The 288,358-nt window shown below is 41.5% G+C and overlaps 1 protein-coding gene, 1 long non-coding RNA gene and 1 other non-coding gene across 3 annotated transcripts; 1 reads left to right on the forward strand and 2 right to left on the reverse strand.

The window, feature by feature from the left end:
* Positions 1–17,385: 17,385 nt before the first annotated feature.
* Positions 17,386–36,364, reverse strand: LOC126353881 (uncharacterized). Its single transcript, XR_007565226.1, has 3 exons — positions 36,287–36,364; positions 35,428–35,471; positions 17,386–17,441 (listed from the first exon to the last, which is right to left on the reverse strand). It is a non-coding gene; the product is annotated as an uncharacterized LOC126353881 (long non-coding RNA).
* Positions 33,195–33,269, reverse strand: Trnas-uga (transfer RNA serine (anticodon UGA)). The gene has a single exon. It is a non-coding gene; the product is annotated as a tRNA-Ser (tRNA).
* On the forward strand, positions 36,316–132,046 carry LOC126353878 (protein kintoun). The gene is made up of 4 exons (XM_050003073.1): positions 36,316–38,241; positions 76,576–76,839; positions 104,677–104,891; positions 130,766–132,046. The coding sequence occupies exons 1-4, from the start codon at positions 36,565–36,567 to the stop codon at positions 130,884–130,886; spliced, it is 2,277 nt and encodes a 758-aa protein (XP_049859030.1). The 5' UTR covers positions 36,316–36,564; the 3' UTR covers positions 130,887–132,046.
* The last annotated feature ends 156,312 nt before the right edge of the window (positions 132,047–288,358 follow it).

The raw sequence follows: 288,358 nt of genomic DNA on the forward strand, positions 1-288,358 counted from the left end.
CAAGAATTTTAAGTCCACTGTTAATGCTCAAATCAATAGTAGAGTGCTACCCTATCCCACATCCCAAAGAAATACTTGCAAAGCTGGCAGACAGTAAGTATCATCTGAAAATTGATGTGCTAAGGCATACCTGCAGTTTTGTCTGGATTTTGCCTTTAAACAGATTTTTATCATCAGCATTCCCTTTGCATTGAACCTTTATACATATCTCTCATTCGGCATCACGAATGCAACTGTCATTTTCCAGAGATTTTTAGATCAGTTATGCAGGGTGTTCCATGCTTTACAAACCACCGTGATGGCATTATCACCACAGGTTCCTCACAGCAGAATATCTCACTAACCTTTTCATTCTGTTCACCAAACTGCAGGAGGCAGGTCTAAAGTACAATCCACATACAGAAAAAAAATTTTTCAGACAGAAACAGAATATTTGGGCACCTCCTTCCAAAAGATGATGTCAAACCTACAGAACGCCTTGTGGTGGCTATTGAAAACCTACCTAAACTGCGAAAGCTGAAGGAACTCCATCTTTCTGAGTAATGTCACAGATTATTAACAATTTCTCTCCAACACAGGGGGTATCATCCATCCATTAAACAGTGAAAGTAAAAAAGGTGATCATTTGATTAAGTTGGTGTGGACTGTGACTGAGTGTTTCGACACACCAAGTCACTGCTCAAGTCATTGCTGTGGCATGGTACCTTTATATTGGGTAAGCAGCTTGTCCTGGCCACAGATGCCTCTCTGTAAAGGATTGGGGCAGTTTTGTCTCACAGAAGTGGTGATAACTCTGAACAGCCTATCATGTACATATCCACAATGTTGGCAGCTGCTCAACACAATTATTCTCTGATACAGAAGGAAGCTTTGGCCATAATGTCTGCTCTCCATCTAATGAGTGATCATAACTTCTTGGCTCATTCACAGCTTCCCGACAGGACTGCAAAACCACTCCAAGATTGGGCCTTGTTTTTGAGTGAGTATCACCATGAGATTCATTACAAATATATCGCACAGCATGCTATTGTATAAACATTGTCACACTTGCCCAAGGGACCCTACCCACCACAGAACAGCAGGCAGTACCAATACAAACTTTCCCTTCATGGCCCACGTCTAGTCAACCATGTGACCACATCCACATGGATTTTGGAGGCCTCTTCTGTAATTCTATGTCGTTGGAGGTGCTAAAGGAGCTATTCAGTCATCTGTAAGTGATGCACATGCACTCCACCATGACAGAAGCTACTACGTGGGCTCTCACCCAGGTTTTTGTAATCAAAGAGCTGCATCAGACCACCATCTCTAACAGTTGCCTATAGTTCACTTCAGCATTGTTTCATGATTTCTGCACCCACAATGGCATTTCCCCCCTCACATCTGTTCCACATCACCCACAATTGAATGTGGGGGGTGCAGAGTGTATGGTGCACACCTTAACAAGTGGTTAAAAACTGTTTGGAGAATTTGGCCATGGGCCATCTACAGAACTGGTCATAACCCAGTAGAGATCCTCCATAGAAAACAGCCCCAGACACTGATACACCTGTTCTGCCTTGTGCTTCAGTACAAAGTGCATTCCTGACCACCATGATACACCCTTTATGACAGTGTCTGGGCGCACATGTTCTGCTGGCAGTATGGATAGGAGCTAGCAGCGGTGCAAGTGAAGTATAGTTAGCAAATGTTCACTGGGATTCTGGCAGCATGCTGCTCTCCCACCATCAGAATTAACAGCATCCTTGATGGGGCACTGACTGCAGCCACAACAGCTTCCAGTGGGGAGTCCTCTTGCAAATGCTGTTCCACTCCAGGGGCTGGGCACCTGAAGGATGCCTCTGTTTGATGTTCTGCTGGGCAACAGCAAGGTCAAGATGCAGCAGCTGGCCATATCGGATCCTCATCTATTGTCTGATGGCAGCTACCTGGGTGGCATCCTTCTACAGGAGCATCAGGCAGCCCTTTCTCTATCATCACTGTTGCCAGCCCATGTGGGGTCATTCCTGCATGTGGCTTGCTATCGTCTGCACCACTTCTGGCCATATGCCCTATGAGGTACAGTCCAGCCCCACAACAGTGCTACCTCTTCAGACAGCAATGAGCCGAATAAGGTGAACCTCATCGCCCAACAGCTACTACTGCGGCACTGTTGCCACTGCCACCGGGTCACCTGGACAGACCTCGTGGGCTCCTGGCCCACGCCAGCCTGTCTCCAGTGGTCCTGGTTGGCACACCGCCTTTGTCCACCAATTCCTGTAGCACTGGTTCCCCGAAGGAGAGCAGTGTGCTCATGCATGCCACACGATGACCGCAAAATTCATATTTGGCGTTGATGATGAGGAGACAAAATGAGAGCACTTGCTGATGGTGCAGCCTCTCATTTTCACCACAGCTGTATTAAGTGGAAGTTCCACTTGTGGACTAGGACAGTTTCATAACATTTTATGATGAGAACTGCATGTTAGTGAACTCAACTGGACTGCAATTCCTCTTTTAATGTTCTCATGAGCCTGTGTGATTCTGGTGCACCGCCACTGTATTTTTGTGCATTTTTTGTTGTCAATAAGGGACAGTAGATATTACATACTCAATAAAAGATTTAAACTACACTCCTGGAAATTGAAATAAGAACACCGTGAATTCATTGTCCCAGGAAGGGGAAACTTTATTGACACATTCCTGGGGTCAGATACATCACATGATCACACTGACAGAACCACAGGCACATAGACACAGGCAACAGAGCTTGCACAATGTCGGCACTAGTACAGTGTATATCCACCTTTTGCAGCAATGCAGGCTGCTATTCTCCCATGGAGACGATCGTAGAGATGCTGGATGTAGTCCTGTGGAACGGCTTGCCATGCCATTTCCACCTGGCGCCTCAGTTGGACCACCGTTCGTGCTGGACGTGCAGACCACGTGAGACGACGCTTCATCCAGTCCCAAACATGCTCAACGGGGGACAGATCCGGAGATCTTGCTGGCCAAGGTAGTTGACTTACACCTTCTAGAGCACGTTGAGTGGCACGGGATACATGCGGACGTGCATTGTCCTGTTGGAACAGCAAGTTCCCTTGACGGTCTAGGAATGGTAGAACGATGGGTTCGATGATGGTTTGGATGTACCGTGCACTATTCAGTGTCCCCTCGACGATCACCAGAGGTGTACGGCCAGTGTAGGAGATCGCTCCCCACACCATGATGCCGGGTGTTGGCCCTGTGTGCCTCGGTCGTATGCAGTCCTGATTGTGGCGCTCACCTGCACGGCACCAAACACGCATACGACCATCATTGGCACTAAGGCAGAAGCGACTCTCATCGCTGAAGACGACACGTCTCCATTCGTCCCTCCATTCACGCCTGTCGCAAGACCACTGGAGGCAGGCTGCACGATGTTGGGGCGTGAGCGGAAGACGGCCTAACGGTGTGCAGGACCGTAGCCCAGCTTCATGAAGACGGTTGCGAATGGTCCTTGCCGATACCCCAGGAGCAACAGTGTCCCTAATTTGCTGGGAAGTGGCGGTGCGGTCCCCTAAAGCACTGCGTAGGATCCTACGGTCTTGGCATGCATCTATGCGTCTCTGTGGTCCGGTCCCAGGTCGACGGGCACGTGCACCTTCTGCCAACCACTGGCGACAACATCGATGTACTGTAGAGACCTCACGCCCCACGTGTTGAGCAATTCGGCGGTATGTCCACCCGGCCTCCCGCAAGCCCACTATACGCCCTCGCTCAAAGTCCGTCAACTGCACATACGGTTCACATCCACGCTGTCGCGGCATGCTACCAGTGTTAAAGATTGCGATGGAGCTCCGTATGCCACGGCAAACTGGCTGACACTGACGGCGGTGGTGCACAAATGCTGCACAGCTAGCGCCATTCGACGGCCAACACCACGGTTCCTGGTGTGTCCGCTGTGCCGTGCGTGTGATCATTGCTTGTACAGCCCTCTCGCAGTGTCCGGAGCAAGTATGGTGGGTCTGACACACCGGTGTCAATGTGTTCCTTTTTCCATTTCCAGGAGTGTATTTGCAGTAATGGATTCGCTTTTCATGATCAACATTTTCAATTCTCGCATCGCTGTCTCCTTACATGAAAAAAATTTCAATGTTTGCCCAAGCGCTTTATGCACAGTTGGAAGCCTGATATCTTTTTCTTGTGTCAAATTCTGCAATGATTTTGCTGAGTTCTGCTGCATGGAGTTAGAAGTATCCAACAACTTCTGTTTGTTTAGTTTAGGTGGTCTTCCAGCTCATTTGGCATCTAACACTGAGCCTGGCTTTTGAAATTTTCCAATAAGTCAATGAACCATATTATGATGAGGTACAGCTGTCCAGGTATTTGTCAGTAAATGACTCCTCGGCTAAATCTTGTCAACACATGTTCGACAGGAAAAATATGTTCCTCCATTTAAAGCACCATAATTTAAAAACAGACTGAACATCTAAACATTACCCATTACATTCAATATCTTTCATCAAAAGCTGAACCAAACAGTATGTAACAGTAGAAATCATCAGAAAAAACAGTTGTACAACTTTGTTTCGAGTGCCCAACATAATCAAAATTAGTCTGTAGTCCAGTGCACAGCAACTTTCCAAAAACACTGTAGAAGAGCTCAGTCTTCTTTCACCAATATAACTTGAAAATGACCAGAAGATTCTGTGCCAAAATACAATGGCAACAAATTAACACCCATCAGTTCGCCCATAATTTCAAACTTTAAGATTTTTCCTTATGTCTGCCATAGGTTACCTGATTCATGCATTTGGAGACTTTCTATGCAACACCTCTGTGCATTCACTGGTTTGAGAATTTCAAGAACATGCTTAAAGTTACAATTTTCTTTCAGGGGCAAAAATCTTTTATACATTGAGAGCAACTGGGATAATATACCAGTAAGCCTGAGTGTGATATTTATACTGTTTTCTACACCTCAGATATGCCTACACCTAACATACAAAAATACACAGGACAAAGCTTAAACAACTTACAGTTGGTGACATAAAGTATTTCCTTTGCTGTAAAGTGGCTCTGACAAAGGGCATCTACCTCCTGCCAAGCCAGCAATAATAAAAGTCAAGTTGCTAGGTGGGGAAATTGTGTGTGTGTGTGTGTGTGTGTGTGTGTGTGTGTGTGTGTATGCGTGTGTGTGTGTGGCAGGAGGGGGGGGGGGGAGGGGAGGGGAGGAGGGCGAGGTGAGCAGGGAGGAGGAGAGGCGGTGAGAGACCCGGCAACGACGTTGTGATAACACGAGGTAGGCAATGATGTTGCAATAACACGAGGTATGACAATAATTTTTAAACATATCTAGTATCAATTTGAACATTATATTTATAGAAGTTCTTTTACTGTTGCACAAAATAAGGAAGCAATTAGTGTTTAAAATTATTTAATCTGGGTTAATAGTTACAGTATTTGCAGATTAGTAGTTACAGTATTTGCAGACGTCTTCTATATTGTGTAACCAACTGCCTACATATCTTCCCTCAGAATAACAGGTTTCAACAACTAAATGTAAATTCTGTTGCACTGTCACAATGTGTACAAATAATTTTTCAACATATGTCAAAGAAATAAAGACCTTACTAAAGATAAGTCAGTCAGACATAAATATAAGCAGAAATTGTAGTTCTACTATACAGTGTGAGGGCAAGAGAGAGTAAAATTTTGATTTAACATTATGTTACATTTGCGAATAAACTTTTAGTATAATGATCCTTTGTCTTCCTTGTATAAGAAATAGATTTTTACATGACCTTTTGAAGTGTACACAATTTCTATGTGTTTGATAAGAAGAGTAGCAGCCAAGCCATACACTAAGCAGGGTATACCTGAAAATCAAAAAACTGTATGAAACAAAATCAAGGTCTGGGAAGAAGAAGAAGAAGAAGAAGAAGAAGAAGAAGCGGAAGAAAATCTGATACATTCCGTGATATCAGATCGTTCATTGTTTAACGTGTTATTAGGAACCATTCTAGAAAGTGCACATATATTTCTATTGAAAGCAGAGCCTGTGTATACTAAAATCATGCATCTTAAACTTACAAATTTATAAATTCCTTGGTAAAAGGTGCAAGATTGATAACATCAATTGTTGTTGTCTCTGTTCGTGTTACTCATAATTACTTCAGTATTATTGCTTTTATTATTTGCCCACTTATATTTTGGGTTCTTACACGCTTTTACCAGTCCCCAGAATGGTCAGTACTTTGCAGACCATACTAACATTAACACTCTAATAAGTCACTGTTGGAATTTTCAGAATTGAATATAACTGCTGCCACTGAATCTGAGCCAGGAGAGAGGTTTGAGTTTTTGGGTGGCTGGAAAGAAGCCTCTGGATAGCCCTTGAATAGCTTAGCATATGGGGGTCCACATCAAACCCATCAATCATCAACACCATTTCAACAGCTGCCACCTTTTCCACACCAAGATGGCCTTTCCATACAGCCCAGCAACCCATTATCATCACATATGCAGTGACTAGCTGTCATTCTCGAAATATATCAATTATCTCACTGAGGTCTTCACAGACTGAAATTAACCTCTCCACCTTATCCAGAAATAGATCTCCAGAGTCTTGTCTCCTACTACGTAGCATTCCCCACATACCCACATACCCCCCTAATGACTCTGTGCTACCCAGGACTGGATCAACTAAATTACATTCTCTGCCAGGGTTTTGGGTATCTCTTTAATGCACTGAGATGAGAAATATCCTCCCAAAGCATCATTCTGCTGCCTATCCAACACACATCTTTGTCTGTCCTCTTTCATCCCTACTCCCAACCTCTTGTCCCATGACTCATATAGCAGTAAAACACCTAGATGCAATACTGACCCCACTACAACGTACTCCAGTCCTGTCACAGACCTTTTGAACCTCATCAAAGACAGAGCCACTTTTGAGACCACTCAACTTAACTGCAATCTGTGTGCAGTATTCTATGTGAGCATGACCGCTAACAAGCTGTCTATCTGCATGAGTGGCCACTGACTAACTTGGTCAAGAGACAGTTGGATTACTCAGTTGCCAAGCATTCCACATATATGTTGTGCTTAACTATAATGCTGCTTCACAGGCTGTGCCATCTCAATTGTTCCAAAAATTCCAGATTTTCTGAATTGTGCAGATGGAAACTCTCCCTGCAACATATCATTTGTTTCTGTAACCCTCATGGCCTTAATCTTTGCTAGTCCTTGTTCTCCAGTTGCCTCAGCTCCCCTTCCCCTCTGCACAGTCCTCTATTCTGTTCCTGCACACTCTCACATGGAGTGCTACAGCATCGTCTCCCACGCCTAATCTGTGATCTCTCTCCTTTTCTTTTCCCATAAAATACCTCATCTATATCTATCTGTACCCTCACTGCCTACCCCAGTGGTGCCACAGCACCATGTGTGTGTGTGTGGGGGGGGGGGGGGGGGGGGGGGGGGGAGTGGGGGGGGCTGTGTTTCATCAACTGATGAGGGACATTGTCCTATAGCTAAAAAAAAATATCAAACAGTCTACTTTCAAATGTGCCTGCCTGCTGTTCAGCACCTCCTGTATGTGGAAAGTAGTAATCTGTCCTAATTTATATTGTAATTCCATCCTGTATTTCCCATTGTTTTTTCTGTAATATTTACTCCATTCTTTTTTACTTTTTTATTGTCATCTTCCCCTCTTTTTTTGGTTTTTCCACATCTCTTACTCTGGTTTCTTCTCAGTGCACTCCTCATTCCTCTTCTTGTTTCACTTCCTCTTCATCCTTTTTTACTCCTCACTTTGTCCAACCGCCATTGGACTGAAACCAGCACACTGCTTATCAATATATCATCTTTAATCTACTCCCTCTGATATCTCCCCCTCCCTCTTCATCTTCCACCGTCCTCACAAGAGATGGGTCCCTTTCAACCTTGGGTTTGAATTATCTGTCCCTCCATTCCAAACTCTTTCCTTCCTGTGATGGACACCAATAGTTGTGGGAGCTCGGAATAGTTTCATCTACTTTTACATGTTTCTATTGGCAGTATTTAAATCTTTCCTTTAATGCCATTTGCTAATCTCTGCAGTTTCTTTTATTCACACAGCTGCTATAAATTGGGTGGATGAGGCTTTTGTTTAAATTTCTTTATGTTATGAACTGTGTGTTGGTTACATATAATTTTAGTATGGGAGCTAAATTTATAATACTCAAACTGTGAATTGGTAACAATAGAAAAAAATGTCTAAAATAAACTAGAAATAAAGCAGTAAGTAACACAAAAAAGAACATCAATTCATATTTTTGGAAAAATTGAACTATCCTTTTTGAAATTAATGAGAAGAATGAAGACAGTAAATGTAAGTGAAGTCAGGTAAAACATTCAAAATGTTCCAAGACACTTGCATGGGAACTTAAAAAACAATGTTACACATGTCACCCCATACTAAGACCATTGCGTAAAAGAGTGGGCCATTGTGAGAAGGGAGTACATCTTCTGGGTTTCCTGCAGATGCAGCTCTACTGCTGTACAAATAACAGGTGCATTGCAATGTGTAGCTGAAATGGTGCAACAGCTGGAAACATACTCCAAACTTGAAATATGCTGAAAAGTATGATTCTTGTGGGGAAAATGTCTAAATTGCACATACATTCACCATGAAATTCTGGTGGTATATGGACCAAATGCAGTGTTGTGTCCAACCATACTGGAATTCTGCCAAGGCTGCACAGACATGGGTGGTGTTGGTCAAGAAGTCCAGATCTTGCACCATGCAATTTCCATTTGATAAGCTGAAAGAACATCTGTGAGGAAAGACATACACACCACACTTCTTGAATGACTCTGTTGCCATGGAGTGTGATTTCTATTGAAGAGAAATTGGCAACTGGTAGAACATTGGGACCACTGTTACAGGGACTAGGTGACTATGTTAAAAAACAGAGTCATAGAATGCTTTGCATTCCATATACCTTCAATAGTTCTTCCAGTTTCCTTCTCTTGCACTGTAATTCAGTTTTATTGTATTCAATACCAGTTATTTGAGCTGCCATAATAATGTGTAATTTACTTTTTGATACCCTCTCAAGGAAGCATATGTTGAGAAAGATACTACAGGTAAGATTTAAAAAGTTCCTAAGCATCTGGCAAGAGAGAAATGGCTCAAGTTCAAACGGAATCAATAATACTGTATTGGATAATGGTCAGTTATTAGTTTACTGAATAGAGACCGAGTATCAGGATTGATTGTTTTACATGGTCCTGAACATAGAACTACTGGGCACAACTTCAATTAGACTCGAACTGAAAAATAAAATAAATGCCAGCCTTTCACAAAGAGGCATTCTGTAAGTCACCTGAATCTGTTTAGGGAACATGTGGCAAACTTAAAAAAAGGCCATCAAATTAGGAATTTAAAATGGCATCTCCTTAAGAAACCACTGCATCAACTCAAGTCAATTCATTATCAGAGTACAAGGGTGAACAGACATTAGACTTACTGGACAAGCAGTATTACAAAGAATGCAAGAAATGATGGGTGGAGTTCTGTTAGTAAGTTAAATATGAGAAAGTGTACAAATGGCAAGCACCAAAAAATGTGAGCTACTTATACAATTATGCAGAGCATGTTACATTTCTTAACTCTTGATTCTTATTGAAAAGTTTGTCCTATTATATCAATATACACTCCTGGAAATTGAAATAAGAACACCATGAATTCATTGTCCCAGGAAGGGGAAACTTTATTGACACATTCCTGGGGTCAGATACATCACATGATCACACTGACAGAACCACAGGCACATAGACACAGGCAACAGAGCATGCACAATGTCGGCACTAGTACAGTGTATATCCACCTTTTGCAGCAATGCAGGCTGCTATTCTCCCATGGAGACGATCGTAGAGATGCTGGATGTAGTCCTGTGGAACGGCTTGCCATGCCATTTCCACCTGGCGCCTCAGTTGGACCAGCGTTCGTGCTGGACGTGCAGACCACGTGAGACGATGCTTCATCCAGTCCCAAACATGCTCAATGGGGGACAGATCCGGAGATCTTGCTGGCCAAGGTAGTTGACTTACACCTTCTAGAGCACGTTGGGTGGCACGGGATACATGCGGACGTGCATTGTCCTGTTGGAACAGCAAGTTCCCTTGACGGTCTAGGAATGGTAGAACGATGGGTTCGATGATGGTTTGGATGTACCGTGCACTATTCAGTGTCCCCTCGACGATCACCAGAGGTGTACGGCCAGTGTAGGAGATCGCTCCCCACACCATGATGCCGGGTGTTGGCCCTGTGTGCCTCAGTCGTATGCAGTCCTGATTGTGGCGCTCACCTGCACGGCGCCAAACACGCATATGACCATCATTGGCACTAAGGCAGAAGCGACTCTCATCGCTGAAGACGACACGTCTCCATTCGTCCCTCCATTCACGCCTGTCACGACACCACTGGAGGCGGGCTGCACGATGTTGGGGTGTGAGCGGAAGACGGCCTAACGGTGTGCAGGACCGTAGCCCAGCTTCATGAAGACGGTTTGCGAATGGTCCTTGCCGATACCCCAGGAGCAACAGTGTCCCTAATTTGCTGGGAAGTGGCGGTGCGGTCCCCTACAGCACTGCGTAGGATCCTACGGTCTTGGCATGCATCCATGCGTCTCTGTGGTCCGGTCCCAGGTCGACGGGCACGTGCACCTTCTGCCGACCACTGGCGACAACATCGATGTACTGTGGAGACCTCACCCCCACGTGTTGAGCAATTCGGCGGTATGTCCACCCGGCCTCCCGCAAGCCCACTATACGCCCTCGCTCAAAGTCCGTCAACTGCACATACGGTTCACATCCACGCTGTCGCGGCATGCTACCAGTGTTAAAGACTGCGATGGAGCTCCGTATGCCACGGCAAACTGGCTGACACTGACGGTGGTGGTGCGCAAATGCTGCGCAGCTAGCGCCATTCGACGGCCAACACCACGGTTCCTGGTGTGTCCGCTGTGCCGTGCGTGTGATCATTGCTTGTACAGCCCTCTCGCAGTGTCCGGAGCAAGTATGGTGGGTCTGACACACCGGTGTCAATGTGTTCTTTTTTCCATTTCCAGGAGCATATAATATGAAACAAGAGGCATTTTTTTAAAGAAGTGAGTGCACTGAAGAAATATATTGAGCAAGATTGAGGGGTAACTAAAACACTTGACTGGAGGAGCATGGCTGAAATCCTAATCAAACCATCTAGAATTATATTTTAATGGTTCCCATAAATCACTCAAACGAATTCTAACAATGCTCCATCCATAATGAGCTCTTTTTTCCTAATGAAATATATGTCATCAGTAGTGTAGGTGAAGTTCATAGTAGTAAAGGATTATATGAACGGCTTATTTCAATATAGGTACAAGTCCATTTTTGTTCATTCTGAGATACAGAGTCCTAAAGTTAAATGAGCACTGAAAAATCTGCAGTTGAGATACCAGAAATATTCAAGTACATACTGAAATAAGCCCTTCATATGTGACAACAGATCTGCAGAAGTGACAGTCTAATACACCAAAGCGGCAAGCAAACTGGTATAGGCATGTGTATTCAAATACAGAGATATGTAAATAGGCAGAATACTGTGCTGCAGTTAGCAACGCCTATATAAGACACCAAGTGTCTGGCACAGTTGTTAGATTGGATACTTCTGCGGTGACAATAGCTGGTTATCAAGCTTTAAATGAGTGAACGGCACACAAGCGATGGGACACAACATCTCTGAGGTAGGGATGAAGTGGGGATTTTCCCTTATGACCATTTCACAAGTGTCCCGTGAATATCAGGAATCTGGAAAAATACCAAATCTCCGACATCACTATGGCCGGGAAAAGATCCTGCAAGAACGGGACCAATGATGACTGAAGAGAATCATTCAACATGACACAGGTGCAATGCTTTGCAAATTGCTACAGATTTCAGTGCTGGGCCATCAACAAGTGTCAGCATGCGAACCATTCAATGGAACATGCCCAACATCTGCTGTTGACTGCGGGAATATAAGCTCACCCATCTTTTCGTTGTGCCTGTTTGCAACTCAACATCTCCTCTATAAGATTAGCAGAAATCTATCCTTTTTATAATATTGTCATTAGTACACCCACATGGTTTATGCAACTCACCTCCATTCCATATACCTTCAATAGTTCTTCCAGTTTCCTTCTCTTGCACTGTAATTCAGTTTTATTGTTCCTATTCATTCTTTGTCCTCAGTTTCATAAATCTCTCAATTATCAGTATGGATTTTCCCCAATTATTAAATACACCTTGCCCTTTCCTCATCTTTCCAGATTCCTCAATTTTTTCTAAAACAAAATCCTATTTTGTTCATTACCACTGACTGCTGTCCTAGTATCTTATTAGCCCAATATCTTATTAATTTCTTCTACTCTTGAATGTCATCCTTCTCTTACCCATTCCTTGTCTATATTTATTGATAATTATTTGGAATCATTTAACACATCAACTGCTGTGTGGCCGCTGGTGGCTGCCATGTGGCTGGCCGTGGCCACAGCAGTCTGACACCTTTCCCATCGATATAATAATTTCAGTTCAAGAAAGGAAGCATCAAAAATATACAAAAATTACAGGAAATCCATTCTCGCAGGCATACGTTCAATCAGGTGCTGAAAGGTTTCTTGGGGAATGGCAGCCCATTCTTCAAAGAGTGCTGCACTAAGTAGAGGTATTGATGTCTGACAGTGAGGTCTGGCACGAAGTCGATGTTCAAAAACCTCTCATAGCAGTTCTATAGGATTCAGGTCAGGACTCTGTGCAGGCCAGTCCATTACAGGGATGTTATTGTCATGTAACAACTCTGCCACAGGCTGTGCATTATGAACAGGTGCTCAATCATGTTGAGAGATGCAATCGCCATCCCCAAATTGCTCTTCAATAGTGGGAAGCAAGACGGTGCTTAAAACATCAATGTAGGCCTGTGCTGTGATAGTGTCACACAAAACAACAAGGGGATGCAAGCCCCTCCATGAAAAATACGACCACACCATAACACTACCACCTCTGAATTTTACTGTTGGCACTATACATGCTGGCAGATGATATTCACCAGTCATTTGCCATACCCACACCCTGCCATTGGACCGCCACATTGTGTAACATGTTTTGTCACTCCACACATCATTTTTCCACTGTTCAATGTTTACACTCCTTACACCAACTGAGACATCGTTTTGCATTTACTGGTGTGATGTGTGGCTTATGAGCATCCGCTTGACAATGAAATCCAAGATTTCTCATCTCGTGCCTAACTGACATAGTACTTGCAGTGCATCCTGATGGAGTTTGGAATTCCTGTGTGACGGTCTGGATAGATGCCTGCCTATTACAGATTACTACCTTCTTCAACTGTCAGCGGTCTCTGTCAGTCAACAGAGGAGGTCAGATTGTACACTTTTGTGCTGTACATGTCGCTTAAGGCTTCCACTTTATCATCACATCAGAAAAAGTTGACCTAGGGATATTTAGGAGTGTGGAAATCTCGTCTAGAGACATATGACACAAGTGACACCCAATCATCTGACCACGTTTGAAGTCCATGAGTCCCGTAGAGTGCCCAATTCTGCCCTCTCACAATGTCTAATGAATACTGAGGTCACTGAAATGGAGTAGGTGGCAGCACAGTGCACCTAATATGAAAAATATATATGTCTTTGGGAGTGTCCGGACACTTTTGATCACAAAGTGTATGCATAAAGACCTATAGAATGATATATATAACTGTGTGGTGGTAGTAAACATTGCACAGAGATTATTAGGCCTTGACACAGGGATTATTAGGCCTTGACAATGCCAATGGCTGTTGCTTAATGGAATTGCGGAGCCCAAATTAGGAGATAAGTCTGCCTTAATGAATGTGGCTTTTTGTGTCATGAAATTGCAGGTGATATGACAGCAAGGTTAAAAGTTATCAGTCTGATGCTAATAAAATTTGGGTTTTGTTATGTTGGTACATCTTCTTACATCTATGCTTATATAAACTGAAGTCTGTCACCACTTTTCTGTCTGTAAGTTTGGACTAATCTCACGAACTACTGTAGTTATTCTGATATGGTTTTCACTGACAGATAAACTGATTTATGAGGAAGGTTTGAGTATATAATAAATAAATATTTCATGCAAATTGCCTGAAATATGATGAATTACAGTCTCCCACTGCAGTGAAAATGATGCCATTGCCAATTTGACTTAAAGAATTATGTAATATTTCCATTTCCAAAGAACCCACGTGCTGACTAATGTAAATATTACCCAATTATGAGTTTAACATGATATATTTAGAGGAGAATTGAAAAACTGGTAAAAGTCCAGCGCCGGGGAAGATCAATTTGGATCTCAGAGAAATGTAGGAACACATGAGGCAATACTGACCCTACAACTTGTCTTACAAAATAGGTTGTGGAAAAGCAACCTTATGTCTATATCATTTGTAGACTTAGAGAAAACTTTTGACAATGATGACTGGAATACCGTCTTTGTAATTTGGAAGATAGCAAGGTTAAAATACAGGGAGAAAAAGGCTATTTATATCTTGCACTGAAACCAGATGGTATTTATAAGAGTCGAGGGGGCATGAAAAGGAAGCTGAGGTTGAAAAGGGAGTGTTGTTCAAACTGTACATTGAGCAAGCAGTAAAAGAAACCAAAGAAAAATTTTGGAGTAGGAATTTAAATTTCAAGGAGAAAAAATAAAACTATGAGGTGTGCCAATGACATTGTAATTCTCTCAGTGACAGCAATGAACTTGGAAGAGCAATTGAATAGAATGGACAGTGTTGTGAAAGGACGGCATAAGACGGACATCAATAACAGCAAAATGAAGATAATGGAATGTAGTCTTATTAAACCAGATGAAACTGATGGGATTAGATTAGGGAACAAGACACTAAAAGTAGTAGATGAGTTTTGCTATTTTGACTGAAAAATAAGTGATGATGGCTGAAGTAGAAAGAATATAAAATGTAGACTGGCAATGACAAGATACAAATTTGTTAACATCAAATATAGATTCAAGTGTTAGAAAGTCGTATCTGAAGATATTTGTCTAGAGTGTAGCCAAATATGGAAGTGAAACATGGTCAATAAACAGTTTAGACAAGAAGAGAATGGATACTTTTGAAATGTGGTGTTACAGAAGAATGCTGAAGACTAGATGTGTAGACAGCATAATTAATGAGGAGGTACTGAACAAAACTGGGGAGACAAGAAATTTGTGGTACGACTTGACCAAAAGAAGGGACTGGTTGAGAGGACACCTTCTGAGACATAAAGGGTAGTGTGGGGGGATAAAAATCATAGTGGGAGACCAAGAGATGAATGTAGTAAGCAGATTCAGAAGGATGTAGATTGCAGTAATTATTTGGAGATGAAGAAGTTTCCACAGGATAGAGTAGCATGGAAAGCTTCATCAAACCAGACTTCGGACTGAAGACAACAACAACAGCCGGCCGATGTAGCCGAGCGGTTCTAGGAACTTCAGTCTGGAACCACGCGACCGCTTCGCTCGCAGGTTCGAATCCTGCCTCGGGCATGGATGTGTGTGATGTCCATAGGTTAGTTAGGTTTAAGTAGTTCTACGTTCTAGGGAACTGATGACCTCAGATGTTACGTCCCATAGTGCTCAGAACCATTTGAACAACAACAACAACAACAACATTGGTAAAAAAAACAGTGGGCCTTGAGGTGGTCATAAATTAAAGGTATCTGACACTGCTGACACCATAGTAATATTAACAGAATGAGTAGATAACATTTTGTGTGAGGAATTAACTAGACAAAAATATTATGCAGCATTGATGCACATTTTTAGGATGCTGACGAAAGGCAAATGTGAGAACAAATATCTCAGCAGTGCTTGGACCATGTTAAATAGAATGAAACTGATTTTGTGTTCTAGTTGGCTTCTGTGGACAAGGTAAGTTTTTCACTACATACCACATATAAAATAGCAATTAAGGCAATAGTAGACCTTGTATCATGAAAGTTAAGTCAGTACATCTGCAATAGGGGTTATAACCACTATTTGCTGGAACACAAAACTGGTATTATGAGTAATTAATTTGCAAAAGGTAAAACAATAACTAGTAATTAATATGAACATTTTCTGCACCAATTGTACAAGAGTTTGCTGAAAAATAATGCCTCTGAATTTTTTGTGTTCTAACTCTTAAAATTTTTTGAATAGAAAACTTAATTAACATTCTATATATTTATTCTTCATGTCTACATATTTATTTCTCAACGCAGTCACCCTGGCCAAGAACATATTTCTCTCAAATTGAGCTCAGTTTGTTGATACTGTCACTGTACAATGACTGACTCTGTTGAGAGAACCGCAAGCTCATCTCTGCTTGAAATCCTTAGTCACTATGAAAGTGAAGTCCTCACAGATGTTCTTTAAGTTTTGGAAACAGATGAAAACTGGATGGGGCCAAGTCAGGGCTGTAAGGAGAACAAAAGATGACAGTGAATCCAAGAAGTTGGATTCCTGCAGAGTTCACAGTTAGTGTTCATTATGACATTGTCATGCTGAAGGAGAGGGTGTTCCATGTGCGGATGAACTCTTTGAATTCATGCTTTCCATTTTCTCAAGCACTAATATAGTTAATGTTACACACTGCCATGTTACAAGCTGTAATTTGGAGCCCTCTAGCAGCAGAACGTTGCAACTATGTCAGTGAGGTGGGAAAGTCGACCAAGTAATATGCATGGTGTGATACCTCAACTAAGACTGAGAACAGATTAAAAAATTTGGAGGCATTATGTTTCAGCATGCCCTCATAACAAAGAATACATGAGAAAAGACCTCGATGTGAAAAGAAAAACAACCACCCTTTCACAAAACAGTCTACCTGCCAGCAAATTTTTTATGACAATGGAAAAAATTAGTCATTTGTAGACAAAATTATTGAAACTTTCACTCATTTCACCAGACCTGGCAGTGGCTGGCTTCTTTTCCCCAAAGTTATAACTTCCTTACATATGAGTTTCATTGCTGTTTACTGTCACAACAATGTCTATTGTATTAAACAAAACAAAAACATATGTTATAGCATACGTACCTAAATTAGCAATCTTTATAAAACGGAAGAATGTGTCTTCAAGCTGAAGATCTTGATATGGTCTCCTTGTACAGTGATACTTTATGTAAGGATAACATCCTGTGCGGAGAATATGATAATTTGTTTCTTGAACTGGCCAGTTAAAATGTGACTGGCCCCATTGGTCATCATAAACACTGGTGTATTTCACAAAGTAAGATGTCCATGGTGGCTTTTTACATTGTGTTAAGTATGCAGTTAGAACTTCTGATGCAGCTGGTTTATTTCCTTGTCTTCGTATTAAAAGTCTTGAAAACTGGAGAGTCATTGGTATCCTCTTATTACATGGTGACTATGTCTGTAGTACCAACTTTAACAGCTAAAAAATAAATATCAGCAATGGTTGAAAACAACGGATAATTAATTTGGAATGGGATTAAAAGAATGAAACAGGTGTAACGTAGATATCTTAAAAATATTGAAAACAAGTTTGCCTATCTCAACACAAATTTTATTTTAAAATAGTGACCATATTTAGATTCTGTGTACCAAGAACCCTGCAAATAAACTTTTGATGCAGTTACTTTCATATTCTGGAAGCCACTAGATAGTTTGTGGTGTCATTCTACCATTTTTCTTCTTAGATATCACACAAGAAAAAGAATTGGTTTACTGAGTAGGGTAGCACAATGTTTAGCGCGTTGGCCTTGCATTCGGGACGACAATGGTTCAGACCCGCATCCAGCCATCCTGATTTAGGTTTTCAGTGATTTCACTAAATCGCTGGGATGGTTCTTTCAAAAGGGCAGGGCCACTTTCCTTCCCCAGCCTCCCTTAATCAGAGCTTTTGTTCTGTTTCTAATGACCTCATGGTCAACAAGACGTGAAGCACTAATCTCCTCCCCCCCCCCCCCCTTCCGCCCCCCTCCTCCTCCTCCTTTAAGTATTGATTTCACACAGTTGTACATCCTATGATCTTCTATGGTCTTTCTAACTTGATGCAGTATGATGCTTACATGAAGAGGGGTAGCATATTTTTAAAATCTTAAATAAAGAAAATAATCAATTTTTGAAAGTATAATATAATTGGATGGATACAAAAATCCACTCACTGAGCAGCAGCAGTGGAACAAACATGTGAAAGCTACAATGCGTGCCAACTTTCAGAGCCTGTGGCTCCTTCTTCTGACAGAAGGGTTGAAGGGGAAGGAAGAGGGGTGAAGGAAAAGACTGGTGAGATTTTGAAAAAGGAGTAGAGTTTGGAAAAGTCATCCACAACCCCAGGCCAGGGGAGACTAACCAGATGCAATATCTTTTATATTTATGTTCCTCTACTGCCTCTTGGTGAGTAGATTTTTCAACTATCCAATTACATTAAGTAAAAAACAAAAGTTCTCCATATTTTAGAGTATCCTTATCATTTGTTACATACTACATTTATTATTTCTTTCCTTTCTCAGACTTATGTCTGGTTAAAAATGGAAAGTGACACGGACCTTGATCAAGCATGACTTCCTTTAACTGTACAGTATATGTTACATTGCATTTAGGAACTTTCGGGTAATTGAACATGTATCAATAACTACGTATTTCTGTAGTAGTATATATATGTTTGGATGTAGCTGTATTGCGTTGATGTACTGGTGGATATTGTGCGGTATGACTCCTGTAGTTGATAGTATAATTGGTATAATGTCAACTTTATCCTGATGCCAAATGTCCTTGACTTACTCAGCCAGTTGGATGTATTTTTCAATTTTTTCTCCTATTCTCTTCTGTATATTTGTTGTATTGGGTGTGGATATTTTGATTAGTTGTGTTAATTTCTTGTTTTTATTGCTGAGTATGATGTCAGGTTTGTTATGTGGTGGTGTTTTATCTGTTATAATGGCTCTGTTCCAGTATAATTTGTATTCATCATTCTCCAGTACATTTTGTGGTGCATACTTGTATGTGGGAACGTGTTGTTTTATTAGTTTATGTTGCATGGCAAGTTGTTGATGTATTATTTTTGCTACATTGTTATGTGTTCTGGTGTATTCTGTATTTGCTAGTATTTTACATCCGCTTGTGATGTGATCTACTGTTTCTATTTGTTGTTTGTAAAGTCTGCATTTATCTTTTGTGGTATTGGGATCTTTAATAATATGCTTGCTGTAATAGCTGGTGTTTATTGTTTGATCCAGTATTGCAATCATGAATCCTTCCGTCTCACTGTATATATTGCCTTTTCTTAGCCATGTGTTGGAGGCGTCTTGTTCGATGTGTGGCTGTGTTAGATGATATGGGTGCTTGCCATGTAGTGAAATATCTGGTGTTTATTGTTTGATCCTGTATTGCAACCATGAAGCCTTCCATCTCACTGTATATATTACCTTTTCGTAGCCATGTGTTAGATGTGTCTTAATCGATGTGTGGCTGTGTTAGATGATATGGGTGCTTGTCATGTAGTGTTTTCTTTTTCCAATTTACTTTCTTCGTATCTGTTGATGTTATGTGATCTAAAGGGTTGTAGAAGTGGTTATGAAATTGCAATGGTGTAGCCGATGTATTTATATGAGTGATTGCTTTGTGTATTTTGCTAGTTTCTGCTCGTTCTATAAAGAATTTTCTTAAATTGTCTATCTGTCCATAATGTAAGTTTTTCATGTCGATAAATCCCCTTCCTCCTTCCTATCTGCTTAATGTGAATCTTTCTGTTGCTGAATGTATGTGACGTATTCTATATTTGTGGCATTGTGATCGTGTAAGTGTATTGAGTGCTTCTAGGTCTGTGTTACTCCATTTCAATACTCCAAGTGAGTAGGTCAACATTGGTATAGCATAAGTATTTATAGCTTTTGTCTTGTTTCTTGCTGTCAATTCTGTTTTAAGTATTTTTGTTAGTCTTTGTCTATATTTTTCTTTTAGTTCTTCTTTAATATTTGTATCATCTATTTCTATTTTTTGTCTGTATCCTAGATATTTATAGGCATCTGTTTTTTTTCCAACACTTCTATGCAGTCGCTGTGGTTACGCAATATGTAATCTTCTTGTTTAGTGTGTTTTCCCTTGATTATGCTGTTTTTCTTACATTTGTCTGTTCCAAAAGCCATGTTTATATCATTGCTGAATACTTCTGTTGAGTTGTTGCTGCCAGTAGTTTTAGATCATCCCTGTATAGCAAATGTGTGATTTTGTGTTGGTATATTCCAGTAATATTATATCCATAATTTGTATTATTTAGCATGTTGGATAGTGGATTCAGAGCAAGGCAGAACCAGAAAGAACTTAATGAGTCTCCTTGGTATATTTCACACTTAATCTGTATTGGCTGTGATGCGATATTATTTGAATTTGTTTGGATATTAAGTGTGGTTTTCCAATTTTTCATTACTATGTTTAGGAACCGTATCAATTTAGGATCTACTTTATATATTTCCAATATCTGTAGTAACCATGAGTGGGGTACACTATCAAAAGGTTTTGGTAATCAATGTATGCATAGTGTAGCAACCTTAGTTTAGTTTTAGCTTCATATGTCACCTCTGCATCTATTATCAGTTGCTCTTTACATCCTTGTGCTCCTTTGCAGCAGCCTTTTTGTTCTTCATTTATAATTTTGTTCTGTGTTGTATATGTCATTAATTTCTGTGTAATGACTGAAGTTAATATTTTGTATATTGTTGGTAGGCATGTTATGGGGCGATATTTTGCTGGGTTTGCTGTGTCTGCTTGATCTTTAGGTTTCAGATAAGTTATTGCTTGTGTAAGTGTATCAGGGATTGTGTATGGGTCTGCAATGTAACTGTTAAATAATTTATTAAAAACAAAGATTCCAAGACTTACCAAGCGGGAAGGCGCTGGTAGACAGGCACAATAAAGTAACACACAAACACACACACAAAATTTCTAGCTTTCGCAACCAACGGTTGCTTCTTCAGGAAAGAGGGAAGGAGAGGGAAAGACGAAAGGATGTGGGTTTTAAGGGAGAGGGTAAGGAGTCATTCCAATCCCGGGAGCGGAAAGACTTCCCTTAGGGGAAAAAAAGGACAGGTGTACACTCGCACACACACACACACACACACACACACACATATCCATCCACACATACACAGACACAAGCAGACATATGTCTGCTTGTGTCTGTGTATGTGTGGATGGATATGTGTGTGTGTGTGTGTGTGTGCGCGAGTGTACACCTGTCCTTTTCTTTCAATCACTCAGACTGTCTGTTAGTGCTCGTAGCAACCTAGTTATGGTCACTCTCCCAACCATTGCATTCATTCAATTTTGCACCATCTGTAAGTCACTATTTAAGGCCTGCACAGTATCTTGCGTATTCTGCACTAGTTCAGCAATTAACTCTTGCACTATCCTGATATTGTTTAGCACCATGCTGTTCTAAGTTTGACAACTGAGAAGTATGCCATTCCATTCTGGACCAGTAGTCCCTGCTACTTCTTGTATTTGACCCATCATGTCATTCATGATTGGCCTGTGGGGTAGGCATTTTAGACATACTCTGATCACAGGTCATCTGTTTCTTCTTTGTTCCATGAGACAGTTGTAGTTCCAAAACAATTCAACAGCTCGTAAGAGGAAACCATGGTGCCAACGCTATAAAACTTGAACTAGGAGCAATGGAAGAAAGTAATTTGATCAGAGGAATATTGTTTCACCCTGTTTCCAACTTCCAGCTCAATTCATATTCCAAGACCGAAACATGAGAGGAATTTGGTGATGACATGGGCAGCCGTATTATGGTATTCCATGGGCCCTATGGTTACTCTCCAAGGTTGCATTACTGTCTACGATTATGTTCCATTTTGACTTATCAGGTTCATCCCATGGTAAAATATTTGTTCCCCAATTGTGACACGGTGTTCCAAGAAGACAGGGCTCCTGTTCACACAACTCACATTGTCCAGGAATGGTTTTGTGAGCATGAGGACAAATTGTTATGTATTCCCTGACCACCACAGTCACAGAAGTCAGTATTACAGAGACTTCATGGTTACGTTGGAGCGAAGGGTGTGTTATCACTATCTAACTCCATCATCAGTACCTGAACTTGCCACTACTTTGCATGAAGAATGGTAAAAGATTTCCTTGAAAACCATACAGGAGCTAACAATTAGCTGTATTTAGAACCTGTTTTGAATGCCAATGGTTTTCCTACAATGCATTAGATATTGTAAGTAGGTCCTTGCATTATGACATCATCCACACCATTCCAGCTTATTAATAAAATTTGTACTGGCTTTTTATCTGTAGTGTGCTTAAAGTGTACCAAGTATTTTGCCCATAGCCACGATCTTGATCTGTGTGACTCTGACTCACTTCCACAACTAAAGTTACAGCTGGAAAAATGGTTATTTTCTATGTAATTTCTTGTGAGCCTGATGCGATTAATATACCAGGCTGCTAAAAGAACTCAGAAAAAAACCTTCAGTGAGTGATATTTGTGAATGAACAGGTGTACTGAGTGCAGACACGATTAATTTGCCAACATTGTGTACAGTATAAATGGGATTATACTGCAAAATGTTCCAATTATTCTCCCTACGAGACACTCACCATCCGGATACGTTGCAATGCTACATTCTCCAGATGGTTCCACACTGGTTTATTAGTCTCCCATGTCTGCTTCTTTGCCATTGGCATTTAGTAAATCACTGTATGGTATCTTCCAGTCTTGTTCTCCATTTGTTACTCTCTAAAAGTTAACTGAAGGCCTGATTATTCAGTTTTTGGCATGCCTGTAGTTTTTTCAGTGCAGCTTTTCTTACAGTCAGGGTTTCTGCCTCATAAGTCAGAGTTCGTGCTTGATAAGTTATAACTAACACCATAGTTTGGTTTATCTTTTTGTTCAAATTTGACTATACTGACCTAGAATGTGTCCCAAAATCCACAAACAAATGAAGGTAATGTAAAATTTGCTAGCAGCTTTCTTGCATATCAAAAGGATGAGAGTGGTGTCAAGGGTCGTTACTTGCAAAATAAACTGAACTAAGTTCCTTTGGTGGAATGATATGTTAAGGTTCATTTACAGTTCATTGACGACTGGCAAATCAAATATATTACACATGCAGATTTCTTCATTATCTTCTATCACTATCAAATTTGTGTACCTGTGAATCTTTATTATCTAACTTGAAATGCATAAAGTGAGTACCTAACTTGAAATGCATAAAGTGAGCTTTTAGGAGATTTAAAATTAAATTAGCGGCCCTCAGTCACACATTTTGTTCTCCAGACAGCTACAAGCCAAGTTCAGTTACTGACTCATTTCTAAGAGTAGTTTCTAGAGCAGATGCATGGCTATCACTTGTGTCACCAGAGACATTACACTTTTAACCAAACATTTAAAGCCTTTGCCATATCATTTATATATTGTATGTGGTATCCATAATTAAAGTATCAGTTTGAAAATGCTCTAGGAAGAGAACCATTGTTCAGAATGGCATCAAATTTGAACAGCATATTGCTGACACAAAGGGAAATGTGATTTTGTGTGTGTGCGTGGGGGGGGGGGGGGGGGGGGAATTTGCGTCCAAGATGTCTAACACACTTGTCTCCATGAAGGATCGCATGCTTGGTGGTAATGCCTTTTTACAAGAATGGTGAGACTGTGTACCAGTAGCCCTGCAGGAGTTCCAAACACTCAAGGGTATGAGAAAAGACACTGATCCAATGTGTGCCAAAGATCTGGAGAAAATATAGGTTCTTTTGAAGTGAAATGTGGTGGAGGGAGGAAAGCAGTTGATTCGATGTCTTTCAAAGATATGGCCACAGTATTGCAGGAGGGGTCAAGCAGTGGTGTGTAAATTTATTTGTTTCAGTTGTAAACATTTGTCACGTATTATTGTTTTTTTCTGACATGTTCTACATCCTGGAAGACCTTCTCAAAACATCCTGCATAGCAAAAAAAAAAAAAAAAAAAAAAAAAAAAAAAAAAAAAAAAAAAAAAGAATATTCTGTGGACTGATAAACCCATTTCCATCTCTGAGGATGTGTCAATATGCAGAACTGCACAATATCAGAACAGAAAATCTCTGCAAAACTCAACCAGTTCCACTTCATTCTGCAAAGGTGCTTGTGTGGCGCGGACGGTCAGCATCATTTATCACAGGATCAATTTTTTTTTCAGGAGATGAGTCCTAAGCGTCATTTTACCTGTAACATCACTGGTAGTTGCTATGAGAGTCTTTCTGACCCTTCAACAGCTTGGATGTGCAGGTAGAGTAATTTTCATGCAAGATGACATTCCTCCACACATTGCCCAGCCAGAGAAGTGGCTGCTGTAGAGGCATTTCAGAAATGCTAGAATTATCAGCCATCATTTCCCTATAGCCTGGCCACACAGAGTACCTGATATTAATCCATGGGATTTTTGCATTGCACAATGCATTCTGAACATGACCCATTAGACACTCCAATCTCCTATGGAACATATAGTTTCTTGATTTCTACTTTTGGCAGTTAACGGTGGACAGCATATTGAACATGTCTTGCACCAGTCTTATAATGATTTGAAACTGATGTCATTTTGCTTTTTATGTGGTTTTTGGCCTCAGGACAATCAAAAAACAATTTTTCCCATTTGACATGGTATGACTCTGCCATGGTGGCTGGGCTTACCTAATTAACATTGCCACAGCTGTTGACTGCTGAACTTGCGCAGTCATGGACATCGAACAGTATGGATGGTGTAATGTGCCACAGTATTGCGATTCATCTGTCATTTGTACGCGACTCCATTTACATTACGATGCTTACAGGTAAAATTCCCATTACATTTTTTTTTTTGTTCCACAACGTTTCCCAGTGTCAATAATACGTTGTTCAATTTTGCCATTGTTCTGAGCAGGGTTCCTCTTTCTACAGCATTCTGAAGTTGGAATTTAATTATGAGCACCCTGTAAATTATGAATTCTAAGACAGCAAGAATGTTTCTGTATTTGATGTTTTTCTAATCAAAACTTAATACATTTACAAGAGCATGTTTTAAATAAGATTTTAGCTTGTTGTTCCATCATCTTTCGGAATTATGTCCGCCGGTAAAACTTCAAGAATCACAAGATTTTAGCTCTTGAAAAGGATAATGTTTGAATTTTTCTAAAAGTATTGTATGATCTACAGAACCAAAAGCTTCACTTTTCCTACACAATATTCTGACAATAAAATTTAGTACACCTTTAATAACTGAGTGAAATCATTTGAAGTGTTATATAAGTGTAGGCTTTCATAGCTGCTATCCCACTGAAAAAAATTTTTGCAGTTCTACCCTTTGTGGCCAAAAATCGTGAGAAGGCACTAGTCAGACAAGGGCTGCTGAAAGCTATGTGGTGCATTTGTTTCCCGGCCATGGAAGAAATGAGTTTCTGATACCCCACACGTAATTCTGTGATGATCTGATGCACAGACTGTCAGTCACTCCTTATGGCTCAACAGAGATGACGTGCCCTTACTTGTGTCCTATGCAGTAATATATACATGTGGAAACATTGCATCTGCAGTATTGTAGAAGCCCCTAGACAGTGTTGACCTCGGAAACATAGATTCTCGTTTAATTTCTGATATGCTATGACCTGTGTGTCTTGTAGTGATTATCATACCACATTTGATGTTGATTAGCTCATGACTTGCTACCATGTTTTCTACGCACATGTTTATAACATACTGCTCAGATATCATGTCTACACCCATACCATATGCAACATTGGGCATCATACACAGCATATCTTCAAATGAGACAATTTTCCTGTAACTTTTGGCCACTCAATTTATATTTGTTGGAGGTCCACATCACATTACATAAGAGAGATGAGCTTCTCTTATCAGTATAGGAAAATAAAAATAAAAAAAATATTTCTACATATGTGCTATGCAAAACTGAAGATCATAAGGAAGTCACAGATACTGAACAAATGCACCTAGATAAAAAAACAAATTAGAATCACATTACTATAGGTGTAATATGAGGAAAGAGGTAGTGATTATATGCATAAAAAATAGAATAAAATCTCAGGCCATCTACACATCTAATAAAATTATAACTGGCCAATGTCTGTACATAGGAGATATTTAAGAAAACTTAATATGAGGGGTCTTTATAACAGCAATATAAACCAAAACAATTATTTTTTGTTTGTTTGTATGACTGTATTTTTGTAGTGCATCATGCAAAAACTACTGCACAAAGTTGGATGTGGTTTCCACAGTTGTATCGTAGGAGGTATAACTTAAAATCTGGTACTTGTTTCATCTTGATAAGCTGTCTATAAGCCAAGTTATCTAAAATAAATAAATAAATAAATAATAAATACATACAGAGTGTATTCTGAGTGTATTCTTTAACTGCATCAGTATGAGGAAATCAGAATCCATAAGAGATACTGGAACAGTATACCAGAAACCTTTATCTGTTTTTTTTTTTTGCAAAAACAATTTTCTCACAATCAAATATTTGGTCAAGCATGAATTGTCCATTAAAATGAGTAAAATTGGAATTTTTTTAAAATGTGGATCTACTTAGTTTTGTGTAAGAATCATTTCATTATATTAAATGAGAAAAATGAAGACAGCAGAAGTTTTATAAAACTAAATTAGCTAAAACAGGATATAAATGATAAAATCTGTATAAAGAGGTGTTTTGAAACATTTTTTCATAATAATAATAATTCTAATAATAATACTGTTAACTTATCATCCTGTTATCCATAGACATTTTTGAATTCATGCTTGAATTTATGTAACTGTTACAGTTGGTAACTTTGTCAAGCTGATGCTACTATTAGAAAGTGAATCAGAGTGAGAAAGGCATTTAGCATTACAGTATTCCAGAATAGCATCATCTCAAGCTCAAGAGACTTCTTCTGAACGCAGATCACATTTGAATGCTAAAAGATGCCCTATTGCTGTGTTGCAGACTGTAGAAAGTAATGTAGAAAGTGAAACTCACTTGAGCGTAGACCAATATCGCTACACTGCAGCCCAATGAGCAGAAACTTAGGAAAAATATGAGTTTTGATTATTCTCTGATCATAGGTGCCATGAGATTTCCCAATTTGTAGACACGATTCTGAACAGAAATTGTTTTTGGCCAACGAGCGCACCTGTCAAAAAATCCCACATTCTCTTGAAATGCTCCACGAAAGAGAAGCACTTTTATCTGTTGACTGTAACCATGATGAAATTTTGTAGCTATTGTAGACAAATGAGCAGCATGAGCTTCGTTTGCATGCTGCTCAGAGCTACTACCGTGATAGACAGGAGGCAATCATCCATCACTTGGAACAAGAAAGAAGTTTTTTATAGGAAGCACAGCAAAAACAATCCAGCAAGACCTGAACGATGCAGTTAGAGGTAGACTGGTAGCGCCTTGCCATTCTTATACTATCAGTCAGTGATGACGGCAAGTCAATGGTACATTATGTTAAAAAGCTGCCAAGACTAGAAAAAGTGGATTTGACTATGATTCAGTAATAAAATATGTAAAATATTCTCAACTTAGCTCACTTAATGATTTCATTAAGCATTACTGTGCTTTGAAGTGGCATGGAGAACGCAATCTGGGACAGTTCGCCAAGAAAGAATAGGAGACCAGCCAGAGTCTTTAAAAGAATTACTAAGAGGAGAAATCCACTATTGAAACAGTTTTTGGGAGAACTTAAGGACCTACAACAGCACTTTCCAGATAACCTCTTTTGGAGTGAATCAGATCCCTGAAGTGGTATTTATGTCTACTTTTAAGGTACAGAACCTAGTGTACCATTTGATTGGCTCTCTGTTGCTGAAGTTGCTCAAAGATTTTTACAAATCTATTTTGTTTCTGATTTCCAAGACGAGGCAAATGTTAGACAGTAACATATTCCTAACTTTCTGGTAGAGCACTTGCCTGCAAAAGGCAAAGTTCCCAAGTTTGAATCTCGGTCCAGAACACAGTTTTAATCTGACAGGAAGTTTCATATTAGTGCATACACTGCTGCAGAGTGAAAATTTTACTCTGGGAACATATTCCTAATTGAAGCTCAGGTTTAGTAAGAAGCCTGCAAAATATGCTACACAGTGTGTCAGCAGCTTTAAAGCTGCACTTGAATTAGTTCAAAATGATGAGTCAAGCAGTGGAAGGGTTTCCAGGTATTTATCTGGACCCCATAGTGTGCGCTGCATCTGCTAGATAATGACTAAAATTGGGACAGAACAAGGGCTGTGCAAAGCAGATACTGCCATGTTAGTTCGGAATAGCCAGTATTTTTTTGGTTTCACTTAAACAGGTGTTTTTTTTTTATTTTTTACTAATAATGGATTAAGAAATTTGAAACATTAATTATGAATAGCGGCAGTGCTAACATTTTTTTTAATTAAACCCCTTCAAAAAAGGAATAATTTTTATTTATAGAATTTGCATTAGTTTGAAATATTGTGTTGTTATAGAATAAAGGAAAAGTGATCAGTGTAATTTTAATAACAATGCCGGCAGAAATGATAAAAAAATGCATGGCATAAGAATAGTTACAGGAGTGCTGAGGCAATAATGCCAGTTGTTGTGGCTTAAGATATGTGGGTAAGTGCAAAGTGCAAGACTGCCCCCCACCCTCCACCTGGTCCAAATGGTAGTTTCTCGCTACTGTCACCAGACATCTGTTGTACTGTAGAATGGCACTAACCCTAGCCTGGAATATTTTTATGAAGTGACATACCAATGAAATACAATCCTTTTTTAGCTTTAAAGGCTTAAAGATCTATCAGCCAATTCTATAAAACATTAAGTGAGGAAGGAAAATATGGTAACAGTAATAAATTAAAAACTTAACAATTCATTCACAGTATAAATAAAAACAGAAAGTAGCTTATCTGCTGCCTTTAACTTCAGTTTTTACCCTTTAGCATTGTCTATTCATAATGCTCAAATGGTGGTATGATCACGATTACAACATGATTTTTGACCAGAGTTTCAAAAAATTAGAATCAATAGGACGATACAGGTGATTTTTTGTAGTATTAAACCACTTATTATTCTTTGAGGAAAGCAGAAAATTGTGGCTGGACTATGTTTTCTTTTGTTTGCCTTTTTAATTTAATATTTTGATTCTAAGCATCTTGAACTTTCTTCAATTTGTACATATATTAAGGAAGCAATAGAAATAAAAAACCGAAAATTGGTTATTTCAGAAATCAGTTATTCTGAGTAGTTTTAACAGTCAGGTTAAAGTGGCAGGAAAAGATTTAACCAAGAATCAGTTGTTTCAACAATACCCACCATCCCTAGGAGAAACGCTCGAAGACACCGTAATTGGTGAAAGTCACCGAAAGTCACAGGTGATTGTAGCATTAGTCTGCAGTTATGATGGTGTTCTGCTTAATTTCCCATTCTGTACAGTCGTGGGAGAAATATCAGTGTCATTTATTAGATTTTTTTTAGGCAGCTAAATGTGCTTATGGAGATAGTGCAGCAGAAACTGATGAGAGTGTTGTCAGCCTTTGCTGCCATCGAGATATTCTTATTTCTATTGGTGGCAACCCTATGAGTCATTATGGTATTCCAGAACTGCATGAAACCGCTGACAGCCCGTGAATTAGTTGTGAATTATAGCTCTAGTGCAATGGCTGAAGTAATGAATAACAGTATTGGGGCGCTTTGTAATGAGCAAAAGTCAGTATGCACCAAGTATTGTGGAGTGTTAATCAACAGCAGGGTGAAACATTTTTCCTTGATGCTCCACAATTGATACAGGCAAAACCTTTTAGACTTAATTACTATTGGCTGAAATCAACTGGGATAGCTGCTGCCTTACTCCCTGAAGAGAAACTGCGGACATTATGTTCAACCTACCTTTGGACCTAGACACAACCAAAACCCCAGTACATATGTGCAGTATCGCAGAATAGTGACAAGGTGAAGATCCTTGTAGAGTGTAGCCTAATTGTCTGAGATGACTGTACCATACCATGCAAAAAAGCCGTGAAAGCAGTCAATCACAATTTGCAAGATATCCAGCAAAATGATCGTATTATGAGAGGGATCACAGTTTTATTTTTTATTTATTTATTTATTTTGTGGTTTCTGCCAGACTCTTACCTGAGGAACAAGAGCATGTCTCAAATGCTCCATGCTCTTGTCCTGGGTGTAGTAATTGAGTATGACGCAGAACTTAGGGCTTAGTTGGGTGGCAATCCTCAGGCCCAAGAATTAATGAAAGTTTTATTGAATATTGATGAGGATATATTGCCTGAATCAAATGGGTCAGTGACTCTGCCAGAGAGCCTTTGGTGAAGGAACTTATTCGTTTTGTTCATTGAGATGCATCCCAAATAACATGCCACAAGAATTCTTGGCTTTGTGAAAAAGCAAAACTGACACCAAAAAATGATCAAGCAGCTGCTATAAGCCAGAGCATTTTGGAAAAAATCGTTAGGAACACGGTGATATAATAGTCAATTAATACACCTCTGGACTGAATCAGTGCTACCACTTATACGGTAGTTTCCTAACTCCCATTATGCATCCAGATTCCTCACACATAACGTCAGTCTGAAAGTGGGTATTCCAGTTATGCTGCTTCAGAACTTAACCCCTCTGAAGCTCTGTAATGGAACTCACCTTAAATTGGTGTCACTTCATAATACTATTATAGAAGCTGAAATTGTCTTGGGCTGTGAAGCTGGTGAAACAGTTTTTATACCATGGATACTCCTCATTCCCAACAGTTTCCCTTTCCAATTCATATGCGTGCAGTTTCCTGTGAGCAAATGCTTTGCCATACCATCAACAAGTACAGATGCTTTAAGCTGCTGGCATCAAACATGGGATGAACTTATTCTCACATGGACGGCTCTACATAACTCACTCACGGATCACTAGCTCAGATAATTTGTTTATAATGAATCCTATAGAAAAAACATCAAATGCTTTTTCATAATTTCTTTAAATACAGCACTAGTCTGTTGATATTTCATACTTCAAATATATGTATCTACAGTTACAAACATATCAATTCCTGACTATTGCCCCCTATTGACAGCTTCACCTTAAGTTTTTTTTATATCTGTTTTTCTCCCAATAACGCACTTCATGATTTTAGAAATTCATTCAGGTCTGAGATACACACAGACAAAGTAGTGAGCAACAGGTAGTATAAATACACTTAGTGACTATATACGTTGTGGTCTTCAGACCAAACACTGGTTTGATGCAGCTCTCCATGCTACTCTATTCTGTGCAAGCCTCTCCATCTCTGAGTAACTACTGCAACCTAAATTCTTCTGAAACTGCCAACTGTACTTATATCTTGATCTCCCGCTATGGTTTTTTACCCTCCACACTTCCATCCAGTAATAAATTCGTGATCTCTTGATGTCTCAGAATGAGTCCTATAAAATGATCGTCCTTATTTTGGTCAAATTGTGCCACAAATTTCTTGTCTCCACAATTCTATTCAGTGCCTTCTCGTTAGTTAAAAAACCTTCAACAGTGTTCTGAAGCACCCATATTTTGAAAGCCTCTATTCCCTCTATTCCCTTTTGTCTAAACCTTTTATTGTCTGTATTTCACTTCCATACATGGCTACACACCAGATAAACACTTTCAGGAAAGACTTCCTAACACTTAAATTTGCATTCAATGCTAACAAATTATTTTCTTCAGAAATGTTATTCTTGCTACTGCCAGTCTAAATTTTATATCCATTCTACTTCAGCCATCATCAGTTGCCCAAATAGCAAAGCTCATCTTCTATACTTTAAGTCTCTCATTTCCATATATACTCCTTTCAAGATAATGTCCATTCCATTCAACTGCTCCTCCAAGTCCTTTGCTATCTCTGAGGAAATTATGGTTTCAGCAAAATGGATTAAAACTCAATGTCACAAAAACACAATTAGTGCAGTTCAGTGCTAAAACATAATCAGCATCTCCCATAAAAATAGTGCACGGCAACAAGGAAATGACTTAATCAAGTTATGTGAAATGTCTATATCTAAATCTAGAGAAAAATTTAAATTGGAAATACACATGTAGACTTCTTAGTAAACAGACTAAACAGTCTAGCTTATGCAATGAATGCCTTATCTGGTTCCACCTTTAAGGACACCAGGAAGATAGTTTACCACAGCTACTTTGAAACTATAATTCGATACAGAATAATTTTCCAGGAGAACTCAACGAACAGCCCGAGAGTAGTTACACTTCAAAGGAGAGTCATAAGAAACAAGTGTTTAGTCCAAAAAAAGAACATCATGTCACCCATTACTTAAAACATTAAAAATACTAACCATTCCTTCTCTGTACATCTACGAAATTTTTATTTTCGTATATAAAAATCAAAACTCACTTGACAATTTTCATTTCAACCACAATTACAGTACTTATCACAGACACAGTTTCAGACTTCCCTCTCACAGTTTAAAACTTTACGCTCAAACACCATTGTACACAGGATTAAAAATTTACAATAAATTAAGTAACAAAAATCTGCTACATATGGAGCTTGACCCACTAAAAAGATTGTTATTTAATACACTATTGGGAAAATGTTGTTATTCAATTGAAGAATTCATGCAGGACAGTTTGGCAAGTTGAAAAGAAAGGAAAAAATAAAGATTATCGTTAATATACTGTATAGATTGTATTTCAAGCTGCAAAATGACTATAAGTGTTATATACATTCTTGTTAAATTGTTCACATCTAAAAATTCAAAAATGCCTGGTTAAATATGTTAATTATTATAAAACTATTTTTTTAAAATAATTTGACATGTCTCCAGTATAAAAATCTTAGATTTGTAATTCTATGTTTGAGACAAATAAACTACATTCTACACGAAACTTCCTGGCAGATTAAAACTGTGTGCCGGACCCAGACTCGAACTCGGGACCTTTGCCTTTCGCGAACAAGTGCTCTACCAACTGAGCTACCGAAGCACGACTCACGCCCCGTCCTCACAGCTTTACTTCCAGTACCTCTTCTCCTGCCTTCCAAACTTTACAGAAGCTCTCCTGCAAACCTTGCAGAACTAGCACTCCTGAAAGAAAGGATATTGCGGAGCCATGGCTTAGCCACAGCCTGGGGTATGTTTTTCAGAATGAGAGTTTCACTCTGCAGCAGAGTGTGCAGTGATATGAAACTTCCTGGCAGATTAAAACTGTGTGCTGGACCGAGACTCGAACTCGGGACCTTTGCCTTTCACGGGCAAGTGCTCTACCAACTGAGCTACCCAAGCACGACTCACTGCAAGGTTCGCAGGAGAGCTTCTGTAAAGTTTGGAAGGTAGGAGACGAGGTACTGGTGGAAGTAAAGCTGCGAGGACGGGGCGTGAGTCGTGCTTGAGTAGCTCAGTTGGTAGAGCACTTGCCCGCAAAAGGCAAAGTCCCGAACTCGAGTCTGGGTCCGGCACACAGTTTTAATATGCTTCTACCAATTTTATCATTCTTCTGCAAAGAATTCGTGATAGTATTTTGCAACCATGACTTATTAAACTGGTAGTTTAGTAATTTTCACACCTGTCAGCAACTTCTTTCTTTGGAATTGGAATTATTACATTCTTCTTGAAGTCTGAAGGTATTTCATTTGTCTCATACAGTTTGTGCACCAGATGGAAGGGTTCTGTTGTGGCTGGCTCTCTCAAGGCTATCAGCAGTCCTGACAGAATGTCGTCTACTCCAGAGGCCTTGTTTCGACTAAGGTCTTTTGGTGCTCTGTCAAATTCTTCTTGCAGTATCATCTGTCCCATCTCATCTTCATCTACATCCTCTTCCTGTTTTATAATATTGCCTTCAAGTTCATGTGCCTTGTATGGGCTCTCTATATACTCCTTCTACCTTTCAACTTTCCCTTCTTTTCTTAGGGCTGATTTTCAATCTGATCTCTTGATATTCATACATCTGCTGCTCTTTTCTCTAAGGACTTCCTGAAGATGGTATCTATCTTTTCCCTGGTGATGCAAACTTCTAAATCCTTACATTTGTCCTCTAGCCATTCATGCTTAGCAATTTTGCACTTCTTGTCGATCTGATTTTTGAAACATTTGTATTCCCTTTTGCCTGCTTCAATTGCTGAATTTTCTCCTGTCATCAATTAAATTCAATACCTCCTGTGTCATCCAAGGATTTCTACTAGGTCTTATTCTTTCCCGTTTGACCGTCTGTTGCCTTCACTATTTTGTCTCTTAAAGCTACACATTGATCTTCTACTGTATTCATTTCCTCCGTTCTAGTGAACCACTGCCTAATGCTCCTTCTGAAACTCTCAACAATCTCTGGTTCTTTCAACTTATCTGGGACCCTTCTGTTTAATTGTCTACCTTTTTTTCAATTTTTTCAGCTTTAATGTACTGTTCTGAATTAATACAGTGTGGTCAGAGCAGACATCTATCCCTGGGATGGCTTACAATCTAAAATATAATTCTAAATCTCTCCGTACCATTATATAATTAATCTGAAATCTCTCGGTACCTTAAGATCTCTTCCATTTATATAACCTTCTTTTACAAGTCTTAAACCAAGTTTTAGCAATGATTAAATTATGCTGTGTGCAATCTCTACCAGGCAGTTCCCTCTTTCATTCCTTTCCCATAGTCCATATTCGCATACTATATTTCCTTCTCTTCCTTTTCCTACTATCAAATTCCAGTTCCCCATCACATTAAAGTTTCATTTCCCTTAACTATTGTATAATTTATTTTATCTTGACACACATTTCTTCAATCTCTTCACCATTTATGAGCTAGCTGGCATATAAAATTGTATTGCTGTGGTGGGCGTGGGCTTCGTGTCTATCTTGGCTATAATGCATTCACTATGCTGCTCATAGTAGCTTACCCGCATTCATATTTTCTGATTCACTATTAGACCTACTCCTGAATTTTATCCCTATTTCTCATTCTGAGACATCAAGAGATCATGAATTTAGTACTGGATGAAAGTGTGGAGGGTAAAAAATCATAGAGGGAGACCAAGAAATAAGTACAGTTGGCAGTTTCTGAAGAATTTAGGTTGCAGTAATTACTCAGAGATGGAGAGGCTTGCACAGAGTTTAGATGAAACTAATTTTTGTTATCAGCCACACTAACTATCAAGGAGTAGATGTACTGAGAAAAATAGTGTAAGAATTTCAAGATCCTTTAAAAGGCTGAACTGCAAGGTGTAGATCTACTTTACATAAAATGCTTACTGCTTGCTTTTGCTAAATAAATGCTTTATTTCATGTAGGTAAACTGCCCTAGAAAATAATTGTGTAAGACAAGGCAGAGTGAAAATATTTGAAATAAGACAATATTCTTGTCTTATGGCCAACACAATGAGGAAGGGTTATATGCAGTGCTAGATTTATGATAGTATACACTGGTATGCCGTACTGGTACCTCTGATGAGAAATACTCACAACTGCAGATTTTGAGATGTGGTGCAACCGAACTTTTGCTGCAGCTGAAACGATGTAAAACAAATATTGTATTCAAATTTTTAAAATGCTCAGAAAAGCGTTAAAGTATAATTTTAAGACGGGGAAAGAAATACCTAGGTTGTCAGAGTAACAGAACCTGTTTCCTTACAAATCAAGCACTGATTCTAAAGATGTAACATACTGAACTGAGCTTCTTGAGTTGTTTAACTCAATGTTGCCTTCGTTTTGATATCCAGCTCTGGGTCCTACACAAATGTACTCAATGTGATTCATTCAGGGCATGGTCATTAATGCCTGTTTCTGGTACTAGGAGGTCACATCCATCCTAACCCCGTCTTCCCCCTCTTTCAGTGTTCGTTGGTGCACTTGTTTACTGTTGGATAGTGCATTTTCCCCCAGGGGTAAGCTGATTCTCAAGCATGTACTTACTAAAGGTTAAGAAATAAGGCAATATTTATTGTAATTGTATCCAATTCCATTACAAGCTTTTAGTTTCGTGATTGTGGAATACTGTAAGTCATAGTTAAGTATTTATCGACAGGGCATTATTTTTTTTCTTAAATAATGGTATCACGTTTCTCTAAAACGCGCCCAAAATCCTTACATGTATCCTTCAACTATTGATATTTCTAAAAAATGCCTTGAGAATATTGCTTTTAGTTCACCAAAATATTTTATGACGAAACTTATTTTATGTTTACTGCTTTAATTTTCTCTAATTAAACGTGCGTTTAGACATATCCACTGAAATTGTATGGTATAACGATAATCAAACATTGGCTCTTCACATTTACTGGTAGGATCTGAAATTCATCTTCAGCTACCATTATGTACGCACCATTCGCACATAAATGCAGAATTGCAGATGTTCTCGCGAAGACGCGATGTCGCCCGTCTTTTGTTGCCGGCTCTTAACAACATAAATATTTTTTGTTGTTAGTGACAGAACCCTTTTTAAAAAAAACTCAGTGTTACAGTTACACTTGACATTTTCTGCAACTTTATTTTAAGTTAAAGGCGCTGTTGGCAAGTGTAACAGTGGTGAGGTTCCAGGTCAAGCTTTGCAAGTTACCACGTAAACATTTCTAGAAGCGCAGTTGAGCCAGTTATTGAACTATGGCAGTCAGCGGTAGCGGGTCTCAGTGGGACGATTTTGAAATTACGAAAGATGAGGTGAGGAACATCACGGAAGCGCTAAAGAAAGAAGAATTTCGAAAATTATTGGTTGATTATATTGAAGAAGTAAATGATCCAGAAAATCGTAAGAAGTACCAAGAGGAAATTACGATCCTAGAGAAGGAAAGAGGTTACGACGTAGATTTTATAAATCCGGAGCCTGGCTATGTTATTAAGACTAGTGTGGATGGTACGAAGAAGGCATTCATAAACGTGTGTAAAAGTGAGAAGATCCAAAAGCCAACATCATCTCGTGCATCAAAATCCGGAACGAAAGGCGTGAATTGGTCACTTCCGTACTCACAAGTTCATCCAAGAGATGATTTCGATAAGTCGGGCAAAAGATGTTTGGTGTACGACGTTGTTTTTCATCCGGATACTCATGACTTGGCAAATAAAAGCAAACAGTTCAGGAACATGTTGAACGAAACAGCGTTGGACGCAGTTGAAAGTAACTTCGGTGTTAAACTAGACAGGAAAAATCTGAGGTTTCCAAAATTGAAGTACAAAGGGGCGGTCTCAAATTCTATTTTGCGCAAAAAGTCAGAAAACCCTCCAGAAAGCGTTATTGATGATCATTTACGAAATATAAATTATCCTCATGCAGTACCTGATGTGAATGCGAAACCAAGAGAGAGTGCTAAGAGAGATACAAATTGCTCTACAGGAGCAAAACAGGATGATGACAGAACTCCATATACGACACCAACATATCTAATTAAACATCGGAACCCCGTTGACATGCAGGAATTCATAAATGACAAATCGGCGAAGATTAATGCAGCTATTCCAAAGGAATTGCTCATTGAGATAGACTTACCATTGCTGAGTTCAACATCAGATGTAGTGTTAGATGTCACGGAAGAATCACTTTCGCTTCTGAGCGAAAAGCATGCAAAATATAAATTGGAGCTGAAGTTGCCTTACAAAGTATTTGAAGACTCAGGGAATGCAAAATTTGATAAGGACCAAAGAAAACTTATCATCACCTTGCCTGTCAGACGCTTGACAGAAAAGCGTGTGGTAGATATTTGCCGTGAGGACAGTGGGGTGGAAAGTGACACAAGTTACCAGACTCCAGAATTCAGTAGTGGTGATGATGATGGTGCTGAAAGTGAGAGTCAGAAGAGTGAAGAAAACTTTCCACTGGAAGAATCAGAATTGGTCCCAGATAAATGTGTTGAAAATAACAGGACTAACATGCTGTGTGTGAAATCCTTCCTTGACCCTGATAAACATTACTTACTACCCACTTTCACATGCAATGTGTTTGAAGATGTAATAGCATTTACCTTGCATGTAAAAAATGTGGATCCTTCGTCTGTTGTTCACTGTTCCCTGGAAAATGATTGTGGTGTTGCAGTAAAATTTATGTCCATTGGCTCAGGTCATTTTCCTGTGTACTATGCATTCTGTGTCAAGTTTCCAAATGGAGCTGGTGTCGGGGAGAATAATGTAAACATTGAAACTTGGGACAACAATGTTGTGATGCAAATGCAATTGGTGACATGTGATCATATGCCAGCAGAATATTTTGCTGGACCTGATGAAGACAGTCTTTCGAAGCATGATATCCCGGACGTTGTGGCAGTAGCAAGTAGTTTGGGAAAATTAAGGGTGAGTTATATTTTTTGATATACTGTTGAAGAACATTAAAGTTTTGTCATGTCATTGAGTTGTGACAGACAATACCCATGTGAAGCAACACTGACTTTTTCCTTTACTTTTTTGTGCCAGCTTGTTTTAGTGTGGAAGTAAGTATGTGTTTACCATACTGTATTTTAAAATAAGTCTCATTTATGTACCAGCATTGAAAGTGTAATATTGCCAGAATTACACATATTTACTTCAAATGCATTCCACCATGTTTTCTTCCAGTGTTGTTCAGATTTGAAGTCTTTCTCTTCATTTACCATTGATTCAGACTTCAGCAGTGTCCCTGAACCACTGACGTTCCATTCAGTGAATTGTAGTAGGCCAAGCACTTAGGCTCTTTTGGAGAAGAGACAGACTTTCATTTTCAAATTTCAATGGCTGTGGCTCGAGTTATGTGTGGCACACACCTCTCCTATCAACTTTTCATAGTTTATAGACATAGACCCAATATGCTACAAATTACTTAGAGATTGATCTATTATCTAATACAAATTTTCTGAATTTTCCTTCAAATTTTAGCTTTCATAATGAAAAATTTGTTAAATATGTCACAAATGGAGACATTGGGCTATGTATTACTGACCAATCTGTCCCCACAAGGTTATTTTGTGTTCACATTCCTTGACTTACCAATTCAATACAAAATTTGCATTCTCCAATCTGACAGACATTGGGCTACACACTGTATGTATAATTGTTTTGTCACTAAAAGTGCTTTTTATTGCTGCACTGTAATTCATTTCTCCCAGTTGAATTTCGTCTTTGTTTACTCTAAGGCATCTTCAGTGGGATAGTTTGTTCACCATGTTGAACAGTGTGAAGAACAAGTTCAGAATATAAAAATGTGCATATGTTTCGGAAAGGAAGTGGTAATGTGACCTCCAGACCAGATGAGAAGAAATTCAGATACCAACAAACTATCCCACTGAATATGCCTTAATGATATATATAATATATATAATAGAGGGAAACATTCCACGTGGGAAAAAATATATCTGAAAGCAAAGATTCTGTAACTTACCAAACGAAAGCGTTGGTACGTTTATAGAAACAATAACACACACACACACACACACACACACACACACACACACACACACACACATATATCCATCCGTGTGCAAGTGTATACCTGTCCCTTTTCCCCCCTAAGTTAAGGAATGACTCCTTACCCTCTCCCTTAAAATGCACATCCTTTCATCATTCCCTCTCCTTCCCTCTTTTCCGATGAAGCGACCTTGGGTCGCAAGAACTCGAAATTTGTGTTTGTGTTTGTTATTGTTTCTATCAATGTACCAACACTTTCGTTTGGTAAGTTGCAGAACCTTTGTTATATATAAAAACTAGAGAGAAACATTCCATGTGGGAAAAATATATCTAAAAACAAAGATAATGTAACTTACCAAACGAAAGCGCTGGCATGTTGATAGACACACAGACATACACACAAAATTCAAACTTTCGCAACCAAAAGTTGCTTCATGAGGAAAGAGGGAAGGAGAGGGAAAGACGAAAGGATGTGGCGCGCACACACACACACACACACACACACACACACACACACACACACACACACACACAAAAGCAGACATTTCTGAAAACAACTTGATTTGGCAAAACCCTAGAATTGATGATCAAAGATTATTAATGTCAGGCAGTTTCTCAGCGATCTTCACTATAGTTGCAAGATGCATCTTCATTCTTGATAATCTAACCCATACGTAAACGGCGGTAAATAAATAATTTTTGTGTGAGCTGTATGCTGTATGGATGTTTTTAACACAGAAAAACCTCGAGATAATCATTTTATGACAACTATAGGGTGGGAATAAGTGTATTTGGCTCCCCAGCATTGTTACAGAGCTTTGCTGAATGATATTTCAGATTTAGAGTTTAGAATTGTGCACACTTTGTATTATATAGTTGAAAAATAAGAGGACTGCAGCAAAGAGCTTTTAAATAGCTGACTTAATCACAAGGAAAGAAGTGGAAACTGAAATTTAAAAGTGTGTTAGGAGTTCTTCTTGTTTGTTTGTCGTGCAAATTATTACTAATGTTGTGTAAGTTGACAATGCACCATTTTTAAACTATGGAAACTTGGCGCCCACACTCTGATTGGCTGTGGGATTGCCCTGTTGGTGTTCGTCGGTTGACGGGCAGCACTTCCCTCACCCTGTCACTGCCCCAATGTGATACACACGTGTGTCGAATAGGTCTTGCAGTTTGTCTCCACCTCACGTCTGAGGCATTCACATGTAAGCTTTGCTTCAGAGCACACACGTCACCTGTGATTTAGTCATAAAGTAATCATGGTGGCACATTATTTGTTTGAAGAACAACAAGATATGGTTTTTGTTTGTGGACTAGCTGACGATAATGTGCATGAAGCTCGAGGGTTGTATGAGGGATGGTACCCAACAAGATGCCACCCACACCAGCAAGCATTTACAGCAATTCACCAACGACTTGGCGAAACAGACTCGTTAGCAGGATATCATGGTGATGCAGGAAGACCTCGAACATGATGGGATGCTGCATTTGAAGAGACTGGTCTTGAGCACTTCGAGGAAGCACCTGCGACAAGTACTTGAACAGTTGGACATGACATGGGGATTACTCATTGGTTAGTCTGGCAGGTTTTGAGGGATGACAGCCTGTATGCATTTAGTTTCCACCCTGTTCAGGATCTAATTCCTGTGGCAGACTGTGAACACAAGCTAGAATTTGGTCTGTGGTTTCTGCAACGTGTTGCACGAGATCCCAACATCCCCGACATTGTGTTGTTTATCGATGAGCTCACTTTCCATCGGGCACTCGAAACGTTTGTTACTGGGAAAGGGGAAATCCTCATGTCACGTACGTCCACAGACCCCAGGAATGATTTTCGCTCAGCATTTAGGCAGGCATTGTGGGTAACCATCTGATTGGACTGGTCCGTCTACCTCCTCAACTTACTGAGGCAAATTACCTTCACTTTCTGCAAGAAACTCTACGTGGCTTGCTGGAAGATGTTCCCCTGGACATACGGCTACACATGTGGTTGCAGCATGATGGGGCGTCCACACATAACAGTTGTGCTGTGTGCGGATATTTAAATGAACTCTTTGACGGCCATGTAATTGGCAGTGATGCTGGTGGTCCCCGCGACCACTAGACCTCACGCCACTGGACTTTTTCCTGTGGGGATTGTTCAGGGTTCTAGTTCACCTACCTGTATGTGAACTACCTAGAAACAAAGAGGAATTAATGGATTGCATTCAGTGTGCCGCCAATCCAATCAGGGCAATGCCAGCAGATCTTGAAAGACTTCAGCACAACACCGTTTGGCGTTACCAAGCTTGGTTTGCGTCAGAGGGTCACCAATTCGAGCACCTGCTTTAAGTAAACAATGTCGTAGCTACAAAAAGGGCCCATTTCAGGGCTGACACAGTTTATGAAAGACTTTCTGTGTGCGAACTAACAGCTGTTGATGGTGTTTTTTCCCAGCAAGTCTTATCATGAAATTATCATGAAACTGCAATGGATGTGTCGGGACCCTGGCGGATTCGCCCCCCCCCCCCCCCCCCCCCCAATAGTGGAAGGCGGGCGCGCTACCATAGAATGTGTGGGCTGCCTTGGATAAATCGCAATCTCCAGCAGGCAAAGAATTTGCGGTCATGAATTGTCCAGAGCATCTGACAACAGGGCAATCCCTCGGCTAACAGTAGCGTGTTGCGCCAAGATTTTGTAGTTTAAAAAGTATGCACTGTCAACCTACACAACATTATTAATTTTGGTTCCTATTGACATCAGCTATCCAGGATTAAAATTTTGTGACACAATGTAGGGGTGGAGGCAGTAAAGTGCTGCCTGTGGGAGCATGCAGGAATGTGGTGGGAACAGGGTTGGGCAGCAGGTGCATTTGGAAGATTGGATGGTGGGGAGGGGGGAGGGCACCAGAAAAGGAGAGAAGTAGAGGAGGGAGAAAAGGAGACTGTCAGTGCGTTTGGTGGAGGGAATGTTCTCCTCGTGACTCAGTACAACCCAGGATTGGAGCAATTTAATAACATTCTCCACCAGGGTTTCGACTACCTCTTGTCATGCCCTGAAATGAGGAATATCCTGCCCACTATCCTCCCCACCACTCCCACAGGGGTATTCTGTTGCCCACCATACCTACACAGTATCCTCATCCATCACTACTCCACTCCTGCTCTCATCCCCTTGACTGATGTTTCATATCCATGTAATAAACCTAGATGGAATATCAGTCCCATACGTCCTCCCACCACCACCACCACCACCACCACCACCACCACCACCTCCTCCTCCCTAGACCTATACTCCAGTCCGGTCACAAGCATCACCTATCCAGTTAATGGCAGGGCTACATGTGAAAGCAGTCATGTGATCTACAAACAAAGCTGTAACCACTGCACTGTGTTCACATGGGCATGACAATCAAGAAGCTGCTTTTCCACATGGATGGCCACTGACAAACTGTCGCCTAGACAGCTGGATCGCTCAGTTGCTGAGCATGCTGCCCAACACAAGTATCTTCGCTTCAGAGACTGCTTCACAGCCTGCACCTTCTGGATCCTTCCTACCAGCATCGGCTTTACTGAGTTGTGCATTCCTGTAATCCCCCTGGCCTCAGCATTTGTTAGTCCCTGTCATTCACTCAGCTATTTCCTTCCCTACACCCCCTCCAGCACTATACAACCTTCTGTTTCACCAACACAGCTGCAGCGTCCTCTTCCCCTCCTCTACATGTCTCCTTTTCTGCTCATCCCTCCCTCCATCTTCCATCTCACCTCCTGCACCTAGCTGCACAACCTTGTCCCCACCACATCCCTACATGTCTGCATGTTCCTACAAGCAGGACTTTAACGTCCGCCACCCCTCTGCTGGTGTTCCTCTCCCTATTCTAGCCTCCTCCTTACTCCCACCACCCAAACTGCTTCTCCCATCATGTGCTGTTGCTCGCAGTACCGCCTTTTGCCCGAGAGCTCACATGTTTAGCAGTCTTTTCGTTGTGCCTGTGTGCATTACATCATTACCTTTATTATAAGGTTAATAGAGAATGAGATCAGCATCTAAATATATAGGCGCTAGTATACTAGAATCATTGTCCCTTCTTCCTATACTGCTCTCAGATGGTATGCACTGAGTAAGATTGTCAACACACCACAGCACAAGCTTGAGCTTATGTAGTTTTACTGTTGTGATCATTATGCATCATGTATGTGTGAAGCAGTCATATCATCAAGGGGAAAAAGGAATACTAGACACGAACTGTGAGATTTGCCAAATGTTTCTCCCGTTACTGATTATGCCTCACAGTTAAGAACATCGTATTGAGCTCTGCTAGCTAGAAAGTTTTTAATAGAATTACACAACTGTTTTAATATATGATGTAGTGGAACTTTCTTGAAGGTTTTCTGCAAATCAAGAAATATGGCATCAATGTAAACTCTTCTGATTTCTGGATCTCTCAAACAAATCTGGGTTTCAATGTTTAATAGCTATGGAAACCATGTTGATTGCGAAAGAGGTGTTGAGTCTCCAGGAAAATGATCATACTTGAAAACAAAATAAGTTCTGTAAATCTATAACATTTTGACACCTGTCTTGCAACCTCGCTTATAGTTTTCACTAATCTGCACCTTTTTGCAGCCATGTAGCATGCTTTATTGTTCCAGCCATCTATGATAGGATAGTTCTTCCATATATTTGATATGGAGTATACAACCAAATTTTCTGTCAAATGACTTCATCTAGTTTTTAATTCTATGCTCATTTGTTTCTGCATTTTTCATTCACAGAACTGTTCAGTGTACGAAATTGGGAATTGTGTGGAGTTCTTCATTTGTGAATTAATTTCTGAAGAGAGAATTTACTATTTTGTTATTCATCTTTTTAAGTATGTTGTAATTTTTAAGTAAAAGACCCATTTTATGTTTCTTTCCCCCATTTCTTTAAAAAGTGTCTAATTTATTTTACTTGTTAAAGGTATAATTTCTATTTCAGATTGAAAACTGTCTTGAATTTATAGATTATGTTATCTTTCTTTATATAAATTATGTGTTTCATGGGAAATTGAGGGAATATAAAGGAAGTAATGTCCAGATTGTTCAGTACACTTGCTGTTTTCTTTAACTTGTTAACACTGGTTTTCACCTAATGTAAATGCATAACTTTTTTATGTAATTGGTTTATTGAGCCATTTCTTTATACTTTTCCAAGCCACAGTGCATTCTGTGCTTCATAAATGTCTTGAAAGCAATCACTATTTTTTCACATGCAAATCTTCTTTTACTTCTTGTAAAAGTACTGTGATTTTTATCTTTCATTTTATCTCTAATGCTGTGAGAAGCGTGTTGCTATTTTAAAATGAAAATGTTGGCTCAGCTGCATTATTACTTCAGCTCCTATCTTCCAGTGCCACACAGGTGCATGTTGGCTTTTCTCTGAACCTCTGTTTGGCTATGGGTGGTGAGCTCTTGCCAGAATCTTTTTGGAACATAATACTTTTATTTTTTTCTTACAGATACAGAAAACTTTACACACCATCTGTTAGATTACATGGATCTTAATATCGTAAATAATTTGGGAGTGAAGGAGACCACTCACCAAATATCATGCGGATTTCTGACACACGTCAACACTCTCGCACAAACAAATCGTGCCTACCTGTTTATGGGTCATTTAGAGCAAACTTTTCTAGCCTCCCAAAACCCCAAACCCCTTCTCAGGTTAACTGGTGATATCTTCATGATCTGGAGGATCCAGGTCCAAGAGACACTATCCTCATTCTTCCACAACCTCAGTGTCTTCTCTCCCATCCACTTCACCTCGTCAGCCTCAGCCCAATGTGCCACCTTCCCAGATATTAACCTCCAACTCTCTGATGGCTCTATCCATACCCCTTCTGAATCAAATCCAGTATCTGCTTTTTGATAGCTGTCATCCCTTCCACACCAAATAATTGCTTCCATTTAGCCTGGCTATTCGTGGCTGACATCTCAACGGTGAAAGAATTCTCTTTCTCAGCATGCTGAAGGTTTCACAAAGGACATCACGGATGTCCTAGTCCACAAACATATTTCCCATGCTATATCTTTACACACCTCAAATCCTCCCACCACCCCCACGAACCAGCTGCAAACAAGTGCTTGCCTTATCACCCAACATCATCCCAGACCTTCTCCAGGCTTCAGATATCTTATCATCATGTCTGGGATTGAGGAGCATCCTACCCACGATCCTTCCCACTCTTTCCTAATGTGGTATTCCATCACTCGTCCAACCTAAACAACATCCTGGTCCGTCCTTATGCCTTTTCCGCTCCAAACCCCTTTTCATGTGCGTGTGACACGCCACTGCAAGACCTGCCCAGTTCAGCCACTCGGCACACATTGCTTCAGTCGTGCCACAGGCTTGTCCTATCCTGTCAGAGGCAGGAACACTTGTAAAAGCAGTTGTGTCATATATGAGCTCTGCTGCAATTTCTGAATGACATTTTACATTGTCATGATCACCAAACAGCTGTCCCTAGTGGTGGAACATGCTGCTGAGTGCAATATGCTAGATTTCAATGGCTGCTTCACAATTTGTACCATTTGGATCCTACCCTGCAGCATCATCTTCTGTGAACAATCCTTGTAACACATCCTTTTCTCCCTTAATCCTCCTGGTCTCAATCTCTGCTAACCCATTGCACGCATTATGTCTACCCTGCAGTCACCCCTTCCTCTGTACTGTCACACCCTTCCAGTCCATGCCTTTACATCATTGTCATTGTGTTCTGCACAATCTCATTGGTCCCACTGCATTGGGTTGCATCCCAATCCTGTACACCTGCTGCCTCTCCCTCTCCCATTCCTATCATACACACCTTTTGCCTCCCTTTGAGCCACCAGCTACCACTGCCTAACCCCTCCTCCCACTTCCTACCTCTTTGTCCCTCTACCCACATCACCTGACACAACCGCTCTTCTCTCTCCACCTGCCCATGTGCTGAACTGTAATCGAAAGTTTTCATTTCTTTTTGTGCATTTGTCAATGGCTGAGTGCTTGTACTATTTGGTGTGTGGTCTTCTGTACTCCTAAATTATTTACATTCTGCCAGAACTTTCCTTACCACATGAATCTTAATATATATTCTTTCTTACAAAATTTCATTAATTTTGACTTGGCTCCTTTTGGAAACGGTCAGTGTGTTCATTCTGTGTTATTGATTATGTGTAATGAATTTTGTGTGCATATCCAATTTTCTCAAACTAATGTTAACATCGTCAGATCATTTTGGTTTTCCCTGTATAACCATCAGTGTTTTGTCTGTTGAGACCATAGAGATAGTTGTGTCGTGGTATGTAATTGAGTTATATTGAGTGGCAGAGGTGCAGCGAGTTTTCTTCTTCTATGGTTAATTTTAACTGATATGTGACTTTTGTGTAGAACCTCCAGAAAATGTCTTACACTGACATATAATAGCACATTTCAATATAATTTAATGATACTTATTCACTGATATTTTTCAGTTTCACTAGCAAGTTTGGTAAATGACAAATTTTTTCTTCTTCCTTTTTTTCTTTTTTAAATACGTAAACAAATTTATTTCTTGATATAATCCACTGAGCTCAATGCAGTTAGTCCAGCAAAATCCATTTTTTAAAATACTTCTGTATCAAAATAGGATTATACTGTCAACCAGTTGCAAATAACTGTTTGGTACATTGGCCTAGGTTTCGACACCTACTAAGGGTGCCTTCATCAGAATGAAATTTTTATAAATCATAAAATTACATTGTGAAACAGCAATGGTCAGAATTTAGAGCAGCTATGCTCAATCAAAAATAAAATAAAACGTTCCAGTCTTTGCCACATGTACCTAGCTAGCTTTTTCGCAATGTGGTTTTATGTTTTATCAAAATTTCATTCTGATGAAGACACTCTTAGTAGGTGTCAAAACCTAGGTCAGTGTACCAAACAGTTATTTGCAACCAGTTGGCTGTATAATCCTATGTTGAAATTAGTAACAGTCATGTTTAAAACTTCCATGTCATATAAATTACCTCAATATGCATATAAACAAAACTGAAACTGGTGTTAATGTTCAGATGTCCTCTTTCTGAGGTAATTAATCCAAGAATCAATCAATCACTCACTCACTGTCATGGCCAACTACATGTACTGACACTGCAGCTCGACTGGAGTGCAGATTGCGTCAGGTGGAGTGAGGGCATGGATAAAGGAGGGCAAGGGAGAGCTGAAGAGACAGGCTGTTGACTGCTGATAGGAATTTGCCACAAATGCGATTGCACAGTCACAACCCGACGAGTTGCAACTGGCACACAATAATGTGGAAGAGTGGATTGTGAGGATGAAATAGAACAGAACAAAAGGAATAATTGATTTAGGTTGAAATATTTCATTTTGTGCAATTCTTGTTATGTAAATAAATGGAACTAATTGGGTGTCTACAGCGGAGAGAAGAGAGTGTAGTGTGTGTGAAGTTGGGAGCATGGGGACAGATGGGACATTGCTGTGGAATGGGCTAGTGAAGTTTGAGGGCAGGAACATGGAGAGATTGAAGAACGTGCTGTAAGGACCATTACAATTTTTGTAAGTCAGAGACTGTTGGCAGGGGATTCAGATAGCAAGTGTTGTGATGTAGCCTTCTAGAACCCCTCTCCTCTTCACCCACACTCTGAACATGCTCCTGTCTCAGATCCATACACACCCCTTTCCTTATGCTCCCAACTTCACCCTTCAGTCACTCTACACTTATGTTCTCCTCTCCACAGTATCTCTCTTCATCTGTTTGATCTCCCTTCTCCCAGTCCAGTTCTCCATGTCATACATGAAATGTATTCACAGTTTATGAACGAGGATCAGCTGCGTAATGGAATGCCAACAATGAAAATTTGTGGCAGAGCAGGACTTGAACCCAACTTTCCCGCTTAGGCTATGTGAGCATGATTCGTGGCCAGACCCAAACTTCCATATGTTGTCAACCATTTGTCTACAACCTGTACTCGTACTTCCATAATGTATATTCCCGTACAGGTGAGACATTTTACATCAGAGTCCATTGCCCAGTGCCTGCAGATAAATACAATATTGCCATGCCTGTGTTATTTCAAATTATGACGCGATATTCCTTCAGACATGCATATATGTCCACAGGAACATTGCAGCATAATTTGGAAGAACATGGACACTGCAATATCGTATGTCTCCATGTTACTGTGCGCCACATGCAACTCCCACTGCTTTCACTGTTTTGTGCTCACTGATGCCATGCATGTCCCATGCATTTACTGCCTCTCTCCCCCAGCGGCCCAGGACTTTCTTTTATCATTTCACCTAAAGCATTTGTTTTATTAGAAAATGGAAAAAAAGTCAGATGTGATTAAATATGGGAAATTGTGTGTATGGAGAATTATTTCAAGACCATTGTAGTATGGAATTCTTTTATGAAAAAAAAGGTGGAATTTGTATTTGAAGAGTTTCGTAAATCAAAATAATGTGTTCGAGCACTGAATCTCATGTTTGTTTTTCTTAAGGCCTAGTGATTTGCGTCAAGTAAAGCAATCTTAATGGTATCGTGACTTTTTACTTCACACACTTTACATAGTGGTACTAACAGGCAACTTATTTTTGTGGGAGGTGGATTAGAGTAGTAGTTACATGATGGTGGTATCACGAGAGTATTGTGCATTTCTGGAATCATTGGCAATACTGCCACAGCTTTTAACTAACTTAGCCTCCTGAGAAAACTGTGTACCACATTGTGTATTTGCCTGTTTTTTTTTTTATTATTGCCACAAGTCCTTTTATGCATTATTTTCTATTACCTTTAACATCATATCACTGCTAGTATTTATTTAATTGCGTCATCCTAGTAAAAGATGTTGACTCTGCTATGCCTTTCCATTGAATTTTTTTATAAATTCGTAAAAAAATAGTTCTGTATTGATCCATACAAGCTGACTAATACTATTGTGATCTTAATTTGCCTCATATCTGCATGCTTCTTTGTCAGTAGAGCATTTGGTAAATTTAACCACATACATCATAGTATCTTAGAAATTTGTTCCTCATACCTGTATTTAGTTTGTTTAGCTTACTTTACACTGAAGTAATGTTTTACATGGCTTCCCATTGTGAGGCACTAAGGAATATGTGCCACAGTGGAGCTGCACTAGTGTGCCCAGGATACGGAGCTCATATTCAGGCTATAACTTCTAATCAGATACTTGGGGCTTTGAATATCCCAGCTAAACCTGCCTTCATGACAAAGCACTCAAGGATGAAGAATAGTGTGTTAAATATGGAGGGACAGTGTCTCACCTTCCCTAAAGATGGAAGAAGGAAATAAGTTTTTGGTGAACTTGAAGATATGCTACCTATGAGGTTACATCTTAACAATTGGCATCATCTGAATTCAAACTGCTCTAAAAAGTTCTTCACTATCTGCATATATCTGAATACAATTGGCTTCGCTTTAAGAAATTCTGGGAATGAAAGAATAAGCCTAAAAAAGCCTTTGCTGTGATATAAGTACTGTTCTGCTCCACTTTGTGCGAGGTAAAATGTTTAGATCTTCCTTGGCATGCTGTCCGTAAGGTGGTAGTCATTTACTCAAGCCTTTCCCACTCTCCAACAGTAGCCCTCCTAATGTCACTGTATTAGGAGAGTTTTTGCAATGATGTTCTGATAGTTTCAACTGGGCCTAAGCATGCTCGGTTGAGATCAAGTTAGCAGATAATATAGAAACTTCATTCAGTTGATTCCTGCCTCCTGAAGGATTGTGTTCATGAGGTGGGCATAATGTGCATGCCTATAGCCACCCTAAAAGACAAGTCCAGAGTTGAAATGTTGGCTGTAGATCTGCACAGCCCTTAAATCATGCTTGATAATGTGAGGAATCCAGCATCCATGTGTGATACTGACAGAAAATGTGAATGACCCACATCCTCATTGAACATGTGAGACTACATTCTTGAGAGATGCACTAGTAATACGTAACTCCACACTTTTCTGTTAGAATACCCAGGTATCATACAAATTGTGTACTAGCCAGTGAAGAGAACCTTGTATTATTGATCTAGGTTCCATTCCAAAAGTTTCCCTAGCCAACTTCTTTATACATCACACTGTTAGGGAGTTTATACTGTTATTCCTGATGGATGCCTAGAGGCCAAATTGATCATGTCAAGGTGGATGTGTATGTTTTGGTCTAAGACAGACCTTCCAGTTGCCTCCAAAAAAGGATTTTGTGGAAACTTGCTGATATAATGTCAAATTATTCTGCATGATGTAATCACTCCCCATGAGCAAATGTTTTCAATCAATGCGAGATCTGGAGAATGTGCTGGCCAGGGTAGCAGTTGAATACCTTCTGTATCAATTAGGTCAGGATAGCATAGGCAGCATGTGGTCTTGCATTATCTTGTTGAAAAAAAAATCGGCATGGAGGCAATGATGCAGCCACTAGCCTTAACCTATCGGTAATGTAATGGATGCTGCCGGAATTACTTGCTATGTTATTGCAGGTGATGGTGTTGCATATCCATTTGTACCACACACCCTCATGCCATCTTAAGAATGTATAAAGTGTGTCACTTCTGAGGTGGAACCAGTCCATAGTTAAGATATTTATCAAGTGGTACAGACAGTAAACCATCAAACAACTTTATCTGAATACAAAAGATTCTGGAACAAAATCACTATGTAAGAAACAGTAACTGCCTGGAAAAATGTCATTGTTAATAATGTTAGGGATATACTTATGACGATGATGTCCCCAAACAAGTTGTATGCTTAAAAATCCATTAATTTTATGATGACAACTCTATTTGGGAACAGTGCCTATGGTTAGCATCAGTAACTGAGTTAATAGTTGCCTTGTCTGAGGACGGAATATCACTATGCCTGTCATGTGTTATTTGCTCAACATTATCTATTAGTATCACCCTTGATGCAAGTCTGTGACAGTATCAGTGTGACTCATAAGAAAAGTAACTGAAAGAAGCACATGATTCTATTATAGTTAATAGTGTTTGTTTTAATGATGGTTTCTGACATTTGTTTGCAGCATAAATGTTATTTCATTTGCCTCTGCAGGTCCAGTCTAGAATAGTGCGAAGTCTGAAGTGGTGTAAAGTTTCTTGGTGCTCTGAATCTCGACAGTTCCCATAATACATGTATAATCATTATTTCATATTTCTTCAAGTTAAGTTTTGTGAGGTACAATTAGTACAGCATCATTTATCACATTTCCCTGTCATATGTGAGAGTTTAACTTTTTTTCTATTTCATGTTTATCTAGCAAAACAAAGAATATTGGAGTAGGCTTGTGGTCACACCTGGACTTTAGTACAATCTTTGTATTTTGGGTAACATGCTGTATTTTACTATCTGCAACTTCATGGGGCTATTGATGAATATATTATTTATCCCTGATGATACAAATAAACAACAAGAACAACACTGCTAGCGCCTACCAATTGCTATAAAGTGGGGCTACTGCAAATTTTAAGAACCAACTGAGGGCAAGTACATGACCTTAAATTTCAGAGTAGCTCACTTAGTGAAAAAGGGTTTGATTGTGCTAAGTTGCTTTAAGCCCTTATGTAAGTATGGTTCGCTTATGAAGCACTTTAGTGAAACTAATCAAATCTGAAATAAATGAATATATATCATTAAAGGATAAACCTTAAGAAACAACCTTGTAGGATAATAATGTGGTCTGCAAACAGATGGGTTAATCTTTGAATATATGTTGTTCAAAGAAAAACACACACACACACACACACACACACACACACATATATATATATATATATATATATATATATATATTAAAAACAAAGATTCCAAGACTTACCAAGCGGGAAAGTGCCGGCAGACAGGCACAATGAACAAAACACACAAACACACACACAGAATTACTAGCTTTCGCAACCGATGGTTGTTTCTTCAGGAAAGAGGGAAGGAGAGGGAAAGACGAAAGGATGTGGGTTTTAAGGGAGAGGGTAAGGAGTCATTCCAATCCCGGGAGCGGAAAGACTTCCCTTAGGGGGGAAAAAAGGACAGGTGTACACTCGCGCGCGCACACACATATCCATCCGCTCATACACAGACAATGTGTGTGTGTGTGTGTGTGTGTGTGTGTGTGTGTGTGTGTGTGTGTGTGTGTGTGCGTGCGCGCGAGTGTACACCTGTCCTTTTTCCCCCTAAGGGAAGTCTTTCCGCTCCCGGGATTGGAATGACTCCTTACCCTCTCCCTTAAAACCCACATCCTTTCGTCTTTTCCTCTCCTTCCCTCTTTCCTGAAGAAGCAACCATCGGTTGCGAAAGCTAGTAATTCTGTTTGCTAACTGAAAACAAGATAGTTTCAGGAGAGCACAGATGATTAATTTGCTGTTAATGATTTATGTGTCCTTCTATACACCGAAGGGGTGCACATGCCTGAACGGTGGGCTAGGTAAGAAAAACGGCAGTGAAGCAAGGGCTGTGCCGGAAGAGCTGTGTGGGCTGTTTCTAACGTATTAGCTCAAAAGCTAATGACTACAGTAACATTCGAAATGAACTAAATACCTCTTAATCAAGGAGGATCTGGACCGGGTGACCATGGATAGCTTACAACCATTATTCAGTGTCGTCTGGCAGTGTGGGAAAACTGCTTCAATGACGCAATTGGCGGCAAAGGGGAGCCAAAATGGCTGCTGTAGAATAGTAATAAATCAGCCTAGTAATACTGGCGTGCACTGCACTTCACCACACTGTTTGCACTATACTACTAACAGTATTCCAGTTGCTGATACCGGGAGGATGAACCAGGCATCCGGCATCAGGCTTTATACACCTGTAGTCAGTAGAAGCACCTTGAGAAGACACAGATTGGGAAGGCAGCATGGAAAAAAAAAAAAAAAATGCAGTAGCACTCCTCTTATTAAATGGACTGCAGCAGAACAACAACAACGAGCGCGGGATAAAAATTCTACACTTCGCACACACCCCGGTGACATGTGGTGGATGATGTGAACCACGTGGCATTGTGCATGCAAGCTGTCAAGAGCATGGCTGCAGATGTTGCCTTATTGGATCAGAAGAAGAGACCGCTTGAGCGACAGTTGGCATTCTTCGCATGCAGAAAGCTTGATTGTCTTTAAGTTCTCCCTCTGGCGGAAGTGACCAGTGAGGGTATTGGGGGGGCTGGTTTCCACCCTAAACAGCCCGTCGTCTGCTGCTACAGATGGAGGTGATGGAAGGAGCTGACACACAGTTCCCCCCTTTCAAGAGGAAAACACTGATGTCAACTGTGCAGAGGGGTGTTTGAAGCCGACTGACAATGCTTGCTGTGGTTTCTGGTGAGAGGAGGAGCATGGGCAGCTCTTTTGTGCTGCATTGGGAGCATGTGAATTTGCATTACTGCTCCAGTGCAGGTGCTAGTGGCAATGGTGACAACGCTTTGTTGAGCGTAGTGGACACTTGTGGTGTAGAGCACTATCTAATTCAGCTGGAGGCTGTGAAAAGGGTAGCGTGGCAGCATCATCAAATTCCCAGGCACTGTGTTATTCTTGTAGTCGGTTGCTGGTGCACCAGAGGAGCATTGGTGGTGTGTTAGACTTGGCATTGGGGCTTGCATTGGCCGGTGTCAAATCAGGGACAGCAGAGAGAATGGTATTGGCCTGCATTGTATCAGGCACAATGCTGATGGTGCTGTAACTGGATCCAGTGGTAGGTGGGGGCAACTCTACCTCAATGGTGCTGTGCTTGTTAGCTGGAGGGGGCTCTAGGATGTAGGCTGGCTTGCGTCTGTCTATGATGACAATTGTCGTGAGCCCATTCAGACGAGTGGAGATTGTCCTTTCCTTGCATTGCAACACCAGGTGCGGGCTCGAATACTAAGGGCTGAGTAGCGGCTGGTATGCATCCACTTGAAGCATGACATGTGTGCATACTGTGAGGTCACGGTGGATGGAGGTGGGGAGCACACCGTGCCTCTGCAGAGGTGTTTGTTGCAGTGGGCCAAGTAGCCCTGGCGCTGCTGAATGAAACCTGGGATGGTGCTGTCAGGAGGGAGCAGGGTTGCTTCCAAAATATCACCATAAATGGAGAGTGGCTGTCTGTATAACAGCTCGGCACCCAAAGCTCTCAGGTTGGTTTTGTGTGTGATCCACAGGCTGAGAAATACCAGGGGTAGGGCAGCAGACCATTCAGAAGAATAACGTGAGGGCGGCTTTAAGTGTGCACTGGAACTGTTCCACAATACTGTTAGCTGCAGGGTGGTAGCTGGTGGTATGATGGAAACTGTAGTTACAGGTGGCTGCCAGAGATCAGAAGAGGGCTGAGGGCTGAGGTGAACTGGTGCCACTATCCTTAGTGATGTTGCATGGGCTACTGAAGCTGGGCTCCCAGGTCTGAACAAACATTTCGCTGAAATGTCTAGGGATAGGGGTGGCCTCCGGCCAGTAAGTAAATCTGTCAATAATTGTCAGCAGACATCAATACCCATTATACGAGCATAGTGGGCCGACAGTGTTGAGATGAACGTGTTTGAAGTGTATGTGGGCGACGGTGGCAGTATGTGCTGTCATATCGGAGCTCAGGTGCACCAGAATCTGAAAGAGGTCAGGGGCCGGTGTGCTGGGTGAGGAGTAGTGATGCGAATGGAGGGGTGGCATGTGTGGAGGGTTGCAGGATGGTGGAGAGGGCAAGGAGTGGATGGGGGTGCAAGTGGGATGCTTCCAGCAGACCCTAAGGGAACTGATTTTTTGACCACGTGGTTTGTGCTAATCAGGATAATAAAAAAGGACAACTAGTGTGTTTCAGTAGTGAGACTCAGCACTGTGGTTTAGAGGGGGGTCACCAGTGAAGGAATGATGTACATGTCCTTGTATACAACTAAGGGGCACACATGCCTAAGCAGTGTGCTAGATAAGGAAAACAGCAATACGTGATGGGGTATGCCGGGAAGAGCCACATAGGCTGGTTCTATCATTTTAACCCAAAAGCTAAAGACTACAGTATCATTTGAAATCAGCTGAATACCTCCTAATCGAGGAGGGTCTGGGCCAGGTAGACCATGGGTGGCTTACAACCTTTGTTCGGTGTCGTCCAGTGGTGTGGGAAAACCGCTTCAGTGGTGTGCTTGGTTGCAAAGGGGTGCCACAGCAGCCAGGGATAGAATAGTGATAAACGAGCCTGGTACACACTGCACTTCACTGCGGTATTTGCACTACACTGCATGCAGTATTCCAATTGCTGATACTGGAAGGACGAACTGGGCGTCCGGCATCAGGCTTTTTAAACCTATAGTCAGTAGAAGCACCTTAAGGAGAGATAGTATGAGAAGGTGGTGCGGAAAAAATGCAGTAGCACTCCTCTTATTAAACAGACTGTGACAGGTCAGTGACGAGTGCAGGATAAGAATTCTGCAGTTAGCACATACCCCAGTGAAATGCAGCGAATGATGACGTGGACCCAGTTGCATGACATGGGCGAGCTGCCAAGAGCACGGCCTGAGATGTTGCCTCGTTGGAGCGAACAAGAAACTGATAGAGTGTCGGTTCGGCATGCCTTGCATCCAGAAAGCCTGGCTGTCTTAGTCCTCCCTCTGGTGGAAGTGACCAGCGAGGGTGTTGGGGGGCTGGTTTCCAGTCTATGCAGCCTTTCATCTGCTGCTACAGATGGAGGCGATGTAAGGAGTTGCCACAAGAACATCTGCAGACAGTAAGAAGTGTGAACTCAAGGCTTGAAACGGAGCAACAGAATCACTAAAAACTACAAAGAAAACTTAAAACAGCTGAATATAAATCTTTAAACAGTATGAAGTGTAAAACAGTCATAAATATTCAGTCACTGATAACCCCCCCCCCCCAGCTATGATTATAAGATAACTAGCAGTCAGAGTTCTGAAATATTATAAGTCCTAAAGTATATTGACACCAAAATATTTTTAAGTCTGATATAACACTTATTCTCAAGCAACATTCTGGCTGCACAACCAAAAGGTGAAGACCAGGTTGCCCCACCAGCACCACAGTGGTTGCTTGTTTAAAACCTTTGTTACCTGACCACTACATCACCCTATGCAACAACTTACAATTTGAACAACATTAGTGAAATTTGACAAAATGTTTATACATTTTAAATATATACACCAAATGCTCTTGGTTTATTAACCACTTCATATGACGTTATGCAGTTCTGATCATAGCCATAATAACTGGCTTTGTGCCGTTATTAAAAAGGAACAACATACTTTGTACACCTTGGCACTTGTAACGTTCCCTCTTTCTGTTTATTTAGGTTTGATTTGTTTGATTGTTATTCTTTATTTCTATTATTCGGAATCTTTTTTTTTATTAAATTGAGCCTGAAACTTATGTAATAAATACTTCGCGTGAAGTACGATTTGCAGCATAAACAAAAATTAATTTCGGAAATGTAATCCACTGAATATTAAAAGTAAAGCTTTTGAACAACGCGCGTGACTGACTAGATACATTCAGAGGGTACGTACATTCGCGTGCGAGTGGTTGCGGTCTGATGAGAAATTTTCATTGTGAACACACTCGGAGATTGCGAACGTACATTCAGAGTAGAGGCACGTACGTTCTATCATTCCCCATGGCCTGGGTAAAAGAATGGCAATTATTTAAATCTAAGAGTATTTCTTTTGCGTCGGACTAGTATTTTTATATGAAAAAGAAGATTGCAGGTTCTGAATGTCTCGGCAAAACGAATCGGAAGTAATTTTAGCGGCCACAAAAGGAAAGTAGAGAGCACAATCACGTACCTCTATTGTTGAGCAGCGCCGTTTTGAAGATCTTCGGTTCCATCTAAAACTCGCCTTCTCTGCTTAACATAAATACTCCATAGGCATGGGAATAAGGCTTGTTGTGCGATGAAAATAATATACAACACATCTTGCGTCTTTTAACTCATTCATTTACCACACACACACACACACACACACACACACACACACACACACACACACACACACACACTAGTAATTAGACAGTACGACATCCCACCAGCCCATCAGAACAAAAGGTAGTCGTTCATACAAGAAATAAAAAACGAAGGGCGAAATTGTTCCTATGTCTCTCAAAGATAAAAAGTTTACCAGATATTTCTCTGGTGTGTCACTGGAACAATTTTTCAGCACCTCTGCGATTAAATCACAATATTTTCAGTTCCTTTACACACTGCAGTTTTACATTAGTCAAAAAAGGGTATCAATAGATAGTATAATAGGACGGGAATATCAGGCTGGCAGTAATGGTTTTCATATGAAAAAATCACGGTTTTGGCATTCCTTCTCAGACTATCCATGACATTAACAAAATTAAGACTTCTTCAACCCTTAGTTGATACCAAGAACTACTGGACAGTATGTCAATTAAATATATTCATGACTTTGTTTATAATAATTTTATACATGTGGCAATAATGTTTCACTGTTGTGAATCAGTCGCCACCTTTAAATTCCTCATAGCTGTCTGTAAGCAGTTTTGGTATTTTCAGTGGATACATCCAGTTTCAGTTTTAACATACATGATTCCTGGGACATGTTGCCTCACTTCCTCAGTCACGAAGTGACACACACCCATTTGGAATTTACAAGTGAATACAAACATGCAATCATATCTAAATCCATCTACGTATGGTACTGTTGCTCACCCACCTTTCAAACAGCCCTTTAACAGCTGCCAGTTAGAAAGAATGCTCTTTGCCTTTCATGCAAAGAAGTTTTTATTAGAAATAGACATGAAAAATATATGGTTTATCCTGAGGTTGAAGTACAAGCCCTAAATTTTTAAAAGATCCAGAATTATTCTACACCTGGATATATTTTAAAAAAGAATGCAGTCCTGTGTAATTTTTAAGCCTTTTTTTTTCTTAAAATACTTTCACTAAGGACCACTATATGATTGTAGTGTGCACTGACGGCTCAAACCATGGAACACTCCTGGCTGTTCAGTCCTCATCCCTGACTGTGCCTGTGGTTTTATAGTTACAAACACATTTAATGTCATTAGTACTGAGTTGTATGTGATCCTGACGGCACTGGAACAGATGATGTAATCAAGGGAAGAAATTTCTCACTTGGTCCAATTGTGTGTGTTGGGAAACCAGCAGAGAAAGTTATCACTAGCAGAATAAAGGGAAGTGACAGACAACAAGCTGTAACTCATAAAGTTAACTATGTGAATATCATTTCTTACTTTCAACCATTTAGATTTTATTTCCCATTCTTCTCTGGAGAGGATACAGACCCATGCCCCATGCCTTCTTGCCCCAGTGACATGTGCAGTGCTTATAGCATATGTGTTACAAGGCACCACATTTTAACTTTTTTTGCTGACCTTAGGATAGTGTCTAGTTTACCTGTGGATCTGGTCCCTATTTTAACAGGCAGTGAGACAAATGTTTTAAGTCTACTAAGATTCTGTGAAATATCCTACCTGTTACCACAATGTTTGGGAGAAGTTTATAATTTTTTAAATCCTGAGTTATTTTTGTAGTCTCCTCTTAGTTGTTACATTCACATTTCAAGAATATTTCAGAATAATAACCATGTTACATCTGTATGCTCATACAGATTGAGTGCTGTGCTTTAAGATGGCGGTTATTTTTTGAGTTGGATTTTTTACTTCCACTACACCCTAGTTTGTTGCGCAAACAATAAGCTGAAATATGGGTAAGAAAAGGAGGAATGCTCCTCGGCCTCTACACTTTGGGGGGGAAAAAAAAGCTCCATAAAAATCTAATTTATTTTTTTATCTTAAAAACATTATATAGAAATTGCTAATTAATGATTTTGCTAGTTTGAACTTTATTATTATTATTATTTACATTTTATGGCCTTTTATTGGATTGCTCTAGCCAACTTTATACAAAGAATTTTTCAGTTTCCTGTCAGCCCAGTACATCTTCATTTTCTCAGAGCTCATCCTTCTTTTTTCATCGGAAATCACCCGTCCTATAGTCTGTTTGTTGATTCTCATTTGTAGTCTGGTTTGTTTGTCTGTGAGTTTCCTGATTTTGTCAGTTTGTTTCTTAGGTCTTCCAGTGTAATCTGTAACTCATCCATATCTTCCTTAATTTCTGTAATCCACTTAATGTTGCACTTACTATTCCACAATTTTTCTATTATTCTCCTGATGATCCTGTTCTCTGGTGTTCCGGTTAGTTGTCCCAAAAATGAAATGCATTTCTTCCTGATTGTACTATTCACCGGTTTTATTTTCTTGTAGACTGTTTCATTTATAGCTACTCTCCAGTGTCCATCTTTCTGGTACGATTTGTTGATGTATGTTCTGATGATTCTTCTCTCTATTTTGAGTATTTTGTCTATTTGTGCAGTGTTAGTTGTTTTGAAGATGGTTTCACTTGGATATGTTATTTCTGATTAAGTGGCTGTTTTGTAGTGTTTTAATTTTGTTGCTATTGACAGGCTCTTTTTGTTGTAGGTGTTCTTGGTAATATATTGTGCTCTAGTCAATTTGTTTATTCTGTTAATGCTATGTTGGCTTTTCATTGAGGTTATATGTTATGATTTCTCCCAGATATATAAATTTATCTACAATTTTGATTTCTTGGGTTCCTATGGCAATTTTGTTTATGAGTGGTGCGTCAGTTAACATGATGATTGTTTTTTCAAAAGGTATTCCAAGACCAGTTTTCTGTGCTATTTCCTGTAGTGAGATAACTTGTTGTTTGGTTTCCTGAATATTGTTGTACTAGAGAGCAAGGCCATCAGCAAATCCTAGACAATTTAAACTTATGTTATCTTTGGGTCTTCCAATTTGGATGTGCCAAGCAATCTTCTTGTCATAAACCTGTTTGTATGATGAATGGCTCAGAGAGTTCCCCCCTGAACTTGACTTTTGGTTAAGGTGAGTTCTATCAATTTGATTAATTTTCTTAAGATTTTTAACATTGAAGGTCTATGGATACAGTCATATGCTTTTTTAAAGTCCACGAAAGTTTTTATTGAACTTAATAATTAACATATTTACATAAACTATGGCTTTCATGGAAAATCTATAAGATGGTTTTCATCTTATCTCAAAAACAGATACCAAAGGATACATCAAAAGGGAGAGAGAACTTGCTCTAGCTGAAAAGAAATTCAAGCAGGCGTGCCCCAGGGCTTGATATTAGGACCACTTCTGTTCTTATATTACATGAATGACATGCCTAGCAAAGTAAATACAGATACAATACTTTATGCAGATGACTCAACTGCTGTAGTCTGCTGCAAAAACACTGACGAATTAGTAAGGGACCACGAAACAAACTCTACAAGAACTGGAACAATGGTTAAAAGATAAAGCTATTAAATTAAATCTTGAAAAAACCCAAATCATACACTTCAGGACCAAACAAACTACTGAATGTGTATCACAAATAGCATATTCAGGTAAAGAACTGACCACAGCTGATTCTGTAAAATTTCTTGGGATAACTTTAAATAAAAACTTGCAATGGACCGACCATGTGGACAGTTTACTGAAGAGATTAAATAGTTTAGCTTATGCAATGAAGGTACTACACAAAGTAACAGATTTCACAGTGAAGAAAACTGTATACCATGCGTATTTCATAACACTTATAAGATATGGAATAATATTTTGGGGTGCTGAAAAGACAAACCTCCTTCGAATCTTCAAACTTACAAAAAAAAAAACAGAGCAATGATAGGAACAAATTGTAGAAATTCATGCAAACCACCATTCAAAAGCCTGGACTTCATGACAATCCCTTCCATCTTCATAAATGAAATACTTATCTTCGAACAGAAAAACTCATATCTGTTTGAAGGAAATACATTCACACATGCCTATGGAACTAGACATAAATTGAAATACATGCTACCTTGTCACCGACTCACAGTATATGAAAATACTCCAGATTACAATGCTCTGAAGATCAGAAATAAGATAAGTTCAATATTTGGGGAATCCACATTGGAGACCATTGGCACATACCTAAAAAGCAAATGTTGTTATAGTCTAGAAGAATTTCTAAATGAAAAAAAAATCAATGCTATAGTTTAGACGAATTTATAAATAGGAATAGGGAGTAAAGATGCAAGTACAAATTGTATAGTTTCGAAGCCATATAGATACAAAGTATACACGTTCACTGTATATTCATGTTTATATATAGAATTATATGGCGGTTTGTATCCCGTTCAGTACATCCATATTTCATATAGGTGTCTGAACGCTATAGTAATGATTCTATGCGTTACGAAAAGATTTAAAATATAATGTTGTATTTTTATTATAATAAGCAATGTATGTATGACGTACTTCCTGTAGTATATAAAATACTGTAACAACTTAGGTTAAAGACTGACGAGTCACCAATGTTCTCAATCGAATGATGTTACGTGACAATAAAGTATCTTATCTTATCTTAACATAGTAGGTAACACCACTATATACAGTATTAGTTAAGTAAATATGATGTGTCTTTCGTAGTATTTAACAAAATCTTGGTTTTGATGTGACGGCTAGGAATCTGTAATATGAATTCTCTCTCAAATCAGATCTTTAAAAAAAAAAGTTTTGTTTTATGAGAAACATACACTTCACACAGATTAGTGGTAATTTCTGAGAGTTTTCAGTTCCAATTTGAACTCATTTAATATTGTTGTTTGTTGACTCTACCTCATGGTTCAGTGCATTGATAATTTTTCCTTTTTATTCAGAAGACAAATTAGAATTAAAGAAAGCCCAAGTGACAAATTTAGGGGATAGGTATCATAAACGATTCATCAGTTTTTGTGAAATCAAAAAGCAAATGTCACAATCAACGACCTGATATTTATGAAATTTTGAAATACAGTACTTTTGCGGCGGAAGGTGCACAGACCCACTCTGCAACATGAGAGATGATTAGAAAAATTGTAGATATTTCATAAATGTATCATTTATGTACCTGTATAGAAGTATATTTGGATGATAACTGGAGAGAATTATTGAAATTTTAGATGAACTGGTATTTTGTTTTGTTTTAAAGGATCTATATCCAACCACTATTTTAACAAAGGTGCTTATGACCCTGCCATGTGGGCAGCCCTTCTCCCATATGCACAAATTCAGTAGTGCAAATATCACAAAAGAGTTTATGTGCAGCTACTGCCTAGTTATATTGATTATTTTATAAGAAAATGACCATGGCAGACACACTTATCATAAAAATGTGCAAGCACAAAAAGACAGTGAAAGTAGTAGATAAGTTTTACTGCTTGGGTAGCAAAATGATGATGTCAGATGTAGAAAGGGTAAAAAATTGAGACTGGCAACAGCAAGAAAAACATTTCTGAAAAATAGAAATATTTTAATATTCAGTATAAATTTAAGTATTATGAAATCTTCTCTAAAAGTATTTGACATGAGTGTAGCCTTGCAAAGAAGTGAAACATGGGCTGAAAACAGTACTGGCGAGAAGAGTAGAGAAGCTTTCGAAATATGGTTTCAAAGAGGAATGCCGAAGTATGGAATGATAAGATTTCACCTACCAGGTTTTTTGTGCCTTGTCTAAGCCATTTATCTGTGAAAACCTCAATATTCTTTTGGAGAAACTTAGTTTATGGATTTCAAGGCACCACAGGTGACTGATTTATTATGTATTTAACTGGTAAGGAGCAAAGGGTCATGTTAGAGAGCTCTTGCAGCTCTCATGATTGCTCATCTTCTGAATGGGACAAATTACTAGTTTTCCCACAGGATTCAATTTTGAGAACAACCTTGTGCTCGTTACATAAAGATGAGCTTCCATCTTACACTGATAAAGCAGCTCATTAGAGCTGCAACAGCAGAAGGAGCAATAAGTGAAATATTCTTAAATATTAGTGATTGGTTGTCAGTAAATAGTCCACAGCGTACTTTATTCAATGCACTACATTGCAAGATATGTCATCCTCAATAACTATATACTGCAGGGAACAGGAGATGTACAAAACTGATGGTTCAAAATTTCTCTTTGAAAATGTTGATCAGAACATTATTTGGAAATCACACTATTATAACTCTTTTGAAATGCTTCAGTTAGTAACTTTTGCTTTAAGTGTAACTGCTGATTTTGGTGATAAGAGTATTAGAAAATTATGTCACGTACTACCATTCATTGATTTCATACAGAACAGTTTTGCGCAGCAGTTTCTCCTATAGGTACAAAGCATTCAGTGTACAAAAGTGGGTCCATCCTCAAACTTAATGTAGGAAATTGTTTTAAAAATTGTGCGTATCAATAGCCTTTCAGCACATTTACTCTCATGTGAGATTTGTTGTGAAGAATTGGGCACTTCTTTGTCCTTGTGTTTTGCCTTTAATTGAGGTTCAATTTCCTAATCATGCGACACCACCAGGCCCACTTGTAGGCATAGTCTTCTTTAAGTTTTAGCTTCTTCATATCACTTTGGGTTGTGGTTTTCCATCCCCTTTCCTCCTTGTAGGCATAGAAAAGGCACTTTCTCATGGTATGATCTTCAAGTCTTCATGTTATATGACTGTACCACATCAGGATGGATTGTGAGTGTTTCTCTTTTGTGGAGATTTTACTATCTGCACAGTTGTGACATCCAGCCATAGATCTATAATATTTCCGAACCGGTGAAAAACCTTGATAGTGGTGCCCCCTCCACCCATCCCTCCTTCCCTCGAGATAGGATATCAAAAATAAAAAAAGGCTATTTTTCAAAAATAAGTTCATTTTGTAGCACACATCTTTCTGTAGAGTTTGATAATAAGACATGTATGTTTGAGGAAATGTAAGACATGTTATTTGCTCTTAAGTGTGCCAAAGTGCGGTGTCCCTCCTCTTCACACTGTATCCTTCTATCGCATGCCCCTGTATTTCGCTCTGTGGCATTCAAATATGTATATTTAGCAATGGAAGCCTTCAAACCTATATCTACGAAAGTGGAAATTAAAGTTTCCTGTGGTGCCTTCTCTGCTCCCAGTTGGCCAGTTTGACTGTACAACTGTTCCTTAATAGTGCATGTAGCCATCTGGCAAAAATTTTGTGTCAAAGTTTCATTTTCGTGGATACTCCAATAAGATAACAAGTTATATTTTGCACCTATTATTCCTGTTAGTTTTTTTATTTCTAGAAGTGACGAGGATTCCCCTAGCAGAGACGTCACGAACACTATTCACACGTTCAAAAGTGAACTTACGATTTCTCCAGTAATCAACTTAGAATGTGTTCAAAAGTGTTCAAAAACCAACGGGGGATGCATTTCTAAAGCATTTGAAGAATTGATAGACCAGTGCTGGCCATTTGTGGAACAAGGTTGCTTTCTTCAAGAATACGAATCTGGCACCCCCTGAAATTGCCATCTAGTTTGGGGCCTGGTGGCATCGTCACTAAACAACTTTATCAGCATGAGGCACTGTATGAGCTGGTGTGGCCTGACAAGCTGGAGAACACAACCCCTCAAGAGGAAATGAAAACTTGTTGTGAGAGACAAATTATAGGAAGGTAGAAAGTACAAAGCTGTGTAGAGACATGCAAAGGGATAAATACAACAAATGGCAGGCGGGTGGCTGACAACTGAGCACACAGAAATGGCACACATTACAAGGCACAAGGCAGGTCTGTGGTGGTTGAATTCAGCATTAGAACCGCCCCACCTGGCTTCCTGCCGCGAGTTGGTAAACATTTAAGTCAGTGGGTGTGCCCATACAACACATCGCATGCACATCCCGTAGCAGTTGTCCACACTGTTCTGTGGTGAGAACTATGCCAGCTCATTTGCCTCCATTGTGATGTCCTGTGGTGGGAATACTAAATCCCTCCACTCCGAAAAATCCACATGGCCAAAAACAGCTAGGCTTGGGCTGTGACCTCCAGTGCAGAACTGGAGAGAGTGACAGAGGCCCGAGCAGCAAACTGACTACCAAAGAAGAAAATGTTGATGTTACTGTCTCTGCCAGAGGGGCAGAATGGTGTAGAGGCTGATGGTTAGTCTTCTGGCTGTGGTGGAGGTGAGACAATATCCAGTGGTAAAGGGGTAGATGAGGTGGAGGATGGGTCAAAGTCCATGGGGTCCACCAAAGCAGGTACAGAAGTGAGCCTTGCTGGGGGCAAAGGCCACAGGTAAATGAGAGGCAGCAGAGGGTATGAAGGAGATGGTAACAGGGGAGTACGGTGTGGGTGCAACTGATTTGTATGATGGGTCAGCTGCTCCCGACCAACATCTACCACAAATAATTGATGACCTTTGTGGCCCATCACAATACCCAGCAGTCACCTCTAATGGTGGCCAAAAGAGCATAATAAAATGGCAGAATGGCAGTCCTTGGGTGGGGGGTGGGGGGGTGGGGGGGGGAACGCAGCAGAGCAGGCCATGGTGTCCGGGACATGCTGAGTCAGGCTGCACCAAATCCAAGAGTCCCTGTAATTGGTGCCTATACAAACATTCTATCAGGTTGCGTCTGCTGATTGGCATTGCTTGGAATGGAGCCAGAGACCTCAGCAATGTACCATTATGGGAAGAGGCACACACATACTTCTTCATTTGGGTCTTAGACATACACATGAATCACTCCATCTTTGAGTTAAGACATCAGTTGAAATGGGGCAGTAGTCAGATGCTGGACACCATTGCAAACACAAAAGCCTTCACTTGTGCAACACAAATTACTGACCTTAATCGGACACCAGGATCCTGGGGAATTCCTCAATGGCAAAAATGACCAACAAGCAGCAGTCAGTAATGTGGAGGAAAGCTCGGCTATGTACAGGGAATCTGACAGGGCATTGACGACCAGCAACCACATGCTGCCCAAAAATGGAACTGCGTAATCGAAGTGTGTCTGTTGCTCTAGGACCAGCCAATGGGAAAACTGGTGTGGCAGTGCAGCCTGGTTCTATAGGCTCCACAAGCCTGGACCAGTTGTTCAATGTGTCAATCAAATACAGCTCAGTAGACATGATGTTGCACTACTTCAGATTCGTATCTGAAGAGACATGCTCTGGCCAACCCACCTGGACAGTTGAAATGATTTTTCGGAAAATAGGGTTGCACTGTGGCGGTGGCAACATCTTGTGCCGTCAGCAGAAAATCAGACAAGGTGTGCTGCAAAGTATTGTCCAATGCAAATGTGAGAGCCTATTGTCAACTGAGCTCTGGATCGGGCCCCACTGGTGGCTGTGTTAATGCATCAGTATTTGCATGCCCTGTGGTGGAGCGGTAACAAATGTCATTGCAATAATTACTGAGAAAGAGGGCTCACCCATTCATTCAGTGGGAAGAAGACTGGAGCTTGATCAAGTTCTTGTATGCTGGCAGTTTGATGATGACTTTGATGTGTTCAGCCTTAGGGATGAAGCCATATTTGCTATGTGCAATTGCCAAAAAGTTGCACTTTTTGGGAGAAAAATCTGCACTTTTCCGACATGATGAAGGCCATTCTCCAGAAGCTGTTGGTAAACATTCTGCAAGTTTTGTAAATGCTGCTCTTCTATAGAGTCCTCACAATGAAATAAACTTTTGTGAAATAATTTCTACTGCTTCAGTCAATTTTGTAATAATATATAATTAGCATGATGGATTTCAACAGAATGTTGCCATCAGAGGTATTCCAGTTACTTGTATGTTATGGAATGCACCTGATAAGCCTGCCACCTGGGGAACTCCATGAGGCAGTGTTGGCTGCTTAGCATGCACACCTAATTGCATCACCTGCCAGTTGTTGGAAAGGATATCCCTTGCTGCTCTATTAGCTCATGTGATTCCATAATCTGGGCAATGTTGGCTAAAGAAGGTTCCAATACGGTGAAGGCTCTAGATTAGACGTTGGGATCAGGTATTAACCGGACAATCACCCCCTGATTAGTGAGTCCTCATGTACGTTAGTGCACATGTGACACTCAGAACAATACAAGCACAAGAAAACCTGCAAATCGGCAATACAGGCTGCATACGACTGCTAGGGCTGCTTTTGGTGCTGGTTAAATTGCAACCATGCCACCACCACCAGCACATGGATTTGACGTCCAAAATATTGTTTAAGTAGCCAACAAAGTTTGTCAAAGAGGAGTGTCCCAGGCTCTCTGGAGCACTTCAAATATTGCACAACTTTGTATAAACTGCACTAATGGATGATAACAAGGTGGCTCTATCAACTGGATCTACAATATGCCTTACCTGGCAGTGCAACCAGGACAGCGTGCACCTGTCCCGCCACCAGTGTGGCATCAGTGTGAAGCAATTCTGCATTCTGGTGTAGCAGAATCTGCTGCTGCTCCTCCTCCTCCTCCTCCTCCTCCTCCTCCTCCTCCTCCTCCTCCTGTAGTCACAACTGTTCCACCCAGCATTGCAGAAATGCCATATCTGTATTGGCACAAAATTAACACTGTGGGAGTAGGAACCATAAACATGATGCAGATAAGAACATCCGTCAACCCCACTTTAGTATCTGAACAGGTGTGCCAGTGCTGCTAAACAACATTGTCGGCACAAGGTACGTTATGGACTGTTGGTGGCTCAGTAACAATCCTGGGAACAGAACCCAGCAAACAGAAATGGAAAAAATCGCCATGTGGGTCAAGCTATGAAGAAGCAGAAAGTTGGAAACTGCATAGAGACATGCATTGGGATAAAAACAACACACAGCAGACATGGGTGGCTTATGACTAAGCAGACTGGAATGGCATGAGGCACAAGGCGAGGTACCTGGTGAGTGAACTCAGCGTTAGAAATGCCGCACCCAACTTGCTCGTGCCATTAGATACACATATTTAGCAGCGAGTCTGCCCGTACCACAAGTTACATGCTATGGCAGTTGTATGCACTATTCTGCCTCAATAACCATGTCAGCTCATCTGCCCCCATCACAGTGTCCACTGGTGGGGATACTAAAGGGATGGCTTTAGATATAGCACTTATAATTCATTGCACATTCTTGCTTTCACTGTTACTCCTATTCATTCTAACATGTGCTTTTCTACTGTATGCTGTGTTTGTTAGTGAGCCTTTCTTGATGCCCAGACTTCTCTGTCGTACTGTAGCACTAGCCTTGCAGCTGTTTTATAAATTTTGCATTTTGTTTTTATAGTCATTTTTGCATTAAAGAGAACCGCTAAAATCAAATGTCACTTGTTCCAACCAAAAGTTATTCTTTGAGTAATGCCTGTTTAACTTCATGTGTTCTCTGCTATTAATGAGTCCAAATACTTAGAAATTTTTAACCATTGGAAATTTGACATTATCAAACTTGACATCTGTTGTTTTTGTGGCATTGTGGGTGAAGTTGCACGTCATGAACATTCATTTCCAGTTCCCTTCTGCACTCCAGAAAGTTCTCTTGAACTTCCTAGTTGTTGTTATCAGATAGAATGGCTACATCATCAGCATACATTAGGTTTGACAGTGTTGGTTTCCGTATCTTTGCAGTTAGATAATTAATTACAACATTAGACAATAAGAAATTACAGATCTTTCCTGATGTGCACCCACATGAACGTCAAAGCTCTTTGATATTGCTGCAGAACTTTGGAAGCAACTTTAGACGTCATTGCACATGTACGTAATAAGTTGAATATTAACAATTTAAGGAAAAGATAGATTGCTGCTTACCATGAAGGTGACACATGGACCTCCAAACAGGCATATTTAAAAACCACTTAGAAATTAGTTTTTCGCCATAGCCTTCAGCAGAAAAAGATTGAGAGACACAGACACACATGCGTGCACACACACCCACACAAAATTAAGCCACCTCATGCACACGTGACCACCATTTGTAGCATTATGGTGCAACCTGCCGAGGTGGCAGTCATTTGTGCATGAGGTGTACTTGTGTGTGTGTGTGTGTGTGTGTGTGTGTGTGTGTGTGTGTGTGTGTGTGAGGTGGGGTTTCCCTATCTTTTTCTGACAAAGGCTGTGGCCGAAAGCTGATGTGCAAGTGTCTTTTAATTGTGCCTGTCTGCAACTTCACGTGTCATCTTTATGGTAAGTAGCAATCTGTCTTTTCCATACATGTTGATATTCCAGCCTGGAGTTTCCACTGAAAGATTTTTCCATTACAAATCTTATTGCATGATTAGCATCTGTGATTCCCTTTTCTGCTGGGAATCCTAACTGATTTTCTGTTAATGATGTAAGTTAAGCTAGGCAGTCTTCAAGGATTCTTTCCCATGTTTTAAGGGTATGAAACATGAGTTTTGTGCCCCTCAAGTTTTCAGTCACATACATCTCCTTTGTTTTTGTAGAAGGAATTTAGTGCACCACTTTTCCACATGTTCAGCATGTTCTTGCTTTTCAGAATGTTCAGCAGTCTTATGAGCCATCTCTTCTCAACATCTTCCAGTTCTTTCAACACTTGACCAGGTATTTGATGTGGCACACTCGATTTGTTGTTTTTCATTTTGAATAATAGTAGTTTTCCTTTTGCTACAGTGATTTCATTTAAGGACCGGATATTATCAGCTTGTTTGCTCTGGATGTCATGGAAACTTTTCATTAGAAGATTATAATATTCATGCCATCTTTTGCATATATCCTCATCAGTTGTCAGTAGTGTGCTATTGCTGTCTTTGATGTACTTTATGGTTTTGAAGTTTTTGTTGCTGTTCTGTCTGTGTTTCCTTTTTGTATTTATTTACACAGGTTGAACTCATTTTTCCTTCTCAGTGTCAACCATTCTACAGAACATTTTCTTAGCCTCTTTGTAAGATTTCCTATCTGTATTGGAGTTCTTGCCAAGCTTCAAATAATTGTTTCTTTTCACTTGTGGAATCTTTGATGTGGATGTTCCTCCATTTTTGGGATCCTTGTTATTATGAAGGTCTCCTTTACTGATGCGTAGAAAGTTTTGGTGGTGGTTACATAGAACTTTTCAAATTTTAGCCAAACCTCACTGGAGAAACTGTACTGAGGATATCTTTAGAAATGTAGTAGCTAATTTCTTTTTTGAAACTAATTCCCTTTTCAGTGCGTAATTCATGGCATTTGATTCTTTCAGCTGCAGAACTAGGAACTCTTTGCAAATAATACTGGCATAAATAAATACAACATTATGGGCAAAAATAGCCTCCACTATCCACAATGTAAACTTACTCTTATACAGAAAGGAGTGAAATATGCAGCCATTAAAATATTTGACCTCTCCCTCACCCCTTGTTAATTAAGGATGCAGGTAGATAATGGAAGTTTTAAGAACAAATTAAAATCATTTCTGTTTGACGACTCCTTTTGCACCATAGATGTATTTTTGAACTGACAAAATTTAGTTGGGTTACATTTATGATGTTTTGTTGCAGATTAAAATTGAAAAAAAGAAGTATATTTTGATGTAAATGACTGTCAAGTAACCATGTTTCTACAGAAAAAAAATGTATCTTATTTCTACAACTATAGACACATTCCCTGTCATAGTTCATCTACATCTACATTTATACTCCGCAAGCCACCCAATGGTGTGTGGCGGTGGGCACTTTACGTGCCACTGTCATTACCTCCCTTTTCTGTTCCAGTCGTGTATGGTTCGCGGGAAGAATGACTGTTGGAAAGCATCCGTGCATGCTTGAATCTCTCTAATTTTACACTCGTGATCTCCTCGGGAGGTATAAGTAGGGGGAAGCAATATATTCGATACCTCATCCAGAAACACACCTCTCGAAACCTGGAGAGCAAGCTGCACTGCGATGCAGAGCACCTCTCTTGCAGAGTCTGCCACTTGAGTTTGCTAAACATCTCCGTAACGCTATCACGGTTACCAAATAACCCTGTGACGAAATGCATTGCTCTTCTTTGGATCTTCTCTATCTCCTCCGTCAACCCGATCTGGTACGGATCCCACACTGATGAGCAATACTCAAGTAGAGGTCGAACGAGTGTTTTGTAAGCCATCTCCTTTGTTGATGGACTACATTTTCTAAGGACTCTCCCAATGAATCTCAAACAGGTACCCGCCTTACCAACAATTAATTTTATATGATCATTCCACTTCAAATTGTTCCGCACTCATACTCCCAGATATTTTACAGAAGTAACTGCTACTAGTGTTTGTTCCACTATCATATAATCATACAATAAAGGATCCTTCTTTCTATGTATTCGCAATACATTACATTACATTACATAGTTGTTGTGAATATGGTCCACAGGACGTGCAAAAAACTAACCCAGAGTATTAGATGCATCGATTGTGTAACTATTGAAGATTTTGTCATTGTTGTTTTTGTTGTTGTCGTCATTGTTGTTGTCTTCAGTGCAAAGACTGGTTGAATGCAGCTTTCCATGCTATTCTGTCATGAGAAAGCCTCTTCGTCTCCAGTAACTATTGCAACCTACATTCTTCTGAATCTGATTACTGTATTAATCTCTTGGTCTCCCTCTATTATTCCACTCTGCTCTACCCCAATCCCACACTTTCTTCAGTACTAAATTGGTGATCCCTTGATGTCCCAGAATGTCAACCGATCCATTATTCTACTCAGGTTGTGCCACATATTTCTTTTCTCCCAGTTCTATTAAGTATCTCCTCATTAATTACGTGATCTACCTATCTAATCTCCAGCATTCTTCTTAAACAAATTTTTAAAGCTTCTATTCTCTTCATGTCTAACTTTTATTCATGTTTCGCTTTGATACATGGCTACTTCACTTCCAGTTATGGCTACACTCCTTACAAATGCTTTAAGCAAAGAGTTCTTAACACTTAAATTTATATTCGATGTTAACAGATTTCTTTTCTTCAGAAACGCTTTTCTTGCCACTGCCAGTCTACATTTTATATCCCCACCACTTCAGCTATCATCAGTTATTCTACTGCCCAAATTAGAAACCTTATCTATAATTTTTAAGTCTATTGTTGCCTAATTTAATTCTATCAGCATAACCTGCTTTAATCTGACTACACTTCATAATCCTCGTTTTGGTTTTGTTGATGTTTATCTTATACCCTCCTTTCAAAACACTGTTCAGTGCGTTCAGCTGTTCTTCTAAGCCCTTTGCTGTCTGTGAGAAAACTACAATGTTATTGACAAACATCAGGGTTTTTATTTCTTCTCCCTGAACTTTATTCTTACTGCAAATTTTTCTTTTGTTTACTTTATTACTGCTTGCTCAGTGTACAGATTGAATAACATTGGGAATAGGCTACAACCTTACTTCACTCCTTTTTCAACCACTGCTTCCCTTTCATGCTCATTGACTCTTATAACTGTCATCTGGTTTCTATACAAGTTGTAAATAGCCTTTCGCTCCCTGTATTTTACCCCTGCTATCTTTAGAATTTCAAGGAGGTATTCCGGTCAACATTCTTGAAAGCTTTCACTAAGTCTACAAATGCTATAAATGTATGTCTTTCCTTAACCCATCTTCTGAGATAAGCCATAGAGGCAGTATTGCCTTGCATGTTCCTACATTTCTCCAAAGTCCAAATGATCTTCCCTGAGGTTGGCTTCTTACTGCCAGTTTTTACATTCTTCTGTAAAGAATTCATGTTTGTATTTTGCAGCCATGACTTACTAAAGTGATAGTTCGGTAATTTTTACCCTTATCGGCAATTGCTTTCTTTGGAATTGGAATCATTGCATTATTTTTGAAGTCTGAGGTTATTTCTCTTGCCTTGTAAATCTTGCACACCAGACAGAAATGTTTCGTCATGGTTGGCTCACCCAAGGTCATAAATAGTTCTGACGGAATGTCGTCCATTTCCAGGGCCTCATTTTGACTGAAGTCTTTCACTGCCCTGATAAATTCTTCACACAATGTCATATCTCCGATCCCATCTTCATCTACATCCTGTTGTGTTTTTATAATATTGCCTGGAAGTTCATTTTCCTTGTATATACCCTCTATGTACTCCTTCCACCTTCCAGTCTTTGCTTAGTACTGGTTTTCCATCTGAGCACTTGATATTCATAAATCTGGTTCTCTTTTCTCCAAAGCTTCTTTAATTTTCCTGTAGGCAGTATCTATCTTTCCCCTAGTAAAATTTGCTTTTCAATCCTTAAATTTGTCCTCTAGCCATTCCTGCTTAGCCTTTTTGCACTTTCTCTCTGTCTCTTTTTTAGACATTTATATTTCCTTTCGCCTGCTTTATTTGCTGCATTTTTTTATATCTTCTCCTTTCCTCAATTAAATTCAATATCTCTTGTGTTATCCAAGGTGTCCTACTAGGCCTTGCCTGTTTACCTATTTGAGCCTCTGCTGCTTTCACTATTTTATCTCTTAAAGCTACCCATTCATAGTCTGCTGTCTTCCTTTCCCATGTTTTAGTCAACTGTGGCCTAATGTTCCCTCTGAAACTCTCAACAGTCTCTGGTTCTTACAACTTATCCAGTCCCATGTCCCTAACTTTCTGTCTTTTTGCAATTTTATGTTTTAATCCACAGTTCATAACCAATTAATTGTGGTCAGGATCCACATCTGCCCCTGGAAATGTCTCTCAGTTTAAAAACTGGTTCAGTAATCTCTGTCTTACCATCATATAAGCAATCCAGGTGTCTTCCATGTGTAAAGCCTAGTTTCATGGTTCTTAAACCAAGTGTTTGATTATTAAATTAGGCTCTGTGAAAAATTTTACCAGGTGGCTTCCTCTTTGATTCGTTTCCCTCAGTCCATATTCACCTACTGTTTTTCCTTCCAGTCACCCATCACAATTAAATTTTTATCTCACTTAACTCTCTGAATAATTTCTTTTATCTCATCGTAAGTTTCTTGAATCTCTTTATCATCTGTAGAGCTAGGTGACATATAAACTTGTACTACTATCGTAGGTAGGGACTTTGTGCCTATCTTGGCTATGGTAATGCACCCATATGGTGTTCACGGTGGCTTACCCACATTCCTATTTTCTTATTAACTATTAAATCCACTCCTGCATTACCTCCGTTTGATTTTGTTTATAACGCTGTATTCACCTGACCAGAAGTCCTGTTCCTCCTGCCACCAAACTTCACTAATTACCACTACATCTAACTTCAACCTATCAATTTCCCTTTTTAAATTTTCTAACCTACCTGCCTAATTAAGGGAGCTAACATTCCACACAGAAACTGTGTGATTGTGAAACTGTTGTGTTCATTTGTTGCAGCTTATGTGACAAGCTATGTTTTCATCATTTCATTGGGTGTGATCACATTCACATTCATACAAACACCTATATTGGGCAAGGAGGCATATCTCACTCACCAGGCACACTAGTTAGGTGCATCTATAAGAGATTCCTATCATGTGACACACGTATTGTCACTAATGTCATCAATGACACAGCAGACATCTTTTCCGGTGGACGATTTGGTTGGCTTGTTGCGTTTTCATCAAATGTTCCCATTTCCAATTTGAAAGCCAATTCCTTTTGGCTTATAATAGAGTAGCTGTGCAGAAATAGCTTTCATTGTAGGTCGCTTCCTTTTGCCTCGCTGTTGCAAATGGACGTTACATGGCAACACAGACACAGATTTAAATACACTGAACAGTGAAAAAAAAAGATAAAATAAAATACAAATAAGAAAAGGGCACAAGGGAACTTTGAACATGGCTTGTTTGCTTTACAGTCCAGCACTGTGCTCCCTTATCCACAATTCCATCACTTTTCTTCTTCACTCAGTTTTGTACTTGTTGAGATAGGACTGTTCACTGTTTCAATTTTTTTTCTCATTTCTGTTTTGCTCTTTTTTCACAGTTCAGTACACCTTCCTCCTGTTTTCATGCTTGATCTGTGTTCAGTTTTTGATGGGCAGTCCACTGGGCTCTCTTACCACTAAATTTGAGGGGAAGTGATGGGGAGTGAGTACTTCCCACCCAGAGATTCGTATGGGGGACTATTTTACCTGTGGAATATTTTACCCAAGAGGATGCCATCATCACTTAATAATACAGTAGAGCTGCACGCCCTCAGGAAAAATTATGGCTGTAGTTTCCTGTCGCTTTCAACTGGTCGTAGTACCAGCACAGCAAAGCCATTTTGGTTGATATTACAAGACCAGATCAGTCAATTATCCAGATTGTTGCCCTTGCAAGTACTGAAAAGGCTACTGCCCCTCTTCAGGAATCACGCATTTGCCTGCCCCCCCCCCCCCCCCCCCCCCCCAAACAGATACTCCTCTGTTGTGATTGCACATACCGTGGCTATCTGTGTCACTGAGGCATGCAAGTCACTCCATGAAGTACTTACTAGTGCATGGAGCTGCATCAGTTCAGGCATCAGGCTGAAGGAGACACAACAAGTGTAATCCTACCTGTTCAGCCCCTTTTTTATGTCCAAAAGATGTTGCCACATCTGTAATGTAGGGAAGGTGTTCAACCGCATTCCATTTGAATAGTTGAAGTTGTTTTGTTGTAACATTGGCATGCAATCCAGAAGTGTTGTAAAACAGACCGACACTTGACGAAAACATTTGTATTTGGTTTTTAATGCTCCTGAGTATCCTTTGTGATGTCTCTTTATATCCAGCTGAATTGATTTTTGTCCCCAGTGGCTGCAGGCACTGGGCTCTCTCAAATGAAGAACTGTATTGTACCTTGAGAATGTAGCTTGGCAAACAACCAGTTCATGTATGTACTACGTATGCATGAACCCTTTCTGATATTCAAATTTGCTTTGATTTCCAGGTCTATCGAAGGTTTTAAAAAATTCTTGTGTTTCTGAGTTCACCATTCAGTTCCTGAAAGAAATATTCCTAATAAGTCTGAATACCTTTCATGGCTGAAATAAATAAGGACCTTGGGGAAGTTTAATGTTTACCAAGGCTTTCTGTTATAGGTTTAGTGATATTCCCATAAATTGGTAAATGATACATTAGGTTGATGTGTTAGTGACGTTGGAGGTTGTCACTGCAATATTGATAACATATGTGGCACTCCATTATCGTGAAATTGGCATGTACTCTAACATTCAAAGTTTATGTTAGTGTAGAACAACTGAGAATGTCATCAACACTGTAATGAATTTGTAGTAGAAGCTAGTTAACTGATGAAATTTCATTTTACTAAACCACATTATTATTTCTATTTAGGACTTTTGCCACAATATATTGTATATGTGACAGTGTGAAAATTGGAGAATCATTTTGTGAAGGATATTGTTTACCAGAGAATCTTAAGCCTAGTTAAATTTTAAGAACAATGGTTGTAGGTAAAGGTTTGGTAAATCTTTTGCTGTGTGTAGATTACAGATTTGTGTTGAAATAGTAGTAGTAGTAGTAGTAGTAGTAGTAGTAGTATTTGCACATTTTATTTCGTTTTCTGTTTCTGAGAACCGATATATGTTATTACCAAATCTTTCAAAAATTTTATTGTTTCCTGTGTTCCAGAAAAATGCTTGCCATCAAGAACCTGAGAGCTATCTGCAGGCTGAAGTGACAGAAGCTAGTGACACTTCACTTCTTTTGGAAATAAAGTCAGATGAGAGGAATCACAGTCATGGAAGCTCAGATGTGGACCAAGAAGAACTGAAAGTGGGTGACTCAGATGATTATAATTCAGACAATGTATCTTCAGTCCCAGCTGTGAATAAGAAATGGCAGCCACCTCTTGTAAAGAGTCGCACATTTTCTGAATCGAGTGGAGAGGACCTTGTAAGTTCATTCTGATCATAAAGTAACTTTTATTAAAACTAGACATTCTGAAAATCTATGGTTATTGTTTAGTATACACTGATCCAAATATTGAAACTATAGATAAAGCTATCCAGATAAACCCTGGGAAGAGTGATTTATTTGAAACAGCTAAGTGCAGGTATTTCAATATTACTGCAGGATGAGGAGAAAGGTCTTGTCACTTAAAATAGCCAAGTAGGACAGTGCACAGTACTGTACCACCTGAGACCTTTTTCTTCTTCTTCTTCTTCTTCTTTCAGAATTACAGTGCATATTATGATACAGTTTGGTTGTTGGATGGCTTACTTGAATTGGCTTGCAATGCATATTGCGGCTTTCCGAATACGTCCCATTGCAGCACTGGAGGTTTGTCTTTGTAGAGGAATGGGGAAACATCATTTAGATTAATAATCTCATTGAATGTCAGATTGTGTCCAACTAGCTTCAGGGCTGAAAGAAAATTTTTGTCTTCAGTGTAATTTTGATGTTGCTTCAGCTTCAATAATCCATGCTGTAAGTTTAACACACATGATGAGTTGCACCACTGTCGAGCAGAAGAATAATTTCAACTGTAGAGCCCAGTTATCATGTTTCTGTAGAAATCATGATTAATTTGTAACAATTCTATCTGTTATGTAGTCTGTCAGGCCATTGAAGGTACTGTAAACAGTGTTAAAATAATTGGGTGCCATTTTCACCATGTTTCATCTGCCTCCATTACTGAGTGGTCATAGTGAGTGACTGCCATGTGGAGGACTTGGGATTGATTCCTGGTACTACTGGGGACTTTTTTCTGGCGGGAGGACTGGAATGGGGTGCACTTAGCCCTGTGATGCTAATTGATGAGCTACTTGACTGAGTAATGGTGGCTCCAGATAATGAAAACTGACAACAGCCGGAAGATTGGTGTGCTGACCCCCACACCCCTCAATAATGCATCCAGTGATGCCATTGGTGGAGGATGACATGGATGGTCAGTCGGTACTGGTGGGCCCACCAGGACCTGTGGACAGAGTTTACATTTACTTATTGAATTTCTCGAATTTCTCTTAACTCAGAACTCTTGCAGCTACATTTGAGCATATGACATTTGAAATCACAACTGCACTGGAAATTTCATCAAATTTCCTGTCACAAGGGTGCAATGTGACCTTATTTTATTTATAGTCCATCTGTTCTACATCAGCAAGATGTCGTATTTCAAGGAACTGTTATTCAGCTATACTTAAGTTTTTTCATTGGACGTAAGGTGCATTGGTTGAAAATTTTCAGTTTCAAGACATAGTTTAAAAAAGTATAAATTTTTAATTTACTTGAAACATTAATTACTAAATGCACCTACCTTAAAACAAAAATGAGTGTATATCGTTTGACAACAATATTATGAAAAAGATAGATGGCTTCTCCCCGTATAGAGGCGAAGCTGAGCCACACACAGGCACAGTGAAAAGACTGCTATCCATTTAAGGTTCCAGCCAAAAGACCCTCTTGCAAAGTAGTGTGTGCACATGCAACCCTGCTCCACACGTGTCCCCAGTCACAGTTGTCGTGTGTATGTGTTTTCTATTTCATAAGAAGACCTTTTGGCTGAAAGCTTAAAGGTATATCAATCATTTAGTTGTGCATGTCTCCAACTCAGCATCTCCTCTATATGGTGAGTAGAAATCTATCCTTTTCATAATATTATTGTTGTTCCAGCCTGGAATTTGCATTGTTTGCATATTATTTAATATTTATTACAAATTGGAAATATGACTTAGTAAAATTTTGATGTGTAAGTAAATAAAACAGACCTAGGATACAATGTTCACATTATACAACAAATACTATCTATCTTTACATCCCTATACCACATTTCCAGACCTTTTGCAAAATTTTTATTTCAAAAACTCCAGCTCTCTTGCAGTGAAACAATTATGTCTCCTTTATAAAAAAATTCCTTGAGGAATGTGTGAAATTGGATACTCTGCTTTCCAGATTTATTCTCTCTTGTTGTGCTGCTGCTCTCTGCAAATAGCTATTACTAATTGCACGTATGTGCTGTTTCACCACATTGTTCGCAGAGGGTGACCCAGTTATCTAATAGCATCATTTTTCAATAATACGTGTCCCTAACTGTTGCCTATCAAAGAAAAAAAAAATAGATTCTTATAATACATTCATAACTTATTCCCCCTACACATTGGAGGAAAGAAAAAAAAAAAGGAAAACGTATGTTGGGTCTAGTTGTTATGTATGTAGACTGAAGTTATGAGTGAAAATTTCTACCAAGGCTGGGAATCGAACCTGGGTCTCATGTTTACTAGGCAGGTGCATTAGCCACTAAATCAACTTAGCACTGCAGTTCACAGAACTGCATGGATTACCCTGGTGCACCTCTCTCCTCAATCCAAACTGAATTCTCACTGCTGTCACAGTCTACTTCAGATTTCCCATATACACAAACATAATTGCTGAGGTTCTCAAAGTTCTGGAGTAGCACCTTAGCATCGAATGCAAATGGGGGGATCCAGCCTGAAACACATGTGAAGGTACTTACACAAATGAAATGACACAGTTTCAGAGACTACTGGTCTCATAAAGATATGATTTTTTGTACATAGACTAAGGATTGGTGGCGTGCACATCTGTCCAGTAAGTAGGGTTTAGGAAACCCAAGTTTGACTCCCTTCCTTGGTAAAAATTTTCTCTCAGCACTTCAGTCCAGTTAAGTCTCTGAAATAGTGTCATCTCATTTACTGGGTCTAGGTATGTCAGAACAAAATGCGCTCCGACACAGTCATGTGTTATAATTATAAGATACTGGCCTTAACTTCTTTCAAGTTCTAATTCAGCTTCTCCTGACTTTGTTTCGTTTCTCGGACTGAAATGAGTCTGAAAGGGGATCATTTTGGAACAACATAGGTAGTTGAATTGCCTTTTGTTCAATTCCTAAACAGCTTTGTAGTTGCTGACTTAAAGGGGTGTATGAAGACTGGAAAAAGTGCTGGTTGTGATATATTTGTGCTGGAAGGTTATGTTTTAGTAATGTTAACTCACTGTGAATGTATCTTTTATACATTTATTTTTATAACATCATTCCTGACACTGGGTAAATGAAGAAGCAGTAATTGTTGTTATTTTTCATGTCACCTGGTTATTCCATAAGTACAGAAACATTGTTCTTCCATGTCTGGAGTCATATAGATAAGACATACAGAGACCTGCTTCAGTATATTCCAGTATGTCACCTTCATCATAAAGATTTATTTTCAGCAAGCTGGGCAAGAACTTTGTGAATGATATGCATCCGTTGACTTCTACCCTGGTGTAGGTTTTCTCTCTCACTGTATCCCATGTTACTCCTCTCTTCTTGAGATAATCATTAACCTGATCTCCCCCATCTCATTCTAGGCTGTCCAATTGGTCTTTTTTCTGGTACCTCCATCTCCAAATACTGATGATGTGGAGTTCAAGTGGGGTGCATTCACTTTACATGACCTAGCCAGTCAATCTTGCAGCACTCATTCTTTCCTCCATGGTCAGGGTCATTTGTAGGTGTCTCCTTACACATTTGTTCCTGGCTATGTCTCTCTTGGTTTTCTGTAGAGCTGACCTAAGGAACTACATTTCTTGACTCTCCAGACTATATACCATGATTGGCTGGCAGGAGATAGGTTTTATACATTGTCTGTTCAGCTTTTAGGGGGTCTCCATTTTTCCAGATTAGGTTTTGTACTTACTGGAAGAAGCAAGATGCTTTTGCTACTCTGTTTGAAACTTCTATTATGTCACTTGCATCATTTGATATGACACTATCCAGATAATTGAAACTTTCACTCATGCAACCTTGTTTCCTTCCAGAATGATGTTACAAGATGTGGATATCCTACTCATCTTTATTGCCACTTTCTTATTTTTACTCAGTCAGCTTGAATTATTTAAATTATTTATTCTAGTAATCAAATCTGCTTTGAACCTCTTTTTCCCACCTTACCTCAGATGGTGATGTCATCAGCAAAAGCAATAATGTTGAGATCTTCATTTTTTACTTCCTTAACTTTCTTCCTGTTGTGTCCATAAGTGTAACAATGAGTAACAGGGAAAGTGAACTGCCTTGCTGAACATCTCTCCTTGTCTTAAACCATTTTTTACGAACTTCCAGCATGTTTTGATCATCCACCTCCTACTTGTACACTGCTTTCACAACCTTCATACAGTATCTGAACTTTTTAAATTAATGAATCAGGAACATTATGTTTCCTCAAGAATTCCCATATTTTTACGTCTTGGTTCACTGACATATTCTTTTTCCCAAATCGAAGAACACTGCTATCAGATTCTTTCCTTCGAAGAACACTGCTATCAGATCCTTTCGTTTTTCCCAATACTTCTCAATTGACTGGCAGAGGGGAAAAAATGAGGTCTGTCTTTCCCCTACCGCTTCTGATTCCATGCTGCTGTTTCTCAAATTGATGATTTAGGATCTTCCTCAGTCTTTTTTCTGTGATCTTTGCAGTTATCTTACTTCAGTGTGATAGTAACTTGATTAGTCTATAGTTGATGTGCTTTTTACTTCCTTTTTTAAATAGTCAAATTATAATTCCTTTTTTCCAATCATATGGCACTTTGTTCGGTTTCCATTGTATTCCTCGCATTCAATGTAACCATTGTCTTCCTTGGATTCCAGCTACCGTAATCATATCTGCTATCAATTCATCTACTTCTGCTGCCTTCCCACTTTTCATATGTTTTGGGGCATTTTCACTTTCTGCCCAAGAAATTGGATGCTGTTGTTCCTCTACTTCAATGACTTTGGTGTCATCACAATGTAGTAGTGATGAAGAGTAAGATGAAGTTTAATAGATTAGTCAAGAAGAATCAATACGCAAAGGAGTGGGATGCGGAAGTACTAAGGAATGATGAGATACGTTTGAAGTTCTCTAAGGCTATCGATACTGCAATAAGGAAAAGCTCAATAGGCAGTACAGTTGAAGAGGAATGGGCATCTCTAAAAAGGGCAGTCACAGAAGTTGGGAAGGAAAACATAGGTACAAAGAAGGTAACTGTGAAGAAACCATGATTAACAGAAGAAATACTTCAGCTGATTGATGAAAGAAGAAAGTACACAAATGTTCAAAGAAATTCAGGAATACAGAAATACAAGTCACTGAGAAATGAAATAACATTAAGAGTGCAGCGGGAATTCCACTGTTAAAGGCAGAGAAGAGAGCGGATAGGTGGAAAGAGTACATTGAAGGCTTCCATGAGGGGGGGATTTGTCTGATGTGATAGAAGAAGAAACAGGAGTCGATTTAGAAGAGATAGGGGATCCACTATTAGAATCAGAATTTAAGAGATCTTTTGAGGACTTAAGAGCAGATAAGGCAAAAGGGATAGATAACATTCCATCATTATTCCTAAAATCATTTGGGGGAAATGGCAACAAAATGATTATTCATGTTGGTGAGTAGAACATATGAGTCTGGCCAAGTACCACCTGGCTTCAAAATATTGTCCACGCAATTGCCAAAGACTCCAAGAGTAGACAAGTCCGAGAATTGTCGCACAATTAGCTTAACAGCTCTTACATTCAAGTTGCTGACAAGAATGATATACAGAAGAATGGAAAAGAAAATGGAGTGTGTTAGATGACAATCAGTTTGGCTTCTACATCTACATCTATATCCATACTCCACAAGCCACCTGACGGTGTGTGGTGGAGGATACTCTGAGTACCTCTATCAGTTCTCCCTTCTATTCCAGTCTCGTATTGTTCATGGAAAGAAAGATTGTTGGTATGCTTCTGTGTGGGCTCTAATCTCTGATTTTATTCTCGTGGTCTCTTCGTGAGATATACGTAGGAGGGAGCAGTATACTGCTTGACTCCTCGGTGAAGGTATGTTCTCGAAACTTCAACAAAAGCCTGTACTGAGCTACTGAGTGTCTCTCCTGGAGAGTCTTCCACGTTTTCACGATTACTAAAATGATCGTGTAATGAAGTCCGCTGCTGTCCATTGGATTTTCTCTCTCTCTTCTATCAACCCTATCTGGTACGGATCCCACAGTGAGCAGTATTCAAGAAGTGGGCGAACAACTGTACTGTAACCTACTTGCTTTGTTTTCAGACTGCATTTCCTTAGGATTCTTCCAATAAATCTCAGTCTGCCATCTGCTTTACCGACAATTAATTTTATTTGGTCATTCCATTTTAGATCACTGCTAATGTCTATTCACAGATAATTTATGGAATTAACTGCTTCCAGTTGCTGACCTGCTATATTGTTGCTAAATGATAAAGGATCTTTCTTTCTATGTATTTGCAGCACATTACACTTGTCTACATTGAGATTCAATTGCCATTCCCTGCACCTTGTGTCAATTGGTTGCAGATCCTCCTGCATTTCAGTACAATTTTCCATTGTTACAACCACTCGATATGCCACAGCATCATCCGCAAAAAGCCTCAGTGAACTTCCGATGTTATCCACAAGGTCATTTATGTATGTTGTGAATAGCAATGGTCCTACGACACTCCCCTGCAGCACACCTGAAATCACTCTTATTTCGGAAGACTTCTCTCCATTGAGAATGACATGCTGCGTTCTGTTATCTAGGTTATCTAGGAACTCTTCGATCCAATCACGCAATTGGTCTGATAGTCCATATGCTCTTACTTTGCTCATTAAACGAATGTGGGGAACTGTATCGAACGCCTTGCGGAAGTCAAGAAACATGGCATCTACCTGGGAACCCGTGTCTATGGCGCTCTGAGTCTTGTGGACGAATAGCGCGAGCTGGGTTTCGCACGATCATCTTTATCAAAGCCCATGCTGATTCCTACAGAGTAGATTTCTAGTCTCCAGAAAAGTCATTATACTCTAACATAATACGTGTTCCAAAATTCTACAACTGATCGACATTAGAAATATAGGTCTATAGTTCTGCACATCTGTTTGACATCCCTTCTTGAAAATGGGGATGACCTGTGCCCTTTTCCAATCCATTGGAATGCTACGCTTTTACAGAGACCTACAGTACACCGCTGCAAGAAGGGGGGCAAGTTCCTTCACGTACTCTGTGTAAAATCGAACTGGTAAACCATCATGTCCAGCGGCCTTTCCTCTTTTGAGCAATTTTAATTGTTTTTCTATCCCTCTGTCATCTATTTCAATATCTACCATTTTGTCATCTGTGCGACAATCTAGAGAAGGAACTACAGTGCAATCTTCCTCTGTGAAACAGCTTTGGAAAAAGACATTTAGTATTTCGACCTTTACTCTGTCGTGCTCTGTTTCAGTACCATTTTGGCCACAGAGTGTCTGGACATATTGTTTTGATCCACCTACTGCTTTGACATAAGACCAAAATTTCTAAGGATTTTTTGCCAAGTCAATACATAGAACTTTACTTTCGAATTCATTGAATGCCTCTCGCATAGCAATCCTCACACTACATTTCGCTTCGTGTAGTTTTTGTTTGTCTGCAAGTCTTTGGCTGTGCTTATGTTTGCTGTGAAGTTCCCTTTGCATCCGCAGCAGTTTCCTAACTCAGTTGTTGTACCACAGTGGCTCTTTTCCATTTCTCACGATCTTGCTTGGCACATACTCATCTAATGCATATTGTACGATGGTTTTGAACTTTGTCCACTGATCCTCAACACTATCTGTACTTGAGACAAAACTTTTGTGTAACTTTTGTGTTGAGCCGTCAAGTACTCTGAAATCTGCTTTTAGTCACTTTTGCTAAACAGAAAAATCTTCCTACCTTTTTTAACATTTCTATTTACAGCTGAAATCATCGATGCAGTAACCACTTTATGATCGCTGATTCCCTGTTCTGCATTAACTGATTCAAATAGTTCGGATCTGTTTGTCACCAGAAGGTCTAATATGTTATCGCCAAAAGTCGGTTCTCTGTTTAACTGCTCAAGGTAGTTTTCAGATAATGCACTTAAAAAACTTTCACTGGATTGGACTGCCATCCATTATAAACGTTTGAGTCTCCCAGTCTATATCCAGAAAATTAAAATCTCCATCCAGAACTATAACATGGTTGGGAAATCTACTCTAAATATTTTCCTAATTTAGGATAGGTAAAGGCAAACATTGTGGTTGATAATGGAAACAAGACTAAAGAAAAATCGACACGTTCGTAGGGATTTGTAGACCCTGAAAAAGCGTTCGACAATGTAAAATGGTGAGAAAAATAGTAGTAAGCTGTAGGGAGAGATGAGTAATATAGAATATGCATAAGAGCCAAGAGGGACTAATAAGGGAGGATGACCAAGACTCAAGTGCTTGGGTTAAAAAGGGTATAAGACAGTGATGTAGTCTTTCGCCCTTACTGTTCAGTCCGTTCATCAAAGAAGCGCTGATGGAAATTAAAGAAATGTTCAGGAGTGAAATTAAAATTCTAGGTGAAAGGATTTGCTATCCTGAGTGAAAGTAAAGAAGAATTACACAATCTGCTCAATGGAATGAACGATCTAATGAGTACAGAATATATTGTTACAGAAGAAGCTGAGTAGCACTGTGGTGTTGTGGTTATGATACTAAACTGTTGCATGGAGGGTGGTGAGTTCAAACCTCACCTGGACTGTACAATTTTAATTTCTATATTAAGTTTGAGCACATTCTAGAAGTATTCACAAATGTCAAGAATCATTGTACTGGAATGTTCTGTAGCTGTATATATACTGTGTTCTGGCCGTAGGCAGTTTGCTACGCGCTCTTGTATGTGCAAGTGCTGAATAAATCTTTATTAAGTGTAGTTAGTGTTCGTCATTCATTTAATTACACTTTCTTCTACGTGACATTATTCTGGTGAAGACGCTGTGTATTGGAACTTTTGTTAGTGCACATTATCAACGACACAATGGCTCCTATCAGGCTACGACAGAGCCGCCGTTTATGTGGCGAGAAACCCAAGTTCGAGCCATATTCAGCAGATTGCAGTCTACCAGAGACAGAAGAAGAGCACGTTATGATGACAGCAACTCTGTGCTACCACGTGAGACATCCGTAGGGGTTCTCTGGTGACGATGGCCAAGACCCAAACAAGTGGCTGAAGGTGTATGAGCGTAGAGCCAACTTTAACAAATGGGATGACACCATGTGTTTGGCTAACGTGTTTCTCTACTTGGAGGGCACTGGAAAGCAATGGTATGAGAACAACAAGAAGGAGGTCACAAGCTGGGAAGTATTCCAGGCGGAACTGCGCAAGTATTTCAGCGACACACAAAGACAGAAGTGCATGGCTGAAGATAAATTAGAGTGCAAGCCACAGTGTCTAGGAGAGACTACAGCATTCTACATTCAAGACATCTTGGAATTGTGAAAATAGTGGATCATAGAATGAAGAAGGAAGATATGTTTGCACATCTAATGAAGGGTGTTGCTGAGGACATGTATCAAGCCCTACTCCTGAAGGAGGTTTCGACATCTAACGACTTCATAAAATGGTGCCAGTATATTGAGGCAATACATCAAAAAGGAATTACACGCAAGAAGTTTGAATGGCTTCCAAATGTCATATGAATGTCTGTGATGGAGAAAGCAACTGATTTCACAAGTGTTCTTTGTCAGATAGTGAGAGAGGAAGTTCAGAAGGCTGCACAGCAAGCTAAAAACTGGGATGCTTCAAGAGGTAATAAGAGAGGAAGCGGAACAGACATTGAACCCAATCTCTCGTCCTTCACTTCCCTTTAAAATGGTGAGAAAGTCGAGACCCAGGCGAAGTTACATTCCTACAATGGCACATGAGGAACATGTTTGGACACCATGGAAGACTGATGTCTGAAGGACCCAGAATAACCAACCAGTATGTTTCCACTGTGGACGACAGGGACATGTGGTGCACTATTGTCGAGAAAGGTGGCAGATATTTTATGATGCTAACACTAGAAGACAGCAGACCGATCTTAGCCGATGCCAACTCTGGGACGACGAAGATGAACAAGATGATGTGGATGAAGGGTGACGTAGGTCACCATCGCCGCAAGCTAGCCGGTGGAGATGACGCTCCCCAACATGCCAATCAAGGTCTCCATCGCTGTTTAGAAGCTCCAGCCGATCACCTAGCCATTGCAACCTCGAAAACTAAAGGGTGCAACTTTCCTTGGAAGTGAGGCCACCTCTGGCGTCGATCACTACAAAAATGATAGGAAACTATGTTGATATCCTCATGGATGGCTGACCAGCCCAAGCTCTTGTGGACTCTGGAGCATCATATTGTTCATTTTGGAGAAGTACCGTCGCCAGTTGCAGAAAACCATATCTGTTGACAGCAAAACATCTCTGCTGAAGGTGGCTGATGGCAAATATGTAAAACCTACAGGAAGGTGTACCATTCGTGTGGGTATAAGTGCCATACACAGCCTTTGAATTCATCGTCTTACAAGAGTGTAGTCATGACATCATTCTTGGATGGGACTTTTGGAAAGTTTCTCAGGCAATTATAGATTGTGGTTGCTCGAAGATTATGCTAGACGAGATGAGATACTGTGGACAGGAAGATGCGCATCCGAGTGTGTGCAGACTGTGTGCTGGACGAAGTGATCATTCCTACAGTCGGCACTAAAAAGGTAACTGTCACATGTCATGCCATGTATCAACCCATGGATCTTGTAGTGGAATGCAAGAGGAGCGTACCACTGAAGAATAACTTTGTCATTCCAGCCTCTGTCGTCTCGTTTAAGAATGGATTTGGTCAATTGTGGATAGTTAACTGTCGCTGCGAACCGTAGATCTTTCCAAGATTCATGTGGATAGCAAACACTGAGCCGTTAATTGAACAACAGCTGAGCGTCATAGAAACCTCTTGTGCCAAGTCTGTGGGTGAAATTAAGCTTGACTATTATCAGATATCACAAAGGAACAACAGAAGAAGCTACTTGCCATTTTTTCAAGAGTTCTCTGAATTAGTCAAATCGATGGTGAAGCATGAGATTAGCACTGGAGACCATCAACCAATAAGCCAGAGAGCATACCGCGTGTCAGCAACAGAACGTTGAATAATTTGTGATGAGGTAGAGAAAATGAAGGAGAATGACAACATTCGGCCTTCGCAGAGCCCATGATCATCACCAGTGCTCCTCATCAGGAAGGAGGATGACAGTTGGTGCTTTTGTGTTGATTACAGGAATCTTAATAAGATAACTAAAAAGGATGTTTACCCTCTTCGATGAATTGGCAATACACTAGATTGTCTGAAGGAGGCTAAGTTTTTCTCAACCATGGACATGTACTCGGGATATTGGCAAATCGAAGTAGATGAGGCTGATGATGAGAAAACTGTATTCATCACCCCTGTGGGCATGTACGAGTTTAAAGTAATGCCGTTTGGTTTGTGTAATGCACCAGCAACTCTTGAACAGATGATGGAGAATCTTCGAAGGCACCTGAAGTGGATGATGTGTCTTTCTTATTTAGATTACATTACAGTGTTCTGAAAGACATTTGATGAACACTGAGGACCGTTCTTAAGTGTCTCCAACAAGGCGGACTGAAACTTAATCCAAGAAAGTGTCTCTTTGGAGCAAAAGAAATCCAAATACTTGGACACTTTGTGTCATATGATGGTGTGAGGCCAGACCCATAAAAGGTGAGATCTATAACGAAATTTCCTATTCCTGAAAGTATTAGAGATGTGAGAAGCTTCCTCAGATTATGTTCTTATTACCGTCGTTTTATCAAAGACTTCTGTATCCAAGCCAGGCCACTCCAAAGAGTTGTTAAAAGCTGATGCGAAATTTATCTGGGGTGGTGCTCAACAAGATTTGTTCGATGTGTTGCAAAAAGCTCTGACGACTGACCCTGTTCTTGGTCTGTATGATGAGAGAGCACCTACAGAACTACATACAGATGCCAGGGGTATGGGATCAGTGCTGTTTTGGTGCAAATTTTGGATGGAAAAGAGAAGGTTATAGCCTATGCTTCTAGGACACTTACAAAAGCTGAGAGAAACTACTCAAATACAGAAAGAGAATGTCTTGCTGTGATCTGGGCCATGTGCAGATTTCGACATGAAAGACCTATGAAAGACCATTTACTGTTGTTACAGACCATCATTCACTTTGTTGGTCGATATGTCTTAAGGATCTAACAGGATGATTCGCCCGGTGGGCACTATATCTTCAAGAGTATGACATTACCATAGTGTACAAAAATGGAAGAAACCCTGTGCAAGACCATCAAGACTTTGATGAAGATAGTGACTGTCTCGCTGTGCTCCAGGATGTCTCTGCTGAGCAGAGGGAGGACACCATAAATATCAAATTATGCTTGCCTTAAATCAGTCAGAGGATGTGAAAGGACAATTTAAGGTAGTTAATGGATTACTTTGCAAGAAAAACTTTGGTCCATATGGGGAAATAGATGGCTACCAGTTATTCCTAAATGCATGCGCTTAGGAAATTCCATGACACACCTGAGGCCAGACATTTTGGATTTATTAAGATATATGATAGAATCTGCAAGAGATTTTTCTGGCCAGGTTTATTTAGGAGTGTCTGTCACTATGTGTCGCACTGTCGAGAGTGCCAGAGGGGAAAGGCAGTTTCTCAGAAACCACCTGGCCGACTCATACCAATTCCACCAGCTGAAGTGCCTTTCCAGCATGTTGGGATTGACCTCCTTGGGCGATTTCCAACGTCTGCTAGTGGCAATAGATAGATTATTGTTTGCACTGATTATCTGACACACTATGCCATTACAAAAGCCGTGAAAACAGCTGAAGCATCCGAGGTAGCCAAATTCATCGTGGAAGACATTGTATTAAAACACGCTGCCCCCAGGTCGTTAATTACGTATCAAGGGAAAGTTTTTCAATCGAATCCTGTGGCAGAGGTAAACCGTCGGAGCAACATACTCATTGCATGACGACTGCCTACCATCCGCAAACTAATGGGCTTACTGGACGCCTTATTAAGACCTTGGATGACATGCTATTAATGTTTGTCAGTGTTGAGCAGAGCAACTGGGTGAGGTGCTACCTTTTATGATGTTTGCCTACAACACCACCAGACAAGATACCCCAGGATTTACACCATTTTTCCTGGTGCATGGGCGTGAGGCGACGACAATGATGGACACTGTGTTTCCGTTACATCCTGATGACGTGGACGACAACTACATCGGCCAGTGTTAACCAGAGCTGAGGAAGCTCGGCAGTTAGCTCGACTCTGCACGCTGCAGGCTCAAGAGAATGATCGCTGAAGGTATGACTCGAGCCACTGCCCTGTTGTTTACCAGCCTGGTGACATCGTCTGGATCTTCACTCCTGTTCGGAAGGTTGGTCTCTCTGAGAAGCTCCTCAGGCATCACTTTGGACCTTATAAATTTGTAAGACAGTTGTCTGGTATTACTTATGAAGTTGAAGATTTCGACCCTGACACAAGACGATGAAAGATCAGAGATACGGTCCATGTCATTTGAAAGAATCCCTATAAGGATCCTGCAACCCATTGTAAATTCAAAGCTCCAATGGCAGGCAACAAGCGGAAAGGTGACAAAAAGTGTAGCGGCAAAAGGAAGTTCTAAAAAGATCACCGCCAGGACGAGAATCAGTCATTGGGAGTCGGAGTATGCAGGACCAATGACTCATTCCCGGACTTGGAGGACGTAACATCAAGACGCTGTTCACTTAAGAAAGGAGCAATGTCGCTGAAGAGGCTGAGTAGCTCCGTGGTGTAGTTGTTATGATACTAAACTGTCGCATGGAGGGTCGTGAGTTCAAAACTCACCTGGACTGTACAGTTTTAATTTCTATATTCGGTTTGAGTACATTCTAGAAATATCCACAAATATTGTTAAGAATCATTGTACTGGAATGTTCTGTAGCTGTATATATACTGTGTTCTGGCTGGAGGCAGTTTGCTCCACACTCTTATATGTGCAGTTGCTGAATAAACCTTTGTTAAGTGAAGTTAGTTTCATCATTCATCTAATTACACCTTGTTCTACGTGACAATATATTGAGGGTAAACAGAAGGAAGACAAATGTAATGAGAACAGTGAGAAACTTGACATCACGACTGATGGTCACGAAGTAGATGAAGTTAAGGAATTCTGCCTCCTAGGCAGCAAAATAACAATGACGGAGCTATTAGGACCTCAAAAGCAGTCTAGTACTGACAAAAAGGGCATTCCTATCCAAGAGAAGTCTACTAATATCAAACATGGTCCTTAATTTGAGGAAGAAATTTCTGGAAACGTATATTAGGGGCTACAGCATTTTAAAAAGGGGCTACAGCATTTTATGGTAGTGAAACAGGGACTGTGGGAAAACCAGAACAGAAGAGAATCAAAGCATTTGAGATGTGGTGCTACAGACAAACGTTGAAAATTAGGTGGACTGATAAGGTAAGGAATGAAGAGGTTCTGCACAGAATCGAAGAGGAAAGAAATATGTGGAAAACTGTGACAAGGAGAAGGGACCGGATGCTAGGACACCTGTTAAGACATCAGGAAATAATTTCCATGGTACTAGGAGGAGCTGTAGAGGGCAAAAGCTGTACAGGAAGACAGAGATTGGAATACATCCAGCAAGTAATTGAGGACATTGGTTGCAAGATATGAAGAGGTTGGCACAGGATCAAAATTCGTGGTGGGCTGCATCAAATCAGTCGGACGATTATTGATAACTAACAAAAAAAGTTAATACATTTCATAATTTTTATTTTGAAGTTATGATCATTATGTATAATTTTCAGTTGTTAGTATACGCTATTATTGGAAACAGTGATGAATGCCAGTCATGTTACACTGAATAATACATTTATGGCAATGTCTTTAGTTCTCACTCCTGGACTGAATACTCTGCTTTTTTCTAACTCTTGCTTTTTCCTTGTAGTCTCAAAAAATGGCTGTTTCATGTAGAAATCCCTCACTGCTGGGCCACAAAACTACATCAAGTTTTGGAGGTCCCTAAACTTTTCAAGTGAGAGTGCAGTGAGATTTGCAACAGAGTATAAAGGATATTATTTCCTTCATAGCAGCCCAAACTGATTTTTTGTAATGAAAGATTAGTATTAAAACCACGATGCCATATATTTTGTTTTATTTTAAGAGTGTGAAATAAAAGTAACCATCTCATTTTTGTATAAATAATCTGGAAGGCAGAATTCTTCAGAATTTAGTTCACTGGCTGTATCCTCAGCTTCATGGGGACATGGGCCACAGAGTTTGCTTTATTAGTGTAAGACCTTTGGAATTGAACAAGAGGTCCCATTTCTTATAGTAACAAAAGCTCGTTCACTGGTTGAATGGCAAAAGGACACCACTTCTTGTACAGAGGTGATAGAAAATGAGCCCAAGATCCTAGACGCACTTGATCTACTCCAATAATGTCAAAACAAGGTTTCACTCCAGCTGCAGAAAAATGGCTCAACCGATGGTCAGGAATTTCAGCAGGTGTTTTATTGTTAGTGAAGGCCATGTTGTGGTCACATTCCATATAAGAGTGACCTCTAACGGGAAACATTACTGTAACTGGAATGAGATTTTCACTCTGCAGCGGAGTGTGCGCTGATATGAAACTTCCTGGCAGATTAAAACTGTGTGCCCGACCGAGACTCGAACTCGGGACCCTTGCCTTTCGCGGGCAAGTGCTCTACCAACTGAGCCACCGAAGCACGACTCACGTCCGGCACTCACAGCTTTAGTTCTGCCAGTATCCGTCTCCTACCTTCCAAACTTTACAGAAGCTCTTCTGCGAACCTTGCAGAACTAGCACTCCTGAAAGAAAGGATATTGCGGAGACATGGCTTAGCCACAGCCTGGGGGATGTTTCCAGAATGAGATTTTCACTCTGCAGCGGAGTGTGCGCTTATATGAAACTTCCTGGCAGATTAAAACTGTGTGCCCGACCGAGACTCGAACTCGGGACCCTTGCCTTTCGCGGGCAAGTGCTCTACCAACTGAGCCACTGAAGCAAGACTCACATCCGGCACTCACAGCTTTAGTTCTGCCAGTATCCGTCTCCTACCTTCCAAACTTTACAGAAGCTCTTCTGCGAACCTTGCAGAACTAGCACTCCTGAAAGAAAGGATATTTCGGAGACATGGCTTAGCCACAGCCTGGGGGATGTTTCCAGAATGAGATTTTCACTCTGCAGCGGAGTGTGCGCTGATATGAAACTTCCTGGCAGATTAAAACTGTGTGCCCGACCGAGACTCGAACTCGGGACCCTTGCCTTTCGCGGGCAAGTGCTCTACCAACTGAGCCACCGAAGCACGACTCACGTCCGGCACTCACAGCTTTAGTTCTGCCAGTATCCGTCTCCTACCTTCCAAACTTTACAGAAGCTCTTCTGCGAACCTTGCAGAACTAGCTCTCCTGAAAGAAAGGATATTGCGGAGACATGGCTTAGCCACAGCCTGGGGGATGTTTCCAGCTAAGCCATGTCTCCGCAATATCCTTTCTTTCAGGAGTGCTAGTTCTGCAAGGTTCGCAGAAGAGCTTCTGTAAAGTTTGGAAGGTAGGAGACGGATACTGGCAGAACTAAAGCTGTGAGTGCTGGACGTGAGTCGTGCTTCGGTGGCTCAGTTGGTAGAGCACTTGCCCGCGAAAGGCAAGGGTCCCGAGTTCAAGTCTCGGTCGGGCACACAGTTTTAATCTGCCAGGAAGTTTCATTACTGTAACTGAGTTCAATCTTCTTGTGTTGTTTACAACATAATGTAAGACTCTGATAATAGTATAATTTTTATTCTCCATGCCACATGCATTACAGAATGTGTCCAGACACTCTAACGCTTTAGACGACAAGAATCAATGTGAAGTTGGATTGCAAAATTCACACCTCTCTCACCTCAGTTGACTTACTTGGTAAGCACTGCGATCTTCTTCTCTGGATAGCTGGCTATGCCAATTTAGAAAAACTTCTTCTCCAAAGACTCTCTCTCTCTCTCTCTCTCTCTCTCTCTCTCTCTCTCTCTCTACTCATGACATAAGTGGATACTCGCAGCAGAATACCTTTAGTTTATTCTTGGTATGTGTCAACTTCCACAAAGCATAAATTCACCATTTCTCACATAAATGTTTAAAAAATTGGCAAGTCAACCAATTTGTCTCACATTAGACTCATTGGTTTAACAACCACATAATTTATGAACATGTCTTGCTTCTAGCAAGTCCAACGCATGACTTACTTAAAAGTCTAATCTCACTTCTTCATTTGTCTTTAACAATCATCATAATCACTAAACCAGCAAAGAATAGCACAGGCTCTTCTCTACACATACACTGAAACTCTGTGGATTGTACAGCAGCTACCTGCTGGCTGACGTTCGGCTGCCGTGTCCACATTTTGCTCGTTACTGTTTTAGACCTGCACACACACAAACATGCAATGTGCAGTAGGTCAGATTCGTCTCTCACACACCCTATTTAAAATATCGCGAGGTCGTGACAGGAGGAGGCTAGGTGGTTCTAGAATTTACGTGGAAATTCTCGAAGCACTACAATGCTTAATGTCTGGTGCCACCTTTGTGAATATAAAGTGGTGCAACATCAATGCAACTTTATCATATCCTATCCCTTCAGTGGTCTCATTATAACAAAACAGAGTCACTATTAGACATAACTAGAATATTAAATGAAACAGAGAATTGGCGTATTGACATTTTCTGAAAACCCATGGATCTTTCTGTTTCATACTCCTAAGTTTTGTGGCTTTCTTTCATCTGTAGAATGTGTCTGCTTTAGTCTTGTGTATATCATTTGCTGTCTTTAACAGTATTTGCCATCTTTGAAGTTTCAGTTGTGGTTCTCCATTTGTAGTGCTCTTCCACCTCTGGGTGGTGATTTGCATTTCTACTTGAAATGCAGGTATCACATCTAGGAAAACCAAATTTTATATTGAACTGTGAATTGAATAAATTTCTGTAATACTGATGAGATATGTTAGGTAATCTTTTTTGTCTGATGCATTTTTCTAACATTCAACTTTGCAGGGAGGCATAGTTTCTTACTTACACTCCAGCTGTAATGATTGCACTACATATGAAAGACAGCACGATTCGGTCATGTTTTTACTGTCTGAGACACGCACTTGGTAAGAATATGCATTGCCATTGAATCTTGTGTGGTCCAAACCTTGTCTAGGTGTATGCTGTTTTATTGGGTTTATAGACATCAGTCCATATAAGTAGTAAATCTGCTCATTATATCTTTTCATTTGATAAATTTCTAAAGAATTTCTGGTTGCTGTTCAGCATACACATTTTTAAAACATTTTAATATCTTATACTTAGTCTTGGCCGGCCACTATATGAAGACTGTTTTTTTGGACAGATGTATATCAACGCCTGTCAGCAGCTTAGGGTCTTGATTTAATTATCATTTGATTCTACTTCCTTCTTCTGTGCGGATGCACATGCATTGCCTGAAATCTTACTGGACTCGGTAAGATTGTCTGCCGCGAGTAATGAGTGTAATGGGCAGGGGCACTATGAATGTAGTGTGTGGACATTAAGTTGGGAATATGGGTCTCACGGGGAGCGTGCAAGGGATAAATCCCTGCAGGCGCACTGTCCTCTGTGCTCTCGGTGGCTCAGGTGGATAGAGCATCTGCCATGTAAGCAGGAGATCCCTGGTTCGAGTCCCGGTCGGGGAACATATTTTCAACTGTCCCCGTTGATGTATATCAATGCCTGTTGGCAGCTTAGGGTCTGGATTTAATTATCATTTTAAAACGCTATACTCTGATAGGTTGCAACATTTAGAACAACTGGATCTGTGGTGAAAGAGAAACCACCTGGTCTTCCCTGTTCAGTTTGGACCCACTCTGGAAAACAGACAGAGAGAGAGAGAATGGCAGTTCTTGCTAGTCTGAAACGCTCCAATAGGCAAGAGGCTATATTACTGGATGAGTCACATCATTTGCTTCATCGCTTCTTATGCAATGATCTCAAATTTCACCTATGCAAATTAATGATTGTGTAGCAGCTAAGTGAAATGGATTTTGTGCAGTACAGATAGGTTTGTGGCATAATGGACACTGTTCTTATGGAAGATACATGTGTCCCAATGTCCATGAGTGATGAAGTCTATTTTAATCTGGACGGGTATGTTAATGTACAGAACTGTTATTATTAGACGTTGCAGAACCCCATGAAGAACACAGAAAACCTCTGCACAGCTCAAAAGTAACAGTGTGGTGCCATATCTTGAGGCAGGGACTGTTGGACACTTTTTTTTTTAGGAGGAGGAACCACAGCTGCTGTGACACCAGTGAAATGTTAAATAACTTCCATCATCTAGAACTAGAAAGATGTTGAGTGAAAATGACAGAAATGTGGTTCAAACAGATTGGTGCCACACATCAGACAGTGAGAGCATTTGTGGAAGTAGTTTGACACATATTCCCAGGACATGTCATTTCACGACCTAGTGATGTTCCTTGGCCCCCCACACTCACCCAAGCGATCAGTCAATCAATCTGTGACTACTTTTTGTGGTCTTACTTGAAATGAAGAGAGTACATGAACAAACACTGCACAATTAATTACCTCAAGATTTCCAATCATCAGGAAACGGAAGATATGCTGAATGAAATGTTGGAGAGAGCTGTGCATAACTTTCAGGAGAGGATCCAGATTTGTGTCTGGTAAGAACCCCCATGAACCATGGACCTTGCCGTTGGTGGGGAGGCTTGCGTGCCTCAGCGATACAGATAGCCGTACCGTAGGTGCAACCACAACGGAGGGGTATCTGTTGAGAGGCCAGACAAACGTGTGGTTCCTGAAGAGGGGCAGCAGCCTTTTCAGTAGTTGCAAGGGCAACAGTCTGGATGATTGACTGATCTGGCCTTGTAACAAGAACCAAAACAGCCTTGCTGTGCTGGTACTCCGAACGGCTGAAAGCAAGGGGAAACTACAGCCGTAATTTTTCCCGAGGGCATGCAGCTTTACTGTATGATTAAATGATGATGGCGTCCTCTTGGGTAAAATATTCCAGAGGTAAAATAGTCCCCCATTCGGATCTCCGGGCGGGGACTACTCGAGGATGTCGTTATCAGAAGAAAGAAAACTGGCGTTCTACAGATCGGAGTGTGGAATGTCAGATCCCTTAATCGGGCAGGTAGGTTAGAAAATTTAAAAAGGGAAATGGATAGGTTGAAGTTAGATATAGTGGGAATTAGTGAAGTTCGGTGGCAGGAGGAACAAGACTTCTGGTCAGGTGAATACAGGGTTATATATACAAAATCAAATAGGGGTAATGCAGGAGTAGGTTTAATAAAGAATAAAAAATAGGAGTGCGGGTAAGCTACTACAAACAGCATAGTGAACGAATTATAGTGGCCAAAACAGACACGAAGCCCATGCCTACCACAGTAGTACAAGTTTATATGCCAACTAGCTCTGCAGATTATGAAGAAATTGATGAAATGTATGATGAGATAAAAGAAATTATTCAGGTAGTAAAGGGTGATGAAAATTTAATAGTCATGGGTGACTGGAATTCGGCAGTAGGAAAAGGGAGAGAAGGAAACGTAGTAGGTGAATATGGTTTGGGGCTAAGAAATGAAAGAGGAAGCCGCCTGGTAGAATTTTGCACAGAGCACAACTTAATCATAGCTAACACTTGGTTTAAGAATCATGAAAGAAGGTTGTATACATGGAAGAACCCTGGAGATACTAAAAGGTATCAGATAGATTATATAATGGTAAGACAGAGATGTCTCAAAAATGAGATCGACAGGAAGTGCAAAATGGCTAAGCAGGCATGGCTAAAAGACAAATGTAAGGATGTAGGGGCTTATCTCACTAGGGGTAAGATAGATACTGCCTACAGGAAAATTAAAGAGACCTTTGGAGATCAGAGAACCACTTGTATGAACATCAAGAGCTCAGATGGAAACCCAGTTCTAAGCACAGAAGGGAAAGCAGAAAGGTGGAAGGAGTATATAGAGGGTCTATACAAGGGCGATGTACTTGAGGACAATATTATGGAAATGGAAGAGGATGTGGATGAAGATGAAATGGGAGATATGATACTGCGTTAAGAGTTTGACAGAGCACTGAAAGACCTGAGTCGAAACAAGGCCCCCGGAGTAGACAACATTCCATTGGAACTACTGACGGCCTTGGGAGAGCCAGTCCTGACAAAACTCTACCATCTGGTGAACAAGATGTATGAAACAGGCGAAATACCCGCAGACTTCAAGAAGAATAGAATAATTCCAATCCCAAAGAAAGCAGGTGTTGACAGATGTGAAAATTACCGAACAATCAGTTTAATAAGCCACAGCTGCAAAATACTAACACGAATTCTTTACAGACGAATGGAAAAACTAGTAGAAGCCGACCTCGGGGAAGATCAGTTTGGATTCCGTAGAAATGCTGGAACACGTGAGGCAATACTGACCTTACGACTTATCTTAGAAGCTAGATTAAGGAAAGGCAAACCTACGTTTCTAGCATTTGTAGACTTAGAGAAAGCTTTTGACAATGTTGACTGGAATACATTCTTTCAAATTCTGAAGGTAGCAGGGGTAAAATACAGGGAGCGTAAGGCTATTTACAATTTGTACAGGAACCAGATGGCAGTCATAAGAGTCGAGGGACATGAAAGGGAAGCAATTGTTGGGAAGGGAGTAAGACAGGGTTGTAGCCTCTCCCTAATGTTATTCAATCTCTATATAGAGCAAGCAGTAAAGGAAACAAAAGAAAAATTCGGGGTAGGCATTAAAATCCATGGAGAAGAAATAAAAACTTTGAGGTTCGCCGATGACATCGTAATTCTGTCAGAGACAACAAAGGACTTGGAAGAGCAGTTGAATGGAATGGATAGTGTCTTGAAAGGAGGATATAAGATGAACATCAACAAAAGCAAAACGAGGATAATGGAATGTAGTCGAATTAAGTCGGGTGCTGCTGAGGGAATTAGATTAGGAAATGAAACACTTAATGTCATAAAGGACTTTTGCTATTTGGAGGGCAAAATAACTGATGATGGTTGAAGTAGAGAGGATATAAAATGTAGACTGGCAATGGCAAGGAAAGCGTTTCTGAAGAAGAGAAATTTGTTAACATCGAGTATAGATTTAAGTGTCAGGAAGTCATTTTTGAAAGTATTTGTATGGAGTGTAGCCATGTATGGAAGTGAAACATGGACGATAAATAGTTTGGACAAGAAGAGAATAGAAGCTTTCGAAATGTGGTGCTACAGAAGAATGCTGAAGATTAGATGGGTAGATCACATAACTAATGAGGAAATATTGAATAGGATTGGGGAGAAGAGAAGTTTATGGCACAACTTGACCAGAAGAAGGGATCGGTTGGTAGGACATGTTCTGAGGCATCAAGGGATCACCAATTTAGTATTGGAGGGCAGTGTGGAGGGTAAAAATCGTAGAGGGAGACCAAGAGATGAATACACTAAGCAGATTCAGAAGGATGTAGGTTGCACTAGGTACTGGGAGATGAAGAAGCTTGCACAGGATAGAGTAGCATGGAGAGCTGCATCAAACCAGTCTCAGGACTGAAGACCACAACAACAACAACAACAAGAAAGATGTCATCTCAATGACATTACTTTGTGAACTTAATTAAGGTATGCAGTATTTAAAAATTCAATAAAAGTGTTATTACTGAATGCAAGATTTTAAAAATAAAACCAGGTTTCAGTTATTCTGTATAATTCATAACTGCTACACTAGACAAATCATCTGGCCGTAGATACATAGTGCTACCCATGTGTAGTTGGGATGCATGCGTGTGTGATATGTAAGTGTTTTAAAAACTTTTTACATAATGTGCAATGGTCCTTATGACCTGGGTATCTGCATTTGACTAATGTACATGTATCTTTAACTAAAAAAAAGGAATTGAGTATAAATAGGTTTTAAATATTTTTTCGAAGTGAACATTGTAACTGGTCTGTGGTTTAGAGTTTGTAATTATCTAATTACTGGTGATATGATGATCGAAATCCCTAGAAACTGCTGAACAGCCGTGATCTACCAAAGAAATCAAGAGTACTTGACTGTGTAACTACAAATATTATGTCGTTAAGAAACACTGCACTGCCTCTCAATGCTGCATCTGTCCCCACCACATCCCTGCATGCTCCCACAGGCAGCACCACAATCTTTCCCCACCCCCAACCCTGCCAACCATCCCCTTCTGTGCCCATGCCTCATTCATATCTTCACTACCCAACCCAGCTGGACTGCTGCTTGTGCCAGATGCAGTTGCAGTTACACCTTAGCACAGAAGGCAGTGGCCATGTGAATGTGAATTGTTGTGTGAATGTGTTTTCTGCTTCTGAAAAAGACTTGGTTCGAAAGCTGAAAATATTTGTGGTGTTCTCTCTCATTGGACCTGTCTGCGATTCAGTCCATAATCTTGTGTGGTAGTGTTCTTACCATGTAACATGTTTTGAAAGCAAAAGCAGAAAAAGTCTTGATTTCACTGACCCATGTACCACAAGATAGTTCAGATATTTCTGGTTGTTCACAAACATTCATCTAGAATTAACTAGTAACATAATCAAAAAAGTAATGTCCTTGGACATAAAATGTACATTATGATAGAAATTGGAGAATTGATAAATGAGCTCACACTCTTTATTTTCTTGCAATTTTTGTATTTTTACTGATAAACTTTATAAATAAAATGTGGGCCTCATCATGTAGAGCAACTATTCTGGGCTCATTAACTGTCTTGAGAAAACCTTTTTGTCAATCAGTTGTCAAATGAAAAAAAAAAAAGTCATTTGCAGTAGATAATATGTCAATGTCACTATTCATGTTATTGATATTGCCAATAGATTTCTGTAACATAAAACTTCACTTAGTTTTCAAAGAATTTGTAGTGACAAGCATTAAAAGTTGCTGATTTTGTACTTTATTGTAAAAAATAAAACAATAGTGGACTTGACAGGATTGAGATTTAAGTTCATATGAATATCTTCCCGGAACACTGTTTTCACAACACCAAGTTCCGAATAATTTCCAGAAACTATTCTCTGCATTCAACCCATTTTATTCCTCTCCTTTTATAGTCTGCAGTCTACGGTGTCAATGATTTTCCCTCAACATTCATATTTGCCAATCCCAAAAACATCAGCATCTTTGACCTGGTTGAATATAATAGAATAAAGCATTAGTTTTGAACTTATTCAAAAGATACTAGATCTTTGTTTACCTAATGTGAAAGGAATAATACAGTGCATCACCATTCACAGAAAATACTGTGACCCTGTCTCTTAGAAGCAAATACATTTTTTATGTCCCTCTTTTATATAATGTAACTGTCTGATCATCTTAGGGGCTCCATCACAGAAAGTCACAAATCATCACCAGACAGGACTAAGTATCTGTGAAATATTTTTGAGACTAAAATTCTGTTTTCAGTTGCAAGTATATTTTTATTACATGTTTTGGCAAATTGGTTTGTCATCTGCAGTAGCCTACAACATTAGGGATATTATAAGTCATTTGGAAGAGATTCATATATTGTTACATTCCATCCTGGATTTTTGATTGTTTTTATAGAGGAGATGTTGAGTTACAGATAGGCACAACAAAAAACCAGTCAATTTGACAGTTTTTTTGTTGTGCATATCTGCGACTTGACATCTGTGTAGCGTGGTGAGTAGCAACGTCTCATTTCCTTAACACTCTCATTATTCCAGCATGGATTTTCCATTGTTTGGATATTATAGATCTTTAAACCTTGGCTGTAAATTTAAGTGAAGTAAGAAGTGTATTACAGTAACCTACTTAGTATTGGTTTAGCAGATGTCACTCCCTTCTTCTTAGGAACATAATGCTATGATATGTTCAGAAATATATGTATTTTACGTGATGATTGTAAACACAGATTGACAGTTTGCAGTAATTTAGTTACATCTGTACATACATCAAGCTATTGTGCTAGCAGCAAGGGACATATGCAAGAGCATATAAAAAATATAACCAAGGTGTATAAGGAAGTTATATACAATACATTTGGAAAATAATAATAACAAAAAAAAAACCACACAGTTCCAATACATAAAAGGAATAGGCTAATTTTCTCATGTTGTAAGAGCTGATTTGCAGTCAAAATAGTGTCTTGTTTTTAATGCTAGTTGATCATGCAACAAATTTTTAACAATAGATGGGAATATTTATATATATTAAATTCTTCTAAAAGGATAATTTTGTAGACCTTGTCAACTATATGCAAAATTTCCATGCTAAGCAGGGATGGAGGAAGAATAGTGTTGATGTATGTGAATTCTCACTGTCTTTGTTGAGTTCATGCTCATAAAAACAGGCCTTTAATGCCCTCCCTGTCAGTCCTATATAAAGACTCGTATGTATATTACTAAAGACTCGTGTGTATATTACATTGTATTTTATATACTCCAGATTTGAGAAATTTGTCAGTTGGAGGTTTCTCATTATGTAGAAACAGCAGCTTGGTGGCATTTTGGTGGTAAAGGACACATTGATGTCATATTTTGTAAACAAATTAGGTCTATGATATGAGTTGTTACCTAGAAATGGGATTGTAGTGTATTTCTTAGCAGTAAGACCACTTTTATTAAGTGTAGAGGAATTTATTTTCTTGTTGGTTTTATTGCTATAACATTATTGCAAAAGGTTTGATTGATATCCAGTTTTGACCGCTATATACTTTGTTGTTGAATTTCGTAGCAATAGCAGAAGGCATTAGGAACACCTCGATAATGCAGCGTAGTATGAAAGAATGCCAATTTGTGCTTAAAGGGGTAACAAGAAGAGGCATGAATGTGGTTATCTGTTGTGGTGGGTTACCTAATTTCATCATCCACTAAACATAGTTTCAAGTTCAGAAAACTCATTTCATTATGCTGCTTTCATATTTCATACCAAAATTTAAATTTTGGGTGGAAGCAGTTCAGTGACTGTCTTAGGATTCATGCTTAGTAATCTAGCATGGTCTTTGGGAGGGAAGAGGGAGTTATTGGAATCAAAAGCCTCTTTAAACTGTTTAGTGAAGTTAGTACTGGAGTCTTTGCTAATGGTATCAGTTCTGTTATCAGAAAAGAATTCTAATGTTTTATTTAGATAGTCAATAATACAAGATAACTGAAGAATTGCCTTTATCTGACTTTATTATGACAACATTTTGTTGATTGAGCTTCTTATTAATGAACTACACTGCAAAAAGAGAATTATTTTTTCTTTTTATGACTGCTTTTTGTGATAAGCTCATTAACCTTGCAACCTGTCATAGCTTGTTTGCATCTGTTGAGCTCAGCGGTACCCACAACAGTTTTCTCATCAACAATAATCATGTACAGTACGTACATTTCTGCTCGTTTCACAGCATTATGCTTCTATGAAGAAGACATTGACAACCGATAGAACAATACCAAGTAAGTTTCTGTAATATATTTCTTATACTTCATATAAATGCATAGCTAAGATCTAAAGATTTATAATATCTCTAATTTTGTAGGCTTCTGGAGATGACATATTAATTTGTTGAAACCTGTAAACCATAATACAATATATATTTGCAACTGATGACTGAATATTCTTCTGAATAATATATGCTGCAGTTGCTGAAAATTATAGCCACGAATAAAATAATAAAACAATTACATAGTGTTTTATGAGGTTTCAGCATTTCAGCTGTGTGATGTTGACTTCTTGCAAAAATATTTCAGCTGACAAGCAGGCAGCCATCTTGAGTTTTGCACTGGAGAGTGCTTGTGCTTGTGGCTAAGTTTGCACCAGAAATTGGAACAGTGGCACATATGCATAGGTCTTGGCTGCATGAATGCCCTCTGTTGAACTTAGATCCTTCTTCTGAATATTGCTCCATCTGAAGCACACAGGTGTATATATGACAGTTTTATTGGATGCATGCCTCTATCAAATCATAGGCCAGCATATTTAAAATTTACTATTAATTGGTGTGAAATTTTGTTTTTGTCAAGAAATTAAAGAAATGCCCGGTCTCACACTTTATGCAGTTGAAAGCTGCCATCACAATTGATATCTTCAGTCAAATGTATCTCAACAGATACCTAAATAATTAAATCCCAGTAGGAAATTGTTGTGTCCAAGATTTTTGTGATGGAATAATCCAAGAAATAATTCTGGAGAAACGCTCACATATGGCTGACTTACTGGGAATGTTGAGTATGGTGATCACATTCCACACATACCTTTTGTGTGTTATGCATGTTGTATGGCCAATGTTTGCTTTGTTTCATTGATACAGTATTCTGTATACCCCATCTTTCCATAAAAACAGGCCTTCTTTTACCAAGCTGAGAAGAGCACATGTCTTTCTAGGTGGCTGGATGATTACTTTTGTAGGATTATGCCCAGTTTAGGTTAAATCTGGCCATGTACATGAGAAATGCCCTGGAGTTAACAGCTTCTTATCCTCTTTGTCTTGTGACTGGCCATGTTTACTCCTTGCTAAAGCTATGCTAATCAGATATGAAGAATATCCTTTTTCCTTGAGCACTGATGGGAGACATACACAGTGTTTGTCCTATGCACGAGCATGCAGTGGAGGACATCCGTAGTTTCAGAAGGATGGGGGCAGCTAGACAGCAGCAAATACGTATCTGTGTATTGAAAGAAATATAGCTTGAAATGTAAACAGATGGAAGATTGATGAAAGAAGGTTTGATGAAAATATCTATGTATAGATGTCAAATAGTTAATGATGATGATATTGTAGATAACAAGCTAGAGAAATAGCACTGAAGGCAAAACTGTTATAGGTATTAAGTGAAGTCATTTTTCCTTTCTGTTGCTGTAACACTTATTACTGTGGAACACAGTTGAAAGAAATTTTTAAAAACCTTTCTGAGAACATTAATTTATTTTTTTTCACAGAACTTGAGTCCAAGGAAAGGTATCCTTAAACATCCAGGACGGGTGTCTCGCAGTTTGTCTGAATCCAGTGTTGATGAATATTCATGGTCATCATCATTAGACATTGTGGGCCAGTCTGCTGGGTCTGATATTTGCATTCCTGAGGAAGAAGAGTCTGGGACGGAACACAAAAAGACTGTTCGTTTTAAAGATGATGTATCAGAAAAAATTTACAGGTATGAAATATAGAACTTAGATTAGATAATTTAGTTGACAAATACTAAGAAATTCCACTATGGTCTCCCTCCCACCCTCTCCCCTCTGCCCCTCCCCATTCCCCTCCCCATTCCCCTCCCCATCCCCATCCCCCTTTCCCCTCCCCCTCTCTCTCCCTCCAATGAATCTAATAACAGATGTGTGCTCATAAATGAGATCAGTGATGAAGCTTTTATGATCAAAGTAGATTATTATTACATTAAGAATTATTGTGTGATTTGTATGTAAATGTTTGGAAAGGGGGAAAGTTTTTCATAAATCATTAAAATGTGATCACTGCTTGGAATAAAGCTATAATTTCATTTTGAATGATAGTTCGTTAGAGATACAATACATTATGTACTTGCAGAAATAGTCGCAAACTGTAAAATGCTGATAATCATCTTAATTCATGATGGAAAGAAATTAACTAGCTTCAAAAATACAGGTTCTTGATACTGCGATGGCACTCTTAAAGAAATTGCACTATAAATATATCAGTAGCAACAAGTACGGAAACACTTCTTCTGTAACGTATGATAAGTTTGTTACCCAAGCAGGAACTCATTTATAAATATGTCAAACTGTCATATCTGTCTGTTTGAAAGTGCTTCTTCAAAACTATTACACAAATTCTAATGTGGATTTTTTTTTAATTTATTTTTTCCGGGTAACTTGAGGATAGCTAGGGACACCTTATAGGCTTTATTTCATCAAAATTGAATCCCAAAAAGCTATTGTAATTGAAAGTTTTATCCATACTAATATTATGAATTTGAAAGTAACTGTGTCTGTTACATTTTCATGAGTAAGCTGCTGAACCAATTTAAATGAAATGAGATATGGAGATAGCTTAAACCTTGAGGAAGAGCATAGACTACATTAGAAAGTGTGTATTACAAGATACTTATTGCTTTGAAGAATATTACACGAATTAGGAAAGAACACTATTTGTGTTCAAAATAAGCCAAAAACATGAAATTGAGTTCATTTGAAAGCTCTTTTAGGATGGGATCACTATCAGAAGTTTTTTTATGCTTAAGATAGTGCTGTAAATACCTTCAAAAATTAATTTTTTGTGTGTGTAAACTCTTAAAGCTTTTTAAATAAAACAAATTTGATTAACATTCTACATTTTTATTCCTCGTGTCTGCATATTTATTTCTCAACGTAGTCATCCTGGTGAAGAACAGATATATCCTAATGAGAGATCAGTTTGTTGATACCATTACTCTAGAATGTTTGACTTCGTTAATGGAGCCACAACCTCACCTCTTCTTGAACTGCTTCATCACTATCAAAGTGAAGTGTTCGTTAAAAGTTTTTGGAAAAGATGAAAAGTGGATGAGGCCAAGTCAGGACTGTATGGAGAATGGTTAATGACAGTGAACCAAGGTGTCGGATTGTTGCAGATGTAGAGCTTGTGTGTAGTGTCAGCATTGTCATGCTGAAGGAGAGGATGCTCCATGTCTGGACAAACTCTTCAAATTTGAAACTCAGTTACAGCACCCTGCTTCTCATGCACTGATACAGTTATGGTACACACTAAGGTTTGGAACCCTCTAGCAGATATGTAGACATGAAGAATAAAGATGTAGAATGTTAATAGCACTTGTTTTATTTAAAAAGCTGTAAGAGTTTTCACAGAAGAAATTCAAAGGCATTATCTTTGGACGCTTCCTCATATTTTAAATGTTGTTCCTCTTCCTCATGAGCTATGCATTATTGTATGGATACATGTGGATGCAAAAAAAAAAAAAAAAGAGTTTATAACAGATAATTGGACAAAAAATACAAAATTTGCCTTATCAGTGTGAAATTAAAAAAAGACAAGAAGTTGAAAACATATAAAAAATCAGTGCAGCTGAATACCAGAGATAGGCCTAAAATCAGTTATTTATTAGTTCTTGTTGCTTACTGAGGTTCAGCATATCAGCCCAGTGCATCATGCTTCTAGCCAGTCAGTTTTTATGCACATCATTTCTGTATTGGATAATGTATATGTTTGCCCTGAAGTAGTTTGAGGGTTTCACATTGCCTTTACTTCCCTGCTGCTTATGGAAAGAATGTCTGGATACCTACGGAATGTGGAAAATGCAGACAGTCCATGTGAATGTAAGAAGCTAACTATGATTTCATTCTTTTCCAACTATGCAGGCTAACCACCATTGTCCATTATATTCACAATCAATATATCTTTTATGGTGTCATCAAATGATATCTTAACACTGTCATCAGCTGCCACAGTTCAATTTTGCTTTCAGTAGAGTCCAACTAAAGTGCTTTTGTTCTTGCTTAGCAGATTAAAGGTATGAAGTTTTTGTGTCCCTTCAGTTATACAGTATTTCTGAAATCTACCTGTAAGCTTCAATTCATCATTTTCATGATCTTCCATAGTAACTTACTCGAAACTGATCCCTTCTACATTATCTGTGGCAGAAATATAAAGTTGTTTGGGTGTCGTGATTTAATCTGTGTACAATTGTTGCAGACTTGGTCTTGCAGCCAGTTGCTTGGATGTTCCACCAACACCATGGATGACTCTTTCACCACGAGAGCGGCTGAAAAATGCCACAGGTCTTCAATGTGGAAATTTCCTTCATGATACCACAGACTGATGAAATTCTTTCTCATTTTATACTGAGATGCTTCTCCATTAGAGTAGTGTGTGTGTGTGTGTGTGTGTGTGTGTGTGTGTGTGTGTGTGTGTGTGTGTCTATAATCTTTGGTCAGAAAGTTATCAAATAGGACTTGAACAGATGCAGATCAACATGTCATATGAGAGGAATTCTTATATGATGACAAAACTCGGGTGCTCAAGCTTGCTGCCATACTTGTAATAAGCTACAAAGGGATGAATTGTTTCTTCTGTGTTGGTCCAGTGGAAACCTTGAACTTCATCCTGTACAACAAAGGTGTAATTCTCAGCAAAATCACAGGTCACTAGGATCTCACCTTCTTTAAGCCCAATTTTCAGTCTTTTTTCTTTTTAAGACTGATTGTTGACTGGCTGCAAAGGAATGTTGTGTAAATGGTTTCTGTTTGTCAAAAAAGAATCAGTAAAGTTGTCGAAGGATTTTGTGATGGTTTCTAAAAATGTATGATCAACAGAGACCCATTGTTTTAGTCAGTTACCTGGTCAATATCGTTAGTATCAAAACAATTCTTGTAAATAATTCTTAAGTGTTTCTGGGCCTTGACAGAATTGACATTCACTAAAGTGGCAAGCAGATAATAATGGTTGCACAAAACTCTTGCAATGCAATCTTTGTAGATTCTTACTGGTCTGTCATCATTCATTGCTAGCCGAGAAATGTTACACCCAGTCAACAATACAAACACTATGTGTACCACAACTTAAAACTAAATTCAGTTTTTGGGACATAGCTCGGCAGTTTTTGAAAACCCAGTTAGGAGCTCTGGATAGTTGTCTTTGAAGTGTACATACATTTCTTTCAAATTACTTAGAACTAATCTGTTGTGCACTTGAATTTTATCTCAATCAGCTCTTATGAGCACAAAATTATTTTTGCCAGGTATTGACATGCTTATCTCATCAGAACTAAATCGGCAGTCATCTGACTGGGGAAAGACGAAATACCCTTGGTTGTCAAAAATCTTTTGCTTTTCTAGTGTTACTTCTCTTGTTTTGTTAAAATCCTTTTGAAGTTATCAGTTTCTTAACACTCTATCTCTTAGGTAAAATAGCAAGACTTTCCATCTGTTTCCTTTGAGATGTGCAAGAACAAAATTTCTCTTTCAGATGAACTATCATCTCTGATTCTGAGTGATCATCTAACTCTTCTTCATCAGAAGACAGCAACAGTACTTCACTTTAGATTTTTTAAAGTATACTTTGCCTCACATAGTCACTTTTACTTAACTGATGAATCACCAACAGATTGCAAAGAAGCAGTCAAAGTTTCTAGGGCTGCCCTTGCAGCAGTATCTTGTTCATCACTACAACTTAAAATCTTTTCACTTTTTTGTTTGACCTCAGAACACACTAGATCAGGGCCTGCCACAGCATGCCAAACTCCATGCACGCTGAGTGTGCAGGCCATGTGCGAGCCAAGGCTCACCCTGTTTCGGCTTTGCTTGGTCCTTCTCAGAAGTACCTGCTACAGCGTGACGTTTCATTAGTATTACGATGTGGCATTTTTTGATCGGTACAACTTTCTTCAGTTCGGCACATTTGTGGTGCGAGTGCTTTTTACCTTTCATTATTTGTTCGTGGTATGCAGGATATTCACAAGTCCATGGCTGTTTACACAAAAAGATGCAGTCTAGCAGTCTATTGTCACAAATCTCTAAAAATGAGTGGGAATGACAGAAGAGAGGGATGAGAATCCTCAATTTATGTTATGCAGTTGCATAAGCAATGGATGCTGCAAATTTGCTGTAAAATTACAGTACAATCCCATGCAGAAAGAATTTAAAGACTTAATTGACAATTTTCACTTATGCAGCCCATGGGGGGAGGGGGGGGGGGGGGGGAATAATTTCTGAAGTTACATGCGTTACTCCACTGTCAGTTAAAACAGTTTCCAGTAGAACTGAGTGAAGAGAATGGAAATTTTGTATGTTATGGCAAAGTTCGTTGGTTAAGCCAAGGGACATGCCTGGAATGATTTTTCAATTTAAAACTCACTGTTATTGACTTTATGAAGGGAAAGGGGTTGCAGGAACAAAAATCAGAACACCTGAAATGGAGTGCAGACCTCAAATTTTAAGTGGACTTGACTGTGCACTGTCCACAGTAAGACAATGCAAGGGGAGAAACAACTTCTTTCTGATTTTATGGTGATACATTTAAAAAGAAAATCACATTGTAGAAGGGGCACATTCTGACAAACACAGTCTAGTCGCCTAATCTCATTGGCGTTAAAGAAAATGCAAGGTTTAGAGAATTCCTTGTGACACTGAAAGGATTGAAATGAATAGTTTCCTAAACTTTTTGGGGACAGTGCCAGTATCACATCTGTGTTTGAGCCCTTTTGCTGTTTCAGTCGAAAGTGCCCCAGTGCATGTCCAGATATAACTGATGGATCTGCAAGGTTATTCCCATTTAATGAAAAATGCTTTTATGTTAACTGTCCAGAGGTCTACATTGTTTCCCTGAGGTAGTTTGTCCATGCCTCCATAACATGGTTGCAAAAGTTCTACAATTTTATGATCAACATGTGTGAAAGACCTTTTTCAGTTATGAAATTAAATAAGTCATAGTTATGTGGCAACTTGAGTCCCAAAACTGTGTGAAATTGTGTAAGTTTGTCCGTGTGCCATAGTTTGTATTGGATTTGATATTATATTATGTATTCAGCGTGCCAATAATTATTAAATGATACTGAAAATTTGTTTAATTTGTGATCTGTGGTGTTGAGAAATGTGAAATATAAACCAAGTCGAATGCAGTGTGACTGCACTGCCATTCCAGTGTGGCATGTTCACAGTTTCTTCCTCTTCCCCTCCATGCTCTCAGACAGCGTGGTGATGGGGGAAATGTACAGCAAGGCTGAATGCTAGTGTGCTCTAGCCTGGGAATGGCCCCCAGTTCGAATTCTTGGCCACCCCTGCACTAGTGTTATTGTTTTCTTTACTAGACAAATTAGAAACTTCCTGTTCTGAATTTTTTTTTCTGCCACTTGTCACATATTTTCTGACATAATGTTAGGAAATATTTTCTTTCAATCTTCCATTGGGAAATAGGATGCAAGTCCTCCTTATGGTTACTGCAACCCTTTTTATTAAAAGGATTGCAGCACAAAACTGGAATTTTAGGCATTTTATGTCATTCTCAAATGAGCAGTCTAATTTTCACGAAATGTTTTCTAAGTTTAGTGCATCAGCTTTCTGTGTTTAGTAACATGAGGTATGTCCAAAAAGTAAGTTGTGTTTGGTTATATAAAACAAACGTGTACAGACACAGAAAAAATATTTATTGACAAAAAAAAAAAAAAGAATCTACAACTGTTAAACTGCTTTTCTACATAGCTTCCGAAATTTTGTAGGCACTTGTCATAGCTTGGCACAAGTTTTTGTATGCCTTCTTCATAGAAGGTTGCCACCTGTGTATTCAACCATGTGGTAACATATTCTTTCAGCTTGTCGTCATTGTTGAAGTGTTGACCACCAAGGACAGATTTTAGGTGTAAGAAGAGATGAAAATCGCTAGGAGCGAGGTCCGGGCTGTACAGAGGATGATCAAATGCATCCCAGTAAAATTCCCATAAGAGTTGTTTGGTCACATTTGGCGCTTGGGGTCTGGAATTAATGTGGAAAAAAAACACCTTTTGACAGTAATCCTAGGCGCTTGTTCTTTATTGTGTGGCATAATTTCTTAATGGTCTCACAGTAGCCATGTGCATTGATTGTTTGGCCTCATGCTAAGAAATCAATCAGCAAAATGCCTTTTCTGTCCCAAAAAACAGTGCACGTCTTTTCGAGGTGTCAAGATTTGCTTAGGCGTGACCTTCGTTGGGGATGAAGTGTACCTCCATTCCATTGATTGCTGTTTTGTTTCAGAGGTGTCGTACGATACCTGGAGAAAGAAAACCATTGCTTTCTTAATTGTAGTGAGTCAAAAACTGAAGTGCACTGCCCATCTATTGTTTTTTTTTGTGTTGTTCAGTAAGAATTTTGGGTACCCAACATGAGCAAAGTTTTCAAAATTTCATTTTTTCAGTAACAATTTCATGAATTAGTGATCGTGACATTTCCAAAACTTCCATAGCAAGGGCACTAAGTGTAAACTTACGGTTGTGCTCAATCTTCTCTTCAATTGTGTGAACCAGTTCATCAGTAACTACAGACATTCTTCATCGTGCACTTGATCACATCCGTCTAACCATTGAACACTCATAGCATTTTGTCCATAAACCTCGCAAATCTGCTGATGAATTTCCTTTCGTTTAACTTTCTTTGCATTTAGAAAATGAATCACAGATCTGATTCCACACACAACGGCATTTCCAATTACTGCTGACATTATAAAGAAGCACTACAAAAGACACATCAGCAGCAGCGATCTGAAAATGGCGTAAATGCCTTCTCCTTGAGTCAGAGTAACTGCCATACATGCTCGGAACTGTGATTGTAGAGTGGCTGCGGACAGAAATAGAAACGGAACTTACTTTGTGGATGACCTCATACACAACATTACTACTTCATTTTTTCACATCCTGGAGTGAAATTTAAGGTTATGTTAATAGTTCGCAAATATCAACTGCTCATAGTCATATAAACTTACACACTTGCACATGTTTGTTTTGAATTTCATAGAAGCTCTCTCATGATACAACTAGAATTGATATAGAGGAGTGTATAGTCTAACAGCCTCTTGTTTCCAGCCACAAATTGTATGCTCAGTGAAGAATAATACAAAGGCTGCAATTAAGACACTCTGTCTTCTACACCTCTCTCTATCGTAAGTGTTCTCTTATGATCACTAGTTCCACAGCATTGAGAGAGAGTCTTGGTTGGTAGAATTTCAAATGAATGGGAGGAGCTGTGGCAAGTTTAAGGTCTTTGTCATTCCTCAGATGCGCAGTTAATGAGAACACTGACTACAAAAGACTGGTATATGGCTTATTGTCCCATTTCACAACACAGTTTCAACATATCACTTTCCATCAATACACTGATAGTAATAAAAAAATTAACATAATAAATACTTTACCTTTGCGTGTAGCCCCGTGTTACGGCAGTACATTTTTCACAACATTAAATAAAGACATTTCTTTCAAGTGAGAGTCCAGATTGTGCTTGGTAGGGTGAGTGGCAGAATGGCAGGCCATTGGTCCCAGTGACATGCTGGTGCTCGAGAGAAATGTTTTATTCAACTTGAAATAAACAGAACATCATTAGCAGACATGCGCCACTCTGGTGACACTGGCTGGTGACAGCTAGCTGTTGGCTGGCTTCCGCCCTGGCAAAGAGATGCATGCATAGGCATCTTGCATTGATGGGGCCAGGAAACAGACATCGGCTTGACAATAAGACACAGCCGAGATGCCAGTGCTGCTTTCCTACTTCCACTGCAGTGACATTCAGCTACAGAATCGCCACATCCAGTAACTGAGGCACTGCTCGTGTCCACAATGGAGGCGAATGAAGACTGCCATGTACAGGACAAAACCTGTTGTCCTTTGGCAGGAGTCTGGTGATGGCAGGTATGTTTGGCAGGTCAACAGCACTGTGGCAGGAATTACCATAAGGATACTGAGTGCAGGAGGCAGCAGCCCCAACCCTGATTCCAACTCATGGGAGCGGTGCCCTGTCAGCTCATCTAGCATGGGTGTGGTGTCATCATGGTGCACCAGGACTCTGAATGAATCTGCCTCAAAATTCACAACTATTATATGATTCTGAGTCAAATCTGTTGCACTATTACCCATCCTCCAGTTACATAGCTTGCTGCATGTGTCTTGCTTTGGTGTGGTGTCATCGTCATGCCTGTTTCATCCTTACCTCTGCACAGTGCAGTTTTTCTAAGCATGGCTGGCTTGTCTCATCCTTCTGCGTATGTGTTATTGTGACCCACATGTTGTCGCACTGCGATTACTAGCTCGCAGTTGCTATTGAAACACTTCACAGTGGCTTATTTACAAATTCCTACTAGTTCCACCAAAAACTGGGTAGAAACACTACACAGAATGTCTGGTGTACACTCAACAGATTCAGCCCTGTCAAATTGATCATCCACCCTGTGAATTCATCTTCTCTTCTTTTGCCTCCGTTCACCCTGTTCTGAGGTAATATATGTGCCTGTACTGTTTCTGTCCCAACATTTGCAACACAACAATTTACACCTTCTTGTACATTCCCTGTATCACTTAAAACAGCAACTTTGTCTGCAGGACCACTCTTCATGATGCAAAAATCACCAGCATATGCAACTTCTTTGTGCATCTGGCCCAGGCTCTCCGGTGTCATGACAACACCCATTATTACACAGTGGGGCAGATACTACTGCTCTTAAATCACCCTTGTATCCACACTTAATGTCTCAGACACAGCCCACACTCATTCCTGCTACCTCCAACTCCACAGTTCCTTAGCTTCAATGACATCATCATTCTGTGCATTGCATAAATTCTCAGGAACTTGTAATATGACAGCCTCTACAAATACTTCAATCTTCCCACTCAAAAGATTGTCCAACCCTCTCTGATGATCTTCCCAACTCTTCATCAGACCAACAGGTTCAACTACACGAATGGTAGAAGGATGTCCTGCAGGAACACATGAGCTGTCCACAAGCCTGCTCCTTTCCCTTTCAGCTTCCTCCTTCTCCATTCTTTCTGCTTCCTCTCTTTCCTTCTTTTCCATCCCCCACATAATCAGCATATTCCTTGCATCCCAAGTCTCTTTTTTGATCAACCAATCCTTGTGCTCACTCTGCAACTTCTCCCTGCACTGCAAAGTTTTGTGGTAAGTTCTTTCCTTCACCTCAGCACCAATTGCTTCTAATCTTTTAGACCGCTTTGCACCTTATGTACGTTTTCTTAAAATTCTCAGTGCCTCCTCTGTGGTAGCCCCTTGAGATATTGAAAACCCTGTTCCCTGTGATACTAACCACAACGTGTTTACCTCTTATGAATTCTACAAACATAAGCAAAAAGAATTACCTAAACATCCCACAATCCCAACCCTTCTCACTGCCTTACTTGCTTAAATACTGGGCTATATTTCTTGCTCTGCACAAAACAAAATCAAATTACTAGAACACTTCAACATAACCATATCATATTGCATTGTACTGTAGCTTAACTATTGTCACCTGAGTGGCTGCTCATAATTACTGCTATATATTGAAACAATCATTAAACCTAGCTTTACACTACTTGGTAATGAGTCACACCTCTTACTCTTGGTACCCTTATTACCCATATCATTTACCTACAAGCACAACTCAAACACTTGCAAAAATCCACTGTCCTACCATGACCTTGCTGTCGAACAAAAACAAAACAAAAAGTGTGCACTCGACCCACCATATGTCAATGAAACTGCACTCCTGCAGGTGTTGCATCATCTTCTCATTCACACATGGCACTTGTAGGCTCTGTTTGCTGTCACCATGAGGCCTGGTATTGGGTTCGAAGATCCCCTGCTGTCACCACTCTGTTGAGTGCAGATGGCACTAAATAAGCTGATTGTGAAGTGACAGGCCAATAGCCCAGTGAAACACTGGTTGTTGCAATAAATGTTTTATTCAACTTCTGACACATGTCACATCATTAGCAATGTGAGACAGACCCACCCCATTCTGGCAGCCCTGGCCGACAGTGGCTCACAGGTGGCTGGCTTCAGCCCTGGCGGAAAGATGGAAGCATAGGCATCCTGCACTGTTGATGTCATGCCAAGCAACAGTCAGAAGCCTGTCAGTAGGCCACAGCATTGACATCGCAGGCACCCTTCTACTTTTCTGTGACAGCGCTCTGCTACAGAACAGGCGCACCTATCAACTCTAGCCCTGCTTGCGTACACTGCGGAAGCGGGTGAAGAGTGCCATGCATGGTACATGAGCTGCTGCCCCATGGCAGGTGTCTTGTGACAAAAGGTGTGAAAGGCTGGTCAGCGGTGCTGTGGCATCAAACCCCACAACCAGATGCAGTGTAGGAGGCAGCTGGCCCATCCCAGTCTCAAACCCTTGTCTGCAGCTGTTGGTATCTAGCTGTCTAGCATGGCCAAAATACTGAATTCAGTCTTCTGAAGTTGTTTCACCATGGAAGATCGTAACACTGTCCCTCCTTTCAATTGTCGTACAAACTACAATATGGCAGATATTGGGATAACCGATCGCAGAACTGAAAATCAGCTACAGTTGCTTAGTAGTGGAAAGGCTTCAGGACCAGATTAGATACCTGTAAGATTTCTATAAAGATTATATGAAAGAGCTTGCTGCCCTTCTAGTAGTAATTTATCATAGATTGCTTGAGCAATGAAAGGTACTTAATGACTCAAAAAAAGTGCAGATCATTCCTGTTTTTAAGAAAGGCCATAAGACAGATCCACACAATTATAGACATACATCGTTGGTGTAAATCTGTTGTAGAATTATGGAACGTGATTTATGCTCAAGAATTATGATGTTCTTGGAAAATGAACATCTCTATAAAAACCAACATGGATTCTGCAAACAGAGATCCTGTGAAACTCAGCTCGCTCTGTTCCTCCATGAGATCCACAGTGCAGTGGACAACAGTGGTCAGGTTGATGCCATGTTCCTTGATTTCAGTAAGGCATTTGACACTGTCCTGCATTGCTGTTTAATGGAAAAAAATACAAGCTTACAGAGTATCGGAGCAGACCTGTGATTAGATTCAAGACTTTCTTGCAGATAGAATTCAACACGTCGCTCTTTATGGAACTAAATTTACAGGTGTAAAAGTAATATTTGGAGTACCACAGGGAAGTGTGATAGGACTGTTGCTGTTCGCAATATATATAAATGATCTGGTGGAAAGTGTCGGATGCTCTTTAAGGCTGTTTGCAGATGATGCAATTATCTATACCAAAGTAGCAACGCCAGAAGATAGTAAGAATTTGCAGAATGACCTGCACAGAATTGATGAATGGTGCATACTCTGGCAGTCGACCCTGAACATAAATAATGTAACATATTGTGCATACATAGGAAAAGAAATCCACTGCTTTGCAGTTATACTATTGATGACAAACAACTGGAGACAGCATCTGCCGTAAAATATCTAGGCATAACTATCCTGAGTGACCTTAAATGGAATGACCATATGAAACAGATAGTGGGAAAAGCAGACGCCAGACTCACATTCATCAGAAGAATCTTAAGAAAATGTAACTCATCCACGAAAGAAGTGGCTTATAAGGCACTTATTCACCCAATTCTTGATTATTGTTCCTCTATCTGGACTCGCTACTAGGTAGGACTGATAGAGGAGATAGAGAAGATCCAATGAAGAGTGGTGCATTTTGTCACAGGATTGTGATGTAGATGTAGACCAGGTGTTGTGGTGGTGCTGATGGACTCTGAATAAATCTGCCTTATAATTCAGACATATTTATACGACTCTGAGATACATTTGTTGTACTGTTACCCAGCCTCTGGTTATGTTGCTCACAACATGGGTCTTGCCCTGGTGGTGTGACACTACTTCAGCTATTACCACTGCATGGTGCAGGCTTCACCAAGCACAATTCTACTAAGAACTGGGCATCGATGCTACTCAAGACACATTTTTAATGGCTTTAGTATGTGTTCATAAAAGATTTGTTTTCGATTTGGGAAAGAGTACGTTTGTGTATACATTACTACTGATGGAGTTCTGTGAAGCTGCAAGATTCAAGACTAGTATTTGGACCGAACACAGGTTGGAAATCATCATGCAAGGATTGCACACCACTTCTCATGTTCTACGTCCTATAGTTACATCATCAGTTATCAACAGCATAGGAAAAGACAGATTGCTATGCATTGTAAAGAAGACACGCCAGTTGCAGACAGGCACAATTAAAAGACACTCACATGTAGCTTTCGACCACAGCCTTAGTCAGTAAAACACACACACACACACACACACACACACACACACACACACACACACACACAGAAGCAAGTGCACCTCACGTGCGCAGACTAGTGCCAAACTTCGGTATCTTGAGCCAAACACAAAATCACATGGGATGCAAGCAGCAATCTGGAGCAGTTGATGAAGGGGTAGGAATAGTAGTGAATGGGTGGGGAGGGAGATGAATAATGTCTTGTGGAATGGGCAGGCACTAGACTGCCAACTTGTGCAGCAACAGGAGGTTATGGGGCATGGAGATGGTGGAAAAAAGGAGCAAAAAAGGAGAGGAACGGGCTAAGATGGGCAGATGCCTTGGCAGAAGAGTGCAAATGAGCAGGGTGGGATACGAGAATTCGGGGGAGATAATAGGACAGAAGGGTTGGAAACTGTTGGGTGGATTGTGTGGGGACAGTATGTTACCATAGGTTGAGGCTGGAAAAATTACGAGAGTGGAGAATGTGTTGTAAGGATAACTCGCAATTGCGCAGTTCAGAAAATCTGGTGGTGGAGGGAAGGATCCAGATGGCTCAGGTAGTGAAGCAGCCATTGAAATCAATTGTGTTATGTTCAGCTGCATGCTGTGCCACAGGGTGTCCTTATTTGCTCTTGGCCACAGTTTGGCAGTGGCCATTCTTCCTGGTGGCACCTGGTTGGTAGTCATACCAATATAAACAGCTGTGCAGTGATTGCTGGTAAATGACATGGCTGCTTTCACAGGTGTCCCAGCGCCTGATGGGGTAGGATAAACCTGTGACATGACTGGAATAGGAAGTGTTGAGTAGGTGAATTGGGCAGGTTTTGCACCTGGGTCTTCCATGGGGATGTGATCCATGTGGCAAGGGGTTGGGATTGAGCATGGCATGCGGATAGACCAGGATATTGTGGAAATTGGGAGGGTTATGGAACACCATTTTAGGGGCAGTGGGAGGTAACTAAGGTAGGATGTACCTCATTTCAGGGTGTGATGACATGTAGTCCAAGCACTGGTAAAGGATGTGGTTCAATTGTTCCAGTCTGGGGTGGCACAGGGTGATGAAGGGGACACTCCTTTGTGGTTGGTCCTTGGGGGTAGTGGGAGGATTGCAGGTGTGAAGGGGAATGACAGGGGCGGTCTGTTTGCAGACTAGGTATGGGGGATAGCGCCTGTCTGTAAATGTATTAGTGAGGCCTTCAGCATATTGAACAAGGAAGTTTTTGTCACTGCAGATATGCCATCCTTGGGTAGCCAGGCTATATGGGAGGATTTTTTTGGTGTGAAAAGGATGACAGCAGTCAAAATGCAGCTACTGTTGGTGGTTGGTGGGCTTAATCTAGACAGAGGTGCAAATGGAGTCATCAGAGAGGAGGAGGTCAACATCTGCATTGAGGAGACAACATGAACTGGTTGGGGGGAGATGTTGTGATTGTGAAAGAATGAAGATAAGGTGTCATGGCCCTCAGTCCAGATAATGAAGATAATATCAGTGCACCTGACCCAGACTAGAGGTCTGGTGTTTTGGGAGGCAAGGAAGGTGGGTGCCCATGGCTGTGCTACAGATTAGTTTATATACCTTAGTGGTGGGGACAGTGGAGATTTGGTGAAGGAAGTGGTTGGTGCCTTTGACGGTGGTTGTGCGTGCGTGCGTGAGGTGTGCTTACGTGTGTGTGTGTTTAACTAATGAAGGCTGTGGCCGAAAACTATATGTGAGTGTCTTTTAATTGTGCCTATATGCAACTTGACGTGTCTTCTTTATAGTGTATAGCAATCTGTCTTTTCCTACTTTGTTAATATTCCCACCGTGAGTTTACCTTGTGTGATACAATAGATTTGTAATTTAGGAGTAAAGGAGACCACCGATAGTGTGTGTGTGTGTGTGTGTGTGTGTGTGTGTGTGTGTGTGTGTGTGTGTGTGTGTGCGTGTGTGCGTGTGTGCGTGTTAGTTTAAACTAAATTCTTATGAACATGTGTGCATGTCATGGTGAAAAACAGTTTAATAATGAGTAATTTATATTAGTACTTAGTACCTTATTTCTGTTTTCAGCTGAACATTGTGTTCCTTTATGGTGGCCTGCACCATATAGAGGCCCAAAAAATTTTTACTATTGGAGTGTGACCTTTTGGCTTCATTATGGAAATCAAGCTCTCAGGGAAAGGAAAAAAACGTATTTTACTTTCAAAAAATGATTTAAAAGTTGATATTACGCGGGGTTTTAGCAGGGTTGGAACTGCAACTTTTTATGGCTATGTACAAGTCACCACTTGTCTCACACACAAAATATTAAAAATACTCCATGACACGTCCATAGGCCTCCCCCCCCCCCCCCTTTCCTCTACACAGTATTGTATGAGCACCCTTGACTGTGAAGTTTAAGATGATTGCTTCAGAGATGACATAGTTAAACAGTAGTGGCAGTAACAGACTAAACTTGTCTAAATGTCAAATCATCTCTCTTAATTGGGTTGTCTGCCAGTTGTTTACACTCAGCATATGCAATGTTTTGTCTTTGACAAACAAGTTTCTCTGTATCACTTTTATGTCATCTGTATTATTTGTGATGTGAGTCTTCAGTTTTACTGTATATCCTTGAAGAATGTGGTTTTGTCATATCAAGAAATAAGTAGGCATATACATAGAAGTCACTAACAATAAATGTGGCTATGTCTGGAAGTGCAGTACTTATGGAGGTCCAGTGTAGGATGTAATTATTGTACAGCAGCAATACTTGGTAGGTATCCTAATGTGCAACTGATTTATGCTGGAAAACAAATTATTTCCAGTTGTGGCCTCTAGGTGCAAATCTGGTGCTGCACACTGTTAGTATGGCACCCATGCTGTCATTTGACAGGCCATAACATGAGTGAACACTGTGGCTATGGAGAAGAGAAGCTGTTATTGAAACTGCTTCATGTAATGACAGCCGTTACAGTGCTGTATTAAAAGAGTACCACTGAGTGAAAGGTCTGAGACGAGGTCCGATTTTATTAAATGCTTTAAGGAAGATTGCAATGAAATTTGAAAACATGGGGGATCTCGAGTGACACCTGGAAGAGGAAGGCATCCTATCCCAGTGGAAGTTATTGACAAGGTTGCTATTACTGTAACTGACCATGCAGCACAGCCCCTTTAGTACTGCTATGCTCATGTAGTGTCAGAGAATTGTCCATGCTGTAGTCAACAATATGGAAAGTATTGCAGTCTATTTTACACTGGTACCTACACAAGGTCCAGATGGTGTAGCAGCTGAAATCTCATTATCTCCAGCAACATTGTGAATTTGCTCTTCAGTGTCTGTCACAGATCAAAGTTGATGACACATGGCCAGGCAATATTTTATGGTGTGACGAGGCATATTTTACACTACAGAGTGCAGTGAATACACAGAACTGCTGAATTTGGGGCACTGTTAAACCACATATTGTGCCCAAAGAGCCATTGGACTGATTGTATGTGGCTGTGTGGTGTGGATTCACAAGCACCTTTATTCTCGGTCCGTTCTTCTTTGAAGGTAATACAGCCAAGAACCTATACGGTGTACTGTAATGTCCACTCGTTATTGACATCGCCTTGTACAGCAGGTGATTCCTGCTTTGGAAGAGCCCAGTTGCATTTCAACCACAATTTTCATGCAAGATGGGAGACCACCACACGTCACTCCCCCTATGAAAGGTCTGTGTAATGCAACTTTCCTCAAACATTTTATCTCCAGAGGTTTTCCAGATGAGTGGCCTGCAAGATCACCTGATCTGTGGGGCCATCAGAAAAGAAAGGAAAATGTTTGCCAGGGACACATTTCACCTCTACCTGATCTGAGGGCAGTACAAAGGAACAGGTTGCTCAGATTCCACCGGAACTGCTGCAAGCAACTGATTATCACATCGCTTTATGGGTGCAGCATCTCATTGATGTCTCCAGTGCTCAAATTGAGTAAGAAGTGGTTAGTAATAAAATCAGCATAATGCCTTTCTCTGTTGTTTGATCTTTTGTGCCCACGTCCCATTCCTAATCCATTCGCGGTGCCAGGTCTTCACCTGGTGACCAAAATTGGAGATAATATTTTTTCCAGTGTAAATCAGTTCTGCATTAATGCATTACAATATCTACCAAATGATGATTACAGCCCGTGCTAGACCTCTGTGAGTAGCTGAGGTTTAATTATAACCACCTGGTGTGTTCTCCATATGAGTGGAAGGCAACTTAGTGAATGAGGGGCATTGCTGGCAATAATTACCGATATGGTGAGAGAATAAGAACAAGAATAAAAATTTCTTCCTCACTGTATTACCCTGTTCTTTTTTTTTTCTTCTTAAAAAAGTAGAGAGAGAGCCATTCCAACCCATTTTGTCAAAAAGAGTCAAAGTATAATGCATTTTAACATGGCAGTTGACCACAAGTGTCAACAAACAAGAATTTAGACTGCCACTGGGAGAGCCATGATGGACCAGGAATGGTCTCTTTGCTCATTTCAGAATGAGAAAAGAAAATAATAATCCACATACAACACAATCCAAAGTGGAGTACACAAAGCATTTGGTAATGGTTACTACCTAATTGCATGTTGAGGTTCGCTAGTTGTAAATGAAATGTTACAGGTCAGACCCATACTGGTATCTTACGGAACCACGGTTCACAACATCCCCCATGTAAAACTGTCACATTAAGTGTCCATACTATTATGACTACCATATTCTTCCTGGCATTTATGAAGCATGTTTTGATATCTCTATCCTTGATGATCAGCGAACATGATAGCAGTAATGGTTTGTCCCAAGCAGGAACCTGTATTTAGGCTTTGGAGTGATCACTATACAGTTTTTGTTGCTAAATATTGTCAAACTGTAATTGTAAGCCATGGGAGTAATATATGAACTATTTTGTTGAATTTTGAGTGATGTACAGTATATTGCCTGTGTGTCTTCACATTGGCAGATTAAGGCAGATTTCTGCTAGTGCTCCTTCCTTTGTAACACCAGCATTTTTTGTGTGACTTTCTGCCTCATTCAATGCTTTGGCATTAGCGAAAATTGTAGGAAGATTAATCCATTCTTTCTCAGTCCCTCCCTCCCCATCATCGCCCCCCTTTTTTTTTGAAATGACAAAGTATTTTGGTGTTTATATGATATAGTAATGTGAAATAACATAAATAAAGAAAGGATTAATTTTTTAAAAGTACTCAGATGAGTGGAATCATCTGATTTATAAATAGGATGATCCATCTATCTACTGAAGTGTGTGTCTCCACATATACATTTATCATCATTCCATTTGACAAGCAGGATTTTACTACTTGTATCAAAGGCAAAGTCATAAATGCCATAAGGCAATTTTTCCAATTGCTTTGTTTATTGAAAAAGACACTTTTCAGTTCTGTTTCCTCACACTACACCTGTTCCCCAAAATCCAATGTTTCACAGACGCAGCAAGAGATCTTGACTAGTGGAATAGATGTAGATGACCTTGAGGATTTTCAATACACTCAAGCGTATTTACCACACCCTAGATCCAACACCAAGGCCAGTATTTTTGTCACTTCCTTCTTGTAGTATAAATCGAAATTGAAATTGTAACTATTAGAAGCACACAGAGCTCATCATTTGTATCCAAATCAAATTTGCTTACTTCAAATGAACTGTTTTGGTGTATAATGGCCGTAATACCTCACAATCTTTTCATTGACACTCAAATTTTCTGAATATGTACCAAACTGCTGGAAGGACTCATTCATCTTTTGTAATTAGTGGTCTAACCTTGAATCCTGTATCATGTTTGCTGTCATGAACTTGATCATTATCATTGAAGTGAATTAGAGATTTTATCTTCTGATATGTGTTTCGCAATATAGCTTTCTTGACTATTTCCAGTCCTAACTCATTGTCTTCAGACCAGTAATGCATTTCTGGTGGAAGTATGTGCTACCCTGGCGAAAAAAGTAAGTGCTGGAATGCTCTCTGCTCTTTCTGCCAGTAAAGAAATCATATACAATTTTAGAACAACTTGCATGATTCTTTATTTTGTTTTGCATTTCTTCTGGAGCTGCATCAACTGAAATGTAATTTTTAGGAGTTGCAGCATATTGGCTCAATTTTATTGTAAGTCAGCTGTTGGCTGCGAGGTTTCCCCTATTACTTCATTATCTGCAGTCCCCAAACACATATTTTTAGTACTTTGAAAATGAACTTCCACTGATCCAGGAACATCCAGAACCTTCACAGTACCTGTTGCACCATCATCTGCCTCATCTTCATCTGTCAAAGCATCAGAGCCAGAGGAAAAAAAAAACACATCAACATTTTCATTGTCTTCACCAATCAGTCCTTCAAAATTATTATTATTTATAATGTCTAAAACTTCGTCCATTGTAGTGCCTTTGAATACTGTCATAGTTTACTTGCATTTTCTCTGTTTTATTGTGCTACACTGAATAAATGCAGTAAATGAAGCAGGCAAAAAAGAATACAGACGTCTCAAAAATGAGATCGACAGGAAGTGCAAAATGGCTAAGCAGGGATGGCTAGAGGACAAATGTAAGGATGTAGAGGCTTATCTCACTAGGGGTAAGATAGATACTGCCTACAGGAAAATTAAAGAGACCTTTGGAGAAAAGAGAGCCACTTGTATGAATATCAAAAGCTCAGATGGAAACCCAGTTCTAAGCAAAGAAGGGAAGGCGGAAAGGTGGAAGGAGTATATAGAAGGTTTATACAAGGGCGATGTACTGGAAATGGAAGAGGATGCAGATAAAGATGAAATGGGAGATACAATACTGCGGTAAGAGTTTGACAGAGCACTGAAAGACCTGAGTCGAAACAAGGCCCGGGGAGTAGACAACATTCCATTGGAACTACTGACGGCCTTGGGAGAGCCAGTCCTGACAAAACTCTACCATCTGGTGAACAAGATGTATGAGACAGGTGAAATACCCTCAGACTTCAAGAAGAATATAATAATTCCAATCCCAAAGAAAGCAGGTGTTGACAGATGTGAAAATTACCGAACTGTCAGCTTAATAAGTCATAGCTGCAAAATACTAACGCGAATTCTTTACAGACGAATGGAAAAACTAGTAGAATCCGACCTCGGGGAAGATCAGTTTGGATTCCGTAGAAATGTTGGAACACGTGAGGCAATACTGACCCTACAACTTATCTTAGAAGCTAGATTAAGGAAGGGCAAACCTATGTTTCTAGCATTTGTAGACTTAGAGAAAGCTTTTGACCATGTTGACTGGAATACATTCTTTCAAATTCTGAAGGTGGCAGGGGTAAAATACAGGGAGCGTAAGGCTATTTACAATTTGTACAGAAACCAGATGGCAGTCATAAGAGTCGAGGGGCATGAAAGGGAAGCAATTGTCGGAAAGGGAGTGAGACAGGGTTGTAGCCTCTCCCCGATGTTATTCCATCTCTATATAGAGCAAGCAGTAAAGGAAACAAAAGAAAAATTTGGGGGGCAAAATAACTGATGATGGTTGAAGTAGAGAGGATATAAAATGTAGACTGGCAATGGCAAGGAAAGCGTTTCTGAAGAAGAGAAATTTGTTAACATCGAGTATAGATTTAAGTGTCAGGAAGTCATTTCTGAAAGTATTTGTATGGAGTGTAGCCATGTATGGAAGTGAAACATGGACGATAAATAGTTTGGACAAGAAGAGAATAGAAGCTTTCGAAATGTGGTGCTACAGAAGAATGCTGAAGATTAGATGGGTGGATCACATAACTAATGACGAAATATTGAATAGGATTGGGGAGAAGAGAAGTTTGTGGCACAACTTGACCAGAAGAAGGGATCAGTTGGTAGGACATGTTCTGAGGCATCAAGGGATCACCAATTTAGTATTGGAGGGCAACGTGGAGGGTAAAAATCATAGAGGGAGACCAAGAGATGACTACACTATGCAGATTCAAAAGGATGTAGGTTGCAGTGGGTACTGGGAGATGAAGAGGCTTGCACAGGATAGAGTAGCATGGAGAGCTGCATCAAACCAGTCTCAGGACTGAAGACCACAACAACAACAACAACTGAATAAAGTCTTCTATTTGCTTTAAAAGTAATTTATTAGTGGATTTTCATTAATCTCAGTCTTTCTTTTTGTGTTATTGACTTGAGTGGTCTGTTATTCGTGAGTGTCCTTGCATCGTTCATCCAAGTCTCATGCCTCAGCAGTGTGTTTACATTTCGCAGTTATAAAGCTAAGTGCTGACAAAGTTTTTTGTGTACTATTGTGCAGTTATTAAATTTAATAGTTTTCAATGGTGTTTCATGCTGTTTGTGGTGAAATAACAATTTAACAAACTTTTGGAAATGTTTGCTCGCTGTGTTTTTTAGGGTTTTATATTCATTGAAGTTGTTTAGTAAATTTTGTGATTTAGTTTTCAGCTGACATTTCTGACTGTTTCCATGAATAGCTGTACTGGTGTAACTGTACTCAGGTGACATAGACGTTTAGTTATTTTCAGTAACTGTAAAATTTTCCCATGAGTGAGAAGTGTGGCACTCCCGCCAGAGGTTCGAGTCCTCCCTCAGACATTGGTGTGTGTGCCATCTTTAGTGTAAGTTAGTTTATGTAGTGTGTAAGTCTATAGACCAATGACCTCAGCAGTTTGGTCCCATAGGAATGAATAGTGGGTTCAGTGTGGTATTTGTTTAAAGTATTTTCATTGGAGGGGTGGGGGGATGCACTGGGGAAGCCAGTGGGCATTCTAGTGAGATCATCTCCTGGGAATGCAGAATCTGTGGTTTCTAAGTTGATAGAGGAGCAGGAGCATAAGATATGTGCACTGCAGGTGCAGCTACAATACACAAAGGAGGAACTAGATAGGTTGAGGAGGGTGAAGGGTGCTGGGGAATAGGAACTGGCAGTTGGAAAGAAGGCAGCTAGGAGAAGGAGGTACTCAGACAGTTGTACTTTGTGTATAGGCAATAGATTTGATCAACTGTCAGAGTTAAGTGGAGGGAAGCCTCTTATAGCTGTAGGTGTAGGAAACATGCAGCAGTCCTCAGCAGTTAGGAGGCCTAAGTCAGTTGAAAAGTCTAACAGAAAGAAGAAGGTTCTCCTCCTAGGTAGTTCACACAGTAGAGATGTGGGCCAGCAGTTGCAGGAAGCGTTGAGGAGTGAGTACCAAGTTACCACCATTGTGACGCCTAGTGTAGGGTTGGCTCAGGTGACTGACAGCGTAGGAAAGTTATGTACGAATTATGGAGGAGGATCAGGTAATGATAGTGGGTGGAGCAGGGAATAGTCTTGATAGGGACGGGAATATTGTGTAAGTGGTGACCTGGTAAAGAAAGCTACTCAAACTGGTGCATTTCGTGCAACTGTTTCAGTGTCATGATAAGCCTCATCTTAATGCGGCTGTTAGGTGCATTAACATGAGGCTGGAGAAGGTACTGATGGCAGAAGGCATGGGTCACATTCCAGTGGTGCCAGTTGAGTCTATCAATAGATCAGGTTTCACTAGGTGTGGCCTGCACCTCAATAGATATGGGAAGGGGAGGCTGGCAGAGCTTATAGGTGACAGTGTAGTGGGTCGTGGTGGGATCACTCGTGGAAACGTTCCCACAGTAGTTGGTGTTAGAGCTGCACCTTTTTTAGACTGAAGTCAGCTGATAGGTTTACCTGCTTAAAGGAAGTCCCTCTAACTAAGGAATCACCTTCAGAGGACGTCATGTTTCAAAGTACAGAAGCAATTAGCATATTTCATCAAAATATTAGATATAAAGTTATTGAACTGCTTATAGATGTTGACTCTGAAATTGTTGGTATATTGGAGCACCACTTACATAATTTGACAATTCAGAGGCTTCCTTTACCAGAATTCAGATTAGCTGGCTGTTTTTCCAGGAGTTCCTTGCAGAGTGGAGGAGTGGCCAAGTACATAAAATATGAGCCCATAGACATATCATGGCACTGCACTGAACAGATATTTGAATGTTGTGCAGGAGCAGTTGAATTTAGTGAAACTAAAATTCTAATTTTTGTTAATTAAAGGCCCCCTAACTCTGACTTCAGAGCATTTCTGTTCAAGCTGTAGTGTGTTCTTGATTCACTTTATAGGAAGTACCACAAATTAGTTATGTGTAATGACTTCAATATTAATTCTGTATACAATTGTGCAAGAAAAAGGATGTTGGTAGCTCTCTTAAATTCAGATGATCTGATGAGGACTGTGTTTTTTCCAACTAGGGTGCAGGGGTGCAGTGGCACAGCTATAGACAATATTTTTATTCATTCTGCATTACTAGATGGGCATTCTGTTAGTAGAAGGGTGAATAGCCTTTCAAACCATGATGCTTAAATTTTAACATGGAAAGGCTTTTGTGCTCAAACAAATGTTGCATGTAATTACAAAATATGTGAGAAAGTTAATCCAATGGCAATAAAGAGTTTTTTAAACTTCGTCAAGGAACAAAAGTGGCAGGATGTTTATAATGCCAATAACGTAGATGATAAATATAATGCTTTCCTTAACACATTTCTCATGCTCTTTGAGAGCTGCTTTCCATTAGAACATTCTAAATGGGGTATTAACAGTAAAAGGCAGCCTGGGTGCCTGACTAGTGGGATAAGGATGTCATGTAGAACAAAGCGGGAATTACATCAGAATGATGGAAGTAGTCACAGTCAAGCTACAGTAGTCCATTACAAACAGTATTGTAAGGTGCTTAAAAATGTTATTAGGAAGGCAAAGAGTATGTGATACACAAATAGAATTGCTAATTCACAGGATAAAATTAAAACCATATGGTCAGTTGTGGAGGAAGTGTCTGGTCAGCAGCACAAGGTCACAATATAAGGTCAGTTCATAGTAAAAATATTTCTGTTACTGATAAATCTGATATACCATGTGGAAGTTTCTTTCTATTATATATATATATATATAGTATTTAACAAACATTTTCTGAGGATAGCTGGTGAATTACATAAAATTCAGTTTCTGCAGGGAATCGTATAACTGTCTCGGCAAATGCCTTTCCGAGATTGATGTCTGAAATACTCCTCCATGATACAGACAAGGGGGAGATTGAGTTAATAATTAAATCACTGAACACTTAGGGCTCTCATGATATGTTGGAGTGCCTGGCAGAATATTAAAGTACTATGCTGCACATGTTAGCCCTGTACTTAGCCATATTTGTAATTTTTCCTTTAGGGTTGGTCAGTTTCTTGAACGACTAAAGCCACTTTAGTTATTGAAAAGGTTGTGTATGTAAGAATAATTGATCATCTTATATCACATAATTTGCTATCAAATATACAGTTTGTCTTTAGAAGTTGTTTAACAACTGAAAAATGCTATATTCTCTTTTCTCTGTGAGGTACTGGATGGATTAAACAAAAGGTTTCAAATGCTAGGCATATTTTTTGATTTAACTAAGGCATTTGATTATGTTTATCACAAAGTATTGCTCCAGAATTTGGACCATTATGGAATATGGGGAGTAGCTCACAGTTGGTTCACCTTTTACTTTAAAAACAGACAGCAAAAGGTCATTATTCACAGTTTTGAGAATGGCTCTGATGTGGGGTCTGAGTGGGGTATGGTCAAATGAGGGGTGCCCCATGAATCAGTGTTGTGGCCACTCCCTTTTTTATATAAATGACATACCATCTAGTATTATGGGTAACACTAAAATATTTCTGTTTACTGATGACACTAGCTTGCTAGTAAAGGATGTTGTGTGCAACATTGGCTTGGTTTCAAATAGTGCAGATCATGGCTTGTAGAAAATAAACTAACACAAAATCACAGTAAGACTTCATTTTTACAGTTTCTAACATACAATTCAACAAAAGCCAATGTTTTAATTTTACAGAATGGGCGTATGATTATTGAAACTGAACAGTTCAAATTTATATCTAGGAGACAGTAAACTGTCGTGGAAAATCCACGTTCAGGATCTTGTTCAAAGATTTCATGCAGCCATTTTTACTACTGGAACAGTATCTGAAGTAAGTGCGCGTTCAGCACAAAAATTAGTCTACTTATCTTATTTTCATTCGCTTATGCCATATAGTATTGTATTTTGGGGTAACTTCTCCCATTCTAAAAGGATACTTTGGGCTCAGAATCAGGCTGTTTGGGCAATAAGTGGTGTAAGTTTGCGAACCTCCTATCAACCCCTGTTCACTAGTCTGGGTATTTTGACATGGCCTCTGTATATTCTTTACTACCATTTCTTGTTAATAATATTAGCTTATTCCCAAAAATAAGCAGCTTTCACTCAGTTAATATTCAGCAGAAATCCAACCTGCATTTGGATTGGACTTCCTTAACTCTTGTGCAGAAAGGTGTGCAGTATACTGCTGCATCCATTTTCAATAAGCTACCACAAGAATTAGAAAATCGTAGCAGTAATCCATGTGCTTTCAAATCAAAGCTGAAGAGTTTCCTCATGGGTCACTCCTTCTATTCTGTTCAGGAGTTCTTTGGAAAATTAAGCTGATTCTTACATTATATTGTTGATTGTGTTTACTTACACTTATGGCTTGACTTTTTTTGGGTTCATAAATATTTTATTTTTATGTGTTTTTTTTCTTTTATGTTGTAATTTCATTTTATGACCTTGTAGATTTGTTCCTCAGTTTGGTCCTTCGGAACTTGACATGTAAATAAATTCACTCACAAACTCCACTACTGGATGCTATTATTGAATTGGTTTCATTAAAACTGTGTCAGCAGACGATTCTGTTTCCTTCCAGTGATCTAAAACTTGATCATTTGTCTTTACATGTACTAAACAACAATGTAGGCCAATAATGGCAAAATGTTTACTCGCAGTATTATTGTATAAATGTTTTCCTGCACACAACTACAGTCCATGAATACTAAGAAGTAATTGAAAAACGCCGAGAGGGTATAAAATGTAGCATGTTGCGTTGTCGACAGTTGTGATCTCATTTTAAAGTATAAGAGAAGTGCCATTGCCTTTATGTTCATTAATAAAATAATTAAAAAAATACAGTTACTGTTGGTAACATGGATTTATGCTGTAATAATTAGAATTCAATATAAGTTATTGTATTATTAGTAAAAAAACAGTGGAGTCTAAAATAAAAATATATCACTGAATGATAATGAATTGAAGTGGAATTTTGTATTTGTGTTTATCTGTGTATTGCTGTTACGCTGGTTATCATTTGATTTTAACCAATTCCTTGGCTTTTGTCTTACTATCAGGAGGCGAGCATATTGACATATGTTGCTAATGGTTGCATTAAGAATATATGTAATTAAAAGCTGCTCCGTGAAATCCAATAATCTACAAGGAGGGCTTACATTTGTTGTTTGGTTAATGAAGATAACTAGGTTAATTTTTATATTACAGGAATAATTCCAGTATTCTTGGACAACGAAAAAAGAACCAGCGAAAACTACGCAATAAAAAACGTGCTCAAGAACGCCGACTAAGTGAAAGTGAGAATTCTGAAGGTGAAACAGACAAATAATGACATAGAAAATGATGAATTTCACAAACAGTGTGAAGCAAAATCAAATATGGGAACTACAGACAGGCAGCATAATGAGGGAGATGATGATGCAAAGCCATCATCATCATCAGCAGCAGCAGTGCAGTGTCAAAACAAAGCTAGTACCTCTTTTGAGCAAAGCACTGTGCTTGCCACATCTGCAGTTTCTCATATTCAGTTGGCAAATGATCTAGTTCACCAGATGAGTATGTAGCTGATGTAGTTCGCCCATTGAGAGTGTAGCTGCTTCAAACAAATGAGGAGAGTATTGTAATGTGAGATAGTGTGTGTTGTATGAATAAAATTAATTGGGTATAAACATTTGTTTTGTATCTGTTTTTCAGTATTTGTATTTATAGATTTATTTATGTTAAACAACTATTGTAGTTTGTATTACTTTTACCTGGTGCTTTTGTGTATGAGGATGTAGGAAAAAGGAAATAGGCTTATAGAAAGTTGACTGTCTGCACTGTGATTTTTTTTCCTTTTCTTTTCCAATACATCCCACAAATCATGTAAGGTGATATACTTAAACTAGTATGATTGTTCTGACTATTAGGTGCTACATTGTTATAGACCATGGAAGTTTTACATGTATTTTTCTTCAGGGTGGCTATATGTAATCTACTACCAGAGATCTCACTGTTAAAGAGTACAAAAATAGTTTTACAGTTTGTAATAATCACAATCACTTTGAGAAAATGCAGCTGATTATAATTTGATGATTTCACCTTATATAACATGCAATGAAAAAGATTCATACTGTTTAGCTGCCTAAAAAATTACTATTACACAGTATGTTGCATTGCTTCAGTGAATAAAAATTGGTTGTATTGCTATCAGATAGCATAGGAGTAGTTATCATTATATAAATTCTGCCTAAGTTTACTGTACAGCTTGTCTACTACAGGCATTTTGTCAATAGTTTGAGTGTTATCTTGTGTTTTGGGAACATTATTCAATTCAGTACAGCAGCTGTTAAATCAGGTGTTGTGTACTGACTTCATGTTCAACTTCAGAAGCTTCAATGAATGTTCACTTTGTTAAAATGAAAATTGTCCTCTGTTTTCCTGGTGTAAAGTTGTTAGGCAAACATTCCTTTGTATTTTTGTGACACTATTAAAGTTACATAAAATGGATCCTTTTTTGCATTATATCAGTATGTATGTTGAGCATGTGAAGACCACCTCTGATACATTCACTTTATTTCTTCCTTTTTATTTGTGTACGAAATTTGAGATTGATGCTCATCTGGTAAGTACAATTCAATGTTTATCTCTTTGTGATGTTTAGGTTGTGCCTATTGTTTCCTGTAACTTTAGAAAGTGGTCTTGCTGTGCTGCATGTCTCGTTTTATTTAAATTACATCAATAAGTAGTGCATTTCCATCTCATGTAGCACTCACTACAAATATTTCGAATATATTTCTAATTGCATTTTCTAATTCCATTTTACAAGGACTATGGTTTGTAGATGTTTCAGCATACATTGAAAGTTCTCTAACTTAACCTCATACTATTCAGTTCTTTCAGTTACTGACTTTAAAAGAAGAATAAGGAAAAATGTAGAATCTTTTGGTTTAAAATTTAAGTCTGAAGTACTTTTTTGGGAGGTAGACTGTTACGAAGGTGAAGTGTAGCTATGCAATAACACATTAAAAATCTTCTGCTATATGTGAAGTAGCTATCTAGAATCCTGGTAGAACAGGCCACTACATTATTTGTTTTGATTCATTTTGTAACAAAGGATGTCCTTACTTTGTTCATTGAACTAGTTATTTGTTTAATTTAGCTTAGTTATTGCAAATATCTTTTAATCGCGTGAAAATGGACATTTTGAGCTGATTGATATCATTGAACTGAATGATAAAACTGTGTGGAGGAGAGCATTGATGAGAATGGAACATAACATAGTAAAGGCTTCTTTTATATTTGATCGTAAGTCATAGGATTTGATTGCCATGTGAAGCAGTGGAATATTAAAAACTTTTATCTGAACATCTAAAATAATAAGTGTGAATTTTTCTGCTGAGAAAAAGGGCATATCAATAAGTAAATGAAAATGACAAAAACAGTATGGTAACTAACTTACGGAACAAAATTCTGCTAGCACAAGTATTGGGCACTTAATGGAAATATCTGAGTGGGTGCTAACAGCAGTATAGTGTTAACTGGTTTTCACTAGACTTGTTAAATGACATACAAATAGAAATACATTTAAAAGAAAACATTCCAATGTATCTACATTCAAGGTGAAAAATTCTCAACAGGCTCCACAGTAATGTACACAAAGATGCGAAGTTTTGATGGAAGGAATGGGGGAGTCAACAAATTTAATTTGCCCACAGTTAAACTCCTGAAATGACTGTTTCCAACAAAACACCAACAAAATTAAAAGTCACTCCATGAAGTATTAAGAGAAAAGTGCATAAGTTTGTTCTTTTCTGATGATCATGTACACACAGTGTTAGATACTAAAAGCTGCCTAAAATCTGAGTAAATGAGCAATCTTTAGTGTAAATTTAATTGTGCTGCCGCAAGATGCTGCCCACAAGGCAAGTTTTGTGGTAATATATAAGAAATTTTTGTATGCTAAACTGAAAATCAAATCTGAACTGTTAACTTTAGGAGAAAGCACTCTGACATCTGTTATTGTCTCTTCAGTTACAGCTGACTCTCTACTGGGACTATTTTGTTGTTAGTATGGTATTTCTCTAAACATGTTCTAATATGTCAAAGTTAGATTAGTCATTTGCTGATAGATCAGGATAAACTATGTGTCTGGAAACTAATGGAAAGGTAATGCTTGTTTTTTCTGTGCCATTCAATGAACCCACATGTCCCCTACCGTGCCACTGGGAATACATGGAGAGGGGTGTACTGAACTTCTCATCCAACTCAGACGTTTCCATCTGTCTGACTTGTGAAACAGACATAGGCATGACCAGAGGTTGGTAGCCCAGCACAAGGCCGCACCTATGGAGACAGAGCTCTCGTGAAAGATAAGTAATTTAGGTTGTAGTTAATTGTAGTTGAACATTTTTAACTAATTAAATACATTCTTTAGTGTACTCTTCAAACTCACCATTAAAAGTTTTTCTTTTATTTCTGTAGTGTTCCAGTAATCGCAAAAAGTTTGTTTGTTTACTTACTGCTGCTTAGGCCTAATTTTTCTGAGCGTGCATATTTAGCATTATACCACAATTGTAAGTGCATTTGCTATAGTTTAACTGATTAAATACGTTCATTAGGGTGCTTTTCAAGCTCACCATTAAAGGTTTTTCTTTTATTTGCGTATTGTTCCAGTAATCGCAAAAAGTTCGTTTCGCTTACATTCTGCTGTTTAGGCCTAATTTTTGAACGTGCATATTTAGCATTATACCACAAATTTAAGAGCATTTACTAATAGTTTACTTACATACTACTTTCCAAAACATATTTAGTGTCCTTATACAAATGTCTTTAATATATTATCAATTGTTGTTGTGGTCTTCAGTCCTGAGACTGGTTTGATGCAGCTCTCCATGCTACTCTATCTTGTGCAAGCTTCTTCATCTCCCAGTACCTAATGCAACCTACATCCTTCTGAATCTGCTTATTGTAGTCATCTCTTGGTCTCCCTCTACGATTTTTACCCTCCACGCTGCCCTCTAATGCTAAATTAGTGATCCCTTGATGCCTCAGAACATGTCCTACCAACCGATCCCTTCTTCTGGTCAAGTTGTGCCACAAACTTCTCTCCAACCCTATTCAATACTTCCTCATTAGTTATGTGATCTACCCATCTAATCTTCAGCATTCTTCTGTAGCACCACATTTCGAAAGCTTCTATTCTCTTCTTGTCCAAACTATTTATCGTCCATGTTTCACTTCCATACATGGCTACACTCCATACAAATACTTTCAGAAATGACTTCCTGACATTTAAATCTATACTCGATGTTAACAAATTTCTCTTCTTCAGAAACGCTTTCCGTGCCATTACTAGTCTACATTTTATATCCTCTCTACTTCGACCATCATAAGTTATTTTGCTCCCCAAATAGCAAAACTCCTTTACTACTTTAATTGTCTCATTTCATAATCTAATTCCCTCAGCATCACCCGACTTTATTTGACTACATTCCATTATCCTCGTTTTGCTTTTGTTGATCTTCAAATTATATCCTCCTTTCGAGACACTATCCATTCCGTTCAACTGCTCTTCCAAGTTCTTTGCTGTCTCTGACAGAATTACGATGTCATCGGTGAACCTCAACATTTTTATTTCTTCTCCATGGATTTTGATACCTACTCCGAATTTTTCTTTTGTTTCCTTCACTGCTTGCTCAATATACAGATTGAATAACATCGGGGAGAGACAGCAACCCTGTCTCACTCCCTTCCCAACCACTGCTTCCCTTTCATGTCCCTCAACTCTTACAACTGCCATCTGGTTTCTGCACAAATTGTAAATAACCTTTCGCTCCCTGTATTTTACCCCTGCTACCTTCAGAATTTGAAAGAATGTATTCCAATCAACATTGTCAAAAGCTTTTTCTAAGTCTACAAATGCTAGAAACGTAGGTATGCCCTTCCTTAATCTAGATTCTAAGATAAGTCGTAGGGTCAGTATTGCCTCACGTGTTCCAACATTTCTACGGAATCCAAACTGATCTTCCCCGAGGTCGGCTTCTACTAGTTTTTCCATTCGTCTGTAAAGAATTCGCGTTAGTATTTTGTAGCTGTGAGTTATTAAACTGATAGTTCGGTAATTTTCACATCTGTCAACACCTGCTTTCTTTGGGATTGGAATTATTATATTATTCTTGAACTCTTGAGGGTATTTCGCCTGTCTCATACATCTTGCTCACCAGATGGTAGAGTTTTGTCAGGACTGGCTCTCCCAAGGCCGTCAGTAGTTCCAATGGAATGTTTACTCCGGGGGCCTTGTTTCGACTCAGGTCTTACAGTGCTCTGTCAAACTCTTCACATAGTATCGTATCTCCAATTTCATCTTCATCTATAATATTGTCCTGAAGTACATCACCCTTGTATAAACCTTCTATATACTCCTTCCACTTTCCTGCCTTCCCTTCTTTGCTTAGAACTGGATTGCCATCTGAGCTCTTGATATTCACACACGTGGTTCTCTTCTCTCCAAAGGTCTCTTTAATTTTCCTGTAGGCAGTATCTATCTTACCTCTAGTGAGATAAGCCTCTACATCCTTGCATTTGTCCTCTAGCCATCCCTGCTTAGCCATTTTGCACTTCCTGTCGATCTCATTTTTGAGACGTCTGTATTCCTTTTTGCCTGCTTCATTTACTGCATTTTTATATTTTCTCCTTTCATCAATTAAATTCAATATTTCTTCTGTTACCCAAGGATTTCTACTAGCCTTCATCTTTTTACCTACTTGATCCTCTGCTGCCTTCACTACTTCATCCCTCAAAGCTACCCATTCTTCTTCTACCGTATTTCTTTCCCCCATTCCTGTCAATTGCTCCCTTATGCTCTCCCTGAAACTCTGTACAACCTCTGTTTCTTTTAGTTTATCCAGGTCCCATCTCCTTAATTTCCCACATTTTTGCAGTTTCTTCAGTTTTAATCTACAGGTCATAACCAATAGATTGTGGTCAGAGTCCACATCTGCCCCTGGAAATGTCTTACAATTTAAAACCTGGTTCCTAAATCTCTGTCTTACCATTATATAATCTATCTGATACCTTTTAGTTTCTCCAGGCTTCTTCCATGTATACAGCCTTCTTTTATGGTTCTTGAACCAAGTGTTAGCTATGATCAAGTTGTGCTCTGTGCAAAATTCTACCAGGCGGCTTCCTCTTTCATTTCTTTGCCCCACTCCATATTCACCTACTACGTTTCCTTCTCTCCCTTTTCCTACTACGGAATTCCAGTCACCCGTGACTATTAAATTTTCGTCACCCTTCACTATCTGAATAATTTCTTTTATTTCATCATACATTTCTTCAATTTCTTCGTCATCTGCAGAGCTAGTTGACATATAAACTTATACTACTGTAGTAGGTGTGGGCTTCGTATCTATCTTGGCCACAATAATGCGTTAACTATGTTGTTTGTAGTAGCTTACCCGCATTCCTATTTTCCTATTCATTATTAAACCTACTCCTGCATTACCCCTATTTGATTTTGTGTTTATAACCCTGTAGTCACCTGACCACAAGTCTTGTTCCTCCTGCCACCGAACTTCACTAATTCCCACTATATCTAACTTTAACCTATCCATTTCCCTTTTTAAATTTTCTAACCTACCTGCCGGATTAAGGGATCTGACATTCCACACTCCGATCCGTAGAACGCCAGGTTTCTTTCTCCTGATAACGACATCCTCTTGAGTAGTCCCCGTCTGGACATCCGAATGGGGGACTATTTTACCTCCGGAATATTTTACCCAAGAGGACGCCATCATCATTTAATCATACAGTAAAGCTGCATGCCCTCGGGAAAAATTACAGCTGTAGTTTCCCATTGTTTTCAGCTGTTTGCAGTACCAGCACAGCAAGGCCAGTTTAGTTAATGTAACAAGGCCAGATCAGTCAATCATCCAGAATGTTGCTCCTGCAACTACTGAAAAGGCTGCTGCCCCTCTTCAGGAACCACACGTTTGTCTGGCCTTTCAACAGATACCCCTCCGTTGTGGTTGCACCTACGGTACGGCTATCTGTATCGCTGAGGCACGCAAGCCTCCCCACCAACGGCAAGGTCCATGGTTCATGGGGGGAGGATATTATCAATATCACTTAGTAAATGTCTTAACTAATTTCCAAACTACCATGGATACTAAGTGCACGAGCTGCAGTAGGGAAGTTAGTTCAGGGGTTTTGTGCAGCTGTTGTGACAGGTGGTTTCATTGGGGAAATTGTAGCGGCATGGGAATTGGGGAAGCAAACGAGACTCTTCCATTCTTTTGCAGGGTTTGCTCAAGAGATAGGATTATAGCTGAACAGGAGGGGAAAATTAGAGCCCTTCAGGCTAATTTCAACAGAGCGAGGGAAAAACTGAAGAGGTTAAAGGGGGAGGAGGGTAAACAGCGGTGGGAAGTGGTAGATGGGAACAGGGGCCACAGAAAGGGAACAGTGTCTTACAGTTTCCCAATTGGCACAACTAATAGATTTGTCTTGCTACCACAGTTAAGTAAGGAAGAGGCTCCAGTAGAAGTAGATGTAGTTAAGATGCAATAGAATCTCACTAGGAAACCATCTGTTTCAAAAAAAAGTAGAAAGTAAGAGGAAAGTTCTGTTGCTAGGTAGCAGCCATGGAAGAGGTGTGGTCCAGATTTTGCAGGAAAAATTAGGTGGCAGGTACCAGGTCACAAACTTTTTCAAGCCAAGTGCATGTCTTAGCCAGGTGCTAGAGGATGTAGGTTCCTTGTGCAAGGGTTTCTCAAAGCAGGATCATGTGATGATAGTGGGTGGAGTGGGAAACAGTATTGATAGGGTTCAGGGCTACAGTATTGTCTATGACCTGGAGAAAATAGCCTCTGCAACGACCCATACCAATGTTGGGCTGGTGCCTGCTTTTGTGCGGCATGATCAGCTCCAGTTGAACCGCTCTGTCAGGAGGGTAAAGATGGAGTTAGATCAGTTGCGTAGGGCGGCCACTCTGTCAGACATTGGATTGGTTTCTGTCAAGGCTATTGATAGGGGGGATTTCACAAGGCATGGCCTACACCTCAGTAGGAAAGGGGAAGTAAACTTGCAGAGTTGTTAGCGAAATCCATAAGGGGGGACACTAGTACTCATGGATGTACTTCTTTTTTAGACTAATATCAGTGTCCAATGAGAAGTTCAGGCAGGCTGATGCTAAAGAGGTCCAAAACTCACAAGATTCTCACAACAGTAAAGTAAATAATAATGTTACCATATTTAACCAAAATATTGGTGGATTATAGACAAAAATAGATTCTCACAAAAGTAAAGTAAAAATTCAAAGCGAATGGAAACTTGACAAACAACAAGCTGGAAGCCGAAAACATTTTGAATAATCATTGAAATTCCACCCACCTCTCCTGAAATTAGGAAGATGATAAACTCTCTCAAGAATAAAATCTCGCCAGCCGGTGTGGTCGTGCAGTTCTAGGCGCTCCAGTCTGGAACCGCGTGACCGCTATGGTCACAGGTTCGAGTCCTGCCTCGGGCATGGATGTGTGTGATATCCTTAGGTTAGTTAGGTTTAAGTAGTACTAAGTTGTAGGGGACTGATGACCACAGATGTTAAGTCCCACAGTGCTCGGAGCCAATAAAAGCTCATAAGGAATTGGTGGCATTTCCAGCAGGATAATAAAAGCTTGTTCCCAAGAGATAAGTGGGATTCTTATCCACATATGTAATAGCTATCTGAAGCAGGGTATTTTCTCAGATAGACTGAAGTATGCCATCGTTAAACCACTGCATAAAAAAGGGGATACATATGATGTCAACAACTACCGCCCAATCTCTCTTCTGACTGCCTTATCCAAAATTCTTGACAAAGCAATGTATTGTACAGTAGCTTCACACCTTTGTAAAAATAAAGTTTTAAGAAAATGTCAGTTTGGTTTCCAGGAAGGTTTTTCAACAGAAAATGCTATATATACTTTCACTAATGAAATATTAAATGCTCTGAGTAACCAGAAGTCACCCATTCGGATTTTTTGTGATATCTCAAAGGCTTTTGATTGTCTAAATCATGGAATACTTCTAGATAAGCTCAAGTACTATGGTATGAATGGGGCAGTGCTCAAATGTTTTAAATCATACCTAGCTGGAATAGTGCAGAAAGTTGAAATAAGCAGGTCACATAATGTGCAAAAAAAAAAGTTATTTCTCAAACTGGGGAACAATCAAGAATGGGGTGCTGCAAGGTTTGGTCTTGGGTCCTCTGCTGTTCTTAATATATATTAATGACTTGCCATTCTATATTCACGAAGATGCAAAGCTGGTACTTTTTGCCGATGATACATGTATAGCTATCACACCCAACAGACAAGAATTAACTGATTAAATTGTAAACGATGTTTTTCAGAAAATCAGTAAGTGGTTCTCTGCAAATGGGCTCTCATTAAACTTTGTCAAAACACTGTATATACAGTTTCACACAGTAAATGAAATGACACCATTAATAAATATAGACTTCGATCAGAAATTGGTAGCTAAGGTAGAATATTAAAAAATTTTAGATGTATGCATTGAAGAGGGGTTGAACTGGAAAAAAGACACTGAAGTTCTGCTGAAATGTTTGAGTGCAGCTACTTATGCTATTAGGGTCATTTCAAATTTTGGCGATATACATCTCAGTAAATTAGCTTACCACACATACTTTCATTCTCTGCTTTCTTATGGCATCATATTCTGGGGTAACTCATTATTGAATAAAAGAGTATTCATTGCACAAAAGTGTGTTAATCAGTATAATTGCTGTAGCTCATCCAAGATCATCCTGCAGACACTTATTTAGAGAGCTAGGGATCTTCACTGTAGTTTCACAAAATATAAATATATATATTCACTTATGAAATTTGTTATTAACAATCCAAACGAATTCAAAAGTAACAGCAGTGTACATGGCTATAACACTAGGAGAAAGGATGATCTACACTACTCAAGGTTAAATCTAACTTTGGCTCTGAAGGGGGTAAATCATGCTGCCACAAAAGTCTTTGGTCACTTACCTAATAGCATCAAAAGTCTGACAGATAGCCATATAGCATTTAAAAGAAAATTAAAAGAATTTCTGAATGGCAACTCCTCCTACTCATTAGATGAATTTTTTGGATATAGTAAGTGGGTAATCCCCCCCCCCCCCCCTACACACACACACACACACACACACACACACACACACACACACACACACACACACAAAATTAAGTGTCATGTAATATTTTGTGTAATGTAATATCTTGTATAGACACCTTTTATTAACCTGATACGTTCCACATCATTACAAAGTGCCGTATTCATGATCTGTGGAACAAGTACTAATCTAATCTGTTAGCATACTTATGTAAAGCTTTGCAATTAAGTGTGGAGGCAAAAGAAGTCTCCCTGTGCCTCTTCAACAAAATCTCAGCTATAGTTTGCTACCCAGATATGTGGCAGAAATCAGTTATGATACCGCTTGTAAAACTAGGGAAAGATTGATTGTCTCCAGATAGCTACAGATGTGCTGCTCCCACTAAATGTAAGGAAAGATGTGAATGGATGATTAACCGGAATATGGGCTTCTGGAACTGAACAATTAACTGGCTGTCTTTAGCTAGTATTTTTTTTAACACTCAATCCACATTTAACAGTTACAGACAACTAGGAACGATACAAGAGTTTTTCGTATGCAAACAGCACTTTATTGGAATTGTGTGCAATCTGTGAAAGAATATGAAACTTACTGGAGACTTAACATTATGTCAACTTCATGAATGGAGGTTTTACATGAGTCCACTTCCCCCAATCCCCTAAGGCCCATATTGCTGTGGTCCTCCTCTGAATGGTTACTGTGAGACATATTTACTTTGACCGAGTTCCAACCAGTAGATTGTTTTCAAAGGTAATGTTATGAGTTGCATCCTTTTTGTATAGGCTAGCTATAAACAGTCTTTTTTGTATGTATAGACCTATAATTGCTGAAAATTTCTTAAAGGAAATCATTTTCCTGTTGATTGGAGATAAGAAGAGCTTACTGCATATCCACAATTTGTGGTTGCTTTTTCTGCGTTCTGTTCATCTTCCAGTGCCACAATCACTTCTCATCAGCTTCAGATTAGGAGGTTGGAAACAATATGACAGATTTAGAATTATCTACGTTAAAAGAAAGAAAAACCTTTTGTACACCCTATGTATTTCAATCTTTCATTTCATGCTTTTAACCAACTAGACCTTTGCTTGAGAAACAATTTGCTGAATTTCAAAAGCTTCAATTTGATTCTTGGGGTCATCTTTGGTCAGATGTCGTCATACTATCAAGAGACATAATTCATTTTACAAGATAGGGCACAATGAAAGTAAGTAAAAGTTGGAATTGCTTGTAGCAGCCAAAATATGGGTTGTGAAACAACTTGTAAAGAAATAGGCATAAATCAACAGTACCAGGCAGTCCCAAGTACAAATAATGATAAGTCACGAATTCACTGAAATGGGTAGAAATACACAGAACAATGGCATTGTAAGTTTATCAGAGAGGAACCAGAATTGGATTCAAATGAACTGCTGGGTGCAGTCTAGGCATGAACAGTTACTCTCCTCTCATATACAAGATGGTAGAGCAATTGCTGTAATGCCCAGATGATGTTACTGCATTTGCAGTGGTGATGTGCTGGAAATTCGTACACCTTGAGTCTCTTAAAAAAAGAAGAAGAAGAAGAAGAAGAAGAAGACTAGAAGTAGATGAAATCTTCAATTTCTGGTGATTTTGACATAGGTATAAGAAATGAATATTGTGAATCAGCATAATTTATTAACCGGATTAAATAATTTTGCATCAAGTTAAACTTAAGAGATTTCACATGAAGAAATGACTTCGATCTTGTAGTTACAAACAGGCTCGACTTTATCGACTGTCACTATAGAGACAGGGATAGTGATCATGATGTCATCATATTGACGATAGTCACTAAAATTAATAAGCCCATCAAAGAGGCTAGGAGGGTGGTCATGCTAAAAAATGCAGATAAACATTTGTTAGAATCCCACTTAAACAATGAGTGGACATCATTTAGTCCCAACATGACAAAAGTAAAGAAATTATGTGTGAAGTTTAAACTGATAAATTGCACTGAAGACTTAAGTGCTAAGTCAGTTGGTTAAGGATTTACAAGACCCTCCATGGTTTAAAAATTAAAATTTGGAAAATGCTGAGGAAGCAGTGATTGTTACACACTCATTTCAAAAAAAGACATGTTGACAGGCTGAGTTAGATAGAATTTCATGCACCCTTAAGAAAATTGATGCATAAAACATTCAACTTCCTCAGTGATACTTTACATAAAGATCTTGCTGAGAACGTAAGAAAATTCTGGGCCTACTTAAAATCAGTAAGCGGATTGAAGTCTTCCGTTCAGTCACTCTTAGATGAGTCTGGACTGGCAAAAGGAAAGCTGAATTTTTAAATTTCACATTTAAGAAATTGTTCACACAGGATGATCATACAAAAATACTGTTATGAGACTGTCACATGGACTCCTGCACAGAGATAATAGCAACAGATATCCCTGGCATAGAGAAGCAGCTGAAGGAGTGGAAAACTAATAAGTCGCTAGGTCCAGATGGTATCTCAATTTGGTTTTGCAGAGAAAACTTTGTGGTACTGACACCTTACTTAGCTTCCATTTATTATGAATCTCTCACTCAACACAAAATCCCAAGCAACATGGAAGAAGTTGTGGAAACTCTTACATGTGTGGCTGTAAAATAAAGGGGCTGTTGCAGATGCAGAGTAAGGACGTGTGTGTGAAAGGTGAATAACCAATTGCTGTGAAGTGTGAAGCCTTGTCGGTCAAGGTATCTGTAGACAAATCTGTTTGGCCATGGTCTTCGTCTGATTAAGAGCTTTTATTTTGTTTTGCCAGAAAAATCATAAGTGTCATAACAGAGCAACAAATTGTCAAAATTCACATGGAACTGTAAAAACTGGTAATGAAACCTATCTTTTACTAAAAGAAGTGTTCGGGAAAGGCTGTTTATCATGTATGCAAGTTTTTGAGTGTTTCAATTGTTTATAAGATGGCTGAAAAGACGTTGAAGGTGGCTCATGGCAGAGATGCCTTTCGACATAAAAAATAAATGAAAATATTCAAGTGGGTAATTGATTCAATCTGACCATTGGTTGAGTATTCAATCGATTGCTGAAACTGTAGGAATTGACAAAGAATGCTTAAGGCAATGTTTACACAACCAGTTTTACATGAGAGAAGTGTGTGTAATACTGATGCCGAAAATAGCCATGATTGAACAAAAAGAAGTCACGAACATTTTTGTACTGACACTTTGAATACCACTAAAAATGATCCTGATATCTAGGAAAGATTGATAGCATGGCAAATCTTGGTTTTTCACTTATGATCCAGATTACGAAGTGCCAATCCATGCATTGGAAGGACCCAACTTCTCAGAGAGCGGATCAAGCTTGAATGAGCAAATCGAGATTCAAAGCGATGGCGATTGTTTGATTAATTTCCACCCCTCGACCCACCCCCCTATGCTTCCATTACTCATAGAATTGTGTATCTTCATCAGGTTTCTAAAGGTTAAAATATTAATCAACATTCTGCATTGAGGTTCTTGCTCAACCCAGTGAGAAAATAAGAAAAGACTCGAATTGTGTAAGAACAAGTTGTGAGTTCTGCATCAAGACAACGCACCAACTCATACCACATTGTCTGTTAACAAGTATGGCATCCTATAGTTAGACTATCCACTTTGTTCACCTGACCTTGCGCCATGTAACTTTTATCTGTTCCCCAAGATCAGATCTACATTAAGAGGCACAAGATTTCATTTTGATGAAGCAGTGAAAGAAAAAGTGCCACAGTTGTTCAAGGAGATCAGAGCAGAAGACTTCCAGCACTGTTTTCATCAACCATGAAATTTGCATGGAGCGTTGAAGTGACAGAGAAGAGGGAGTATATTGAGAGTGACAATAACCAAATATCTGTTCTTGAAATAATATGTTTTACAGCAAATAGCCTGATTATTATATAGTGACACATCATACAAAAGGGTTAAAAGAATGAACCTGTGTAATTACAGGCCTACATCCTTACATCTGTTTGTTGCAAATTCTTGAACGTACTTTGAGACAGAAATACTTCGTTCCATAAATCGGAATGGATATAGAAAGTATCGCTCATGCAAAATTCAGCGTGCCCTTCTCTCACATGGTATCCTACAAATCACGGATGTAAGATAACAGGCAGATTCCATATTCCTAGATTAATGGAAAGCGTTTGGTGCCCCACTGTAGACTGTTGAGAAAAGTCGGAGCATACGGATCATCCCAGATATGTGAGTAGCTCAAAGACTTCTGAAGTAATAGAACCCAGTACAATGATTATCTTTGATGGCAAATGTTCCGCAGAGATGAGGGTATCGCCAGGAGTGCCCCAGGGAAGTTTGATAGAACCACTGTTATTCTCTGTATATATAAATTCTCTGTATCCATAAATGATCTAATGGATAGAATGAGCAGAAATTTACTACTGTTTGCTGATAACAATGTGGTTTATGGGAAAATGTTGTCATTGAGTGACTGTAAGAGAATACAAGATGACTTTGACAGAATTTCTGGTTCATGTGATAAATGGCAGCTTGCTCTAAATGTAGAAAAATGTAAGTTAATTTGGGTGAACAGGAATAACAATCGTTTGAAATTTGAATACAGCATTCGCTGTATGCTGGTGGACACAGTCATGTCGATTAAATATATAGAAGTAACATTGCAGAGCGATATGAAATGGAAGATTATGTCAGGTTGTAGTAGTGAAGCCGAATGGTTGACTTGGTTTTATTAGGAGAATTCTGGGAAAGTGTAGCTCATCTGTAAAGGAGACTATATATAATCCTAGTGTGACCCACTCTTGAGCACAGCTTGAGTGTTTGGGATCCTCACCAGGTCAGATTAAAGGAAGACATCAAAGAAATTTAGAGGGTTACTGCTAGATTTGTTATCAGTATGTTCGCTCAACAAGCAAATATTATGAGATACTTTTTGAACTCAAATGGGAGGCCGTGAGGGAAGACAACATTCTTCTTAGGAGGCACTAGTGAGGAAATTTTTAGAACTGACATTTGAAGTTGGCAGCAGAACAATTCTACTGCTGCCATCATACATTTCATTTAAATACCAAAAAGTTAAGATACAAGAAATTAGGGCTCGTGCAATGGCATATAGGCAACTGTTTTTCCCTTGCTCTATTTGTTTGTGGAACAGGAAAGGAAATGGCTGATAGCGGTACAAGGAACCCCGTACCATGCACAATATGGTGGCTTGGGAGTATATACGTAGGTACAGATTTTATTTATTCTGCATATGGCATAAATTACAATTTATAAAGTACACCAATAAAATTCATAAATGTGCAAGAAGAATACAAATACACAAAGAAAAAGAAAACATATGTATAAATAAAGACTGGACACAAAGGTCTTTATAACCAAATAAGATTCACAATAATTAATGGAAAAGTGTTTAGAACCACTTTCCTTTCTTCCCTTTCTTTCCCCTCTCTCCTCCCTGATGAAGGAACATTTATTCCGAAAGCTAGGAACTTAAATTTTCGGTTGTTTTTTGTGTTTCTATTGGCTGTACTGAGCGGAGGTAAGTACTGGCCAGCCCCTCTATCTCTTCGTTAGTATTTGTAAGATTCACAATACAAATATATGTCCAGATTACTAATATAAGTGATGATGACCTCTTTGTTTGCATTCAGGAAATCAGCATTCTGTCCATGGTATTTTCTGATAGGGAATTTTTCAGTAATGTGTTGAATCTGTCTTTTGGCACAACAGAATAAGAACCATGTGCCATTTACACATGGACTTAGTAAATCCTCTGTGGCTTGTTCATATCCTATTTAGCTCGGTCCTCTCTCTCTCTCTCTCTCTCTCTCTCTCTCTCTCTCTCTCTCTCTCTCTCTCTCTCTCTCTCTCTCTCTCCTGGGAAGATGCAGAATGGCACACAGCCATGCAGCACAGTGGCTTCAGTATGGCTATGTTTTTTCTTCACTCTGACTCAGAGTGCAGCTGATGTTACCATCCATGAGAACAGTCTCAAGTAACATTCATTCAGTATGCAAATTCATACCCCCTACAAATCGAAATAAACTATAGTAATTATCATTTGATTTTGTTCAAACTTGGTAAACAAACTTTTGTTATCAAGGAAGGGATTCTGTTAAATGTCAGATTGGTATCTATTATAGGTACAGAGATTGAGAAAATTACTTAAATGTCCTAATGCAGACACTTATGTTTCAAAACTCAGTTAGGAACAATAATCAAATGTCTTTAAGTATCATCTGAAATCATAACAAATCTCACAGTATATAAAATCACTGAACTGGAATTTTCGTTTCAAAACTTTAATTACTCTTCATTATGTAGTATAAAAATCATTCAGAATTATTATTTTCTTATTATTCTTTGTGTGAATACATGGGAATGAATGAGAGAGTGTATGCAGGACATATGTTAAAACTTAATGTCATTTTATTTAAAACCTTATAAAATTGAACCGTGGGAAAATTGTGTTGCAACCATGATGCTGATGACGTATGTCAATGTGTGCTTGCTTTTATAAGAGAGCAGCCAGGATAAAAGTCCGAAATGGAAAAAGTTTCTATATTAATTTATAGAATATCTTGCATTTTTTCTATTTATTGAACAATATATTAGAAATTGAAATTGTAATGACGTAAATGACTGTCTGATTAGTGGTTGGCTAAGGCAAGTTTTGCCGCAAGAATGATCTGGAAGGATCATTCTGATTGGTCATTCAGATCAATAGCCAATCAGAATTAAGCAGTTCCCATGTGCATGTAGTTAGATAGGCAGAGAGGAGGGGAGCATTGAGAGAGTTGCTTGCTAACCTGCTTCGGGGTAACACCATGCTAAATGTCTCCGTGAAAATAGTATGTAAAATGAAGAGCTAGTGAGATCATTTCAGACAGAATGTGTCATGACTAAGTTTTATAGGCGTGTGATCATTTGGTCGTAGAGACAGTTCCGCGTGGCGTATTCCGTGTTCTTTATGGAATACTTTGGCGAACACTTCTAACATAGAAGACCACTGAAACGACCGAATGTTCAACTCGCTAATAGTGGTGGGTCAGTAACTGTTAGATTGTAAAACTAATTGGGTCAGACTTGCAGGAATTGTGGCTACTTTCATGTGTGAAATATGTTGGTTAAACAGTGAACTTGGAATGGTAGAGCATTTGCATTATTAAATACGGACTTGACAGCCATTTCATGTACTTCCTTATGAGTAAAAAAGACGTTAATAGAATTTTCAATTGCTTATTGCAATTAAACTGCAGTCTCCTACCACCTGAAATATGTGAAAATGAACTTACAGGAACTGATTTGCAACTTGAGGTATGCGGTCTCTCTGTGGTAAGTAGGGGAAGAGTGGGAACACTGAGATGCAAAAATTGAAATCCAAATTACTCTTTAAAAAAAATCTTTATTGGTTTAATGTCTTATGGTAACCACATATACTGTGCTTAAGTGTGTTCAAAGTTGTACAATAATATTTTAAGGTATTGTCTTTCCTTTTAAGAAAATTTATCATTAAAGTGTTTCACTCTCCCATGAATTTTTAATGGTGGATACAGTGAGACAGTGCCTTAAATTCTAACGAACATCGTAAGAAGCAAAGTTGATCTGAAATGAAACAGCAGATTCTTGTCTTTTTGTCTTGCTAGGTGTTGCAGTAGGGTTAGGCAATAACATTTTTATGCATTTTGTGTCAATGAATGAAATATCTGGAACTACATTCATCACAAATTTGTTCTCTAGTTTCAAACTTTTCCTAAGAAATGTAACTTCGCATTCGGATGACTCCCCTACAATTGAAAGAATTTTTCCTACATAATATATTTTCTTTTTCACCTCAAACGCTACTAAAAACAAATCACCCACTTTGGGTGAGTACTGTAAGTTTTCCAAGTTAACCATTTCCAGTTCTGGAATCAGTTGTGTCTGATTAAAGGTCTCATCATCTGAAGAATCCTGCAAAATTAACTCACTTTCATCAGCATCAGTTTCATCAACTAGGAATAAAGCTCGCTTTGCTTTAGGTCCCTTAATGTCTTTTTGTTTCCTTTTCATTTGTAGTTCACTCCTTTCCAGTGTGTCGGTCAAAATCATTGTTCTTCCTTTAGGCCATCGGCGACTGCAACTTTTTCTTGGTTTTGCCTTTGGGAAATTTTGTGTGTCTTCTGTAGAGAGATAAGACATTAATGCAGATTTTCCATGTGATTGTGAAGAACTGGATGCTATAGACTGTGCTTCACTTTCATCATATGATGGCTGTCCCAAATCAGTTTCAGGTTTAAGGTGATTTGTGTGTTTCCAGGCTTTCATTTAGAGGCCTGTCAGTAACCGAAGATGGAAGAAAATCATCATCATTGAACACATGACGATCTGAAGGAAATATTCCTGTCTTCTTAAATCCAGCAATGATATTGACAGGGGTCATTCTCGGGGATGTGCTATTCCCACACAGTGAGCAACATTATAAGTTGAAAATGTTTCACCTGGATGAGACATTATCCTTGTATCCACAGCAGCATCATAAAATGTATGGAAAGGTTTCATGACACTGACATCAAGAGACTGCAGTTTGTTGGTGCAATGAGGTGGAATTGTCAGAATCATTATCCCATTCTCTTTGCACAGATCCATTGCCTCTATTGAGAGTTGGCTCTCATGATTATCCATCAGTAACAAAGATGGATTTGCTTTTGAGCTGTCAGAGAACTTGATGAAGTGATGGATGACCTTCACAAAACATTCTGAGTTCATCCAGCCTCCTTTAACGGCAAGACCTAATGTGCTAGCAGGTGCTCCTAATATCATATGATCTTTAAAATTCACACGTGGAAATATCATGACGGGATACGCTGTTACTGAGGGCATTTACAGTACAACATGTCATAACTAGTGTTCCACATTCTGCACAGGTTGACCTGTTAACTTGTTTCATACCCTTTAAGGCCAAAATCGTCTGTGACTTCTGCACCATTGTTGTTCCAGTTTAACGTATTGACTAACTGTTTGGAAGGATAAGCCTTTCAGATTAGATGCTCTCCTGATTCTCATTTTATTTTTGATCACTAGCATGACAGCTTCCGTCACTGAAGATTGTGAAAACCTTCTTATTTCCTTATCAGTCTTCTTTCTCCTGGGCATTTTATAACCTAAAAGAAAAGTTTGCACACCAAAATCTACAGAAATGACTGTTTTATACAGCAAGCATGCATTGTCAGACACTATGAACAAGCACTGGGAAGAGTGAGACATGTCTCACTGTATCCTCATTATTCATGTCTCACTGTTCCCAGTTGCAAACTTTTTTCAAAATGGTTCCAAACACATTCAGCTTAAAGCAACATTTCAATGAAGGAGATTTATATGTCTTGGAAAAGCCATAGTTTGAGTGACTAATGAAATGATTTGAAAATACCAATGGTCTATTCGGAAACCAGGTATGTAAATTTAGTAAAATGATACTTTTCTTACCTTTGAGCACAAATATACCAACAACAAAATCACAACAAGAATGTAAAGTACAAAACATGGAAATCCATAGACTAAATAATAATGGTTACCATATTCACAGCAGGTACCAACAACTGAAATCAAAATTCCAGAGATAATGCTAATGTCCCACTGTTCCCACTGTCTCACTGTTCCCACTGCTTTACACTGCCTAGTGTGTATCTACTACTGCAGAGTGACGTCGGAAGGAATAAATATAGAGGCAGGTGAACTGTTCATTGAAAGTGACAGAGAGAGAGAGAGAGAGAGAGAGAGAGAGAGAGAGAGAGAGAGAGAGAGAGAGAGAGAGAAAGGAGACGAAAGAATGACAAACCTACCCCACCCCGCTGCAATGTGAAATTCTTGAACACCAGCAACAGGACTGCAAGAATGTAAAACAAAATGGACACAGGCTGAAAAATCAAGTGTTAAGTACCAACAGTATCTCCAAATCCACTGATGGCGGCTCTCAGTAACTTTCAATGCTACGAAAATGTATGTAGGTGCAAAGTGTTGCTTAGTAGACAATGTAAATGGTAAGAAGCATATATTTTAGTTGTTCAGTTCAACCCTCCATGTTATAGGTTATGTGGTCTGGGTTGCGACAAGTTTCCCCAAATGAAATTCCCTGTTATTTCCCTGACTTCCAGACAAGTTTTAGCATTTTCCCCACCAAATTTTGAGATCTCAATGGTAAAGTAACACATAAGTTGTCAGTCTGTCTTTGCAGCTATGGTACAAGAAATAATAGTGCAAATGGTTCAAATGGCTCTGAGCACTATGGGACTTAACGTCTATGGTCATCAGTCCCCTAGAACTTAGAACTACTTAAACCTAACTAATCTACAGACATGACACAACATCCAGTCATCACGAGGCAGAGCAAATCCCTGACCAAGCTGGGAAGAATTAATAGTGCAAACAAGGTAATATATAAAAAAACTTACAAGCAGATGGCATTACCCAATGTGATCAAAAATCTCAAGTACTAACATCAACGTCTTTTGTAATGAATTGTTTTTTAGGTGGAGAAAGCAAGTAAATTGGTATATGTGTTTCATTAAGACCACTGATGTTATTTTAGTTCTATTAAAAAAACACATTTGGTGACAAAAATTGCACTTCCTTGGAGTCACAAGACAGATTTAAAATACCTTCACTAATTTCAGAAATAACCTCATAAGAAAGAAGGCCTCTCAAAAGAAATGTATAATGCAGGGAACAACTGTGTAAACCAACACTGTAGGTGACTGTCAATAAAATGTTGGTTCTGCTATGTTTGTTGTTGTCGGTTATTACCCACTGTGTTACACATATTATTTTTGCTGGTGTTGTGTGATTTTTCTTTCGAGAAACATATGCGTACCTAGTGTACAAACTGCCACAAACCGACACAATGTTCATCTTCTCATTATTTACACTTTTTAACATATAAACTACTGTTGAAGTGTCAAAATGTACTAGAACAAATAAAATGCCACACCGTTCAACGTAATTGCTGTGAGACAGTCTCAATTTTTGAAATCCATCACCCACCATCTCTGGCCTGCTGAGGAGAAACGCAGTCCTGGGTCCATGGATAAACCATAAAAATTCACTGCCTTACGCCACACACAAACAGACCCGACCTGCAGGCAGATTGGTGAGACTAGTTCCAACGGGCAGGGCCTGCATATTAGTGGAAACCAAATGGCTTGAGATGGGAAGCCCTGACCCATTACAGATACCCACAGAAATAGTCTCCAGCTTTGCCCCATCATGGAAATCCACTTGTGTGGACAGCTATTCATGAGACACAGACCGCATGTTGATGAAATGAGACCACAGCGATCAATCCATGCAACAGAAGATAACTTGTTCAAATACCATGAGAACCAATAATAATGAGGATGGGTATAAACTTATCATAAAGATGATTGCTGAGCTGCAGACAGGTACATAGAAAAGACGATCAACTCTCACAATTAAATTTTCAGCCATAGCTTTTGTCAGAAAATGTGAGCACACACACATTCACACAATCACTCAGACTCAACTCATACATACATGACCACCATCTCAGTCAACTGCATCTACAGTTTCTGAGAATCAGATCCAAACAAACTTCTCCTCATGCCTCCCTTTCTCCCAATGGCAGTTGCTAGGCTAGTGGCAAGAAGTGGTGGCAGCACAGCCTGCAAGCTGAGGGGACTGGTAGGAAGGGGAGAAGCAGAAGGAATGAGGAAGTAGGGCACATGTACTCAGCTGCACCCACCCAGTGACAATGCATGACACCTCAGTAAACAAACCATTTTATCTACTGAGACAAAATGAGATTTTTTCCAAAGTTTTTGCAAATGTTTGTGATACTTCCCTCATTTCACTGATGTTTTTGAAATTCTCTAATACTCACTGAGTTCCAGAACCTGTAGCACACTATGTAGTGTAGGGGAGCATTGTATGCTTTCAGGTTGGCCAGAATGGTTCTGGGAGAATGTGAAAGGATACTGCACAATCACAAGGTTTGATTTCCTGTTTAATCATTGAGCTAAAATTAACCTATACAGTAAAACTCAGGGGAACATTGCTCCAGCTTTAGAAACAGTCGCCAGAGACATACTGTTGCAAGTTTTGTCTGTCATGAAGATCAACCAATTAAACTGCAGGCAATATAGCTAAGGCTTCATTCACAAGATAAAGTGCTGAAGGGCACTCGGGAATTACTTTTGGTGAGTATGGGGCTGGAACTAACTGTTGATGTGTTGTTTGTAGAAGAACCACTGGAGCTGTGATTTGTATTGGATTCACCACTGTGTTCTGTATGTAGAAGTATCATATGCATATAAGATACAGGCAGTAAGGGACTTGTTCCCATAAAAAAAGAATAACATTATTACAGACAGTAAAGTGTTATACATTTTTTTAAATTGTTTCTCATTAGTGTGGATAATTTGGGTGCTGATGAAGTAAGTTTAAGAGGTTGTTAGTTATTAACATAGATCAAGTATGTACAATAGCTAGAAGCAAACCACCAGTACAGCTGCATTACATGCACAAGTTAAATGGACACAGCCCCACAATGTACGTAGATAAGGGTTGAATCACCTGGGGGGAGTGGGGATGTCAGCAGTGTCAAAGATTGTTGAGAGCATCATTCCATTGCTCATCATATTGCATATTGTCGTTTTCTACAGCAAATTGTGTGAGGATCAGTGCCTCAAGGAAAGGAGCGATATCAGTAATGCCCTTTATGCCATCTCCTGAGGCCTTTCCACATCGCTTCTGGGCAGCAGTGTGTCTAAAATGTTTTCCTTCACCAGTTGTAAGAAAACTGTGATTTTAAGGCTGAGCCACATGGTTCTAACCTCTACTGCAGATGTGTCAAGAGAAGCAACGAAATGAAGGTAAGAGGGGGTGTGACAACCTTTCCATCATGTAACACATCTGTGGTGGCATTGGGCAGAATTTTCATGAAATATTTAGGCATTGTGGCATCATTAACCTACCTTACACCTCACATGAACTTCTTTGACCTTTAGTTGGCATGTACCGAAATCTTACTGTCTGAAGCTTTGTTGACCCCAAGGTAATGCTGTAGTTTTAGAGGAGGGTTGTAAGCACCTTTGAGCCAAATTTCAAACTTATGTGTTGCAATGGGAGACAATTATGAGGGGACCATTTAATTGTGTTGTGCATTGTAGCTAGATGAACCATTTGCTGTGGCTTATTTGCACACAACCTCTTTCTTGCATCTGGATTGTGCCAACATAGAGATTGCCATCTCGGCTGGGCAGACCTATATGACACTGTGTAATGTCATATAGGCAGCCATATTGGGCTGCATTGTTGGATAGGGTAACACACCCCAGAGCACAATTATTTTTAATTGGATGCTGGTGATCACATCAAGCCATAAATAATTTTTTTGTTCAGATGATGTCCCCCCTAGATGAATAACCTAAGGCTCAATTATTTTTCTTTATATGTTCAAGGGGAAAATCTGACAGCCAAGCAGGTCCCCCCAGTATTTCCAGCCAACAGGACAATTGCCTATTTCTAATTCCACCAACAGTGGAAGTTGCCTAGAGACATATTGGATGGGAGGGGATGGGAGATGGGGAGGGGGTAGGGAAAAGAAATCTGACAACAATGTGGGGTGTTCCTGTATGTTCATATCCCCCTTAATTATTTCTTGTTTTGCAGACTGAAGCACTTCAAAAATGTTGTTAATATTGGTAGTCAATATTAAATTGTATTACTTATACAATTACTTGCAGCACTGCTCATGAGTTTGAAAGCCAGTTTAAATCAGAATATTTCAGTTGTACCATATCTTGACACAGAAAGCCATGTGTAACATTACCTTTCATTATCCTGGCATGGACCACCATGCATGATGTCAGGTTTAGTAATAGACTTGTGGCGTCCCTGGTGTAGAGCGCCTCATCTTTGGGAACCTTCTTCTTTGGATTAGAGAGTCTGGCATGAACTTTCTGCTCATGATATGTGTAACAGCTATAATTGTTGTATGTACAAGTGTTCAATAAATGTATATTCCATATCAGGGTGAGTTATATCTCGAAAAATCTCCCATGATAACTACAGTGGTGACCACGACACCATCGACATCTCATGCCAGACTGCATTGTGTATGCCAAAATGCAGCTACCTGAGACTTTTGGTGCAAATGTAACAGGCCCCATTAACTCTGCTGATTGTCAGCATACTTGGACAAGTGTACCTCCTTTGAACTTGGTTAAAAGTGAATAGATTTTTACGCCTGGCCATACCAGCAGCCACCTAACCTTACCAGTTTCAAAATGGCCACCACCCAGCGTGGCAGTACAACAACAGCCACAACATGGACAGTGCCCACACCCAACCACAACATGGAAGATATTCCAGTTAAAGATATTGTCAGTACTTCATTACCTTCAAGATGGCATGGTGCGCCAGCAAATTTCCAGGACTGTGAATCAAACATTACAGTGCATGGGATAGCACATTCTCATTTACATAGTGTCACAGCAACCCCCACCCCCTCATGCTGTTTCGGCGACACAGTTCACCTTGGCTGCACCAGTTTCTGCGACTGTTGCACCATGGTTGCACCATGATTGCATCGTGACCACCTTCCACTTGCTTTCGTAACAGCACCAGCCATTCCATCCACACCGGTTCCTGGGCCTGCCACTCCATGGCTCCACGACAACCACTCCCCACCCACTGTTGCAACAGCACCAGCCGTTACAACTGTGCTGTGTTCTTTGTCACGTTTGCTGGCTGGATACACCTTGCCGGCTTATATGCCTGCTGCTACCTCCACTGGTATTGTGTGCTGCATGTGGCCACCACCCCACCCAGACCTTGGGCGATGCACCATTCACCGCTAACACATTTTCGGCATCAGAGGCATCCTGCTCCACCTGCACTGATCTCCAGCTGCCAGTGCAGACTCAACATGTGTTACCAGGCAGGTTCCCTAAGCTGCCTGCATTGCAAAAGGACAACCCAAAAACTTGGTTCACCTTAGTGGACCACCTCCTGGACATCCATGGCATTTCTGATGACAGTGCCTGTTTAGTGTGCCTGGTGAGCCATCTCCACACACATACAGACCTCATCAGTGGCTTGCTCCTCTCGCCACCTGCCTCACACAAATATTCGATGGCCAAATCACTGCACATTGAGTGCCTTTCGGTGGAGGCTATTCATCACATTATATGACCGCACCCCTTTGCAACTTTGGTGGCATATATGTGCTTTAATCGATGACCTCGCATTGCCTGATGCTGCTCTTTGGATGTTGTGGATGGTCAAAATGCCTTCGGATCTGCAGCTTCATCTCCTGTCTTACATCGATGACCCACTCGAGGTTCAATCATGTATGGTGGATCAGGCTTACGCCATCATTTGCCACCAACACCAGCCGTCATGAATGACATCTCCACCATCCTACTCAGTTGGCACACCTGCACCTCCGGCTCTGCGCCCAGCCAGGAGAGGCTGGTGCACTCGCCTCAACACCTCAGCTGCCTGTCAGGAGCTGCCACCTAGCAGCCTACATGATGTATTGCCAGCGAGCTCCCAACAGCCACCAACCTCACTCGAGCAGTGGCCCGATCAGCTACCAGCTGTGCCACAGTCAGCCACTACCCTTGCCTGCACTGCACCAGCCCACCATCTGGCCTACCCACTGTGCTGGTTCTACGCTACTTACGGGGGCGCTGCCTGCAACTGCCATGTGCCCTGCGCCTACCCCAACGAGACTGGTAGGCATGTTTAGGCGCCATGTCTCGCCACTTACCTTGTCGGCACCTATCTCCTGACACTGCACCACCTGCTTTGGCGACGAGATGCCTCCATGCCACAGATATCTTGACCGACATTCGCTTTCTCATTGATACTGGCACCAATGTTAGTGTCATCCGGGCCAAGCACGCTGTTGAGTGCTATCCCCCACAACCCTCGCCTTTATTGTCTCCAGCTGTTCTCCAATTGTGGTCCATGGCTCCATAAAATGTTGCTTCACCTGTCACTGGTCACACCTTCCCTTGGACCTTCCACGCTGCTGACATGGATCGGGTTGGATTTTCTACACGATTATGCAATTTCACCTGATCGGCTGGCCACCGTACTCCACCGCATATCCAGCTCTACAGTCCTGTGCACACCTGAGTTCAGCACCACTTTGCTCTCCACCTCATTGGCTGCACTTTCCATGTGTGCTTATCTGGTCATGCACATAACCTCATGGCTCTCTGATCTGTCATATGTCCTCTCCAAGATCGATGAACTCTGCACTCAGAACAATGACTTATGTGGTCGCAACACCTCTGCCTCCACTGAATTGTCACCTGCACAGCGTACCATACATCACCTATCTGCAGCCCCACAAAGAGGCGGCCCAGCACACACCCCTACAGAGTCTTCTTGCCAACCTGCTCCAGTGTCGTGCATCCCACCGCCTGCTGTTTTTTTTCGCATCAATGCAGACGAACCTCCAAGATGCACCTGATGCACTTCTCCAGATTCTTCAGCAGCTTCACTCCTGCATCATGCCTTCCATTGCCGACTACTGCCGATGCCTCGCCTACGTCACCCCGGTTCATCAATGTCAGTGAACCGACATTGCCTGGGGATACCTTCTTGACCTCTTACGCCAACGCCGCTATACAACTATTGGCCATCAGAAATGGTACTTGCCATAAGATTTACACCATCTATGGCCCACCTGTTCATTATAAGGCCAGGCGCCCTAATATTTCCGAACTTCTGCGTGCCAAGGAGAACGTTCAGGATCTGTTGGCTTCGGGTGTCCTCCGCCCCTCCAACAGCAACTGGTTTTCCTCTATTCATCTTGTTCCCAAAATGGATGGCACATAACGCGTGTGTAGGGACTACAGGTCCCTTAACACCCACACCATTATCAATAAATACCCCATACCACATATCCAAGATTTCACACAGGTGCTTCATGGTTCTATCTTTTTCTCTGTAATAGAATGTTCCAAAGCATATCACCAGATTCCTATGCACCTGCCAGATACTCTGAAAATGGCCATCATCACACCCTTCAGCCTATTTGAATACTGTTACATGCCTTATGGATTGAAAAATGCTGCACAGACATGGCACCAGTTCATTGATTCCATTTTGTTTCCTCTACATTTTGCTTACACTTACTTACAGAACGCAACTGTAGACAATATCCTTATCTTTTCTTCCTCCACTGAGGAGCATCAAGTGCGCCTTGCTTCAGTCCATTTGGCCCTCACTGCCAACAGAGTGGTGATCAACTATGATAAATCTCAACTATGTTCCACATCAGTTACCTTCGTCTACCATTCCATCTCTGCTGACGGCCTCCGGCCGATGAGTTATCACATCGAAATCATACTTAAACTTCCTCTTCCGTAGGATTATGCTCAGCTCCATCATTTTCTGGGTATGGCAGACTTTTACTGCCGAAATATTCTTAAAGCTGCCTCTATCCAAATGGCACTCACTGATGCTCTCTCTGGCAAGAACACCACTGGAAAATGAAAGTTGGGGTGGGCCCAACCAATGCGCAACACTTTTGGTAATTTTAAAACTGCCCTAGTCAAAGCCATCACACTTGCTCACCCTGACCCTGAGGCCCATGTCTCGATCACAACTGATGCCAGTGATTCAGCTGTGGGTGCCATTTTACAGCAGCATACCGCTGACTCCACTCAGCCCCTCCGCTTCTTTTCCACGAAACTGACTGAGAGCCAGTGCAAGTGGTTGGCATTTAACCATGAGCTGCTTGCTGTATACAAGGTGATTAAACATTTCATAGTGACCTCAAGGGGTGACCCTCCATGATCTATACCAATCACAAGCCACTTGTGGACGCTATTCATAATCCGGCTAAAGATCTTCCGCCCAAGTGTTTCTGCCTTATGGACTACAGCTGTCAGCACTCTTCTAACACATGCTACATCCACAGTGCAGAGAACATTGTGGCAGACTATCTTTCCTGCATCTGCTTGCTAACCACACTGCTGAATCTGGAGGAGCTTGCCAGACTACAAGCTGATGATGACGATATTCAGCAACTAAGTTCAGACAACAGTTTATCACTCTCTGTCCAGCCCCATATACTATCTGGTTTAGCAATCCCTGTCCTTTGTGAAACCTCCATGGGCAAACTTCACACCCTGGTCCCCACTGCTCTTTGCCATAGGGTCTTTACTGACTTGCATGGCTTAGTTCACCCTGGGATATGAGTGATGATGCGGCTGGTTATTGAGTACTTTGTCTGGCCTGCTGCGAAGCATGACTGTGGCTCTTGGAGCCATGCATGTGTTCCATGCCAGCGCAGCAAGGTCAGAAGGCACGCTCAACCTCCTGTGGGCAAGTCTGACATCCCTAAGGGGCGTTTCTAGCATGTCCATATCAATGTCGTTGCTCCCCTTCCTCTGTCCAAGGCTACAGATATATCTTGTTGGTAATTGACCATGTGGCCTAGTGCGTTGAGGCGGTGTCCCTTACTGACATCATGGCCGACACCATCGCCCATTCCTTCATCTTGGCATGTGTTGCTAACTTCAGCTGTCCCCTCTCTCTCACCACCAATGAGGGATGCCAGTTTGAGTCTGCACTCTTTGCATGACTCTGGCTACTATGCGGCGTCGCCAAGTTTCATACCACAGCTTACCACCTGCACGTGAACGGCCTTGTCGAGTGGTGCCACCACACACTCAAGGCCGCCCTAGTGTGTCATGGAGGCCTATGATTGGAGGTCCTCCCATGGGTTCTGCTGGTTATTTGCTTGGCTCATAAGGAAGATCTTATTGCCTCACTCGCCGAGGTTCTGTATGGTGAGCCGCTCCACCTGCTGAGTTCGTTGAGGATTCACCTCCCACTGCATCCCAGGATTTCTCCACCATAGTTGAGCATGTCCACACACACATCATGCACCTCAGCATCTCCTTGCCTCACCCCTGCTCACTCCACTCCCTGTGTCCCTCTACAAAGACCTAGGTACGTGCAACTTTGTCATGCTGCAGGACGACACTGTGTGGGCAGCCCTTCAGTCACCCTATTCGGGCCCTTGCCATGTGATACATAGCAGTACCAACACGTTTGTCATCCACCTCCATGGACAGCCCCAGACAATTTCAGTTGATCACAGAGGATGACAGACTAAAGGCTGAAATACTAAATGTCTTCTTCCAAAGCTGTTTCACAGAGGAAGACTGCACTGCAGTTACTTCTCTAGATTGTCGTACAGATGACAAAATGGTAGATATTGAAATAGATGACAGAGGGATAGAGAAACAATTAAAATCGCTCAAAAGAGGAAAGGCCGCTGGACCTGATGGGATACCAGTTCGATTTTACATAGAGTACGCGAAGGAACTTGCCCCCCTTCTTGCAGCGGTGTACCGTAGGTCTCTAGAAGAGCGAAGCGTTCCAAAGGATTGGAAAAGGGCACAGGTCATCCCCGTTTTCAAGAAGGGATGTCAAACAGATGTGCAGAACTATAGACCTATATCTCTAATGTCGAACAGTTGTAGAATTTTGGAACACGTATTATGTTCGAGTATAATGGCTTTTCTGGAGACTAGAAATCTACTCTGTAGGAATCAGCATGGGTTTTGAAAAAGACAGTGGTGTGAAACCCAGGTCGCGCTATTCGTCCACGAGACTCAGAGGGCCACAGACACGGGTTCACAGGTAGATGCCGTGTTTCTTGACTTCCGCAAGGCGTTCGATACAGTTCCCCACAGTCGTTTAATGAACAAAGTAAGAGCATATGGACTATCAGACCAATTGTGTGATTGGATTGAGGAGTTCCTAGATAACAAAACCCAGCATGTCATTCTCAATGGAGAGAAGTCTTCCGAAGTAAGAGTGATTTCAGGTGTGCCGCAGGGGAGTGTCATAGGACCGTTGCTATTCACAATACACATAAATGACCTGGTGGATGACATCGGTAGTTCACTGAGGCTTTTTACAGATGATGCTGTGGTGTATCAAGAGGTTGTAACAATGGAAAATTGTACTGAAATGCAGGAGGATTTGCAGTGAATTGACGCATGGTGCAGGGAATGGCAATTGAATCTCAATGTAGACAAGTTTAATGTGCTTCGAATACATAGAAAGATAGATCCCTTATCATTTAGCTACAAAATAGCAGGTAAGCAACCGGAAGCAGTTAATTCCATAAATTATCTGGGAGTACGCATTAGGAGTGATTTAAAATGCAATTATCATATAAAGTTGATTGTCGGTAAAGCAGATGCCAGACTGAGATTCATTGGAAGAATCCTAAGGAAATGCAATCCAAAAACAAAGGAAGTAGGTTACAGTATGCTTGTTTGCCCACTGCTCGAATACTGCTCAGCAGTGTGGGATCTGTAGCAGATAGGGTTGATAGAAGAGATAGAGATGATCCAACGGAGAGCAGCGCGCTTCGTTACAGGATCATTTAGTAATTGCGAAAGCGTTACGAAGATGATAGATAAACTCCAGTGGAACTCTGTGCAGGAGAGATGTTCAGTAGCTCGGTACGGGCTTTTGTTAAAGTTTCGAGAACATACCTTCACCGAAGATTCAAGCAGTATATTGCTCCCTCCTACATATATCTCACGAAGAGACCATGAGGATAAAATCAGAGAGATTAGAGCCCACACAGAAGCATACCGACAGTCCTTCTTTCCATGAGCAACACGAGACTGGAATAAAGGGGAGAACCGATAGAAGTACTCAGGGTACCCTCCACCACACATCGTCAGGTGGCTTGCGGAGTATGGATGCAGATGTAGATGTAGATGTAATAGACTTAAACTGGTGTGGTCCCCCAACAATGACCTTCCTCCCAATGCAGATGTCCTGCCTATGGCCAACTCGTCTCATGTACAGCTGTTGGAACCACCGGGCTGCAGCACCGCTGCCCCCACTTTGCGTGGTGGCTGCCACCTGCCATGAGCCCCATGAGCCATGAACCTTCTCTCCACTGTGCTCTGCACTACAGGAGGGGTGGGGGGAGGGAGTGGGGGGCACTCTGTGGCATCTCTGGCATAGAGTACCCTACCTTTGGGAGCCTTTTTCTTTGGACTAGTGAATCTGGTGTGAACTTGCTGCTCGTGATATGGGTAACAGCCATAATTGTCGTGTGTACAAGTTTTCAATAAATGTATATTTCATATCGAAGTGAGGTATCTCTCAACTAATCTCCCAGGATAACCACAGGCTATTCATACTCATTCTGCCTGTTAAAATCCTGGCAAGTGAATCCAAGTATAAAGTGTGGATTTATTTGTCCTGGCATGGGAAACCAGATACAATGTTATGTTACTTTATAAAACTTTTTATGGACTTTAAAGTGTTAATTTTTAAAGGTTTCTTTGTGCAACAGATTTTATGTCTTTTTTTATATGATGACAGCTGATTATTAAGTAATTTTGCTGCATGCAAACTTTCATTCTGATCACTTACCCTGGAAGAATTACTCCCATTACACATGCATACCTCCACCTGTGGTCTAGGGATGCCGGCACAGTAGCTCACTGTGTTCATCAGAGGGTTAGCCGCCCTCTGTAAAAAAAAAAAAGGGGGGGGGGGAGGGGGGGATAGCGTCTGTGATTCATAATCAAAACATCTTCGGTCCCGGGTACGAATCCTCGTGCCGCTTAAATTTTGAATAATAATCAGCACTGATGGCCAAAGACTTCCAGCATAAGAAGTCACCTTCATTCTGCCAACGGCCTTGTCAAAGAGGGTGGATGAGTGGACAGAGGTACTCTCTTGTCCTAGGAGTGGGAAACTGCCCCTAAAGGTGGAAGAATCAGCAGTGATCAATGGTATGAGGATGCAGAAGGCAATGGAAACCACTGCATTAAAGGCATGTAACATGTATCCACAGGAAATGTGGCCTGTAATTGAAGAAAGTTTCATGATGATCTCTCCACTGGCAAAAGATTCTGGAATAGTCCCCCATTCAGATTTCTGGGAGAGGACTGCCAAGGGGGAGGCTATCATGAGAAAAAGATCGAATAATCAACAAAAGAATAACAGTCTATGAGTCATGGCATGAAATGTCAGAAGCTTGAATGTGGTAGGGAAACTAGAAAATCTGAAAAGGAAAATGCAAAGGCTCAATCTAGATATAGCAGAGGTCAGTGAAGTGAAGTGGAAATAAGGCAAGGATTTCTGGTCAGATGAGTACAGGGTAATATCAATAGCAGCAGAAAATGGTATAACTGGAGTAAGATTTGTTATGAATAGGAGGGTAGGGCAGAAAGTGTGTTACTGTGAAATGTTCAGTGATAGTGTTCTTATCAGAATTGATAGCAAATCAACACAGACAATGATAGTCCAGGTATACATGCCGACGTCACAAGCTGCAGATGAAGAGACAGAGATGGTATATGAGGATACTGAACGGGGAATACAGTATGCAAAGGAAGATGAAAATCTAATAGTCATGGGATACTGGAATGCAGTTGTAGGGGAAGGAGTAGAAGAAAAACTAATTGAGTTCTGTAACAAGTTTAGCTAGTATTAGTGAATACTCTGTTCAAGAGATCACAAGAAGAGGAGGTATACTTGGAAAAGGCCTGGTGATACGGGGAGATTTCAGTTAGATTACATCATGGTCAGACAGAGATTCCGAAATCAGATACTGGATTATAAGGTGCACCCAGGAGCAGATATAGACTCAGATCACAATATAGTAGTGATGAAGAGTAGGCTGAAGTTAAAGACATTAGTCAGGAAGAATCAGTACACAAAGAAGTGGGATATGGAAGTACTAAGGAATGATGAGATACAGTTGAACTTCTCTAAGGCTATAGATACAGCAATAAGGAATAGCTCAGTAGGCAGTACAGTTGAAGAGGAATGGAAGTCTCTAAAAAGGGCCATCACAGATGTTTGGAAGGAAAACATGGGTACAAAGAAGGTAACTGCGAAGAGACCATGAGTAATTGAAGAAATACTTCAATTGATTGATGAAAGGAGGAAGTACAGAAATGTCCTGGAAAAATCAGGAATACAGAAATACAAGTCACTGATGAATGAAATAAATTGGAAGTGCAGGGAAGCTAAGTAAAATGGCTTCAGGAAAAATGTGAAGACATTTAAAAAAAAAAAAAAAAAAAAAATGTCGAAAGGACTGACTCAGCATACAAGAAAGTCAAAACAACTTTCAGCGGCATTAAAAGCAAGGGTGATAACATTAAGAGTGCAGCAGGAATTCCACTGTTAAATGCAGGGGATAGAGCAGATAGGGGAAACAATACAATGCCTCTATGAGAGGGAAAATTTGTCTGATGTGATAGAAGAAGAAACAGGAGTCAATTTAGAAGAGATAGGGATCCAGTATTAGAATCAGAATTTAAAAGAGCTTTGGAGGACTTAAGATCAAATAAGGCAGAAGGGATCGATAACATTCCTTCAGAATTTCTAAAATCGTTGGGGGAAAATGGCAACAAAACAACTATTAACATTGGTGAGTAGAATGTATTAGTCTGGTGACATACCATCTGACTTTCGGAAAAGCATCATTCACACCATTCCAAAGACGGCAAGAGCTGACAAGTGCAAGAATTATGGCACAATCAGCTTAACAGTTCATGTATCCAAGTTGATTACAAGAATAATATACAGAAGAATGGAAAAGAAAATTGAGAATGCACTAGATTATGATCAGTTTGGCTTTGGGAAAGGTAAAGGCACAGGAGAGGCAATTCTGACATTGCAGATAATAATGGAAGTAAGACTAAAGAAAAATCAAGACATGTTCATAGGATTTGTTGACCTCGAAAAAGCGTTCGACAATGCAAAATGGCGCAAGATGTTAGAAATTGTGAAAAAAGTAGGGGTAAGCTATAGGAAGAGATGGGTCATATACAATATGTACAACAGCTGAGAGGGAATAATTTGAGTGGATGATCAAGAATGAAGTGGTCATATTAAAGAAGGTGTAAGGCAAGGATGTAGCCTACTGTTCAATCTGTGCATTGAGGAAGCAATCATGGAAATAAAAGAAAGGTTTAAGAGTGGAATTAAAATTCAAGGTGAAAGGATATCAATGACACAGTTTGCTGATGACATTGCTATCTTGAGTGAAAGTGAAGAAAAATTAAATGATCTGCTGAATGGAATGAACAGTCTAATGAGTTTAGAGTATGGATTGAGAGTAAATTGGAGAAAGACGAAGGTAATGAGAACTAGTAGAAATGAGAACAGTGAGTAACTTAAGATCAGGATTGATGGTCATGAAGTACATGAAGCCAAGGAATTCTGCTACCTAGGCAGTAAAATAACTCATGACAGACAGAGCAAGGACGACACCAAAAGCAGGCTAGCAATGGCAAAAAGGGCATTCCTGGCCAAGAGTAGTCAACTAACATCAAAAATTGGCTTTAATTTGAGGAAGAAATTTCTGAGAATGAATGTATGGAGTACAGCATTGTATGGTAGTGAAACATGGGCTGTGGGAAAACCGGAAAGAGAATCACAGCATTTGAGATGTGGTGCTACAGACAAATGTTGAAAATCAGGTGGACTGATAAGGTAATGACTGAGGAGGTTCTGTGCAGAATTGGGGAGGAGAGGAACATGTTGAAAACACTGATAAGGAGAAGGGACAGGATGATAGGACATCTGTTAAGATGTGAGGGAATGACTTCTGTGGTACTAGAGGGAGCTGTAGACAGCAAAGCCTGTAGAGGAAGATGGAAACTGGAATACGTCCAGCAAATAATTGAGAAAGTAGGTTGCAAGTGCTACTCTAAGATGAAGAGGTTAGCACAGGAGAGGAATTCATGGCAGGTCACATCAAACCAATCAGGAGACTGATAAAAGACACGTGCATAAAATCTGCTCTGATTTTCCTTTAAGATGATGCTGAGCTCAGCTTGAATGCATCAATCTATTCTTGAGCTTATTTTATATGGAAGTGTTTTAACAAAAGAATAGACCATTGACTGCACCACATTACTTCATTCTGTTCACCAATTTGTAAAAATAAAACTTTCTCAAAAATTTTCTTATTCTATAGTCTCTCTTTATTTTATGCACCCAGTATTATGTCTTAACTGATTGTCTCAAGATTTCTGCAGCATTCTCATGTCATCCACCATCTGGACTCTCACATCTAGCATTTTTGACATCCACGACTGTGCTATGTTCTTTTGTAATCATCATCGTCGTAATCATCATCATCATCATCATCATCATCATCATCATCATCATCATCAGGATTTCCTTCCAGCAAGCTGGATAGGAACTTGGTGAATGATATGCCTCCATTGCTTTCTGTCCTGGTATAGCTTTTTCCTCTCCACTACTACTGGTCTGTCCAACTCTTTCTAGGCCACCCAATTGGTCATCTTCCTGGTATCTCCATCTCCAAATAATGGTATGGAGTTCGAGTCAGGTACATTTGTTTCACATGACCGAACAACTTCAATCTCAAAGCACTCATCATATCCTCTGTAGTCAATGTCACCTGCAGGTCTCTCCTTACATAATCATTTCTGATGCTCTCTCTCGTGGTTTTTTGTAGAACTGACCTAAGGTACTTCTTTTCACATACTTGTATTAGACTCCCTTCTCTCTTATTTTTGACACAGGCCTCTAGACTATACATCATGATTGGCAGGAGATAAGTTTTATACATGGTCTGTTAGATTTCGTACTTGGTGGAAGAAGTCATTCTGTTTAAGACTTCTACTTTGGAACTTCCATCATGTGATATCATGCTACCCATATAATTGAAGCTGTAACACATTCAACCTTCTCCCCCTCCAGTATGATGTTACACGGTGTGGGTGTCCTGCTCATCTTTATTGCCACTGTCTTGTTCCTACTCACAGTTAACTTGAATTTTTAAAATTTTGTGTTCCAGTAGTCTAGTCTCCTCTAAACCTCCATTTCTGTCTCTCCCCAAACGGCAATTTCATCAGCAAAAACAAAAGCATTGAGATTTTCATTTTCTTCTTTCTTGATTTCTTTCATGATTGTGCTCATAAGTGTAATGAAGAGTAAAGGGGCGTGTGAACTGCCTTGCTGAACGCCTTTCTTTGTCTTAAACCATTTTGAACTTCCATCTCCTACTTATACACTGCTGTCGCAACCATCGTACAGCATCTCGACTTTTTTAATTAATGAATCAGGAACATTATGTTTACTCAAACATTCCCATATTTTATCCCTTGGTACACTGTCATATGCTTTTTCCATATCCACGAATACTGCTATCAAGTCCTTTCCTTTTTCCCAATACTTCTCCATTAACTGATGGAGGGATGAAATGAGATCTATTGTTCCCCTATTACTTCTGAACCTATGCTGTTGTTCCTCTAATTGGTGTTCTAGAATTTTCTGCAGTCTTTTAACTTGACCTTTTCCATTATCTTAAGGCAGTGTGATAACAGTGTGATTCCTTGGTAGTTGGTGCATTTCTTTCTACTATCTTTTTTGAACAATGCTATTGGAATTCCTTATTTCGATTCATCCGGCACTTTGATTTCTTTCCATATTACCCCCAGCACCCAGTGTAACCATTGTGTTCCATGGATTCCTGTGGCTTTAATCATATCTGCTGTCAGCTCATCTACTCCAGTCACCTTCCCACTTTTCATCTGTTTCAGGCAATTCTCAATTTCTAACAAAGAGACTGGATCCTGCTTCTCCCCTAATTCAGTGACTTCAGTGTCACTTTCTTGTGCACCTTCCTCACTCAGTAAGATTTCAAAATATTTCTCCATCTCTTCTCTGATACCTTCCATGTCCCTGGTAATATCCCCATCCTCTGTTACGATCCCTTTTATGTCTTCTCTATCAGATCTTTTATTTTTCAATAACCCATTTAGCAGTTTTTGGTTCCCTTTGCTATCCTGCTATAGTTTCTGGGTGAATATTTCCCAATTATTCTCCTTTTCTTCTTTCACAATTCTCTTTGCTTGGAGTTTCTTTTATCGGTATTTCTTCTCCAGTGTTGTCACCCTGTGTTCATATTTTGGCACCAGCCCCTGGTTCTGATTTCTGTTTTCAAGCTCCATGTTATTCTTTGTCATATTATGTGTTTTAAATGCATCTTTTACTCTATCATTCCACCATCTGGTTTCTTTGCCTTTCACTTTACCCTCTGTTTTGCTGCATATCTGCACAGCACTGTTAACTATTGATGTTTTAAATAGGTTCCACTCTTCCTCTACACTACCCCTTACAGTTTTTGGCAATTTTTGTGCTACTGGATTTTGGAAACTTTTCATATTTTCTTCTTCTTTCAACTTCCACTCCTTACTTTTTGGCATTCTCTGTATAGTATTCAAACTTTTCACCTTAAATTTAGATCAGCAACTAGTAACCTGTGGTCACTATCCAAGTGCTTACTTGGTATTACTTTAGCGTCCCTTACTTTTCCTCCAATTAATTTATCTGTCAATATATATAGTCTATAACTGTCTTAGATTTGCCATCTCAGCCATGTATAGTAATCTTGTGACTGTCTTGTTTCTTGAAGAATGTATTCTTCACTAAAAGGTGATTCCTTATGCACAGATTTAGAATTTCTTCACCCTCAACATTTCATCTTCTGTATCCAAAAGGGTCCATCACTTCCTCATATCCATTTCTATTTGTGCCAATCTGAGTATTCAGATCCCCAATTACCATAATGTTATCTTCTCTTACTTGGTCTTACAGTTCTTCAAGGAATTTCATTCCTTCTTCTTCACTGCAAGCTTGCTGAGGTGCATACACTTGGAGTATAGTAAAACTATTCTTTCCCAAGTTTATAGATGCTTAGATGCTTTTTCTTATCAGAAAGTTTCCTAGGATGGTGAGGAGAATTTTTGATTAATGGGAAATGAGTAAGGGTGCAAACACTTAAAAGATTCAATTTAAGAACAATTTACTTTCCCATCAGTTAACCTTATTCAGAGAGGTGAATTGCAGTGTCTGTATAGCTTTGTAGCTCAACAAATACACAATACCACTCTATATGCTGTGTCTTTTCAGCATATCCTGGTTCCTGAGTTCCACCTTTACATATCAGTAATGATGGCTTGTTCTGACAATACACAGTAAAATACCGAACCACAACTGGAGACAAGTGTGAGACAGTGCTTGTTTCTCATTACATTCTGGCAAATTACAAAATATCAACTGCTAGTCATTGCTACTGGAGACAAACTCTGTATTGTTTGTTCTTCTCTAAAAGGCAGAAAACTCACAATAATAACTGTTGCTGGATATTCATCAGGAACTCAGTATGACATTTTCTCCTCTTCCCCAGGGTGCGGGCAATGTATGACCATTAACACTGAGTGTGGCTCTCTAACATCAACAGGGTGTGGCCATACATTGTCGGTCTTTAGCTCAACAACACAACATAGTAATGTTAATACCGAAGCCTTATATTAGTAGTGAGACATTAGCGAATAAATTAATAAAATGTACTGAGGTATGTGCTAAATAACAGTGTACAAGTCCTGGTACATGAAAATAACATTCGCAGCATATACACTGCCCATAGCATTACCGGCTCCAGACAAAATATCTCACCAACATTCCACATGCAAGATGACAGGCAAAAGCCCATGAGTTCTGCCCCTCACACTTATTTAAAGGTTCAGTCACATGCAGTGCAGATACTTTCATTCTGACCACCATTTGTAATTCTCATGTATGTAATTACTTATGATAAAATATATGAAAATCTTTTCAGTCATTTTCCAATCTCTTAATAAACTATTAAACCATCAAATATGGAATTATTTTCAGTGGGATAATCCCACTGCAGTGGTTCCAAAACTGTCATTATCTTGGCGAATCCAAGCTTGTCTGAGGGGTGGTTGTACTTGTCAGTAGTTGTTGCAGCATGGCCACTTTATTGGCTGGCTGTCAACATATATTACCTCACAAAGTTCTATCCCAGAATTCTGCTTTGTGGTGCTCACCTGTCACCACCTTGTGTTGTTTTAACATTACTATTTAATAAAAGCTGCTTTCTTTTTATAGCAGCCATGATATCTTCTACATTAATACAATTTGACAACTATGACACTTTAATACCTAAAATAATTTAAGAGAACTTATACAGTGTGCATTAATTCTTTAAAACTTACAAATAAATTTGTTTATACATAATGTTTCTTACAAGCAAGTCACATGGCATCCAGTATTTCCCTTTCTTCTAGTTTCTATTCTTTAAGTACTCTTTGTCTTCTTCATGAGGATGTCTGTCATGGATGTGAACATCATCTGTCCTTCTTAATTAAATAGACTTGGGTGCATTAAAAACAGTAGCCTAAATGCATATAGAGAGCACAATAATTTCCACCACCAAAACAGTCTGTAAAAAAGTGAATGGTATATGAGTATGTATCTACAACACAAGAAATGCATGCAAAAGCAACCTATAACTGTTACTGTAGTTAAGATTAAGCCTGCCTATCTATGTAGCTACAGAATAATGTTGGGCTCATCTCTGGTGGTCCATTTCCTTGTCCTGTTTCAGTCAACTGCTCCATATCTACCTTTATTTTTTCTTCAGCAATCTCCTTGCACTGTAATTGAACTGTCAAGAGTTTAGCATACAACTTCTTTGAATTATCTAATAGTAAGTACTCTTTCTCTGGCTGTACATAAATGTAGTTCTTTGTATTGTCCCTTGCTGCTGCTGGGTGTGGCAACGTTCTATATAAATGAAACTCTTTGTGTTCCAGAAGTGGAATGCTGTTGATGTACCCTAATACATTATAGGACACAAATACATCTAAATCCATAATTTTTGAAAGCATGTATGCATATGCTCCCAATAAAGGTAATGGGAATTGTATATTTTTAAGATAATCTTGAATTAACCTAAAATATTGTAATGTCTGCATCAGATTAACAATGTATGATGCTAGGACCCCCTTTTGGGCACTTACTTTGTGCTTACTAACTGCCTGTACTCAGTACTTACTTCTTTAAATAGCGAGGCTAATTGTATCATCTCTTAATTGATGGTGATGAATACAGCTATTTCCTTTAGTGCTGCACCTATCATATTTAGTGAATTACTTAATGAATTTTTCAGACTTACGCATATCATTCTTTAACATTTGCTGATTAATCACTATAGAATCTACATTGTGATTCAGCCCAGACAATGTTCCTTTACTCTGACTATATTACTATTAACTTCATACCAAACTTCGTATTCTACTATATTCAGTTTGTTTAATATTTCTCTGCACTGATGGACAGCCTTGTTTCCTACTTGGGCCACTCAATAGAAATTCTTATTAATCTATCTCAAGTTCACATACATCAATTTTCCATGCTACTGTCTCCCCTTGACTTTTCTTGCCCTTTAATGATAAGGTTACAGCTGGTTTGCACATACTTTCATCTGTTTATTCCTAGACATCTTAATTGTCATGTTGGGTAGGTCTACTGCAATAACTTTGTATGGTTCTTGGAACTGTGCATCTAGTTTCTTAGAACAACTGCTCCTTAGGGTCTCATCATACAAAAGGAGCTTGTCTTCTGTCCTAAATACTCTGGATTCCTGTCCTGGCATACTGAACCATACTGATTTCTTTCACCTCTTTTAACCACATCTCATGCTATTCAGTTCATAACAGCTATACATAGTCATCTTAACTGTATCGAACAGATTTTTTTCCCTCTTTCTGGAATGTTTGCTTTCCTACCAAATATTAATTCAAATGCTGTGACTCAGTGCTACAATTTGTCAATGTATTAAATGCAAAAACACTATAATTACTGCAGTCCTCCATTATGAAGTGTCGCTAGTATTCCACCAATGTCCTGTAAATTTTCTTGAGCGCTGTATTTCTCTGTAGGTGAAATGCTGTGTTCTAAATCTTCAGGATCCTTAAAAACATACACATCCTCTTGAACACTTCACTTAAAATATGTAACCTCCAATTTGTCAACACCACTGATGGAATTCTGTATATTATCAAAATTCTTGCGGCATTGTCTGGACATCCCGCCTCTCGATTGGCACTGTTACCATGAACCTGCTCAGGTCATCTTGGAATGTCAAGATGTACCATTTACCAGTTGTTATTGTATCTAATGGACCTCCAATGTCCTTGTTATATTTCTTGAATAATGTCATCACCTGTCTCTAATTACTGATATCACCCTATAACAAAAGATATTTACTAAGAATAGTCAAAATAAATTAGAAAATCAATTACATACATAAAACTGAGCATAAAATTAGATCTGATGTTATATTCTTTAAGACTGAGGGCCAACCTTTCTCTTTTATGAAAATGAAGATTATACTCATGTATATTAATGGCAATTAGTTCAAAAATGAAAAAAAAAAAAAAATGAATTTAAGTAGACAGATGGCAAAACAAGAGAGTAAGTGAAAAGACCCCAAACTGCTTCATCACATGCTGGTCTGTGCAGTCATATGGCATATTGGTCTTCAGCAATTTATACAATGGATTAATACTTTTATTGAACTTTGAACTGAACCAATGGTAATATCCAGAGAGAACTAGATATGCTTTTATTCATTCAAGGATTTAAGAACTGGAAAGTTCTTCACCTCTTCCACATTGCACTTGTCTGGTTCTACACGGTTATCCATTATTTTGTGTCCCAAGAACATTATCTCCTTTCTCAGGAACTCACACCTACCGGGTTGTATTTTTACCTATGTGCCCATAGTGTATCCAAGATTTCCTGCTGCTTCTCATTTTGTTCTATTAATGAAATTTCATAGTGAATTATGTCATCCAAATACACTAAACACATTGTCCCTTGCAATTCTGCCAAAGGAACATTAATTATTTTCCAAAATGTGCTTGGTGCATTCTTTAGCCCCATTGGAATCCTTTTGTACTCATAGTGTTGATAATTTGCACTGAATACTGTTTTTTCTCTGTCTGCTGGTTCCATAAAAATCTGATAGTATCCATGGGTTAAATCTAAAGTGGAGCAATATTTGTTTCTCCCCATTTGATCCAATATCTCATTTATGTCCAAGTTGGGAAAGACTTACACTATAGAAATTTTGTTCAATTTTCTGTAGTCCATTACAAACCTTTACGTATTCCATAGACTAACTTTCAATGACTACATCCCTGTTAACCATTTCCTCAAGTTAGTCCTTTAATACTGCCTTTTGTGTTTCTGGAATTCTATATGAATAAACGTTCACAATTTTCCTCTAGCAATATTGTGGGTACATGCTATTGACAGTGTGTCACCTTTTAGATAAAGCACATTACAGTAGCCATTGCAAAGTTTCACCAATTTGCATTGTCCTATTTATTCAAACAATTGGTTCAGATTGCTTCTCTAATGCAGACACTGTGATTTCTGTTCTTTGCCAGTACTGATTGTTGGCTCCTGTACTGATCATATTGGTGTCACTTCCTGTATCTGTTCACTGTACTGAGATCACACTGGCCTTGTTTGTTTTGAGTACACTGAATATAAACTTATCTTTCTCTTTCGTACCATGGATTCAGACACACACAGCATGTGCCTTTTGTCACTTCCTGTATGGGAATAATCATTTCTTGTTCATTACTGGGATTTGACCCTCTTTCTACACAAATCCTTAAAAAATTTTCATTCCCTAGGACTTATTATCATATCAGTTTCTGGTGCCACATTATTTTGTCTTAAAGATAGCTCATCACATTTTGTCTCACAACATTTGATTTGCACATGTTGCTGTTTCCTTCAACATGCTGTGAAGTATACTTACTTGTTTTATTTCTGTCATGCTTGAGATTCACTCTCTTATTCATAGATTTCTTTTGCCATCTACACTCCTGGAAATTGAAATAAGAACACCGTGAATTCATTGTCCCAGGAAGGGGAAACTTTATTGACACATTCCTGGGGTCAGATACATCACATGATCACACTGACAGAACCATAGGCACATAGACACAGGCAACAGAGCATGCACAATGTCGGCACTAGTGCAGTGTATATCCACCTTTCGCAGCAATTCAGGCTGCTATTCTCCCATGGAGACGATCGTAGAGATGCTGGATGTAGTCCTGTGGAACGGCTTGCCATGCCATTTCCACCTGGCGTCTCAGTTGGACCAGTGTTCGTGCTGGACGTGCAGACCGTGTGAGACGACGTTTCATCCAGTCCCAAACATGCTCAATGGGGGACAGATCCGGAGATCTTGCTGGCCAGGATAGTTGACTTACACCTTCTAGAGCACGTTGGGTGGCACGGGATACATGCTGACGTGCATTGTCCTGTTGGAACAGCAAGTTCCCTTGCCAGTCTAGGAATGGTAGAATGATGGGTTCGATGACGGTTTGGATGTACCGTGCACTATTCAGTGTCCCCTCGACGATCACCAGAGGTGTACGGCCAGTGTAGGAGATCACTCCCCACACCATGATGCCGGGTGTTGGCCCTGTGTGCCTCGGTCGTATGCAGTCCTGATTGTGGCGCTCACCTGCACGGCGCCAAACATGCATATGACCATCATTGGCACCAAGGAGAAGCGACTCTCATCGCTAAAGACGACACGTCTCCATTCGTCCCTCCATTCACGCCTGTCGCAACACCACTGGAGGCGGGCTGCACGATGTTGGGGCGTGAGCGGAAGACGGCCTAACGGTGTGCGGGACCGTAGCCCAGCTTCATGGAGACGGTTGCGAATGGTGCTCACCGATACCCCAGAAGCAACAGTGTCCCTAATTTGCTGGAAAGTGGCGGTGCAGTCCCCTACGGCACTGTGTAGGTTCCTACGGTCTTGGCGTGCATCTGTGCATCGCTGCGGTCCGGTCCCAGGTCGACGTGTACGTGCACCTTCCGCCGACCACTGGTGACAACATCGATGTACTGTGGAGACCTTACGCCCCACGTGTTGAGCAATTCGGCGGTACGTCCACCCGGCCTCCCGCATGCCCACTATACGCCCTCGCTCAAAGTCCATCAACTGCACATACGGTTCACGTCCACGCTGTCGCGGCATGCTGCCAGTGTTAAAGACTGCGATGGAGCTCCGTATGCCACGGCAAACTGGCTGACACTGACGGCGGCGATGCACAAATGCTGCGCAGCTAGCGCCATTTGACGGCCAACACCGCGGTTCCTGGTGTGTCCGCTGTGCCATGTGTGTGATCATTGCTTGTACAGCCCTCTCGCAGTGTCCGGAGCAAGTATGGTGGGTCTGACACACCGGTGTCAATGTGTTCTTTTTTCCATTTCCAGGAGTGTACTTTCTCCATTTGTTTACATTTTCTTTTATGTCTGACTCATGGACTGTTTCAAAATATGCCTCCTTTCATTGTGTTTTGCCTGTTTGTGTTGTCTACCCGACCCATTGATTTCCTAGAAACTTGCACACTGTCCTGAGTACTGTTAACAACTAAACATCTCAAACCTGTATGCTAATAATCTTCTCATAACCTTGTGCTTCCTGTGGAGGTCACTTCTGACTATTGTATCATAGGGAATATCTGATGTTATACCAATGATATGGAGCTTTTGCTTCACTGGCACTTTTCCTACTGTTAGTAACTACAGGGCCATCATTCCCAATATGTCCACTATGCCTTGCACGAAACCCTTCTTGCCTGCTAATTGCTGCTACTGTCATGAGCCTCTCTTCCTTTATAAGGCTTATATGTGCTCTGGCATGTATTAAAAACTGTAACTGCCTTCCTAATTCATAGCAATATACTGTCAATTTCAGTTCTTGTCTTGCAATCTGTGACTCTAACTTTTAGCTGTTTTCTCGCAGTAGCACATGGTTGCTAGTGTTCCACAATCACAGTTGCCATTTTTAGTTTTGGGTACAGTACCCAGTTTCTCACTGCATTAGGATATATATCCACATCGGTAGTGCCTGTAACACTTTCATGCTATATAATTCCTGTTCTTGATGTCTGGTCCTTTTCACTTTCCGCACATGTGATCTGATGTGACACATGTGTTTATATTTGGCTTCCCACTGCCTGTAGTCATTTGACCCCTCTGGCCACAGTTATAACATTTTCTTCCTGTGTTACTTTGATACTAAAATTCCTTATGAACCATTCTCAGGCACTGACTCTGTTCCTCATGGATAATAGTACGCTTTTCTCTTGCAACGCTACTTCCACTGTGTCTCCTAAGCTAATTTTCCACCCCAGCTTCATACAATTGTCTGAATCCTATTGACTGCTGGGCCCTGTATGGAGCAAGTACCTACTAATGTGTATAGTAATTCTAACGCAACCCCTGTCATCCCCATGACTACTTCTCTGAATGATTCTGATAATTAATCTATTTTGATTCCTCATGACTCAATCACTTCTCTTGGGTGTTGTCTGGTACTTATCTGAATAATTTTGTTCCTAGATAACCTTTGCCTGATCTCAATTATTAACTCTGTTCCTTAGAGTTTTCCAGAATTTTAGATTTGATGTATGGAAATAGCAATTGTTTACCATGTGTTATGACTACTTCAGATACCACATTCACATTCTCAATGAACTCCCTAAGTTAGGTCTTATCCCCACTAAACAGCTTATTTACAAATACAACAGTTCACATTCCACCAATGACCCATTAATAACAATTTTCAGAAAGTCTTAAAAGTGTTGCTCTTGTCACTGAGCTGACTTCTTTGTGCTGATGATACTGTAATTCTGTGGTTTCCCTTGTAGTTGCTTCAACAAGTATTTACTTCTCTGCTGTGTTCTCGTGCAACTTGTCTGGCATTGACAAATTCACCAAGTAAGCAGAGCAGATATGGATGGAGGATCACCTTACAAAGATATGGGCTGCAAACTGGAAATCCATTGAGGTAAGCACTGAGTGAGGTGGCACAGTGGTTAGCACACTGGACTTGCATTCGGGAGGATGACAGTTCAATCCCGCGTCCGGCCATCCTGATTTAGGTTTTCCGTGATTTCCCTAAATCGCTCCAGGCAAATGCCAGGATGGTTCCTTTGAAAGGGCACGGCTGACTTTCTTCCCCATCCTTCCCTAATCTGATGAGACCGATGATCGCGCTGTTTGGTCTCTACCTTCAAACAATCCAATCCAATCCATTGAGGTAAGTGACTTTGACTAAGTGTGGATTATTATTATGCTGATCCTGTGAACAAATATCTCGAAAAATGGCAAACCTGGTCGAATGTTCACATGCTAGTGTCATGAGTATCTGTGGAAAATCATAGAAGGACAGTGAAAATACCACTAGGCATTAAATGGTTGGATGACCATGACTCTTCACAGAATGTGGAGTTTGAAGTCTTATCTGCTCTGTAAAGTTGGATAGACAGTAATATGTAGCATCTCTGGCAAAAGAGCACAATTCTGGTGCATGCCCAAGTGTTTCAGAGCACACCATTCATTGTACATCATTGAACATCGGGCTCCACAGCAGACCATCCCCCATGTGTTCACATTGGGACTCATTGGGACCATTCAGATACCATAGTCGATGAACCATGGACCTTGCCGTTGGTGGGGAGGCTTGCGTGCCTCAGCGATACAGATGGCCGTACCGTAGGTGCAACCACAACGGAGGGGTATCTGTTGAGAGGCCAGACAAACGTGTGGTTCCTGAAGAGGGGCAGCAGCTTTTCAGTAGTTGCAGGGGCAACAGTCTGGATGATTTACTGATCTGGCCTTGCAACATTAACCAAAACGGCCTTGCTGTGCTGGTACTGCGAACGGCTGAAAGCAAGGGAAAACTACAGCCGTAATTTTTCCCGAGGGCATGAAGCTTTACTGTATGATTAAATGATGATGGCATCCTCTTGGGTAAAATATTCCGGAGGTAAAATAGTCCCCCCATTCGGATCTCCGGGCGGGGACTACTCAGGAGGATGTCGTTATCATGAGAAAGAAAACTGGCGTTCTACGGATCGGAGCGTGGAATGTCAGATCCCTTAATCCGGCAGGTAGGTTAGAAAATTTAAAAAGGGAAATGGATAGGTTAAAGTTAGATATAGTGGGAATTAGTGAAGTGCGGTGGCAGGAGGAACAAGACTTCTGGTCAGGTGACTACAGGGTTATAAACACAAAATCAAATAGGGGTAATGCAGGAGTAGGTTTAATAATGAATAGGAAAATAGGAATGCGGGTAAGCTACTACAAACAGCATAGTGAACGCATTATTGCGGCCAAGATAGATACGAAGCCCACACCTACTACAGTAGTACAAGTTTATATGCCAACTAGCTCTGCAGATGATGAAGAAATTGAAGAAATGTACGATGAAATAAAAGAAATTATTCAGATAGTGAAGGGAGACGAAAATTTAATAGTAATGGGTGACTGGAATTCGAGTGTAGGAAAAGGGAGAGAAGGAAACATAGTAGGTGAATATGGATTGGGGCTAAGAAATGAAAGAGGAAGCCGCCTGGTAGAATTTTGCACAGAGCACAACTTAATCATAGCTAACACTTGGTTTAAGAATCATGAAAGAACGTTGTATATATGGAAGAACCCTGGAGATGCTAAAAGGTGTCAGATAGATTATATAATGGTAAGACAGAGATTTAGGAACCAGGTTTTAAGTTGTAAGACATTACGAGGGGCAGATGTGGACTCTGACCACAATCTATTGGTTATGACCTGTAGATTAAAACTGAAGAAACTGCAAAAATGTGGGAAATTAAGGAGATGGGACCTGGATAAACTGAAAGAACCAGAGGTTGTACAGAGTTTCAGGGAGAGTATAAGGGAACAATTGACAGGAATAGGGGAAAGAAATACAGTAGAAGAAGAATGGGTAGCTCTGAGGGATGTAGTAGTGAAGGCAGCAGAGGATAAAGTAGGTACAAAGACGAGGGCTGCTAGAAATCCTTGGGTAACAGAAGAAATATTGAATTTAATTGATGAAAGGAGAAAATATAAAAATGCAGTAAATGAAGCAGGCAAAAAGGAATACAAACGTCTCAAAAATGAGATCGACAGGAAGTGCAAAATGGCTAAACAGGGATGGCTAGAGGACAAATGTAAGGATGTAGAAGCTTATCTCATTAGGGGTAAGATAGATACTGCTTACAGGAAAATTAAAGAGACCTTTGGAGAGAAGAGAACCACGTGTATGAATATCAAGTGCTCAGATGGCAGCCCAGTTCTAAGCAAAGAAGGGAAGGCAGAAAGGTGGAAGGAGTATATAGAAGGTTTATACAAGGGCGATGTACTTGAGGACAATATTATGGAAATGGAAGAGGATGTAGATGAAGACGAAATGGGAGACACGATACTGCGTGAAGAGTTTGACAGAGCACTGAAAGTCCTGAGTCGAAACAAGGCCCCCGGAGTAGACAACAATCCATTAGAACTACTGACGGCCTTGGGACAACCAGTCCTGACAAAACTCTACCAGCTGGTGAGCAAGATGTATGAGACAGGCGAAATACCCTCAGACTTCAAGAAGAATATAATAATTCCAATCCCAAAGAAAGCAGGTGCTGAAAGATGTGAAAATTACCGAACTATCAGTTTAATAAGCCACGGCTGCAAAATACTAACGCGAATTCTTTACAGACGAATGGAAAAACTGGTAGATGCAGACCTCGGGGAGGATCAGTTTGGATTCCGTCGAAATGTTGGAACACGTGAGGCAATACTGACCTTACGACTTATCTTAGAAGAAAGATTAAGAAAAGGCAAACCTACGTTTCTAGCATTTGTAGACTTAGAGAAAGCTTTTGACAATGTTGACTGGAATACTCTTTTTCAAATTCTAAAGGTGGCAGGGGTAAAATACAGGGAGCGAAAGGCTATTTATAATTTGTACAGAAACCAGATGGCAGTTATAAGAGTCGAGGGGCATGAAAGGGAAGCAGTGGTTGGGAAAGGAGTGAGACAGGGTTGTAGCCTCTCCCCGATGTTATTCAATCTGTATATTGAGCAAGCAGTAAAGGAAATAAAAGAAAAATTTGGAGTAGGTATTAAAATTCATGGAGACGAAGTAAAAACTTTGAGGTTCGCCGATGACATTGTAATTCTGTCAGAGACGGCAAAGGACTTGGAATAGCAGTTGAATGGAATGGACAGTGTCTTGAAAGGAGGATATAAGATGAACATTAACAAAAGCAAAACGAGGATAATGGAATGTAGTCAAATTAAATCGGGTGATGCTGAGGGAATTAGATTAGGAAATGAGACACTTAAAGTAGTAAAGGAGTTTTGCTATTTAGGAAGTAAAATAACTGATGATGGTTGAAGTAGAGAGGATATAAAATGTAGACTGGCAATGGCAAGGAAAGCGTTTCTGAAGAAGAGAAATTTGTTAACATCGAATATAGATTTATGTATCAGGAAGTCGTTTCTGAAAGTATTTGTTTGGAGTGTAGCCATGTATGGAAGTGAAACATGGACGATAACTAGTTTGGACAAGAAGAGAATAGAAGCTTTCGAAATGTGGTGCTACAGAAGAATACTGAAGATAAGGTGGATAGATCACTTAACTAATGAGGAGGTATTGAATAGGGTTGGGGAGAAGAGAAGTTTGTGGCACAACTTGACTAGAAGAAGGGATCGGTTGGTAGGACATGTTTTGAGGCATCAAGGGATCACAAATTTAGCATTGGAGTGCAGCGTGGAGGGTAAAAATCGTAGAGGGAGACCGGGAGATGAGTACACTAAGCAGATTCAGAAGGATGTAGGTTGCAGTAGGTACTGGGAGATGAAGCAGCTTGCACAGGCTAGAGTAGCATGGAGAGCTGCATCAAACCAGTCTCAGGACTGAAGAAAACAACAACAGTCGATCAGGGGAAATGAGTCGGCTCTTTGGGTGAATCACATTGTTGCTACACTAGCTTGATGGTTGTCTCCATGAACGCCATCATCTAGGTGAATAGCAGCTTGAAAAGTGTAGTGCGCCATGGGCGCAGGCTGGTGGGAGCTGTATTATGCTATGGGACACATTCTCCTCTGCCTGCAAGTGGTCAGTGCTAATAATTGAAGAAATATTAACAACTGTGAACCACCTGCATCTCTTCATGCTTGATGGTTTCCCCAATGGTAATAGTCAGGCAACAAGGGCAGTGCTGGCGTGTTTTGTTACTGTGGGTTGCCTATATCCTGCTGAAGAAAAAGAGGCTGAATTCATGTTCATTGAAATAAATGTACAAAGTCGGAAATTCTTGACTGGCGTCGTGTACAAGCCGCCAAAAATAAGCTCAATGAGTTCCTTCCAGTCGGAATTACATTCACTTCAGTGTCAATACGAACATGTCATCGTAATGGGTGACTTGAACATAGACCTGCTAAGAGACACTCCCTCCGCAATAAACCTAAGAAGATTGTTTAGTTGCAATAGCATGAACATTCTTCCATTACAACCTACACACCATACGGCGCACAGTCATACTCTTATAGACGTGATCGCAACGAAACAGACTGACAAAGTAAGAGATGTTGGTCAATCATCGGCCCCTGGCCTCTCAGCACATGATGTAATATTCCTGGCCTACTCTGTGCAGCCCCCAAGGATCAAATCGCGTTACATAACTTGTAGGAACATGAAACGTATTGACCTTGACCCTCTAACAGCCGATTGCTCAGAAATCTCATGGCATCAAATAATCAGAGAACCTACAATCGACGGCAAAATTAATGAACTTGGTGATAAACTCACTGAACTCTATGACAAACATGCACCTGTGCGCACAGTCCGTGTAAGAAAATCTCCTGCTCCATGGCTGACAGCTGAATTACGTCAAATGATGACTAATAGGGATGCTGCCCACAGGCGTTTCAAGGCAGATCCGAAACCCGAACGTTTTGAAGAATATAGAAAGCTACGGAACAGAGTGAAACAATGCATTCGCAATGCCAAAATCAGGCACGCTCGCTCCCTTGTATGCAGCGATCTGACACCCACGACTCTATGGAAGAATCTCCGTAGCTTGGGGGTCGGAAAGGCAAAATCGGAAACTACTTTTCATGTGTCAGCTAACGAATTAAATGAATTCTTCTCTGCACCTCTGAATACCAGCACGGCTGATAATTACCGTCCACAAGAATCCCCAAACAGGATAACTAACAACGATACCTTCCATCTAAAACATGTAACAACAAATACGGCAAGAAAAGCAATAATGAGAATCTCTTCTGATGCAATAGGCAACGACAGTATCGGTATAGCCATGATTAAGAATGTTGCCGATATCTTAGTACCTGTCTTAACTGGCATATTTAATTTTTCCCTCGTGAACGGAATATACCCCACTGCATGGAAAAGAAGCATAATTCGACCCATCCCTAAGGTCGAAAACCCGCAACTGCCTAGTGATTACCGACCAATTAGCATACTGCCTGCTGTTTCCAAAGCACTGGAATATATTGTTCATGACCAAATCACTGAACACTTGCATGAATTCAGTCTATATGACAAATTTCAATCCGGTTTCCGTAAACATCACAGCACAAACACTGCTCTAATTAAAGTAACTGATGACCTGAAATATGCCATCGACAACCGAAAGGCAACAATATTGACGCTACTGGACTTCAGCAAAGCTTTTGACACTGTTAACTTTGACATATTACTCAGAAAAATGCAACAGCTTAATTTCTCTGATAGTGCAATGAGATGGTTTGAAAGCTATTTAAAAGACAGACAGCAATGTGTTGTCTGCGCAAATGAAAAATCTTCCTGGAAACATGTTTCTTCGGGAGTGCCACAAGGATCAGTCTTAGGACCACTTTTGTTTTCTTTATATGTCAACGATATTTCGTCGGTTTTGTCCTCCTGTAAACATCATTTCTATGCCGACGACCTCCAGCTCTACCTAAGCGTCAGACCTGAAGACGTAAACACTGCAATCGCTCTGATGAATGATGATCTGTCTTCAGTAGTGATATGGGCGAAAAATCTGGGGCTTAAATTAAATGCAAAAAAGACGCAAGTAATCTTAATAGCCCATCAGAAATTAATAAGTTCAGATTTCCGCGAACGGCTACCTCCTATTCTGCTCGAAGGTACTCCAATACCATATCAGAAAACAGTGAAGAACTTGGGTGTAACTCTGGACGAGCATCTCAACTGGGCGGAGAATACAGTCGCAGTGTGCCGAAAGGCGTCTGCTTGTCTCTATGCTCTCAAAAAGTTTCGGAACATATTCCCACAGGACTTGAAACGCCAGCTCGTGCAAGCACTCGTTCTACCGAACCTCCACTATTGTGATGTGATTCAACAAGGCACGAGTAGTGAAAACAAAAGACGGCTAGAGCTAACCATGAATGCCTGTGTGCGTTACACCTGCAACATTCGCCGATATGATCATGTTAGTGCTTCATACTCCGAGCTAGGGTGGCTGCGGCCGGACAAACTGCGTGACTACCACACTCTATGTCTACTTCACCGACTCCTCATCGCGCAAGCACCCCAGTACCTAGCTTCAGAGATTAAAAACCTGTCATGCCATCATAATCGAAACACGAGGTCACTCTTATCTGGTATCCTAACTGTGCCCACTCACAAAACAAAAACTTTTGCAAACTCCTTCTCAGTTGCTGCTGTCCGCCTCTGGAACAAACTGCCCCTTACCTTGAGGAAAATTCAATCTCCTGTGGCTTTTAAGAAGAAGTTGAAGCATTTCCTACTATCATCCGCATAAAATTCTCCACAAAATTAATGTGCAAGGCCAATCCTCTCATCTGTCAAATAGCAAAGCTAGCGTCTCGTATCTTGCTGCTGAGATGCCTTCCTCTTCATCTATCTCTATTAGCCACGCAGTCTCCTTTTCCTTTATATTTTCCTTAATTATGTTTCATCATGTCTCTCTATTCTTCTCCTCTCTTCACCATGAGTCTCCCTCATACTCCCTGCTGCCAGCACTCCTATCTTATCTTAAATCTTTCTCTTCAATAATGTATTTTTCGAGGTGTACCTTTCTAACTGTTTATCTCACTTTTTGTATTAGATGTAGTTTAACATGCCTACTGAAACATATGACTGTAAAATAAGTAGAATGCCTGGTTAGATGTAAGAGAGGGCCTGATGGCCCTAATCTTGCCAGGTTAAATAAATAAATAAATAAATAAATAAATAAATAAATATATCAGGGGAAAGTATGCACTCGGGGGCAAACCTATGTTCTGCTAAGAGGATTACGACCCCTTGGGGATAATCCATCGATTGGATTGACTGGTCCTTAACTTATTGTTCGGTTAAGTGACTTCCATGTCACCCCTACCACTCTCACGCTCTCGGAAACCCAGCACCACTTTTGATATCAAGTTAATTGACTAATTAAACTGATTAAAAAATTGGTGATAAATAGCTCAATTCAGTATTTTCGAGCTGCTTCAGGTTATTTGAAGAGCCTCCACTGCCCGTCTACCAATGTATCAATACGATTGACTAGATAACTAGTTAATTAAATCGATATCTATCAGTTTCCCTTGCCTCCCTCCCCCTTCCAGAAATTGTGATTGATCGATTGCATTGTATGGACTATTGCGTAAGCAATTTAGAAAATATGTGTAATATTTTTTTTTGTAATTAACAGGCTGCAAAGTGGTGTATGGACTATAGTTTATTTGATGAATTTGTAAGCAAATCGATTTCGATTGCAGTGTGTGGAATCTTTAAACAATTGTGACGCTTTTTGCATTCCAGTCATGTAGGGAAACATGTAAATACACTGTTAAAAATCGTTCGATAGGGAATCATGCACCATCTGCCATACTCTGTCGATAGGACTGCGTCCAACATCGGCTCGCATTACCACAGACACAGCTTCGGATTCTGCGAAGCCAGCCAATGTGACCGAGCGGTTCTAGGCGCTTCAGTCCGGAACTGTGCTGCTGTTACAGTCACAGGTTCGAATCCTGCCTTGGGCATGGATGTATGTGATGCCCTTAGGTTACTTAGGTTTACATAGTTCTAAGTCTAGTCGACTGACGACCTCATATATTAAGTCGCATAGTGCTTAGAGCCATTTGAACCATTTGATTCTGCAAAGTGACGCGCCACGCACATGCCCAGGAGTGACGGCTTGGGCCCCACAACTGACACAACGGATGTCACACTAATCTTCAAACAAAAGCATACAAGAAACTACTGTCGAAACACGTGCTCTTTCTCTGTTTCTCCTTGTATCCTGCCAGGAGTGCATTCGCCGTCAGTTGCGGTTGGAACAAACTATAAAGAAAGCAGTGTTTACCTGGTAAAAGCCTTCAGAATACCTCCAAGAAATTTGTCGTGCTCAAATTATTCTCGTAACTGAGAGTGGACTGATACCTGAAGTGCAAAGCTCTGCGATATGTATCGAAACATCGATTGTGTGTCGAGGCGCCATAGGAGGGGATCGTGCTCACTGCGGTCGACAAAAACATTTTGTCTATCGAGGTCGAAATTGAGTCTGACTCTGAAGTTATCAAGCCGAGTGTAACAGAGCTAGGTGAACTTGAGTTAATTATATTCGATGTTTTTACCGGGCACCCAATTCTCCTATGACAGTTTTCGAATCAAGAATCCTTGAAATTACTGCAATCAGTCGACTTGTCACTGTTCCAGACAATCAATAAATACCTACCATGTGATGATGAATCGCTTGGCGGTTCGAAGCGGGTAAAGGTATAATAAAAATTGAGGAACGAAACAAAAGGCGACTGGCTGCAGTATTTTCAAGAAATGTTATTCATCACAGTCGCAGTGATGCTCATTCATAATGGATGAAGTTTTAGTTTTAGAATCATTCAAAGGAAGTCTGTGCCTAGTAGCGCGGAAATACCTCGATCATGCTATATTAGTTGGAGGCGGCATTACCGTACCGAATACAGATTGGGACGTCTATGGGTTCATTGCAGGTGCTACGGTCAGGACAGGTAGTTCGTGAAGTACTTTTGAACACGTTTTTCGTAAAGTGTTTGAGTAGCTAGTTCGAGAGCCCACGCACAGTGGGAATACAGGTCTGACCTTGTCGACGGTGTCAGTATAGTGACAGGGATTAGTGGTCGTGATGTCGTCATAGCGACGATGGTTACTAAAGATAATCCATCACGATGGTTAGATGACTATTTTTGCTATAAAGAGCAGATGGGCAGTTGTTAGAATCCCCCTTACAACACGAATGGACATAATTTAGTTCCAGTATGATAGACGTAGACGAACTACGGGCGACGTTTAAGAGGCTGTGAATCGCTCGATAGAGACGTATATGCGGCCTAAAGAGAATTAAGGATGATCAAGACCAACCGTTGTTCACTAATAGAACTCTTAAAATGCTGAGGAGGCGGAAGCTGTTGAATTCTTGGTTCAAAAAAGAAAGTGCAAATGACGACTGGCTAGATTTAGTAGTAGTTCGTACGTCTGTGAAAAGATTTTTGCGCGGAGCATACAGCTCCCACCGTCACACGTCAGCAAAAGATCTTACGGAAAACTCGAGAAAATTCTGGCACTATGTAAAATCGCTAAGCCCCCCGAAGGCCTCTCTTCAGTCACCTGCTGACCAGGTTGTGTGGCAGTAGAAGACAGCGAAAGGGAAGTTCAAGTTTTAAAATTCGCGTTTAAGAAATCATTCACGCAGGAAGATTGTACAAACACACGTCGTTTAACCATCACACAGGCTTCCACGGTGCTGAGAAGCAACTAAAAGGCTTGCAAATATGTAAGTTGCAGGGTTGGTAAGGAATCCAAATAGGGTTTTACAGAGAGCACCCTACAGCAATGGCCTCTTACTTAGCTTGCATTTATCACGAAACTCTCACCCAGTGCAAAGTCCCAAGCAACTGAAAAAAAGCGCAGGTCACTCATGTATATAAGATATATAAAAGAGCGAATCCTTAAGAGAAAAACATCCTGACCATTGGTTTGCTGCGGAATTCTTGAACATATTCTCAGTTATGCTGCCATACATTTCCTTTAGACGGAAAAGTTTCTGTCCTCAAAACAGCACGGGTTTACAAAGCCTCGATGGTGCGAAACTCAACTGGCCCTTTTCTCGTAAGATATCCTGAAAACTACAGGTGAACGGCAACAGTAGATTCCATATTCGTAGATTTACAGAAAGCATTTCACACGGTGTCCCACAACACTGTTTACGACGGTACGAGCGTACGAAATACCTGTAAGTTACCAGGTATGAGATTGGCTCGAAAAGTTCTTGACTAACAGAACGCAGAACGTTTTTCCAGACGACGAATGTCCTTCAGAGAAAGTGTCATAGTACCACTATTATTACCTTTATGCACTGATGAGCCAAAACATTGTGACCACCTGCTTAATAGTTTGTTTGTCCATCTCTGGAACAGAGTACATGACAGATTCAGTCCGTGCGGAGGTTTGTTGAGGTATGTGGCGTTAGATGTCTACGCACAGATGAAATAATTGGCATAAATAACGGGCCGCTAATCTGTGTACGCGATGATGGCACCCGACAGCGAAACAGAGGGGTTCGGTAGAATTTACGTCGGGCGAGTTTGGTCGCCGAAACATCAACGTGAGTTCAATACAATGCTCCTCAAACCACTGTAGCACAGTTCTGGCTCCGAGACACGGGCAGTTATTCAGCTGAAGGATGGTATGGCCAGCAGGAGGACAGGGGCAGTGCTGGTGCCTTTGGTTATTGCAGGTTACCTACATCAGGGGCAAGCATTCACTAAGGGACAAACTTATTGTTCTGCTGAGAGGATTAAGAGCCACTGAGGGTATTCCGCCCTTTTGATTCATAGGTCCTTACCTTGTTGTTTGGTTAAATGGTTTACCATGTCACCCCTATCCCTCCCACCCTCTCAGAAACCCAGCACCACTTCTAAAATCAAATTTACTGAATAATTGAACTGATTAAAAAATTGGCGAGAAATATCTCAATTCAGTATTAACGAGCTGTTTCAGGTTATTCAGACAGCTTCCACTGCCCCCGTACCAATGTGTCAATTTGGAATTTATTAAATCGGTATCCCTCATTTCTCTGTGCGTCCCTCCCCCTTCTGGAAATACTGATTGATCGAATGCATAGCACGGAATATTGCTTAAACAATTAAGACAATGTGTGGAATGTTTTTTTATTAAAAATCAACGGGATTCAAAATGGTGTATGCATTATAGTTTATTTAAAGAGTTTGTCAGGAAATCGATTTTGCAGTAGTGAAATATTTAAACAAAAGCGGTGCTTTTTGCATTCCAGTTGTGTATGGAAGCACGTAATTACACTGTTACAAATCGTTCGATCGTGAAGGACGCACCGCCTGCTGTACCCTGTCCACTGGGGTGCGCCCAATGCCAGCTCGCATTACCGTCACACAGCTTTGGGTTCTGGAAAGTGACGCGCCACGCACATGTCCAGGAGTGACCGCTTGGGCCTCACGACTGACAGACCGGATGTCACACTAACCCTCAAATAAAAGCATACGAGAAATTAGAGTCTCAACACCTGCTCTTTCTCTGTCCCTCCTTGTACCCTGCCGGGAGTGCATGCGCCGTCGGTTGCGGTCGGACCAAACTACAAATAAAGCAGTGTTTACCTGGTAAATGCCTTCGGAATCCAAGATTCCGTCAATCCAAGGCAAATGGCTGTCTGAGACTCGATTCCACCATGGACTCTAAACTGTCCCAGCCCTCCTGGTGCACTTTCTTGTGTTGTATTTCACTAACTGTTTCGGGGGTTGTTACATCTGGTGTTGCAGAATGTCGTCACATAACATCACTTGAAGATATAACTGGAGTTAAATGTGCCATTGCACAAAGAGAGAAGGAGAGAGCTTTGCAGATGACGTGACAATATTTAAACAGTTCCGAGGAATACCTAGACCACCACACTTGAACACATGCTCTAAAAGAAAAGCTCGCAACACACTTGTGAAACAATCCCTGAAATACTTTGCGCACTTTTGTGGGAAATACACTTGTCTTTGAGCACGAGCTGCTTCAGGAGGTACTAAATCCAATTGAAAATGGCTCTGCAAACACTTTCAAAAAAAAAAAAAAAAAAAAAAAAAAGAATTCCGGCGCTGTAGCTTTCGTCAATTTTGCGATGTATACTCCCACTGACTCTAAAAAAAAAACCATATCCGTCCAGACCAGCACTCAGTTGTCTTGCTAGCTCAGACCATCTCACGACTCAAAATTCAAAACAAAGTCAATAATATGTTGACACATGTTCTTTATTTAACCAGTTTGCGGGAGTCGGGGTTCCCCCACTTGGGTATTAATCGTGACATTACCCTTCACCATTGCTCCCAATCACCTAATAATTGTAATCACAAGGGTATGGAATGAAGTGCAATATAGTAGCTACCGTTTGGGGTCTCCCGTGTATTTATCTATCATCAAGGCGCCGGCACGGAAGGCAAAACAGCCCAATATCGTAAACACAGATCACGTTACTAAATACCACTGAACACGGACCGTATATCGCCCTCCTATGATCTCTCGGGCCCCAAACAAAGCATCAAGTGGCGGCATTGTGTTGATTGGCAAATTCCAGACTTGCTTCATGTCTCTGTCGCTTGAAGAGACCACTCCCTGCTTGACTTTGTGAAACAACGTCTCCAAACATGAATATGGACGTTTTCATCTTTCCTAAGACTACTGTATTCTTAATGACTAATGCTGGAGACAAAGGGAAAGCTGACGCAATTTCCAAGTCAAAAATAGAGTGAAATAATCCATTTCCACTACCCTGTCAGATTAATTGTTTAACAATTTACAGGAGTCCAACAGATCGCTTAAAACACTCACTTACAACCTACGATTATCCTTCTTCATTATAAAACATATTTTCAACATTTGAGTATCGCACGCAAACATTATACAAATCAAGTACTGACATTTCCGTCACAAATAGCTCGTAGCACTAAATATATCCGAGGTCTTGTGCGTGACCTCCTCCACCATAGCGTCTCCAGTAAACATATCTAGTGAAAATAAATCCTGACGATCACACAAAGTCATCTCCACGAGGCACACGCCAATTGCTGTCGGGCGCGGCTCTCGTTCGCTGCAGCGCTCTGGCCATGCCTTCCCATACTAAATGCATGAATGCACGCAATACAACTATCAGAAACAATAAATTTATCAATAGGGAATTTAACGTCGCGACTGGGTTTTTAAAAGTATTATAGAATTCCTAAACTGGCTCTCTCCGCTATATTCGGAAGGAGGGAGCGCGATAGGATAGAGACAGCAGTGATGTACTGAGAAACACTAAACACAACACACTTAAACCAAAATCCATACCGTAGCAATGATCTAACATGGTTAGCTGTCAGAGTCAGCTGAAAACACTCGCACATCCCACGCACTTACCTCCCAGATGTCCACAAGCAGTGATCCCATCCCCATCACACAACACCAGCGCCGACGTATAGATGTCAGTGATGATTTACGCCGTGGCTGCAGCCGCAGTCGTGGTCGCGCGTGTATGCTCGAGTGCACTGCCCTCGACCATGGAGGGCATCCGGGGATGATTGCAGTGGTAGGAATTCGGATATTTTCAATAAGTCCAGCGCAAACGTCCATAATTTTGAATCTTCCCTCACGCAACACACGCTCGCTTCTGTCTCGCTCACCCAGCATACTGGCACCTCGCCAGCTCTCTCTGAGACGGGCATGATTAGGCAGGTACGCGATTTCTTTGTACATGTCAAAAGCTGAGTGTATCCGTTACTTGCGGTTGCTGACTCTTCGTGATCACCCTCGCAGGCAGCCGCAGTGCACTGCGAAACAAACAGCTGTTGCTTGTATATAGTAGTTCTAAGCAATCCCACCCTCAAATAGACCCACCAATTTAAAAAATCTACTTTACCCAATGCGAGGCCGCGATGTTCTTGAAATAAACCTCGAATTTCTCACGCTAAATGTAGATTCCTTCCGTTTATACGAGCTATTTTCTAAAATGGAAGAAATCGGACAATACACGCGTTTTCACGTCGCTAAAGTATCCTTACTTGTTGTGAAAATCCCATACAGGACTACGTCATAGACAATATTCCCTCTGAATTCTTCCATCATGTAGAAAAATAGGTATCCTTATCTGTCACATCATGCATCATAAGACTAGAATATTAAACTCATTTTTTTTTCTAATTACGGAGTGCAAAGTTTGTATATTTAATAGGATCGCCACATATGCTCGATGCCAGCACGCAGGCGGTATTTGTTTTCGATATATCGGAAGAGAGAGATGCGATAAAAACCTTGTCGAATTCTCTGTTCGATGAAGTTAGCGGAGCTATGACACACATCAAAAAAAGTTTTGCATCACCTCAGTTCCGAGAGTTCTGGAGCCTGTACAGGAAACTCGAATAGAAATCAACATAAACATCATTTCCGCCCTTTTTATAACCAAACATTGCATGTTGTACCACCATACAGCGAGACCTTCAGAGGTGGTGGTCCAGATATATGTTCACACCAGTACTCTAATACACAGTAGCACGTCATCTTGCATTGATGCATGCCTTTATTCATCATGGCGTACTATTTACAAGTTCATCAAGGCACCATTGGTCCAGATTGTCCCACTCCACAACGGCGATTCGGCGTAGATCCCTCAGTGGTTGGTGGGTCGCGTCGTCCATAAAACCCCCTCTTCACTATCCCAAATGTTCGATCGGGTTCCCGTCTGGAGAATATGTTGGACACTCTAGTCGAGCGATGTTGTTATCCTGAAGGAAGTTATTCACGAGATGTGCACGATGGGGGCGCGAATTGTAGTCCATGAAGACGAGTGCCTCGTCAATATGCTGTAGATATGGTTGCACTACCGATAGGAGGATGACATTCACGTATCGTACAGCCTTTACGGCGTCTTCCACAACAACCATCCACATATGTCTGCCCCGCATAATGCCACCTCAAAACAGCAGAGAACCTCCACCTTGCTGCACTCGCTGGACGGTGTGTCTAAGATGTTCAGTCTGACCGGGTTGTCTCCCAGCAAGTCTCTGACGATTGTCTGGTTGAAGGCATATGCTGCACTCATCGGTGAAGAGAACGTGATGCCAGTCCTGAGTGGTCCACTCGGCGTGTTGATTGGCCCATCTGTACCGCACTGCATGGTGTCGTGGTTGCATAGGTGAACCTCGCCATGGATGTCGGGAGTGGAGTTGCTCATCATGCAGCCTATTGCGTACAGTTTTATTCGTAACACAGCGTCCTGTGGTTGCACGAAAAGCATTATACCATATGGAGGCATTGCCGTCGGGCTTCCTCCGAGCCATAAACAATAGTTAGCGGTCATCTGCTGCAGTAGTAGACCTTGGACAGCATGAGCGAGGCGCATCATCGACAGTTCCTGTCTCTTTGCGTGTCCTTCATGTCCACACAACATCGGTTTGGTTCACTCTGAGACGCCCTGGACACTTCCCTTGTTGAAAGCCCTTCCTGGCACTAAGTAACAATGTGGATATGATCGAACTGCGATATTGACTGTCTAGGCATGGGTGAACTTCAGACAACACGAGCCTTGTACCTCCTTCGTGGTCGAATGAGTGGAACTGATCGGCTGTCGGACTCCCTCCATCTAATAGGCACTGTTCATGCATGGTTGTTTACACCTTTGGCGGGCTTAGTGACATCTCTGAACAGTCAAAAGGAGCTTGTCTGTGATACAATAGCCACAGTCAACGTCCATTTAAGGAGTTTTGGGAACTGGGGTGATACAAAACTTTTTTGATGTGCGTAGTCCGTAGTTGTTCTCTGTTGGATGATATAGAATAACGATGATAGAATATTTGGGTGACAGATGTGAATGTACACTGAAGGACGCAGATCTCCTTCAGACAGTAATATTTGTATGTAGTTTGGAAGTGCATGGTGATACAGTAGCAAAATCCTCGTCCTCTTTCCAGTTCCTCAATGATGTGAAGTCTTCCTAATTTTCCCGATGAGGAACACCACCATAACTGTACTGTCTTTTATACTATCTCGTGTTGCAAGAGAAAGCTTTCTTTTGGCGCTGACCTTACACATCACACACCATTGGTGGCGCTACGACAACATGTTCCCATTAACTCAGCTTAACCTGTTTCTACACAGGTTACAGAAGGTGGTGGATATAGCGCTCTCTGATTTCCGTTCAGTCCTGACTTAAATTGACTGGAATACTCTCCTCCAAATTCTAAAGGTGGCAGGGGTAAAATACAGAGAGCAAGCAGTAAAGGAAACAAAAGAAAAATTCGGAGTAGGTATTAAAATCCATGGAGAAGAAATAAAAACTTTGAGGTTTGCCGATGACATTGTAATTCTGTCAGAGACAGCAAAGGACTTGGAAGAGCAGTTGAATGGAATGGACAGTGTCTTGAAAGGAGGATATAAGATGAACATCAACAAAAGCAAAACGAGGATGATGGAATGTAGTCGAATTACATCGGGTGATGTTGAGGGTATTAGATTAGGAAATGAGACACTTAATGTCATAAAGGAGTTTTGCTATTTGGGGGGCAAAATAACTGATGATGGTTGAAGTAGAGAGGATATAAAATGTAGACTGGCAATGGCAAGGAAAGCGTTTCTGAAGAAGAGAAATTGGTTAATATCGAATATAGATGTAAGTGTCAGGAAGTCGTTTCTGAAAGTATTAGTATGGAGTGTAGCCATGTATGGAAGTGAAACGTAGACGATAAATAGTTTAGACAAGAAAAGAATAGAAGCTTTCGAAATGTGGTGCTACAGAAGAATGCTGAAGATTAGGTGGGTAGATCACATAACTAATGAGGAGGCATTGAATACAATTGGGGAGAAGAGGAGTTTGTGGCACAACTTGACAAGAAGAAGGGACCGGTTGGTAGGACATGTTCTGAGGCATCAAGGGATCACAAATTTAGCATTGGAGGGCAGCGTGGAGGGTAAAAATCGTAGAGGGAGACCAAGAGATGAATACACTAAGCAGATTCAGAAGGATGTAGGTTGCAGTAAGTACTGGGAGATGAAGAAGCTTGCACAGGATAGATTAGCATGGAGAGCAGCATCAAACCAGTCTCAGGACTGAAGACAACAACAACAACAACAACAACAACAACAACAACCCGACTTAAACTGGGGTGATCACATGGACGAAGCTGCTGGGAGGCCGGGACAGAGACTGAGGAACAGTTACAAGATGCAGAGGACTTGTTTAAAACCATACTGGAGTTTTGCTGTAGCAGATATATTTGAAAAAAGGTGACGTGATATGACAGTGCCACGAATATTATTCACCAGTGGCTGTAATCATTAAAAGACATCTCCATAGGATCCAACGCAAGTATGTGGTTAAATGGAGAAACTTGATTCCAAATCGCAGACAGCATTTCTTCCGGATAGCGTTATACTATCAGCGACTCTTGTGTGTGCCTGTAGAACAAAGATCGCTTTTTATGCAGGGTGATGGTAACATAGTCGTTGTGATTCTGTTTTTAATAGCGCTGTCTTTACGCGTAATTTACACTACTGGCCATTAAAATTGCTACACCACGAAGATGAAGTGCTACAGAGGCGAAATTTAACCGACAGGAAGAAGATGCTGTGATATGCAAATGATTAGCTTTTCAGAGCATTCACACAAGATTGGCGCCACTGGCGACTCCTATAACGTGCTGACATGAGGAAAGTTTCCAACCGATTTCTCATACACAAACAGCAGTTGACCGGCGTTGCCTGGTGAAACGTTGTTGTGATTCCCCGTGTAAGCAGGAGAAATGCCTACCATCAAGTTTTGGACTTTGAGAAATGTCGGATTGTAGCCTATCGCGATTGTGGTTTATCGTATCGCGACATTGCTGCTCGCGTTAGTCGACATCCAATGACTGTTAACAGAATATGGAATCGGTGGATTCAGAGGGGTAATACAGAACGCCGTGCTGGATCCCAACGGCCTCGTATCACTAGCAGTCAAGATGACAGGTATCTTATCCGCATGACTGTAACGGATTGTGCAGCCACGTCTCGATCCCTGAGTGAACAGATGGGAACGTTTGCAAGACAGCAACCATTTGCACCAACAGTTCGACGACGTTTGCAACAGCATGGACTATCAGCTCGGAGACCATGGGTGCGGTTACCCTTGACGCTGCATCACAGACAGGAGCGCCTGCGATGGTGTACTCATCGACGAACCTGGGTGCACGAATGGCAAAACCTTATTTTTTCGGATGAATCCAGGTTCTGTTTACAGCATCATGATGGTCGCATCCGTGTTTGACGACATCGCGGTGAACGCACATGGGAAGCGTGTATTCGTCATCGCCATACTGTCGTATCACCCAACGTGATGGTATGGGGCGCCATTGGTTACACGTCTCGGTCACCTCATCTACATCTACATGACTATTCTGCAATTCACATTTAAGTGCCATTCCACTCCCGAACAGCGCGAAGGAAAAACAAACACCTAAACCTTTCTGTTCGAGCTCTAATTTCTCTTATTTTATTTTGATGATCATTCCTAGGTTAGTCCCTCAGCCGTTAGGGGTAAAACCCAATGGGACTCGGGGCAAGTAAGGCTAGCAACCTGCTTCCCTGGTACTTTAAATATGATGCTGGCAACAATCAGAGCAAAATGCCCGGACCTTTGGAGGTGACGGAGTCCCACCTCTAACTGACAAATCAGGGACTCCTAAGATACGACTTGGTAAACAAATGGTAATGAGATGGGGAGCTATTAATATCAATGGGGGCTACTCTGGGAAGAAGGTAGAGCTGGCAGAGGCTGCAAGTAAGATGGGGCTGGACGTTTTAGCTGTTAGTGACATTCGGGTAAGGGGTGAGAAGGAAGAGAAAGTGGGAGAATACAAGGTCTACCTGTCAGGAGTCAAAGCAGGAATAGCACAATGGGGTGTAGGGCTTTACATCAGGAAAGAAATGGAACCCAGCGTAGTTGCAATAAGGTACGTAAACGAACGACTGATGTGGATAGATTTGACAGTGGCTAGCAAGAAAATTAGGATTGTGTCAGTATATTCACATTGTGAAGGGACAGATCAAGATAAGTTGGATAGCTTTTATGAGGCACTCAGTGATGTAGTTGTTAGAGTAAAGGGCAAGGACAGTGTTCTGCTCATGGGTGATTTTAACGCCAGGATTGGAAATCGAACAGAAGGGTATTAAAAGGTTATGCGTAAATTTGGAGAGGATATGGAGGCCAACAGGAACAGGAAACAACTCATGGATTTCTGTGCCAGTATGGGCTTAGTAATCACAAACTCCTTTTTTAAACATAAGAACATTCACCGGTATACTTGGGAAGGCAGGGGAACCAGATCTGTCATTGACTATATAATAACAGCTCAGGAATTCAGGAAGGCTGTGAGGGACACACTGGTATTCAGGGGATTCTTTGATGACACTGATCATTATTTAATCTGCAGTGAAATTGGGATTGTGAGGCCGAAAGTGCAGGAGGTCAGGTCCATATGTAGGAGGGTAAGAGTGGAGAAACTTCAGGATAAGGAAATCAGGCACAAGTACATAACAGCGATCTCAGAAAGGTACCAGTTAGTTGAATGTAGTCAGTTACAGCCATTGGGAAAGGAGTGGACAAGGTAGAGGGACACAGTACTAGAAGTGGCTAAAGAATGTCTTGGAACAGTAGTGTGTAAAGGTAGGATGAAGCAAACAGCTTGGTGGAATGACACAGTCAAGGCAGCCTGTAAAAGGAAAAAGAAGGCCTATCAAAAATGGCTACATACTAGAACTCAGGTAGACAGAGAAAGTTATGTTGAAGAAAGAAACAAAGCCAAACAGATAATTGCAGCATCCAAGAAGAAATCTGGGGAAGACTTTGGAAACAGGTTGGAGACTATGGGTCAAGCTGCTGGAAAACCATTCTGGAGTGTAATTAGCAGTCTTCGAAAAGGAGGTAAGAAGGAAATGACAAGTATTTTGGACAGGTCAGGAAAACTGCTGGTGAATCCTGTGGATGCCTTGGGTAGATGGAGGGAATATTTTGAAGAGTTGCTCAACGTAGGTGAAAATGCGATCGGTAATGTTTCAGATTTCGAGGTAGAAGGGGATAGGAATGATGACGGAAATAGGATCACATTTGAGGAAGTGGAGACAATGGTCAATAGATTGCAGTGCAATAAAGCTGTTGGGGTGGATGAAATTAAGTCAGAACTCATCAAATACAGTGGAATGTTAGGTCTTAAATGGCTACACAGGATAATTGAAATGGCCTGGGAGTCGGGACAGGTTCCATAAGACTGGACAAAAGCAGTAATCACACCAATCTTTAAACATGGGAACAGAAAAGATTGTAACAACTACAGAGGTATCTCTTTAATCAGCGTTGTGGGTAAAATCTTCTCAGGTATTGTTGGAAGGAAAGTGCGAGTATTAGTTGAGGACCAACTGGATGAAAATCAGTGTGGGTTCAGGTCTCTTAGAGGTTGTCAGGACCAGATCTTTAGCTTACGGCAAATAATGGAGAAGTGTTATGAGTGGAACAGGGAATTGTATCTATGGTTTATAGATCTAGAAAAGGCATATGACCGGGTTCCTAGGAGGAAGTTATTGTCTTTTCTACGAGGTTATGGAATAGGAGGCAAACTTTTGCAAGCAATTAAAGGTCTTTACATGGGTAGTCAGGCAGCAGTTAGATTTGACGGTAAATTGAGTTCATGGTTCACAGTAGTTTCAGGGGTAAGACAAGGCTGCAACCTGTCTCCACTGTTGTTCATATTATTTATGGATCATATGTTGAAAACAATAGACTGGCTGGGTGAGATTAAGATATGTGAACACAAAATAAGCAGTCTTGCATATGCGGATGACTTAGTTGTGATGACAGATTCGATTGAAAGTTTGCAAAGTAATATTTCAGAGCTAGATCAGAAATGTAATGACTATGGTATGAAGATTAGCATCTCCAAAACGAAAGTAATGCCACTGGGAAAGAAATATAAACGGATTGAGTGCCAAATAGGAGGAACAAAGTTAGAACAGGTGGACGGTTTCAAGTACTTAGGATGCATATTCTCACAGGATGGCAACATAGTGAAAGAACTGGAAGCGAGGTGTAGCAAAGCTAATGCAGTGAGCGCTCAGCTACGATCTACTCTCTTCTGCAAGAAGGAAGTCAATACCAAGACTAAGTTATCTGTGCACCGTTCAATCTTTCGACCAACTTTGTTGTATGGGAGCGACAGCTGGGTGGATTCAGGTTACCTTATCAACGAGGTTGAGGTTACGGATATGAAAGTAGCTAGGATGATTGCAGGTACTAGTAGATGGGAACAATGGCAGGAGGGTGTCCACAATGAGGAAATCAAGGGAAACTGGGAATGAACTCTATAGATGTAGCAGTCAGGGCGAACAGGCTTAGATGGTGGGGTCATGTTACACGCATGGGAGAAGCAAGGTTACCCAAGAGACTCATGGGTTCAGCAGTAGAGGGTAGGAGGAGTCGGGGCAGACCAAGGATAAGGTACCTGGATTCGGTTAAGAATGATTTTGAAGTAATAGGTTTAACATCAGAAGAGGCACCAATGTTAGCACAGAATAGGGGATCATGGAGGAATTTTATAAGGGGGGCTATGCTCCAGACTGAACGCTGAAAGACATAATCAGTCTTAAATGATGATGATGATGATTCCTACCTATGTAGGTTGGGCTCAACAAAATATTTTCGCATTCGGAAGAGAAAGTTGGCTACTGAAATTTCATAAATAGATCTCGCCGCGACGAAAAACGTCTTTGCTTTAATTACTTCCATCCCAACTCGTGTATCATATCTGCCACACTCTCTCCCTATTACGTGATAATACAAAATGAGCCGCACTTTTTGGCACCCTTTCGATGTCCTCCGTCAATCCCACTTGGTAAGGATCCCACACCGCGCAGCAATATTCTAACAGAGGACGAACGAGTGTAGAGTAAGCTGTCTCTTTAGTGGACTTGTTGCATCTTCTAAGTGTCCTGCCAATCAAAGGCAACCTTTGGCTCGCCTTCCCCACAATATTATCTATGTGGTCTTTCCAACTGAAGTTGTTCGTAATTTTAACACCCAGGCACTTAGTTGAATTGACAGCCTTGAGAATTGTACTATTTATCGAGTAATCGAATTCCAACGGATTTCTTTTGGAACTCATGTGGATCAACTCACACTTTTCCTTATTTAGTGTCAACTGCCACCTGCCACACCATACAGCAATCTTTTCTAAATCGCTTTGCAACTGATACTGGTCTTCGGTTGACTTACTAGACGGTAAATTACAGCATCATCTGCGAACAACCTAACAGAACTGCTCAGATTGTCACCCAGGTCATTTATATAGATTAGGAACAGCAGAGGTCCCAGGACGCTTCCCTGGGGAACACCTAATATCACTTAAGTTTTACTCGATGATTTGCCGTCTCTTACTACGATCTGCGACCTTCCTGACAGAAAATCACGAATCCCGTCGCACAACTGAGACGATACCCCATAGGCCCGCAGCTTGATTAGAAGTCGCTTGTGAGGAACGGTGTGAAAAGCCTTCCGGAAACCCAGAAATACGGAATCAACCTGAGATCCCCTGTCGATAGCGGCCATTACTTCGTGCGAATAAAGAGCTAGCTGCGTTGCACAAGAACGATGTTTTCTGAAACCATGCTGATTACGTATCAATAGATCGTTCCCTTCGAGATGATTCATAATGTTCGCATTGACGGCACTTTGAACAGTGGACGTTACATTTCAGATGTGTTAGACCCATGGCTCTACCCTTCATTCGATCCCTGCGAAACCCTACATGTCAGTAGGATAATGCACGACCGCATGTTGCAGGTCCTGTACGGACCTTTCTGGATACAGAAAATGTTCGACTGCTACCCTGGCCAGCACATTCTCCAGATCTCTCACCAATTGAAAACGTCTGGTCAACGGTGGTCGAGCAACTGGCTCGTCACAATACGCCAGGCACTACTCTTGATGAACTGTGGTATCGTGTTGAAGCTTCATGGGCAGCTGTACCTGTACATGACATCCAAGCTCCGTTTTACTCAATGCCCAGGCGTATCATGGCCATTATGGCGGTCAAAGGTGGTTGTTCTGGGTACTGATTTCTCAGGATCTATGCACCCTAATTGTGTGAAAATGTAATCACATGTCAGTTCTAGTGCAATATATTTGTCGAATGAATACCCGTTTATCATCTGCATTTCTTCGTGGTGTAGCAATTTTAATGGCCAGTAGTTACATGATGAAAGAATACTTAGAGGGAGGATTGTCTATGCCATTGTCCTGTACGGGATTTTCACAAAAAGCGACGTGAAATCTCGTGTATTGTCCGTTTTCTTCTATCTTCGCAAATAACTCGTACAAATGGGAGGAATCTATTTTCCGCGTGAGAAATTCGAGGTGCATGGTCAACAACATCGCTGCCTCGTATTGAGTAAAGAAGATTTCTTAAACTGGTGGGTCTATGTGGGATCCGGATTGCTTAGAACTACTTATACGTCCAAGATGCAGCTGCTTGTTTCGGATTCCGCCACGGCTAGCTGCGAGGGCGTGCACGAGGAGTCAGCAACTGGAAGTAACGGATTAACTCAGCTTTGATGTGTGCAAAGAATGCGCGAACCTGCCAGATATTGCGTGGCCTCTCGAACTAGCTGCTCAAACATTTTTCGAAAAACGTGTTCAAAAGTACTTCACGAACTGCCTGTCATGACGTAGCACCTGCAATGAACCCATAGACGTCCCAATCTGTATTCGGTAGGTTAATGCCACCTCCAACTAATATAGCATGATCGAGATGTTTCCGCGCTACTAGGCAAAGACTTCCTTTGAATGATTCTAAAACTAAAACTTTTGTCCATTATGAATGAGCATAACTGCGACTGTGACGAATAAAATTTCATGAAATTACTACAGCCAATCGCCTTTTGTTTCGTTCCTCAATTTTTATTATACTTTTACCCATTTTGAACAGCCTAGCGATTCATCATCGCATGGTAGATATTTATTAATTGTTCGCAGCAGTGAAAAGTCGACTGATAGCAGTAATTTAAAGGAGTCTTGATTCGAAAATTGTCATAGGAGAATTGGGTGCCCGGTTAAAACATCGAATGTACTCGTAATTAACTCAAGTTCACCTAGCACTCTTACACTTGGCTATATAACTTCAGAGAGAGACTCAATTTCGACCTCTATAGACAATCCCCCCCCACCCCCCTCCCATGAACCATGGACCTTACCGTTGGTGGGGAGCCTTGCGTGCCTCAGCGATACAGATAGCCGTACCGTAGGTGCAACTACAACGGAAGGGTATCTGTTGCAAGGCCAGACAAACGTGTGGTTCCTGAAGAGGGGCAGCAGCCTTTTCAGTAGTTGCAAGGGCAACAGTCTGGATGATTTACTGATCTGGCCTTGTAGCAAAAACAAAAACGGCTTTGCTGTGCTGGTACTGCGAACGGCTGAAAGCAAGGGGAAACTACGGCCGTAATTTTTCCCGAGGGCATGCAGCTTTACTGTATGATTAAATGATGATAGCGTCTTCTTGGGTAAAATATTCAGGAGGTAAAATAGTCCCCCATTCGGATCTCCGGGCGGGGACTACTCAAGAGGATGTCGTTATCAGGAGAAAGAAAACTGGCGTTCTACGGATAGGAGCGTGGAATGTCAGATCCCTTAATCCGGCAGGTAGGTTAGAAAATTTAAAAAGGGAAATGGATAGGTTGAAGTTAGATATAGTGGGAACTAGTAAAGTTCGGTGGCAGGAGGAACAAGACTTCTGGTCAGGTGAATACAGGGTTATAAATACAAAATCAAATAGGTGTAATGCAGGAGTAGGTTTAATAATGAATAGGAAAATAGGAATGCGGGTAAGCTACTACAAACAGCCTAGTGAACGCATTATTGTGGCAAAGATAGATACGAAGCTCACACCTACTACAGTAGTACAAGTTTATATGCCAACTAGCTCTGCAGATAACGAAGAAATTGAAGAAATGTATGATCAAATAAAGGAAATTATTCAGATAGTGAAGGGAGATGAAAATTTAATAGTAATGGGTGACTGGAATTCGGCAGTAGGAAAAGGGAGAGAAGGAAACATAGTAGGTGAATATGGATTGGGGCTAAGAAATGAAAGAGGAAGCCGCCTGGTAGAATTTTGCACAGAGCACAACTTAATCATAGCTAACACTTGGTTTAAGAATCATGAAAGAACGTTGTATATATGGAAGAACCCTGGAGATGCTAAAAGATGTCAGATAGATTATATAATGGTAAGACAGAGATCTAGGAACCAGGTTTTAAATTGTAGGACATTTCCAGGGGCAGATGTGGACTCTGACCACAATCAATCAGATTAAAACTGAAGAAACTGCAAAAATATGGGAAATTAAGGAGATGGGACCTGTATAAACTGAAAGAACTAGAGGCTGTACAGAGTTTCTGGGAGAGCATAAGGGAGCAATTGACAGGAATGGGGGAAAGAAATACATTAGAAGAAGAATGGGTAGCTCTGAGGGATGAAGTAGTGAAGGCAGCAGAGGCTCAAGTAGGAAATAGTGGAAATCCTTGGGTAACAGAAGAAATATTGAATTTAATTGATGAAAGGGGAAAATATAAAAATGCAGTAAATGAAGCAGACAAAAAGGAATACAAACGTCTCAAAAATTAGATCGACAGAAAGTGCAAAATAGCTAAGCAGGGATGGCTAGATGACAAATGTAAGGATGTAGAGGCTTATCTCACTAGGGGTAAGATAGATACTGCCTACAGGAAAATTAAAGAGACCTTTGGAAATAAGAGAAACACTTGTATGAACATCAAGAGCTCAGATGGAAACCCAGTTCTAAGCAAAGAAGGGAAAGCAGAAAGGTGGAAGGTCTATACAAGGGCGATGCACTCGAGGACAATATTATGGAAATGGAAGAGGATGTAGATGAAGATGAAATGGGAGATACGATACTGCGTGAAGAGTTTGACAGAGCACTGAAAGACCTGAGTCGAAACAAGGCCCCCGGAGTAGACAACATTCCATTAGAACTACTGACGGCCTTGGGACAACCAGTCCTGACAAAACTCTACCAGCTGGTGAGCAAGATGAATGAGACAGGCGAAATACCCTCAGACTTCAAGAAGAATATAATAATTCCAATCCCAAAGAAAGCAGGTGCTGACAGATGTGAAAATTACCGAACAATCAGTTTAATAAGCCACAGGTGCAAAATACGAACACAAATTCTTTACCGACGACTGGAAAAACTAGTAGAAGCCGACCTCGGGGAAGATCAGTTTGGATTCCGTAGAAACACTGGAAGGCAATACTGACCTTACGACTTATCTTAGAAGAAAGATTAAGGAAAGGCAAACCTACCTTTCTAGCATTTGTAGACTTAGAGAAAGCTTTTGACAATGTTGACTGGAATACTCTCTTTCAAATTCTAAAGGTGGCAGGGGTAAAATACAGGAAGCGAAAGGCTATTTACAATTTGTACAGAAACCAGATGGCAGTCATAAGAGTCGAGGGACATGAAAGGGAAGCAGTGGTTGGGAAAGGACTGAGACAGGGTTGTAGCCTCTCCCCGATGTTATTCAATCTGTATATTGAGCAAGAAGTAAAGGAAACAAAAGAATAATTCGGAGTAGGTACTAAAATCCATGGAGAAGAAATAAAAACTCTGAGGTTTGCCGATGACATTGTAATTCTGTCAGAGACAGCAAAGGACTTGGAAGAGCAGTTGAATGGAATGGACAGTGTCTTGAAAGGAGGATATAAGATGAACATCAACAAAAGCAAAACGGGGATAATGGAATGTAGTCGAATTAAGTCGGGTGATGCTGAGGGAATTAGATTAGGAAATGAGACACTTAAAGTAGTAAGGGAGTTTTGCTATTTGGGGAGCAAAATAACTGATGATGGTCGAAGTAGAGAGGATATAAAATGTAGACTGGCAATGACAAGGAAAGCGTTTCTGAAGAAGAGAAATTTGTTAACATCGAATATAGATTTATGTATCAGGAAGTCGTTTCTGAAAGTATTTGTTTGGAGTGTAGCCATGTATGGAAGTGAAACATGGACGATAAATAGTTTGGACAAGAAGAGAATAGAAGCTTTCGAAATGTGGTGCTACAGAAGAATGCTGAAGATTAGATGGGTAGATCACATAACTAATGAGGAAGTACTGAATAGTACTGGGGAGAAGAGAAGTTTGTGACACAACTTGACCAGAAGAAGGGATCGGTTGGTAGGACATGTTCTGAGGCATCAAGGTATCATGAATTTGGTATTGGAGGGCAGCGTGGAGGGTAAAAATCGTAGAGGGAGACCAGGAGATGAATACACTAATCATATTCAGAAGGATGTGGGTTGCAGTAGGTACTGGGAGATGAAGTAGCTTGCACAGGATAGAGTAGCATGGAGAGCTGCATCAAACCAGTCTCAGGACTGAAGACCGCAACAACAACAACATAGACAAAATGTTTTTGTCGACCGCAATGAGCACCATCCCCTCCTATGGCGTGGTTCAAATGGCTCTGAGCACTATGGGACTTAACATCTGTGGTCATCAGTCCCCTAGAACTTAGAACTACTTAAACCTAACTAACATAATGACATCACACACATCTATGCCAGGGGCAGGATTCGAACCTCCGATCGTAGCGGTCGAGCGGTTCCAAACTGAAGCTACTAGAACCGCTCGGCCACTCCGGCCTGCTGACAGTAGAAGTGTCCTTACTTTTGTCACATAGTGTATGTTGAGGACAAAAAAATCTGTTGTGTGCATCTGAATCCTCACTCCGTAGATGGAATACATGCAGGACGACGAGTGTAAGAGAAAATTTATTCGGCCAAGGAGCATCGGTGGAGAGCGCGGATACCCGCTGGGGTGGGCGGTCCTGAGGGTTGCGCCCGGCACCGAGCCCAGTGAAGTGCGAAACCATGTCGACAACGGGTCCACTGCGCGCCAGATGGCCACCGGCATTTCAGTCCCCGAACTCATTAGCATTCCGGAGTAGACAACGGCCGGCGGGATAAGGCACTCACTGCGCGCTCTTCACCAAAGGTACGGCTGCGGGCAGCATTTCCCGTCGCGCTTTCGCAAGGTGGTATGGGGTGAGAGCCGATTAAAGGGACGGTGGAGGGGAGAGGGGAGGGAATCGTGGTATTTTTAATCAGGACCCCCCCCCCCACCCCCCACCCCCCCCCAAAAAAAATCTGTATTACTATAGTTCGAGTCATAAACGATTGCTGCGCACCTACATCAAGAAATCTCCGACAGCCAATGATCGTTCAATAGTCTCTTGAGCTGCTATTAATGTTGTCCCCAATGCGAGCATTAAACGTGATCGTAGCGAGTTATTTACTGCATTTTTATTGCGTTTGTTTCGAATTGTCATGGCTGGTGGTGTTAGTAAGTGATAGATTCTACACAAGCAAGTGGAAGACATAATGGAGCTTATGGCGCTCAACGGTGAGGTTATCAGCGTAGAGACATGAGCCAGTACGCTCTTACGGCAACCACAAAGCACGTGTGTGTCCCGTACCGCAGTTGTCGCTTGGAACTGGTAACAATGGAACCCCTGTCCGTTTCTCGCCCTGCGCAAACCGCCATCGCTCCTGTATCGGATTTAAGCGACTACCCCGGCAGCAGGTAACCTATCTAGCAGCTTCCAGGGTAATAAAAAAATTGTATTCAGTATTTCGCGTAAGTATTGACTAAATTTTAAAAATTGAAACTGCTGTCTGCTGATGAAGATGCATAAACTTTTTTTAAATGTTTAACAAAGTAAGACAAATATTAACATTAGAAACCATGTGTTCGTATTGAGGCAGCGCGCAGATACCCGAATTTTATTAATCCAGTATCTGACAAAGAGAGCAATTCGCGGTTCCCAACAAACTTTATACATAATTTCAAACTTTTGCGGAACTTTATCTCGCTGACAGTCCCCAGAAAATGACGAAAAGAAAAAAGTACACCGCTTACTATATTTTCGCTGTTCATGCAGCAAAACTTCAGCATCAGACATGACGATCTAATTTATTACCCCATTACTACCGACTCTTGAGCCGTGCTGCGGCTTGCGTTGGTGCTGTTGTAGGTTTCTGTCCTCTGTTAGAGGCCAGACTGTATCGCTTAGTTGACATGGTTGCGGTTGTTTGTGTTCTTCTTGTGTTGACTGGTGCCACTTGGTTTCGCAAGCGTTGCCTGTCCGCTAGTGACAGTAGCGGCGTTGTCGGTATGTAGTAACTGTGGCCCTATCTTTGGGGTGATATCGTTGTTCTTCCGGGTCGTGTGAGTGAGCAGTTCGGTTGGGGACTCCAGAGGAGCCAAGAGGGCAGTGCGAGAACACGGTGGGACCACTGGCGGCATGCATGCACTGCTGGATGGAAGGGCTGTGGTCGATAGGGTACACGACCTAGTTGTCAACTGGATCCAACAAGCTTTAAGTTGAGTGGATTTTAATCCTAGAAGTGAAACCTCCACCATTGTGAGATCTCTCGATTCTCCAGTGGCTTGAGTTCGTGTTACTGCTTGCAGCGTCTTCGAGATGAAGAGCACTGAGTGGAGTGCTTGGGGAAGGCGGATCTACTTAGCTTTCCTCGACTTCTTGTTACTAATTGCTGCATTCTGTGTGTTACTGTTTGTTAAGTTCAAACAGCGGTATTTTTCCTGCCTGGTGGGCGCTAACGCCCCAGTGATCTGCCTGGAGATTAGTGTATGTAACGGCAGTGTACGTTTCCTCGCCTTGCCGGTGCTGTTCGGTAAGGCGTGTAGTTTTGACAGTTTCCTTGATTTGTAGGTCGGTTGGTGCTTCTTATACTCTGGTAGCAGTGGTTCCTTTCTCCTTTTGGACGCTCTAAACACAGCATTCTGAGGAAGTAGTGCTCACCGCGGGTTCCGGCTTTGGCGTGGTGTTCCATCATTGCATTGGTTATCGGATGTTAGGTAGCTTCAGCAGATTATCATTAGTCATTCGTTAGACTGCCACTAGTCTGAGTTACCATCTTGCGAGGCGAATGCAACTCTTCGCTGCCTTTCTCATCGTTCGCGAAAGTGTTTTTGGCCTGACCTATTCAGAGGTCGATTCCTGGAGCACCGTCTGTGACTATACCTTGTGTTTTATTATTGTGTTATTACTTAATTATTGTATTACCAAGTTACTATCATTTGTCTCACCTGTTTGGTGATCAGTTGCTTGTCCTTTTGAATTAACCTTGTTCTTATATTTGCTGTTTTACTGCATGTTTCTAATTTTTTTAAATATAATTGCCAATCTTGGCGTTACAGCACGTTTAAACGGTTGTGCTACCAAGTTTACTATCATATTGTCTCACCTGTTTGGTGATCAGTTGCCTGTCTTTTAAATTAACTTTTGCTATTGCCTTGCTGTTTGACAGTAAGTTTGTTAATTTTTTTTAAAATAATTGCCATTCTTGGTGCTAAAGGCCTCCAGCCTTGACTGTCGCTACTTGTCTTAAAATTCTGATGTGTCAATTGTATTTTAGCAGTTAACATTTAAGACCTTGGTGATTTGTTTTCAATATTTTAACAACTGTAGTTTGTAAGTTGCAACAAGTTAAACAATTCTTAATTTATTACCATTAAGGCCTTCAGCCGTGAAGCAGTTCTTAATTTATTGCCATTAAGGCCTTCATCCGTGAGTGTCGTTACTTGTCTTGAAATTTTAATTTGGCAATTGTCTTTTTGCAGGGAGCTTCAAGACCATGTCACTTGTCTTTTATATTTTAATAACTGTAATTGTAAGTTGCAGCAAGTTTAATCAATTCTTAATTTATTGCCATTAAGGTCTTCAGCTGTGAAACATTTCTTAAATTATTCCCAGTATTTTAATTTGTTGTTGATTTTAAATAAATTGTATGTGATTAAAAGAAAAGCCAACCAGTAGTAACTGATTACGTCCCTGTCCACAATCGTAACCGAATCCTGCCTTCCTTGACTACCAGGTGCCAAATAGCAGCAGAGCGTGGTTACGATTGTAATTTTGCCATTTCAGTTACTGTTGGTTTGATTTGTTAACTCGGTTAGTGTTATACGATTTCTGTCTTTGTTCTGTTTTAGGTGATCAATTCTGCAATGGCGGTCAAGCAGTGCCCCGGGATCGGCCTATTGAGGAAGGACCATCTCACTTACGAGCTGGCGATAAGACGCCAGCCTATTGAGGGTAGTGTTCCGGACTTAGCAGCCCGCTTGCATGCTACCGTGCTTCAGCCGGTTGATGTCATGCCGGATGTTGTGGGTGAGATAAAGGCAGCCATTCACTTTTTGTTTAAAGCCGTTAGGAGTCTTGAGGACGACATCGGTTTCTTAGAGGGCACTCAACCTAGCGGCAGTCAGTTAGACGTGCGGGCACAGTTGATACATTTAACCAACCGGATATCTGATTTAAGGGGATTAAAGTTGGAGGATCGCGATAAGGAATGAACCACTAAATTGGAGTCCTTGGTTAACAAATTGCTGTTTAAGGTCACTTGTTTAGAGCTTGATGGGAAGAGGACTGGGGAGCAGGATTTGCTATCTTCCGGGCGGTGCGCTAGCGAACCCGGGAATAACGCCCTTTTGTCTTCCAAGAGGTCAGATGGGGCGTTTGCTAAATTACCTAATCCCCTGATGCATCTTTTTGGAGACATCGCAGAATTAGTTATAGACCGACTCGAGCAAATTGAAAGGTTGTTATGGTTGCTGGTTCGCTTTGAGCAACACGCTGATGCGTTTGATATTTCCCATCAAGTAGTCTCTAATGTATCCTTTAACTAGAGGCAAACTGAGGACCTGGTATTGGAGGCCATTGCAGAAGGGTTTTCATTGCAGGAGTTGAGGGAGCTTGTGATCAGAAAAAGATTGACAACGGGAGTTCGCAAACAACTCGAGTGTCGCTATATTTGGCAGATGCAGCTAGATAAAGAGGAGTTACATCAATACGTGGAAAGAGCTAAGACCGCCTTCTTGGCCTTGTTAGTTGATTTTGTTTCTTGTGATTGTCCTTCTACGTGGGAAGAACTTCGTTCCGCCGTTGTAGGATACAGCGTTGCCACTCTCGGACGGTAGATACCGTGAAGTTAAGGTTCAGCGCACGGACGTCACTGAGGGGAACTCCCTATTACCAACATCAGCTGAGTCTGCTAAAGGGGATTCCCGCCGTTGTTTTAGATGCGGTCGGACAGGCCATTTAGTTCGTACTTTCACTCAGCCGCGGACACCCAGAGCCAATAAATGACGTCCAGCTGGGCAACGACCCTGGGGTTGAAGCTTTAAACCCAGGTGTGCCCGTGTCGCTGCTCGGTCATCACTCTCACTGCCTTATACTTGTTCTCGAGTAGGTGGTGAACCTATTTGTGTCCTTTTGGATTCTGGTAGCTCCTTTTCATTGTTGAACTGGGAATGGTTTCTTGAATTTGGTCATCTTGCGAGACTTAGGCCGGTCCCTTCTTCAGTGAAGAGATGTTGGGTTGCCAACGGACATGTGTTGCCTCTGCATGGTTGGGTCCAAGGGAGTATCCCCGCTGGTGATTTCTCGTGGCCCTTTCTTTGGCCTTGGTTAAGGAGCTGCCGCACGATTTGATTTTGGGATGTGATTTTATCGGTAAAACTGGTCTTGTCTTGGATTATTCAGGGTACACCTTTTAAGTTCGCTTCCAGCCAGAACGTTGGGTTCTGTGAGTGTACTAAACGTAAGGTGCATCGAGATGCGGGAATGCTGGCTGTTGATGCTAAGGATAGTGAGTTTAATCTATTCCATCTTTCTTCCCAGCAGGCCTCTGAACTAAGGGATTTGTTGGAGAGGTTCCCAGGTCTCCTCTGTGATAGACTCGAGTTACTAATGTTCTTGACTACCATATTCGTCTCTCTGACTATATTCCCGTCAGGCAGTCCTCATATCGCCTCTCACCGCCTAAGATGAAGATACTAAGGGAAAAGATCTCCAAAATGCTTAAGCTGGGAGTTATTAGGCCTCCTACATCCGCTTATGCCTCCCCTATATTCCAAGTTCCAAAGGATCAGGGGCAGGATTTTCGGCCTGTTGTTGACTGCCATCGCCTAAATAAGAAGGTTGTCCTTGAATCGGTTTCTTTACCTGATTTTCATAACTTCTTTACTTGTTTTATTGGGGCTAATTGGTTTACTGTGCTCGACCTGAATCTAGCCTGTTATCAGATTCCCTTGGCCGAAGAATGTAAACACGTTACAGCGTTTTGTCCTGTTGGAATTCAATAGGGTCCCCTTTGGTTTGGCTACTGGCGTAGCCGTCTTCATTCGTTTGCTGGATAATACTCTTGGAGACTTGAAATTAGTCTGTGTTTACAATTACCTGGACGATTTGGTAATTTATAGTCGTTTGTTTCAGGAGCATTTCGAACAAAAATGGTTCAAATGGCTCTGAGCACTATGGGACTGAACTGCTGTGGTCATTAGTCCCCTAGAACTTAGAACTACTTAAACCTAACTAACCTAAGGACATCACACACATCCATGCCCGAGGCAGGATTCGAACCTGCGACCGTAGCAGTCTCACGATTCCGGACTGCGCGCCTAGAACCGCGAGACCACCGCGGCCGGCCATTTCGAACACATCCAGCAAGGTTTTGCTAGGTTGCAGGGGGCCGGTTTGACTGTTCAACCCAATAAGGTGACATTAGCTGGGCAGCAGGTATTCTTCTTAGTTCACCTAGTTTGAGGCTAGAGTATTCGCATCGATCAGGAGCGGACTAAGGCCTAGAGAGCCCTTCCGCCGCCCACTGATAAGCGAGGGATTGACAAGTTCATGGGGATGGCGAATTATTTTAGGCGTTTTGTTCCTAATTTTGCTCAGTTGGCGGCTCCTCAAAATGAACTGCGCCGAAAAGGGGTGAGTTTTGAGTGGGGACCTGCTCAAGAGGCCGCGTTTGAGCAGCCATTAGCATACGCGTCTCGTCGGTTAACCAGCGCCGAGCTTAAATATTCTGTTTACGAATGTGAGGCATTGGACGGCTGTTCGCGCTGGATAAGTACGGGTTTTTTCTTGAACATATAGTATTTCAGCTAGTGACCGACAATCAAGCCTTAAGCTGGGTGTTAGCCATGCCGTGTAAAACTGGACGTATAGCGAGGTGGGCGGTACGCGTTTCGGCGTTTTAGTTAGAGGTTAAGTACATTAGAGGCACTGAGATGCGCTCCCGGACGGCTTCAGCCGTGTGTTTACTGCACAATCATCTAGTGAGGGCGCCCAAGGAGCGACATTTTGAACACAACAGAGATCTCTGCCCGCCGGTTCCGCGACAGTTCCCAGTCGGAAAGGCTGCAAGCTCGAAGCAGCAACGGAAAAGTTGCAGCTGTGTCAGGTCAGTCTACACAGCAGGAAGATAAATGCAGCATCCTCAAGGACTGTGTTCAGTGCAGCCAGAGTATGTTGTTTGTTATTCAGTGATCGCTACTGATTGCCCACGATCGCCAGTGCAGAAGCTAGCTGCTTCTTTCAGGCACAGGTTTCCATCTATAGTTAATTTTTCTCCTGTTTACCGAGTAACATTGGAAGTTTCAGAGGGTTCCAGGAGGAAAATAAACTGTGGATGGAAACGCATGTCGGACATCGTCACCCAATGAGGCAACAAGACAACGCATTCATAGAAGACGAGGCCTTTTTATCAGCAGCTAGCTCCATCCTCTCCACTGGCGATCGTGGCAATCGACCACGATCACTGAAGAACAAACAATACTGTGAGACGTCCCACCTACGAGTCGTCAGCGTACGAAGTCACATTTGCTGCCGAAGGGGTTGCCTAGTGGCAGGCGCCAGCACCTATAACACCGATGCTCTCTAGCATTCTTGGATGACAGATCACTTCCCTTTACAAGCCCTCGAAATATGTCACAACATTTCTGGGATACCTGTACATGGGCGGTTCCAGGCGCTTCAGTCTGGAACCGTGCGACCGCTATGGACGCAGGTTCGAATCGTGCTTCGGGCATGGATGTGTGTGATGTCCTTATGTTAGTTAGGTTTAAGTAGTTCTAAGTTCTAGGGGACTGATGACCTCAAGTTAAGTCCCATGGTGCTAAGAGCCATTTGAACCATTTTTTGTCATCTGTACATTACGAAAAGTACTAGACCTATGACAGAGTCTTGGTGTACGTCAAAAGTAACCTCTACATCTGCATGAGTACAATTCACACTTAAATGACTGGCAGAGCGTTCTTCGAACAATTTTCACTCCACTTCTCTGTCGCACTACTCTCGAACAGCGTGCAGTGTGCGAGTTGTAGTTTCTATTATTATATTATGATGATTAGAAAAGTTAATTTTACGTCTGAAGACATCTTTCCATTGAGAATGACGTGCTGTGTTCTGTTTGCTAGAAACTCTTCAAGCCAGTCACTCAGTTTGTCAGACATTTCGTACGCTCGTATTTTGTCCATTAGGCGGCAGGGCAAAACTGTCTTAGCAGTCAAGGAAGACGGTATCAGCGTGGATACCGGTATATGCTGCATTTTGGGTCTCGTGAACGAACAGTCGTTGTTTTCGGAACCCAGGTTGATTACTACAGAGGACGTTTTCCGTCCTCATAAATGTCGTAATACGCGAGCATAAAACATGTTCCGAAATTCTAAAACACACCGACGTCAGAGATATAAGCCTATAGTTTTGTGCATCTCTTCGACAACTCTTTTTGAAAACGGAAATGACCTGTCCTTTTTTCCAACCATCAAGGACACTTCACTCCTCTATAGACCTACGGTACACTGCTGCTAGAACAGGGGCAAGTTATTTCGCTAGTGACCTTTCTTCCGTTGAGCGATTCCAGTTGCTTTTCTATCCCACGGTCACTTATTTCGACTTGAGCCATTTTATTGTTCTTGCAACTACACTCCTGGAAATTGAAATAAGAACACCATGAGTTCATTGTCCCAGGAAGGGGAAACTTTATTGACACATTCCTGGGGTCAGATACATCACATGATCACACTGACAGAACCACAGGCACATAGACACAGGCAACAGAGCATGCACAATGTCGGCACTAGTACAGTGTATATCCACCTTTCGCAGCAATGCAGGCTGCTATTCTCCCTTGGAGACGATCGTAGAGATGCTGGATGTAGTCCTGTGGAACGGCTTGCCATGCCATTTCCACCTGGCGCCTCAGTTGGACCAGCGTTCGTGCTGGACGTGCAGACCGCGTGAGACGACGCTTCATCCAGTCCCAAACATGCTCAATGGGGGACAGATCCGGAGATCTTGCTGGCCAGGGTAGTTGACTTACACCTTCTAGAGCATGTTGGGTGACACGGGATACATGCGGACGTGCATTGTCCTGTTGGAACAGCAAGTTCCCTTGCCGGTCTAGGAGTGGTAGAACGATGGGTTCGATGACGGTTTGGATGTACTGTGCACTATTCAGTGTCCCCTCGACGATCACCAGAGGTGTACGGCCAGTGTAGGAGATCGCTCCCCACACCATGATGCCGGGTGTTGGCCCTGTGTGCCTCGGTCGTATGCAGTCCTGATTGTGGCGCTCACCTGCACGGCGCCAAACGCGCATACGACCATCATTGGCACCAAGGCAGAAGCGACTCTCATCGCTGAAGACGACACGTCTCCATTCGTCCCTCCATTCACGCCTGTCGCGACACCACTGGAGGCGGGCTGCACGATGTTGGGGCGTGAGCGGAAGACGGCCTAACGGTGTGCGGGACCGTAGCCCAGCTTCATGGAGACGGTTGCGAATGGTCCTCGCCGATACCCCAGGAGCAACAGTGTCCCTAATTTGCTGGGTAGTGGCGGTGCGGACCCCTACAGCACTGCGTAGGATCCTACAGTCTTGGCGTGCATCCGTGCGTCGCTGCAGTCCGGTCCCAGGTCGACGGGCACGTGCACCTTCCGCCGACCACTGGCGACAACATCGATGTACTGTGGAGACCTCACGCCCCACGTGTTGAGCAATTCGGCGGTACGTCCACCCGGCCTCCCGCATGCCCACTATACGCCCTCGCTCAAAGTCCGTCAACTGCACATACGGTTCACGTCCACGCTGTCGCGGCATGCTACCAGTGTTAAAGACTGCGATGGAGCTCCGTATGCCACGGAAAACTGGCTGACACTGACGGCGGCGGTGCACAAATGCTGCGCAGCTAGCGCCATTCGACGGCCAACATTGCGGTTCCTGGTGTGTCCGCTGTGCCGTGCGTGTGATCATTGCTTGTACAGCCCTCTCGCAGTGTCCGGAGCAAGTATGGTGGGTCTGACACACCGGTGTCAATGTGTTCTTTTTTCCATTTCCAGGAGTGTATTTCAAGGAGGACGTTTAGTCTTTCGGTCTTTTTTGTGTCATCTTCCATTTGAATGCCTTTATAGTTACAGTCTTTGGACAGATGGCTTTGTACTGTTTAGAATAAGACCAAAGTTCTTAGGGGTTTCTGCAAGTTGGTAGACAGAATTATACTTTAGAATTCATTGAACGCTTCTCGCATGGTTCCCCTTACCCTCATTTTGGTATCGTTTATTTTTTGCGTGTCTGCGAAGCTTTGACTACGCTTCAATTTGCTGTGAAGCTCTGTTCGCTTTCGCAGCAGCTGTCTAATGCGACTGTCGAACCACAGCGGGTCTTTTCCGTCCTTCACAACTTTGTTCGGCACATCTGAACGGAAGATATTGTACAGTTATCTGAACTTTGTGAAATTGATATTGAACATCAGTAGTGCTAGAGATGAAATTTTCGTGTTGACTGCTCAGGTAATGTGAAATCTTTTTCTTGTCGGTGTTGCTTAGCAGAAAGATATTTCTATCTTAGTTGATGTTCATATTTACAACCCTATTTAGTGGAGCTGTAACTGCCCTATGATCAATAATACCTTGTGCTATGCTATCGAGTCGAACAGCCAAGCACAGGGGCGACTAAGATTTTGGCTCGTGGGCCAGACCAGGGCCCCATGAGTCCGAAAATGCTCAAACTGGATGGCACGTTCCCCGCGAACCCCCCCCCCCCCCTCCACCCCCTTCCTGCCACGCTGTCTGACAGCGCGGAGGACATACGAGGGGAAATCTGCGAACGTGCAACATTTAAATGGCATTGCAGTTGCAAGCACACGACTTTGTTTTATATTTCACATTTCTCAACAACACAGATCACAAACAAAACAAATTTTCAATATTATTCAATTATTTTTGACGCGCTGATGACATAATACAATTTTTATCTGGTACAAACTGGGCATACAGATAGACGCAGAAAATTTCTCAGTCAAGTTGCCACGTAATCATGACTTATTTAGTTTCATAATCCAAGCGGGGTTGCTCATACACAAACATGTTGATGAAAATATTGTAGCACTTTTGCAACAACGTTATGGAGACATTGAAATTCTACCTAAGGAAAACAATGTAATGTTCTGGACAGTTTTAACGTAAAAAGGCTTGTCACTAAAACGGGAACTACCTTGCACATCAGTCAGCTACATTTGCACGTAAACAGAGGCGCTGTCCACCGAAACGGCAGTCTCAAAAAGAGCTTGAAAACAGGTACAGGAATGACAGTGTCCTCAGAACCTTTATAAAACTGTCCTTGTAATTCTTTCAAGGTCACAATGAATCCTTCAAACCTCACATTTTCTTTAACGCCAGTGTACTTAAGAGAACTGGGCTGACTTCATAAGAATTTGTCCTTTGTTCAACGCGATTTCGTCTTTAAATGCATCCCCATCAAATCAGAAAGAAGTGACCTTGCAGTGTCGTACTAAGCGCAGAGTGCAGCCAAGTCCATTAAAAATGCAAAGCCTGTAGTTCATTCCGAATGATTTAATTTTCGTTACTGCACTCCCTTTTCCTTCATAAATTCAACAACAGCGAGTTTTAAATTGAAAACTCTTTCCAGGCATGTCCCTTGACTTAACCGACATACTTTGAAGTAATACATGGAGAGTCTACATACTCTTCGTTGAGTTTCATTGAAATGTGTTATAAATGACAACGAAGGGTGTGACTTTAGTTCTTACTCGTTTGCTGGATAATATCCTTGGGAACTTGAAATTAGTGTGTATGTATAATTATTTGGACGACTTGGCTATTTATAGCCGTTCGTTTCAGGACCATTTGGAGCATATCCAGCAAGTTTTTCTGTGATTGCAGGGAGCCAGGTTAACTGTTAAACCCAGTAAACTGACATTAGCCAGGCAGCAGGTATCCTTCTTAGGTCACCTGGTGGCAGGTCAGAGTATTCGCATCGACCAGGATCGAACTAAAGCATTATGACCTCTGCCTCCACCCATTGATAAACGTGGAATTGCTAGGTTCATAGGCATTGCCAACTATTTTAGGCGTTTTGTCCCTAATTTTGCTCAGTTGGTGGCCCCCTTAAGCGAATTGCTCCGGAAAGGAGTGCGTTTTCAGTAGGGACCTGCCCAAGAGGCCGCGTTTGAGTACATTAAAGCAGCCCTCCCATTCTCTGAGTACTGGACTTTAATAAAAAGCTTATTGTCCAAACGGACGCATCTATTGCCGGTATTTCGGCTGTCCTCCTCCAGGAGTTCGAGGGTCAATGGCAGCAGTTAGCCTACGCGTCTCGTCGGTTAACTGGTGACGAACTTAAATATTCGGTCTACGAGTGCTTGGCATTGGAAAAGTATCGCTTCTATCTTGAGCATCGGGTATTTCAGTTAGAAACCGGCAATCAGGCATTGAGCTGGGTGTTAGCCAGGCCACGTAAAACTGGCCTTATTGCCAACTGGGCAGTACGCATTTCTGCGTTTCAGTTTGAAGTTAAACACGTGAAAGGTACTGAAAATGTCCTTGTGGATGTCCTCAACCACATGTTCACTGAATCTGCACCTATTGAGCACACCCGGGAGGCAGATGGAGGCAGTCGCAATTGTAGTGTGTTAGGTGAGATTCCCCTTCTATTTGATGATATTGCTCAGCATGTGGATCAGGACCCTACTTGGGCACCCATTAAGCAACGCCTCTTTGCTGGTAAACTGTCGGATGAGTATGTTATCAAGAAGGACAGTTTGTGTAAAAGGGTGGGACGTGCTAAACAATTCAAGATCTGTTTGCCAGGAGCTCTGGTGCGCCCAGCTTTCCGTTATTTTCATGGTTCATTGGTGGGTGGGCACTTAAGAACGTATAAGACCTTGCAAAAAATTAAAGAGCATCTGACTTGGCTCTCCATGGACCGTGACGTGTGAAAGATGGTTTGTCGGTGTCGCGTGTGTAATGTAGCCAAACCTAAGAATGCTCTTCAACAGGGTCTGTTGAGTTCTGAGCGCGAATCTTGTCCTATGCACAAACTCTATATCGATTACGTAGGGCCCTTACCTCGTACTAAGAGAGGTAATCGGTACGTATTGGTTATTATCGATGCGTTTTCGAGATTTACATGGCTCCTTCTGAACCGTAACTTGACTGCTACCACTACTATTCCGCATTTAACTAATGTTTTCAGTGTTTTTTGACTCCCCAAACAAATAGTTAGTGATAATGCTCCCGCCTTCCTTTTGGCTGCATTGACCATGGTTCCGACGGTTTCAAAACTGCCTTCTTCAGAAGATGTTTTACTTATTCGTAAGATTATGATACTGTGTGTGGAACAATATATTTTTAGTGCGTCTCTATTCTGCCTATAACATCGTGGTATCTAGGCATATACACTGTTTATTGAGGCTTCGTTTATTATTTTATTGTTTATTTTAGTTTTGTATATATCGCATGTTTTATCAGTACGATCTCTCCATTAGCATGATGCTTTACAGGTCATGATCCACTCCCCTACTTCCACACTACTTCTCTTTTCCCACTTTGTATTTGTCTTTTAATATTTGCAGTTTCTCTGTCACAGTGTGTATTTTTACAGTAGTTCAGCAAGACAGTAGTCAACTAGGTAGGTCTAGTGTTGGGCCTCTTACACAGTGTTCGTTGAAGCGGTTTTTTTATGCTCATGGCTGTTGCGGTTGCGTATTCACGCACAAGTGTTTCTCGTGCGGTTTGTAAGGCAATCTTTTCTGTTTGACTGAGCCTACGGGCTCTTCTTATGCCATACGATTTTAATTACACTCTTTTTACCCCCCCCCCCCCTCCTCTCTCTCTATTTTCAACTACGTAGTTAATATGCTAATTCTGTTAATAAAATGTACTGGAGAAACTACACACGCTGCCTATTGCAGTTATGCACATATAGGACACGCAGGAGCGCCAGCTACCAGAGGTGAGATACGGCTAGTGTATTTATTCTCCAGCCAGTCGGTGCATATTGAGGCATGGCGTCTTAGATCGCTCCTGTCTAGAGCCTGTGAATCGGGTAAATGACTCATGCGTGCACAGTGACAGATGGTCTGAAACGGGTTCAGTCGAGTATGTGATTTAATTTTCATCTCTAAATTCTTGGGAGATGCTTGAATTTGGGGGATTATCGCTACTGAACAGTACGATACTCTAGATAAATTTAAAGAGGTGCTTTTAAGGAATATTGGGGTAAGCAAAAACAAATGAAGTTGCTGAATAGCTTCTGTGCTGGGGAAATGGTTAATCCCAGAAAGGAAAGCATAGGAAAGTTAGCGTTAAAGTTGAAACAATGGAATCGAGCCAGAACGAATTGTTCGTGTTAGAGCTAAACAGGCAGGGATTATAAGTGAGGAGCGAAGAAGGTAGTAACAACAGACGAAGGGACGTATATAAAAATCTGTACATTTAACAAAGGTTTAGGTTTTTTTTGGACAGACATAAACAAAATAAGCACTGAAACTTCCTGGCAGATTAAAACTGTGTGCCGGACCGAGACTCTAACTCGGGACCTTTGCCATTCATGTGCAAGTGCTCTACCATTTTTTTTCCACCCCTACTTACACCACTGCCGACACAACAAACGTCGCACACACATCGTCTGTTACTGAAAGCCCTATCCCAGTCTCATTTTCTTTTTTCCTTTTTTTTGCAGAGTAAGTAAACAAAATATCTTTATTTGTGCAAGCACAAATACAATAGAAATGCCGTCCTTTCGGCGGAATCAACACGAGACAATGAGAGCAAAAGTCTTTATTAACAAAGTGTCGGAAAAAATAATAACAATAATACTGAAGTAAGCTAAGAGGGGTGAGGCAACAGACAAAAAGGGAAGAAGGTGTGGGGGTATGTTAAGACTTCCAGGCAACTACCCGGTAGATGGAGCATGGAGGTAGAGTGAGCAGGGGTCAACATGCGAGGCATGGCCACTGTGTCCCCGGCACCACCACCGGGAAGAAGCGCCCGAAAGGAGGATAGAAGCCAAGGAGGAGGAGACAGTAGAGTTGGGGGAATGACCAGCATGCTGTGGTATAGTGCATAAAAGAAAGGAGGCGCGTGTCCATGCGTCTACTCCACTGTGTGTTACTATCTATATAGCGCTGAGAGCCTCATAAGTCGGCATTGGGGAGGGGGAGTGTCGTCCGCGTGTGGCACCATCCAGCTGAGCGGGGATGATGTAAAGATCGCGTGTAGGTAACAGGCGTAGAAGGCGGTTTCTAAGTACTGACAGAAATCAAGATGTGATTTGTAGCCATCATTAGACATGTACGTGATGGTCCACCCGTTGACCCATACAATCGCATAATTTTTAGTGGCGAAGAAACAAGTATCCTCAGGATGGATAAAAGTCCATGGGTCAATCGAATCCGGCGGAACGCGGAGGTAACAGGCAACGAACTGTCGACCAAGTTTCCAGACATCACTGGTGGTTGGCACAAGTAAGTTGGTGGACATCGTCATCCATGAGGTGCCAAACTGAACAAAGCGGGGAGTCCTTTAGTCCGATGCCGTGAAGACGTTGATTTGTGACGAATTTTCCACATGCGACGTGGAACCATGTTGCCCGGACTTTGGAGGGAAGGAAAAGCTGATGGACATGACGCCAAACCGTGGGCCACCGGGTCGATGGATGTCTGAGTTCGATGGTGTTCCTGGATATGCAACGAGGCAGTGGATGTAAAAATCGCAAGGTTGAGGAGAACTCGTGTTCGGTAAGTGTGTGTGAGCATAACTGAAGTCGACGATGAAATCAGAGCTGAGCGTCAGATGGTGCTTGATGTGTCCGATTGGTACTGGTGACGTTATGGTCGCGGGGATAAGAATTTCCAGCAAGCTGCGCGTAAGGGAAGGGCCTCCGTTCCACTGCTTGTGCATAGTGGACATGTACAAGGACGCCACTCGGAGCTGCACGTTCACAAGGCCGAGGCCTCCCAACGGACCTTAAAGAGCGTACCGGCGTAAGAAAGTATCCGAAAGCGGCGTGGAGGCTGCGTCCAATAGTTGATGGCAGCGGGAGTACCTGTGCGATGTGGACCATTCTGGACGCCACATGTTGAATGAGGTATGAATCGAGTCGACGCAGGAGATTTTAGTCGCACCGCCGTGCGGATAATTTAGAGTACACGCCGAAAATTGTTGGCAGCGGAGCGGTGTACGGTGGAGGTGAAAATGATACCAAGGTATCGTGTATCGTAGTTTCTGTACACACGAGAGAGGTGCTAAGTCGTCTTGTGAGAGGCCGCCTCCAATGGACATCGCCGTGGATTTAGCCACATTCATGTTACTGCCCGCTGCAGTTCGTTACGTTGATATCAAATCTAGCACCGTTAGTGTTTCATTCCGTGAGCGGACCAAGAGGAGGAGGTCGTCCGTATATGCAAGACACCGAAAACTGTGCTGTCGCAAAGTGAGAGCAGAAAGGAGGCTCGTCATACTCCCGATGAATGGCTCCAGGTTTATGGCATAGAGTAGCGTGAAAGGTGGGCAACCTTGCCTTATGGAACGCCGTATCGTCACTGGTCCCGCCACACAGCGATCCGGCGGTGCAGACATCGATAAACGCGGGTAGCAAAACCATAGGCTCATTACTGAGAATATAAAACGATGCCGCACCTTGTCGAATGCGCTGCCAAAATCGATGGCAATCACCGCGGCGCGGAGTCTGCACGCCGCCGCCAGTGCAATTAAATCAACACGTTCTCCTGTGGCCGGTGGAATATTAACTGAGTCACTCGGAGTCTTCTCTTCCGGGAATAGAATGCTAGGCAAGATCTTGAGGCATCACGTCCCCAGGAGTCGTATAAAAATTTTATAGTCTGTGTTAAGTGGAGTCAGAGGATGTTAATTATGCTGTCGTCAATCGCGGTGTCGGTCTGTGGATGAGTATAATAATTCCCGTGACAAAGGACGGCGGCACGGCGTTCCCCATCGTCATCAGTTCATGTAACATCTTCGTCCACCATGACGCCATTAGCTCGAGGAAAGCGCGATAAAATTCTATCGGCAATCCGTCGACACCACGTGACTTATTCAGAGCACCTTTGTTGATTGCCTCGTGGACTTCGTCGAGCGTAACTGGCTCCATCAGCTCGTCCGCTTCGTCGCTGGCGAGGGTGCGAGTTACGTGTGGTAACACAAGCTCCTCAGCGCGGTTGTTGGTAGTCTCCTCCTGGTACATTGTGCGGTAGCGTCTGCAAAGGCATTGACGATTTCGGCCTGGAAAGTGACTTGCTAGGTGCGACAGGTGTTAGATATCGGTGACGAGTCGTTGTCGTCGGTGTTTCCAATCGGAGGCGGTATGATGCATGGAGGAATGTTCTTGTTCCTCCGAATATTGATGTCAGGTCCGCACCATCGCCGCCTGCAGTCTACGGCGTGCCAACGTTACAATTTGTGCCTTAATCCCGCTGCGTTCCCTCTGAGTTTCAGGGGTAGGAGGCTGGGCGTCCAGGCCGCGGACAACGGCGTAAAAAATGGTCGGTAGTGTGACGGCGGCACGTAGCTACTTGCTTGTCACACTGAATCAAGGTACGTCGAATGACAGGTTTGGCACATTCTAGCCACCAGTTCAGTGATGTTCAGTTCTTAGGTAAGCTACGTTCACAGGTGGCCTATGTCTCGGTAACACTTTGAAGACATTCGGGATTATGAAGATGGGAGGCGCTTAGCTTCCGCGGAGCGCGACTGCGCCAGACCCCTTGTTGCGGCAGGAGAATGTTGCAGATGTAGGCAGAGTGGTCCGAAAAGGCCAAGAGCCAAAGTTCTGCACCTTGGACTGCAGGTATGAGTCTCCGAGAGCCCTAAATCCTATCAAAGCTGCTCGCGGAGTGACTCGTCTGGTCAGGTTGTAAGTAGGCTGTTTAGGTTTTTTATTGGTAAAGCCGCCGCCACGTAGCGCTCTGTATGAAAATCACTGGCTGTGCCGTGTGCAGTCTGTGACTGGTTTGCATTGTTGTCTGCCATTGTAGTGTTGGGCAGCGGCAGCTGGATGCTAACAGCGCGTAACGTTGCGCAGTTGGAGGTGAGCCGCCAGCAGTGGTGGACGTGTGGAGAGAGATGGCGGAGTTTTGAAATTTGAAAGAATTGGTGTCATGAACTGCTATATATATTATGACTATAAAGGTAAATACATTGTTTGTTCTCTATTAAAATCTTTCATTTGCTAACTGTGCCTATCAGCAGTTAGTGCCTTCAGTAGTTTGAATCTTTTATTTAGCTTGCAGTAGTGGCGCTCGCTGTATTGCAGTAGCTTGAGTAACGAAGATTTTTGTGAGGTAAGTGATTTGTGAAACGTATAGGTTAATGATAGTCAGGGCCATTATTTTGTAGGGATTTTTGGAAGTCAGAATGCGTTGCGCTAAAGATATTGTGTGTCAGTTTAAGCACAGTCTTGTATAAATTTTTCTAAGGGTACGTTTCAAGGTAAGTACGTCCAGGTGCGTCGCCGTGCTGAACTTCCCAAGTGTCGCGGAGCAACAGATCGAGGACGACAAGGCGCATTCTTGACAGGTGTTGTCGTGGGGCACTTGATCCTTAGGGTGCAGGACACAATTAAAATCGCCGGCCGGAGTGGCCGAGCGATTCTAGGCGCTTCTCAGTCTGGAACCGCGCGACAGCTACGGTCGTAGGTTAGAATCCTGCCTCGGGCATGGATGTGTGTGACGTCCTTAGGTTAGTTAGGTTTAAGTAGTTCTAAGTTCTAGGGGACTGATGACCTCAGATGTTCAGTCCCATAGTGCTCAGAGCCATTTGAACCACAATTAAAATCACCCCCAAGCAAGTAATGGTTACAGCGTCCAAGAAACAAAGGGTCGATTTCTTCTGAATGGAAGTGTGCCCTGTCGCGTCTGCGAGTGGAGCCTGACTGAGCGTAGATGTTGACAATACGCGTCCCCATGACGGTGGCGGCTATGCCTCTGGCGGATGAAAGGTATGTGATATCAGCCACCGGAATGCCTTCTCGGGCGCAGATGGCTACGCCAAGTCCCAGGTGGTCACCAGGAGAAAGATAAGTGTTATGTTCCGCGACATCAGGAAGTGTGGCCCAGTGTACTTCCTGTAGTAATGCGATGTCGACGTCCAATGCCCATATCATCTCTCGCAGCAGTTGAATTTTCACGGCGGAGCTACTGGTGTCAGTGTTGGTCGTCGGTACTCGGCAGGTTTGGAGTCGTATCCCGCCGTGGAGGGGAACTCCATCTGCGGAGTGTGAAGAGGGGCGAGGCAACGGCGAGTCACGCCATACGCCACCTGATGGCATTAACGGCGGCCTAACTAGGCTTCCGTCTGGGGTAACTCCGCCTCCAGCGTGTTGTTCGGGTCTTCGTCGACGTCGTCACTCCAAGCCATTGAAGGCGCTGTCGTTGTGATGTTCTTACGTTCCACTTCTTTCGTAGGAGTGGAGCACGTCTCAGCAGCAGTCGCAACGGTGTCCATTGGTTCAGGTGCACCTGGGCAAGCCAGCAGAGTAGGAACCCGCACAGACACAGCTGGTGCCATGTTATCTTCCTTCGTGTCGTCGCGCAGGTTCGCCGAGGCCTCGTCGGGCCGGACAGCCTCTGGAGCCTTAGAGGGAGGTAATCCGTCTCGTTCCGAGACCGTACGGCGCCTCCTCTTGCGCCGTCAAGGTGAACGTTGTTTGCGTGTTCATCCCTCTGTGTAGGAAGACGGGAGGAGTCCGGCGGTCTGGGAGGAAGGCCGTCGCGGGAACGATAAGTGAAGGGCGTCCATATCGTCGGCCGGGTAGGGACTGGAAGTCATCGTTGTTGGTAGAGGTCAGGTTGTGAGCGCGACGCGTGGAACTCGGTGGTATCCGGAGCAGCAGGAAGGGCACCGGTACATGCTCCAACGGACGGCGGCCGGTGGGAGGAGAAGAGAGCCAATGCGTAGGCGATCGGTAAAACCGTCGTCGGAGACGGAGGCGCCGCGATAGCCGCTGGCAGTTGGGGGATTCGTCGCTAAAGACACTCAGACCTGAGATGGCCTTCTTTGCCGCATCTGGAACAGGTCTTGGGTTGGCCATCGTATATAACGACCGCGCGGCACCCGCTGATTTGCAGGTAAGATGGCACGTGGCGTTGGAGATCGATGGTGATCTGTCGTACACCGTTAAGAATGGGGTACGTTTGGAATTGCGCCCAGCGTTCTGCAGTGTGGCCATTTACAGTGCTATAGGGGTGGAAAGCCGCGATAACGTCTTCCTCCGGCAGCTCGAACGGGAGTTCGAAAACTCGTATGGTGCGCACTCCCAAACCTGCGTGGTCGACAGTGACCACACCGACATTTCCGTGGCCGCGTCAAAAGCGTGTTTGATGCCGCAAAGTATTTTTTTCGCACACCGCGTCTTTGACGACTCTGACGTACATCGCATTGCTTAATATGGACAAATGAATATCAAAGATGTCGGAAGCTGGGATCTTAGCGACATCGCGTAGGTAGCATCCATTTCCAAGGCCTTTGGTCATGTGTAGTCGTTGCAGAAGCTGAATCATAGTGTTGATTTTCTAAAACGGTTAGCAATGGTCCTACTACACCTAAGCGGCACGTAAGTGAAGGCCGCTCAAAAGTAAACAACAGCGAGCGCGCTCGCTCCGTAGGCGGAAACAACACGTCCGCACTGCACGGCTGAGAAAGCCGGACTGCCAACTGAGCTACCCAAGCACGACTCACGACCCGTTGTCACAGCTTTACTTCCGTCAGTACCTCGTCTCCTATTTTGCAGACTTCACAGAACCTTTCTTGCGAACCTTGCATAACAAGCACTCCTGGAAGAAAGGATATTGCGGAGACATGGCTTAGTCACAGCTTGGCGGATGTTTCCAGAATGAAATTTTCACTCATCTCATTCTAAAAATAAGTACTTTACTGCAGACCTAATGGGCGATGTATTAGCGGAAAATGTGACAAAATCTGATTGGCAACAAGTCTGTAGCAACCAAGCTGGTTGGTTCAAATGGCTCTGAGCACTATGCGACTTAACTTCTGAGGTCATCAGTCCCCTAGAACTTAGAACTACTTAAACCTAACTAACCTAAGGACATCACATACATCCATGCCCGAGGCAGGATTCGAACCTGCAACCGTAGCGGTCCCAGACTGAAGCGCCTAGAAACGCGCGGCCACTCCGGCCCGCAACCAAGCTGAAGTCGGGTCATGTTCTGGGGAAGGTGGAAGTACAGGAGCTGCAGAATTACGGCAGATTAGTAATGTCAGTGTAGAAGAAATACTAGCGTCTATAAATGACGACACTTGTGAGGCTATAAGCGAGAGGCAGGAAAATTGTGACCAAAATGGGAGTCATCTAAATAATTGTGGAAAAAAGGAAGAGAGAGAGGAAAGGGAGAAGGGCGGAATGCCGCAAAAAGTGTTGGAGTTGTCATAAGTGGACAAAATAGTTAGTTTGGAAAGCAAAAGTGATGAAACATGGAAGGTTTCGATAGAAGGGAGGTTGTGAACGATTTGTTGGAGGAGGGTTCTTACACTAGCAATGAAAGGAAGGTGTTGAGTCAGACAGTAAATAATCTGGAAGTGTGTAACGAAGAAGTACAATGTTTAACAGATAGGGGAAGTGATTTATGTGCTGTGAGTAAACGTTGGTTAGAATCGTTGCCAAACAGAAATGAAATTGTAATAATGCCAGTAATAGGGGTGCAGATAATTGTAGCTACAGGAAAAGTTAAAAAACTTGTTAAACACGGAGTTCTGTCGCCAGTAAAAATAAATGGTGTGCAAGTATTCCATATCTTCCTTATAATCCCTGATCTATGTATAAAAATGCTAATTGACGTAGATTTCTTTAACCAGTACAAAGGGAGATTAAACTTTAATGAAAAGGTAGTAATTTTTGAAATAAATTAGAAAGATATGGTTATACCATTTTTTCGAAAAAAATAATTTGACCAAAGGTGAAGAAGCCAGTATATCAATTAGGTATTGTAGAATGATGGAAGATTTAGAGGGCTACAGTGAGTATCGGGATGATGTGGTGTGGACCCTGAGGAAATGAAGGTGGTCTAAATGATTCAAATTGCTCTGAGCACTATGGGACTTAACATCTGATGTCATCAGTCCTCTAGAACTTAGAACTACTTAAACCTAACTAACCTAAGGACATCACACACATCCATGCCCAAGGCAGGATTCTAACCTACGACCGTAGCGGTCGCGCGGACTGTAGCATCCAGAACCGCTCAGCGACACTGGCCGGCAAATGAAGGTAGTACAAGAAAAATAGAACTGAAAAGATACATTAATCCACAGTGGATGTGAGCTGAGATTGGAGGCCTCAGAGGGTGTTGCAACCTACGCAACGTTAGGTGTTTGATGAACAGTAGGTGCTCGAGTTATCGACAGTGCTATTTCAGTTTCTTTTTGTACTGTCATTATGTCTCTTCTGTCATTCTGAGTTGAATCTATCATCTTTAGTTTTCTTCTCTATCAGTGAACGTAAGGTGTTTGAGAGCCTCAGAGTGCGTTATGGTGTCTTATGAGGATATAAGTTTTATGGTGAGAGAAATGGGGGTCAAATTGAAATGGAGTGAAGTGACGACATAAATATGTTAATGTGTTTGTAAATAAATGCTTTGTATGAAATGTGTTTTTCGCAATTAAATGTTCTCAAGTGATTTCGCAAGCTGCGACACTGTCACGAATAAAACAGTGAACCGAATACAGAATGAATTTCCTTTACTTTACGTCTAAGTTCACAAAAGTTTTTCAACAGATCACCAGTTTAGGTCTATAATGACCATTTTCAGATCTGTTTTATAAAAACAATGTCCTAATGTATGCAGCCATAGTGGCATCGTGCGTTTAACATGTAACATTTGAAGATGCCACTATGGCTGCAGTACATTAGGACATTGTTTTTATAAAAAAATATCTGAAGATGGTCAATATAAACCGAAACAGGTAATCTGTTGACAAAAAGTTTGTGACCATAGACGTAAAGTAAAGTAAATTTGTTCTCAAATGAGTTAAAGTAAAAAAAAAGTTTAAGATTTGCTTTCAATAGCAACTAGTTTTTTAAAATACTCTTTAAGTTATCTGAAGAAGACTGGTTTAAAACCGTAGAAATCATGGTCGAGGTTTTTGGCTGTTATTTCTAATCCATTGAAGCTATTACGACAAAGTTCGCGCTCCTTCCACCTCTCCAGGCCAACCATAACAACGATCTTCTAAACTTGTGACGTAGTGTCATGATCAGTTAGGAGTAATAACAAAATACAAGGCTTAGCGCAACTAAAATACACCAGTTGACCGGGAAGAAGGCCGTTGTAACCGTGATAGAAAAGTTGATTTATCCAGCATACTTTTTTACATTATGGCGCTGCACCATAGAAAACTTTTATGTCAATACAGTCTGTTGTCTCACAGTACATGAAAACACTCATTCCGCAGAACGAGTCAGAAATATTCATATAGCTGACGTGGCTGCAGAGGCTACTTTCATTCCTTAGTTCCACTCCACAGAAAAAAACGACTGAACGAAGAAAAAAGAAAAAAAACCAATCAACTTGGTTGTTAAAGCTAGTCGGTTATCCCATCACCAGCGGGCAGTGGCGTTAACATAACTGGCAACAGGAGCGATTCCATTGTGGCGGCTGTGGCGTCACAAACCCTACTGAAAATACTGTACTACTGTCCAGTGGCTCTCCATGAATGTGTGGTCCGCGCAGGTTAAGGTGGCTGATGCGCAGTGATCAGTTTTGATCCAAAGCGCTGCGAACATTGCATAACAAGCACTCCTGGAAGAAAGGATATTGCGGAGACATGGCTTAGTCACAGCTTGGGGGATGTTTCCAGAATGAGATTTTCACTCATCTCATTCTAAAAATAAGTACTTTACTGCAGACCTAATGGGTGATGTATTAGTGGAAAATGTGACAAAATCTGATTGGCAACAAGTCTGTAGCAACCAAGCTGGTTGGTTCAAATGGCACTATGGGACTTAACATCTTTGGTCATCAGTCCCCTAGAACTTAGAACTACTTAAACCTAACTAACCTAAGGACATCACACACATCCATGCCCGAGGCAGGATTCGAACCTGCGACCGTAGCAGTCGCGCGGTTCTGGACTGAGCGCCTTAATCGCGAGACCATCGCGGCCGGCATCTAGTCAATACATGACTTAACTATTATAGACAATATTCGGAAATATGTTGTTATGATAGGCTGAAACATCTACACAGCAATCCGCACGTTCTCGACGTTTTGCGTTCACTTGGGCCGCGCGTCTGAATTCCGTGCTCGAGAGCTCAGTTGCCAACAACAGACAGGAGGACCTGTGCACAACAACAACGGCTTCTAGAACACGCAAACCCAGTATTAATACATAGTTCACTAACATACTAAAACCAAGAAGCAACCACTGGGCAGGGACAAATGCAGGAAGAGATGTTAAAAGTTATCGTGTGACAACCGCAGTTACTATGAAAAACAATAATTCATTACAAAATCTCCAATGACGTGAAATATCGCTTGATAAATTTATAAACCACAATTAGTTCAAGGTGGTAGTGACCAGATAATTCGCACACAACCTAAAACATCGTTAGACGGCGCAAAATTGTTACTATTATATTCGCCAACCAAAAGGAAGTTGGCAATTCCAATTTAAATTGGCGGCTGAAGTTGTATACAGAGAATAAACTATGATTCATAAAATGGACCACTTACAATATTCCCAATAATTATAAAAAAAGGAATCGTCTAATATAGGCCACACTTGTAATGCAACAGAACCAAGAAGCAGCGCAGTTACATAGACTTTCAATACGAAGTACCCCAGACCCACGCCCAAATGGTTTCAAGAATGACTAGCCAAAATCAAAGTGGCTTTTTTATTTGATCATCAGCTTTCTGACTGGTTTGATGCGGCCCGCCACGAATTCCTCTTCTGTGCTAATTTTTTTCATCTCAGAGGAGCATTTGCAACCTACGTCCTCTATTATTTGCTGGATGTAATCCAATCTCTGTCTTCCTCTACAGACTTTGCCCTCCACAGCTGCCTCTAGTACCATGTTAGTCACTCCCTTATGTCTTAACAGATGTCCTATCATCCTGTCCATTCTCCTTACCAGCGATTTCCACATATTCCTCTCCTGTCCGATCCTACGTAGTACCTCCTCATTCATTACCTTGTCAGTCCAACAAATTTTCAACATGCGTCTGTAGCACCACATCTCACATGCTTCGATTCTCTTTCGTTCCGGTTTTCCCACAGTCCATGTTTCTCTAACATACAGTGCTGTACTCCAGACGTACATTCTCAGAAATTTCTTCCTCAAATTAAGGCCGGTATTTGATATTAGTAGACTTCTCTTGGCTAGAAATGCCTTTTTTGCCTTAGCGAGTCTGCTTTTCATGTCCTCTTAGCTCCATCAGTCATTGGTTATTTTACTGTCTAGGTAGCAGAATTCCGAAACTTCATATACTTCGTGACCATCAATCCTGATGTTGAGTTTCTCGTTGTTCTCATTTCTACTGCTTCTTATAGCCTTCGTCTTTCTTCGATTTACCCTCAATCCATAATCTGTTCTCATTAAACTGTTCATTCCGTTCAGCAGATCACGTAATTCTTCTTCACTTTCACTCAGGATGGCAATGTCATCAGCGAATCGTATCATTGATATCCTTCCACTTGAATTTTAATTCCACTCCTGAACCTTTCTTTTATTTCCATCATTGCTTCCTCGATGTACAGATTGAATAGTAGGGGCGATAGGCTACATCCTTGTCTTACTCCCTTCTTAATACGAGCACTCCGTTCTTGATCGTCCACTCTTATTATTCCCTCTTGGTTGTTGTACATATTGTATATGACCCGTCTGTCCCTATAGCTTACCCCTACTTTTATCAGTATCTCGAACAGCTTGCACCATTTTATATTGTCGAACGCTTTTTCCAGGTCGACAAATCCTATGAACGTGTCTTGATTTTTCTTTAGCCTTGCTTCCATTATTAGCCGTAACGTCAGAATTGCCTCTCTCGTGCCTTTACCTTTCTTGAAGCCAAACTGATTGTTACAAATCCTCAATTTATTTTCCTTTGTTCTGTTATTATTCTTGTCAACAACTTAGATACATGAGCTGTTAAGCTGATTGTGCGAAAATTCTCGCACCTCTCACCTCTTTCCGTCTTCGGAATTGTGTGGATGATGCTTTTCCGAAAGTCAGATGGTATGTCGCCAGACTCATATATTCTACACACCAACGTGAGTAGTCGTTTTGTTGCCACTTTAACTGATGATTTTAGAAATTCTGATGGAATGTTATCTATCCCTTCTGCCTTATTTGATCTTAAGTCCTCCAAAGCTCTTTAAATCCTGATTCTAATACTGGATCCCCTGTTTCTTCTTCTATCACATCAGACAAATTTTGCCCCTCATAGAGGATTTCAATGTAGTCTTTCCACCTATCCGCTCTCTTCTCTGTACTTAACCGTGGAGTTCCTGTTGCACTCTTAATGTTATCACCCTTGCTTTTAATGTCACCGAAGGTTGTGTTGATTACACGGAGAAATATATCCGAAAATTCCACAGCAAAATGGCTCACCATTTAAAGTTAGTGCAGGAGTTCGTCGTTAACATGCACACCAGGGTAAACTCCTGCGCTCTCCTCAGGATGCGAGATAGAGACGACTCTTCAGCGGAGCCCATGTTGACCGGTAACTGCTTCCGCACTCCAGTTCGCTCGCCACCAGACCGTGGCGCCGGAATGTCAACACCGTGCGTCCTCGCAGTACAACAACCGCCGACTGACTACTCGCGATGCTTCGCGCACTGCCCTCTTTGAGTCACAGCCGCCAACCGAGTGTCCTCCTCTACCTCGCGAGCCGTGGCCGTGCTAAATAAAGAGCGCCAGCCAACCCGAAGGCCGCAAAGCGCGTTAACTTCGACAGAGAAACTATCCTGCCAAGAGCATCGCAGGAAGTCACGGTTCACTTAGTAAAAGCCGGACGCGGTGGTCTCGCGGTTCTAGGCGCTCAGTCCGGAACCGTGCGACTGCTACGGTCGCAGGTTCGAATTCTGCCTCGCGCGTGGATGTGTGTGATGTCCTTAGGTTAGTTAGGTTTAAGTAGTTCTAAGTTCTAGGGGACTAATGACCACAGCAGTTGAGTCCCATAGTGCTCAGAGCCATTTGAACCATTTGAACTTAGTAAAACCACTGTTTTAGAATTCTCTCGCATTTGCTTCTGCACAACATGCTAGTGAGTTCAAAAATGGTTCAAATGGCTCTGAGCACTATGGGACTTAACATCTGTGGTCATCAGTCCCCTAGAAGTTAGAACTACTTAAACCTAACTAACCTACGGACATCACACACATCCATGCCCGAGGCAGGATTCGAACCTGCGATCGTAGCAGTCGCGCGGCTCCGGACTGATCGCCTAGAACCGCGAGACCACCGCGGCCGGCGCTAGTGAGTTGACACTATATAAACTCCGCTGCGTTTCTGCAAAAGAAGCAAATTTTAAGGTGGCAAGAAGAGAAATCCGTCGGTTTTGCTCAAAATTCGCCACTCATGACGCTCCACGAAACTTATAAATAGTTAAGAAGCCAGGCGAAAATAAATCGCTGCATTTTCATTGGTAACCAAAGCACAGGCGACATAGGTCTTTTTGAATGGTCACCATGCCATTGTGAGTGTAGAGGGGCTCCACTTAATATTTACAAAAAGATGTGATCGTAGGCTTCAGTTTACAATGGCACTTCCCTTCCAGTGCTCGCCATTTCTCCAACAGTGCCTTCCTGCAACCTCACCATTCCGCTCTCCCCACGCGTGCCTTGCCACGGTATTCTGCACGGACTCTTAACTGAATGCACGCTTTCCAATGGCGCGTCTGGAGGTACCCGACACCAAAGAGCCGCACTACCCAACTAGTCTGGAGAGCAGTCCAGCCGTATCAGCGGCGCGTGGTTGGGAACATGTGTCACTGCACCTTGTCTCTTTTTCTGGCTGATCTTCAGCACAAAATGGCTGTTACACAGCTCGTATGATTAGTCCAAGAACGTACAGTCTGGTAGAGGACTGAACAACACAATACAAAGACGCTGATTCAGGTGTAACCGGAGTGTGTGAGACTGGACATTACAGACTCGCTGAACTTACGATGTGATTATAGTACCTTCTTCTTCTTCTTCTTCTTCTTCTTCTTGCTTTACGGCCTCCGTAGGACCACGTGTAGCCCCTTCGTGAACTGCATTTTCCTCTTCTTCTCCCAGAAACTCTTCATTCTTTCTCTTCTCCTCTCCCGCTCTTCTTCCGAGCTCTTCAGTTTCCGTTTCTCCTGGCTGCTCCACTGGTGACATTCTAATCTTTTCCTGTATTCTTCTCTGTCATTGATCTCCGGCATATATGTCGGTGTATATTTGTTCCTCCAATTTTCATTTCCTTCTACCTTGATCCCCAATTCCAACCAGTCCTTCCGAAGTTCAACAACCCACTTGGTTCCTGTCTTTCCCCTTGTCCTCCCCGTTGTTTCCCACGCTCTCTTCGTCATTCTGTCCATACTCATCCTAACTACATGCCCAGCAAACCTTGCTCTTTTGAGTCTGATTTCACCGGATATTGTTCTCATGTTCCGGTACAATTATTCCCTAGGTCTTCGCATCCACCTCTCTCCACCTCTTTTGGGACCTAGTATTTTTCTCAGTATTTCTCTCTCTTCTTTCTCTAGTTGTTCTGCCCCATTTCTTCCTAGTGTCATCGTCTCAGCAGCATATAATACTGCATTCCTCACTGTTGCCTGTTTCGCAGAATATGTTGGCGTGATAACGATTTTCATGACCTGACAAGTGAACTGCACTGAAACACTGCTATTAAGAATTTATCACTCGCAAGTTGCCCTACACACTTTTATTTATCACGTGCAAGTTGCACTACACACTTTTGCTTCATTCTCACGGTCGATGCCCTGTCAGAGCGTCTCTCAACACGCGAAATCATTTCGGTTCACACACACTAATTGTTTCCGCCGAGCGATGTTTACCGTTATCGTCTCCAAATTGATTACTTACTACTTCCTTACACACGGTAAGTTTATTATTATTTGAGCACTGCATTATGACAGTTTGTAACTCAACTTTCAATTTACTTCGACGTATATATTGGTGCAGTTCCAACAGTCACTCTCTGTCCCTTCTATACACAATATTCCGTCTGTCTGCAAGATTGCGTATGCACACACAGTCTATCTGAAATGCATGTTAACCCTACCTTACACTATTACTTTCACTTATGATGAGTCTATTACATTTACGCTGTTCATTGAACTTTTCTTAACATTGTTACAACGTATCAATGACTTTTTTACAATTACTTGAAGGCGTCAGACTTTGTGCATTAGTTTGTTCAATGCAGCTTGCCGACTTATAATTCCCCCAATAAACAGATCTCATCATGTGCATATCAGCTGGACTTGGGCATATTGTTCAATCAATACTTTATTTGGTGACAGAATTTGCATGAATAATCTGTCCTACTGGACTACAGTGTAGTTTCCGCGTAAAATGAATTAATTCGCATAAAGCGCAGTTAATGCTCAAAGACGTGACAAAATACACAGGCTTCAATTGAAGTATTGGGACATACAAAGTGTACGACATATAAAAATGGTTCGGTTCAGACTGAATTTATTCCAGTGTCGCTCTCAAATCACTACTGGTCGTAACACTGGTATACATAATCATTCTATGATTTAAAGTTACTTTCATTTAAACAGAGACCCTCTCAGGACTTTACTTTAACCTAACATAATTAAATCTATTACAGTAATATATGAAAATTAATCATCAATTATCTATATACGCTGTAATGAAAAACGACTCAAGAAATTGTTCAGTACTTTCTGAACAAGAAATTGTTCACTGCTTGATGAGCATGAAATATTTTTACTGACACTAATCTGTCTGTAAGCAAGTCTTCATCTTGCACATTATCACACTTTCTAGTGAGTCTTCGCTCACACCATGAATATTCTTTAACTGTCTTGCTTTTTTAAAAACTGAATATACACAAATTCATACTTAAAACTAAACACACTTATATTCTAAGACACAAGTATTTTTTTACATCTACTTTTTAAAAATTATCGTACAAATAGTTTCACGTCTTTGCGTGGGTATAGTCCTTTGATTTTTCCGGTTTGAGAATGTGCCAACAGATAACTACATCCATGTGGCACCTTAACCACTACAAAGGGTCCTGAATATATTAATTGCCACTTACTGTTTTGTTTCAGCGTGGCTGACATTTCGTGTGGTTACGAATTAGTACCAAGTCTCCTATATTGTATTTCTTTGTGTTGCTCACACTCCGATCGTATTTTTGTTTCCTCTTGGCGGCACAGCTATTTAGGTTGTCCCATACCTTTCTTACTTTCTCCTCTTCTGTCTCCACTTTGGTGGGTAGTTTCGGAAGAGGCTCAAGCCATTCATTCCGCGCCTTAACAACTCCCCTTATTAGTTCTGTTGTTGGGTATCTCGTACTGGAGCGAAGTGTTAGATTCTATATTTCTACGAATTTCGGTATCAACTCGACCCATTTTGAGTGTCGGTTTGAAATGTAGATTCTGATGAACTTAATTCTTTAAAGGTTCTTTCCACTAAACTTGCTTCGGGATGGAATCTGGCTAGAAGGATATGCTGTATATCTTGTTCTTTTAAGAAATTCTTCCAAGAATGACCAGTGAAGTAGGTAGCATTATCAGTAATCGTAGCTTCGGGTTTTCCTGCCTGAGGTATGTACTCTTGATTAATCCATCTGACTATGTTCTTAGCCGTAGCTGATTTCATTGGAAAAATTTTCAAATACGGTACTAGGAAAAAATATCATATACTGCTAGTATATACTTCATCCCTCCCCTAGCCATGGGATATGGACCTGCTATATCCAAGGATACTAATTGGAGAGGCCGTTGTGGGACTATAGGATGGAGTTAAAATTTTCTGGATCTGTTATTGTGTTTTGCTTTCTGGCAAATAACACAAGTCCTAACTATTGCTTGTATTTGACCTTTTATTTTCGGAAAGTAGCAGTATCTCGCTATGAGCTCCGCACACTTTTCAATTCGTGCATGGCCCCATGCCAAATGCATGTGCCATATTACTGTTCTGACCGACTGACTGGGTATACATACTACTCAACAGTTTTCTAATGCATTGCGTTCACGATACAAAATATTATCCACAATTTTGTAACTCTGTTGGCCTCTAATATTGACACCTGTTTCGATATTGTTAATAATATCTCCCCACATAGGGCCAGATCTTTGTAATTCATGCATTTTCTTGCACAGACATAGAAAATCCTTCCCATGCATGTGGTCCTGCACTAGAAGTGATTTGTACTCAGCTGATTGCTCTAACATCTCAGCTAACTCCGGTAAGCCCACCGGCAGTCGTGACAAAGCATCTGCTACTATATTGTCTCGACCTTTTATATATATTATTTTTATCTGATATTCTTGTAAGAATAGTATCCATCTCTTTAATCTTGTATGGAATAACTTGCAGGATATTAAAAAACTTAATGCCTGGTGATAACTGTAAACCTTGATTTCCTTTCCGCATAGATAATAATTGAACTTTATGACAGCCCAGACTGCTGCGAGCGCTTCCAGTTCTATCGCTGAATAAGCTCTCTCGCCGCTTGTTAAAGTTCTACTAGCAAATCGGATAATTTTTATTGCAGCCAGCTCGCTGCCTTCCTCCCATTGGAACAAACACGTGCCTATGCCATAGGAACAAGTGTCCGTTGAGAGACAAAAGTTTTTTGACATTTCTGGATGTTGCAGAATGTTTGCATTCACCAAGGCTGTCTTGATAGCTTCAAATGCTTGCTGGCACTTGTCAGTCCAGACCCACTACACATTTTTCCGCAGTAAATATAACAGTGATTCATCATTTAGCAATGTTCAGGCACAAACCTCCTGAAAAAGGACGTGAGTCCAATAAACGCCTTTAATTGCCTCTTTGTTCTTGGTCTAGGGAATTCTCGGATTGCTTCTAATTCTTTATTTTTCGGGCTGATGCCGATCGGCGTGACAATATGGCCGAGAAGTTTAATTCTATTGCGCCCGAATTTCGACTTCTCTAGATTTGCTGTCACGCGTGCCTGTCTAAATCTTTCTAAGACTCTGTGCATTAATTCCACATGCTCGTCCCAGGTAGCAGTCGCAATTACCGCGTCATAAACATATAATGTAATTCTTTCTAATAGGTCTGGTGCTAGTACTGTGTCTAGTGCGATAATAAACACTCCGGCACTTACATTCAGTCCGAAGGGAAGTACTTTGAACTGATAACTTCGCCCTCCGAGTATAAATGCTGTGTATTTTCTGGATCCTGGCGTAAGTGGGATCTGCCAGTATGAACTTCGTAAATCAATCGAAGTTAAGTCCTGCATTCCGTGAAATTTTTGTATTTGCTCATCTAGATTTTCGGGGCGCGTTCTTACGGGTTCAATAATTTAGTTGATGTCCCATTCGTGTAATACCAGACGAATTTTTCCATTGGCTTTCGCCGCTGCTACAAGAGGGCTGCTACCTTATGGTGAGAGAGAGGGTTCGATGCTATCCCACTATAACATATTTCGGATCTCTTTCGCCACTGCCTCGCTTCTCGACCATGGGATGGGGCAAGACGCTCGGCAGTAAGTTTTGTGGGTCGTCACCTCTATGTGATAGTTGTAACCCCTAATTACTCCTGGTCGTTCAGAAAATACCATTGTATATTCTGACAGCAGCTGCGTTAGCTGTTGTTTTTGCATAGGACTTAAACTTTCAGATTCCTGAACCTTATTCTTGAATGCATCTACATTAACTTCATAATCATTACTTTTCTTGTTGGGATCGTAAAGATCCGTTGTTGGTGAACTATTATCTAAGTGCAGTACACTTAGATATTTATTCTTTTGGTTCAAATGGCGCTGAGCACTATGGGACTTAACTTCTGAGGTCATCAATGCCCTAGAACCTAGAACTACTTAAACCTAACTAACCTAAGGACATCACACACATCCATGCCCGAGGCAGGATTCGAACCTGCGACCGTAGCGTCGCGCAGTTCCAGACTGTAGCGCCTAGAACCGCTTGGCCACTACGGTTGGCTGATATTTATCCTGTTACAACAGGGCACAAGTACCTCTTTCGATCGCATCATTGACAATTCAACTCTTCTGCCTTTATTAATTATGCTTAGCTTTCCTGCGGAGAGGTAGATCACTACGCCCCTCTCACGGAGAAAATCTACCCCCAGTAATCAGGCCACGCTTACCCCTTAACAACGAGAAACGAGCTCACTATGGCTTCGCCCTCTTTACAAATTTCTACCTGTACCTGCTGCTTAATTAACTGGCTCTGTTCGCTTATGGCTCCAGACACCTCGCAGTTGTTTACTGGGAAAGTCGGTATACTTCGTCCCTTCCCAAGTGCATTAAACATTTCTACACTCATCACACTGACCGAGGCACCTGTGTCAATGATTATATTTACAGTAATAAGATAGATTTTTGCTTCTATGTTTGCTTCTATGCCTTCATTATTATTCTTTGCACATTCGTGCGGTTCTGTCAGGAGATCATGCTTCATACTAATTCCGTCATTGTGACGCAGCATGTTGATTCCAGGTATATCATTTGTTGTGCTCTCACTCCAGCCCATGATCATCGACGAAGGGCATATCGTGGCCGCTTCTAGTTTGTTGAACTATTTTGTGCGAGATGCTCAGACGGTTGTTGTCTATGACCTCTGTAATACGCACATTTTGATTTGCAGGCCGCCACGGCTGCGCAATAGGATCGTTTTGCTGCGGTGGTCTGCTGTGATCATACCTCTCATTATTTTGCCGGGCTTGGTTCGGTCGAGAATTATGATTCCAATTACGGTTAATTTCATTGTAATTACCGTGGCATTCGTCTAGCTCATTTCTCCAGCGGTTGGCGCCGGCTGGTCCGGAATCATATCGATCGTCAAATCTACGTTTTTTTTACTATTTGACGGCTCACCGTAACCATTTTGATTTCTGTTGTTGATACTACTCGGCGAATATTCATGCCGTTTGCCACCGTCCCCCCCATCTTCATGGTTTTGGTTCGGTGCGTTACTATTTCTATCGCTTTTGCATCATGAACCACTGTTTCTCGAGTGTTCACACGCTGACCTCATGTCTTCCTGGATTAGGTCGATCGAATCTAGTACTGACAGGAAATGTTCCATGTCATTTTGGAACGTGTATCAGCTTTTCCTTAATGTGGGAAGTGAGATGAGATTTAAGTAGCCTAATAATGTCTCTCGACGATACAGGTTCGTCCCAATAGCGCGTCTTGTTGATGTGTTTTTCAAAATATCGTCTTGGTTTCAAAAACGAGCCGAATGAGGTTCAGGATTATACACCTCTTTCCTAAGTCTCTCTTGGATGCAAGGTGACCAATATTTTGTTAAAAATATCTTCTCAAATTGCAGATTTCCGCTGCTTTAGTAACCCACAATGCTGCATCACCCTGAACATAGGACATGACATACTGTATTTTCTGCGCTTCATTCCATGCGCTTGGCAAGATGTTTCTGAAACTTGATAAACACCACCGGATGTACGGACTTTCGTTCGGTTGTCAAAGTCTAAAATTGTCTATTTTTAATCAAACTTTCCTCGACTAATATTTTTGAGTTGTACGCATTTGCGCTTGGTGCATAGGGTGCCTGCTCTGACCTGGAGCTGCAGCTTTTCCACAGTATCGCACGAAGAATCCTCATTATTACATCTCGCATTTGTCTGTGCTGTACCAAAAACAATGGTTACTGGCGACACACTTTCATTTTCTACACGTCTGCTGCTACCAGCTAAACCTTTTTCCAAGTCTGATATCCGCTTAGCTATATTCACCTGCCAATGCGGAATATCATCACTTAGTATTTGTTTGATAGTCTGGACATCACTCTGTACCTGGCTGTTTATTACAACGCTAAAAGATTCAGAGTTCTTACCGCCAAAAGCTGCTTTTACCTTTGAATCAATCCTTTTCTCGATTTCATTGTCTTTCGATTCTAACCAGGAATTAAACTCAGCCTCAATTTTAGTAGCTTGTTCGTTCAGTTTGTGTTCGGCAAGCTGTGTAGAAACTAGTTCTAATTTTTCGATTCGATTAGCTAAAATGCCCATTTCATCTACAATGGTAGTGTTCGCAACCTGCAGATTATTTTCTTGCGCAGCCAACTCCTGTGCAGCCCTGGGTATTGAATCACGTGTTTGCTATCTCGTTTTGCATGGATTCTAAGGACTGTACTCCTTGTTGGTCACGCTCAGCTTGCTGGCGGTCCCGCTCAGCTTCCTGTGGAAGAAAACTTTCGATTTTTTCATCCTTTTCCGATTGCTCGCAGAACAAGGCTTCCAATTGGTTGTCCTTTTCCGCTTGCTGGTGGCCCCACTCTGCCTGATGTTACGTTAGCTTCGCCTGATAATTTAGCATGCGCTCTGACATAGCCTGGATCGAATATCCACCAGGCAGATTACCAATGTCTGGTTCCTGCTCTGCTGTTGGTTGTACTACTCCTTTTTATACGTCTGCTTGGGCACTGGTGGACGGTGGCACCACTTCCTGTGCCCCCCCCCCCCCCCCCCCCCCACAGTTTCACACGGTATTTCCTCAAACAGATTGCTTGTGCTGTCTAAAGCACTCGCTTCTGCGTTTACTGCACTGGTTGGTTGCTGTTCCTCAGTACCAATGTTGCCTGTGCGTTGCCTACGCAGTTTGACCGTAGTTACGGTTTACGAACTCGGAGACAGCGTTTATCAAGTTACTCGTTGCACACAAAATATATGAACTTGTACACAACACCTGACACAATGAAAAATTCTATCTACACTCAAACTATGTACTGTCACAAACAACTATCCTTAAACTACACACACACCACTAGTGACATGAGATGAGTTCACTGAAATTCATACCCTACTGACAGGGCAACTACACTATAGTCTTGCCTTTTATTCGTATGGTTCGGAGTTCGGCTGTCCCAGAACTATGTTGTTGTTACAATTTCTGTGTAGAATCGGGTTCTACTCGTTACGTCTCGTCCCATCCTATAAGAGAAACGAGGAAATATGCTGTGACATAAGAATGTGTCCTGCTCTCGCACATCTTCTCCTGGAAATGTTGAATGATGGATGGGTTTGTATTGAGGAGAGTACGCCTGAAAATGAAAAAAAAATCACCGGTTTTATGACCAGTGGCTTGATAACGAACATATGCCAAGAGAGATGTGAAACTGCAGGGGAAGATGCCATCACAGTACAATGTCTCGGAAGGATGGAACTGAACAATAAATACATTAATATAATAAGTCAATCCGAATGTTTACTCGTTAGTGAAAACTCTTCGAGAGAGTACCATGGCCACAAGTTCGACCGATTAATTTTAAACTTTGATTGGAAAAGAAGAAAAAAGTCTGTAATGAAGACTGACGAAAGAATTGTAAAAGCTTTAAAGAAACTCCGAACTAATGGGGACTTAAAATGTTTCCTGACTTGTGTTGCCTACGTAGTTACAATGACGAATAAAACATCAGAATCACTGACAAATTTGTAAATATTGCAAAGTATTTTAATATAATCATTGGAAACCTTGTAAATATCGTAAATAAATTTAATGGGGACGAAAGGAGACTACCTACTCGTGGTGTTCCCTGGCAGAGACACAAAGTCAGCTAAATGTCTTTTGAAATTTATAAATCATTCCCTGATGAAGACTAACAAGACTATCTTAAAGGCCAAAGTAATCTATTGACTAATCGCACCATTCGCTTTGACAGGTTATTAGAATCAAAATCTGTATGAGCGAAAACTGAATACAAAATCATAACAGCGGAAACGTAGGCAAATGACATGCTGTTAAATACATACTTTCTCCCTCCATTAGTAGATGGCAGACCAACATCAAACTGGTAACGACATAATAAACTATCATAAAAAGTGACTGGCCGCAGTTTTGCAACCTTTCAATATACACTACTGGCCATTAAAATTGCTACACCACGAAGATAACGTGCTACAGACGAGAAATGTAACCGACAGGAAGAATATGCTGAGATACGCAAATGATTACCTTTTCAGAGCATTCACACAAGGTTGGCGCCGGAGGCGACACCTTCAACGTGCTGACATGAGGAAGGATTTCAACGGATTTCTCATACACCAACAGTAGTTGACCGGCGTTGCCTGGTGAAACGTCGTTGTGATGCCTCGTGCAAGGAGGAGAATTGCGTTCCATCACGTTTCCATGGAATCGGTGGCTTCAGGAGGGTAATAAGGAACGCCGTGCTGGATCTCAACAGCCTCGTATCACTAGCAGTCGAGATGACAGGCATCTTATCCGCATGGCTGTAACGGATCGTCCAGCCACGTCTCGATCCCTGAGTCAACAGATGGGGACGTTTGCAAGACAACAACCATCTGCACGAACAGTTCCACGACGTTTGCAGCAGCATGGGCTATCAGCTTGGAGACCATGGCTGCGGTTACCATTGACGCTGCATCACAGACAGGAGCGCCTGCGATGGTGTACTCCACAACGAACCTGGGTGCACGAATGGCAAACGTCATTTTTTCGGATGAATCCGGGTTCTGTTTATAGCATCATGTTGGTCGCATCCGTGTTTGGCGTCATCACGGTGAACGCACAATGGGAGCGTGTATTCGTCATCGCCATACTCGCGTATCACCCGGCGTGATGGTATGGGGTGCCATTGGTTACACGTCTCGTCACCTCTTGTTCGCATTGACGGCACTTTGAACAGTGGACGTTACATTTAAGATGTATTACGACCCGTGGATCTACCCTTCATTCGATCCCTGCGAAACCCTACATTTCAGCAGGATAATGCACGATAGCATGTTGCAGGTCCTGTACGGGCCTTTCTGGATACAGAAAATGTTCGACTGCTGCCCTGGCCAGCACAGTCTCCAGATCTCTCACCAATTGCTTACGTCTGGTCAATGGAGGCCGAGCAACTGGCTTGTCACAATACTCTTGATGAACTATGCTATCGTGTTGAAGCTGCATGGGAACTTGTACGTGTACACGCCATCCAAGCTCTGTTTGACTCAATACCCAGGTGTATCAAGGCCGTTATTACCGTTATTACGACCAGAGGTGGTTGTTATAGGTACTGATTTCGCAGGACCTATGCAACCAAATGGCGTGAAAATGTAATCACATGTCAGTTCTAGTATAATATTTTTGTCCAATGAATCCCCTTTATCATCTGCATTTCTTCTTGGTGTAGCAATTTTAGTGGCCAGTATATGTTAAAACTGATTTTAAGTAACACATGTCGTACACTATGAGCAAGACTGCTGATGCAGCTTTGCGAAGAACAGCGCTTAAACTCGCTCGTCGCCTGGGCTGTGAGTGCTCACTGTGAAACGGGATGGTCGGACGTGATTACAAAGTGCAGCACAGCCGCTGTTGGCGCAGGGAAGTGCAGTGTGCTGCCTTCAGAGGAATGACTACGTTAGGTTTGGCGTAGTCTCAGATACGAACGTACAGTATATACACTTATAAGGCAAAACTTTATGTCTACTGTCCGCTGCGACGATTGATGTCACAGTACGTACACTGATAAACCAAGACATTATAACCACTCCCCACTGGGACGGTTGATACCACCTGGTGGCGTTGCGGCCACGTGACGCGGTAACAAAAGTATGTAAGCGGAGCGGGGGATCACCGTAGGGAAGCATTTCTGCTCAAGCTAGAGAGGATTCTTGATTCACTTTACAGGAAGCAACAGAAATTAGTTATATGTGGTGACTTCAATATTAATTTTGTATATGATGGTGCAAGAAAGATCACCTAAAAATGGTTCAAATGGCTCTGCGCACTATGGGACTTAACATCTGATAGTCATCAGTTCCCTAGAACTTAGAGCTACTTAAACCTAACTAACCTAAGGACATCACACACATCCATGGCCGAGGCAGGATTCGAACCTGCGACCGTAGCGGTCGCGCGGTTCCAGAGTGAAGCGCCTAGAACCGCTCGGCCACACCGATCGGCAAAGATTGCCTAAATTCATATGATGTGATGCAGACTGTTTTTTTCCATCTATGGTACAGGGGAACGGTAGTATAGCCATAGATAATATTTTTATCATTCTTCATTACTGGAGGGGCATTCTATTAGTATGTGCATGGCCTTTCCGTCCATGATGCACAAATTTTAACACTAAAAGGCTCTGGCACTTAAACAAATGTCACATATAATTACAAACTATGTAGGAAAGTTAGTCCAACAGCGATAAAGAGTTTTTTAAACCTTGTAAGGAACAAGAGTGGCGGGATGTTTATAGTGCCGATAACATAGATGATAAATATAATGCTTTCCTTAACACATTTCTTATGGTCTTTGAGAGTTACTTTCCACTAGAACGTTTTAAACGGGGTACTAACAGTAAAAGGCAGCCTGGGTGGTTGACTAGTGGGGTAAGGATAACATGCAGAACAAAGCGGGAATTATGTCAAAATGTTAAAAGTAGTCACAATTAAGCTACAGTTGCCCGTTACAAACAGTATTCTAAGGTGCTTAAAAATATTATTAGCAAGGCAAAAAGTATGTGTTGCGCAAATAGAATTGCTAATACACAGGATAAAATTAAAACCATATGGTCAGTTGTGAAGAAAGTGTCTGGTCAGCAGCACAAGGTCGACGATATAAAGTCAGTTCGTAGTAAAAGTATTTCTGTTATTGATAAATCAGATATATGTACAATATTTAACAATCATCTTCTGAGCATTGCTGGTGAATTAAATAAAAACTTAGTTTCTACAGAGAATCATATATCTTGGCAAATGCCTTTCCGAGATCGATGGCTCAAATACTCCTCTGTGATACAGACAAGGGGGAGAGTGAGAAAATAATTAAATCATTGAAGACTAAGGACTCTCACTTATATGATGGAGTGCCTAGCAGAATATTAAAGTACTGTGCTGCACAAGTTAGCCCTGTATTTAGTCATGTTCGTAATTTTTCCTTTAGGAATGGTCAGTTTCCTGAACTATTAAGGTACTCAGCAGTAAAGTCACTTTATAAAAAGGGAGAAAGGAATAATGTACACAATTTTATATGTATTTCTATGCCGTCTGCGTTTGTCAAAGTAAGGATAATTGATCATTTTATATCACACAGTTTGCTATCAAACAACTGAAAATGCTATATTCTCTTTTCTCTGTGAGGTACGGGACGGTTTAAACAAAAGGTTTCGAACGCTAGGCATATTTTCTGATTTAACTAAGGCGTTTGATTGTGTTCATCACAAAATGTTTTTCCAGATGTTAGACCATTACGGAATATGGGGAGTAGCCCACAACTGGTTCACATCTTTCTTTAGCAACAGACAGCAAAAGGTCATTTTTCGCAGTGTTGAGAATGGCTGTGAAGTGGGGTCTGAGTGGGGTACAGTAAAAAGAGGGGGTGGGGGTGCCTCAGGGATAAGTGTTGGGGCCACTCCTGTTCCTTATTTATATAAATGATATGCCCTCTAGTATTACAGGTAACTCTAAAATATTTCTGTTTGTTGATGACACTAGCTTGGTAGTAAAGGATGTTTTGTGCAACATTGGCTCGGTTTCAAATAGAGCAATTCATGACCTAAGTTCATGGCTTGTAGAAAATAAATTAACGCTAAATCACTGTAAGACTCAGTTTTTACAGTTTCTAACACACAATGCAGCAAAACCGGACGTTTTGCTTTCACAGAATATGATTAGTGAAAGTAAACAGTTTAAGTTTCTAGGTGTTCAGATATATAGTAAACTTGGAAACCCCACATTCAGGATCTTGTTCAAAGAGTTAATGCCGCTTGGAGCAGTATTATACTATGGAAGATATCTCCTGCGCTTGCGTGCCATTAGTGGAAGTAATGCTTGACGTCTTCCCAGACAGCGATATAATCTTTCAGGAGAGTAATCGTCCTTGTCTTCGAGCCAGAACCGTGGTACAGTGGTTTGAGAAGCATTATGGTGAACTCACGTTGATGTCTCGGCCACCATCTGGGTCGCCGTCGGGCGCCATCACTGTACGAAAATCAGCGGTCCGTCATTTACGCGAATTGCGTGATCTGTGGGTAGACATCTAATGCCACATTCGTTCACAACCTACCAACAAACTGTCGGATCCCTGATGCGCAGAATCAGTGATGTATTTCGTTCCAAAGGACGGCAAACAAGCTATTAATCAGGTGGTCATAATGTATTGGCTCATCTGTGTACGACGCAAGAGTTAAGGGGGGAGTCTCCACCCAAAAATTTAACTTTTCTTCTACCTTATCAACAGCAATAAAATTTCAAAATCGTGTCTTTTATCTGAACCCGTAGCATTACCCAAGTTTTGAAGTCCATAACATCACTGGCTATCGAGTTTTGAATTTTTACTACGATTTTAATGGTATTCTTGAAGCCAAATTTTGGTACTCATGTAACAATTTTCGCATCCCAGATTTTGAAGGTACATTCACAAGACAAAGTTGAACGGTTCTGTGCATTTATTTTATGAGAAATATTAATTTTTTCAGTGTTTTTTTTTAAATTTCAGTCTTAAATTTAATTACTAATATATAAATGTGACGATAAAATAAACTAATTATATTTTCGATAATATTATTGAATAGAAGTATGCAAATTCATCAAGACTACTTCCTGCAAAAATTTCATTCAGATTCGTTAATATTTATGATAAAAAAGTTGGCACTGAGCTTAGGTAGATAAACTTATTGTAAGACGGACTGTAACATTATATCAAAAAACGGATGTTACTACATGACACATACCAATTAAAATTCACTGACACCATTACGTTTTACCTTCTTGCTTATATGAGGCTTCTTCTTGTAATTTCATGATCAAGGTAGCCTTTTTCTTGAATTTTGTGAATAAAACTCTCCCACAGTCTTCTTGAGAGGGTGCAGTGGTAGGAATATCTCATTGTAAGCCACCGCCTAATTTTTTTTTGAACTTGCTGATTGTACTGAACAGGACTTCAGTGTATTCCCTAAATTTATATTTACAGTCAGCAGGCAAAGTAACTGATTTTCAATCACAGGGTGCCAATTGTTTCGCTTCAGTTTTTCTGGAAATCTTGGAGCTTGTTTTTTCCAATTTGAATTTATGCCTAGTTCGGAGTAAAGACAGTTCTGTTTGATGGTGAAAGAAATCAAATATTATCTTTGGCGTCTTTCTAATGTGCCACAGCCCCAAACACAATCTGTATGTCCAACGTTTCTTAGTCGTATTTGCAATTCGAATACAGCCAAATAATTGTATGAGGTAAGGGTTAACATTCCAAAGTTTTGGAATAGCCATTAAATTTTTTTGGAAAAAATTGAGGGTAGCTGTTTTTAAAGAGATAGTAATGCAGCATAGTACTCGGATTAAGTTTAAAGCTGTCAGATACATCTTCATCAATGAATCAGTGGAGGATTCCGAGCCTGTAGGTTTATTTTATGCAATGATGTCTCGATACGCTTAGTGTTCTATTAATGTACTTCAAATCTTTGAACACAACGAAAAACCTCAGTTTAGAGCAACGATGCAGTGGACTCCACCTAATATATTATGGACACTTGGAAGGCAAACAGCGAGAAGCCGATATGAAAAAAAGGAAAGAACAGAGAACCGCGTTAAGCGATATGACTGTTATGAATTTAATGAACAATTGTACCAGCAATCCGACGCTCTCACTATGGGAAATCTCTTAGATGGTATCCTTGCCGATATTTTCATCAACTCTGTAGAAGGAAATTTTTTCAAACTGTTTTTTAGCTGCATCGCTAAGCTTTTCTAGGCATTCTCTCCTATTTCAGATTGTTCTTGTTGTGCTTTTCAGTCTAGAAACTGGTTTGATGCAGCTCTCCATGCTATTCTATCCTGTGGAAGCTTCTTCATCTCCCAGTACGAACTGCAAGCTACACCCTTCTGAACCTGTTTAGTGTATTCATCTCTTGGTCTCCCTTACGATTTTTACCCTCCACGCTGCCCTCCAATACTAAATTGGTGATCCCTTGATGCCTCAGAATATGCCCTACCAACCGACCCCTTATTCTAGTCAAGTTGTGCTACAAATTTCTCTTCTCTCCAATTCTATTCAATACTTCCTCATTAGTTACGTAATCCATCCATCTAATCTTCAGCATTCTATTCTCTTCTTCTTCTCCAAACTATTTATCGTCCATATTTCACCTCCATACAAGGCTACGCTCCATACAAATACTTTCAGAAACGACTTCCTGACACTTAAATCTATACTTGATGTTAACGAATTTCTCTTCTTCAGAAAGGCTTTCTTGCCATTGCCAGTCTACATTTTATATCCTCTCTACTTCGACCATCATCAATTATTTTGCTCCCCAAATAGCAAAACTCCTTTACTACTTTAAGAGTCTCATTTCCTAATCTAATTCCGACAGCATCACCCGATTTATTTCGACTACATTTCATTATCCTCGTTTTGCTTTTGTTGATGTTCATCTTATTTCTTCCTTTCAAGAAAATGTCCATTCCGTTCAGCTGCTCTTCCAGGTCCTTTGCTGTCTCTGACAGAATTACAATGTCATCACCTCAAAGTTTTTATTTCTTCTACATGAACTTTGCCGGCCGAAGTGGCCGTGCGGTTCTAGGCGCTGCAGTCTGGAACCGCGAGACCGCTACGGTCGCAGGTTCGAATCCTACCTCGGGAATGGATGTGTGTGATGTCCTTAGGTTAGTTAGGTTTAACTAGTTCTTAGTTCTAGGGGACTAATGACCTCAGAAGTTGAGTCCCATAGTGCTAAGAGCCATTTTGAGCCATTCTACATGGACTTTAATACCTACTTCGAATTTTTCTTTTGTTTCCTTTACTGCTTACTCAATATACAGAATGAATAACATCGGGGAGAGACTACAACCCTGTCTCACTCCCTTCCCAACCACTGCGTCCCTTTCATGCTCCTCGACTCTTATAACTGCCATCTGGTTTCTGTAAAAATTGTAAATAGCCTTTCGCTTCCTGTGTTTTACCCCTGCTACCTTCAGAATTTGAAAGAGTGTAGTCCACTCAACATTATCAAAAGCTTTGGATACGATGATGATATTTTAATCATCTTCGAGGGACCTGCTGGTGGCATATACCATATTTTTAATCTCTTCAGTGATCGTCATGAGAAAATGTCTTTCACCATCGAACTTGAAAACGAGGCCCGCCAATTAAAGTTTCTCCACTTGACGTTTACAATAGCAGATAATAAAATCTCATTCAATATTTTTCGTAAAGAAACATATACTGATCAGATCGTACCTGCGTCCTCCATTCATCCACAGTCTCATAAAAACGCCTTCTTTCATTCTGCTATTCACCGAGCTACTTCCATTCCACTTTCGAAAGAAAAGTTCAACGACGAAATCAATTTACTCAAAACTGTAGCAGTTAATAACGAGTATAAAGCTACATAGTAGATGACATCCTTAAAAAGAAAACTGCTAAAGGAGTTACTACGCTCGGTACCTTTATCATGAAATCTAACCCAAAAAATAATTCTCTATTCCTTTCGTGGGGCGCATCTCCTATCAGATCCAACGCCTTCTTCCTAATAAATACAACTGCAATGTTACATTTACTACGAATAATAATTTGAAAAAAATCTTCATTCTTATTTAAAATCGTTTCGTTCCTCTTTAGAAAGTTCTGGCGTCTATAAGATTGTCTGCCATACCTGCTCTTCTTACTACATAAGACCATCAGGACGTACCTTTACAACCAGATATAAAGAACACCTTTTAAGAAAAAATGGCACTAGCCCCCAAAATTCGTCTTTTGCCGACCATGTTCTAATTACAGGCCACACGCCTAAAGCTATTTACGATATCAACATTTTGCACACCGAGAAGAAAGGACGTAAATTAGACATTCTGGAAGAATTAGAGATTATTAAACACCCTTCTCGAAGTGATAGTCTCATTCTCATTGAACAGCTGCAGTTGCATAATAAAAATTTCTTCAACGGTATAAAGCCGTCACTTGACATTTAATTTCGGGTCTCCTTGTGCAGTTTACTGAAATGTTTTTTTTTCATCTAAGTTAACTCATAATTTTTCATTTATTAATTGGTTTATTGGCTGTATTTCATTTTATATCGCTTTCTACAAGCTGTGACATTCAGCCCTTCTTGTATTTTCTATAATGACGTTTTTATGCTTCGTACTGTACTGCTCAGCTCTGTTGCAGACAAAATGTTACTGTTAAACAAAATATTACTTTTCACGTTATGCACTGAAGAATATTCATTATAATTTTCGTCTGTCTACACTTGAATGTTAAGTAACCAAGTTGTACCTGCGGCAACTAGAAGGCACTCTCGTTGCAATGTCATGTTCACCTGCCCACACTTGTTAACGCGGGCAGTCAGTCCGTTGCAACCTGTGGCTGTACGGGTACGAGCAGCCCATAGTGGCTCCCTTTCACCAATTCCTTTTTATATATTTTGTGACTAAAGCCTTTCTGGCCTATTAATTATTTTATATGTGGCATGTAAGCACTGCCTCTGTCTTTTATTGTTAGTCAGTACTTACACTTTTTATATAAAAATGTGTTTTACTATAAATTTGTAACTATGTTGTAGGCCATTTTAACTGTTTTATTTCTGATGATGGCACTCTTAGAATTGTTGAAACCTGGTCAATAAGACTAAAAATAATTGTGACCGAGGGCTCATATGTTTAAATTTTAATTCAGAAACGGTCATTGAACCAAGCAGCCATGTTTAAAACTTTGAAATTTATGCGTTTAACATAGGAACAAGGCATGTCTCATCACAGGCTAAGAGGATTATAACTTACTTTACAGAAGATTTGCCAACGGCTTTGACGTAGTAGTAACACCTGTTCCCGTCAGATCACCGAAGTTAAGCACTGTCGAGTTGGAATTAGCACTTGGATGGGTGACGACTGGGTCTGCCGAGCGCTGTTGTCAATCGGAGTGCACTCACCTCTTGTGAGGCAAACTGAGGAGCTACTTGACTGAGAAGTTGCGGCTCCGGTCTCGTAAACTGACGTACGGCCGGAAGACCACATGCTCCCCCATATCCGCATCCAGTGACGCCTGTGGGTTGAGGATGACAAGGCGGCCGGTCGGTACCATTGGGCCTTCATGGACTGTTCTGACGGAGATTAGATTACGGAAGATTCGTTAACGGTAGATTCTGTCACATACGTCTTTGCTCATATGCTGTAAAGACGCTCTATTCCCGGAATGGATGAGCTGCCTGAATACATAATTAAGCTTATGCAGAACCCCCAGTGCGGGAGTGGAGTTCTACTCGCACCTGTCCGCAGCCCGTGGTGTGCGGAAGCGTTCTCGCTTCCTACGCCCGGGTTCCCGGGTTCGATTCCCGGCGGGGTCAGGGATTTTCTCTGCCTCGCGATGACTGGGTGTTGTGTGATGTCCTTAGGTTAGTTAGGTTTAAGTAGTTCTAAGTTCTAGGGGACTGATGACCATAGATGTTAAGTCCCATAGTGCTCAGAGCCCCGTTTCCGAATTAATGACTGAAATTAGCCAGTCAGGCCGTTGCGCAGGCAAATTCGAGCGGTCCGCCGCCAAACTGGATTTTTTGTTTGGTTTTTCTAAAACACAGCAAGATAGTGGTATGAAAATTGGACAGGGGGCGGTAGTAAGAATCTAACCTGAGCCGGGGGCTAACTTTAGTGTTAATTAACTCTGAAACTGCGCAACGTATCGGATCTTCATGTTAACAAATACTTTTCAGGACAACCTACCTTGTAACAACTTTAGAAACTTTCCAGACTGTTTCTGACCACTCGGCATACAAGTGTAAAGGTGATATTTATGTCGTACATGTACTAGGAAGACTAAAATTACAGAAAATTTGCTAATGGTGCGTTGTGTCATACAGGTCTTTGGTCTTATGTATATTTAATTATCGTTTTACCGGTCGCAGGTTCGAATCCTACCTCGGGCATGGATGTGTGTGATGTCCTTAGGTTAATTAGGTTTAAGTAGTTCTAAGTTCTAGGGGACTGATGACCACAGATGTTAAGTCCCATAGTGCTCAGAGCCATTTGAGCTATTTATCGTGTTACCAGTGCACGATGCGGGGAAAATATGATCTGTAGCTAATTGTTATTTAATATAAAATTTGCATATGTAACATGCTATGTACCACTTATGGACAGTGAACAGTTCGTTTGTTTATTTTCTGTAAGTATTACTGGAATTGAAGACGCAAGCAGCGATTTCAGTCTGTGGAATTGTTTCAGGGTCGTTGCCCAAGCTATACCTCGAATCGTTCTGCCGGGTCGCTCTGCTCTCTAAGTTCGATCCGGATGTTGCACAGTCTCTCATCGGGAACAACGTGTCATGTTTGTTGCTAGCTAAGTAGTTGAGAGGCTACAGTGCCAGCTGTCCCGTTATGGCGCGACAGCAAAAGTGTAATGGTCCCAACCGTACAATAAGGCACAAAGTTGGTGCGAGGAACTTCCAGGAGACTCCGTCATGTTAGGGGGAACTCAATAACAGTCCCTGAAACTAGTTATTACTCCAGTAACGCTACCACAAGATCCCGGCCCCAAAACGAAACATCCGCAGAGTGTCTCTAGTTGGCAAGTTCACCTGGACCTGACCTGACTGTTGTGTGTCGCACGACATCTCACGTCTTGTGAAGGCATGCGATCTCACTGCCGCGCACAATGCAGGGACTAGAGTTCATAGGGGCTTAATTAAAAAGAAAAGACTAATATTAATCAATAAACGAGATAATTTTACTATCCGTGTGACCCGTGACGAAGTCTAGTAACCGATTGGCCCTGACTATTATTAGCACGCTATCTGACTGTATAAAATAAAAATAAAGAATGACAAGGAATTTCCATTACACAACTGATTAATTAAGTCCCCTGCAGCTATAAGCCGGCCGCGGTGGCCGTGCGGTTCTAGGCACTTCAGTCCGGAACCGCGGGACTGCTATGGTCGCACGTTCGAATCCTGCCTCGGGCATGGATGTGTGTAATGTCCTTAGGTTAGTTAGGTTTAAGTAGTTCTAAGTTCTAGGGGACTGATGACCTAAGATGTTAAGTCCCATAGTGCTCAGAGCCATTTTTTTTTGCAACTATAAAAGCTACGAAACAACAAAGCACAAGTGTAACTGTTCTGTGTGTACATGTATCTGGCTCGGTTCTTTCTCAATACGACAAAATATTTTAAACACCATTTACAATGAACTAATTGAAAAACCAGAAATACTATAATTGCACATAGAAACTAGAATTATAAGTCTAATAAATGAGCACAAGCCAGATGCTTTGTTGACTGTACCTGTGAGCAAGAGGGATTGTTATTAAAGAAAACTGTAATACTTATTTACCTCATTATATATTGACGAAAATATTCCATTACACCAGCATCATAAATCAAAAGCCCATCTCCTTTCTCAAATATATTCTGACACTTGCATCTTCTTCCATCTGTATATTACACCAACCGAACAGTACAACATTTCAGTCAACACTCAGATCGTCTAGTCTCTCGCCCAACAGAACAACGACTGCTCTCGACTTCCTCTGAACTACTTCTGCGCCAGTGGAGGCGGCGGAATAATAATCATTGGCGCAATCTCTGGCGCTGTGGTTCATTATAGCCACTTTTCAAAGGAAGCCTGAGAGTAATCACAAACAGCAAAGTATCTAAAGTAATGAGAAAGGTTTCCATACAGATAACGGAGGTGGCGCAGGACTCCTATTCGGGGGTAAGACGGTTCGAATACCCGCTTGGCCATGCTAATATACAATGATGAGTCGCAACAGGAACCAATGCCCATCGCGAGACTGAATGCCACCTCGTGGCCTTGCCGGGATGAATGGTGAAGCATTCTAGTGACGTTACGGGTCGCAGATGAGGAATCCACAGACAGACAGACAGACAGAAACAAATTGTTGGTAAGGTGGGTGCCAGGTTGAGATTCATTGGGAGAGTCCTTAGAAAATGTAGTCCAACAGAACACTCGCTCGACCTATACTTGAGTATTGCTCATCAGTGTGGGATCCGTACCAGGTCGGATTGACAGAGGAGATAGAGAAGATCCTAAGAAGAGCGACCCGTTTCGTCACAGGGTTATTGGGTAAGCGTGATAGCGTTACGGAGATGTTTAGCAAACTCAGGTGGCACACTCTGCAAGAGAGGCGCTCTGCATCGGGGTGTAGCTTGCTGTCCTGGTTTCGAGAGGGTGCGTTTCTGGATCAGGTATCGAATATATTGCTTCCCCCTACTTATACCTCCCGAGGAGATCACGAGTGTAAAATTAGAGAGATTCGAGCGCGCACAGAGGCTTTTCGGCAGTCGTTCTTCCCGCGAAGCATACGCGACTGGAAGAGGAAAGGGAGGTAATGGCAGTGGCACGTAAAGTGCCCTCCGTCACACACCATTGAGTGGCTTGCGGAGTATAAATGTAGATGTAGATGATGTATACATGAGCGACTTTAACGAAGGGCAGCTAGTTATGCCCCAGCGCCTGAGAACGACATCTCGCAAACGGAGAATCCAGCTTTCCGCGTGCTGCTGTCATAATTATCTATCGAAAGTGGTTGAAGGACTATGAAAGTACAAGCAGCCAAGAAGGTGTTAGACTTTCTTGCCTCATAACAGAATGTGCTCCTCAGAGGCTGGCCCGCATTGTCACGCAGAATAGGCGGGGAAAATTGGCACAGCTGACACCCCAGTTTTGTTCGGGTGCAGGCACAAGTGTTCGGAGATCACTTTTCAGCGCAGGTTGTTGGACATGGGACTCTTTAGTGGACGACCCCCTCCTTCTTCCAATTTTAACCCAACTTCTCAATTACGATTGGAGAGAACACTCTGCCATCGAGATTCAGCCACGAAGCAATGTAAACGCGTCGCTTGGTCAGATGCATTACATTTCTTGTTATATACCAGTTCGGCGACGGTATCCACGTACGCCGTCGTCCGGGCGAACGGCTTCTCGAAATAAGCACCATGCCACGGACGCAGGCTGGTGCGGTCAGTATGAAGCTGTTGAGGACATTCAGCTGGACGTCCGCGATACCTGTGTTAGTAATTGAGCCGTGGTAAAATTTGCTGTTTTGAAGAGCGCGCCGCAGCGCGTAGTGTGAAGCAGTCGCCCTCCGTTTCTGGCTGTGGCGCCGCTGTGGCAATCGCAGCTTTGGTGTCTCCCTCTGGTGGGAAAGGGGAAAGGCAGCCTGCTCACGTGCATTTAAGGGGCGCTATGAGCTCGCTAGTCGGCGAGTCTGGTCAGTTTGTCAGCCGGGTCAAATGGCTCTCAGCACTATGCGACTTAACTTCTGAGGTCATCAGTCGCCTAGAGCTTAGAACTACTTAAACCTAAGTAACCTAAGGACATCACACACATCCATGCCCGAGGCAGGATTCGAACCTGCGACCGGAGCGGTCGCTCGGCTCCAGACTGTAGCAGCCAGAACCGCACGGCCACTTCGGCTGGTCAGCCGGGTCAGTGTGGAGCAGTGAGTGTCTGTCTGTCGTCCGGAGTGCTAATATGTCTGTTCGAGTTTGTTCAGGCAATGCTCATTTGCGGTTGGATCGATCGGTTGGTCGGTAGCGCACTGAGACACAAGATGACTTGTCCGTCTTGAGCGTCGGCGCGTGTGAGGTCGCCACGTCAGTCCAGTGAGCTGCACCGTATAGCGAGGGGTAGTGGCTTCGCGGCCGAACCGAGAGTAACAGGAGCCAAACCCACGACATTGGTCTGGCCGGGGCGAGCTGCTACGCCGTGAGACGGGAGATCGACCCGCCTTCCTGCGTCCATTGAAGCGTAACGACCTTGAAGTGTAACGGCCGAATTCCTGAAATATGTTTTTATCTTGCCTATCATCTGGAGAGGCGGTATGTGTGTAATGTTGAGCATGTTTGTACATTTTATGTAAGACTGCATTTCATGGGTTTCATTTAAATGGTCATTTTAGTATATAAAGTTGCCACCCATCCACCGTAAGAGTTTCCTTTTAAAAACAAGTTGCACTTTCGATGGCAAGTAATTTTTTTTAAATGTATTTTGTACCATTCCCATTCCTCCTACGGGGTGCATAGTTTATCTGTTTGTGTGAGTTGCTAAAATTTTTAGTTTAAAGTAATCTGGTGTGTTGCAGATTTGTACCAGTGTAGTCCTTCAGAGGTTGTTGTGAGCAGGTCGTGACTACGGCCGTGTTAGAAGGGAGCGGGAAGATTCTCAGCCCGGAGCCCGGAAGCTCACACTGAAAAAAAAAAAACGTTATTTCTGCTTGTTAATGAATTGTAACTTGATATTTTTAAGGTGATTTCTGATTATAATTTTTAAATCTTTTATTTTTAAAATAGAAAGAATTTTTAGGAATAAAACTTCCATTTGTTGAAAGAAATTTGTTTTCATCAGTTACCCAATGGCAACTACTCTCACGCTCAAATTGTGTGATTAAATGTGTTAATGTTCTCGATGAATCGCTAGTAAATAAATACTTTAAGAAAAGATTTTGAAAGTAAATCCACGGTTCAGTAATCGAAGGTACTATCACGGCTGTCGACTGCGTGATCATTATTGCACACCATCCGCATCCCTTCATATCTTCCCTGACCAGCGTTGGCCATTTCCAGCAGGATAACTGTCATTGTCATAGAGCCGGAATTACACTGAGGTGACAAAAGACATGGAATACCTTCAATGTCGTGTCGGGGCTCCTTTAACCCGGCGTGGTTCAGCCTCTCGACGTGACGTTGACTCAGCAATTGGCTTTATAGCCGTCCATAATTGCGCATGTGTTGGCGGTACAGGGTTTTGTGCACGAACTGACATCTCGATTACGTCTCATAAGTGTTCTACAAGATTCATGTCGGGCGATGTGGGTGACCGTATCATTCAACTGTACAGAGCGTTCTTCAAACCAATTTCGAACAATTGTGGGCTGGCGATGTGGCGCATGATCATCCGTAAACATTCCTTCGTCGTTTGGCCGTAACAAGTTCAATTGGTCCAGAGAACCCAGTCAAATCGATGTAAACACAGCTCACACCGTTATAGAGCCACCATCAGCTTGGACTGTACCTTGTTGACAGTCGCGCTCCATGGGTCGGTTGGATCTGCGCCACGCTCGAACACTACCATCAGCTTTTACCAACAAAAATCGGGACTCGTATGACCAGGCAACGGTTTTCCAGTCATCTATGGTCACTAGCCCTGCAGAGGCGCTCGAGGCGATGTCGTGCTGTTATAACAAAGGCGCTCGCGTCGATCTTCTACTACCAAAGCCCCGCCACATTTCGGCGCCCTCTCCTAAAGGATACGTTCGTTGTACGTCTCACATTTAACATCTACATCTGCATCTACATGGATACTCTGAAAATCACATTTAAGTGCCTGGCACCTTCACAATTCTCTATTATTCCAATCTCGTATAGCGCGCGGGAAGAAGGAACACCTATATCTTTCCGTACGAGCTCTGATTTCCCTTACTTTATCTTGGTGATCGTCCCTCCCTATCTAAGCCAGTGTCAACAAAGTATTTTCGCATTCGGAGGAGAAAGTTGGTGATTGGAATTTCGTGAGAAGATTGGCTCTGAGCACTATGCGACTTAACTTCTGAGGTCATCAGTCACGTAGAACTTAGAACTAATTAAACCTAACTAACCTAAGGACATCACACACATCCATGCCCGAGGCAGGATTCGAACCTGCGACCGTAGCGGTCGCTCGGTTTCAGGCTGTAGCGCCCAGAACCGCACGGCCACTCCGGTCGGCGTGAGAAGATTCCGTCGCAAGCAAAAACGCCTTTCCTTTAATAATGTCCATCCCAAATCCTGTATCTATTCGCGACAATGCAAAATGTGCTGCCTTTCTTTGAACTTTTTCGATGTACTCAGTCAGTCCTATCTGGTAAGGATCCCACACCGCGCAACAGTATTCTAAAAGAGGGCGGACAAGTGTAGTGTAGGCTGTCTCCTTAGAAGGTCAGTTACATTTTCTAAGTGTCCAGCCAATAAAACGCAGTCTTTGGTTAGCCTTTTCCACAACAATTTCTATGTGTTCCTTCCAATTTAAATTGTTCGTTATTGTAATACCTAGGTATTTAGATAAATTTACGGCTTTTAGATTACACTGATTTATCGTGTAAACTAAGGTTAACACGTTCCTTTTAGCACTCATGTGGATGACCTCACACTTTTAGTTATTTAAGGTCAACTGCCACTTTTCGCACCATTCCGATATTTCTCCTAAATCGTTTTGCAGTTCGTTTTGATCTTCTGATGACTTTATTAGTCGATAAACGACAGCGTCATCTGCAAACAACCGAAGACGGCTGCTCAGATTGTCTCCCAAATCGTTTATTTAGATAAGAAACAGCAAAGGACCTATAACACTACCTTTGGGGAACGCCAGAAATCACCTCTGTTTTACTCGATGACTTTCCGTCAATTACAACGAACTGTGACCTCTCTGACAGGATATCACAGATCCAGTCACATAACTGAGACGATATTCCATAAGCACGCAATTTCACTACGAGCCGCTTGTGTGGTACAGTATCAAAAGCATTCCGGAAATCCAGAAATACGGAATTGATCTGAAATCCCTTGTCAATAGCACTCAGCACTTTATGCGAGTAAAGAGCTAGTTGTGTTTCACAAGAACGATGTTTTCTAAACCAATGTTGACTGTGTGTCAATAGACCGTTTTATTCGAGGTAATTCATTATGTTCGAACACAATATATGTTCTAAAATCCTGCTGTATGTCAACGTTAACGATATGGGCCTGTAATTTAGTGGATTGCTTCTACTACCTTTCTTGAATAATTCATGGACTGTGCGGCTGGTCCCGGCGGAGGTTTGAGTCCTCCCTCGGGCATGTGTGTGTGTGTGTGTGTGTGTGTGTGTGTGTGTGTGTGTGTGTGTGTTTGTCCTTAGGATAATTTAGGTTAAGTAGTGTGCAAGCTTATCGACTGATGACCTTAGCAGTTAAGTCCCATAAGATTTCACACACATTTGAAAATTTCTTGAATAGTGGTGTGACCTGTGCAGCTTTCCAGTCTTTGGGTACGGATCTTTCGTCGAGCGAACGGTTGTTAAGTATGGAGCTAATGCATCAGCATACTCCGAAAGGAACCTAATTGGTGAACAGTCCGGAACAGAAGACTTGCTTTTATTAAGTGATTTAAGTTGCTTAACAACGCCGAGGATATTTACTTGTACGTTGCTCATGTTGGCAGCTGTTCGAATTCTGAAATATTTACTTCGTCATCTTTTGTGAAGGTATTTCGAACGGCTGTGTTTAGTAACTCTGGTTTGGCAGCACTGTCTTCGATGGTATCTCCATTGCTGTCGTGCAGAGAAGGCATTCATTCTTTCTTGCCGCTAACATATTTCACATACGACCAGAATCGCTTTAGATTTTCTGCCAGGTTTCGAGAAAAAGTTTCGTTGTGGAAAGTGTTATAAGCATCTCGCTTCGAAGACCGAGCTAAATTTCAAGCTTCTATAAAAGATCGCCAATCTTGGGGATTTTGGGTCTATTTAAATTTGGCATTGATTTCTGCTTGTCTGTTAGCACTGACCACTCTATGCAAACGCCGCTGCACTTGGTCCTTAAGTGAGAGGCGTCGGCCATTGCGTTGTTCGCGGTGAGAGGTAATGCCTGAAATTTGGTATTTTCAGCACACTCTTGACACTGTGGCTCTCAGAATACTGAATTCCCTAACGATTTTGTTAACGGAATGTCTCATGCGTTTAGTCCCAACTACCGTTCAGCGTTCAAAGTCAGTTAATTCCCGTTGTGCGGCCTTAACAACGTCGGAAAACGTTTCACACGAATCGCCTGAGTAAACATGACAGCCTCACCAGAGCACTGCCGTTTTATACCTTGTGTACACGATACTGCCCCCATCGACACGTGTGCATGTCGCTATCCCACAACTTCATCAGTGTCTGCTACAGCCGTTTGAGGAGCATGAGAGCGATTACGTGGCCTCCGGTTTCGCCTGATCTGTATGCAATGTGACACTTGCGAGAGGCTATCGCCGTCGTAATACTTTGGCTCAAGATGTTTGAAAAACAGGTGATTGTCGCCGTGCACGACCTATGGGTGATAATCTGGCTATCTGAGGTCTGTGGCACTCAGAGACTGGAAGCAGAACAAGCCGACAAGCTGGTTCATGTTTTGTTCCAATTGCAGTTAATTAATTTTTTATGGTGGTAGTGTGGACTAGATGGAACAAAGAAATTAAGTTTACAGTATCACCGTGTTCCTAATGTAGCGCAGGAAATTGTGGGAATATAAAGTGCTGGGCTTAGTATTGGTGTAAATCCTTAACAACATTCAAACATATTTGTTAATCAAATACAAAACTCTGTGTACAAGCACAAGGTAAGGAATTCAGCCTTAAATTACCAAAAGGCAAACCGTAATATCTGCCCCCTAGGATTTCTTCAACTTTATAATAAGAGGGCACAAAAAATACAGCATAAATAATAACAAATACATCAAAAACTTACATAAACCTGTACATAAAATTGGGATAGAGATCAACATAATCATCAGAATGAGATTTTCACTCTGCAGCGGAGTGTGCGCTGATATGAAACTTCCTGGCAGATTAAAACTGTGTGCCCGACCGAGACTTGAACTCGGGACCTTTGCCTTTCGCGGGCAAGTGCTCTCCCAACTGAGCTACCGAAGCACTTGCCCGCGAAAGGCAAAGGTCCCGAGTTCGAGTCTCGGTCGGGCACACAGTTTTAATCTGCCAGGAAGTTTCAACATAATCATCATTTCTGCCCTTTTTTTGCTCATGAAAACCACACATTGCATGTTGTACCACCATACAGCGAGACCTTCTGAGGTGGTGGTCCAGACTGCTGCAAACGCCGGTACCTCTGATACCCAGTAGCACGTCCTCTTGCTTTGATACATACCTGTAATCATCATGGCATACTATCCGCAAGTTCGTCAAGACACTGTTGATCCAGATTGTCCCACTCCTCAACGGCGATCCCTCAGAGTGGTGGTGGGTCACGTCATCCATATACAGTCCTTTTCAATCTACCTCAGGCATGTTAGATAGGTTTCATGTCTGGAGAACATACTGGCCACTCTAGTCGAGCGATGTCGTTATCCCGAAGGAAGTCATTCACAAGACGTGCACAATGGGGGCGCGAAATGTCGTCCATGAAGACGAATGCCTCGTCAATATGCTGCCAATATGGTTGCACTATCGGTCGAAGGATGGCATTCACGTATCGTACAGCCGTTACGGCGCCTTCCATGACCACCAGCGGCGTAAGTCGGCCCCACATAATGCCACCCCAAAACATCAGGGAACCCTCACCTTGCTGCACTCGCTGGACAGTGTGTCTAAGGCGTTCAACCTGACCGGGTTGCCTCCATACATGTCTCCGACGATTTTCTGGTTGAAAGCATATGCGACACTCATCGGTGAATAGAATGTGATGCCAATCCTGAGAGGTCAATTCGGCATGTTGTTGGGCCCAACTGTACCGCGCTGCATGGTGTCGCGGTTGGAAAGATGAACCTCGCCATGGACGCCGGGAGTGGAGTTGCGCATCATGCAGCCTATAGCGCACAGTTTGATTCTTAGCACGACGTCCTATGGCTGCACGAAAAGCATTATTCAACATGGTGGTTGCTGTCGGGGTTCCTCCGCTCCGTAATCCGTAAGTAGTGATCATCCATTGCAGTAGTAGCCCTTGGGCAGTGTGAGCGAGGCATGTCATCGACAGTTCGTATCTCTCTGTATATCCTCCATGTCCGAACAACATCGCTTTGGTTCACTCCGAAACGCTTGGACACTTCCCTTGTTGAGAGCCCTTCCTGGCTCAAAGTAACAATACGGACGTGATCGAACCGCGGTATTGATCGTCTAGGCATGGTTGAACTACAGACAACACGAGCCGTGTACCTCCTTCCTGGTGGAATGACTGGAACCGATCGGCTGTCTGACCCCCTCCGTCTAATAAGCGCTGCTCATGTATGGTAGGCCGGCCGCTGTGGCCGAGCGGTTCTAGGCGCTTCAGTCCGGAACCGCACTGCTGATACTGTCTCAGGTTCGAATCCTGCCTGGGACATGGATGTGTGTGATGTCCTTAGGTTAGTTAGGTTTAAGTAGTTCTAAGCCTAGGGGACTGATGACCTCAGATGTTAAGTCCCATGTGCTTAGAGCCATTTGAACCCTTTGAACCATGCATGGTTGTTTACATCCTTGGGCGGATTTAGTGACATCTCTGAACAGTCAAAGGGGATGTGTCTGTGATAATATATCCACAGTCAACGTCCATCTTCAGGAGTTCCGGGAACTGGAGTGATTGAAAACCTTTTTGATGTATGTAATTAGAAATTAACAATTTTTTGAATATTTTTCCTTTGATTGTAGTAATAAATATTACTTATTGCCAAATTTCAGGATCCCATGTCAGTGGGAAGTATCCTGTAGGTCTTGGTGAATGAGTTTGTGAGGTTCAAAAGTGTGACACAAATGGCTGTATATTTTGATTGCACTAACTGAGAATCTAACATTTATTATACCGCATAGTGATTATAGATCTTAGCAGGCAACATAAATTTCAATTGATACGTCTACCGAAAAGTGGTTTTTAACAGTCGGACACTCAAACACAGACAGATTGAGAAACGCATAACAAAGAACTCCTATCGTGATGACTGGGTTTTCTGTGATTTCCTTAGGTTAGTTAGGTGTAAGTAGTTTCCAGTTCTAGGGGACTGATGACCATAGATGTTAAGTCCCATAGTGCTCAGAGCCATTTGAACCAACCAGCCACATCAAATTAGTCAGAAGACTGATAATTCAAACAAAAAACAGCTAGCTTGAATCCCAAATAACAGAACGAAGACGCTTCACACTAAAGGAATCATACACACTAAGCACATTATGCAACAGGAAGAAATACTACCAATATATTGGGGTAATATTTTTGTATTGTTAGCTTTCGGGAGAAACCCGTTTAGCCATCTCAATAGTGGACTGTCAAGTATGATGATATGAATGTAAGTTCAACAAGTCCCCGAGAGGAGAAAATTTCCGACGCGGCCGGGAATGTTGGCGTACTAGCTGGTACCCGTGTTTTGTTACGAGTAGTGGTAAGAAAGTTTGTTCAGAGTGAGGATTAGACATTTAAGAAACTCGGGAGTGTGTTGTGTATCACTTGTTGTATCTTGCTCGAAGCCTTGATCTATTAGGAATTCATGACTGACCACATTTATTACATTAATAGAATATTACTCCAAATATGTTCTAAGCACTATTTGCACACTGTTTTGCAGAAAGTTAATGTCCGTAATGTTTAGTTCCTCCTAGAAGTTGCTGCTAATCCGGAACTCTCGGAACCGAGGTGATGCACAACTTTTCTTGATGTGTGTATTATTATTTGTGCTGTGAACCAAACGGAAATTTTTTTTGATCAGGCCCCCTTTTCTCAGAACGAGTAGACACTTAGGTTAAAATTTACGTCACATTCTAAGATCTAGAGTCACTTGCGGTGAAGTAAATGTCACCTTCTAAATCAATATTGTCAAAAGATATGGCCATTTATGTCACATAATTTGACATTCGCAAACTCACTCAACAAAACCTGCATGGTACATCCCATTGATTTTGAATCATGAAATTTGCCAAAAAGCATGGCTTTTCATTGTAACCAATGGAAACTGTATATGTGTCTCTCCATCTGTTGAACCCATCACCTAGTGGTGTTGGAAGTTAGCGGGATAGGTGGAGCAGTTTATTACTGTGAGATTTAAACCACCTGACTACCATTATGACTGAACCAAATGCTGGAATGTGATATAACATGAGTTGCATACTATTATTAACGTATCGGTGCCAGTGGTTAGTCACTTGAGAGCCTCGGTGCCACAGAGATTATATTAAACTGGGCGTGCAGGAGAAGGTGGACAGGAGGGCGTGGCTTGGGCATATCGGCGGCGTACAGGAGATAGAGGAGAGGGGAGAGGGTGGACCCCTGGGGGACGCCAGCAGTGGAATAAAAGATGCGGGAACTGGTGTCGTGGAGGGTGACGTAGGAAGGACGGGGTGTGAGGAAGGAAGCGACCATATGGACAACATTGATAGGCAGGGCGTAGGTTTGGAGTTTAAAAAGGAGACGGGGATGCCATACACAGTCGTACGCACTTTCGAGGTCGAGGGAAACAAAACTGGCGGAGCGACGGGAGTTAAGCTGGAGGGAGAGAAGGTGGACGAGGTTAAGGAGTTGGTCTTCAGCAGAGGAGGAGGATCGGAAGCCACACTGAGTAAGGGGGAGGAGGTGGTGCTGATTAAGGTACTGGTGGACACGACGGGAGAAGATGGACTCGAAGACCTTACTGAAGACAGAGGTGAGGCGATGGGACGATAGGAAGAGGCAACGGAAGGGGGTTTGTTGGGTTTGAGCTATAAGAGGACGTGGGAAGTCTTCCACAGGTCACGGCAGAAGCCAGTAGAGAGGATGACGTTGTATAAATTGGCAAGGACAGTCAGGAAGGAGAAGGGGCACATTCTAAGGTGGCGGTATGTGGCACAGTCCTGACCAGGGCCTCTGTTAGGTTTTGACCAGAGGATAAGTTTAATGTTTTGTGCTGTGATGGGAGTGTTGATGTCAGAGGGAGCAACTGCCGCAAACACTGGACATTAGGAGCGAGTGGAGCGACTGTGGTATTGGCGCGTTCCACAGCGTTGGGGAAAAGGGAATAATGAAAGTGGGAATCTTCAGGGATAAAGAAGATCTTGGAAAGGTGGAAAGTGAAGTGGTTGGTCTTCTGAGGTTGTCGAGAAGGGGGAGGTCGTTATGGAGAAGAGAGTAATGGGGTGCAGAATGGGAACCAGTAAGGCGATGGAAGGCAGACCAGTACTTGGAGGAGTTGACAGGTAGGGTGGCGCTGAGTCATGTACGTCAGGCTTCAGTCCCGGAGTTTCTTTGCTGTAATAAGGTTCCGTACATGTCGCTATATTTTACAATGGTGTTGAAGTGTATCCCTGTCACGTGTGCACAGGAAAGAGCGATAGAGGCACCAGGATTCATGGAGGACAGCCTGCGGAGGGAGAGTGGGATAGTGAGGTTAGATGGTTTTAGTAGAAACACGGGCCTCTAAAACGTCAGTAATGGCCTTCTGAAGGAAGGATAAGGCGTGGATAATGTCGTCAAGATGGTGATAGTTAAGTGGGTGGCTTTCGACCAGGGTGGCGATGGATTCCCGGTAGGCATCCCAGTTGGCGCGACAGTAGTCATGGACTACCTTGAGAGGGGGAGAAGGGCAGGGAGCCGGAGGGGGATGGTGAGCAAATATGGTGAGAAGGATGGGGAGGTGGTTACTACCTGTGGGGTCAAGGATGTCGATGTCGATACGCCCAAGGAGGTTGGAGAAGGCAATGACAAAATCGGGGATGGTGTTTGCTTTCAGGGTGGGTGTTCTGGGGAAGGGGTACAAGATCACCAGGGATCGTGTGAGGAACTTATGTGACCGTCGAAGAGCAGCAGGGCTGTGGCTATGGATGTTGATGTTGGTGGCAATCACATAGGTGGAGAAGGTGCAAACAATGTGGGAGTCATAGGGAAGAGGACCAGGAGCGGACATCGATGGTGGCACAGGTAATGGTGAGGGAGGGGAAGAAGACACTGAGGATAAGATGTTCGGTGGGGTAATTGAGGAGGGCTTGTGGCCAGACGGGAATGTGCTTAAGGTGGCCGATGGCGACTCCACCCTGCGCTTGAGGACCAGGAACATCAGTTTGGTGGAGGATATAGGGAGAGGTGTGGACAGTATGGTGGGGCTGAAGGAAGTTTTTATCCACGAGGAAGGTGTCGATCTGATGGTGGGAGAGGGTGTTCATGAGTAGGTATTTGTTGGTGTGGAAGGAGCGGATGTTCTGGAATATGTCGTATGTAAAGTATAAAAGCGGCAAGATGCAGTCAATACCTTCGCTGTTCAGTGCCGATGGTACTGTTATCGACGACTGTGCCGCTAAAGCGGAGTTATTGAATGCATTTTTCCGAAATTCCTTCACCAGGAAAGACGAATGGAATATTCCAGAATTTGAAACACGAACATCTGCTAGCATGAGTTTCTTAGAAGTAGATACCTTAGGGGTTGCGAAGCAACTCAAATCGCTTGATACGGGCAAGTCTTCAGGTCCAGATTGTATACCGATTAGGTTCCTTTCAGATTACGCTGATACTATTGCTCCCTACTTAGCACTCATATACAACCGCTCGCTCACCGTTGGATCTGTACCTACAGATTGGAAAATTGCGCAGGTCGCACCAGTGTTCAAGAAGGGTAGTAGCAGTAATCCATTTAACTACAGACCTTTATCATTGATGTCGGTTTGCAGTAGGGTTTTGGAGCATATACTGTATTCAAACATTATGAATCACCTCGAAGGGAACGATCTATTGATACGAAATCAGCATGGCTTCAGAAAACATCGCTCTTGTGCAACGCAGCTAGCTCTTTATTCGCACGAAGTAATGGCCGCTATCGACAGGGGATCTCAAGTTGATTCCGTATTTCTAGATTTCCGGAAAGCTTTTGACACTGTTCCTCACAAGCGACTTCTAATCAAGCTGCGTCTCAGTTGTGCGACTGGATTCGTGATTTCCTGTCAGGAAGGTCGCAGTTCGTAGTAATAGACGGCAAATCATCGAGTAAAACTGAAGTGGTATCAGGTTTTCCCCAGGGAAGCGTTCTGGGACCTCTGCTGTTCCTGATCTATATGAATGACCTGGGTGACAATCTGAGCAGTTCTCTTAGGTTGTTCGCAGATGATGCTGTAATTTACCGTCTAGTAACGTCATCCGAAGACCAGTATCAGTTGCAAAACGATTTAGAAAAGATTGCTGTATGGTGTGTCAGGTGGCAGTTGACGCTAAATAACGAAAAGTGTGAGATGATCCACATGAGTTCCAAAAGAAATCCGTTGGAATACGATTACTCGATAAATAGTACAGTTCGAAAGGCTGTCAATTCAACTAAGTACCTGGGTGTTAAAATTATGAACAACTTCAGTTGGAAGGACCACATAGATAATATTGTCGGGAAGGCGAGCCAAAGGTTGCGTTTCATTGGCAGGACACTTAGAAGATGCAACAAGTCCACTAAAGAGACAGCTTACACTACACTCGTTCGTCCTCTGTTAGAATATTGCTGCGCGGTGTGGGATCCTTACCAGATGGGATTAACGGAGGACATCGAAAGGGTGCAAAAAAGGGCAGCTCGTTTTGTATTATCACGTTATAGGGGAGAGAGTGTGGCAGATATGATACACGAGTTGGGATGGAAGTCATTACAGCATAGACGTTTTTCGTCGCGGCGAGACCTTTTTACGATATTTCAGTCACCAACTTTCTCTTCCGAATGCGAAAATATTTTTTTGAGCCCAACCTACATAGGTAGGAATGATCATCAAAATAAAATAAGAGAAATCAGAGCTCGAACAGAAAGGTTTAGGTGTTCGTTTTTCCCGCTCGCTGTTCGGGAGTGGAATAGTAGAGAGATACACTCCTGGAAATTGAAATAAGAACACCGTGAATTCATTGCCCCAGGAAGGGGAAACCTTATTGACACATTCCTGGGGTCAGATACATCACATGATCACACTGAGAGAACCACAGGAATATAGACACAGGCAACACAGCATGCACAATGTCGGCACTAGTGCAGTGTATATCCACCTTTCGCAGCAATGCAGGCTCCTATTCTCCCATGGAGACGATCGTAGAGATGCTGGATGTAGTCCTGTGGAACGGCATGCCATGACATTTCCACCTGGCGCCTTAGTTGGACCAGCGTTCGTGCTGGACGTGCAGACCGCGTGAGACGACGCTTCATCCAGTCCCAAACATGCTCAATGGGGGACAGATCCGGAGATCTTGCTGGCCAGGGTAGTTGACTTACATCTTCTAGAGCACGTTGGGTGGCACGGGATACATGCGGACGTGCATTGTCCTGTTGGAACAGCAAGTTCCCTTGCCGGTCTAGGAATGGTAGAACGATGGGTTCGATGACGGTTTGGATGTACCGTGCACTATTCAGTGTCCCCTCGACGATCACCAGAGGTGTACGGCCAGTGTAGGAGATCGCTCCCAACACCATGATGCCGGGTGTTGGCCCTGTGTGTCTCGGTCGTATGCAGTCCTGATTGTGGCGCTCACCTGCACGGCGCCAAACACGCATACGACCATCATTGGCACCAAGGCAGAAGCGACTCTCATCGCTGAAGACGACACGTCTCCATTCGTCCCTCCATTCACGCCTGTGGCGACACCACTGGAGGCGGGCTGCACGATGTTGGGGCGTGAGCGGAAGACGGCCTAACGGTGTGCGGGACCGTAGCCCAGCTTCATGGAGACGGTTGCGAATGGTCCTCGCCGATACCCCAGGAGCAACAGTGTCCCTAATTTGCTGGGAAGTGTCGGTGCGGTCCCCTACGGCACTGCGTAGGATCCTACGGTCTTGGCGTGCATCCGTGCGTCGCTGCGGTCCGGTTCCTGGTCGACGGGCACGTGCACCTTCCGCCGACCACTGGCGACAACATCGATGTACTGTGGAGACCTCACGCCCCACGTGTTGAGCAATTCGGCGGTACGTCCACCCGGCCTCCCGCATGCCCACTATACGCCCTCGCTCAAAGTCCGTCAACTGCACATACGGTTCACGTCCACGCTGTCGCGGCATGCTACCAGTGTTAAAGACTGCGATGGAGCTCCGTATGCCACGGCAGACTGGCTGACAGTGACGGGGGCGGTGCACAAATGCTGCGCAGCTAGCGCCATTCGACGGCCAACACCGCGGTTCCTGGTGTGTCCGCTGTGCCGTGCGTGTGATCATTGCTTGTACAGCACTCTCGCAGTGTCCGGAGCAAGTATGGTGGGTCTGACACACCGGTGTCAAAGTGTTCTTTTTTCCATTTCCAGGAGTGTAGTATGATTGTGGTTCGATGAACCCTCTGCCAAGCACTTAAATGTGAATTGCAGAGTGGTCATGTAGATGTAGATGTAGATGTAGATGTAGGATACAACACTCATGCCACATCATGACAGGAAGAGTGGGGGCGTAAAGAGGGGGGAGGGAAAAAGCTTAAACTAGGGTTTTGAGGTAGGTGAAGGTGAAGTGGGCTTGGATGTGGGAGTAAGTGGCGAAGGTGTTCAGGTGAAAGATGGAGCGGATGGCGATGGAGATCTGGTGGAGGGTATGGGGGCATTGGAAAGGGTGAATGTTTTAGAGAACAATGATGAGGAACTGGATGATGTCTTCAGCCATGGGGGTGGACAGAGGGAATTGTTGGGACGGACAAGGGGGGGGGGATTGATAGGACAGACAGGGACAGTAAGCTTGGGGTTGGCAGGAGGGGGTTTAGCTTTAGACTTGTGGGAGTAGGTGGGAGGGGGGCCATTGCAGGTGTTATAGGAAGAAGGGGTGGGGAGGTTGGGGCAGTTTTTGAGAAAGTGGGAGGCCTTGCAATGGGGGCAGGTGGTGAGGGGGGGGGGTTGCAGTTAGGGATCATGTGATCTTGTACATGACGCAGCACTGGTTGCTGTAGGATTGGGGAGGGGATTTGGAGGATTCAACAGGGTGGCAGCGGTGGAAAACCAGGGCACACTGGGTGAGAAGGTGGTCGATGGACAGACACGTATGTGATAGGTGGGACAAGAGGCATTGTGCTTGGGGGGGGGGGGGGGCAGAGTGAGAGTTCAGTTCCGCCAACATACAGCTGCAGGGGATTGCTATTACAGTAATGTTTGGCACCTGTAATTAATCCGAGAGCACACAAATGACAGAAAATCAGATACCTGTTTCACTCAGAATTAAACAATTAATTTTGCACTGCCACACAAGACTTCTAATGATGCAACTACATAAAAAAACTCGCACGCCTGAACATTACCACATTAGACAATGAATTCAGATTCGTTTAACTGTACTCGACTGTACCACAGAAAAACTGAAGACTTATCGGAAATTCACATCAGTGGTGAGCCATGCAAGAAATTTCTTAGCCATGACGATGAGACTGCGTCTTGATTGCGATACGGGGTTCTACCTTTGTTCTTAAGTTCATCACAGTTGCAATGAGACTTCGTATCACACAATCAAAATCACTGTCTTTCGTACCCTTTTACTGACGTATTAAATTGAAGAATAATCTGTCGCTACTCAACTGCTGTTCTAGACGCTCGGAGCAGTGCTTGGGAAGCCATTTGTGCTATAAATGTACTTACTGACAGAATAAAGTTACCATTTCATTAGAGCAGTCAGATACGGGTCTGTCCATCATGAGGGACCCAGAGAAATTCTCTAGAGCAAAAGCGCCAATGCCAAAACTAGCTCTCCCTTCCACTTTACTCGTACTTCCGCGCCGATGAGTAATCACGTCGTTATTCACTTTATAAACTAACGAAAGAAAATAGCATGTAAGACAGGAGATCGTTTTCTTAAGCCCTGTCCTCGATTACGTGCTTTAGAAAACATTTAAAATATAATGTAACTTCTTTGGTGACAATACTCAGTAAATGTCTGACCATGCCCTCGTATCCGAAAACCGGTTAACACAATAAAAGTAATACCGTAGAACAAAAGCAAACTGACGCTTTTCATTTATTTTAAAACATATTTTTCTTAACCTGACGGGTTAAGAACAATTGGGACTATTTTCTCTCGACGCCGATATCACGCAAAATCGCCATCGAAGTTCTACAGGGGGTTGGGGTGGGGGGGATTCCCATCAGCACTTACAATCCCGCTCCCTTTCTGATACCGGAACGGTATTACTACGCTAAAATTGTTCTAGAAGGTGCTAGAAACCTATCGTTTTCCCGCGCTACTGGCACCCTCATCTAAATCCGGGCACATCAACCAATGCGCCTACCTAATCGAGATGACTCAGAGCCTTCTATACCGATGGTTCGACGTATGTCTGCCAACTGCCTTCTGCATACTCTCATTTACATTTACCTTGGTTGATAACGAAAATATATGAATTCACGCCTCCTTGTGGGTGGCGTGAATTACTTTGATTTAAATTTTGGTTGAACCCAGAACATTATTATCACTTTTAAAATAACTATTGAACGCTTTAAATAAGTTGCAAAATAGAGTGGGTGTGTTTATACAGTAGGCCTACTACATAACGTGGTTGCTACGTTGCAAAGTCTGCAGTCCTTTGGCGATGTGTAGATGTAAAGCTTCTATGTGAATGCAATCAAAAGATACGACCGTCTATGTCACATATGTCGATAATCGAGAACTCACTCATTAAAACCTATCGGGTACATCCCCATCACGTAGAGTCACGTAATTTGGCAAGAACGAAGGCTTCAAAGCACAAATAAAAGAAAATAATCAGATGACTTAATTTCTAACTACATCATGTGAAAAATATATTTCTTTTATCTTTGTTACCCGACTTTAAACTTTAAGTTAAAACATTCACGAAAGTATTTGATTCCTTGGACAGGTATCTCACCAGTATCAATGTCGATACAGGCAAAAATCTTCGAGGTCTTCGATTCCTGGAATGGATGAACTGTAATTGGGTATGGAAGCTTCAGTGTGCGAGTCCTACTCACGCCTGACCAATTTTTTTTGCGTTGCAGGGCCCACAGCATTAAACACATGGTAATATGACATTTTAAACTGAATATTCCAAGTTAGTTGCTAATAGATTTATTTTATCTCGTACTGAATCCTTTTGTAGATTGTCGTTGAATTTGTGGTGGTAAAAGAAAGTCACGTAGTAATTTGAAAGTTAATTATCAGTCTATCTAATTTTCAAGATTTTTCTTTTATACCACATCTTAAACGTTTCGATTCTCTTCTATTCCGGTTTTCCTACAGTCCTTGTCTCACTACCACACAATGCTGTGCTTCAAACGTTTATTCTAAGAATTTTCTTTCTCAGATTAACGCCTTTATTTGAGTAGACTTCTTTTGACCATGAATGCCCCCTTCACCTATGTTAGTCAACTTATTGCATCCTTCTTGCTTTGTCCACCATGGTTTACTTTTTTCTGTTGTGTTGGTTACCGTAGGAGTCAGCCCAGAGCCAAACAAGAAAGGAGAGAAGCTGCGATTTACGGTGGCAAGAATCCAAAATGATCTGTACAGTACACTTGAAGATTATTTGAACTCTTTATTTCCAAAAAGAAAATAAATATAACTTTCCAGAATGAGATTTTCACTCTGCAGCGGAGTGTGCGCTGATATAAAACTTCCTGGCAGATTAAAACTGTGTGCCCGACCGAGACTCGAACTCGGGACCTTTGCCTTTCGCGGATGGTAGAGCACTTGCCCGCGAAAGGCAAAGGTCCCGCGTTCGAGTCTCGGTCGGGCACACAGTTTTAATCTGCCAGGAAGTTTCATATCAGCGCACACTCCGCTGAAGAGTGAAAATCTCATTCTGGAAACATCCCCCAGGCTGTGGCTAAGCCATGTCTCCGCTATATCCTTTCTTTCAGAAGTGCTAGTTCTGCAAGGTTCGCAGGAGAGCTTCTGTAAAGTTGGGAAGGTAGGAGACGAGATACTGGCAGAAGTAAAGCTGTGAGTACCGGGCGTGAGTCGTGCTTCGGTAGCTCAGATGGTAGAGCACTTGCCCGCGAAAGGCAAAGGTCCCGAGTTCGCGTCTCGGTCGGGCACACAGTTTTAATCTGCCAGGAAGTTTCATATCAGCGCACACTCCGCTGAAGAGTGAAAATGTCATTCTGGAAACATCCCCCAGGCTGTGGCTAAGCCATGTCTCCGCTATATCCTTTCTTTCAGAAGTGCTAGTTCTGCAAGGTTCGCAGGAGAGCTTCTGTAAAGTTGGGAATGTAGGAGACGAGATACTGGCAGAAGTAAAGCTGTGAGTACCGGGCGTGAGTCGTGCTTCGGTAGCTCAGATGGTAGAGCACTTGCCCGCGAAAGGCAAAGGTCCCGAGTTCGCGTCTCGGTCGGGCACACAGTTTTAATCTGCCAGGAAGTTTCATATCAGCGCACACTCCGCTGAAGAGTGAAAATCTCATTCTGGAAACATCCCCCAGGTTGTGGCTAAGCCATGTCTCCGCTATATCCTTTCTTTCAGAAGTGCTAGTTCTGCATGGTTCGCAGGAGAGCTTCTGTAAAGTTGGGAATGTAGGAGACGAGATACTGTCAGAAGTAAAGCTGTGAGTACCGGGAGTGAGTCGTGCTTCGGTAGATCAGATGGTAGAGCACTTGCCCGCGAAAGGCAAAGGTCCCGAGTTCGCGTCTCGGTCGGGCACACAGTTCTAATCTGCCAGGAAGTTTCAAATATAACTTTACTTCTACATGCAGGTACTTTCCACTATTACTACTCGCAGGCCGGCCGCGGTGGCCGAGCGGTTCTAGGCCCTTCAGTCCGGAACCGCGCGACTGCTATGGTGGCAAGTTCGAATCCTGCCTCGGGCATGGATGTGTGTGATGTCCTTAGGTTAGTTAGGTTTAAGTAGTTCTAAGTTGTAGGGGACTGATGACGCCGACGTTAAGTCCCATAGTGCTCAGAGCCATTTGAACCATTTGAACTAATCGCAGAACGGCGGTAAAATATCGGCTTGCTATTACTCAGTACTGATGCTCTCGAAGTCTGCGACCAAACTGGGCCGACTAGCGATAGGCGGCTGTTTAAGTCAGTATTGGCAGGGGGCGCTGAACTCTTGTCTTCCTGGAGGTGTGGCGCTGCCCGCTCTTTCCACTGGCAAGAGGGGGTCAGCGCCTTCTCGACGCCATTTCGTTGCGCTGCGCTGGTCGGTGTGCAGTCGATGCTTTAGTTTCCAAGGTAGCAGAATTCCTTAACTTCGTCTACTTAGCGATCACCGATTTCGATTTAAGTTTCTCCCTGCTCTAGTTTATGCTACTTCTCATTACTTTCGTCCTTCTTCAGTTGCTCGCAATCCATATTCTGTACTCATTAGCCTGTTCATTCCATTTAACGCTTCGTGCGATACTTCTTCACTTTCTCTAAGGATAGCAATGTCATTAGCGAATGTTATCATTGATACCCTCTCATCTGAAATTCTAATCCGCTCTTGGACCGTTCTTTTGTTTTCGCCATTAGAAATGACGAAGGAATGAAATCTATCCTTTCTGACTTATTAGGTTTCAAGTCTTCCACAATTCGTTCTCCACATAGAAGCCTTGAATGTACTCTTCCCGCCTATCCGCTCTCACCTCTGCATTTAGCTGTGGAACTCCTGTCCGCCTCGATAGCTGAGTGGCCAGCGTGACGGACTGCCATGCGAAGTGGCCGGGTTCAGTTTCCGCCTGGGTCGGAGATTTTCAGCGGTCAGGGACTAGGTATTGTGTTGTCTTCATCATCATCATCATCTCATCCCCATCGACGCGCAAGTCGCCGAAGTGGCGTCAACAAAAACCCGACAGCAGGCCCTAGCCACAGGATATTTCATTTCATTTCATTGGAAATCCGATTGCATTATTAATGTTGCCGCCCTTTCTTTTAATTTCACTGAATTTATTTTGACTATTCTGTATGCTGAATCAGTGCTTCGCACGATCTTTTCTTTTACGATTTTTTTCACATTTTTTCTGGAGCCACTTCGCCTTGGCTTCTCCGCACTTGTTTATTTCCTGCGTGATTTATATTACTGTATTCGTGTCTGTCCCTGAGCATTTTTGGACTTGCTTCGTTCGTGCATCAACTGAAGTATTCCATCTGTTACTCTAGGTTTCTTCGCCGTTACCCTTCTAGTACCAATGTGACACGTGACATCTCTCTGATTCCGGCGAAGGAGCGAGATGGACACAATGCAATTTCTCTTTCATGGAAAATGCGTCCGTCACAACCCGTAGTCGACTGATCCTATGTAAGATGCTAACCCTAACTCTCGGCCAGTTATGATTCGGATCGTGCATTATGACAGAGAATTGTATGTTAGTTACGGAGTCAACTGTGACAGGTGGCTACGCGTTCATTTGTTTTTGACGAACTATCGTGAATTAACCACAAGTTATTTCATCAGTTCGCACGCATTAAGCTTACCTCCTATCACAAAATAGTGCAACAACATTCATTAAAACATACAGCGGCATAATTTAACTTAGTTCTTATATATGATATCTTTATGCGATTCTGCAAGAAAGCTCACCGACAAAATGATAGCTACTTCTAAAAAGAACACACTAGTCGTTTTGGAGCCTTGCAGACGGTATGACAGTGGTACATGGCGCTGATGTGACTCTTCACCGCTAATTTAAGACGTGGAAATTGAAATGGCGTGTATGTGCCAGTCGATAGTGTGGAAACAACGCTATAAGATGGGTCGGCGTTAAGATGTGACGGAATGGCAGACAGGAGCCTTGGTCTTTGGACGTGCCCAGTGTCACACTGTGAAAGAAGTTACCCAGTTTGTTGGTGTAACAACATGGACAGTAGAACGTGTCTACAATGAATGCTGTATCACTCGCGGCCATGTCACAGGGCGTTAAAGCAATGGCCGTGAAAATATCCTAAGCGTAAGCAACCAGAGGCGAGTGACATGCGTTTTCAGTGGCACTCAGTTTCAGACCCGATAGAAATTGCTGCAGTCAGTGAATGGAGGTCTGTCTCAACCTGTTTCCGAGCGAACATTGCGAAGAGAACGGAATGCAACGGTCATTTGGAGTTGAGTGTCTCGCAAACGGTCATTTCTCACAGCAGAACATACAGCTGCACGTCTTCAGTAGACCAAACGACTCAAAAACTGACAGTGACGAGGAGGTCGTCGTCTCCCGACGATTCGTGATTTGGCCTCTTTTCAAATGAGGCAAAACAATGAGTGTGCAGTTCACAAAATGAGGTGTTTAATGAGAAAAGTTCGTAATTCAAGATGGAGGTGGTTCTGGGCTGTTTTTGGGTGTTTCTCGTACCATTGTAGCGTATATTTTTGGTGGAATTGGGACTGGGTCGGGGGGTTGTGCAGGAGTGGGCTCAGTTTAAAAACTTATTTATTAAAAGTAAAACCTCTACGCAGCAGAACATTAACAATTAAATAGAACTTAATCTGTAACCCAATTTAGTTCTTGGGAGCAGGGTTCACAGAAGGGAATAACAATTACAATGCCTTCAACACAATCAAAGAGAATCTAATGAAACGGAATCGACTTTTCCCCAACACCCAGAAACGGGCAACACACCAGTAATTACAGTAGACGGCCATGGTCAGCAGACAAGAAAAAAGAACAAATATAGTTTCTGCAACTAACCACAGGACACTAAGGCACCAATCACACTTAATCGAGATCACCCACATGGCACGCAGCTAAATATTGGTCGATGGCTACTCCCATTAGTAGTAACTAGTCCTACGACAACTACTGTGCCTGCACATTTATCACAAAACAGTCTTTTATACACAAATGAATCACTCTCCCACAACAAAGTAACTTTTTTCCTTCACAAGAAAAGATACAAATCAGTCATTCTCAAGGCGTGTAATTAACAAAATCAAAATGGCTCCCACTCCTTAAGGAAACATTCGCACTCCCAGCGTACCATCACACAACTATAAAACATCGCACCATAACTATGCACTTTCCATGCGAATTATTACTTGTTGACCAACACACTCAACGCACCGCTTGTACGCTGCACTGTACGCTATTTTGGATCACTTAACCACCAAGATGCAACCGTTCAACTACTAAAGCACGTAGGTAGTGCTCCTCTCGAAATATAGAATCCCCTTTCTTCGCCTCCACTGGAATCGACAACCAGTGACCCGGGAAAACACACCAACCGCTCTACCGGGATGTTTACGTCCACACAGTTGCCACGCCATACGCTATTAGCGATACCCTGTAAAAAGCTCCTTGGTGTACCAGCTTGCTGAATGCTTCCTGAACTATACCGAGCAACAATTCACTTGATCTAGGTATACAAGTGAGAGTAATACCTGTCGTGTAAACAGCTCCTAGAGTCATTTAGCCGCCAGTGTCTCAGGCCGGGGCAAGATCTCAGATACTCACCCTCAGTGAGTTTATACCTCCTGTGTAGACAGTAGCCTCCATCTCTCGAGAGCTGCTTAACGTATCTCTCAGATAAGAAAACCCATATTGGCGGATTGGGAGAGCTGAGAGTACTTGGAGAGTGCTGAGCGGCCATATTGCGTCCAAGATTTGTGTTGTATTCACAGTTTGTACACTATCACATCTTGGTAATATATCACGCCGTATTCATGCACACATTGAAGGTCTAAACATTCATGGTGGTATCTGTTTGTTCTATACCATGTCTCCCTACCACTTTCGCGCAACGACTCTCTGAGCGTGTTTTTTAGGGAATTGACTAGTTTGAACCTGGGACCTGTTGCTGGTAAGGAGACGCCAGACCACACATGACATGTAGAATTCAGAAGAGTTCAGTGAGACTAGCGATGATATAAGCAAATACTAAATGATCTCAGCGTCAGCTCCACTGCACTCCCTGTAAAGGAATCTTAATACTAACTAAATATAGTGGAAAGGGTTCAAGGCTTTCCTATTTTTAGTTAGCTGGTAAAATAACGTCGAAAAAGCAGTTAAGTTTACCATTGGAAATTTTATTCTACTCACAATACATCATTTATAAATTGAACTATTGATAAAAGTAAATGTTTTAATACAGGATGGTAAAAACCAACTGTGTTCAACAGAAATGTGAACGAATATTCCCTGAATGGGTTTCAAAGTTCTACAATCGATCGAAGGATGATCTATGCCATATCACATCTATAATTTAGGTTTAATTTAAGTTTCACAAAAGAGAAATCTATCAAAATGGTCTACAGTGACCCTCAATTATCTTTAATTACTTATCTAACTTGTCGTAAATTACAGTGGCTGATGTGGCTTCTCAAAACTATATAAAAGAAAAATCATCGCGTTTCAGATCTGTTCTTCAAGTGGCAAATGTGAACACCATGAGTTTTAATTAACGATCGACACTAGTATTGCGCAAAAAGGGGGTGTAACAGATGAGACTTCTGCAGTTCTGAGTGAAGCCTTATGCGCTCAAAATGCGGCATCGCGTGCGTTCATTACCTTGTCAGTGTTTAGGCAGCGTCAAGGCACCGGCGGGCAGCACAGATCCGCTCACCTCGCCATCTCGGAAGCAACTCTCTTTACTACAATTTACCGAAGTTGGTTTTAAAAAAGACTATCTGGCTGTGTTTCCATCTGAACAATCAGGGTCTCAATGTTAACCTTAAGCTCCGCCTACAAAGATTCTGTCTATCCAATGAGAAACGTTATACTTTTTGTGTTTGGGCAATGTTTTTAAAGTTTGTAACGTAACAGAGACGCTAAAAAGTCTCACGCTAAAACCTGCAGCTGATGTGGTCTTTTTAGCGTTATTGTAAGATCTATACTGTTCTTCTGGAGAGCTCTATCTTTTAACATGGACTGGGGGGTGGTCCTTGACGTACCTGAGACGCGAAAAAGTCTAAAGCTAAACCGTGCGGGTGGTGAGCCCTAGTGGTTAGCTGGCGACGTGGATGTCCAGTCCGTCCCTTATCGTAGGGCCTTCTAGCTTAACACGGTTCTGCTCTCGGCTTCTGTTCTCGTTTCTCCCCTCGGAACTGCGTCGGTCTCTCGGTGGGAAGGTACGACATGCATTTAGGTATTCTTGTGTTAGTCTGTGGTATTCCATTTGCTCACTCGTTACTCGTATTACTTTGGTTAATTCAATGTCACCATTTGTTCGGAGCTATGTGACATACTACTGGATTTGCTTATTATGTCAGGGTTTTCATGGAAGGTGTTGGATTTGGCTGACACCTTACAAGGGCACACATTGAATAAAAGTATCCACGAATCCGCGTGTTTTGAACCACGCCGTGGCATGTTCCTGATCGAAGAAATCGCAGGTTTTACTTTCTAAACGAACAGAATGAGCAGTTAGGCTATTTCGAAAGTTAATTTATTCCACATCTAATGTCAAATAGTAAAAATAATATATAACTTTGTTGCTGCAGTTACAGTTGCAGTTTCAGTTGCTAACAGTAGCTTTGAATGTAGAAATGTATACAGATACGAATGATTTAGAAATCTGTCACTCTTCAATACAATGTCTGTTCAGGAGATGTCGAGTCCTGGTCACTGGCAAACACAGAAAATGGGGTCAGTGCATGAATGTTCGACATTCAGTACACCCACCGCTGGAGCCTGGGAAAGGGGATGCTTGCATCTCATTGGCGGCAGCGTAATCGTTCGTGCCACAGTGGCAGCTTTAGGAAACGCGGCAGCGTAGCTGGCAGCATCCGTGTTTGAAAGCGTCGCCGACCAGATAGCAGCCGACACTACACAAATATCATATAGAAACGTCATAGACATATTATTTACTCATAAGAAACGAACACTGGGAGATGGTACACCACTCTGCCATTCTAACAACACTATCAGTCATATTAATATTCACATTTAGGTCATGGTCTCGGTATTCCCCGGTACTTCATTTGGTATGTATAGCTTATGAATTTTTACATGAGGAAATTGGAGGCAGAACGTTACTCATAGCTGCACGTGTAGCCTGTTGACAACTTGTACCCGAGTGACTGTAGTGGAGGACAGGGAGAAAGATGGACTGGGGACCATAATGCTGTCCGGCGACCTGGCTGTGTGAGTGATTCTGCGAAGCGGCGCTCTGTGGACTATACCTGCAGAGGGACTTCAAATCGTGGCACTCCCCTCTTCCCACATAGGTTAGTCGCAGAAGGGCGTCGGTTCACAAAACATTTTACAAGGGCCAGGAGACAGACTGTCGCAATGGTCCCCAGCTGGCGAAAAGTGGGTGGAGGAAACCATGTAAGAGAGACGGCTGTAATGTGAGATTTTGTGCAGACGGTGGGACAGTCATAAAACTCCTAGCCTGCTCATGTTAGAAACTGGGATGATATGGACAGCGTGGCTGGTGCACATGTTTAGTGGAGGATAGACTGTAACTCCCTTGACGCCAGGAAGTCGCCAGGTTTTTTTAGCGAGCGGCAAAAACATATACAGGGTGAGTCAGGAGAAATGTTACATATTTTGACAGATGATACGATTAGCGATTCTGAAAAAAAAAAAAAAAACTTGATGTGGACATGTGCCTTATTCCGGATGGTTTCCGAGATAGAACACTTTTAATGTATATTTCTATTTATTTTCTGTATTATTCATTGTAATTGTTTACAGCGTACCATAGTACTAAAGAGCAAGTCGAGACGAACATTTTGATGCAAGACCCTTATTTCTATCAAGTCGGAAAACTATCTCAAAGTAGCCTACAAAAGGTACTTAAGCTACAGCGCACGCGCGTCGCGCGATGTTTCCAATATTCTCGCGATCTCGTCGTGCAAAGTGTTAGTCCTGGACAAAAAATAAATAGGACCTTCTTTCAGAAATTGGAAATGGTCGGCCTGGAAAGATTAGATCTCTCCCCATAAATGAGGGACTGTGGTCGAATATAGGTAGTGGATGAGACTTGTGGCCTAGAACTCGTGATTGACTAAGAGCCAGTGACAATTTTCATGTGTATCGACAGTGGAATTGCATTTCATCCCAGGCATGTCGTGTGTCACAATGGTGAACTTATTCATCCTGAGTCGACATCTGATGTTTGACAATTCCAGCCTGCACCAGCGTGCCTGTGAGTTAGATCGGTTTGGCCAGAACAGCGAGCGGGTGCACCTCACTCTGAAATCTGCCGGGACTACAGGGCTCTCCCGACGTCTAATAATCAGAATGCTGGTCCGCGTAGTTTGCAAATTTTCACGGACGCGTCAGAAAATTACAGCTGCCGCAGCGCGCCGCTGCTCACCCACAGCGTGCAGTCTGCTGCTGCTGCCTGAACCAAGGTGAAAGGGTAAAGTACTGCTGCGACGGCGTAGGGATATTCATGGCTCCCTGTTCTACGGTGAACCATAGTTTGTGGTGTACTGGGTCGTAGTTGATTCCATTTGAATAAAATTGGGCCTGACAGTGGATTCATGTAAACACAGTCAGATTGCGTTGTAAAAGGGAATAATTCAGGGGAGAATTTGTAAGTATCCACCTCAATAAATGCTTTGACAATCAAGCACCAATCCCTTCCTGATTTGTGTTTGTTATTTTTTTTGGTAAGATTTATCAGCTAGTAGTAATTCTAAAAGGATGCATAAAAACTTGGCATTAGCTTTGTAAACTTAAATACGTCACTGTTTTCATTCATACTCCCTCAACTATTCACCATTTTTAGTTTTTGTGATAATATTTGGGTACACTAGAAGTTCAAGTTTCAATCTTACGAACTTAGTTAATTTGATACCTAATTTGAGTCCTGAAAGTGACTGAAAACATAGGCAACAAAAGTGCCATGAGTAAATTCACTAACTTCATAAAAAATGAAGTATGTAGCTTACGATCTGAAGATTACTGAGAAGACAATACTTTTCTTGAAGTAAATATAATAACATTTAGCCTCACTCGGGGATATATTTATGATTAAAGCAAGTGACGGCCTGCAACATCAAAAATTGCAATGAAGAGACTCTACAGTCGACAATGCGAATGAATGTCAGCGTTGTGTTGACAAAACCAGCGATAAAGAAAGCTGCCAGGAAGTGGACTAAGGACAGCGTTGCGTATTGAACTAGTTTGTACGCGGAAGGGCCAGCTTTACGGAGGTACCGTTACTGAATTACAGGAACTGAGTTAAGAAGCAAAGTCTGTTGGCTGAAATGACTACAGTTTTAATACCTCCACAGAAGAAATTTAGCAGAATATCCACAATTCAACAAGTTTTATAACAAAGATTAATTAACACAGAGAAACAAGTGAAGTTTGAAAGTAATCGTTTTTGAACTCAGAAAATTGCCATTTAACTTCAAATAATAAATATATATCTATTATTTTATATGGCATGGTATTTATTGATTATTTTATTATTCTGGATGTCGAAAACAGACCTCCAGGAATTCACAAGTGATTTATTAAGTCAATACGAGTGTAATATTCAAATACATGTATATCCGGAAATGCTTCTTTTTTAGATATCCACCCTATTTGGCTTTTGAATGTCTGTGGGTATCATGACGAAATAGGCGTAGTGTAATTGTTAATTTACCAATAAGCTCTCACCCTGTTGTGTGTAATCGATTCCGACAACTGCTCTCGCAAGACCCTCAGCCACTTAAAGAAAGTACTGGCAAGGAGCTAACAGCGAAAATTCGCCGTTACGTAAACAATTATGCCAGTACTATCTGAGAGTACCATACTGTCTGAGAACGAAAAACTCGGACGTGTATCTAGGTCCACACTCAGGGTGAAGAGCGGGGAGGGGATGTTCCAGGGGCCTGTGCACGCCCACCTTCCCCGAAATATTTGGGATTATACTAGATACAACGGAATTATTCTAGTACAAAAATGATTTCTTAATATTACTCATTCTTAATTATTTCTTAAAGTCAAATGGAAGGAATTTCGGATGTAAACTAGGTGATGAAAACATTAGAGGAAGATTCATGAAACTATGTGAGGTTTAAACTCTTGTGTAGCAGAGTAGAATGTGAACAGTTTCACAACATAATTAAATCTGTATTTGCGTAAATATTTCCGTGTAGTGGAAAATAGATCGCCCAAGGACAGGTTTGAGCTAATTAGCTTCCTTTGTCTCCAGTCTCAGTGTCATACTTAGACATACAATAAAGAATTTAGGTACAACATGGCTGCATCTGGGCTATTTCGGAAAAGAACAAAATGGACGCAAGGTTAGTATCGTTGTTCGAAAGATTGTGGAAGGTAAATAGGTGCCTTTCACGTAAATAAAAAATATCGAATGATTTTAGCAGGAAGGGTCACATGCAGTGGAGTAGACCTTTCAGAACGAAAGTGGTCTTCAAGCCTTTATCGAATCATATGCAACCACATAAAAACGTGAAGACACTAGCTTGGAATAATTTAAGTCGGGATTTTTCATAGATTAACTTATAAGACGGCTTTCGGCCCAGTTAGTTACGGCAAGTACATATTCAGTTTGATAGGTGCGTGAATTATCAGTGAAGAAGGCAGTCTGGTAAGCCAACACTTTCAATATTTTGCATCCTTACTTCAACTGTAGTGTAGACAGAAACGGGGGCAACATAGCATCTCCAAACAGTAAAACTATTACGAATAGCACAATCATTTCTTCACTTCAGTGCTTCTAAAGTGAAACGGCATTAAGCATTTCATCCACACTATAAACATTTCTAAGCCAGAAAAATGTATTTAACGAGACATAAAAACACCTGCCTCCCAAAGCTACTAAAAAAGTTCAGAAAGTATTATAACAAAGTATTCATGAGATGGAAGAAGAAATGGCAAAATAGTGAGCAGAGTGACAAGTCGAAGAACGCAGTCTAAGCATTAGGGATATACACGGAGCAGATGTCCTATCATCCTGTCCCTTCTCCTTATCTGTGTTTTCCACATATTCCTTTCCTCTCCGATTCTGCGTAGAACCTCCTCATTCCTTATCTTATCAGTCCACTAATTTTCAGCATTCGTCTATAGCACCACATCTCAAATGCTTCGATTCTCTTCTGTTCCGGTTTTCCCACAGTCCATGTTTCACTACCATACAATGCTGTACTCCAGACATACATTCTCAGAAATTTCTTTCTCAAATTAAGGCCGGTATTTGATATTAGTAGACTTCTCTTGGCCAGAAATGCCTTTTTTGCCTTAGCGAGTCTGCTTTTGATGTCCTCCTTGCTCCGTCCGTCATTGGTTATTTTACTGCCTAGGTAGCAGAATTCCTTAACTTCATTGACTTCGTGACCATCAATCCTGATGTTAAGTTTCTCGCTGTTCTCATTTCTACCACTTCTCATTACCTTCGTCTTTCTCCGATTTACTCTCAAACCGTACTGTGTACTCATTAGATTGTTCATTCCGTTCAGCAGATCATTTAATTCATCTTCACTTTCACTCAGGATAGCAATGTCATCAGCGAATCGTATCATTGATATCCTTTCACTTTGTATTTTAATTCCACTCCTGAACCTTTCTTTTATTTTCATCATTGCTTCCTCGATGTACAGATTGAAGAGTAGGGGCGAAAGGCTACAGCCTTGTCTTACACCCTTATTAATACTAGCACTTCGTTCTTGATCGTCCACTCTTATTATTCCCTCTTGGTAATTGTACATATTGTATATGACCCGTCTCTCCCTATAGCTTACCCCTACTTTTTTCAGAATCTCGAACAGCTTGCACCAATTTATATTGTCGAACGCTTTTTCCAGGTCGACAAACCCTATGAACGTGTCTTGATTTTTCTTGAGCCTTGCTTCCATTATTAGCCGTGACGTCAGATCCGCCTCTCTCGTGCCTTTACTTTTCCTAAAGCGAAACTGATCGTCACCTAGCGCATTCTCAATTTTCTTTTCCATTCTTCTGTATATTATTCTTGTAAGCAGCTTCGATGCATGAGCTGTTAAGCTGATTGTGCGATAATTCTCGCACTTGTCAGCTCTTGCCGTCTTCAGAATTGTGTGGGTGATGCTTTTCCGAAAGTCAGATGGGTTATCGCCAGACTCATATATTCTACACACCAACGTGAATAGTCGTTTTGTTGCCACTTCCCCCAATGATTTTAGAAATTCTGATGGAATGTTATCTATCCCTTCTGCCTTATTTGACCGTAAGTCCTCCAAAGCTCTTTTAAATTCCGATTCTAATACTGGATCCCCTATCTCTTCTAAATCGACTCCTGTTTCTTCTTCTATCACATCAGACAAATCTTCACCCTCATAGAGGCTTTCAATGTATTCTTTCCACCTATCTGCTCTCTCCTCTGCATCTAACAGTGGAATCCCCGTTGCACTCTTAATGTTACCACCGTTGCTTTTAATGTCACCAAAGGTTGTTTTGACTTTCCTGTATGCTGAGTCTGGCCTTTCGACAGTCATATCTTTTTCGATGTCTTCACATTTTTCCTGCAGCCATTTCGTCTTAGCTTCCCTGCACTTCCTATTTATTTCATTCCTCAGCGACTTGTATTTCTGTATTCCTGATTTTCCCGGAACATGTTTGTACTTCCTCCTTTCATCAATCAACTGAAGTATTTCTTCTGTAACCCATGGTTTCTTCGCAGCTACCTTCTTTGTACCTTTGTTTTCCTTCCCAACTTCTGTGATGACCCTTTTTAGAGATGTCCATTCCTCTTCAACTGTAATGCCTACTGCGCTATTCCTTATTGCTGTATCTATAGCGTTAGAGAACTTCAAACGTATCTCGTCATTCCTTAGTACTTCCGTATCCCACTTCTTTGCGTATTGATTCTTCCTGACTAATGTCTTGAACTTCGGCCTACTCTTCATCACTACTATATTGTGATCTGAGTCTATATCTGCTCCTGGGCACGCCTTACAATCCAGTATCTGATTTCGGAATCTCTGTCTGACTATGATGTAATCTAATTGAAATCTTCCCGTATCTCCCGGCCTTTTCCAAGTATATCCCCTCCTCTTGTGATTCTTGAACAGGGTATTCGCTATTACTAGCTGAAACTTGATACAGAACTCAATTAGTCTTTCTCCTCTTTCATTCCTTGTCCCAAGCCCATATTCTCCTGTAACCTTTTCTTCTACTCCTTCCCCTACAACTGCATTCCAGTCGCCCATGAATATTAGATTTTCGTCCCCCTTTACATACTGCACTACCCTTTCAATATCTTCATACACTTTCTCTGTCTGTTCATCTTCAGCTTGCGACGTCGGTATGTATACCTGAACTATCGTTGTCGGTGTTGGTCTGCTGTCGATTCTGATTAGAAGAACCCGGTCACTGAACTGTTCACAGTAACACACCCTCTGTCCTACCTTCCTATTCATAACGAATCCTACACCTGTTATACCATTTTCTGCTGCTGTTGATATTACCCGATACTCATCTGACCAGAAATCCTTATGTTCCTTCCTCTTCACTTCACTGACCCCTACTATATCTAGATTGAGCCTTTGCATTTCCTTTTTCAGATTTTCTAGTTTCCCTACCACGTTCAAGCTTCTGACATTCCACGCCCCGACTCGTAGAACGTTACCCTTTCGTTGATTATTCAATCTTTTTCTCATGGTAACCTCCCCCTTGGCAGTCCCCTCGCGGAGATCTTCTTGCCCATTAACCGACATATTAATATGAACCTCGACTTAATAACTGACATTTTCGTTCGATCCCCTCGATAACTTGACTTTGTAACCTTCTGTTAGTTTCTTTGAATTTTAGGAGGTATTTGTTTTTCTACTGCGTACTATGTGAGACTGATACTTCAGTGAACACAATTATAAATTTGAGAAAATTTGAGCTATTAACACGTTTATGGATCATTTAAGGCGAATGAAAACAGCGAATCCATTATTGGCCTCCTGTTGATCTATTAAAAGGTTTAATTGAATATTTATTTGCCTTATAATATAAAAAGTCACGCTAGGTAAAATTAGCTTTGCCATTTGCCCACCTCTCCCGAAAAGTAATCCAGTGCACCGACCTGCGTGCCTTCAACCTCGCACTGCTGCGCGTCCGCCTCAGTGACTCTGGAGCCAGTCGGCTACGCGTGTAGCCTACCCGCCCGCGGCACCAGTGTGGCACACCGACAAGCATGACTCTAGCAGGCAAGAAAAGTGTGCCGCTAGACACGGCAAACCACGACATGAGCCACTGCATTCAGGCTGCCGTGAACATAAACCAGGATGATTATTCCAACATTTTCGTTACGTAAACAACGGTTGCCTTTACTTCTGCACCTTCATAATGAGTATGCCGTCTTCCAAGATGACAAAAGCTATGTTGTGTGACTTGAATGTGAACGTCCCTATGTCAACGAAGAGCCATATATCCTATCGCATGTCGACCTGCCAGATCACTCTCTGGTCTTGGCTATGGAGTTCTTTTCTCGAAAAAAAAACACAGAATATGAACACAATTTTCGAACTACAGGAAACGGCCATAGGAATAACAACAAAAGATATTTTAAAGGTTCAACAACAGACACACTTTTTTTGTTCTACTGATTTTTGTTTACTTCTAACTAGTTTTCAGCTTAGTGGACAATCTTCAGAAAATAACTGCCTAGCATCTATAAGCGACACTATTTCAAAAAATGGCTCTGAGCACTATGGGACTTAACATCTATGGTCATCAGTCCCATAGAACTTAGAACTACTTAAACCTAACTAACCTAAGGACATCACACAACACCCAGCCATCACGAGGCAAAGAAAATCCCCGACCCCGCCGGGAATCGAACCCGGGAACCCGGGTGTGAGAAGCGGGAATGCTACCGCACGACCACGAGATGCCGGCCGACACTAGTTCTTAGGTAACCAAACATCATAATCAAAGGTTTAATCTACTTGCATAGAATGTTGTGCACCAGACTTGTATATTTAACTTTGAAATTACACTTTATGCAATGGAAAAAAATTAACCACAATAAATAATTAAACTACACAATATTACAGAATTACAGGTTATATGGTCATAATGCTAAAGTTTGTGAGGTCTTGACATTGTTTGCGAAACTGTCAAACTGAGCACTCTTCATTTATGTTGTGCACTAAATATGTTTCTTAACATTGTAAATTAACTTTAGGTAATGGACAATATTAAACACAATAATTCTCAGAATAAACTTTTCCCTGGCAAAAATAATAGGACAACACAACAATAATTACAATATATAAGCATTGTTGACAGGCAGAAAAAGACAATCAATGTAGCTTCTGCAATTAACCATAGGAAAATGAGGAAGAAAACTAAGTTTCTTAGAAACACCTGAAGTAATCAAATATTTAGCTCAGAATTCCCAACTGGTTCTAAACCATCAATTATAGCTGAGCACATACTAATTTTGAGTTTCACATGATGTAATCAACCAGCTTCATACCCACAGACCATCGGAGTGACACATACTGCAACAAAAATTAAAACATAATAAAATTTCACGTTCCTTACCTTGCTTAACTCACGAACTTCATTATAGCAATATAACTTGCAATACTTTAACATCGTATATTTTAATCAATATTTCGTTTAATATTGTCCATTGCATAAACTGTAATTTACAAAGAAATCATGTCTGTTGCACAACGTAAGGTTTTAGTGGCCAGTTTGACAGTTCTCAGCTAGTGTCACAACCTTACAAACTATGGCACCATAACGATATATACTGTATACTGTAATGCAGTGTATTTTAATTATAGTGATTAATATTGTCCATTGTGTAAAATGTACTACAAAGTGTTGAAAAACATGTTGGTGCACAACATCAATGACGAGTGTCCAGTTTGACTGTTTATCAGCCAATGTCCAGACCTTCCAAACTTTAGCATTATTACCATATAACCTTTAAAGCTGTAATACTGTGTAGTTTAATAATTTATGGCGCTTAATTTTGTCCATTGCGTAAAGCTTAATTTCAAAGTTAAATATACAAGCCTGGTACACAACTTTCAATGCAAGTGGATTGCATCGTTGCTGATGATGTTTGGTTACCTGAGAACTAGTGTCCCTTACAGATGCTAGTCAGTTGTTTTATGAAGATGGCTCAATAAGCTGGAAACAACAATCAAAACGGAAGGAGTAAAACTATACAATAAATTATCCAAGGAGACTAAAGATATTACTAAAACGAACTTATTTAAGAAGGCAGTTAAAAAGTACCTGTTAAGCAATACGTTATTCTGTAAATTGAAAGATTGCTTAGATAACACAAAGTAGCGGATAGGTAAAAAATGTAACACAAATAAATAATAATAATAACGATATTAAAAAATTTATTATTTCACATAACACTTCGATAGTACGTTTTCTCTTCATGTTTTTCTTTTGTAAAAACTTACTCCGAAAGATATGCTATATATAACACTAACACCTTATTCTCTTTCAGACCTAAACATCTCTCTGACTGTTCACGGACGCACACGCTGTTTTTGAGAGTAGCAACTTCGAAGCTGGAGGAAACAAAACGGATAGAGAGTGTGAAACGGATCTGTCAGATCTATTACATATAAGTAAGTATCGAAGATGAGTTATTTCTGTGTTTTCTGCGCGGGATAGCCGCGCGTCTGAGGCGCATTGCTACGGTTCGCGCTGCTCCCCCCCCCCCCCCCCCCCCATCGGAGGATCGAGTCCTCCCTCGGGCATTGGTGTGTGTGTTATCCTTAGCGTAAGGTGGTTTAAGTTAGATTAAGTAGTGTGTAAGACTGCAGACCTATGAGCTCAGCAGTTTGGTCCCATAGGAACATACCACAAATTTCCAAATTTTTGTGTTTCATTGGCTCTAGCTGCTTATACACGATGGTAGCAAGCCTCAAAGAAGGGAAAGAGTCGTTGTCCATAGTTACTATATAATATTTTCTTTACCTGCGTTGTTCTCTGTGTACGAATTCTTTATTAACCCAAAATAATTGGTCGCGTTTGACCTGAATGTGAATTTTTCGTGGATGACGGAAATCTGTAGTATGCTACGACAGTTTTGTCTGCTTGGGCATATGGAGGTTTAGCTGTGTCGATAGGGCGTGTTGTTGGTGATGTATATACAGTTAAGTTGGAGAGAGGGTCATGTGCCTCAGAGAGAGAGAGAGAGAGAGAGAGAGAGAG

Source organism: Schistocerca gregaria, chromosome 1 (genome assembly GCF_023897955.1).
Source record: "Schistocerca gregaria isolate iqSchGreg1 chromosome 1, iqSchGreg1.2, whole genome shotgun sequence".
NCBI lineage: Eukaryota > Metazoa > Arthropoda > Insecta > Orthoptera > Acrididae > Schistocerca > Schistocerca gregaria.

Excerpts from the sequence above, each read along its gene's own strand:
- LOC126353878 (XM_050003073.1), top strand. The coding sequence starts at position 36,565 with ATGGCAGTCAGCGGTAGCGGGTCTCAGTGGGACGATTTTGAAATTACG. Across the intron at positions 76,840-104,676 it reads AATCGAGTGGAGAGGACCTT|AACTTGAGTCCAAGGAAAGG; the intron begins GTAAGTTCATTC and ends TTTTTTTCACAG. Across the intron at positions 104,892-130,765 it reads GTATCAGAAAAAATTTACAG|GAATAATTCCAGTATTCTTG; the intron begins GTATGAAATATA and ends TTTATATTACAG.